The following is a 288,358-nucleotide window of genomic DNA, read 5'->3' on the forward strand; positions in this document are numbered from 1 at the left end:
GAGCCTGCCTCTTCCAGAGGCCTTAAAATCGGCTGGTCAATGCCACATCGATGAGGTTGCCAGGGCTCCCTTCTCAGAAAGAAATCCAAAATGCCCCCCTTGCAAAGAGGGCTGAATTTTAAAAAACTTTTTTTTCAGAGCTGCAGTTTGCGAACCAAGCCTGAACTTCCAGGATAGGGAAGGGGGGGGGTCACATGCACTGGGCCTTTGCGAAGCAGCGGACAAGAGAATTCCCTCTGAAGTCTCACTCAGTTGGGGTACCAGAAGTTCTACCCCTTACAAGGTCCCGTGGATTCCACCAAGTACTTCTTCTTCAAAATCAAAAGCAAAATACTGTGGATGCTGGAAATCTGAAATAAAAACAGTAAATGCTGGAAATACTCAACAAGTCAGGCAGCATCTGTGGAGAGAGAAACAGAGTTAATGTTTCAGGTCGATGACCTTTCATCTTCCTTTAAGACGCTTCCTAAAACCTACCTCTTTGACAAAGCTTTTGGTCACATGTCCTAATATCTCCTTATGTGGCTCGGTGTCAAACTTCGTTTGATATCGCTTCTGTGACGAGCCTTGGGACATTTTACTATGTTAAAGGCGCGATATAAATGCAAGTTGTTGTTGTTATATCTGCCTGTTCAATTGGATATAAATATTCCCATGGCACTAAGAACATAAGAACATAAGAAATAGGAGCAGGAGGAGGCCATACAGCTCCTCAAGCCTGTTCCACCATTCAATAAGATAATGGCCGATCTTCGACCTCAACTCTACTTTCCAGTCCTATCCCCATATCCCTTAATTCCCTCAGTGTCCATAGAAACATAGAAACATAGAAAATAGGAGCAAGAGTAGGCCATTCGGCCCTTTGGGCCTGCTCCACCATTCAAAATGATCATGGCTGATCATCTAACTCAGTACCCTGTTCCCGCTTTTTCCCCATATCCCTTGATCCCTTTAGCATTAAGAAATATATCTGTCTCCTTCTTGAATACATCTAATGACGTGGCCTCCACTGCCTTCTGTGGTAGAGAATTCCACAGGTTCACCACCGTCTGAATGAAGAAATTTCTCCTCATCTCGGTTCTAAATGGCATATCCCGTATCCTGAGACTGTGACCCCTGGTTCTGGACTCCCAAGCCATCGGGAACATCCTCCCTGCATCGAGTCTGTCTAGACCTGTTAGAATTTTATATGTTTCGATGAGATCACCTCTCATTCTTCTAAAATCTGGTGAATATAGGCCTAGTCGACCCAATCTCTCCTCATATGTCAGTCCTGCCATCCCAGGAATCAGTCTGGTAAACCTTCGTTGCACTCCCTCCATGGCAAGGACATCTTTCCTCAGATAAGGAGACCAAAACTGCACACAATACTCCAGATGTGGTCTCACCAAGGCCCTGTATAACTGCAGTAAGACATCCCTGCTCCTGTACTCAAATCCTCTTGCAATGAAGGCCAACTTACCATTCGCCTTCCTAACTGCTTGCTGCACCTGAATGCTTGCTTTCAGTGACTGGTGTACAAGGACACCCAGGTCTCATTGCGCCTGCCCTTTTCCCAATCTATCACCATTCAGATAATAATCTGCCTTTTTGTTTTTACAACCAAAGTGGATAACCTCACATTTATCCACCTTATACTGCATCTGCCATGTCCTTGCCCACTCACCCAACTTGTCGAAATCACATTGGAGCCTCTTTGCATCCTCCTCACAGCTCACATTCCACCCCAGCTTTGTGTCATCTGCAAACTTGGAAATGTTACATTTAGTTCCCTCATCCAAATCATTGACATATGTTGTGACTAGCTGGGGCCCAAGCACTGATCCCTGCGGTACCCCACTAGTCACTGCCTGCCACCCAGAAAAAGACCCGTTTATTCCTACTCTCTGTTTCCTGTCTGTCAACCAATTCTCAATCCATGTCAGTATATTCCCCCCAATCCCATGTGCTTTAATTTTGCACATTAACCTCTTGTGTGGGACCTTATCAAAAGCCTTTTGAAAATCCAAATACACCACATCCACTGGTTCTCCCCTATCTATTCTACTAGTTACATCCTCAAAAAACTCCAGTAGATTTGTTAAGCATGATTTCCCTTTCATAAACCCATGCTGACTTTGTCCAATCCCGTTAATGCCCTCCAAGTGTTCTGTTATCGCATCTTTTATGATAGACTCTAGCATTTTCCCCACTACTGATGTTAGGCTAACTGGTCTGTAATTCCCTGTTTTTGCTCTCCCTGCTTTTTTAAATAGTGGGGTTACATTTGCCACCCTCCAATCTGTAGGAACTGTTCCAGAGTCTATAGAATTTTGGAAGATGATCACCAATGCACTTCCTTCGGTACTCTGGGATGTAGATTATCAGGCCCTGGGGATTTGTCAGCCTTTAGCCCCAATAATTTCCCTAGCACTATTTTTTTTACTAATACTGGTTTCCTTCAGTTCCTCCCTCTCACTAGACCTGTGGTTCCCTAACATTTCTGACAGGTTATTTGTGTCCTCCTTTGTGAAGACAGAACCAAAGTATGTGTTTAATTGTTCTGCCATTTCTTTGTTCCCCATTATAAATTCCCCCATTTCTGACTGTAAGGGACCTACATTTGTCTTCACTAATCTTTTTCTCTTGACATATTTATAAAAGCTTTTACAGTCAGTTTTTATGTTCCCTGCTAGTTTACTCTCATACTCTATTTTTCCCCTCTGAATTAATCTCTTTGTCCTCCTTTGCTGAATTCTGAACTGCTCCCAATCCTCAGGCTTGCCGCCTTTTCTGGCAATTTTATATGTCACCTCTTTGGATCTAATACTATCCCTAATTTCTTTTGTAAGCCACGGTTGAGCCACCTTTCCTGTTTTACTTTTGCACCAGACAGGAATGAATAATTGTTGTAATTCCTGCACACGTTCTTTGAATATCCCTTTTAGTAAAGTTCCCCAGTCTATCATAGCCAATTCGCACCTCATACTTTCGTAATTTCCTTTATTTAGATTCAGGACCTTAGTTTCGGATTCAACTACTTCACTCTCCATCTCAATGAGGAATTCTATCATGTCATGGTCGCTCTTCCCTAAGGGACCCCGCACAACAAGATTGTTAATTAATCCTTTCTCATTGCACAATACCCAGTCTAGGTTCGCCTGTTCTCTAGTTGGTTCCTCAATGTATTGGTCTAGAAAACCATCACGTACACATTCCAGGAATTCCTCCCCCACAGTATTATTGCTAATTTGGTTTGACCAATCTATATATAGATTAAAGTCACCCATGATTATAGTTGTACCCTTCTTGCATGTGTCTCTAATTTCCTGTTTAATGCCCTCCCCTACATCTCCACTACTGTTTGGGAGCCTATAGACAACCCCCACCAACATTTTCTGCCCCTTGGTGTTTCTTAGTTCCCCTCATACAGATTCCACATAGTGATTTTCCGAGCCAATATCCTTCCTCGCTATTGCATTGATTTCCTCCTTTACTAACAATGCTACCTCACCTCCTTTCCCTTTTTGCCTGTCCTTCCTAAATATTGAATACCCCTGGATGTTCAGTTCCCATCCTTGGTCACCCTGCAGCCATGTCTCCGTAATCGCACCACCTCACTGAACGTGCTAGCCACGATAATCTCAGCATCGCGGATGCTCCACAGTGAATCCACCCGCAGCTCCAGCTCCGAAATACAATTAGTCAGTGGCTGCAGGTGGACACACTTCCTGCAGCTACTGACTAATCATAGCTCAGTGACATCTGTAGTGTCCATGACTTCCCACATAGTGCAGGAGGAGCATATCACGGTTGCGAGCTCTGCTGCCATGACTTGCCTTAGATTAAGTTCTTTAGTTACTCACTTTAAGGAGTTTACTCCTTTAAATTACTCTTAATTTAGAGAATGTTAACTACACCAGGGACCTTGATTCACTAAAAAACACTACTTGCGATAAGAGCTGCAGACATTACCTTTCTTTTTACTTTAGTTACTGTAGAATAGTAGAAATACTCATCTGAACCTACTTATCAATCAGGTGCCTCCCCTGTGTCGCGTCCCTTTCTGATTCCTGACGTCACTTCGAACTCCATTGCAGCTCCCTCTGCTCTGATCCGCTCCTCTCAGCTGTTTTCGGTGCTCCGAAATCCCGCCTTTTTATGGGAAGCTCCGTCTGCTCTGATCTGCTCCTCTCAGCTGTCCAAAAATCTATCGATCCCAGTCTTGAATATACTCAATGACTGAACATCCACAGCCCTCTAGGGTAGAGAATTCCAAAGGGTCACAACCTTCTGAGTGAAGAAATTTCTCCTCATCGCAGTCTTAAATGGCTGACCCCATGTCCTGAGACTATGCACCCTAGTTCTAGACTCTCCAGCCAGAGGAAACAGCCTCACAACATCTGCCCTGTAAAGGTCTTTCAGGATCTTATATGTTTCAATCAGATCACCTCTCATTCTTCTAAACTCCAGAGTATATAGGCCCATTCTATTCAATCTTTCCTCATAGGACAACTTTCTCATCCCAGGAATCAATCAAGTGAACCTTCGTTGCACCCCCTCCAAGGCAAGTATATCCTTCCTTCGGTAAGGAGACCAAAACTGTACACATTACTCAAGGTGTGGGCTCACCAGAGCCCTATATAATTGCAGCAAGACTTCCTTCCTCTTGTACTCCAACCCCCTTGCAATAAAGGCCAACATACCATTTGTCTTCCTAACTGCTTGCTGTACCTGCAAGTTAACTTTCTGATTCATGTACAAGGACACACAATTCCCTTTGAATACCAACATTTCTTAGTCTCTCAACTTTTAAAAAAAATTCTGCTTTTCTATTCTTCCGACCAAAGTGGATAATTTCACATTTCCCCACATTAGACTCCATTTGCCATCTTCTCGCCCACTTACTTAACCCGTCTATATCTCTTTGCAGATTCTTTGTGTCCTCCTCACAGCTTACTTTCCCACCTAGCTTTGTATCGTAAGCAAACTTGGATACATTTCACTCGGTCCCCTCATCTAAGTCATTGTAAACAGCTGAGGCCCAAGCACTGATCCTTGCAGCACCCCACTAGTTATAACCTTCCAACCTGAAAATGAACTGTTTATTCCTACTCTCTGTTTTCTGATGATTAACCAATCCTCAATCCATGCTAATATATTATCCCCAATCCCATGAGCCCTAATCTTGTGTAACAACCTCTTGTGTGGCACCTTATCGAATTCCTTTTGAAAATCCAAACATACTACATCCACTGGTTCTCCCTTATCTATCCTGCTAGTTACACCCTCAAAAAAATAATATTATGATTTTCTAATTACCCCATTTCTATGTCCTTAATAATAGATTCTAGCTTTTCCCTACTATTGATGTCAGGCTCACTGGCTTGTAGTTCCCTGTTTTCTCTCACCCTCCTTTCTTGAATAGCGGGGTTACATTTGCTACCTTCCAATCCACTGGGACCATTCTAGAATTTAGTGAATTCTAGAAGATCAAAACCAATGCATCCACTATCTCTCAGCCACCTCTTTTAAAACCCTTAGGATGTAGGCCATCAGGTCCAGGGGATTTGTTGGCTTTTAGTCCCATTAATTTCTCCAGTACTTTTTCTTAACTAATCTTAATTACTTTAAGTTCCTCACTCTCATTAGACCCTTGGTTCCCCACCATTTCCAATATGCTTTTTGTGCCTTCTACTGTGAAGACAGATATAAAATATTTGTTGAATGTCTCTGCCATTTCCTTATTCCCAATTATAATTTCTCTTGTCTCTGCCTCAAAGGGACCCATGTTTACTTTCGCTAATCTCTTCCTTTTTACATACTTGTAGAAGCTCATTCAATCTGCTTTTACATTTCTTGCTAGTTTACTCTCATATTCAATTTTCTCTCTCTATCAATTTCTTGGTCATCCTTTGCTGATTTCTAAAACTCTCCCAATCCTCACGCTTACTACTCTTTTTGGCAACATTGTTAGCCTCTTCTTTTAATCTAATACTATCCTTAACTTCTCTAGTTAGCCATGGTTGGATCACTTTTCCCGTGCAGTTTTTATTCCTCAAGGGAATGTATATTCATTGAAAATTAGGATTTTTTTTAATGTTCTCCATTGCTTTTCTATTGTCATATCTTTTAATCTAATTTCCAATTTACTGTAGCCAACTCGCCCCTCATACCTACTATTTGAAAGAGAGCAGGGAGTTTTATCAAAAATCAAAGCACTTGTGGGTGTGTCCAAAACAAGGGGACATAAATAGCCACTATCAGATAATAGATAGCCACTAACAGATCAAATAAATAATTTAGGAGGAATTTATTTACACAGGCAGTGGTGAGAATGTGGAGCTTGCTGTCACAGTTTACTCTGCCTACCTGGTGCCAGGGTAAGAGATATCTTGAAGCAGCTGGAAAGGAAATTGGAAGATGTGGGTGAAGAGCTAATTGTTTTGATCCATGTTGGCGCCAACGACGTAGGACCAGAACAGGGAAGAGGTCCTGCTAAGAGAGTATCAGGAGCTAGGAGCTAAATTAAAAAGTAGGACCTCAAGGGTGGTAATCTCAGGATTTATACCCAAGCCACGTACTAATTGGCATAGGGACAAGCAGATCAGGAAAATGAATGGGTGGCTGAAAGACTAGTGTGGGAAAGAGGGGACCCATTTCATTGGCTACTGGCACCAGTATGGGGACAGGAAGGAGTTGGGATGTGCTGCATCTTAATCTGGCTGGGGCCAAGGTCCTATCTGAAAGGATAAATAGACCTGTAAAAAAGACTTTAAACCAATAAAAGGGGGTGGGGTGGGGGGAGGGTTTGTCTAGAAAATAATGGGAAAACTGATAATCTAAAGGTGAGAAAAAGAGATATAAATAATCCAAGTTGAGATAGTACTATAGGGATTAATAATTTGGCTGACATGAATAAAACAGGAATGTTGTAAAATAAGAAAAAGTGTGATAAGTTAAAAACTGTGAGAAAAACACCATCGGCGCATATAGGCAGAGTGGGGATTATTAACCTAATCAGTGTTCTCTATAAGGAATAAAACAAGCAAATTAGGAACACAAATTCAGCTCAAATGGTACGACGTTGTAGTCATTACAAAGACCTGGCTACAAGCTGGGCATGAATGGGAGCTGAATATTCCAGGCTACAAGGTCTTTAGAAAGGACTGGGAAATAGGGAAAGGAGGCGGAGCAGCAATATTGCTGAAAGACAATGGGGCAGAACTTACTCTGCTCGGGTTCCGTTCCTCAATGACGTCCTGTCCGACTGCCGTCAAATCCATCGGACCAAGTTCGCGAATGAGCACATGCGCATTAAAACCCCGAAATCGCGAACTTGCTCCGATTGGTTCACTGGCGTTTTGACAATTACGAATTAAAGGCCCACCTACGCTACGATCAATACAATCAGCAAACATCTGTAAACTTACCCATCTGCCCAGCTGGAACAAAGATACTCACACCACGAGAAGCTTCACTTGAAAATACCAGCCCTAGACTACTTTTTAGAAGTGCGGTGACTTATAATGTTTGCAAAACAACAAAAAATTAAATTTTAAAAATGTGGAATGATTAATTATTCTTATTTTAATATTTTTGATTATTAAAAAATGTATTAAAAAATATATTTTTTTAAAATTTCTGTATATTTCAATACATTCTAAATCATTTCCTTGCCTTTTTATAATAAGGTATGTTATTATGTTAAATTTTTATTTAGACTAACATAGAGAATGTCACTTTAAATGAATGAGTATTATTTGCCTTCTTGTGGGCGGGGCTTGTATTCCCACAGTCTTTGCACGCGCACATGGCCTGTGCTGATCTCAGAGCGCACCACTGGAGAAGATTTCAAAATTCAGTTAATGGATGTCGTGGCCTATGCAGTGAGTTTGTTTGTACTTTTTATCCGCAGGATGTGTGCAGAGCCTTGCCACGCCGGTCGGAGCAAGTTCTGGCCCGATATTACAGCAGTTGAAAGAAGGGATATCAGTAAGGGTGAGCAGGCAGCGGAATCACTTTGGGTAGAATTAAGAAACAGCAAAGGATGCAAGACTCCGGTGGGAGTTGTCCTCAGACCTCCTGACAGCAATGATGCAGTAGTGGAATGCATAAATACAGAGATCATAGCAAAGGCAAAGCAGTTATAATGGGAGATTTTAATTTTCACATAGACTGGGAGATGCAAAACAGCACAAGTCATAAAGGCTTTGAATTTATGGAGGGTATCTGAATTTCCTGAAACAATAAGCTTTAGAACCAACAAGGGAACAGGGTACAATTTAGTAATGGGTAACAAGCCAGAATTAATACAAACCAGTTACAGAACTTTCTGGCTACTATCCAAAAGCACCAGCCTGAAGCTCTTCAGTCTCAAAGCTCCAGTGCAGAGCTTCCATGCTCTTGTTGCTTTCCTCTCTCAAATCCTCCAATCTGATTGAGGCTAGGCACAAAGCCTTTTTTTTTCTAAGCACGCTTCCTAATTTTGAGACAGAAAAATGAGACATAAGAGACCTGAGTCAGAAGGGGCTGTTACATCCCCCCCCCCACCTCATTTTCATAGCATTTCCCTGTTTGTGTCTGCTGTAAGCACAGGCGCTGTGCCCCACCCCTCCTCCCGGGAATTCTCAGGAAATCATTGGGCAACGCAAAAGGGCAGAGAGCTGGTGTCACGGGTCTCTGTCCTTTTTTCCTGGACTTTGTGCCCAGGAAGTAAGCATTCCCTGGGCTCAAAGGAGAGGAAAATTGACCCTGTATTCTCCACACCTTTGTATTGATGGCTCTGATTTTGGTCTTTGGTGTACTTCAGGTGGGCAGAGTGATCGCAATGCCCACCTGTTGTCATCAGCGAGCGGCAAGATCTATTTCGATGGCCAGGCCTCATTTAAATCCAAATGGCAAGCTGCCCGTGCATTTACAGCATTGATAGGCAGCTTGCTGTGTTGTGAAGAAATCCAATGGGATAGTCTCAGAGCATAGGGCTGCAGCAATGGGTTAAGGAAGAGAGGAGGGGCAGAGCACAGCGTTAATAAATTGGCAGAGGATTATGAACAAGGAGCAGAGAGAACAATTATAGTAACAATGAAGCACAAAACTGCCAAATACCTGAGGGGATATTTTAACTCCCAACACCTGGAGGAAACCAGGCAGAACCGAAGTTAAAATCTCTATTTGCCTCTCCCTTCCCTCCCCACAGCAGGTTTAACCCTGTTGTTTTTGCCAGTGGCAGCGGTGCCCACCTGACTCGTACAGGAACCTCATTAATACAGATCTACAGAGGACCCCAATGGCATTTTGTGGCGTAATGAGCGGGGCACCTAGTAAAACCTGTCAGGGAAGAAGCGGAGGCTTTAAATGGTAAACTTATCTTTGTTGTGCCAAGAGGAGCAGGAGTGCTCCCCCCTTTCCCACCCACAAGACATTACTAAACCTCGCTCCCACAAGACTTTAGCTGCGTACCGACCTGGCAACGTCTCCGTGGCCCGATTTCTGTAGGTCCAAAGCTGGCTAGTTGTCTCTGGCTGGAGACATTGAGGGTAATTTTGACTTTGTGCGATAGTGTAAAACGGGTGATAGCGAATTGGTTTTACATACCTCCCGATTTTTATTTCCATTGACTTCAATTGGCTGCTGATTCACTATCACCCATTTTACACTATCACACAATGTCAAAATTACCCCCATTGAATTCAATGGAAATACAAATCAGGCGGTTTCTATAAGGGGCAGACAATCCACCACGCCAGTTTTATGCCCAGGCGACAAATTGCAAATCTGTCCCAAGTGATCATGTTGTGTATGAATGATTGAAGCAAAGTGCAAGATCGTCCTCCTGTAAGAGATTACCAAAGAAAATAGCAGACGTACTGTAATTTCCCCTTTATTCCCTAATGGATGTGATCACTGCTATTCAGACACATATAATTTCCACTGAGCTTCTTATGTCTGCCAGTGGTGACATCACTGGGACACTGGAGAACATTTGATCCTGAAGTTAATAAACAATGCAGAATCATAAAAAGGTTTCAAAATATTCTATTATTAGTCATTGGAATCTAAACTGATTTACACCATGACTTACTTTCAGGAAAATAAACAGTTCCAACTGAATTCTAATAAATGTGTTATCACACAGCTTCATCTTAAATCAAAGAAATCTTAGATCTCACTATTTTAGGGAATTTCAGGGTATTGACTTAACAATGTTGAAGGAACGATGATGTATGTTCAAGTCAGGATGTTGCATGATTGGAGGGGAATTTGGAGGTGATGGTGCTCCCACAGCATTGCTGCTCTTGTCTTTCTCTGTGCTGGGGAAGGAAGTGCTGTCGAAGTAACCTTGTTGAGTACAAATTGCAATCACAGTACGCTGGTGATGGCGGGGGTGATATTGAGTCCAGTGGTAGGGGCACTGATGAAGAAAACTGCTCTGGATGTCCTGGATGGTTTCGACCTTCTTGAGTGTTGTTGCCACTGTGCCCATCCACGCAAGTGCTGATTATTCTATCACAAACCTGACTTGAGCTTTGTAAATGGTGGAACATTTTTGAGAGGTAAAGGGGTGAGTGCCCAGCCTCTGTCTTGCTCTTGTAGCCACGGTGTTGATATGGCTGGTCCAGTTCAGCTTTTGGTCAATGATGACTCCCCAGCATATTGATGGTGTTGACTTGGCAGTGGTGGTGCCATTGAAGATCAAGGGGGAAGTGTGGCTTTTCCTTGTTCGAGATGGTCATTATCTGGCACTTACGTGGCGCAAATGTTGCCTGCCACTTGTTGGCCCATGTATGGATGATATCCATGTCTTATTGTAGCTGGCATCAGCTGCTTTATTATCGGAGGGGTTGTGAATAGAGCTAACCACTGTGGAATCAACAGTGAACAGCCCCATTCCTGCCCTGAGGAACTCCGGCAGCGATGTCTTGGGACTGATCTTCGATGACCACGACCATATTCCTTCGTGTCAGGCATGACTCCTGTCATTGGAGGGTTTTCCCTCATTGACTTCAATTTTGCTAGAGCTCCTTAGTGCCAGACTCAGTCGAATGCTGCCTTGACATCAAAGGCAGCTACTCTCATCTCTCCTCTGGCATTCAGTTTTTGCAGCAAAGTATTTAAAATTAGGAAAGGATGGGACAGGGTGGATGGAAGCCTACTGTTTCTAGTAGTTAAGGGGTCTAGAATGAGGGGCTATAGATACAAGATTAAATGTAAAAGATTTAGAACTGAGAACAAGAGAAACTTCTTTGCACCGGGAATTGTGAGGCTGTGGAATTCATTTCCAGGGTTAGTGGTTGAGACAGAAACTATGCCAACATTCAAGATTAGATTGGATAAGTGGATGCAGGAAAAGGGAATAAAGGAATATGGGAACAGGGCGGGTAAATGTGATTAGGACTATTTACTCGCACGGAGAGTAAACTAGCTGGGTCAAATGGCTTGTTTCCACATTGTAACTACTATGTAGTTCTATGAAGATTGCTGCCCATAATCTACTGCCCTCATTCATGTTCAATGACAATTGTAAACAATTTTACAACACCAAGTTATAGTCCAGCAATTTTATTTTAAATTCACAAGCTTTCGGAGATTTTCTCCTTCCTCAGGCAAATGTTTTGCCTGAGGAAGGAGAAAATCTCCGAAAGCTTGTGAATTTAAAATAAAATTGCTGGACTATAACTTGGTGTTGTAAAATTGTTTACAATTGTCAACCCCAGTCCATCACCGGCATCTCCACATCATGTTCAATGACAGGTGTAGACTGTAGTGTTCATCTGAAATCAAATTATGAATGAAGAGTTCTGCCCACAATCTTACTCCTGATGTCACTTGAGTGATCTCCCTGCCGGCTATGCTTCTCTTTTAAAATAGACAGAAAAGAATAAAAAACGCTTTGTACAAGTCGGCACAGAAGAGAAGACAAAAAGGCACATTTCTGTAATGAATCAAATAATCTACTTTATTCTTGTAGCAACATTTGTGAAAGTCTGCAGATAGTGCAATGTGACTTTTTTTCAGTGTAACATCACAGAACATTCAGATAGAACAGCCTCATAGAAAAAATGTTACATTACACTGGGATTTTCATAATTTTCAAAATGTTACCCAAATTATTAAGCATTTCCTCAAAGTCATTTTCTTTTAAGGACGGGGTGGCAGACTGTACTGGAACATTGATGGGATCCAGGTTCTAATCCAACATCTCTCCGAAAGTTGTTCAAGGTCTCAACAATCAAAAAAAAGTGAACAATTTCAGTCCATTTCGCAGTGGGCAAAAATCCTTAGCATAAAAATGCTCTAAAATTCTACACTAATTAGCAGTAATTTTCTCTTAGAACCCATGAAAGGATGCAGAATGTGGGAAACAGAAATATCACTGGTGCATTTGGAAGTAATTTTGCATGGTTGGGGTGAACATTACTTCTCCATAGACCACAGTAACAGTTTTAATTAAAATGTATTTCACAATTAAAAATAACCTTTGTGTGACTGCAATTTTACAGTCCCTGTGTTTGTATCATTTTAAACAATATCTTTAATTTGGTTCGTTTCACAAGATGTCCCTCAGTTGACACTGATTTTTCTTTTTTTTTCTGTTGAGCTTTTAAACACAGCTGCAGTTCTCTTGACTCAAAGAAGTATTCATTTATTCCTGTGGTAAGCGTAGATTGCCCAGATCCCTGGAGCAGCTGGTTCTATCAAAATGGAGATTCTGCCTTGTAGGTGCCATCATAATGGCTTGTCTACAGTTCCAAACAACTCTGTCTTTAATGAAGCATACACTTGCTTGTTTCTTTTATATTTATTTGCTACCCCCCCCCCCCCCCATCCTCACCCCAGGTAGGCTTGCTGTTTTTGAGATACAAAAAGGGCCCTAAAACAAGCGTAGAAACCTTATTTAAATATTTTATTCATCGTGTTACATATTGCTGCCGTACGTCCTGGACGCCTATGGAGCAGCCCGATCCAATTTGGTGTTATCCAATAATAATATAGAAATCCTTATGGATTATAGAACAATGGCCTAGAAATTCATTGGTGTCGGGCCCGTTTCTCAGTCACAAAACAGGCACCTAAGCGTTCAATATGACGTGCCTGTATTCATTCTGTGCCAAATGTGCGCCACCCACCATATTGGATCGGGCTGTTCCATAGGCGTCGAGGACGTGTGCCAGAAGTATGTAACATGATGAATAAAATATTTAAATAAGGTTTCCACGCTTGTTGCAAGGCCCTTTTGTGAAATTGGTCTGCCCCAGCTCTTGGCACTCCCTGTGATAAACTCGCTCAGCAACTCGTGGAACTAACAGGCAGGAAGGACACTTCAGCAGCACTATTGGAAGGGATCTTGCAGGTTAGTGGCTGGTTTGTCCTTTTAGGCTATTGGTTAACACCTGGGTGTTTTTGACCTGTTTTCTGACAGTGAAAACTTAATTCTGTCTTTTGAGACGAAGATTTTGCTGGTACTTCATTGCTTTTGGCTGTCTTTAAAACAGTTTTACTGCAGTCGTGGGTGGTCTGGTAGGGCTGCCTTTGGGGCTGAAGAATGGGGGGAGGCAGCAAAGAAAGCAGAAGAGAGCAGGAGAAGATGGGAGAAGAGAGAGGATGTGCAGGAGGTCATACCCACAATGGGTCTTCAGGGAGCACTCCTCTTCTTTGAGGAGCAATTCCTCGGGCACCTTCACTTCACTGCCTGCTGCAGCCATAACTCAAGCCTCAAACCTGGGCATGAACAGCACTGCATGTGGCCGTCTAGGTCGCCGTGGCCCTTAACTGTAATGTAACAGGCTCCTTCCAGGCTGCAGCAGATGATATCAGTGACATCTCCCAGTTTTCAGTCCACCATTGTATCAGGGAGGTCACTGAAGCTCTCTACATCAGGAGGAAAATCTACATCTCTTTCCCAATGGATAGAGTGAAGCAGGATTCGAGAACATTAGGTTTCACCCATATTGCAGGCTTCCCCGTGGTGCAAGGCGCTTTACACTGGACTCATATTGCCTTGTGTGCTTCCCATCACCATTCTGGCATCTTTCTCAACAGAAAAGGTTTCCACTCCTTCAATGTCCAGCTTGTTTGTGACCACAGGCAGCACATCATGCAGGTCTGTGCTGAGTTTCCTGGCAGCAGTCATGATGCCTTCATCCTGCACCAATCCTCTGTGATGCCATTATTCCAACCAGGCCATCAGGTTACAGGCTGACTTGTATACACCCTTCAGCCTTTTTTGGTAGGCTGGACTCTCGAAGCCTGCATCTGAGTTCTTCGCAGGAGCAGCGCTAGGGTATGGTAGTGTAGTGGTTATGTTACTGGACTAGGAATCCAGAGGCCTGAAAGGTAGGTCGTGCCTGACAAACCTGATTGAATTTTTTGAAGAGGTGGCTAAAGTAGTGGTCAGGGGAATGTCAATGGATGTTATTTATATGGACATCCAGAAGTCATTTGGTAAAGTCCCATGTAAGAGACTGTTAGCTAAGATAGAAGCCCATGGAATCGAGGGAAAAGTACGGACTTGGTTAGGAAGTTGGCTGAGCGAAAGGCGACAGAGAGTAGGGATAATGGGTAGGTACTCACATTGGCAGGATGTGACTAGTGGAGTCCTGCAGGGATCTGTCTTGGGGCCTCAATTATTCACAATATTTATTAACGAGTTAGATGAAGACATAGAAAGTCTCATATCTAAGTTTGCCGATGACACAAAGATTGGTGGCATTGTAAGCAGTGTAGATGAAAACATAAAATTACAAAGGGATATTGATAGATTAGGTGAATGGGCAAAACTGTGGCAAATGGAATTCAATGTAGACAAATGTGAGGTCGTCCACTTTGGATCAAAAAAAGATAGAACAGGGTACTTTCTAAATGGTAAAAAGTTAAAAACAGTGGATGTCCAAAGGGACTTAGGGGTACAGGTGCATAGATCATTGAAGTGTCATGAACAGGTGCAGAAAATAATCAATGAGGCTAATGGAATGCTGGCCTTTTTATCTGGAGGACTGGAGTACAAGGGGGCAGAAGTTATGCTGCAGCTATACAAATCCCTGGTTAGACCACACCTGGAGTACTGTGAGCAGTTCTGGGCACCGCACCTTCGGAAGGACATAGTGGCCTTGGAGGGAATGCAGCGTAGGTTTACTAGAATGATATCTGGACTTCAAGGGTTAAGAGGAGAGATTACACAAATTGGGGTTGTATTCTCTGGAGTTTAGAAGGTTAAGGGGTGATCTGATCAAAGTTTATAAGATATTAAGGGGAACAGATGGGTTGGATAGAGAGAAACTATTTCCGCTAGTTGGGGATTCTAGGAGTAGGGGGCACAGTCTAAAAATTAGAGCCAGACCTTTCAGGAGTGAGATTAGAAAACATTTCTACACACAAAGGGCGGTAGAAGTTTGGAACTCTCTTCTGCAAACGGCAATTGATGCTAGCTCAATTGCTAAATTTGAATCTGAGATAGATCGCTTTTTGGCAACCAAAGGTATTAAGGGATATGGGCCAAAGGCAGGTATATGGAGCTAGATCACAGATCAGGCATGATCTTATCAAATGGCGGAGCAGGCTTGAGGGGCTGAATGGCTTACTCCTGTTCCTATATTCCTATGTTCCTAATAATCCAGAGTCATAAGTTCAAATCCTGCCATGGCAGCTGGGAAATTTAAATTCAATTAATTAAGTAAAAATCTGGAATTACAAAAATTAGCATCAGTAATGGAAGCCATGAAACTACCGGATTGTCGTAAAAACCATCTGGTTCATTAATGCCCTTTAGGGAAGGAAACCTTCTGCTCTTACCCAGTCTGGCCTATATGTGACTCCAGACCCAAAGCAATGTGGTTGATTCTTAAACGGCCCTCTGAATTGGCCTAGCAAGCCACTCAGTTGTAAAAATCTCGCTACGAAAATACATAATAAGAATAAAACCGGACGGACCACTCGACACCAGACACGACAAAGGCAAACCAAGCCCAGTCGACCCTGCAAAGTCCTCCTCACTAACATCTGGGGACTTGTGCCAAAATTGGGAGAGCTGTCCCACAGACTAGTCAAGCAATAGCTTGACATAGCCATACTCACAGAATCATACTTGGCTTTCAGCCAATGTCCCAGACTCTTCCATCAGCATCCCTGGGTATGTCCTGATCATCACCTTCTCAAGGGCAATTAGGGATGGGCAAGAAATGCTGGCCTTGCCAGCGATGCCCACATCCCATGAACAAATTTTAAAAAAGGATGTGATCTCGCCTTCTGTTGAGTCGACACCTGTGGCATCCTATCCCCATACCTTGGCTCCTGCGCACTTGTGGTCGGTGAGTCACCACGTGAAGACCATTCCTCCAACTTAACTTCTAAAGTATGTGTGGTGCCTGTATCTGACCTGATGTTTGCAAGGATGAGATCGAGTGATGCTGCGTCATCAGAAACGCTGGCCTCCTCTTCCTGAAGTGGCAGAGGTGTGCCCACAATTTCAGTACTTGAAATGAAAGCAAGGGACTGTGGTTAGCTTTTAGTATGAAGGAGAGAAAAATTGGCTGATGAAAGCAGCTACGCTTTCTCATGCAGAGTGTGAAGGGTAAGATGGAAGTAAGAAGGGGAAAAGAGCATACAACGTGAAGAAACTCAGCGCAATGTCTCCTCCAACGTTGCTATGATTCCCGCCCTTTCCGTGAAGGCCAGCACTTTTTCTTCCACGGGGGAGAGGGTGTGCAGGCAGACTCAGCCTCCTCCTGTCCCAGCCTCCTGGTACAGCTTGTGTGCAACCTTCTCCTGCAAGAAAGAAGGGAGCATGTTCGTGATCGAATAGTTGGTATGCAGAAGGTAAGATGTGAGGTGTGGGGAAGGAAGGGGTACAATATTGGTGAGTATGTGAGTACGAGGAGGTGGAGTAAAGTGCGGTGCAGTGATTGTAGGAGCATGATTTTGACTACCTCTATCAAATCTCCTCGCAACCATCTCTGTTCCAAGGAGAACAACCCCAGCTTTTCCAGTCTATCCACGTAACTAAAGTCCCTCATCCCTGGAATCATTCTAGTAAATCTCTTCTGCACCCTCTCTAAGGCCTTCACATCTTTCCTAAAGTGCGGTGCCCAGAACTGGACACAATACTCCAGTTGTGGCCGAAACAGTGTTTTATAAAGGTTTATCATGACTTCCATACTTTTGTACTCTATGCCTCTATTTATAAAGTCCAGGATCCCGTATGCTTTTTTAACCGCTTTCTCAACCTGCCCTGCCAGCTTCAACGATTTGTGCACATACACCCCAGATCTCTCAGTTCCTGTACCCCTTTTAGAGTTGTGCCCTCTAGTTTATATTGCCTCTCCTCGTTCTTCCTACTGAAATGTATCACTTTGCATTTTTCCGCTTTAAACTTCATCTGCTACATGTCTGCCCATGCCACCAGCCTGTCTATATCCTCTTGAAGTCCATCACTATCCTCCTCACTGTTTACTACCCTTCCAAGTTTTGCGTCATCTGCAAATTTTGAAGTTGTGCCCTGTACACCCAAGTCCAAGTCATTAATATATCTCAAGAAAAGCAATGGTCCTTGCACCGACCCCTGGGGAGCACCACTGTACACCTCCCTCCAGTCTGAAAAACAACCGTTCACCACTACTCTCTGTTTCCTGTCCCTTAACCAGTTCTGTATTCATGTTGCTATTGCCCTCTTTATTCCATGGGCCTCAATCTTGATAATAAGCCTATCATGCGGCACTTTATCAAATGCCTTTTGAAAGTCCATATACACCACATCAACTGCATTGCCCTCATCTACCCTCTCTGTTCCTCATCAAAAAACTCTATCAGGTTAGTTAAACATGATTTGCCTTTAACAAAACCATGCTGGCTTTCCCTAATCAATCCACACTCGTCCAAGTGACTGCTAATTCTGTCCCGGATTATTGTTTCTAAAAGTTTCCCCACCACTGACCGGCCTGTAGTTGCTGGGTCTATCTTTACACCCTTTTTTGAACAAGGGTGTAACATTTGCAATTCTCCAGTCCTCTAGCACCACCTCCATATCTGTGGATGTTTGGAAGATTATGATCAGTACCTCCACAATTTCCACCCTTACTTCTTCCCTCAACAACTTAGGATGCATCCCATCCGGACCGGGTGACTTATCTCCTTTAAGTACAGCTAGCCTTTCAAGTACCTCTTCTTTATCAATTTTTTCCCATCCAGTATCTCAACTATATCTTCCTTTACTGAGACTCTGGCAGCATCTTCTTTCTTGGTAAAGACCGATGCAAAGTACTCATTTAGTATCTTGGCCATCCCCTCTGCCTCCATGAGTAGATCTCCTTTATGGTCCCTAATTGACCCCACCCCTCCTCTTACTACCCGTTTACTGTTTACATGCCTGTAGAAGACTTTTGGATTCCCTTTTATGTTGGCCGCCAGTCTATTCTCATATTCTCTCTTTGCCCCACTTATTTCCTTTTTCACTTCCCCTCTGAACTTTCTATATTCTGCCTGGTTCTCACTTGTGTTATCAACCTGACATCTGTCATACACCCCTTTTTTCCATTTCATCTTACTCACTATTTCTTTTGTCATCCAGGGAGTTCTGGCTTTAGTTGCTCTACCTTTCTGCCTCGTGGGAATGTGCCTATAATGTACCCGAACCATCTCCTCCTTAAAGGCCGCTCATTGTTCAATTATACTTTTGCCTGCCAATCTTTGATTCCAATTTACCTGGGCCAGATCTGTTCTCATCCCATTGAAATTGGCCCTCCTCCAATTGAGTATTTTTACTTTTGAGTGGGCAGAGTCCTTTTCGATAGTTGTTCTAAACCTTATAATACTATGATCGCTGTTCCATAAATGCTTCCCCACTGAAACTTGCTCCACTTGGCCCGTCTCATTCCCTAGAACCAAGTCCAGCAATGCCTCCTTCTTTGTTGGGCCAGAGACGTACTGGTTAAGAAAGTTATCCTGAACACATTTAAAAAATTCCTCTCCCTCTTTGTCCCTTATATTATTGTTATCCCAGACCATATTAGGATAGTTGAAGTCCCCCATTATCACTGCTCTATGGTTTTTGCACTGCTGTGTAATTTTCCTGCAAATTTGCTCCTCCTTATCCTTCCCACTAGTTGGTGGCCTATAGAATACATCCAGTAGTGTAATGGCACCTCTTTTATTTCTTAACTCTAACCAAATAGATTCTGTCCTTGACCCCACCAGGACATCCTCTCTCTCCAGTATTACAATATTCTCCTTAATCAATACTGGCACCCCCCTCCTTTCTTTCCTTCTCTATCTTTTCTGAACACCTTGTTAAACAATGTTTCCTGCTGTCTGCAGCCAAAGCGTATCTCTCCTTTATGAGGTGCTGGCTGCCTTTAAGTGACATCAGAGGTGCTCGATTTCCAGACTCCCAAAATAAGAGTGCAGCCAATGAATACCGCGGGTAGCACTGGCTGCATGATGGAGTCCTTTTAATGAGGTTTCAGCATAATTTTAACATGGTGCCAAGGACCAGGTGAACAGACGCGTGCAGCACGTGTCCCGCCCACGGGCCCAATCAAATTTCTAGGCCAATGTATCTCCAAGAGATCAATTCATTTATCAGCCTGTATGATGTTAGACAATGGCTTCATCTGCAGCACATCTGTTCAAGCTGCAGTACTTGGTGTGGGACTTCAATGTTTTGGAACAAACTGGAATTTTCTTTGTTTATAGAAAATGTGAAGAGTATATTTAATATAAACGTTCTGATCTTGGAGGAACAACTTGGCCATGAAACAAATGAGAACCATCACGGTGTTGAGTGAGCAATCAAACCTCTGATTTAGGAAAAGAGGGAGAATCGAAACTGCGCAGCGGCTGCGCATGGTTTTAGAAACAGAGGCGTTGGGGCGTGACTTCGGACCGCTGGCCTGACACTGCTGCAACTCAGGCCCATTTTCCTTGATCAGCGTTGTTTAACTTTCAGGACAGGCTCTGGGTAGGATCCCCACCAGAAGAGGAACCCCGCCACTGCCCCGCGGCAGCACCAGAAGAGGTGGCCAGGGATTTAAAGGGGAAACGAGCCCCAAAGAGGAGAAGGGAAAATTTGCTGTTAGCCCTCGACCAAGACTGAAGCTTAAGTAGGTAAGTCCGCTGCGCCAAGTTGGAGGCAGAGCAGATATCTAGTAGGCCCCACCCGTCTGTTTGAGCGTTTTGGGGCCATTACTGCTGCTACACCGAGCCTACTGCCACCTTCCACCAGGCGGTCCTGCAGAGCATCGGTAAGAGGGTCGGACAGCTAGAAAATCCACAAGGAACCTGAGCCCTCTTCGCTGGCATTTACATGCAACAGGCCAGGAAGCTCTGGAATTCCCTGCCTAAACTCTCCAACTCTCCATCTCCCTCTCCTCCTTAAAACCCACCCCTTTGACCAGGCTTTTAGTTACTCCTTCTTTGCCTCAGTGTCTATATTTGTCTGATTACGCTTTTGTGAAGTACCTTGGGACTTTTTCTACATTGAAGTCGCTATATAAATGTATGTTGTTGTTGTTGTTGTTATGTAGGCAAACTCAGCAGCCAATTTACATATAGCAAGGTCCCACAAAAAGAAAATGAGATGAATGACTAGTTTTGTGTTGGTTGGGGAGGAATGTTGACCAGGACACCAGGCGAACCACCTGCTCTTTTTTGAATAGTGCCGTGAGATATTTTGTGTTCACCTCAGCCACTGGAACAGATAGATGGAGTCTTAGTTTAATGTCTCATCAAAATATGCAAAAAGGTACTTAAAAATAATGGGCCTTTCCAACTACTGGTTTTAACAAATCCAGGGTTGCTGCCAGATGTGAGATACTTGTGCATTAGGAACCAGCAATGCAAATTCAATGTAAAATTAACTTTAAAGTACGGATGGATACTATCCAGTGGATTCAATTTACATGGAATTACAGGAAAATTTTGAAGACGTTCCATAAGTAAGACATTTCATGAAGGTTAAGATTCAGGGAATTAATGGCAAATTATTCAGCTGCATTGGACACTGTTTTGCCAATAGAAAGTAAAAGAATGTGATATATAAGAAAAACTCTGTCTGGAGGCGTTGATTAGCAGAGTTCAGCGTAGGTTAGTTCTGGATCCCTGCTGTTCAAACTGTTCTTAAACAATTTGGAGGAGAGTACTCCTTGTAACATTAGAACATTTGTTATGTGGCCTGGTGACAAATATAGGGGAAATAAACAATATTCAAAGAGATCTGGGCCAATTAAGCAGATAGGATAAGGAATAGATATTAATGGTGGCAAATGTAATGTTCAGAAAAGAGCAACAAGGATTTAGGACAACTTAGGACTTTAGGTCGAAGGAGAAGATGTCAGAGCTGTAATTGAAGAAGAATGCGAGGGCATGATTATTGGGGCTACCATTTGCATTCCTCACTCATGACACCTCTATTAAAGCCATGTACACTTGCCAAACAGGTATAATAAAGTGCATGTATCTATCGGACTCATTACTGAACCCACCATAGGCACCTTAAAGCACAGATTCAGATGCTTAGACAGTTCAGGGGTGTACAGATCACGGGAAACAATCCTACTTGACCAAATTTTCATGCATCAGTGTAGTCTTCTACATGCAATGCAGCTTTGCAGTACAATGAGGCAATCGCATGGAGCACTCCAGGGAGAAAGATACTGAACAGCAGCAAGGAAATAACATATGAGAGATGGAAAAGGTTGAAGCTGCAGCTGTTGGACCAGCTTTGCCAATGGTTAGAGCCCTTCAGCATGCTCTCATTGATGACACTTTCTTGTAATTAGCTCCTCCACCCATTGCATGAACAATCCTCCCTACATCTCCACCATGCCCTCAACAAGTAATCCTTGACCTACATTGTCTTCAACTTCTCTTGAACAGCCAAAGATGCCATTCCTGTCCCATGCATACATTATCCAGCACCATAATAAGAACACCCTCTGGACACAAGACAAATTCAGTGCAACCAGATTTAATTTCCCTAATGCAAGCTGTATGCATTACCAGTGTTTGCCACCCTGATGCTTCACCTGGGTGATAGTGTGTATTACACAACCTAATCCTGTACATAAGGTGGCAGACCTGTATATCTGTGAGAGGCTGTTGGGACTGAGGTGGCCCTCAACCTTTGTTAACAGGGGTGGGATATGGCTCAACTGCAGGCTGTGCCACTTCTGTAACTGTGGGAATAGTCTGACCTGCCCATTCTCACACAGGTGCAGTCATCAGAGAGGACAAAAACATTACATGTAAAATTTAATTCAGTTATACAGGTTATGAAAAGAATCTAAATCTATTTAACTAAAATATTGAAACGGTATTAATGTTAAATATGTAACTACAGTACTATGAAAACTTCTACACCTATAAAAGTCTTCTACATACATCAAAGTGTACCTAAATGAGCTTTAATTGTGTCCATATTGCTCAAAAGAATGACATGAAAACAGGCATAATCCAAAAGGAAGATTATTTCTATTGTAAGTTATTAGTGATAATGGGCTAGATTGTCCCTCCGTGCGATGGGAGGCCTGGTCCATTTTGAGGGCCGGGCCTCATTAACATAAAGCTGGCGACTGCGGGTGGAAAATGAATGCCCCAGGGCAGCCCACCGGCTCTGGACTGCCGCAATATTGGGTAAGTCGACCAGCCTCCAGCTCTGGAGAAAGGTAACTCGGGATGGGGGTGACGGGGGCGGGGGATGCCTGGTGCAGCACGGGCCCAGGTTCTTTTTGTGGAGCCCAGAGGAACACCCCTGCTCCTTCTCGCCCCACAAAAATACGTAAGGTCGGGGCGTGCACGGTGTACACTCCGCTCAGCTAAGTCCTAAAATGGCTTCGGGGTCCTATTGATGTCATAGGATACCATTTCAAATATCAAAATTAAGCTGTGCACTTGCTTCAGGCTGCTGCCTGGACTGCCTATTCTGAGGACCCCTGCAAAATGATGATTGCCACAACAACAATGGTAAGTTCATCCCCGTAATTTTCGGGGCACTGCCGTCCCATTTCCACCGGGTGGGAGACCTCAAAATCTCCCCCAGTATTTCTAATTTCACTGGAATCTTAACATTTCGGTTGTCATTACATTTCAACAGGGAAACAAGGTCTGCTTCGTTTAGAATAGAACTTCTCCGTAGCAAGCCACCTCAAGCTGTTTTGATACATGTTCTTGCAAATTGCCTACTACATTTGCTTATAGCAGTTAGACTCCTGACACCTCACGTTTTCGTTAAAAAAACATGAAAGTGAAAATCTGCATGAACATCTGTTGTAGTGGTAACTTCTGACAACTTGTGTAACAAGGACTTGTTTGTGAAGCACATGGCTCACTGCAGGTGAGGCAGTCTTTCCAAGGATTGGTAACTAATTCTTGCCCTATTTCCAAGTCACTGAAAAAGATATGATCACATTGATACTGAAAAAGGGGGCAGTTATAGGGTTAATTTTTCCCGTATGTGTCCCCATTGTATAGGAGCACACGCCGGTCGTGCATAACAGAAGATCAGGCGTAGAAGATGGCACACCTATAATGCAGCTTACTAATTTTCCCTCATGGGTGTATAGTCAGAAAGGCTGCATCTTAATCACACTGTCCTCTGTGCTCAATATTCAGATATGTGCTCACAGGATGTGCTCACACGCACACAAATACATAAATATAAAGACAACGCTGGCAGTTTTAGGCCAACATGAGACTTCTTTTTGCACTGAAATTGAAGTGGAAATCTAGAGCCAGGGCCCAACTCGGCTCCAGAGTGAAACGGAATGAAATTCCGAAGGCCCAATTTTAACCAGGGGCAGGAATCAGGGTGGGCGGGGGGACCTGGCCCCACAAAGAAAGTAAAAGAAATTTTTAAAAACTTACCTCTATGGGCCTCTTCTTGCACTAATCCTCCTCCTGCTGACTTCAACTGGTGGAAAGGCCACAATAGCATCCCCACTTAGGCCACAGGTTAAAATTGAAGTCAGGGCCCGAGGAGGACTTCGGACCCCAATCTGCATATTTAAAGAAGGAGCCCCCCCAGTTTCAGGTGGGTGTCCTTGCTCCCTGTTCAGAAGAGCAGGTTATAATTCCATACAGCGAGATTGGTGCAGGGCGTCAGAGATAAGTCACCTGGCCAATTTTCACTGCCTGCAAATTTATCCTACAAACTTAGTGATGGAAGCAAAACTGCTTCACATTTACACTACAATTGTACTTTAAATGCAGCCTTAATATGAAGGAATGTGTTTAGAATTGAACTAAGAATCTGGAATAATCTAAATCAGGTTAATTATCACATTTGCATAACTGATTTAAAATTTTAAAAATGAATAGAGTAACTCAGATAGCCAGCATTGCTGCCAATTCTAATGAAGGGTGATAGCCAAATCACGAATTAGGCTTTGGCCTGGAGTTTCCTCAGAGCTGTTCCCAGTCCACCACCATAATTGCGTCGTAAGTGCAGCAGAAACACCGTTTAAATGTGTAAATGGGGTTTCCTCTTCACTTCTGGAGAAGTTACCGCTGCAGTGTGGGAGAAGCTCTGGGTCTTTGTCTCTCAGATGCTCTCTGACCTACTGCACACTTCCAGCATTTTCTGTTTTTGTTTCAGACTTCCTATACTTTCAGTTTTACTTTTATCTTCTAGGAACATTGGAACATAGGAACAGGAGTAGGCCATTTAGCCCCTCAAGCCTGTTCCGCCATTCAATGAGATCATGGCTGATCTGTGACCTAACTCCATATACCCGCCTTAGCCCCAAGGTGGGTATATGGAGTTAGGTCACAGATGCACAATAACAGTCAAATGCACAATGATAGTTAAAATGAAAAATTTGGAATCAATATTCTAGATTCCCTTATAACTTGTTTAAAACATTACACTATTTGGGCTTATATGTTGAATGTTTTAGAAAAATCCCATCGAGTATTTCTTTGGCTTGTGCGGTTGATAGCTTTCTGCCCGAGGGGAACCCACCAAATAAACAGATCACTCACAGACCAAATGAATTTCATTTATCAGATTGTGTGAGCTTTTAATGGCCCCTCTAATAAACATTACGTTTAAAGCTTTGGTAAATAGCTTGGTCTTTAACATTTTCTTCAGCAAATAATTGCAGGATATGACAGCTGGTCCGCATTCTTGTTATTGGGACTGAAGGTACCATCCTGTCCTGATTAAACATTACTATATAAATGCAAGTTCTTTCTTTTCTTTCTTACTGGCCCTTGTAGGGAAAGCTCTTTAACTATTTCTTTACTGGTATTCTTCCTATCAATCGCAGTGCGTTTACTTACTATTTACTTTTGCAGAAGTTCAATATTACCACACGCTTTGACACCATGTGTAGTTATTGCTAGCATTCTTTAAAAACAATTTAAAACAAAGAAGAATATGCCCATGACATCAGACAGTATTAAATAATTGATCATTATATTTTTACCAACAGGAAAACACTCTCAGAACTAATCTTTGACAGAGTCTGGTACCACAGTGTTGGGACATTATTTTGCACACATAACAAGTTCACATTCTTAGATGGACTATCAGAAAGCAAAGTGCCTCTTCCCTCATTGTTAGAGTGGGGGTGAAGGTAGGAAATATAGGGCAGTTCCACCAGAAACAGTATCAGGTCAGCATTGGCAGAGTCCTAGGAAAGCTAGAACAGGGAACTTGAAATAAGAAAGAAATGCATTTCAATAGCACCTTATCATGATTCTTGGAAAAGAAACTTTGCAATGCAATTACTATTATTTTACAGGCAATTGTGGCAGCCATTTTGTGAGGGTTTTGACTGAATTGCCAACTGAAAAGTAGGGGAGTGACTTATACGGATTTATAACTTATGCCCTGGATTGCATGATACATGTCGTTTATGGTGTGTCCTAAATAATGGGAAAATTAATCAAGTAATCAAATCACGTTGACCGTTGTATGCTGTCTTCTCTCAGTTCATTGACTATTTCTTCTCCACAAAGGGTCAGTCGCAGCATTTGTTCTGCTAAAACTACACACAGCTCTTGTTCAAACAGCAGGGTAAGAATCAAGAACAGCAAATCATAATGTTGCATTGACGGCTTGATTAAGGAGGTCCTGAAAACAGAGCTAGACATATAACCATAAGGCATAAGAACTGAGGGGGTGAAATTCCTCCTGTCCAAAATTTTACTGAAAAAGTCACTGTGAGTTTAAAACAGGAAATCCCATTTTGTACTCAGATTGACTTTTTTTTAAACTAAAATTGACAGGGAGAATTTCATCCCCAGAGTAATTTTTTGTTGTAGAACCATCAATTTAAAGCCGCAGTAACTCGATCATCAAAAGTTCTTGTAAGTGTTTTTTTCACTGCTTGACTAAACTCCATGGTGTTGAAATTCCTCTGTATGCTACTTTTAGCACACTGGTTAACAGGTTTGCTTGAAATTCCTGTCTGTGTTATTTTAGCAAACCTGTTAGCCTGATTAAAATAACCTGTCTCTGTTCACCTCTGTGTTAGAAAATAGTGGAAAAGTAAATTTTATCCCTCGTAGGCTCTATAGTTTAGGGAAGGAATTCCAGTACTCAATTATATGATAAATTTAGATGGAAAATCATGGGCTGCAAGTCTGCGATTTCCTGATATGTGCTCCCGACAGGTGATGCTTCACATCAGGAGTGGGCCAAAAGAAAATTTACCATTATATCCCCAAACTTGTGTCATTTAATAGATCACAAGGAAAACATTACTTCACATGAAAGAATACTTTGTCACATAAAATAACAGGCCACAAGGTTATATATTTTTAAGTTTATTCAGATGGAATAATGATCGTGCATTTGTAGAAGCTCAACACACAATGCCTCTGTTACAGTAACTCAAGGGTCATTGTAATTTGTCCGTCCAACTCTTACCCCATAGATCATTAGCTCAAAATAAATTGTGATTAGCATTTTGTTAATCCATAGATAGAAGGTTAAAGGGTAGAATCATGCCATATTCACTGTAATCTGAGCCATTTTTGAGGGAAAGATGCTCCCATCACGAAGGCTGGAGGTTTCATTGGGATCTTCACTTCGACAGTGTTCCTGAGAACATTTACTTTAGGATGGTTCCAGCATTAGCAACAACTTGCATTTATATAGCGTCTTTAATGTAGTAAAATGTCCCAAGGCGCTGCACAGGAGGGTTAACAAAAAATAATTTGACACTGAGCCATATAAGAAGATATTAGGACAGGTCACCAAAAGCTTGACCAAAGAGGTAGGTTTTAAGGAGCGTCTTAAAAGAGGAGAGGACGGGAGAGAGGCGGAAAGATTTAGGGAGGGAATTCCAGAGCTTAGGACCTAGGTAGCTGAAGACACGGCCGCCAATGATGGAGCGATTAAAATCAAGGATATGCAAGATGCCAGAATTGGAGGAGCGCAGAGGTTTCGGAGGGTCGTAGGGCTGGAGGAGGTCACAGAGATAGGGATGGTCGAAGCCATGGAGGAATTTGAAAACAAGGATGAGAATTTTTAAATCAAGGTGTTGCCGGACCAGGAGGGGTAATGGGTGAACGGGACTTGGTGCGGGTTAACATATGGGCAACAGAGATTTGGAAGAGCTCATAAGAACATAAGAAATAGGAGCAGGAGTAGGCCATATGGCCCCTTGCGCCTGCTCCGCCATTCAATAAGATCATGGCTGATCATTACCTCAACTCCACTTTCCCGCTCTATTCCCATATTCCTTGATTCCCTTAGTGTCCAAAAATCTATCGATCTCAGCCATGAATATGCTGAACAACTGAGCATCTACAGCCCTCTGAGGTAGAGAATTCCAAAGATTCACAATCCTCTGAGTGAAGAAATTCCTCCTCATCCAGGTCCTAAATGGCTGACCCCTTATCCTGAGACTATGCCCTCTAGTTCTAGACTCTCCAGCCAGGGGAAGCAACCTCTCAGTATCTATCCTGTCAAGTCCTCTAAAAATTTTATATGGTTCAAAGCAATCACCTCTCATTCTTTTAAACTCCAAAGAATATAGGCCCATTCTACTCAATCTCTTCTCATAGGACAACCCTCTCATCCCAAGAATCAATCTAGTGAACCTTCATTGCACCCTCTCTAAGGCAAGTATATCCTTCCTTAGGTAAAGAGACTAAAACAATATACATGATTGCAGCAAAATCTCCTTACTCTTATACTCCAACCTCCTTGCAATAAAGGCTAACATAACATTTTCCTTCCTAATTGCTTGCTGTACCTGCATGTTAACTTTCTGTGATTCATGTACAAGGACACCCAAATCCTTCTGACCACCAACATTTCTTAGTCTCCCACCTTTTAAAAAAAAATTCTGCTTTTCTATTCTTCCTACCAAAGCAGATAATTTCACATTTCCCCACATTATACTCCATCTGCCACCTCTCGCCCACTTACTTAACCCGTCTATATCCCTTTGCAGCCTCTTTGCGTCCTCCTCACAGCTTACTTTCCCATCTAGCTTTGTATTGTCAGCAAACTTGAATACATTACACTCGGTCCCCTCATCTAAGTCATTGATATATATTGTAAACAGCTGAGGCCCAAGCACTGATCCTTACGGCACCCCACTAGTTACAACCTGCTAACCCGAAAATGACCCGTTTATTCCTACTCTCTGTTTTCTGTCCGTTAACCAATCCTCAATCCATGCTGATATATTACCCCCAATCCCATGAGCCCGAATCTTGTGAAACAACCTCTTGTGTGGCACCTTATCAAATGCCTTTTGAAAATCCAAATATACTACATCCACTGGTTCCCCCTTATCTACCCTGTTAGTTACACCCTCAAAAAAACTATTAGGTTTGTCAAACTCATTTTCCCTTTCATAAAACCGTGTTGACTCTGCCTAATCATATTATGATTCATTTTATGATGGAAAATTCTAAAGGGGGTGCAGGAACAGAGAGACCTGGGGGTATATGTGCATAAATCTTTGAAGGTGACACAACAGATTGAGAAAGCAGTTAAAAAAGCATACGGGATCCTGGGCTTTATAAACAGGGACATAGAGTACAAAAGCAAGCAAGTTATGTTGAACCTTTATAAAACACTAGTTCGGCCACAGCTGGAGTATTGTGTCCAATTCTGGGCACCACACTTTAGGAAGGATGTAAAGTTCTTAGAGAGGGTGCAGAAAAGATTCACTAGAATGGTTCCAGGGATGAAGGACTTCAGTTACGTGGATAGACTGGAGAAGCTGAGGTTATTCTTAGAGCAGAGAAGGTTGAGAGGAGATTTGATAGAAGTGTTCAAAATCATGACGGGTTTAGATAAAGTAAATAAAGAGAAACTGTTCCCATTGGCGGAAGTGTTGAGGACCGAGAACACAGATTTAAGGTGAATGGCAAAAGAACCAAAGACGATGTGAGGAAAAACTTCTTTACGCAGCAAGTAGTTATGATCTGGAATGTGCCGCCTGAGGCGATGGTGGAAGCAGATTCAATCATGGCTTTCAAAAAGGAGTTGAATAAATACTTGAAGAGAAAAGATTTCAGGGCTACAGGGAAAGAGCAGGGGCAATGGGATTAACTGGAATGCTTACTCATTGAGAATTATTAATTATTTCTTTAAATGTTCGCCATTGCTTATTGGATTTATCAGTGACTATCTTGTATTTGTGGCCCCTAGTTTTGGACTCCCCTACAAGTGAAAACATTGTCTCTATGTCTATAAATGTACATTCCAGGCATCGAGTCTTGCTCAGCGGAAGCACGAATTGGGATATCGTTGGTACACTCCCTGTGATTCTCCGTTCATTAAAATAATGGAAAGAAAATCATCAGGGGAGGGTAGTGCCCAAGATTTCCCGACGTGCACTTCTGGTAGTGTGGTGTGGGTGGCACTTGGGGTGGGGATTCACTTTCGGTACACGGCCAATGGGGCGGTCCTCACCCCTGGGGTCTACCCACCTTGCTCTGCCACATTCCTAGGCCAAGAGAGCCTTCACTTCTTTGACAGGGTATTTATCAGTCATCGTTTCTCAGAGTCATTCCCCACCTTCTCATTGCTTTCAGCCATTTGTCTGAAAGTTTCTCAATATACCAAAATGACGTAAAATGAAATGATGTTATTTGGAGCCAAATGTCCACCCTGAGAAAAGAAAATAACTACCTGGGTGCAAGTAATTTTCTATCCAAATTTCTCTGTGACTCATCTCAAGTTTTCTATTTTGAATTGTGAAAAGTGCCGACTTTGAAATTAGTCCATCAGTGTGAGCATTGGTCTTTGATCCAATAGTTTGAGACAGGCACCACAAGTGGATTGAGAAACCTCAAATTTTGTGTTTAAACCCAATCCAGGCTCTGTTTTCAGATAAAAGAAAAAAAACAACTTCTTGTTAAGTTCTAGAAAGTCAAAATTGCTTGCTGGTGTCATTGCTAACAATCTTTTCAAGCCTGGTCAATCGTAGTAACTAACCCGACCATGGATGCCACAGTATCTTAATATTGTGTTCTCCCTTCTTTCCAACTCCTGTAGCTGTCCCCCACTCTTCAGTTTAGATATTATACGCAGCTCCACCATCTCAGATTTGGCCTTCCATATGGGCTTTCCTCAGATGGGACCCTATTCCATCACCTTCTATGGGTACTGGTCTTCAGCCAAGTGACACACTTGATTACACAATAACAGTAACTGCACTTCAAAAGTAATTCATTGTCTGAATAACCTCAGCAGCAGCAGCAGCAGCAGCAACAGCAACAACAACAACTCGCATTTATGTAGTGCCTTTAACGTAGTAAAATGTCCCAAGATGCTTCACAGGAGCATTATCAAACAAAATTTCATACCGAGCCAGATAAGGAGGTATTAGGACAGATGACCAAAAGCTTGGTAAAAGAGGTAGGTTTTAAGCAGCATCTTAAAGGAGGAAAGAGAGGCGGAGAGGTTTAGGGAGGGAATTCCAGAGCTTACGGCCTAGGCACTGAAGGCACAGCCGCCGATGGTGGGGATGCACAAGAGGCAAGAATTGTAGGAGTGCAGAGATCTCGGAGGGTTGTAGAGCTGGAGGAGGTTAGAGAGATAGGGAGGGGGCGGTGCCATGGAGGGATTTGAAAACAAGGATGAGAATTTGAAAATTAAGGTGTTCCCGGACCGGGAGCCAATGTAGGGCAGTGAGCACAGGGGTGATGGGTGAACGGGGCTTGGTGTGAGTTAGGATATGGGCAGCAGAGTTTTGGGTGAGCTCAAGTTTATGGAGGGTGGAAGATGGGAGGCCAGCCAGGAGAGCATTGGAATAGTCCAGTCTGGAGGTAACAAAGGCATGGATGAGGGTTTCAGCAGCAGATGAGCTGAGGCAGGGGCGAAGACGGGCAATGTTACGGAGGTAGAAGTGGGGGGGGAGGGTCTGGTGTTGGCGTTGGTCTTTCCAGGTGGTCTGAGGACTGGACTCTTCACACTTTCTGATGTTAGAAGAACCGTTCACACATGTGTGACTCCATGGCCTCACGAGCAGCCAGGTGAGCCATTGCTCTGCCCATGGGTTCATCCTCCTCCTCCTCCGCCTCCTCCTCCTCAATGTGGATGGGGTGTCTTCAAGCGGTACCCCTCTCTGTTGTGCTCTGTTGTGCAGTACACAACACACTACTAGAATGCGTCCCACTCTTCTGGTGCGTATTGAAGCGTTCCCCCAGAACGATCAAGGCACTAAATCGCATCTTAAGCAGCCCTATAGCATGCTCAATTGTAGACCTGCTGGTGATGTGGCTGTCCTTGTGTTGACGCTGTTGCTCAGTGATGGGGTTCCTCAGAGATGTCATGAGCCACGTGTGCAGGGGGTATCCCTTGCCCCTGAGGAGCCAGCCCTTAAGGGGTTCAGTGCGTGGAAGAGGCCCGGGATGTTGGATTCCCTCAGAATGAAGGAATCGTGGCAGCTGCCAGGGAATCTGGCGCACTGGTGAAGGAATCTTTTGCGGTGGACACAAACGAGCTGAGTGTTGATGGAGTGATACCCCTTTCTGTTGATAAACAGTCCTGGCTCATGTGGAGGTGCTTGGATTGCTATATGGGTGCAATTGATTGCACCCTGCACCCGTGGGAAGCCAGCCACAGAGTGGAATCCCGCTGCCCTCTCTGTCTGGCTGAGGTCGTCCATAGGGAAGTTGACGTATTGTGAGGCTCTGCGAAACAAGCTGTTGGTGACCTGCCTTATGCCAGATGACTGAGAGACTCCGGCGATGTCTCTGGTGGCACCCTGAAATAATCCGGAGGCGAAGAGGTTGAGGGCAGTGGTGACTTTAACAGCGATGTGTAATGAGATACCACCAGGCCCAGCCGGGAGCAGCTCGGCATGAAGGAGGCTGTAGATGTCTTCGACCAACTGCAGACTGACTCTGAGCCTCCGTATGCACTGCTCCTCGGAGAGGTCCAGGAAGCTGAGCCTCGGACTGTAGACCCTGTGACGAGGGTAGTGCCTCCTGCGACAGCGCTCCCTCTGTTGCTGCCCTCTGTGCACTTTTGCAGGTCCCTGTGGTGCAGCACTGTGTTGTGGAGCTCCAAGTGGCGGAAGTACACATGGTACCTGGCTGGGATGGTGATGTTGCTCGTCCTCGGATGTAGTGGTGAATGCAGCCATCACACCCCCCATCCTGATAGTCAGTTTGAAGGGATCTGAAAAGTTAGTCAATATGCGTAAACAGAAGAATTCTGAGTGTAAACCAAGAATTTTCAGTGTAAACACAAAGATCTCCCAGCCAAAAGTTTGCCTGAGACACCTGAGTGCCCTGCTGCAATAACTTACCTTTTATCCCCATCTGTCAAACAGGCATTTAAGTGTCCAACAGGCAGCTGAGATCAAATTAAAATCGCATCCCTGCCTCAATCTCCACAAAATTAATGACTTAAACATCAAGATCAACGATGTCAATAAGTGGTTTAACTATCGTCCCGCTGGCTTTAATTGCATCTGTGGCAACCCCGGAAGTCGGCAGGTTAGAGCAGGCTTTCGAACACGCTCGGGATTTTCGCAGCCCCCCCGCCCCCAATGCACCCGCACTTTGATTTTAAAATTGAGCCCTATGTGTCCAAGCAGCTTCCTTTCCCATCTAGCTTTGTATCGTCAGCAAACTTGGATCCAATAATGTCCTTAATATTAGTGGATGAGAGTTAGTGCTGAGCAGTACAGTTGAAGCAAAGAAGGATATTCGTCTTAAATGAGTCCCATAGTGAAAAAGGAAGTTAAGACTAGTGGGACACATCTGATTTTAAACCATCTAAGAGAGGGTTAAATGTGGGAAAAAGACATTTATATAATTCTCGAGAGAATGCAATCCTGAGATATCACACTCCATCGTGAGGTCATTGAAAGGGAAGTCCTATCAAATGGAAGAACAGCAACCGCCAGACAAAGGAATTATTTTGGATTTTGTTGCTGTTCCATCATGAGTTTTATGAATGCCTTGATAGATCATTCATGGTTGGATAAAAATGTTTTAAGAAGTATATCATATTAGTATAGAAGAAGAGGTTATGGTTGAAGTCTGAGATCTTCATCCTCTCAATCTCCAAGAAAACTTTAATGGTTGCTGCTTGCACTTCCAGCAAGAGTATTAATTGCAGAGTGGAGAGAATGCAACCCTGCTAATGCCCCTGAGTGATAATGAAAAAATACATTTTCTGTCGCCAGAAATACAGCTAACTCAGTGCTGTGCAAATTCATCTGTGAATTATCTCTCATTCATTGGTTAAAGTGTTTGGTTTTAAATCCTTGATCTACAGTTTAATCAAAGTCATTAACTCATTTAAACAAACAGTTAATAATTTTATTAAAATACTCAACAGATGAATCTCATCCAAATTAATTAGCCAAATAATTAAAAATAGTCCATCAAGGAATTTCTGCCCCAGGATTGGGGTTAGATCATTCTAAGAAAGTATCCCCAAACTCAAAATGTTTTACCTCATCAAAGATCCTTTGTGTTTTGAAGAAAATAACTGTGGTTGAGTTTGAATAACAGTAAAAACGCCTTAAAACTGAATTAAACTTTCACTTCAGCAGCAGATCCAGAACATATCTCATGTTGTCCATGGAAAGTCTTCACTGAACAGCACCACCTTGATTTTGTGAAATAAAGAAATTAGGTCAATTTCTAATCATGAAGAGAAATCTGGGGCAAATTTTCCATTACCACCTTGCAGACTGCTGTGTTACATGGGAGTTATGTTGGATATTTAAATGAACTGACCCTTTGAATTATGACAGAGTCAGTGTTACTTTCAATCATTGGAGGAAGCGTCAACTCCAAGGCGCAACACCAATGTAAATGGTCCTTTGGATTTTTGAGGCCTTTGTTTTCAAGCTAAAAAGTCCAGGATAAAAAGACAACCCATAAACTATGGGTCCTCTTTTCCAATCAATCTTTTGGTCCTTTTTTCAGCAAAAAGGGTCAAGAGATTGATTAAGAAGGAAAAATAGAGTATGAGAGTAAACTTGCAAGGAACATAAAAACAGACTGTAAAAGCTTCTACAAGTATGTAAAAAGAAAAAGATTAGTGAGGACAAAAGTAGGTCCCTTACAGTCAGAAACAGAAGAATTTATAATGGGGAACAAGGAAATGGCAGAGCAATTAAACAAATACTTTGGTTCTGTCTTCACAGAAGAGGATACAAATAACTTCCCAGAAATGCTAGGGAACCAAGGGTCTAGTGAGAAGGAGGAATTAAAGGAAATTAGTATTAGTAAAACAATAGTGCTGGAGAAATCAATGAGACTGAAAACCGATAAATCCCCAGGACGTGATCATCTGCATCCTACAGTACTGAAAGAGGTAGCCATGGAAATAGTGGATTCATTGGTTGCAATCTTCCAAAATTCTATAGATTATGGAACAGTTCCTGCAGATTGGAGGGTGGCAAATGTAACCCCACTATTTAAAAAAGGAGGGAGAGAGAAAACAGGGAACTACAGACCTGATAGCCTAATATCATAGTAGGGAAAATGTAAGAGTCTATTATAAAGAATGTGATAACAGGACACTTAGAAAAATATCAACGGGATTAGACAAAGTCAACATGATTTATCAAAGGGAAATCGTGTTTAACAAACCTACTGGAGATTTTTGAGGATGTAACAGGTAGAATAGATAAGGGAGAACCAGTGGATATGATGTATTTGGATTTTCAGAAGGCCTTTGATAAAATCCCACATAAGAGCTCAGTGTGCAAAATTAAAGCACATGGGACTTGGGGTAACATACTGACATGGATTGAAAATTGGTTAACAGACAAGAAACAGAGTAGGAATAAATGGGTCTTTTTCGGGGTGGCAGGCGGTGACTAATGGGGTGCCATAGGGATCAGTGCTTGGGCCCCAGCTACTCGCAATAAATATCAATGATTTGGATGAGGGAACCAAATGTAATATTTCCAAGTTTGCGGACGACACAAAACTGGGTGGGATTGTAAGTTGTGAGGAGGATGCAAAGAGGCTTCAAGGCGATTTAGACAAGTTGAGTGAGTGGGCAAATAAATGGCAGATGCAGTATAATGTGGATAAATGTGAAGTTATCCACTTCGGAAGGAAAGACAGAAAGGCAGAGTATTAGTTAAATGGTGATAGATTGGGGAATGTTGATGTTCAAAGGGACCTGGGTGTCCTTGTACACCAGTCACTGAAAGCAAACATGTAGGTGCAGCAAGCAGTTAGGAAGGCAAATGGTATGTTGGCCTTCATTGCAAAAGGATTTGAGTACAGGAGAAAGGATGTCTTACTGCAGTTATACATGGCCTTGGTGAGACCACACCTGGAGTATTGTGTGCAGTTTTGGTCTCCTTACCTAAGAAAGAATATACTTGCCAAAGAGGGAATGCAGCGAAGGTTCACCACACTGATTCCTGGGATGGCAGGACTGTTGTATGAGGAGAGATTGGGTCGACTCGGTCTGTATTCACTAGAGTTTAGAAGAATGAGAGGAGATCTCATTGAAACGTATAAAATTCTGACAGGGCTAGACGGACTGGATGCAGGAAGGATGTTTCCCCTGGCTGGGGGGTCTAGAACGAGGAGTCACAGTCTCAGGATATGGGTTAGGACATTTAGGACTGAGATGAGGAGAAATTTCTTCACTCAGAGGGTGGTGAACCTGTAGAATTCTCTACCACAGAAGGCTGTGGAGACCAAGTCACTGAATATATTTAAGGAGGAGCTAGATAGATTTCTGGACACAAAAGGCATCAAGGGGTATGGGGAGAGAGTGGGAATATGGTATTGAGATAGAGGTTCAGCCATGATCATATTGAATGGTCGAGCAAGCTTGAAGGGCTGAATGGCCTACTCCTGCTCCTATTTTCTATGTTTCTATCTATGTTTCTATGACAAACGTTCTCCATTTTGTCGCAGGCTCCGACTTTTGTCTTTCTTCATCCATCAACAGTCTTGGCCTATTTACCACATTGATCTAAAACTATCTTCTCTATCATCAATGGTGCCTCAAAGAAGCTTCATAACTTTTGCACCAAACACTTCTTTTACCCACAGAAGCTCCTAATTCTCTAAGTGTGTCCAAGATTAGAATATTGCTCTCATATCTGGGGAAGCTTTTCCAATACTTTGCTTGCATTCCTGGACAGGAAACCATAAAAATCCCATTGTCTGATATGCTGTTCTGTTACATCCAGCTTCTCTCTATTACAACCTGTTTTATCTCTCTATTTTATCAACACCTTGAAGGTCACTACTCTTCTGAACTTTCCTCTCTTGTTCCTTTTAAGCTTCAAATGATCCTTCCTCTGCTCTGGGTTTCAGTCCTGCATCTTGGTTTTTCAATAAATAAAAAGGTTAAGTATCTTATAACCAAGAGGTGGAGATACAAAGGCACAGAAAATATCTCATGAAATGGCACAGAAAATCTATCAGGATCCATGCCTTTGAGACCTACATAGCTCTAATGGTCTATAAAATTTTCTAAAGTTCAAACGCTACTTATCTCTCTCACACTTCGAAGCTATAAGCTTAGTAGCAAATGCGTTTCGAAAGGATGCTGGTAAATCTTTTTATCTCTGTTGTATAATGCTTGAATGAATGCACATTTTAAAAAAGTTGTCCTTATGTATTTATCCTCTCCACTTATGATAATTTTACCCCTCCAAATAGCTTTCCAATGCATTTGCCATGTACAAAGTAGTTTGTATTAACCTTTTCAAGTGTATATTCGATTTTTTTTTACTTGCTGTTTGATTTAACTCAACTTTTTAAGTCAGAGCTAAATGCCAATAGTTTTCACAGGGGCTCTCCTGATCTATTGCCATAACTTCAGTAGAAGATCGGCAGAACACCCCATAAAAAGGGTGTAAGTGGCTAAAAATGACTGTTTCCCCCATCTCTCCAGGATTTCGGCCGATCGTCCGCTGAAGTTTCAGCGGAAGATTGGAAGAACCCCTCGGAAATTCTCCCCTATGACGATACAAGTTCCCTCCCTCACACCTTTACTGAGAAACTTCCAGAAAATTCTCAAGTTCTTATCAGAATTTTCTATAACATTCTGTAATGGAAAAGAGTTAAGTGGCTTTGATTTGAAATTTATTCACAAATTCCAGAATTATACACCACAACATGCACTTTGTGCTACCTAGTGAAGTTATAAATATGTTATTAACTTGGAAGAGAATTCAAGATATCAGTCCTGCATACATCAGCAATGGCACACTATCTCTATAGATTATCACCTTGACGGCAAGCCAGGACTGCATTGATTCAGCTTCTACTTGATAGATGTTTGGGTGCTGGTGATAAAATAGTTTGATGAAATAGATCCACTCTTTCACTGTATCACAAACTTATTCCATTATTATAGCAAACTGATATTCCACATTAGGGAAAGATATTTACTTCTATCTTACTTAATAGCAGGTGTTTAACAACCTCACCCTAAACTAAAATGAACTTTTCCTGTTGATTAATGTGGTTTCTCCTCAGAGAGAATGAAGCACTTTCCATTTATATATTATTTATCTTTAAATTGTAATCTTGGTCATGGAGTCACTTGTCTGGTTTAAGCCAGCAACGTAAGCTTCCTGTGCAGAGAATTTCCCGTCTTCAGTAAGTGGAAATGTAAATCTCGTGACGTTAAGATAAAATTTAAAACAGTGACATTTAGCAGGCGTTGATATATTTGTCTATTTTGTAACTCTGTTACAGGTCTGTTGGAAATTTAAAATTTGCTAATAGGTGTAGATACTGGAGATGAATGCGAATTTAGAACCAGACTGAGCCAAACTGGGGAGGTGGCTTTATGTTCAGAAAAGCTTAGTCTCTCCAAGTGATGAAATAGAAACAGAGCTTTCACTTTGCCATGGAATTGGAGTAAGAAATAATGGGCTAGAAATTGGACCTCATTGCACCCATTCTACAGGCGTAAAATGGGCTCAATGAGGTCCAATTTCACGGGCCAACATCCTGCAAAATTGGGTTGAGCCACTTTTCAGGCATCCCTAGTGTAGCAAAGAGGAAAAAGAGGCAGAGATCCATTACATTGTCTCTTTCCTCATTATGCAATGCTAGGATTTCCTCAGCATCCCTAACAATGCATCACTGATTTGCACCTGAAGTAGGTGCAGGTCCAGTACAAGCATGGAAATTAGGCAGAAGGGCACATTCCCAGCCTTCCTCCTCACTTTGCGTATTGTCAGACCATTGGGTGTCCCACTGGAGGGGTGCTCAAAGAATGAAAGCATTGTGGGCTTGTGCTGGGACCCCCTCAATCGGAGGTTATGCTGGGTCCTGCAAGCAGCCTGAAGATCAATGCAACCAAGTTTATTTTTTGCAAGTTGAACCTCCCTGGACAACCTTCGAGCCTCAGGGCCTTCAAACTGCTGCTTTCTAGCAGCAGCCAGAAGGCACTGATGCTGGCGGCCAGGAGCGCAGCTGCATGTCTTTGAGGCAAGAAAACCATGTGGACCTCTTTCCTGAGCCTGCATCCAATGAGGAAAATCTACTCTATGATATTCAATAGGTTATTGTAAAACACCAGTCAGATAGCCCATTTTATTTAATAATTAAATTTATCCATAGTCAGTTAACAAGCGTTAATAAACACTCATTGATAAAACTCACATCTAACACCAAAGGTTATTGGTGCCAGCTCCACTCCAGGGGTAATTTTAACCCCCAAGACCAGCTGGGTTGGGGGCGGATGCATAGTCAAAATTGTAGATTTAATCAGGGGGACCGCAAACCTGGCTCCAACCTAGCCACTTCCGGGTTTAACCCAGGTGCGTTTGGATGCGAAACCCAGAAGTCGCGTTCCCACTTAATGCCGGCGGGCACATTGTTAAAGGGGCAATTTACCTCATTGAAATAGTTAGTTTTTTGTGGATTCTAAATGTGAATTTAATTTAACCTCACCTGCACGGGTTTCCCATGGATTCTCAATCTCGCCAGTGAAACGGAGACGAGATTCAAGCAGAAGTTGATTTGGTCCTTTAAACCTGTGATTGACACATCTCAATAAAAGTTGAAGCATCACAGCTGGTCTCAGTTCTCTCAGGCAAAGGTTTGGCTGAGAGTTTTTCTTGTGTTGAGACTGAGAGTTCTTTGTTGAGGCTGAGAGTTCTTTGTTGAGACAGTTTTAGGAGCCTTTGGAGCCTTTGAGACTTTGGAGCCTCTCAAACTGACAAGATCAGAATGGGGGGCGCAATGAATGTATTCCAGAGGACACCTGAGGAGGAGGAAAATGAATATCTACATCGTGCTGTGTTGGGATCTGCTGGTGCACAAGACAGAGGTGCACAACACGGACCTGGAGAACATCAGACAGGGGACCAAAAGAGGGGCCTATGTTACAGTGGTACTACTTGTGAGAGGGTATGCAGGCAGAGGCTGAGCTTCCTGGGCTTCTCTGAGGAGCAATGCCCATGCAGGCTCAGATTGAGTCGCCAGGTGGTTGCGGACATTGGCAGCCTCCTTGAGCTGCTTCTGGCTGGACCTGGTGGCCACACATTGCCTGTTGCAGAAAAAGTAACGACTGCCCTCAATTTCTTTGCCTCTGGGTCCTTCCAGGGTGCAACTGGTGTCATCTCCAGGATGTGTCAATCATCTGCACATAAGTGTATAAGGCAGGTGGGCTGTTTGCCAGGGTGTCCGATTACGTAAACTTCACCTGAGATGGCATCAGCCATAATGAGCGGGTAGTGGGTTTTGCCTCTCTGACTGGCATCCCACGGGTGCAGGGCGCAATCGATTGCAACACACAATCCGAGGACCACCACATGAGCCAGGAGTCTTCATAAACTGAAAGGGCTATCACTCCATCAATGCACAGCTGGTGTGTGACCACAGGAAGAGATTTCTGCAGGTATGCGCCAGATTCCCTGGCAGCTGTCATGATGGGCACTAAATTGGGCCGTGTAGCGCTCATTGTTTCGGCGCTACATGGCCTTTCTGACTGCACGTTTCCAGCATGAAGTGCACCGGACGCCATCTTGGTATAGGAGTTAGCGCATGCGCAAATACCGGACGCCAGAAGATGTAAAGTAGGGAAAAAATGCTTGCAATCAGTGTGCAACACTGATTTAAAGTGATAGACACCATTTTGGACCTTAACGCTCAACTCAACGAACAGTCTTATCCCCAACCATCTGAACGTGTCATACAGTGCCTGAAGGACCCCTCCCACCACCGCTATTTAAAGGGGCCAGGCAAGTGTTGTAGGTTAGTTGCTGGATTATTGCTTCTGGCTACTGGAGGGGTAGGAAGTGTTTTTTAAAGCTCTCTATTCTTACTGAGAGTTCCTAGACTACATTTGAGAGTCATTTGGCAGGTACTGCCTTATGGAACAGAAAGTTACAGCCTTGGTTGAACAACATTCTTGGTAACCACGGGCGGTCTGCTCGGGTTTCTGCTGGGCATTGAGCATGACTGGGAGCATGCAGAGAGGCTATGCATAGCAGGTCAAGCTGTGAGGGGACAGAAGACGAGGAGGTGCAGGGCACTGAGCAGGAGGCCCTACCCAATGAGGGCCTTCCGGGATCAATTCTCTAACCTCAACATGACCAAGGAGGATTGCATCCGACGCCTGAGGTTCACCAAGGAAACCGTCACTGAGATCTGTCAACTGGTGCGGCCACAACTGCAGCCTCAGAGCAGGGCGAGGACAGCATTGCCTGTGGCTGTGAAGGTCAGTGTGGCGCTGAATTTCTTCGGCTCAGGAGCTGGCGACATGTGCCACATCTCGCATTATGCAGTGCACTGCTGCATAAGGGAGGTTACAGACGCTCCGTACTAGATGAGGAACTGGTTCATCACCTTCCCTCTCCACAGAGACAAGCAGAACGAGCGAGCACGGGGGTTCGCCCGCATTGCTGGCTTCCCCATGGTGCAGGCTGCCATTGACTGCACGCATATTGCTCCGCATGCCCTGCACATCAACTCAGCCATCTTCGTCAACCGAAAGGGCTTTCACTCCCTCAACGTGCAGCTGGTGTGCGACCACACACACCGAATCATGGAGGTCGATGCCCACTACCCTGGGAGCAGTCATGGCGCCTTCGTCATGCGACAGTCCAACATGCCAGCTATCTTTCACCCGACTCGGCAAGTCAAAGGCTGGCTACTGGGCAACAACAGCTATCCCCTCATGACACCGGCCAGGAAACCATGCACACATGCATAGCAGGCCTATAATGAGAGCCATGCTCCCATACGCAACATCATGGAGCACACCATAGGCCTCCTCAAACAAAGCTTCCGCTGCCTGGACCGGTCTGGAGGAGCCCTGCAGCACTCCCCTGAGCGGGTGGGCAGATTTGTGGTGGTCTGCTGCATGCTGCAAAACCTCGCCATCATGAGGGACCAGCCTTTGCCACCAATGATTGGAGAAGACCCTGAGCCAGAGGTGGAGGAAAAGGAAGCTGAGGAGAAAGAGGCTAAGGAGAAGGAGGGAGTGGAGCCAGAAGAAGAAGTCGAAGAAGACACAAGGATGCAACAGGAACCACACGCCTTGTCTGCAAAGGCTCTGCGTGCTCGCCTGATCCGTGCCCAGTATCAATAATTTGAACTACATCCCCCAACTCACCAACAGTCCTACACTCCCCACCTTTCCGCTCCCACAAGACAATCAAATCTCCCTCCATCTGATTGCACATTGGTTTCCCTCTCAGCTCATCACATAAATAAAAACCACCACCAAATGCAAAATCAGAGTATCATTTATCAATGAATAAATGAAATTATGCAAACATAACAGAACTATTTACCCTTGTGCATTCCCTTAGTGCCTTTTGTTTGTGTGCCTTTACGACCTATCCTAGTATTCTTATGAGGTTCTTCCCCAATGGCTGGAGCATGGGTGGTGTGAGGCTGCTGAGGGGGCCTTGGAGGACGACCCCGAGCAGCTCTGGGCCGGGAGGGCCCGGCTTCAGACTGCACCATCTCAGAATGGGCTTCAGCAGTCTGGCCTGGCTGGCCGATAGGCAACAACAGGGGCACTGGTGGAGTGGCAGGGGTGGGAAAAGGAAGGCTGTCATCCTGAGAGAGGACAACAAGTCCGACTGCCATGGCGCCACTGCCACTCTCCCGGAGCGGTGCCTCAGCAATCCTGGTGATCGGCTGGAGAACGGATTGCTGGAGTGCTGTGATGACCTGGAAGCCCCTTTCCACAATGGTCCCCAGAGCCACGATAGCAGCAGTCTGAGCTTCCAAGGCAGCAGTCTGACCTTGGATGGCAGATGTTTGTGCTGCAATGGAAGCTGTGACATCAGTCATCAGACGCTGCATCATGGTGGGTTCCACAGGTGCGCTGATGGAGGTGACCACCCATTTCATGTTGGAAAGGATGGGCTCCAAGCTCTGCGCAAAGCCCTGTGCCAAGTTGGAACTGGACTCCTCCATGCCCCTTGTCATTGTGCACAGGCTTTCTGGCAGGCTTTCCAGTGCCCCATGCGTTTGTCGGTGTATGCCCATCAGCCGTCTTCTGTAGCCTGGAACATCGAAGTCCTCATCTGACTCCTCTGCAGCAGAACTAGTGAGTGACCTCGCCCTCCGGTGAGCTGGCACCTGTGGTATCCGTTCCTCCCGCCCCGGCTCCTGTGCACTTGTGCTCGGTGTCTCACCACGTGCAGATCCCTCCTCTAACCTCACCTCTAAAGGACGCACAGTGTCAGTCTCTGAGCTGGTGGAAGCAAGTATCAGATCGAGTGACGGTACGGGTTCAGTGTCCTCCTCCTCCTTCTCGGACGGTGCCGCCACATGTTCTTGGGCATCTGCAATGACAAAGGGAAACAGGTTGAGTTGTTGAGTGGGGAGAGGAGCAAGTAAGACGTGCGTGCTGACAGCATCTGCAGCACATGAGTCAGAAAAGATTATGGGAGGAGGGAAATGTGGAAAAGGAGAAGGAGCATTATATATGCAAAGATCCCTTCATCGGGACCTCCAGCGCGGCATGTTGTCACGGCTGCAGCAACAGCCCGCCCAATGATTCGAAGCACTGTCTCCTCTAGAGGGGTGAGGTTGTGTAAACCTGCCCGTCCACCCTCAGGTCCCTCCTGCTGCCAGCTGTTATGTGCCAACTTCTCCTGCAGGACAGAGGACAGTGTTTGTCAGTAAGTATCCTGCAAGGTGTGTGGGTGATGTGCTTGTCGTGGTCGAATAGCTGCCAGTTTGTGTGACCTGTGAGTGGTGGTTGTGTGGCCTGTAAGTGTGGTACTGTGTGGGGTGAGATGCAGCATGCCGAGTGCAGCATTGCGTATGGATGGGCAGTGTTTGTTGGTGGGTGGGTGATGGGGGGTGTCATCCGTGGAGCAGTGGTGCAGTTGGTTGGATGTGCCACTTGTCACTTGCATTCACTCACCTTGACCACTCGTGTCAAATCATTGAACTTCTTTCAGCACTGCACCCACTTGCGTGGTGCAATGCTCCAATGGCGCTGACTTCCCGTGCCACAGCCTCCCAATGCCTGTGGAGTTGCAGTCTGGAGGGTCTCCTGCCACCCTACGGGTACATGATGGCCCTCCTTTCATCCACCCCTTTCACCAGGGCCTCCAGAGCATCATCGGTGAAGTATGGAGCTCTCTCTCTCGTGCCGGTCCTGCTATCCTCGTGGCCATCTTTCACTTCTCCAAGTAAGCTGTGTACCTGCCATTTGAAATGTGCACCTGCACCTTTAAGAGGAGCAGGCTGCTGATGACGTGCACGGTGCACGCCCCATTTCTAATTTCCTCATTCTCCGTGCATCCTCTCAGCAGCACGGGTAGTGCTGGCTGCAAGGAGATATCAGGCAGGCAGTACGAAGTTCACATGCTGCCTGCGTAGGGGCCATCGGGCGCGGGGTACTGGCGCATCACGCGACCCCAGCCCGAAAACGGCCCTTATCAAATTTTCCTCGATGCGTTCATTTTACGCCAGTCCAACATTCCAGACCTCTTCCAGATAGGAGACAGACTTAAGGACTGGCTCGTTGGAGACAACAGATATCCCCTGCAAATGTGGCTCATGACACCTGTGAGGAACCCCACCAATGAGGTGCAACAGCAATACAACCAGATCCACATGACCACCAGGGGTGTCATTGAGCAAGCCATAGGTATGTAGAAGATGCACTTCAGGTGCCTGAATAGGCCTGGAGAAGCCCTTCAGTACTCGCCAGTAACAGTGTCCAGAGTCATCGTGGTGTGCTGTGTCCTGCACAACATAGTGCAGCAGAGCGGGTTACAGATGGAGGATTACGAAGGTGCTCATCAAGCTTCCTCTGCTGGTGGCAACATTGAAGAAGAGGAAGTGGATGTGGAGGAGCAGGATGAGGAGGTGGAGGAGGAAAATGAAGATGGGCCACCCATCGCCAGACCATCCACGCACATTGCTGCCCGTGATGCCAGTGATGCCCTCATAGCTCACAGGCTTTCATAAATGAGAGTTGCAAAATAAAGAAATGGACATACTCAGGCCGCCTGTCATAACCACCAATACCCCACCCCCCGTCTTGCATAAAACAGTCCTTCAGCCACACATACACTCATTGCACATTCGCCCAGTGGGTATCGTCAAGTATTAACATTCGTGATGAGGCAAATGAAAGGGTGACTTGACACTCGGGACGCAATAATGGGCAAGCATGGTAGTGGTGATAATCAATAAATGTAATGCGCCAATATAAAAAAAGAGAAAGAGCATAACTTTTCTTCAAACACCTTTGTGCATTCCCTTGATGACCTACAATTGTTTTAACTAATGCTTCCTACTGCTTCTATGTGCTGCATACCCTGTGGCTTCAGCAGTGGGAGAGGCAGGTTGTTCAGATCCTGCCCTCACTGCTGAGATGCATTTGGCCCACGACTTCTGGGTTTTGGAGCCCGTGAGGGCCCCTCCAAAGACTGTTCCACCTACACCTGCGCAGGGGCAGACTCGGCCATCGGGAGAGGAAGCAGCATTATGAGTACTGGTTGGGGGGGGGGGGCAACGGGTGAGAAGTGGGAGCGCTTTGAGTGGAGTTTCCACTTTTATGTCTCCTTTCGCCATCATCCCTCTCCTGGGTCACACCGTTCTGCTGGAGAGCAGTTTGGTGCAGAACAATGATGCCTTGTAAGGCCATGGATAAGGTATCTGTCAACCTGTTTAAGGCGGCAGACATGCTGGCTTCCAAAGTCTGCACAGTCATGGTCATGGCCTGCATAGGCTCATTTGAGAGCCGTGCTTGAAGCTCAATGGAGGTGGCCACTCTCTCCATTGCAGACAATTACCTGCAACAACAAACTACTACTGTTGGAGGTGGGCTCCCCCATCCTCTCCGCTATTGTGGAGAGTGTGTGTGGCACTTTTTCCAGTACATCGCAAAGGTGCATCTGTACCTTTATCATTCTCATTCTCAACGATGGCCCCCGGGGTTCAGCATCTGTGTCCAGCTGAGCAGATCTTGGAGATGAGTACGCCGTCCGACATGGACTCTCCACCGCTGCCCCTGCCACCAGTGTCTGCTTGTGCTCACTTGTGAGTGGTGAATCACCAGGTGAAAACCCAACTATCTGGCTAACATGACCCACCGAAGTGCCAGTATCGATGCTGGTGCATGGCTGTTTGTCCTGTGACTGCACACTCAGAAGGAATGAGGTCCTCTGAGGAATCGATGTCTTCCATCTCGCCACATTCTCCTTGAATTCGTGAAGGCCCTGGAAGATAACAGAAAGCGATATTAATTATTCATCGGCAAAATGACAATCTTTCCAATCACTGTACTAAGGTCTGCCAGAGTTCAGTGATTGATGAAGTAAAGTCATCATTTGTGTGAAAGATATTAAAGTTCTGTCACCAGGCATCTGCGGGTTTCCAGTCTCTCCATCTTCGATGGGTAGGAATGCAGATGTCCTACACATCTCCATGGCCGCCTCCTCCGCATCTGTCAGCTGGACTATCTGTGGTGGTCCACCTCCAGACCTCGTCCTCTTCCTTGCGTTTTGCGCTCTCTTCTCCTATAAGGGGTGAAAGAACAGACCTGTGACTGACTGAAGGTGCCGTATTCACCCATATTCAAATACATTGCTTTGGGTGAGGCTGACTATCAAACAGTTGTATCACATTACGTCAGCAAAAGGGAAGGAGCTGATTGGTGAGGAGCTGGTGAGTGATTTTTTAAGTCTTTATGTTTATTTCTATTAAGTTTATTTCATAATATAATAAATCGAGGCATGGCAGGGCAGCTCAGACCCGTGGAATGCACATCTTGTGCCATGTGGGAACTCCATGACGCTTCCCATATCCTGGACAACCACAGGTGCAGGAAATGTCGTCAGCTGGAGGAGCTCAAGCTCCGGGTTTCGGAGCTTGAGCAACAACTGGCGTCACTGCAGTGCATCCGTGAGGCTGAGAGCTACGTGGATAGCATGTTTCTGGAGGTGGTCACCCCACAGCTTAAGAGAGTGCAGGCAAAGAGGGAATGGGTGACCGCCAGACAAGGAGGAGCAGGCAGGTAGTGCAAGAGCCCCCTGAGGGCATTTCACTCTCTAACCAGTATTCAGTTCTGAGTACAGGTGAGGGGGAGGGTTCCCCTGGGGAGTGTAGCCAGAGCAAAACCATAGCAGCATGGGTGGTTCAGCTGTACGGGGGTGAGTAGAAAGGTCAAGAGAGCAATAGTGATAGGGAATTCTATAGTTAGGGAAGCAGAGAGGCGTTTCTGCGGCTGCAGACGTGATTCCAGGATGGTATGTTGCCTCCCTAGTGCCAGGGTCAAGGATGTCACTGAGCAGCTGCAGAACATCCTGGGAGGGGAGGGTGAACAGCCAGAGGTCATGGTCCATATTGGTACCAACAACATAGATAGAAAGAGAGATGAGGTCATGGGCATATTTTAAGGAGTTAGGAAAGAGATTAAAAAGCAGGACCTCAAAGGCAGAAATCTCCGGATTACTCCCAGTGCCACACACTAGCGAGTATAGAACTAGGAGGATAGAGCAGATGAATGCTTTGCTGGAGACATGGTGCAGGAGGGAGGGCTTTGGATTCCTGGGGCAATGGGACCGGTTCTGGGGGAGGTGGGACCTGTACAAGCCGGACTAATTGCGCGTCAACAGGGCCTGGATCAATATCCTCGTGGGGAGGTTTGTTAGTGATGGTGGGGAGGGTTTAAACTAGCTTGGCAGCGGGATGGGAACCTGAGCGTCGATTCAGAAGGAAGAGAAGCAAAGCTGGAAATGCAAGGCAGAAAATTAGTCCTAAGTTTGGAAGGCAGAGGAAACAAAGATTAGAACCTAGACAATAAAGGAGTTTGGCAGTACTTAACGGCATATACCTCAATGCAAGGAGTATAGTGAATAAGGCAGATGAGCTGAGGGCACAGATAGACACGTGGGAGTATGATGTCTTAGCTATTACTGAAACATGGCTTAAAGAGGGGCAGGAATGGCAGCTCAACATTCCTGGTTATAGGGTTTTCAGACGAGATAGAGAGGGGGATAAAAAAGGAGGGGGTGGCGATATTGGTTAAAGAAACAATTACAGCTGTGAGAAGGGATGATATTTTAGAAGAATCATCAAATAAGGCCATAGGGGTTGAACTAAAGAACAAAAAAAGGAGCAGTCACACTTCTGGGAGTGTACTATAGACCTCCAAATAGATAGAGGGAGATAGAAGAACAAATAGATAGGCAAATTTCTGAGAAGTGCAAAAACAATATGGCAGTAATAGTAGGGGATTTCAACTACCCTAATATTAACTGGGATACAAACAGTGTGAATGGTATTGAGGGCACAGAATTCTTAAATTGCATTCAGGAGAACTTTTTTAGCCAGTATGTAGCAAGCCCAACAAGAGGTGGGGGCAGTTCTGGATTTAGTTTTAGGGAATGAAGCTGGGCAGGTGGAAGGATTATCAATGGGAGAGCATTTTGCTGGTAGTGATCATAATTCAGTTAGATTTAACATAGTTATGAAAAAGGACAAAGATAGAACAGGAGTAAAAGTTCTAAATTGGAGAAAGGCCAATTTTACTAAACTGAGAAGTGATTTAGCAAAAGTGGACTGGAAACAGCTACTTGAAGGTAAATCAGTGTCAGAGCAGTGGGAGGCATTCAAAGGGGAGATTCAAGGGGTGCAGAGTAAACATGTTCCCACAAAGAAAAAGGGTGGGACTGCCAAATCTAGAGCCCCTTGAATGACAAGGTTCGTACAAGGTAAGATAAGGCAAAAAAGGAAAGCTTACGTCAGACACCGAGAAGTCTGTACAATAGAAAGCCTAGAGGAGTATAGAAAGTGCAGGGGTGAAATTAAAAAGGAAACTAGGAAAGCAAAGAGAGGGCATGAAAAAATACTGGCAAGTAAAATCAAGGAAAACCCAAAAATGTTTTATAAATACATTAAGAGCAAGGGGATAACTAATGAACGAGTAGGGCCTATTAGAGACCAAAAAAGTAACCTACGTGTGTGGGCGGAAGATATGGGTATGATTCTTAATGAATACTTTGCGTCTGTCATCCCAAAAGAGAGGGATGATGCAGAGATGGGATAAACATGGGATGGGATAAACATAATGAGAGAGGAAGTACTAAGGGGCTTAGCATCTTTGAAAGTAGAAAAACCGCCAGGCCCGGATGAAATGTATCCCAGGCTGTTGAGAGAAGCAAGGGAGGAAATAGCAGAGGCTCTGAGCATCATTTTCCAATCCTCCCTGGTTACAGGCGTGGTGCTGGAGGAGTGGAGGACTGCTAATGTTGTACCATTGTTTAAAAAGGGAGAAAAAGATTGACCAAGTAATTATAGGCCAGTCAGTGGTGGACAAATTATTGGAATCAATTCTGAGGGACAGCATAAATTGTCATTTAGAAAGGCATGATTTAATCAAGGACAGTCATCATGGATTTGTTAAGGGAAGGTCATGTCTGACTAACTTGATTTAATTTTTTGAGGAGGTGACAAGGAGGGTCGATGAGAGTAACACATTTGATGTAGTGTACATGGATCTTAGCAAGGCTTTTGACAAGGTCCCACATGGCAGACTGGTCAAAAAAGTAAAAGCCCACGGGGTCCAAGGGAAAGTGGCAAGTTGGATCCAAAATTGGCTCAGTGGCAGGAAGCAAAGGGTAATGATTGACGGGTGTTTTTGCAACTGGAAGGCTGTTTCCAGTGGGGTTCCACAAGGCTCAGTACTCAGTCCCTTGCTTTTTGTGGTATATATTAATGATTTGGACTTGAATGTGGGGGGCCTGATCAAGAAGTTTGCAGATGATACAAAAATTGGCCGTGTGATTGATAGTGAGGAGGAAAGCTATAGACTGCAGGAAGATATCAATGGACTGGTCAGGTGGGCAGAAAAGTGGCAAATGGAATTCAATCCGGAGAAGTGTGAGGTATTGCATTTGTGGAGAGCAAACAAGGCAAGGGAATACACAATAAATGGGAGGATACTGAGAGGTGTAGAGGAACAAAGGGACCTTGGAGTTCATCTTGGAGTTCATCTCCACAGATCCCTGAAGGTAGCAGGACAGGTAGATAAGCTGGTTAAAAGGTGGACAGGATACTTTCCTTTATTAACCGAGGCATAGAATATAAGAGCAGGGAGTTTATGCTAGAACTGTCTTAAAGCATTGGTTAGGCCACAGCTTGAGTACTGCGTACAGTTCTGGTCACCACATTACAGGAAAGATGTGGTTGCACTAAAGAGGGTGCAGAGGAGATTTATGAGGATGTTGCCAGGACTGTAGAATTTTAACTATGAGAAAAGATTGGATAGGCTGGGGTTGTTTTCTTTGGGACAAAGGAGGCTGGGGGGAGATTTAATTGAGGTATATAAAATTATGACGGGACTAGATAGAGTGGATAGGGAGGACCTATTTCCTTTAGCAGAGGGGTCAGTGACCAGGGGGCATAGATTTAAAGTAATTGGTAGGAGGATTAGACGGGAGCTGAGAAGGAATTTTTTCATCTCGAGGGTGGTGGAGGTCTGGAACTCACTGCCTGAAAGGGTGGTAGAGGCAGAAACCCTCAACTCATTTAAAAAGTACTTGGATGTGCACTTGAAGTGCCGTAACCTATAGGGCCACGGACCAAGTGCTGGAAAGTGGGATTAAGCTGGATAGCTCTTTCTCAGCTGGCACGGACACGATGGGCTGAATGGCTTCCTTCTGTGCTGTAATTTTCTATGATTCTATGATTACATCAGGATTAGAGTAAGTGGCTGTGGTGGGGGTGAATCAGCAAATGTACTCACTTTTCCTGACCTAGTTAGGCCATTAAAGCGCTTCTTGCACTGCAGCCACAACCTGGGCACCATTGCTCCTGCTGCTCACCTCTTCTGCCATCTCCGGCCACCCCTTCTTGGTGGCAGAACCAGGTTCCTTCCTCCAATCACTTGGATAGATGACCTCCCTCCTGCTTCTCACAGCCCCCAGCAGTACTTCAAGTGATGCATCCGAGAACCTGAGTGCCGTCTTTCCTTTACACGTTTCCATGTCTTCACTTTCTCCTTTCTCCTCCAAAATCCATTTTTGCATTGGCCCTTTAAATACTTGACTTCATTTGGGTGCACAGTATGCCCACTGCACAGCTTGGAGACGTGAAACCCAGAAGTAAAATTAAGTGCCTTCAATTTAGTTGCGGTCACTTATTCCGATGCGCTCAAATTATTTCCGGATTATCTACCCATCTGGGTCCAGGTAAAAATCATGTTCTAGGAGTGTATAACCTAGACTGTTATTTTACAGTACTGAGCGAGTGTTGCATTCTTAGAGGTGCCGTTTTTCAGATGAAGTGCTAAACTGAGGCTTTGACTGCTTGTTCAAATGGAGGTAAAAGACCCACTGACAATATATAAAGAACAATAGTTCCTCCCTCAAATGACTGACTGTTCACCCATCTCACTTGTTGTTTGTGGTTCTTGCCTTGAAGAATTTGCCACTGCCTTATCCTACAGAACAACTATGACTACACTTCAGAAGTCATTTATTGGTTGTGAAGAGCTTTGAGACCTGAGGACATGACAAGGCGTTAGACAAATGCAAGTTATTTCCTTTCTGATATAGATAAAGGTTACTTCCTAATAGAATCTCCTTGGATGACTAACATGAAGTTAGAAATTCTAAACAGCTTAGCTGTTATAATATGCATTTGTGCATAGGTCTTTTAGCATTTACAATTTTCATTGGAAGCTTATATTTTTGTTCAGCGGCTAAACCTGTCATATTTTTGCTTTATCTTACATGAACATAAACGGCTAGTGGAATGCTGAAGGCATCCTCATACACTCAGCTTTCAGTAGCAGCCTGTAGTTCTTGGCAAAGAAAATCAATTCCATTGCTTAACGAGTAACATTTTCCGCCATGCAAAGCAGGTATATATTGAAGACTAGAGTGAGTTATTGGCAAACGGAGAAAAAAATGAGTGATCTTGGTTGAAGTAATGGTTGGGCACTAGAATTGGCCTTACTTGCTCTGAACTAAGGAGGGCAAGAATTCACCTAGTGTTCCTGCTACTGACTGCAATTCAGTAACCCCTTCTGAACAGGACATGTGCGTGGATGTTGGATTCAGGCAAGTTTGGCCTGGCTGTGAGGCCCCTCAGGATGCAATAGCCTGTTGATACACAAAGGCCGATTTTAACCCTGACTGCAGGCAAGCAGTTAAAATTGCCCATAGGACCTGCACGCTGGCGTCCTACACCGATCCCGTAGGCTACGATTTTGACTTGCTCGTCTGAGAAGGCGAGAAGGACACCCCCTGGAAACTGGCAGGGTCCTTCTTTAAATATGCAGATTGGGCTGTGATGATGTTATCAGGGCCCAACTACTATACTGAGTGGGGAAGTGGTTGTGGCTTTGCCACCAGGTCAACCTAATGGGAAGATGAGTCCGGGCCAGAAGAGTCCCACAAATGGTAAATCTTTTAACTTTTTTTTTACATTTCTTGTGGGCCAAGAGGAGCAGGAGTGTGCTCTCGCCTGCCAGCTTCGGGCGGGAAACTGACCAGGGGCATGCAGATGAGACCGAAGAGTTAAAATCGTGGTTCCCTGCCGGCCCAATTCTCACTTAAGAAAGAAAAAAGGAAGAAAGACTTGCATTTATAAAGTGCATTTCATGACCTCAGGCCATCCCAAAGCACCTAACAGCCAATAAAGTACTTGATAATAAAGGAAACACAACAGCCAATTTGCGCACAGCAAGGTCCCACAAACAGCAATGTGATAATCACCAGATAATCTGCTTTAGTGATGTTGGTTGAGAGATAAATGTTGTCCAGGAGAACTCACCCGCTTGTCTTCAAAATAGTGCCATGGGATCGTTTAAGTCCACCTGAGAGGGCAGACAGGGCCTCGGTTTAACATCTCACCTGAAGGACGGTACCTCCGATAGTGCTTTACTTCCTCAGTACTGCACTGAAATTTCAGCCTAGATTTTGTGTTCAAGTCTCTGGAGTGGGACTTGAACTCACAACCTTCTGACTGAGAGGCGAGAGTGCTATCCCTGAGCAATAGCTGACACTAAAATCAGGGCTCCACTCTCTAGGTTTAAAAGTGAAGAATGGCCACTTGTATAAGATAGCAGAGGGCGACAGAAATCTTGGAATTATACTGCAGGGTGAATCATTCCCTTCTGGAGAAGAGGGGAGAAGACTGGGATAAATAGATACACGAATTGCTATGCATCAAGGATTCGTACTGGTAAACACAACCAGCTGTTATAGTAATAGTGGCTTTCTCGGAAACATTCGCCTGGGAACTGCTGCAAATTACTTTCAAAACAATTAAGCATCTGTTAAGAAGAAAAATAAAGTGAGTGCAATAGCACCAGTTAATAAATGTTATAATATGCTGGTATATGTTAATTCACATTGAATGTACTGTAAATTGTTTATAACCTCTAGTATTAAATAAATCTTATGCATCTCATGTGTTCTTTCCAGATATGAACCCAACCGTAGAAGCAGTGACAGACAATATTTGTTGGACTGATGCAAAGTGGCTACTCAAAAAATGCAGTTATTAAGGACATAAAATAAATGAAAACAGTTGCTTTTATTTGTTCTCTTGAAGGGTTTCATTGAAGGCCAGTTCAGCTCTAACCTTAAAATTAGAGCTAGGTCATTCAGGGCTGATGTCAGGAAACACTTCTTCACATAAAGGGTAATGGGCATCTCCTCCAAAAAGCTGTTGACGCTAGGTCAATTGAAAATTTCAAAACTGAGATTGATAGATTTTTGTTAGGCAAGGGTATTAAAGGATACGGAACCAAGACGGGTAGATGGAGTTAAGATACAGATCAGCCATGATCCAATTGAATGGTGGAACAGGCTCAAGGAGCTGAATGGCCTTCTCCTCTTCCTATATTTCTATGTTTCTCTGTTTTTAATGCAAATCATGCATGAGCTAAAATATATAGCCATGTATTGTTATGGTCAGTCCTACACAGTGTCTTTTCAGAATTAATAACAAATGAAAACTACACATATTTTGATGACGATAATACAGTATTAATTTATCTTTCAAATGTGGTGCCTCGGAACTTTGTGTTTGAAGTAATTCCAATATTCGGGACAGCTAGCAACAGTGGGTGTGTGTAAACAACAATATGTAGACAAAGCAATTCCTGCCCACACAAAGTATTTGCAGCAGGAAATGCTTGCAAACAAGCAAATCTCTTTGGTTGATAAAGGAAAAGGAGTCATTACAGACATGGATTTGTCTTTAATATCCGAGAGATCAAAAAGCAGCTTTTAAGGATTTTAACTAAAAAATTATCATTACAGTGAGCATCATTTAACATTTCTATACAGATATTGATGATAATAGTCATAGAATCGATTTTTAAAATGACACTGCTATTTGCAGCATATAAATTACATCAATTGGAAAGATGACATATAGTCCCTTATGATTTTAAATTGGTTTGAGTTTATTTAATATTTGGAAAAAACATAAAAGACAGAAACAAATTTAGAACAGCCTATTTCAAAATGGATTTGATGTACAATAAATTGATTCAAAATTAACTTGTGAGTTTATAGACAGACAGAATTTATAGGAGCCGCAATTATATGCAACAGATAAAAGATCAAATAAATACATACATTGCAAACTTATTTTGAAAGCATGTTTAATGATTTTACGGAAGAGATAAACAGCTTTTATCACATTTTATGATCGCATAATCACACATGATTGTCACTAATGCCAATCCTGCTGACTGGAGGAATAATTGGGGCACAAGTGACTTGGAAAATACAAGCACTCATTCATTTAGGAGCACAAAAGATAAGGTGCAACATAAACTATATGCCAATGATAAACCCCAAACTATCACAACTTTCTAGACAATTAAGCTCTGTAGTCTGTGTCTGCTCTGCATTCAAATCTGTGAACAAGGCTTTTCTCTTTTTGTCAGCTTCCTTAAGCTACGTTTCAGAACTATCAAAGCACCAATGTAACAAAGACATTCATCAACTTCAGAAAAACAAGTCTCTGTATAGTCCTTTTCAAAATTGCACACTGCTCTTTAAAGTGCTCAGCATGTTATGACATAGCCAAGATAAGTAAATCTGCCGTGTAGATTTGTGTTAGCCCTCTGAGTGCTGCAGCTCTGCCTTACACCAAAATTGACATGACTCATTTCAAATAAAAATGTTATTTCTGTCCATGACGAGAAACCTCACTGGCTGCAGTATTATCTCCAACAATGGATAATTCAAACATTTAACAGAAATGACACTTAATGAAGAAGATGGTTATATGAGTTAGTGCTATCCAAGGTAATTAATTACCCTTAGATTGCCTTGTGTCTTTAGTAGTTTTAATTTTCTTTAAAAAAGTATTACTGTATGTTAGAAATTGTTCATACCAATAGGATTTGTCCACAGGACTTGTATGCAGTTCATTTAGTTCTGTAAAAAGTGGAGTGGCAGCCATTTCATAACACCAGTGGCACTGGGATAAGTCTGTTGGATTTTGTGTAAAGCTTCTTTAGATGCAAACAATTCCTCGCTCCAAACATTTTCAACTTTACTCCACATTTAAAAAGTGTTCACTTCAAAGTTCACCGTATCATGGTGACTGCAACAGATCTGATGCCTCAGAATCAGAGACAGCTAACTGACTCGAAATGAGCAAACAGACTTACCATTTTACTAATGATTTTCTACTCTTCCAGCAAAATACAAATGTTGTTGAAAAACCAATTGGAAGCCCTGCTTATTTCATACCAATGGGGTATTTTGAATCAATTAGACAGAAAAATCGCAGCATGCCGGATGAAGGTTCATATCCAGACTAAAGGTTGCAGAAGTATTACATAATGATATGTATGTAAGGAATCTTACAACACCAGGTTATAGTCCAACAGTTTTATTTGAAAATCACAAGCTTTCGGAGGCTTTCTCCTTCGTCAGGTGAGTGTGGGATTCCATGAAGGTTACTGACGAAGGAGAAAGCCTCCGAAAGCTTGTGATTTTCAAATAAAACTGTTGGACTATAACCTGGTGTTGTAAGATACCTTACATTTGTCCACCCCAGTCCATCACCGGCATCTCCACATCATAATGATATGTAAGTCACCATCACCACAGAACTTACTGAAACCATTTTATCACTACTCCATCTAGCATTCAATCAGCCCTGTGGACAAACCTCTATTCCGATGAAGGATGAAAAAATGAGAAAGTAGGGAGAGGCGACTTAATTAGTAGGAATTTGCTGGAGTGGAGCATCTCACGGGGTGCTCTGTTAGTTAGACTTTTTATTGCACCCTTCAGCGCAAATATTTTTTGCCCACAAAATTGCTGGAAGTTGCGAGCAGATAACAGCACGGTGAGGGGAACAGGGCATTTGGGATCTTGGTGAATAATGGGACAAACAGTGTACCTCCTTAGCCAATGAGATTTAAGGATTGAGAAGTAAACAGAGGAAGGACTGAGAAAGAATTAGAGTGGGTGAATTCAATATCAATCTAGGTAAAGAGAAATATGGAGAGGGAAAGAAAGATTGGATTTAGAGAGAGAAAAAAAAAGAGACAGAAAGGAAAAGTAAGTAAAATATAAAATTTGACATTTTTAAAATCTCCAACAATTCGTAACCTGAAGGAACGAGACTTCACAGTTTAAATTGTTCACTTTCTGGCCCAGAGAGGTTGATTAACAGTCATTAACAAATATCACATTGTTAAAAGGATACTTATGTTATTAATTACTAGACTTAACTTTCTATGGCGAGTTTAATTTTTTTTATATTCGTTCATGGGATGTGGGCGTCGCTGGCGAGGCCAGCATTTATTGCCCGTCCGTAATTGCCCTTGAGACGGTGGTGGTGAGCCGCCTTCTTGAACCGCTGCAGTCCATGTGGTGAAGGTTCTCCCACACTGCTGTTAGGTAGGGAGTTCCAGGATTTTGACCCAGCGACGATGAAGCAATGGCGATATATTTCCAAGTCGGGATGGCATGTGACTTGGAGGGGAACGTGCAGATGGTATTGTTCCACGTGCCTGCTCCCCTTGTCCTTCTAGGTGGTAGAGGTCGCGGGTTTGGGAGGTGCTGTTGAACAAGCCTTGGTGAGTTGCTGCAGTGCATCCTGTGGATGGTACACACTGCAGCCACAGTGCGCCGGTGGTGAAGGGAGTGAATGTTTAGGGTGGTGGATTGGGTGCCAATCAAGCAGGCTGCTTTATCCTGGATGGTATCGAGCTTCTTGAGTATTGTTGGAGCTGCACTCATCCAGGCAAGTGGAGAGTATTCCATCACACTCCTGACTTGTGCCTTGTAGATGGTGGAAAGGCGTTGGGGAGTCAGGAGGTGAGTCACTCACCGCAGAATATCCAGCCTCTGACCTGCTCTTGTAGCCACAGTATTTATGTGGCTGGTCCAGTTAAGTTTCTGGTCAATGGTGACCCCCAGGATGTTGATGGTGGGGGATTCGGTGATGGTAATGCCATTGAATGTCAAGGGGAGGTGGTTAGATTCTCTCTTGTTGGAGATGGTCATTGCCTGGCACTTGTCTGGCGCGAATGTTACTTGCCACTTATGAGCCCAAGCCTGGATGTTGTCCAGGTCTTGCTGCATGCAGGCATGGACTGCTTCATTATCTGAGGGGTTGCGAATGGAACTGAACACTGTACAATCATCAGCAAACATCCCCATACCTGACCTTATGTTGGAGGGAAGGTCATTGATCAAGCAGCTGAAGATGGTTCGGCCTAGGACACTGCCCCGAGGAACTCCTGCAGCAAAGTCCTGGGGCTGAGATAATTGGCCTCCAACAACCACTACCATCTTCCTTTGTGCAAGGTATGACTCCAGCCACTGGAGAGTTTTCCCCCTGATTCCCATTGACTTCAATTTTACGAGGGCTCCTTGGTGCCACACTCGGTCAAATGCTGCCTTGATGTCAAGGGCAGTCACTCTCACCTCACCTCTGGATTTCAGCTCTTTTGTCCATATTTGGACCAAGGTTGTAATGAGGTCAGGAGCCGAGTGGTCCTGACAGAACCCAAACTGAGCATCGGTGAGCAGGTTATTGTTGAGTAAGTCCCTCATGATAGCACTGTCGACGACACCTTCCATCACTTTGCTGATGATTGATAGTAGACTGATGGGGTGGTAATTGGCCAGATTGGATTTGTCCTGCTTTTTGTGGACAGGACATACCTGGGCAATTTTCCACATTGTCGGGTAGATGCCAGTGTTATAGCTGTACTGGAACAGTTTGGCTAGAGGCACGGCTAGTTCTGGAGCACAAGTCTTCAGCAATACAGCCGGGATGCTGTCGGGGCCCATAGCCTTTGCTGTATCCAGTGCACTCAGCCATTTCTTGATATCACGAGGAGTGAATCGAATTGCCTGAAGACTGGCTTCTGTGATGGTGGGGATATCAGGAGGAGGCCGAGATGGATCATCCACTCGGCACTTCTGGATGAAGATGGTTGTAAACACTTCAGCCTTGTCTTTTGCACTCATGTGCTGGACTCCGTCATCATTGAGGATGGGGATGTTTACAGAGCCTCCTCCTCCCGTTAGTTGTTTAACTGTCCACCACCATTCACGACAGGATGTGGCAGCAATGCAGAGCTTTGATCTGATCCATTGGTTGTGGAATCGCTTAGCTCTGTCTATGGCATGTTTCTTCCGCTGTTTAGCATGCATGTAGTCCTGAGTTGTAGCTTGAATGTGCAAATGCAGCAACTTCATGAAACTCATTGGGAGGTTGAGGGTGAGCTGCCGTTTTCGTGAGGCTAACGGCCGAGCGGCGCAAATCGTCCAGCAACTTGTGGCGATTCACAATTCACAGGGTATCTCTTCCTCGCTCGAAGTTGCTGGACGATTTACACATTTTTAATAGCATGAGCATTAAACTCGCCATTATTTATTCAGCAACTTCTGGGCCATTGAGAATGCAGCATCTCCTTATACTGCAGAACCAATTTTAAAATTTATTACACCAGATAATATACAATGGGGACAGTTTTATAGTTTCACCCAAAACGGGCCTGATGTCAGTGGAGCAGACCGAAGCTGGGGTCAGGAGGCCTGAACCATATTTGAGTTCGGAGCTCATTTGAATGTTGCCAGCAAGCTGCAGGCAGCAAATGGGTGACCCGATGCAGCTCGCTGGTTGTGGGAGGGCAGGAAATCTTCCAGCTCCCATGCTGAGCCCATTGGTAGGTCGGACTTGTGTGTCGGGGAGCCGATCCCGAAGGGGTTCGAGCATGGTCCGACAGTGAGCTGAAGTATTTTTGTGGAGTCATGACAAGCATTCCCTCCAAAATAATTCTCCCAAGCAAATGTTTCTTTTCTTGACCAGCCGCTAATGGTTGCTTTAAGGACTGCGGGTTAGGCAACTCACCACCTGGTACAAATGGGTGGGGCTTGCGTGTTGCATGGTCCATCCATTTGTATTTGAAAATTGCAAATGGAGTCCTACAAGCAGCGTTGGACCCTGATGTGCGTATTTAAGCCGTCTGCTGCCGGAAACAGGCGAGTTCATTTACAGGTCCATCTGAAAATTGGGCGTCAATGGATTGCCCAAACTCTTCCCCCCCATCCACAACACCCCCTGGTTTTGAACTGCTGGTCAACCATTTTTCAGGTGAGGAAACGAGTGGCCATCAGTTCAAAATTGCCACCAAATTCTTCAATTTATCTTAATAGATAGGACAAACTTTTTCATCCATTTTAATACCATTATATGATCGTCCATCAATATTCTTTACTTGTAAATAAAAATGAGTCTGTGTGGATTTTGGGACCAACAATATCAACAGATTTTGATCTCTCGGTGTTAAATGGGCGGGAAGTGGGCTGGGTGGAAGGAATATCCACTGGTGGAGCTTTTGAGGGACCTATCCAACATTCCAGATCAACTTTCATCAGTATATTTCAAGCGAGCTGAAGCAGAAAATGCACTTACTATCGGCAGCCTGCCTAATGGGGGTGGGTGTGGGAAATCAATTGCTGCTCCGGCTTCTTAAAGGCCTTAAAGGGGAGGTGTATTCTTTCTGGCCAAAGAAGAAAACGAAGCTGCAAAATGAAGGCTGGGGCAAGTAGAGATGCAGCAGGGCTCCACGGTTTTCAAATTCAGCCGCGGAGATGCTGGGGGTTGGAGTGGGGGGTGCGGGGGTGGAAGTTTGTGAGAGGAGGTAAGTCTTCTTCTCCTCAGATGGTCAGCAGATGCCAAGGTGAGTTGGTGAATGGGCAAGGTGAGAAGTGGCACTGCTTGGGAATGCAAACAGCATTTACATCAGGACCTGGCTGCACTGCAGAAAGAAATGATCTTAACAAGAGTGCCAAGGTACGACTTCCCATTACAGGTGTTGGCCTTGGCTCAGTGGTAGCACTCTTGCCTCTCAGGCAGAAGGTTGTTGGTGCAAGCCCCACTCCAGAATATTAGCCCATAATCTTAACTGACTGTATAGTTGGAGGTGCTGTTCCTCGGATGAGCTGTTAAAGTGCGGCCCTGTCTGCACTCTTAGATGGATGTAAAAAAAAATCCTATGGCACTCTTTGAAAAAGAGCAGGGGAGTTTTCCTAGCCAACATTTAGCCCTCAATTATCATTAAAATTCTGGAATTTCACTAAATTTACTTGGGGGAGGAGAATTAGGCAGCTTTGCAGATCCTTCTTTAGGAATTGGGTCGAGTCCATGCAGGGAGAGGATTGTACGTAATCTGTGGAAGGAACAGACTTGATGGGCTGAATGGCCCGTTCTCATTCCATTAAAAAAAATCTTTTATTAAAATGACAGTTCAATAATGCTGCAGCCCTACTCCCTTCCTCCAATAAACCCTATTCTACCTGTTTAGCAGAGACTGAACATCATTAGCAACAGAATCATTTTGCCTCGTGTTTATGATTGACGTCAAGTCCAAAATTGGACAGTGCCCTTGCTGCCAATAGGAATACCCTGGCCAATGTCCTTTTACTGGAACTGAGTGTTATAGGACTTTGAGCAGTCAGGATGGTGATTGGAGTCATTGTGCATCCTACACCAGTTGTTACTCGATCACCACAGAATATCATTATCAGAAATCCAATACTGGTTTTATTGTATAGAGCTTGTTCAGCAATAATTTGATTTGTTTTGTTGATATATTAGAGTGATGTAAATTACAAATTTATAAGTAAGCATTTTCCGATTAGTCTTTCAGTTAGCTGATACTTTTAGGGAACAGAAAAGCTTCACAAAGATTGGGAAAAAAAGTGATATCAGGACGACAAACACTGAATGTTCCACTTTTGCAGAAAACAAGTTTATTTTGGAGCTGAATTAATTGAATAGGACAACTTTTAGGTACAAAAAATAACTTGGCATTTGGAAGAGTTTTCAGGTTACTGTGGTGCAAAGCTCTTTAGGATTTAATCTAAACTAAACCCTTGGCTGTAGAAGCCACTCAACCACTGTGATTCCCCCTTCGGCAAGCAACACAGATTAAGAACTGGAATTGGCCTTGCAGGAAATGCCACCTGCTCATCCATAAGGCTGATAAATCAAGAATATAGACATTGAAAAGTATGCATAAACTATATTCAAAAAATAATAACAGCACTTAGCTGAAAATTTGGAATTTTTAAACCGAGATCAAAAATACAATTGGGTTTGTGTCTGGATAAAAAATGGATTTTTAAGCTGGTTTAACTATTTAAGAAATATATACAGCAGTATTTATCAGAGGAACTAAAAAAAGCCCTGTGATATTAATGTAATATTAAAGTTACATTAATCTACTAATATTCCTAAAAACTTCATGTTAGAATAAACCTCCTGAAGCTAATTTAAGTACATCTTGTTTTAATCAACTCTGTTCCCCCTTTCAACTGTTCATTACAACCATATTATACTGTAAAATGTAATTTTAAAAAATCATGTTAGATTCTGATGATTATTTCCAAGATAACCTTTGACTGATAAAACTAGGGTCCTCTTATTTTGCATTTCAATTGTTATTTTATGTCATAATGGTATTTAATGTGAATTTTGATCACCTGTATAGATTTCTTCACATATTTGGTTCAAAATATTAACGCAGCAGCATAACAGATTTTACACACAATGGAATAGATTTTCCTCATAAGAACTTGGCAGAACGGAAACTCTTATCACAAAATCGGGCAAAAGCTGTTCACGATTTCCCAGCTATTAAAATTAATGGATGGAAAATAGTGAGAAACTTGAGCCCAATTTTGTAAATGAGGGCTTCCATCCTGACAAGCTCTTATGCCCTATTGCAGTAGAGGAAAGTCTACTATATATACAATTTCAGGTCAGGTTTAATTCGCAGAGGATTTTATTCAGCTCAGTAGCATCAATGATACAGCGACGCACTCCTCACTTAACTGGGGACTTTAACAGAATATTTTGTACCTTTGCACTACATCCACAAATTGAAGGCACAATTGTTTTGAAATTATGCCTTGGGATACTAGCATAGGACCAATAGTGCGTTTATTAGAAATTCCCCTCTTTGCTATTTTGATGAAGATGTAAATCCATGGGTTAGTTCAGGGCTAGTGTTTTTCCTGGTAGGTGATCATACATATCTAGTACATATCTACCTGTTAATAAATTCACACTGTACTAAACAGAGTACTTGACTGCTTTGGTTGATGTTCACCGTATTACAATACATGAATTGCAATTTATTTCCAATGGTGAGGTGAAAATTCCCTCTGTGAATTCCAGTTGCACATTTCTATTTTAAAAATCACAGCTTTACTTAAAACTGCAAAATCCAAAATTGGAGTGGCTTACTAAATCATTCTATAAACTACAAGTGCATGAATTGTCGGCAACATCTTGAGCTCGAGGGGTGCCTGGCGTCACTACAGTGCATACGGGAAGCTGAGAGTTTCGAGGATTGCATGTTTCAGGAGGTGCTCAGCCTACAGCTACAGAGAGTTCAGGCGGAGAGGGAGTGGGAGACCACCAGACAGACTAAGAGGAACAGGCAGGCAATGCAGGAATCCCCTGGGAGTGTGGCACTCACAAACTGGTATTCAGTGTTGAACACCAGTGAGGGTGTTGACACCTCGGGGGAATGCAGTCAGAAGCAATTCCATGGCTCCATGGGAGACTTGGCTGCACAGGGGGTGCAAAAGAAATGCAGTTGTTATCGGGGATTTGATAGTCAGGGGGATAGACAGGCGTTTCTGCAACCACCGATGTGAGTCCTGTATGGTGTGTTACCTCCCTGGTGCCAGGGTAAAGGACATCACTGAGAGGGTGTAGGACATTTTGAGAGGGGAAGGGGAACAGCCAGAAGTTGAGGCCCACGTTGGAACCAATGATATTGGAAGGAAAAGAGTTGAAGTCCTGCATTCAGAGTTTCAGGACCTAGGGAGGAAGTTAAAAAGCAGGACCTAAAAGTTAATAATCTCTGGATTACTGTCAGTGCCACATGCTAGTGAGTATAGGAATAGTAGGATAAGACAGGTTAATGCATGGCTGGAGCAATGGTGCAGGAGAGAAAGCTTCAGCTTACTGGGGCATTGGAACCAGTTCTGGGGCATGAGGGATCTGTTCAAGATGGACGGGTTGCACCTCAAAAGAGCTGGGACCAATGTCTTTACGGGGAGGTTAACTAGTGCTGTGGGGGAGGGTTTAACTAATTTGGCAGGGGAATGGGCACCAGAAGGAAACATTAGAGAGGAGAAACAAGGTGCACAGGGGACTGGGAGGGACAAGTAGCACAAGAGTAAAGAATAGTTCAGAAATAGGAGGGAACAGACGGGGGGGAAATGCGAGGCAGTCTAAAATGAGATTGGAGTGTGTGTGCGTAAATGCACGTAGTGTAGTAAATAAGGTTGGTGAACTGCAGGCTCAAGTCGCCACATGGGACTATGATATAGTGGCAATAAGAGACCTGGCTCAAAGTATGGACTAATAAATGAAAGTCAGCACGGATGTGTTAAAGGAAAATCATGTTTGACTAACTTGATTTAATTCTTTGATGAAGTAACAGAGAGGGTTGATGAGGGAAGTATGGTTGATGCTATGTATAAGGACTTTCAAAAGGCAATTGATAAAGTACTACATAATAGACTTGTTACCAAAATTAAAGCCCATGGGACTAAAGGGACAGTGGCAGCGTGGATACAGAATTGGCTGGGGGACAGAAGAGATTTACTAGAATGGTGCCAGGGATGAGGCACTTCAGTTATGTGGAGAGACTGGAGAAGCTGGGGTTGTTCTCCTTAGAACAGAGAAGGTTAAGGGGAGATTTTGACAAGGTGCCACATCAAAGGCTACTACACAAAATAAGAGCTCATGGTGTAGGGGGTAACATATTAGCCTGGCAAAAGGATTGGTTAGCTAACAGGAAACAGAGTGTCGGCATAAATGGGTCATTTTCAGGTTGGTAAGATGTAACGAGTGGAGTGCCACAGGGATCAGTGCTTGGGCCTCAACTATTTACAATCTATATCAATGACTTGGATGAAGGGACCGAATGTTTGGTTGCTAAATTTGCTGATGACACAAAGGTAGGTAGGAAAGTGAGTTGTGAAGAGGACATAAGGAGTCTGCAAAGGGATATAGATAGGTTAAGTGAGTGGGCAAAAATTTGGCAGATGGAGTATAATGTGGGAAAATGTGAACTTGTCCACTTTGGCAGGAGGAATAGAAAAGCAGTATATTATTTAAATGGAGAGAAATTGCAGAACTCTGAGGTACAGAGGGATCGGAGTGTCCTAGTACATGAATCACAAGAAGTTAGTATGCAGGTACAGCAAGTGATTAAGAAAGCAAATGGAATGTTGTAATTTATTGCAAGAGGAATGGAATATAAAAGTAGAGATGTTTTCCTACTGTTGTACAGGGCATTGGTGAGACCACATCTGGAATATTGTGTGCAGTTTTGGTCTCCTTATTTAAGAAAGAACATAATTGCTTCGGAGGCGGTTCAGAGAAGGCTCACTCGACTGATTCCTGGGAAAAGGGGTTTACCTTATGAGGAAAGATTGGACAAGTTGGGCCTCTATACACTGGAGTTTAGAAGAATGAGAGGCGATCTTACTGAAACATGTAAGATCCTGAGGGGACTAGAAGGGGTAGATGCTGAGAGGATGTTTCCTCTTGTGGGAGAGACTAGAACTAGGGGGACACAGTTTGAAAATAAGGGGTCTCCCATTTAAGAGGGTCATTGAATATTTTTAAGTGAGTTTGATAGATTGCTGATTAACAAGGGAGTCAAAGGTTATTGTAGGTAGACGGGAAAGTAGGGTTGTGGTCACAATCGGATCAGCCATGATCTTATCAAATGGCAGAACAGGCTCGAGGGGCCGAATGGCCTACTCCTGCTCTTAATTCATATGTTTGTATGTTCGTATTTGATAGAGGTGTTGAATGATTTTGACAGAGTAAATGAGGAGAAACTGTTTCCAGTGGCAGAAGAGTCGGTAACCAGAGGACACAGATTTAAGGTGATCGGCAAAAGAGCCAGAGGCGATATGAGGAAACATTTTTTTATGCAGCAAATTGTAATGATTTAGAATGCACTGCCTGAAGGGGTGGTAGAAGTAGATTCAATAGTAACTTTCAAAAGGGCTATGGGGAAAGACCAGGGGAATAGAACTAATTGAATAGCTCTTTCAAAAAGCCAGCACAGGCATGATGGGCCGAATAGCCTCCACCTGTGCTGTACCTACTACAATGATACTATGAAATGACAGCTATTTTGATGGTTGGAGCAATCAGTAGATAGTGTCGGTACAGATTGGGATTGAATGATTGATCAACTGCTCCCATGTAGTTCCTGACAGAAAAAACTGATACCAGATTAACAGCAGAATCAGCTTGTTTAAATATTGACTTTTCAGAGCATGATGTTCATTAAACAACTGTACAGGATCATATAGAATTTGATTGGTGGAAGTCAAATCTGGAGAGTCAGTTGGAACATATCAGGTAGACGGGCGAGTGGGAATCAATCTTTGAGGCAAATCATAAGCAAATAAGCAACTTGTGCAAACAATGGGGTAGGTTATGGCTGACAAATTGGGTTGTAAGTTAACCTTCATATCTGGGAGATGAATTTGAATCCAGCATAGAACGTTTAATTGAAGTCTCTCTCCTTTAATGGATTTTGGGCTCTTATATAAATTATGTTTGATCAGTTGCAATCTGGTTCACAGAATTGTACAAAGTTGTTCATAATTCTGCACTAAATAACAAGAAGTGAATAGTCTCATCCAGAGAGATTGGAAGGATAGTGTGAAGAAATTCCGATAAGTGATTGCACAGCTGAGATGTCAATAACCTGTCTTTTCTCTTTACAAATGCTAACTGACCTGCAGTGTATTTGGAACAGTTTCTGTTTCTATTTCAGATTTCTAACATTTGCAGTTTTCTTTTCCTTTTTATTTTACTGTCAAACAGGCGCAGTAGGGGTGACTGTTGTTAGGTTCAAGGTTAACAAATATTACTAGGCTGATGTGGAAGGTGCTTTACTGGACATCATTGCTATACTTGGAACTTCTTAAAAATGTAAACACCAGCACTGACATCACTGCACTTGATGAACATAGAAATGGTTGGGGTTCAATAGGAAATAATGAGAGATAAATTGGTACTTTATACACTTAAGGAATTGAGTGGGAAGTAGTGTGTCAAAAATATTTATAAAATGTGGAACTGCACTTAGATAATCCCTAATGACCAATAAATTGGAATGTTTGAGTGTAATGAAGTATCTATTAACAAGTCTATAATGAATGAACTAATAGGTATTGTTATGGAATTCGGATAAAAAGAATTGATTAAAGCAAGATGCAAGAACACAGTGCTTTTATTAGCTTCAGCTCTTGCTTTCTTGCAAAGAAGCTGCTGAAACATTCAATATAGTCATTTATATTTACTGGGGTAGAATTTCTGCAAGAGTTCCCGATCTCTGATCTCCCGCTGTAATTTCAGAAACAGCGTAAATGAAGATTGCTGTGTGTGTTTTTAGAATGTTACATTGCTCTATTTTTATCTGTTGGCAGTTCAGGATTTGGAATCAATCATCCTCAAAGTGTCACTTTTCCGTTCTGTATTGACTGTTGAAGAACTTAGAGTTTTTTTCTTCAACGCAGAATTATTTTCTGGAAATGAATGGCTACTAAAGAAAGAGAGACTTGTATTTATATGACATCTTTCACAACCTCAGGACATCTCAAAGTGATTTATAGCCAATGAAGTATTTTTGAAGTGCAGTCTCTGTTATAATGTAGTCAGTCAATCATCATGATATTACAAACTCAGTGCCAATAAGGCAATGGTGAACTAAACAACAACGTACATTTTCATAATGCCTTTTATATAATGAAATACCCAAAGCATTTTACAGCAGCTCAGCCAAGTAGGAAGAGAGAGAGAAGATAGGGGAAGTGACCAACTGCATGGTCGAAGAGGTGGATTTTGAGAAGGCTTTCTTAAGAAGAGGAGAGAGGGTGGTTGAAGGGTGTAAGAAGAGAATTCCAGACTGCACAATGAATCTCTGCCATGATTGGTGAAGCAGGAGAAGGGACCACACAGTAGACCACAGCTGGAAGAACAGCTTGGTTGTAGGTTTGGACAAGCCTATTAAGGTATGAGAATATTGAAGATGATACACTGGACGTCAGGGAGCCATTAGAGTTTATTTACAGTAAAGCTCAGGAGACTGGTAAGAACAGTGTTGGAGAAATCAAGTCTGGAAATAATGAAGACATGAATGTCCATGGCAGTAATGTTAAGTAGTGCAATAGGTGGATTATGTTATCGGAGTGCAAGTAAGCCTGCTTGCTGATAGACTGGATGTGGGTTTGAAGCTCAGCTTGGGGTCAATCATGTTGCAGTGTCAGATTCTACCTGAACAAGTAGTTAGGAAGGGGAATGATATTTCACAAGGTATCTGCATGAAGGCGAACAATATGGTTCAGTCTTGCCAATGTTGAGCTGGAGAAAGTTCTGGCTGATTATCACTTGATGTCAGAAAGACAGTTGGACAGCACAGTTGCTGTTGTAGAGTCAAAAATGGTGGCGGGGGCAAAATGTGGTCTCATCAGCGTACATAGGGAAACTGGCCCCATACTACCACTATCCATCTATTAGATATTTTATGAATTTGTATGTTTTGGCATAAGACAACCTAAGTACTAATGCCTTGTTTATAAGTGCTCCTGGAGCTGATGGATACAGGATAACTAGTTTTTTCACAGATCCAATTGAAGTAGACTCTGGAGATCATCTATGATTTCAGGTCTAGAAGAAATTATTCCATTTCTAGAGATAATTCAGAGTGCTTATGTTGTCAATTACAAGCCAGAATATGCTTTGAATTTACATATGATGGCATTCATCAAGCAGCAGGATGGTAAGAATTTTGATCTAATTTTGTTCTTGAGTTCATTATTGCCTTTGGATCCTGTATGGTCCCTAATCTGTGAGTAAAATTCAATTACTGTTTTCAAAATTACATGTTAAAACCAATCTAAACATCTCACAACGGAGTTGGCCTGTTTTCAAACTAGGATTAAATATAGGACAATTCACCACAGCAGAAATGGAAACATTCAAAAGTAGAGGAATCAATTAAAATCCCCAAATTAACATTCAGATTGTGTACACCAGAGGTTTTTACAGTATAGCAAAAGCCAATCACAGTATTGATTTTGACAGCACAAAGCTCCCCTGTCGAATTTGGATTAATGAGGAACTGCGTGGTGTTGTGGATTAGCAAACTGAGACCTAAGTTTGAATCCAGCCAAGACCGACACGATAAAAAACTTGTCCAGAATTAAACACCAATTGTCATTCTCACTCGGAGAGACCACAATGAAAGCTGATGTAGTAATTGGAAAATAAATCTCACTGGCATAGTACTCTTCTGAGGTTTTGGTCAAAGCAACTAATTGGGGCAAAGTAGAAACCTGGCCTGACTTGGGAGTGCTTGATATTGAGACCAGGGAGGATGCTTTTGTCTGTGTAAGAGTCCAGCAACATCATAAACCCCTTCTTTATAAGCATGTGTATGATTACATTATACCAGTATGTGGAGATGCCGGTGATGGACTGGGGTTGACAATTGTAAACAACTTTACAACACCAAGTTATAGTCCAACAAATTTATTTTAAATTGGACCAAGAGAAACGTACGCCCCTCCATGCTGCTGCTTACCTGGGTGACGTTCAGATCATAGATGTCCTTATTCAGTCAGGTGCTAACGTTAACGCTAAGGACAATACCTGGCTGACACCGCTGCACCGAGCTGCAGCTTCTCGTAATGAAAGAGCAGTTAACACACTGAAGAAGGAGGAAGCCTCCGAAAGCTTGTGGAATTTAAAATAAATTTGTTGGACTATAACTTGGTGTTGTAAAGTTGTTTACAATTATACCAGTACAAAGAGGAAATCTTCCCCCAGGTGAGAAAAGGAGAAAAAACATTTTAGTCCAGCAATGGCATCCCTCACCTTGATGCACACAAAATTCACCAAAAATGTAACAGCATGAGCTAATAATTTGTATCTTTATATTTATAACAAGTCTGTATTACCTTTCTTCATGTTTCCTTGTTGCAGCTCTATCCCTTTCCAGTGTGGAATTTTTGCCAGAATACGGATTGCCAGGCGATCAGACATTATAGTCTGCTGGCTCACTTTGTTTAATCATATTAGGGATCTGAAAGCCCCATTGCTCTCAGTCAGGCTGACATTCTATTTACACATCATTAACAAAATCATTGATGTTTAGTGGCAGCCAAAGACGCGTAGAGTGCCCAGATCTCCTGTTTAACAAAAGCGCAGCCATCTCCAGATGAAAGAGGTTCTTCAGATAAAACTGTGTATCTTACCTCAAATATGTCCAGAAAACTCATCCATATGTAATTTAACTTATACAAATCATAAACATGGGACAGCTTTCTTTACAGATAACTTACTGTTCAATGCAAATGCTGATATTATAAAACAAACATTTCAAATAAAGGAAATAACTTGCATTTATATAAATTTGCATGTAGCAAACAGTAATGAGATAAATAACCAGATAATCAGTTTCACTGATGTTAGTTAAGAAATAAATCTTTGCTAGGACAACACTCTTCTTCAAATAGTGCTATGGGATCGTTTCTGTCCACCTGAAAGGGCAGATGGGGCCGCGGTTTAATATCTCATCCGAAAGACAGCATCTCTAGCAGTGCAGCACTCCTCCAGCAATGCAGTGAAATGCCAGTCTGGATTATGTGCTCAAATCTCTGGAATTGGGCTTAAACCCATGACCTTCCAGCTCCGAGGTGAGAGCGCTCCCTCTGAGCCAAGGTTGACACAAATGCGAGCAAAGTCAAACCCTAGAAAAGAGAAGCACATCATGTGTAACAATACCCCTTTCTCTGCTCATGCTGACTATACTTTTTTTGGCTGGTACTTTTGCTATCTGGCTCTAAAAGTATATTCTTTAGGGAATGATTGTGCACTGCAACTTTGCTGCATTGCAACTCTTATTAAGTGAAAATAACTTTACAAATTATACTTAATAGCAAAATGTTCATGAATTCTTGAAGAGAGGATAACAAAATTGCTGCCAGAAGATCTTTTTGATAAATTGGATTAAATTGGCCTTAACCAGGCTGAAATACTTTTTACCATAAACTAATTATTTTATAAGACAACGAAGGAAAGGTTTATGCATTGAATCACGTGCTGTTTCCTTTTGTGTAAATGCTATACAGCCATTGTTTCTCGCCCCATTATAGCTGTAATAGTATTGGAATTAATCCAAGTTAAATTTTAGTTCCAAATAATAATTAGGATTCCCTGTCACAGGGCCCATTTCTTTCCAATGCTGCAGAGTTAATTTCAACCCTTGTAGAGTAACAGTCAACGTAAATTATTTTTATTCCAGCAGTGTCCTGTGTGTGGGGGGTGACAAACGCAACAACTGCATACAGATATTATAATTACATCAGCCAATGTGCAACGAAGTAATCCATGTGAATTTATTCCTTCCTAAGGATACATAAGCTCCAATGAAAATGGGGAAATCCTGGAGCCAGTTCTCAGTAATTTAAATCTCTTTGATCTGAATTACTTTGCCCTCCTTGTGTATATTGGGCTGGAATGATTTTTCTAGTCATTTTTTGGGAATCTGTTTAGTGCAGGACTGTGATAAATAATCCTGTATGTCTCTGATACTAACAAAATATTCCAAATGCAGCCATCAGCAGAAAAAAGAACTGCTGTCAGTGATTTCAGATGCGAACACCTACATAAATAGTAACTTGTTTAGTAAGTGAATGCACTGTCTACACTTGTATGTAGAAAGAGGAGACATTTCTTCTAAATTGCCTGCCAGGTGTAGCTTTTGGTCCATTAATATCTGTGTTTGCCCAACAATGGAGCACTGTGGCTCCAAAATAGAAAATACACAACCTAAAACGTGTTTCATTTAATTGTCAATTAGAAATTTAAATGGTTCTAAAATTGTATTTTAAATTTTGCTGTTGTATATAACAGAACATTAGTCCAGAAATTACTGCTGACGACATTAGTGGACAGACACTTAATATATCAGCATGACATTCAATTAATGCATGTGTTAACCCACTAGAAATATATAGGTTAATGTCTGTGTTAACATAACAGACAAAGCAATGCCACACTAATAGGTTAAATATCCATCTGCCAGTATCACCAATGGTAATTTCTAGCCTTATATATGCATCTTGTAGAAACCAGGCTTCTTTGCAAATATTTGATTCAGGAAATGTCAAAGTCCAGAAACAAATTTCGCTGGACATAATATAGCACCTTTAACATAGAAGAATATCCCAATGTGCTTCACAGGAGCATAATCAGACAAAAATGGATGCCGACACAAAGAAGGAGACAATAGGAGGGGTGGCCATAAGCTTGGGCAAAGAAGCGAGGATATGAAGTTTGTGGCAGGGTCGAAGATGTTGATTTCAGTCTTCCCAATATTTAACTGGAGGAAATTGTGGCTCATCCAAGACTGGATATTGGATAAGCAGTCTGACAGCACAGAGGCGCAGTGGAGGGGTTGAGAGTGTTGGTGGAGAGGTAGAGCTGGGTGTCGTCGACTACATGTGGAAGCTAAACCTATGTCTGCAGATGATGTTGTCAAGGATCAGCAAGTAGATCAGAAAGGGGCCAAGGAAGATCTTTGGGGGACTATGGGAGATAACAGTGCAGGGGTGGGGAGAGAAGCCATTGCTGGAGATGCTGTGGCTTTAATTGCATAGGTAAGAGTGGAACCAAGTGAGAACCACCCCACTGAGCTGGAAAACAGCGGAAAGGCTTTGGAGGAGGATGGTCAGCTGTATCATAGGCTGCAGGGAAGTTAAGGAGGACAAGGAGGGATAGTGCACCATGGTCATAATGACAGATGATATCATTTGTGACTTTGGTTCGGGCTGTTTCAGTGCTGTGATAGGAATGGAAATCTGATTGGAGAGATTCAAAAATGGAGTTAAAGGAAAGATCGGCACAGATTTGGGAGGTGACAACATACAAGCGACTGAATTGGTGAGGCTTCCTAATGTCACGTTAACTTTATAGTGAACTTTTAAATGAAATCAGTCAAATCAGACGTCGCCTTTCGAAAGAACAATAACATTTGCATTTGCATGTTGACTTTCAATTGACTTTCTGCAGCTTTGGAGTTACAAGCAAATTAATTTCTTGCAATCTTTTAATAAAGATAAAAAGAAAAACATCTAAAAGCTAGAAATCTGTAAAGTTTGCATGTGACAGAGAGAGATGCATTAATATTAACCTGCCTTTTTCAGATGCAGACTATTCTGCTGTACATTTCAAGAATCTTCATTTTTCTCTCTTAGTAGATGTACTCAGCACTAAAAAGTACAGATCAAACAGCTAATTTGACATTCTTTTCACTGATCCAAGTATAAGAATGTGAAATGAAACTGATATTACAGCTTCATTATCAGGATGATGCAGGCGAGGTTAGTATTACCACTGACCTAGATTATAGACCATGAAGTATGCCTAGAAATGTTATTAGATACAAACTGAGAACTTTGCTGTCTAGCTGTGCCAACCGTGAAATAAATCAACCATAATGTTATCTAAAATATAACAGACAGGAGACACTCCTGAAAGTCTCATTTTCCCACATGGTTTATTATAGCATTAGCTGGCCTCCTTGCTTAACTGAAGCAAATTGCACTGGGGGAAAAGCACTGTGGTCACTATATGTAGCAAACTAATAAGCACATTCTTTATGAATGCACTTACATGTCACTATGCATAGTGAAAAGGAATTCTTCCCCCATTGTGAGCAATTAGATAAAATCTTGCACCTCCCCTCCCCCACATCTATGGCCTGTTCCACGAATGTTCCAGTGGATTAGCAGAGAGGTGACAGATATTTTTTAAAAAGTATCTTATGCCTACATTGCCTCCCAGGGGAAAAAACCCACACATGTATTTGTAAAGTGGTTCCTTCTAAAACAAATCTACTTGACATAATGACAATTGTACATTTAGAAATGCTCCCTGATGATTCAGTGGATAAATATGCTTTATTTTATGTCAGCGAGCAACCTTAGGAGAGAAGAAAAATAATTGGGGAAGAAAAAGTAATTTAGCAACAACTCAAAATTAATATTTTTTGTTCTCCTTATGGCTGACTTTTCAGATTGCTAATCATGTGTGATTAGTTCACATTAGTTTTCAACTAGATTGCTGAGTGCATCAAATTATGTGGAAAATAGTCCTTCTCTTTACGTGCCTCCTACCACATGAGCCATGGAGGTCCACACGAATCTAAAAGCTATGACTCACTGAAAATATATATAAACAAATAAAAGAAGGAAAATCTGTAAACATAAAATTTATTTTCCATATCACATGGCAAAGCAACTTGGAATGTGCAGCCGATCCAAAGTAATGTGCGGAATTGGTCATTTTGGCTGATCATTTACTAAGGTTGTGTATAATCTGAAAAATTCTTTTACTCTAACAGAGTGACTTTTATCAAAGTTAGAATCCCACAGTTTACAAACAGTACTGCTGGAGCAGCTTTAAGGCAGCAACCGCCAAACAAAATAAGGAAGCCTAGAAATCAATTCACCCTGGCAGGCCAGCGCGAACTGGGTGCAGAGAACAATCCCTGCGGCAGAACAGGCAGCCCATGGCCCACTCGATATTGGGCCTTGGGCCTCATTTACATGAAATCGGCAAGCTGTAGACATCTGCTGGACGTCTGCAGGCAGCTCGCCAGTGGAGAGGATTTCAATTTCGGACCACTCCGTCAATGGCATCAGTTCTTAGGTAGGTCCTGGGAAAGGGGTGGAAGCAATAGGGAGGGAAGGGGCGATCGGGAGAGGGAGGGAGTGATCGGGAGTCAGGGGACGATCAGGAGAGGGAAGAGGGCAATCGGAAGAAGGAAGGGATAATCGGGAGGAGGGGGAGATCGGGAGCTGGATGGGGCAATTGGGAGAAGGAGTGGGGTGACCGGGAGTCAGGCCACAGTCGGGAGAGGGAGGAGGGCGATTGGTAGAGGAAGGGGGCGATCGGGAGGGAAGCGGTGATTGGGAGGGGAGGGGGCAATCGGTAGGGAGGGGGCAATCGGGAGAGAGGAGAAGTTGATTGGGAGGGGGCATAGCGGTGGCCGACAATAGTTTTTGGCACTGCAGTGGATCCAGGAAGAGCACTCCTGCTCCTCCCAGCTCCACATTCAGGTAAGAATTTTTAGAAACAATACTTATCTTTTTGGTGGCAGCCTCTAGTGGGCCATTTCAGGGCGATTCAGGCACAATCCAATTTCCAGGCCAATACATCATGGTCTCACCCAACCCTGTCTCTGCAACCTCCTTCCGCTCTGTACTCCTTTTTTTGATCTTCCTACTCTGGCCTCCATGCAACCAACCTCCTTCGGTTTCACCATTAGTAGCAGAGTCTTTAGCTGCCTCAATGCTTATTTCTAGAATTCCCTCCCTAAATCCCTTGTCCTTGGAACTCCCTCACCTACTGGAGCTTTCTCCCTAAAATCCTTCACCTCAAGATTCACTCAACTGCCTTCAAAAGGTTCCTTAAAACTAATTGTACAATCGTACTTTTGGTCATCTCTCCCAACGCTTCTATTTCTGCATGGCATCTATTTCTCTGTGAGTTGCCTTGTGCTGTGTTAAAGGCGCTATATAAATCTAAGTTATTTTTATGTTGCATGTAATGATACTGAAAAGTAACCAAGTTGTAAAGATAAATATCTTTCTTCTTTTCTTTAACAGAAGCTCTAATTTTAACTCCCAGTGGGAGTTGTGCGGGCAAGGGCCGAGGCGTCTCCAGCCTGAACCCTGTGGGAAGCATTAGCTGACTGGTGGGCGGGAGCGGGATTTCAGGCAGCAGGAGGCCGCCGACGGAAACACAAAGGAATGGCCCCCAACAGTCAAGTAAGTGGTTACGTGGGGTTGGGGGGGGGGCGGGGGGGATGCCGTCAGGAGGGTCTCGCATTTGCGGGAGGGGGAGGAAAACCCAGCCTGGGGCAGTTCAAGGGTTAGTTGTATAATTGCTGCTTTAAGACAATGTTGCCCAATATGTTAGCCACTAGCCACATGTGGGTAATTGCACTTTTGTTTAGTAAATAAAAAGTGAGTAATAGACACTGTTGTTGGGTATCTGATCTTAATGCTCATGTTCGTTCGCATGGCATATGCATGTGCACTTTAACCTTTTTTGTGCATTTGATGTTAAATGGTAAGACAGAAAGCAGAGTGTGGTTATCTGCTAAAATGGTGTGTGACATGGGTGAAAATGTCAGACATGGAAACACCAGCAACATTGTATGGAGAGGGGAGCTGTCATCATGGTCAGTTCAACCAATCGGAATAACCGCTCCAGGCCAACAGAAGAAAGCAAGCCCAACCAATAAGGAGAGGCACTAACAAGGCATGTCATGGCAAAGGGTAAGCAGCATCCAACCGTGTTCTGGATGGAAAGCAGCGGCAGGTCTCATGGTGCGAGTCAACATTCTCAGCAATCACTCTGATGAAGCCAAAGTACCATTCCCAACAACTGGACAGAAAGCTAGAAGTTGCACTAAGATCTGCTGTGTCTGATAAATTCATGGCAGAATTTCAAACTCTGGTGAGAGAGAAAGACTGCAAAGCGTTGCACTGAATGATGGTAGACATGTGTTAAGTAAATACACATGTGAAGTACATTTGCCTGTAGTGTGTAAGGTGTTTTCTACTTAAATTAGTGCATGTGGCTAAAACAGTGTCATCGTAGCCATGCCTGTGGCTAGTCAGCGGTTTTAATTGGACAACACTGAAATAGAATTTACTTTTTTTATTGTTCATTTTTAAAATTAAAATAAAATTGAGGATAAATGATGGTCCAGTTAAATATATAATTGTACGTTTTATCTGCCAAATCACAGTAGAACAAAATATCTTTCAGTTCAATGTTAATTGCCCAACCATGGCCCGCATTTATATAACAAGTAAGACGATGCCAAAAATTTTAACAAAGGCACATTCAAAAGAACAGGTGAACAATAGCTTCACTGTTATTCCAAAGAAAACAATTTAAATGTATATCAGGAAAAATCATTCATTGGACAAGGTCTGGACAATACCTTAACTGCGTCCCTTTGCCCTTGACAGGTGAGGTCATATTGCTTAGAGATCCAGCATTCTTTCAAATTCAGAATAAGGACTTTCATAATGGAATCCAATTGGAAAAATAGGAATCTCTAACATTTAAAAAATGATAAAGTGTCCCTTCAATTATGAAAGGAATTTTGGAGAGTGAGGGTAAAGTCCAATTTATGGGGGGATTTCGGGAAACCAGCCTAACAAGGAACCAACATCATTTGAAACTTTAGAAATCATCTTGGGCTGACGAAGCAGGCCTGCTTTTGCGGTGGCTTGGCACTGCAGCTAAATGCCTCCTTCCTATCTGAGGTGGGCACTCCATTGGTGTCATAAATGGCACGGGCACCTGCCAGCAGTATATAAATGCTGCTGATTCTGGGATATTAGCCGGGGTCAGGGGTTCCCCCTGGCCCATATCTGCCCTAAAAAGCCTCCTCTAGAATTTCTGGACCCACATATTTTTAAGAGAAACCAGGAGAAAGGCTCGCTTTTCTTTGTAATGTACAACCCACGATCAATAACATTAGAGTGCATGGCTTTGAAACTTCCGATTCCTGAGGCTTTGACTTTGTTGACAAGAAATGAGCAGTCAATCACGATGCACATGTAATAATGATGCTTAAATGTTTCTCAAGCACTTAATGAACCCCATTACCAGTCTAAATGTAGGGAGGTTTCTTAATGCAGCCGTGCAGCAATTTTGAGGAGAATGGCTCAATGAGCTGAGAGAAATTTATTTTTTCAGACCAGAATAGTCCCAAGTGTGCAAAGAAGACAGCTACAATGGCAATATATTATTGAAGGCATCAACTCTGTCAAAAAGCCTTGTGGGAGGTCATAACAGGTACCTGACACTGTGTGAAAGACTCGTTGCCTAGGGTAGTACCATCCTTGAGTCATGCACTTTCTATGCCCTCAATGCCCTTTCTACCTCCACTGTATGTACCCATGGGGATGGCTGCTACAACCTTGCTCTTGAGCAGAAAAGTTCTGTGCACTTTTCACTTCTTTCACAGTTTTGTAAAATCTTCCCCTTTGTGAAATTCATTAACACCTTGAGTAAAATACTTTTTGACTCGATTGTACAGCTGCAGTATGCCGTGTGAGTTCATCATCTAATGACCCTAACAAGCAATAAACAAATGTTTTACTTTTTGCTGATGTTTGTGAATGCAGTTTGGGAGCAGTATCCTCAGAGCAGCAATAATCATGGATAAATAATGCGTTAGGGATCTACGCTGCTGATATTACAACTGTTTTAATCGTGATTGCTTTTTTTGCAAAGATGATAGAGCAGATGAAAATATACCACCAAGGGCATCAAAAATATGCCAATTCTATAGTAGCAGCATACATCTCACTCCATCACTAAAATGCAATGAGAAACGGCAACATATTCACACACACAAAAAAATAAATGAGTGTATTGTACTTTACAAACATTGGCAGATCTGAGTTTGTAGAAAGTAAACAAATAGGCCAGGAATTTCCTTGAAGCTGCTCTCTTTCCGCTGCCGTAACTTCGCCAGAAGTGCAGCAGATACTCCACGCCTTGTGCTATGACCAACTTAACTCTCAGGTTTTTGGCACTTGTGAGTTATATGGATACAGCCTCCCAATGGTTTCTTTTCACCATCCCATCAGTCACTGATGTTTATGCCTATGTAAATTAGGGTGATCACAAAATAAGGGAATTTAATTTGAGTAACTTACCTCGTGAAACTCAGCAGCTAGAAATAAGTTTTTTTATGCATTGTGCTATGAGGAAAGAGCAGGGGAGTTGGCCCAAATGATAGCTCCTTCTTTGCTGTATGATTCGATGATTCTATGTGGGGGGCAGACATTTTGTGCTTTAGGTTAGCTATTAAATACATATCAAGAGCAGAGCTATTTTTTCACTTAGTTCTGTAATGGTCCTAATAATGTGAGGTGAATCACTGCCAGGTAGACTTCAACTCACCAAACACAGCTTCTTTCCCAATCCAAGAAAGAACATAAAATCCCATCTACTTCTAAGAATACCAGATTGGAATGAATGTGCCTCTCATTATTTGATTTGTACCTCTCATTACCACCAATGTCCCTGCTGGGCCAACACTTCAGTCCCTGGGCTGCCTGCCATCCTTCCCATCTGTGGTTACTGAAAGCTGGAAATCTCTTCCTGCTTCTGCTGCTTTTGAAAGAAGGGACCTAATTCTCTCTTAACTTTATTCAACAATGACTCACTGATTGAACAAGAACACATTGTCATAGCCTACACACAGCCGTAAACTTTAAATAAATCCAGATCATATTTCAAACAAAAAGACATTGCTTGTATTTATTTAAAGCGTTCCCATGCACAAAACCATTCTTGTTTAAAACTTCTTTGAATCAGAGGTATTATTTTCTCCTCTTCCTGTTTTTGATTATTTTCTTTATTGATGTACTAGCACTACCATTGCTCAGTGAAAAGTGAAGGTAGGTTACACACGATCAGACCCCTGGAAATGCCACTGTGTAATAAGTCACAAAGGGATGTGAGAAAACAACTGGACTGACTTACTTTCCTTCTCTGGAGAGGACCTAGTCTCCAGTCAGAGCTAAAGTAAGATCAGAAACCAGCCATGGAGAAAGTCATGGACTAAAACATTTATCCTACTACCATGGTGTGAAGTATTGCAGCATATCTTTCCTCCCATAAAAAACCTTTCCAATTAACTTTGTTTCAATCCATTACTTCTCTACTTCACAGTATCTGAGATGGATAGATTTTTGCTAGCCAAGGGTATTAAGGGATATGTAGCCAAGGCAGGAAAATAGAGTTAGGATATAGATCAGCCATGATCTCATTGAATGGCAGAACAGGCTCAAGGGGTTGAATGTCCTACTCCTGATCCAATGTTTCTATGTTCGTGTAACCCTTCTTGCTTCAGAAATGATCACTATTGGTGAAACACTTTGCACAATGCTGAAGTGTACATCTGGGGGGTAATTTTAACCCCAAGAATGGGTGGGCTGAGGACGGGTGGGTAGTAAAAAATAGTTGAATTCTTTAGCGGGACCCCATTCCGGCTCCAATGTGCCTACTTCCGGGTTTAACCCAGGCGTGTTAGGACGCCCAAGTGCAACAGAAACCCAGAAGTCCTGTCCCCACTTAAAGCTGGCGGGCTGATGCTTAAAGGGGCAATATACCTCATTGCGATAGTTGAGGCAGTTAACTTTTAGTGTATTACGAATATAAAATGAATTTAACCTTACCTGTTTGGGTTTCCCATCACTTCTGATTCAAGTCAGGTGAAAGCAGGTGACAAGGGCCAGATCCATGGGGTGAGTGCCTTTATTGCATTGCTTGTGGGCCAGGAGGAGCAGGATTGCTTCATCCCCAATGGTGGACCCCACGTCAATGATGGACCTCCCTCCTGATCGGCCAACCCCCCCCCCCCCACCCCCCCGATGATGGACCCCCCCCCAATGGTGGACATCCCCCCCAATCTTCTCCAAGGCCCATCTGATGTTGTCCATGTCCCCTCATCCTCCCCCCTCGATTTCTTCCAAGGCCCAAGATCTCCCTCTCCCTCCCTCCCACCTCTCTGATTTGCGGCTCTTTTCCCTCCTGACAGGCAGACTCGCTGCCTGACGCATGGGAAACCCAGAAGCACAAATACTTACGTTCAATTGAGTTGCGATCGCAGAATGTGACGCACTCACTTGACTTCCGGGTTCCTCACATGAATATCTACACATGTGCTGGTTTCCTGGCTCTGAGCTAAATTCATGCCCCGGAGTCAGGACTTGAATTTGACTCTGGAGTGAAACAGAATAAACCCTCCCTCAAGGATGCAGTCTCAGTCAGCTTCACTCTGGAGTCAGATCGTTCCCCGACTCTAGATTAACACTTCAACTTCTTATCTTTGGTGCAAAGTTACACTATTGCACACTGATAGCACAGTTGAAGGTTGATTTTGACTTCTGGGCAGCCAACCAGCGAAGCATACCAGCCGGCTTCTTGCTCCGGCCATGGTTTTGAGACCCTGGCCTCACTTGAATGTGACAGGTGAGCTACGGATGCCAACGGGCGCACTGATACAGCTCGTCGGTTCCCTCAGCCTCAGGAATGTTGGCTGGCTGTGATACTGGCGGAGGCCTGCAGGTAGGTCCCCGATTTGGGGGAGGGTGGGGGATGGAGGTAACTCCGAGGCCGGGGCCAGCCTCAGCCTGCAGTATTGTTGTGGAGCTAGGAGGTGTGCTCCTGCTCCTTCTGGCTACACAGAAAGACAATTTGTTCCCATTATTCTGGCCGCTTCCTGCTCCAATTTTAAGTTGTATCCCTTAAAATCACAACTGTTGTCCTAACTGCAGTATTACGATGCCGATTTGTATAGGAAAGAGGCTTACCACCTGTTTCAGGCGACCTCTTCGGCTACCCGGGAGTAGACCCCTTTCAAAATTATGGTGGCCAAGGTGTTGTGATCAATGGAGCGGCAAGTCTACTGATTCCATTTCGAGGCCTTAACTGCACTGTTAATGCCAATTCCTCCAAATTAAACTCGGCCCCTTGCCATGTAAATGCAGCCTTAATCTTTTAAGGGAGCTGGAGTAGGACTGGAACCACAGAATTCCACAGAATATTTAAGTAGTATTTAAGTATCTGTGTCTGCACTTATCATTGTAACCTTCAATCTCTCTGCAAATTTAAAATCTTGAAAATATTGCAGGGCATAATTTAATGGCACATTGACATCGTAATAAAATTGTCTGATTACACTCATTAATGTGGTGCGAAATCTAAATCTGGTAAGTGCAAGAAAACACAATGATGTTCAACTAAATTAAATTCTGAATTAAAGTCTGGAAATAGATTTAAAACTATTATCAGGAACAAAATTAAGGACATAAAAATAGAGCAATGAGGAAAGAGTATTGAGTCATCAAACTGGGTCCTTTGTTTAGATTCATTTTTCTGGATCTGTTCAGATCATTTTAATCTGCCTTATGCTCCAGGGTGAAATCTGATCCCCTCTACCCCAGGGAATCAGGGATCTGTCCATTTCCTTTTTCAATGGCTCAGCTGAGTTAGCATTCACTGCACTTGGTTTCAGCCTGTCCCAGAAGTTAAGAAATATTTTTGCTCTGTACAATGAAGCACTAAATAGATATTATTAATAGTATGTATGCCCTGTAACACATTTTGTTCAGGAAAAAAAAGAACATTAAGGAGTTAAAATTCCACAACAGTTCCAGCAGAACCCCGGGCAGAAATGGCTGAAAATGACCTATGGAATTTCAGCTTGTTTATGTCATGTGTTAGAAGTCTCCTTTAGGTTTAGTGAATAGACCCAGAATTATTAACCCTTCTTTCACTGTCACATGAAGGAGTGATTGTTCAATATACTTCTGAAAAAAACATTTAATAAAGCAGATCATAACTGAGCTGTGTTTCTTATGAGATTGCAGTCAGAGAGCATTTATATTGAGAGCTTCATTGTTTTTAGTGAATTGATGGCTTCCAGTATTTCCTTGGATACAGCACTTTCATTTGAGTCTTGCATTTGAAGCTAATAATTCATTGGTGTATGGTTTTTATTGTTAATAATATTTTGCAAGCATAGTGTGACCTTTAACATTCCCTCCTGTTCTACCTTCCTTCCCCCATATTTATTGCAGAAATAAACCTGCTCATATTTCACTTTACTTTTACTTCTATCTGCACTTTGCAATTGCAGAATGAAGAGTATTTTAAGCTAAAATGACAATCCTAACCTTGTCTGCTTGGGGGAAACTGGGCGGGTGGAAGTTAAAATCATCCACGGGACTCACCCGCCGATGTCCCACACCGATCCTGCAGGCTACAATTTTAACCTGCTCTTCTGAGCAGGCGACAAGGACACCTGCCAGAAACGGCGGGCTCCTTCCTTAAATATACAGATCGGGCTCTGATGACATCACCAGGGCCTGACTGCTATTTTAACCGTGGGGAAATGGATGTGCCTTTCATTGGGGAAATAAAACTGCACCATTTTAAACAGTAAATTCAGTTCATTGCATTGGTGTATAAAACAGCAATAATTCAGATTTAATCACAGAATAGCTGTATGTGCAGAATACGGTAGTTCTCTGAGTATATACAGTGTAACAATGTGAGAACGTAAACTGATATGGTGGCAATAAAGACAGATTTTGCTAATTCATTTCATGCAGGCAGGAATATGACCTGGCCTATTGACACAAATAACAGTGAGCTAATTCTAAGGAAAATATTCTGCAGATAACCTTCCATATGCTGTCTATTATCTGTATTGTTTTTAATGCCAGAGCTGGCAGTTTGGTTATTTTAAAGTTTGTGAAGAGATACCAATCCACTTTTTCCATTGATCATACAACTTCTAACAATTGTAGTTGGTGTCAGGTACACGCTATACATGGATGCTCACTTTGTCACTCTCTTCTATTTATTTCCTCATGAATACAGGACTAGCCTAGAGCTGGTTACACATACAGTCTAACAAAGACATCCGCCATCTGGTCACCAGGCAGATGGTTGCAGGCTGCCCCTAACAGACATACTGCACTGACCCTTTGCAAGACAGCCACTAGTATAGGTATTCTCCTGTCTGCAGGTCATTACTAGGACAGGCGGGTGGGCCATTGTGACACTTGCATTGGACATTAATCATTAGCAGTTTTGCAAACAATGCATCCAACTAAAACCTGATTGTGGGCCCAATTGTATTCCAGGATGTTCACAATGAAATAATTTGTGTTGGCACACAGTACAGTTTTTATACTAAGGAGAAATTTGTACAAACATTCATCAAAAATTGTTTATGCTTATCAGAGGAGACTGTGGGGTCGATTTTAACTCGGGACGGGTTCGGTAAGTTGGGTGGAGGGGGGGAGTGGTGGGGACAGGGGGTGGTGGCTGAAGTGGGCAGCACACCCGAAAGTTGTGAAGGAAGTCAGGCACGGCCGATTTTAACTGCTGGGCCTCATTTTAATTGTCTTAATTTAATTCATTTTAATTCATCTGTCTTCTGCCCAAAGCCGGGCGGGAATGACGTCAAGGCAGGAGTGGGAATTGAGGCGGGAGACAGAAATCACCAGGGACCCAAGGAAATAGTCCTTGGTATGAGATAAGTACTGGGGGTGGGGATGGGGGGAAATTCCTAGGTATATGTTGGTGTGGGAAGGGAGAGAGGGGCAAGGATTCCGTCTGGGATAAAGGAAACTTACCCTTGGCCTCTTCTGGCCACTCTGCTGCCACCGGCCAGGTTTCTCTGGTGGGTTTTCCAACACTTTGCACCCCCCCCAACTGAGCTCCAGTAAAAGTGGCGTTGCAGCGGTGATGAAGTCATCGGGCCGCGACTGTTACATTTCAATTAGGCCCGTGCCTGTAGCGGGAGCCTCGGCCAACTTGAAAGTTGGTGAAGAGAAAATGGTGCCAGTTGGGTACAGAATGCTGAACGCTAAATCGACTCACCCGATTTTATTTCCTCCTGCGCACAGTTCCTGCACAATGGTGGTGGGTTTGCGGGGAGGGTGGGTTTAAACTCAACCCCTTCAAGTTGGGTGGCCTTCTGAATAATTTCATTCTTGCATTTAGTAAGTCCAGGCTAGTAAGATCTGGAACTCAAGCAATTTCAGGAAAGAGGGTGACGTAACCACGAAGCTGTAGGATAAAGTATACACTCTACTAAACAAAAAGGAACATTATCGAGAATGCCCAGCAAAGTAAAAGCAAATATAATTTAAAATGTTTTTATATGTGTTTGCCTGATTAAAAGTGCTATATAAATGCAAGTTGTTGTTATTGTTGGTGCAGGAAGCACCCATCATTCTCAGTGCACCCTAGCAAATGTCAGCAGGGGGTAGAGTTTCCACTTTGGGCGCAAACGGGAAATTGCGTTTGAAATTGAGCTAGTGAGGTCACGCTTCAAGTTTCTGCTAAAATTCATTTGCATAATTACAAACATAAGTTCTTCCATTAACCAGCGCAATCGTTTATTTTTCCATTTAAAAATATTCCATGATGTATTTAAGAGTGATAACCTGATGCAGTTTTATTAATGCAGCTAAAAATGGGTTTATCACCAAAAAAAAAGCATTTTTAATAAGGGTGTCCAGTCCTCCACCTGTGAGTAACTTGATTTAAAATCACTGAAAATGACTGAAAAAAACTACACTGAACTATTTAATAGTTTCATTGGTGTACATTAGTCAGTATCTTAGTAAGTTAAATATTGTTTGATATGAAAAATCTTTTAAAACATGCCTACTAGTGCCTGTGCGCCTAAGAAAATGAACACACTTGTAAAGCCTTCCCGAACCAGCGCAATCAATAACAACAACAACTTGCATTTATATAGCACTTTTAACATAGTAAAACGTCCCAAGGTGCTTCACAGTAGTGTAATCCAACAAAATTTGACACCGAGCCACATAAGGAGATATTAGGGCAGGTGACCAAAAGCTTGGTTAAAGAGGTAGGTTTTAAGGAGCACCTGAAAGGAGGAGAGAGAGGTAGCGAGACGGAAAGGCTTAGGGAGGGAATTCCAGAGCATAGGGCCTAGGTAGCTGAAGGATCGGCTGCCAATGGTGCAGCGATTAAAATCAGGGATGCGCAAGAGGCAAGAATTGGAGGAGCGCAGAGATCTTATAGGGTTGTAGGGCTGGAGGAGGTTAGAGAGATAGGGACGGTCGAGGCCATGGAGAGATTTGAAAACAAGGATGAGAATTTTAAAATTAAGGCGTTCCCAGACTGGGAGCCAATGTAGGTCAGCGAGCACTGGGGTGATGGGTGAACGGGACTTGGTGCGAGTTAGGATGCGGGCAGCAAAGTTTTGGATGAGCTCAAGTTTGTGGAGGGTGGAAAATGGGAGGCCAGCCAGGAGACGATTGCAATAGTCCAGTCTGGAAGTAACAAAGGCATGGATGAGGGTTTCAGCAGCGATGAGCTAAGGCAGAGGTGGAGACGGGCGATGTTATGGAGGTGGAAGTAGGCGGTCTTGGTGATGGAGTGGATATGTGGTCGGAAACTCATCTCAGGGTCAAATAGGATGCCAAGGTTGCGAACGGTCTAGTTCAGCCTCAGACAGTGGCCAGGGAGAGGGGTGGAGTCGGTGGCCAGGGAACGGAGTTAGCAGCGGGGACCAAAAACAATGGCTTCGGTCTTCCCAATATTTAGTTGGAGGAAATTTTTGCTCATCCAGTACTGGATGTCGGACAAGCAATGTGACAAATGAGAGACAGTGGAGGGGTCGAGGGAGGTGTTTGTGAGGTAGAGCTGGGTGTTGTCAGCGTATGTGTGGAATGTGACGGAATTGCAATCGGCGGAAACTCGCATTTCGACCTGGGGCCTTGGCCAGTTTTGTGGGCGGGGTCTGAGCTAGGTGAATTGAATCTTGAAACAGCTTAAAACACAATGGTTTGGGACGTAATTCACTACGTTTTAAATTCCCCGATCTTTTGAGCTGGTTCGGGCCGATTCCCCCTGGATTGCGCTGGAATCTGGACGTAAAACTAGCGGAAACAAGCAGAAACGTCATCCTCAGATGTTTACATCTATTGTAGAGTGCAGTGTCTGCTTTGCAGTGATGCGAAAGAGAGAGAATATTCCAGTCAGGTCCCAATTGTAGTACAGAGCAAGGTGAGAACCCCATGAGTTTCACAACACACGGAGTATATAGTCATTCCGTTACATTACAGAATACCCTTAGTTAATTTCATCATAAATCAATTGCCATAAATATTCCAATATTTAATTCATTGATAATTGGAATAGATAAAACTTAATGAATTGGATAATGGCTCTATTAAAATAGCCAAGGGAGTTCACGTGAACGAGCCAAGCGGTTGCATGGTTATATTTGTATCAGCATAATTTCAAGGCCAAAGTCCCTTATGGCTTTTCAAAGCAAAACACTATACAGTAACAGGAAATTATGGAAATACAAAACAGGTCAATTAGCAAGAAAAAATAGGTTAGTGCTTCAGGTTCTGATAAAAAGACCTGCCGAATAAATTAACCCATCCTTTGACTTTCAGACGCTGACTGACTTGATGTGTATTTCTAGCATTTCTGGTTTTATTTCAGATTTCCAGCATTTAATTTTTTTATCACTATATAGGAGCATACAGTCATTTTTTCTGAATTTTCTGCATAAATCTCCTCTGATTATTGACCCAATTGATTTCCACAGAACCTTTTAGTCATATGTTTTCTTATACGTGCAGGCATTGTACAGACTTCAGAATTGTTGCATTGTATTACACAGTATTGTCTCCCACTTAACATCACAAACTGATTTTTCTATCCCAACAATGAAAAAACATTCTAATCAATTAATTATTTCTGCTCATCAATTGAATTACTCACATTCTAATCTCTAAAATGATTCCTTTGGTCTTCAGTGGTGCTTTATTTTCTTTTCTCTACCTTTCTGTGTATTGCTACTGCTTCCTCTAACCTACTGCTATCATCCTCAATGGCCTCCATGCTCCAAATACTATCCGCCTGTTATAGCTGGCCAATGCAGTTCTTCTATTCCTCCTATCTGCTCACTTTAAGTAACTCCATTCAGCTCCCATTCCCTCCTTTTTATCCCCAGTAGGCAATGTCCCTTTTAGACACCCATTTTCCTGTTTGATGTGTGTCTTGATTCCTCCCACCAATCAATCATTATTCACTATAACTTCTACTTTCTAGTACTCAGGGGCTCATCAAAATTCCTCTTTCCTTTGCTCCATGACTCATTCACTTCTTTGCACACTTTTTAAAGACTTTAACTCCACTCTTCTTCACATCTTTTTTTTGAAGGATAAATGTTGGGCAAGACACTAGGAGAACTCCTCTGCTCTTTTTTGAATAGTACCGTGGAACCTTTTACATCCACCTGAGAGGGCAAATGGGGCTTCGGTTTAAAGTCTCATCCAAAAGATGGCACCTCCATCAGTGCAGCACTTCCTCAGCACTGCACTGTAGTGTCAGCATAGATTATATGCTCAAATCTCTGGAGTGGGACTTGAACCCACAACCTCCTGACTCAGAGCAAGTGTGTTAGCACTGAATTAAGGCTGTCACTATGAAGGGAAAAAAATCTGTTAAAAACAAGAAAATGTAAACCAAAACACCATCCAATAAGTCTGCTTTGTCTACAGTAGCCCCTCAGTGCAGATGCTGCCTGGCCAGCTTAGTGTTTTCAGCATTTTCTGGCTGAGTCTGGATGAAGAGCAGGGCGGGTCTGGATAAAGAACAGGGCGGGTCTGGATAAAGAACAGGGCCGGTCTGGATAAAGAGCAGGGCGGGTCTGGACAAAGAGCAGGGCGGGTCTGGATAAAGAACAGGGCCGGTCTGGATAAAGAACAGGGCGGGTCTGGATAAAGAGCAGGGCGGGTCTGGATAAAGAACAGGGCGGGTCTGGATAAAGAGCAGGGCCGGTCTGGATAAAGAACAGGGCGGGTCTGTGGGGAGAGCAGGGTGGGTCTGGATAAAGAGCTGGACGGGTCTGGGTGGAGAGCAGGGCGGGTCTGGATAAAGAGCAGGGCGGGTCTTGGTGGAGAGCTGGATGGGTCTGGGGGGGAGCTGGATGGGTCTGGGGAGAGCTGGACGGGTCTGTGGGAAGAGCTGGACGGGTCTGGGGGGAGAGCTGGACGGGTCTGTGGGAAGAGCTGGACGGGTCTGGGGGGAGAGCTGGACGGGTCTGTGGGAAGAGCTGGACAGGTCTGGGGGGAGAGCTGCACGGGTCTGGGTGGAGAGCTGGACGGGTCTGGGGGGAGAGCTGGATGGGTCTGGGGGGAGAGCTGGACGGGTCTGGGTGGAGAGCTGGATGGGTCTGGGGGGAGAGCTGGACGGGATGCATCCTAGGTTACTGAGCGAAATAAGGGTAGAAATTGCGGATGCTCTGGCCACAATTTTCCAATTCTCCTTAGATATGAGATGGTGCCAGAGGACTAGGGGATTGCAAGTGTTACACCCCTGTTCAAAAAAGGGGAGAGGGATAAACCCAGCAACTACAGGCCAGTCAGCCTAATGTCAGTGGTGGGGAAACTTTTAGAGACATTTATCCATATCAAAATTAATTGGCACTTGGAAAAATATGAGTTAATAAATGAAAGCCAGCATGGATTTGTTAAAGGCAAATTGTGTTTGACTAACTTGATTGAGTTCTTTGGTGAAGTAACGGAGGGGGTTGATGAGGGTAGTGTGGTTGTTGTTGTGTGTATGGACTTTCAAAAGGCATTTGATAAAGTACCACATAATAGACTTATTAACAAAATTGAAACCCAGGGGATTAAAGGGGCAGTTGCTGCATGGATACACAATTGGCTAAGGGACGGAAAGCAGAGAATAATGGTGAACGGTTGTTTATCAGACTGGAGGGAAGTGTGCAGTGGTGTCCCCCAGGGGTTGGTGTTCGGACCACTGCTCTTTTTGATGTATATTAATGACCTGGACTTGGTTCTATAGGGCATAATTGTAGTAAATGTAGTAAACAATGAGGAGGATAGTAACAGACTTCAGGAGGACATAGACAGACTGGTGAATTGGGCAGAAGCATGGCAGATAAAACTTAACACAGAGAAATGTGAAGCAATTCATTTTGGTAGGAAGAAAGAGGAGAGGCAATATAAAATGAATGGTATAATTTTAAAGGGGGTGCAGGAACAGAGAGACCTGGGGGTCTTTGAAGGTAGCAGGACAAATTGAGAAGGCTGTTAAAATGGCATATGGGATCCTTGGCTTTATAATTAGAGGCATAGAGTACAAGAGCAAGGAAGTTATGCTAAACTTTTATAAAACACTGGTTAGGCCCCAGCTGGAGTATGGTTTTCAATTCTGGGCACCACACTTTAGGAAGGATGTGAAGGCCTTAGAGAGGATGTAGAGGAGATTTACTAGAATGGTACCAGGAATGAAAGACTACTGTTAACGTGGATAGACTGGAGAAACTGGGGTTGTTCTCCTCACAGCAGAGAAGGTTAAGGAGCCGTTTGATAGAGGTGTTCAAAATCATAAAGGGTTTTGATAGAGTAAATAAGGAGAAACTGTTTCCAGTGGCAGAAGGGTTGTTAACCAAAGGTCACAGATTTAAGGTGATTGGCAAAAGAACCAGAGGTGACATGAGGAAAAAAAAATTATGCAGCGAGTTGTTATGATCTGGAATGCACTTCCTGAAGGGGTGATGGAAGAAAATTCAATAATAACTTTCAAAAGGGAATTGGATAAATACTCGAAAAGGAAACATTTGCAGGGCTATGGGGAAAGAGCAGGGGAATGGGACTAATTGCATAGCTCTTTCAAAGAGCCAGCACAGGCACGATGGGCCGAATGGCCTCCTTCTGTGCTGTATCATTCTATTCTACAGTAATAAAACTAGGCTCATCCAGTATGACTAAAGTCTGACAATTAAAACAGCACATGCAGGAATTTGAGACAGAAACATTGACTGGTGTGCCTAAGATAACACACGGAGGAATTTTTATCTCATAAAGTCAATCATAATTGACAACCATGTATTCTTGTGTTATTGTAGAATTACCTACACAAGAGTTCTGCTTCCTGTACAGCTAGAGAAGGCGAGATAGAAGAGAGAAAGAAATTGCCAGTTACAGAAAGAATTGAAGTGGTAATTCCTTTAAGGAAGATGCCCAAAACAGACATTAGGCCCCTTGGATAAGTTAATTAGGGCTCTGTTGAAGGACCGCTTCACAAAATTAGTCACCAATGAGCAGGGCAAGAGTCGGGCCTTCCCCACGATGGATTCTTCAGCAGCCCCAGCAGCCGCCAAAGGAAGGCCAGTTTATTTTTTTAAAAAAACCTTTCTGTAGATCCAGGCAGATGACTTCATATTCCTAGTGTCCCTCTGTAGCCTGCTCCAAACCTCCCCCCTCTGAAGTTACCGCAGTCCACTGCCAGCCGGACAGGGAGCCTGAAATTCAATCCTGGAGAAGGATTAGCTGCTTGTGGAGGTACAACAGGTATCTGCAGCTCGTCCACAATATTTAGATGAGGCCCGAGACCCAATTTCAGGCCATCCTCTGTTTGGGAGCGTGCTGCTTGTGCAACACTAAGTCTGGGCCTGAGAATGGATACGAAATTGTCTAAGTAATAGGAAACAGAGAGTAGTGGTGAATGGTTGTTTTTCAGACTGGAGGGAGGTGTACTGTGGTGTTCCCCAGGGGTTGGTACTAGGACCATTGCCTTTTTTGATATATATTAATGACTTGGACTTGGGTGTACAGGTCACAATTTCCAAGTTTGCAGATGACACAAAACTTGGAAGTGTAGTGAACAGTGAGGAGGATAGTAATAGGCTTCAAGAGGATATAGATGGGCTGGTAGAATGGGCGGACACGTGACAGATGAAATTCAACACAGAAAAGTGAGCAGTGATACATTTTGGTAGGAAGAATAAGGAGAGGCAATATAAACTAAAGAGTACAATTCTAAAAGGGATGCAGGAACAAAGAGATCTGGGGGTATATGTGCACAAATTGTTAAAGGTGGCAGGACAGGTTGAGAAAGCGATTAAGAAAGCTTACGGGACCCTGGGCTTTATAAATAGAGGAGGTTATGATGAAACACTGGTTCGGCCACAACTGGAGTATTGTGTCCAGTACAGGGCACCGCACTTTATGACAGATGTGAAGGCCATAGAGAGGGTGCAGAAGAGATTTACTAGAATGATTCCAGGGATGAGGGACTTCAGTTACGTGTATAGACTGGAGAAGCTGGGGTTGTTCTCCTTAGAGCAGAGAAGGTTGAGAAGAGATTTGATAGAGGTATACAAAATCATGAAGGGTCTGGACAGAGTAGATAGAGAGAAACTGTTCCCATTAGTGGAAGGGTCAAGAACCAGAGAACATAGATTTAAGGTGATTGGCAAAAGAACCAAAGGCGACATGAGAAAATACTTTTTTTACACAGCGAGTGGTTAGGATCTGGAATGCACTGCCTGAGGTGGGGCAGATTCAATCATGGCCTTCAAAAGGGAATTGGATAAGTACTTGAAGGAAAAAAATTTGCAGGGCTACGGAGATAGGGCATGGGAATGAGACTAGCTGGATTGCTCTTGCATAGAGTCGGCACAGACTTGACGGGCCGAATGGCCTCCTTCTGTTCTATAACCTTTCTATGATTCTATGATTAATAGTGGGAAGGGTGCTTAGGGTGTGAAATTGGTCTTCTGCAGTAGCGCAAAATAGGCAATAGCAAATCAGCAGCCCATTTTACACCCACCCCCTGATTTTAATTTCCATTGACTTCAATGTATGTATAAAACTGGCTGCCAATTTGCTATTACCCATTTTGTACTACTGCAGAAGACTAATTTCACCCCCTTAGAAGGAAAGAAAGAACTTACATTTATAAAGTGCATTTCACCTCCTCAGGATGTCCCAAAGCACATTACAGTTAATGAAGTACTTTTGAAGTGTAGTCACTGTTGAAATGCAGGGAAACATGGCAGCCAATTTGTGCACAGCAAGCTCCCAGAAACAGCAATGAAATAATGACGAGATAATCTGCTTTAGGTGCTGGTTGAGGAATAAATGCTGGCCAGGACACCGGGAAAACTCCCTTGCCCTCCAGTTGAGCCTACACTCCTGGATAGCCTCCTTGCATCAAAGTTTACACTGAAACAGATAGAAAAATCATAATTAATATTTCAGTGATTTGATATCTGTGCTCTGTTTGAACAGCACAAACTCTTTTTTGCTTACAAAATGTTTTGTTTAAACAATTTTTACAGTAAAACTCATTCTGAACAGACACGCCGCCAGAGATTTTATCTGCTGCACATTGAATTAACTCAACTCAGCAGATGAAGAAAACTGTCGCCCTTTCTGTGAAACTCATTAACAAGGCCTCAACGTGCGACAGCTGATATTTTCAACAAAAAAAATCATTAACACTTTTCCTCAGCCTTGGGAAAACAATGACTAGAACAAAAAGAAAAAAAACATGAGTTTCCACTTATATTCCTTCTTCCCTTTAATTTTAATGCCTGTCTCTGTTTGTATTGCTGTTAAACAATAGTGAAAAACATTCTGGCCCCAAATTTCCTCTATCATTGCATCAGGAAATTGGCCTAATCTGAGTGGGTGGGGCACATAGCGGGACAGGAACTCTTAAGATCAGGTTCCCACCCCTGTTTGCACCTATCAGAAATTTTGACAGAAGTGGGGAGAGATGTATAATATATCTGCCCACGTATCACCGGGAGCATTGTGACGCCACACAATGGTATATTTACCATCATCTGTGCCCCATCAATGCTGGGTGTAATGGATGCCTGAACATTCCTGGCACTCAGCATTGCCAAGAGCCTTGGGGGATTTGAATTTTAAAAGACTAGTTTCCCAAAGCAATCAGTTGCTTTTGGGAACTGCTGTATGGGTTCTTGATACATGTAAAAAAAAAATTAGCAGTGTTGTTTGGGCCAGGACTGTGGGCCCATAAGATGATTCAGTGAATTCCCCCCTCACCCAAATTGAGGTGATTGTCCCATTGACCTTCAGTGGCCCCGGAGCTTGCTGGAAATATTTCATAGTCCATAACCCTAAGAAGTGGGTTGGGATCAGGGGTGAAACCCAGGAGTGCTCAGTTGTCCTGCCCCACCAAGGATCTGTCATCACTGTGGCAGACAGGAAATTCGGGGCCCTTTATTTTTTTAACTTTTAGTGAAGGACTTTGTCCTTTACAAATGGAATTCTTATCCATGGCATTTTTCAGGGCTTTTAAATGTTGGTTACTGTGGTTCTGTACCAAAACCTGCCTGATGGGATAACCCAGCTACTTGCACAACTCATTTCAAAATGGTGATTCAAACCATGTTGGAAAAGCAACAGATCCAAACAAAGATTTTTTTTAAAAACATACTCTAAGGAAGAATGAGTTCAGATTGTTCAAACAGAGCCTAGATATCAAATTACTCAGATATTAATTATGGCATACAGTTTCTCAAGCATTCTAGTTAGGCACTGCAAAACGATATGCTGACTGTTATAAAAGATGAAGAGAATCACATGGAATTCTATTAATTATACAGAACGAAGCCTTGCTGTTATAATTAAATCAATGATTGGTAGGCCAAAGATGACATCGCAACATTTAAAAATTTGGCATATTTAGAGAGAGAAGATCCAAGACACCAGAAATTAATTTTGTCTGACGTAACTTTTCCAGCTGTTATTAACAATCACTGAGGGAACATCCAGCAGTGGCTTAATGTTTGTCTGACCACGGAGGCCGAGGATGTCGGTCACGAACAAAGAAACTCAAGTCTGACCGTGACTTGAATCTTGGGTGGACCTCCGCATTTCTGAGTCAGCTGTGGCTCAGTGCACAAGTATACAAAGTCCCAAGTAGTAGTTCTTGAGAAACACTGTAAATTTACTCAGGGAACATTGCCAGAAAGGATTAAAGCTTTAACATTAGACTGGGATTTCTTTAAGTTCAGGGTAGAGTATCCCTATTCATCAGCCAAAAAAAAAATCAAACCCACTGCAATTATAATTATTACAAGTATCTGTGAATCCAACAAATAGTGGGCAATGATCCCCTTTTTGTTTCATGTTAAGATGAAAATCAAACTGTTGAAATATGATTTATGACTCAGGAAAGCTGCTTTAATGATGCTAAAATCCAAGTTTGAACTCTCAGCCTTTTCTTCTTTGCGTTTCTCACTGTTGAAAGTTGAGCGCAGGAAAAAAGTTGTGTGTTGTCGGCATTGTCATTTCTTCAGGGTCACAATGCTGACATTTGAGAATGTTTCAAGACTCTGGAGTTGAACGTTGGATTCAGTTCAGCAGTTTGGTTTTGAAAGTTGCCAGAATTTCTGGAGGGAGCTATGTGGCACCAGGTCCTGAGAAACTGTCATATTACAGTGATTCATATTCAAACAGAATAGCACACAGTGAAAGACAATGACTGCTCACAATTTAGTTTAAAGTAAAAGGTCAGGTTTCAACATTTGAAGAAGAATTTTAGCCTGCCCTTCCTACAGCACCCTATCACAATCTTATTCTATAAAACCAGCACTAAGAGTGGATTTATATGCAATAATTCAGTCTCTAATTTAATTAGAAAGTAAAGCATTTGGAGAGTGCTATGGCATTAGACAAATATGATAGATAGCTGCTTGTTTCCATCGCATCATATAACCAAGAACCACCCTAATGTGAAGAAGTATACTGAGAGTTTGAACATTGTTTTTTTATTGGAAAGTGTAATCAGATGTGAGGATTTTTAAGAACAAGGCCCCAAAAACGTAGGCAGGAGTCTGCCGGAATGGTTGGAAATTAGGCCCAAATATCCAGGATATCCCTTTGTGGCAAAGTCTGCACTCGCCCTTTACAGGGCCATCATTGTAAGAGGGAGGCAGAGGGCAAACATTGGAGTTCCAGTGCTCCAGGCCTTCACTGGGACCCAGCATATGATCCACGCTCGGTCAGGCTCAGGCAAACCGACTGATCCGCTGGATGTTGTTGGGCCCACTTGGGGTTTCCAGGCTGGATCGTGGCCTGGCCCCCACAAGATTTGGCAGCTAGAGTTTTAAAAAAAAAAATTTTTAAAGCAGCCCCCTTACCTGTAACATTTCTGAGTAGGAGGAGGGCTCAGCAACTCCCAGGCAGGCAATCTTTGGCTGGACTTTCTGGCCTTATGCCTGGCAAAAAAGGACAGTAAATAGCCTGCTCTGAGGCCTCTGTCAATGTTATTCGGAAATTATTGATTTCTAAAGATTTTTCTTGAATTTGGGGCCTTGTACTGCAATGAAACCAACTCTGAAGTGAAGTTATTAGATGAGGTATCAATTGCAAGCTAACAATGTTTTCTGAGACTAAAACTGGAGACCCCTCCCCTCCCTGCCCAAATATACAGGAGGCCATCATCCCCTGCCCCAAATTGCTTTCTGAGGGGGAATGAAAATACCATTGCTTTTGGCATGATGAAAACTCTATGGTCCAAAACCTATTTAGCACACCTTAAGATAATCATGGTGATGGGAGCAATGTAATGGTGCCGCCTGCTCAAGTACCAACTTGCTGTGCCATGCAGTTGTGGCGCAGGTTTATGCTCCTGATTCCCCCACGTGCAGAGTTACCAGTTTTAACTATGCCACCATGGAATGACACCAAATGGAGACAAGGCATTCCAACATCAGGAGGGAGGGAAATTAAAGGGAAAGAAACTGGAGGAAGTTATCCCCAGGCCAGGCTGATGCACCTCACCATGCTCAGGTATGGAGTGGCATAGGTAGATGACCAGGAACAGGTTGGCTACATATCATCTTAAGTGCACCAGCGACTCTTCCAGGAAAAAGCTTTATCATTTTCGCGTTAACCTGTTATTTTTGCATTCAATGGATGTTCAGGTTTTTAACCAACATAGGAACATAGGAACAAGAGAAGGCCATTCAGCCCCTTGAGCCTGTTCCACCATTCAATTGGATAATAGCTGATCTGTATCCTAACTCCATTTACCTGCCTTGGTTCGATATCCCTTAATACCATAGAAATATAGAAACATAGAAAATAGGAGCAAGAGTAGGCCATTCGGCCCTTCGGGCCTGCTCCGCCATTCAAAATGATCATGGCTGATCGTCTAACTCAGTACCCTGTTCCCACTTTATCCCCCTATCCCTTGATCCCTTTAGCATTAAGAAATATATTTATCTCCTTCTTGAATACATCTAATGACTTGGCCTCCACTGCCTTCTGTGGTAGAGAATTCCACAGGTTCACCACCCTCTGAGTGAAGAAATTTCTCCTCATCTCGAATCTAAATGGCATACCCCGTATCCTGAGACTGTGACCCCTGGTTCTGGACTCCCCATCCATCAGGAACATCCTCCCTGCATCTAGTCTGTCTAGTCCTGTTAGAATTTTATATGTTTCGATGAGATCGCCTCTCATTCTTCTAAACTCTAGTGAATATAGGCCTAGTTGACCCAATCTCTCCTCATACGTCAGTCCTGCCATCCCAGGAACCAGTCTGGTAAACCTTCATTGCACTCCCTCCATGGCAAGGATACCCTTTAAGTAGAGCTCCTCCAGCTGACAGCCTGTGATGCGGGTGCACAGTCCGCCCGCTACGCAAGTTTCCAATGGGAAACCCGGAAGCCACGGTGAGTAGCTTCAATTTACCCGTGATCGCATGGGGAACGGACGGATTTCACTGTGCGGGTTAAACATGCGCCCAGTTGCCCCCCCCCCGCTGCCATCCCGCCTCCCCAATAATATCGGGGCCATTGTGTCCAAATGAAGCTTCAGTACTCCTTATTGACAGAAACGTGATATTTTTGAAGACTACAATTGTGCATACATGAAGCATCATACCTGTGAAATGGATGTTTAAATCAAAACAGCAGGAAACAGTCAGCTTAGTTCAAGTTGGAATTCAGTCAAGCAGGACAGTCCAAAGTAAATTGATCCTTGATTGAGATGAGATTTGACTTGTGAGGAATTTAATTTGGTTTAATATTGTGTAGTAGAAATTTCATTGTGCTATTTGTTCCATTAGAAATGTATTAATGAAGTATTGATTTGTAACTGCTTTTAATTTAGCTTTTCATCACACTGCAATAAATTCTCATTGTAACAAAATTTACATTAAAAACCTAACAATCAGATTTCATTAAAAACTGAACTGAGTGTAACCATCATCAGCTGTTTAGGAGTTACTAATGGACAAGCAAATTCAAAAAAATTACAAAGGAGTAATTCTGTGTTATGTAAGATTTAACATACTGATTGAACATAATGGCCTTCCAGCGAATCGAAGACCAAAATTGCTATTGTTTCCTTCAGCTCAATGGAACAGTGAATAAAAATTGGCTCAACTCCAGGATCCGTCTCACCAATAGAACAAAACATTGCAGCTTCCCAGAGAGAGAACCTAGCGACATATTGCCCCTTGTTATAGTGCACATTTTGCTAGTGTGGCACATTCGTTCATGTCGCACTTAATGAAGAAATGCAAAAATGACTCTTCTAAACTAACATAGTTGCATAGTTCAACATTATTTAGATATCACCTGGAAAAGTCTCCCACTGCTAGCATCACAGACCCACAGCACTACATAATTGAGTATTGAGCTTGTAAATATATTAGGTAGCCCCACTCTGCTGCCATGCACATCTAATGATGGAGAATAACAGGTAGGTTAGTTAGCTTTTCTATGTTATTAAAAATCTCACCATCAGGCAAATGCCTGTGAGTAGTACTTAGTGCACATATTTGAGTATTCATGCACAAAGCTTTGGTTTCTCCATTGAGCAGCAATGCAAGTGGACAGTATAACTAGGGTTGAACAGTCACAGTACTGTTGAAAATGCTGTTAGAAACACTTGAGGAGACATTTTGTGAATTTGTGTTCCTTAATATGGACCTCACCGACTGGGAGCATGTATCAGGGATTCAGGTATGGAGATCAGAGGACTGCACAGGATTTTTTTCCCATTTCAAGGGCAAAGCTCCATGTCTGGAATAAAATACAAGTTCATTTCATTTATTTTATCATGTAATATCGCTGGGCCATCAGTTTTACTGAGCTGCCTCAAGTTTAAGTACGCTCAGGTACTGAGGGCCTAATATTCCGGTGGGCTCCTCAAGCAGGAGAAGTGCAGCCGAATGGGCCGTAAGTCCAGACATGGGGTATAATGTTGGCCCTGTACATATTATGGGGACGGGGTCCTGGCAAAGCCTGATGAGGATGTACTGATGGAAATCCAGGGGTAGCCCAGTGACACCCCCAGACATGCCCCCTTTGGTGGGGCAGTGGGGGGGGGGGGTGGGGGTGAAAGATTCTGCATCTCCTTACCCCCCGGCACCAGACTTTTAGCCGGCCAGAGTAAAGGAAGCAGAATTCCAGCAGAACTTCACCCCAAATTCTGGCTTCCAGGGGGGAATCTTCCTGCTCTCTACCTTTGGTCACTGTCAGAATGTTGGGCTCTGAGTGTTAATTTATATTAATGGTTAGAATGTAGCTCCTGATTTTTTTTTATTTTAAATGTATTTGTCCTCCTTCTCTTTAGGTTACCCAGACCAAGTAACAGTTCCTATTATCTGAGAGCAAGGCAGATGGCCTGCTCCCAAACCTCTGTCAATGCCACTTGGAGGTGCTCGTCAGTCATGTGGTGGTGCACTAAAGGAGCATGGCACTAGTCATCCTTCAACTTCCTTTCCTGCCATATGGTAAAGCACTTGGCCTCCACTTGGCACGGCCCTTGAGTCACAGTTCACGACCACAAGATAGGTATGGATGAGAAAGGTAATTTGGCCCATCATAGCTCATACTACAAAAAGAAGAAAAAACCCCAATTATACAGCACCTTTAATATAGAAAAACATTCCAAGCCACTTCATGGAGGCATAATCAAAAAATGGATGCCAAGCCTAAGAAGAAGATGGGTGACAAAAAACTTGGTCAAAGAGGTGGGTGTTAAGGAGGGTCTTGGTTATGGAGGAGAAGGAAGTGGAAGGGTTTATGGAAGGAATTCCAATTGTAGGGCCTAATTGGTGAAAGTCATGGCCGCCAGTGTCGGGGCAAAGGTGGCTGTGATATGCACAAAAGGCCAGAGTCAGATGATTGGAGAGTTCCGGGGTGTAGAAGGGAACAATGTAGGGCTAGAGGAAGTTATAGACATAAGGAAGGGAAAGGCCATGAATAAATTTAAGCACAAGGATAAGAATTTTAAATTTGAAGCATTGGGGACTGGGAGCAAATCTATAAGGACAAGGATCATGGGAGAGCAGGACTTCGTATGGGATAGGATATATCGGGTTTACATCAAAACTACAGCACAGGAACAAGCCATTTCACCCAGCTGATCTATGCTGGCATTTATGCTCCATATGAGCCTTCTCTCTCCCTACTTCATCTAACCCTACCAGCATACCCTTCTATTCCTTTCTCCTTTGTGCACTTATCTAGCTTCACCTTAAATGCATCTATGTTATTTGCCTCAACTACTCCTTGCGGTAACGCGTTCCAAATTCTTACCACTCTTTGGGTAAAGAAGTTTCTCTTCAATTCCCTATTGAATTTATTGGTGACTATCTCATACTTATGACCTCTAGTTTTGGACTCCCCCACAAGATATGGGCAGGAGAATTTGGTTAGGCTGAAGTTTATGGAGGGTGAAGTATGGGAGGCCAGCCAGGAGAGCTTTTAATAGTCGAGTCTGGAGATGACAAAGACATGAATGAAAGCTTCAGTTGCAGATAGGTGGAGGCAGGGGCAGAGGCAGATAATGTTACGGATTTGGAAGTAGGTGATTTTTGTGATGGAGAGGATATGATTTCGGAATCTCAGCTCAGGGTCAAATAGGACACCATGGTTGTGAACAGTTCTGTTCAGCCTGAGACAATGGCCGGGGAGGGGGATGGAATCACGGCAACGGTATGAAGTTGTGGCGGTGGCTGAAGATGATGACTTTGGTCTTCCTAATATTTCTGGAGGAAATTACAGCTCATTCAAGACTGGATGTTGGACAAATAGTTTCACAGAAGCTGTAGAGCAGTCGAGAGAGATGGTGGAAAGGTAAAGCAAGTGTCATCAGCATACAGATGATGTCGCCAGGAGGCAGCATGTAGATAAGGAAGAGGAGGCAGAAGATGATAGATTTTTGGGGGTCCAGGTGTAACAGTGTGGGAGTGGGACGAGAAAACATGACCGGAGATGGTCTGGCTACAATCGCATAGGGAAGAGTGGAAGCAAGCTGGACAGTGGAGGAGAGGCATTGGAGGAGGATGGTGTGGTCAACTAAATCAAAGGCTGTAGTAAAATTGAAGAGTACAAGGAAAAATAATTCACCATGGCTACAATCACAGGGAATTTATTTTGTGACTTTGGTTAGAGCCGTTTCAGTGCTGTGGAAGGGGTGGGAACATAATTAGAGAGGTTTGATCATGGAGTTGTGGGAGAGATGAATAGAGATTTGGGAGGCGACAACATGCTTAAGGACTTTGAAGAGGAAAGGGAGGTTGGAGATGGGGCGGTAGTTTGCAAGGACAAAACTTGTGTCCCATTACCCTACTGCCATGGTTTAACTTGAAACATTACCAAGCTGTCCCTGTATTTCCTGAGGGGAATCCAAAAAATTAAATTGTTAATTTTCTCCAGCCTGATCTAGATCCCAGTTATTCTGGTGACTCTGTCCTGGGGATTTGGGGCAGCTCTTCAGTTGGTCACAACAGCAGGCAGAAATCCTGCCCCATCACTCTTCCGTCTCCTTTACTTACTTCCGGCATTTCTACCCCCAAATCTTTAAACAGATTTGCAACCTCGCCCAATTTATTTGTTGATGAATCTCATACCCACCCTTAATGTTTCTGAACCAGTAGGAATCTGGAGTCAGCACATCATGCTTCTCGTTTTCATTGTAGACTTACAGCATGAATATATAAAAGTTACACACGGAAACAGGACATCCGGCCCGACCAGTCCATTTGGTGCTTACCCACTACGTGAGTAAATAGTCTTAATCACATTTACTCATCTGTTCCCATATCCCTATATCCCCTTTTCCTTCATCCATCTATCCAATTTAGTCTTGATTCTTGACATAGATTTTGCTTCAACCACTATCCCTGGAAGTGAATTCCACACCCTCGCTATGTTGTATTATAAATGGGATTTTACAACTGGACCTGTTACAGAAACCAAGCAACAGCTGCTTTGTGAAAACATAGCAATTAAATTCTTTAATAAATAACCTGCTACTAAATTAGAAGATCAGCAGGCCAAGAGAAACCAATTAATTACTCATTTATGATTTCCATTAGTGTAAAAACATACTATTTATGTTTGGTATTTTAATATGAATTGTACTCTAAAGTGACATTTGCAAGGTTATTATCTTAGGAATTCTATACAAAGGTAAGATGTTAACAATTTACCTTTTCCAAATATTGGATTTGAATTAAAAGGGTATTATTGCTCTATTATAGCATCAAAGATTCCATGCCAAATTATAAGCACATTACTTTTGTCTCTTACGCATAGTACTAGAATGCAATTTAGATTTCATTTGTGGTGATTAAAGCAATAATTATTACTTCCGTGTAAGTATTGTTTTTCTCTCATACTGATGGCTGATGATATCATTAGATTAAATGGCCAACAACATGTTCAGAATGAGTGGAACTCCAATTGAATGACATTACAGATTTCCACATCATCCCAATCAATTTTAGTTTCAAGTTTATTTCTTTATCCCTTTCAAGTGCTGAATAGACCACAACTCAACTTCCTGTAATTTACTACATGTAATTATTGGTACATATCTAAAATATTATTATTCTCATGTTGTATTCTAGCCCCAAAGGGCCCAGGAGACCTCCCACAATCAGCGAATGTTGAGGTTTTCATCACACCTGAGCTTGTGATTACAATTTAAATTATTATTGTTATTTTAGTTTGGACAGAGCTCATGCCGCCCCTAAAAAAATTGTGGCTGCTGTGGAAAGATTTACAGGCTGATTAACAGTCTGATAGGTTGCAACATGAACACTCCTTCCTTGGCCTTAACCATCTTTATACCTGCCGATAGGCTGGTTAGTACTTTACAGTAGGGAGGTTTTTCTGGGCTCCCACAACCAATAAGAAAGAAAGAAAGGAAAACTTACATTTATATAGCTCCTTTCATGATCTCAGCACATCCCAAAGGGCTTTACAGCCAATGATGTACCCTTAACTGTAGTCACTGATGTAATGTAGGAAATATGGCCGCCAATTTGTGCACAGCAAGCTCCCATAACAGCAATGAAATAAATGACCAGATCATCTGTTTTAGGCATTGGTTGATGGATAAATGTTGGTCAGGACACTTGGAGAACTTCCCTGCTCTTCTTCAAATAGTGTCGTGGGATCTTTTACATCCACCTAAGAGGGCAGACATGTCATCCAAAAGATGTCACTTCCGACAGTGCAGCACTCTTTCACTACTGAATGTGCTCAAGTCTCTGGAGTGGAGCTTGAACCCATAACCTTCTGAATCAGAGACAAGAGTGACATTGCTGAGCCAAAGCTGACACCAATACAATGAGGGGAGGGGGGCACCCACACTCATTGTGCTAAAGTATCCTGCTGGATGTCAACTCAGAGCCAGAGCTCCGGCCTCCACTCACCATAACTGTATGGAACAGGGTTCAAACCGTGTACCTTCTGACTCAGAAGCGGGAATGCTACCACAAAGCCAAAGGTTCACTCCAATATTTGTGATGCCCTCCCATAAAGGTGGGCATTTGTCAATCATCTTGGTGGGATTGGGTGAAGCCCAATTGAAATGTGCGTTCCAAGATAACTGTTGCAGCCCCACTAATGATGGAGTCTTCCAAGTTTCATAACCATTAAATTGTGACCTGGTTTTCAAGAATCACAAGATTAGACAAAGACTTTACTTATTTGGCCCTGAAATCATTGTTCTGTTACTGGTATGACTTTTGAATCAGACTTGGAAAAACACTTCTGTTGACACAGTGGGAAAATACACTATCAATGTGTGCAGAGTGGGAAGGCTGCAGGTTCAGTCCCTTGTCTGTGCTGCTTTACCTGATCTCAGCCAACGCAGTCAGGGGGCTACTACAATTGGCCTAGGGAGGAAAAATATCGGCCTAGCATTATGATCTCTGCTGGACAGTTTGCAACTGTGGACACCCGTGGCATAAAATTCCTGTCTTTGCTAGTTTTTAATAGGTCTTTATCCAATTCCCTTTTGTAAGTTCCTATTGAATTTGCTTCCACCACCTTTTCAGGCAGTGTATCAGAGGAGGCACTTCACTTCAGCTATGCCAATTTTGACAATGTTGCAACTACAAATTTATCAGCAAATGTATACTTGCATCAATGCGAATACACTGGCAGATTCATTGGGGGCAATTTTAACCTTACCCGCCCATCGGGAAACTGACAGAATTGGGTGCAACATTGGTTTTACACTCCGCCCAATAAAACTGACGTTCCACCCAATCCCATGGGTTTCCTACCAGGCGAGTTAGATTAAAATATCCCCCATAGTGTAACAAAAGTGTTAGCAGTGTTGTGGTGGTCTGGTGCTGTGTCAGCTGCAGTTCAACTCTAAAGAATAACAGCTCGAGCATGAATCTGTCATCCACAGGACACCAGTCAGCCCTTTCACGTGTGGAACAGATTGAATTTTATACAATAGCTAAAAGCTATGGTTTGATAATAGATTTGACAAAAGTATTTCATGCAGGAGAAATGTGTGTAACTGGTATCAAACCCTTCCCCCAATTTCACGCCCCTTCTGTCCATGATGTGGTTGGTCGCATGAGCAATCTTTTACAAAAGGCTCAACCTGTGGTAGGAAATTACTTTTGGCAACTGATAATGTTTGTGTAATATTGTTTTACCTGCAAGTGAACATTATGGTGATGCAGTAGTCTGTGCAGAAAACCTTGCGAATAGTTTGATGGTCTACAGTAATCGACTTGCATCTTCAATAACTTGCCAGTATGTTTTTTAAAAGCAAATGCCCCCACACATTTGGACATAAATGCCTGATAATTGAAGGATCTACATAACTTACATGTAAACTCAGTATTACTTTGCCCTGGAGATGTAGCTCTCTTAACATCACCGGAAATCCTTTGACGAAAAATGTTCTTTACATATCCAACTTACACTGCAGTGGGAGACATGAGGAAAGCAAGGACTAATTCACAAACCATTTGTCAATCAGACCCTAAATTCTTGGGCTTACGATTACATTTTTGATTCTTATTTATTTTCTATCCAGGTAATTAAAATTGTCAAAGGTAAATCCTTCAAGCAGCTCCACTCGAATGGTGCATGATGTTAGTGTGCTGACATGCTTCGGCACAGAATAGATGCACATTCCCTATGCAGTGAATTCCTTATCTGAGGTGAGACATTCTGCAGTGACATGCAGACATGAGACATTGACCTTGAGGGAGGGATTCAGAAGGAAAAGGCAGCAGGAAGTGCTCCAGGTCACTTTTAACTTATGATGTGGAGATGCCGGTGATGGACTGGGGTGGACAAATGTAAGGAATCTTACAACACCAGGTTATAGTCCAACAGTTTTATTTGACAATCACAAGCTTTCGGAGGCTTTCTCCTTCGTCACCTGATGAAGGAGAAAGCCTCCGAAAGCTTGTGATTTTCAAATAAAACTGTTGGACTATAACCTGGTGTTGTAAGATTCCTTACTTTTGACTTATACAGAGCATCATAGTGGAAGCCCGAAAGCAATGGATCATAATGGAGAAAAACAGATGGAAAATTGAGGGTAAAAACAAAATTAATCTAAATTTATTCAAACTTTCACACAAGGCAAAATTTTCTTAATTCACAAATTGTAGATGATAGGAACTCATCAGAGTTTAAGAATTAGCCAGAACTAGCATGCTCTGCATTGTGCAGCTCAGCAGTAACTATACTTGCCTTGCTGCTGTACTGTTCTTAATATAGAAGTAGCAACTTTACAAAGTACACAATGTGCATTGATCTGCAATTAGCTGCAGAAGATCTAGTAAAACATTCTAAATTGTCAGGAGTACTATTTCATGTTAAATAATACCATATTTGGTAGCAAAGAAAAGCTAGACACTGGAGATCACCTCACCACAAAATGGCCATATGTCCAAACAATGATGTTTAAACAAGAGTAGTTTGCACAGCTGTGAACCCATCTAATCACAAGTTCTTTGAACCAATCTGGCCAAAATATTTTCCTAAATGGAAAAATTCTTTACATGTATTACCCCAATAAAAATTAATTGGAAAAGATCAAAATAATTAAAGCTCAGTCAGATCTAAATAGAGGTAAATTTGATACAAGCACTTTGGTGGCAAACTCCTAATATAAAGTCAATTTCTATTAAGTTTTGACTGGCCCTTTTCAGTATTAATATGCAAAATCTTTCTTGCTATGGTTATAAGTGATCTTTTTTACCGGATCCAATACTGTTTAACAACGGTGCACCATTTTGTTTTGCTTGACTTGACTTTACAGTATAATTAGCTTTCACAAAGCAAATCCATATTTTGAAACCTTCATTTATTCTAACTGTATGTTCTTAGCACTTTTTGATTGTGGGTGTAGTCATTGGTCTGTGACGGGCCTTTTGTTGTTCCATGTTTTTTATTCCTATGTCACTCATTATTTAACAGCACTGAATGCAAAGAGCATCCAAGGTGGCTGCCAATGAACCACAGAGCAGTCATCCAATTCTAGAGGGTCAGGTTACATCATGAACCACAACAGCAGGGAGTGCGGAGGGGATTAGACCAGTGGTTTTCAAACTTTTCTGCGTGTGAGACCTCCTGCAAATATTGATGCATTCGCGGGGACTATCCTGTCCTAATTGCCATTATTGTAGAAAACATTTTATATGCAGCAACACAAATAACATGCAAGTAAATCAGCAGATACAGGAAAGATGACAAATAGACAGAAATCTGATGACCTCTTCCCACGCACAAGGTCCATGAAAATCCATGGATTACACATTGACCTCACACCTCTTGAGCTGCAGTCCAGATTGATAGCTGCATCCATACATTACAATTAACATTTAGTCAGTGGCCTTCTCCGTAGACCCCGGAAGAGTGATGTTTCATTTTAGTTAAAATGAAAGGACTGTGCACTGCTGATGTTGTGTAAAACTGGGGCATCAGACAATGGCAAGTAATTCTTAGCAAAAGATCATTAATCTTCTGCGTGTAATTAACCAAATCATTTGTCTCTTGAATTTCTAAGCAAAGTGGTTTTAGATGAGGGGAAATTTCTTCCCTCAGAGGGTTGTGAATCTTTGGAATACTCTACCCCAGAGGGCTGTGGATGCTCAGTCATTCAGTATATTCAAGGCTGAGATCAATAGATTTTTGGACTCTCAGGGAATCAAGTGATATGGGGGTTGGGCGGAAAAGTGGAGTTGAGGTTGAAAATCAGCCATGATCTGATTGAATGGCAGAGCAGGCTCGAGGGGCCGTATGGCCTACTCCTGCTTCTATTTCTTATGTTCTTACAATCTAAAACCATGATGTGGAGATGCCGGTGATGGACTGGGGTGGACAAATGTAAGGAATCTTACAACACCAGGTTATAGTCCAACAATTTTATTTTAAAATCACAAGCTTTCGGAGATTATCTGCTTCGTCAGGTGAGTGAGTGAAAGTAGAACCTTTCACTCACTCACCGAAAGCTTGTGATTTTAAAATAAAATTGTTGGACTATAACCTGGTGTTGTAAGATCCCTTACATTAATCTAAAACCACTTCCATAAAACCATATTGACTCTGCCTAATCATATTATGATTTTCTAAGTGCCCCGTTACCACATCCTTAATAATGGATTCCAGTATTTTTCCTACTACTGATGTCAGGCTAACTGGCCTGTAGTTCCCTATTTTCTCTCTCTCTCCTTTCTTGAATAGCGGTGTTATATTTGCTACCTTCCAATCCACTGGGACCATTCTAGAATCTAGGGAATTTTGGAAGATCACAACCAATGCATCCACTATCTCTGCAGCCACCTCTTTTAGAACCCTAGGATGTAGGCCATCAGGTCCAGGGGATTTGTCAGCTTTTAGTCCCATTAATTTCTCGAGTACTTTTTCTTTACTAATATTAATTACTTTAAGTTCCTCACTGTCATTAGACCCTTGGTTCTCCACTATTTCTAGTATGCTTTTTGAGTCTTCTACTGTGAAGGCAGATACAAAATATTTGTTTAACATCTCTGCCATTTCCTTATTCCCCATTATAATTTCTCCTGTCTCAGCCTCTAAGAGACCCTTAGATATTTCTTATCTCCACCCATACTGATTCTACTTCCTGATCTTCCAAGCCAAGATCCTTTCTAATTCATCCTTTATTACTGGGGCTACCACGGCCCCCACCTCCTCCTTTTCCATTTTGTCTATCTTTTCGAAAAGTCAAATACCCTGGAATATTTAGTTCGCAATCTTGGTCACCTTACAACCACGTCTCAGTAATAGCTACTAGATCAAACTCGTTTATCTCTATTTGTGCCATTAATTCATTTATCTTGTTCTGAATGCTTCATGCATTAATTTTAATTTTAACTTTTTACTATTTTTCCCTGATTTGACCTTATATACTAATGCATTATTACTGTTAAACTCTCTGTCCCTTCCTGACACATTGTTTGTCCTTACCCAAATCACTACACTGCTCTACTTGACTTTTCTCTTTAAACTTATAAATTCACCCTTACCTGAACCCCCCCCCCACCCACCTTTTTAGTTTAAAGCCCTATCTACCAACTAGTTATTCGATTCGTCAGGACACTGGTCCCAGCCCGGTTTAAGTGGAACCCGACCCAACTGAACAGCTCCCTCTTTCTCCAATACTGGTGCCAGTGCCCCGTGAATTGAAACCCCTGTCTCCCACATTGTGTCAAATAATTTGTGAATTATACAACCTCCACTTGAAATACATTTTGATAATCATCAACTGGGAGAAAGATTTCCTCTCTGCACTATTTGTAGGAAAATGGTGAATGACTTATTTATAAAGAGATTTACAATTTCACTACCAATGGAAATCTCACCCCCTAGATTTGTAAATCAAAATCTACAACAACTAATCATTTCCAATGCACATAACTTCTTCCGAAAATAAGTTTGCACTGCTTTCTACTTCTTATGTCATTGACTTAAATAAGGTGAATGTTAAAAGCCTTAATTAGACTACAATGAGATCCATATCACTGTCATAATGCTCTTAATTACTCATTGAAAACATCACTCTGGAATTGGTCAGTGGGGAGAGTTGCACACATATCTGTACACACTCTTCCCAGAGCTGTTCAAACTGAAGTCCATCGTCAATTAAAGTCCTTTTATGAGACTGAATGGCACAGTGGGTTATAATACCATTCTTTTACCTTAATGATTTGAATTAAATCCAGCCCAGGGTAATGGGATAAAAATATCTCCTCTCTAGCACTGTACAACATAGCCTATGATGTGGCACTAATTTTCACTAAAATGGCAGTAGCAGTCGGAAAGCCCACAAGAATGGCAAATGGTTGGGGAAACTGAAATCTCTCCCTTGTATCATAAGGTATATTGTTCTGTATTGAGGTTAAAGTGAATTGTTGCATCTAACCGCTGTATGTACCTGGCCGGAGTAACAATCACTGATGGGTATCATTAGTGGAATAGTTTGCATTCCTGAACACTCAACTCGATCAGCACAAATTCTCAGTCGACACAATTTTCTTTTAAAATCCATTAATATGATTTAAATCAATTCTCTTCATTCAATGTTCTTGTATTAGATTTGAAAATGGTATCTAATAATCATGAATCTAAAATCTTGTGTGGGAGGTGGTATTTGTGATACATCTCTAAGTTACGCACACATCTCATTTATTACTATTTAGTGGAAGTGCATTTGTGCACATATCGTGACATCTTGTGAATGGTTTAGAAAGAAAAACAGCAGCATGTTGATGTTTACTTTCTGAGGGGTCTGAAGTTCCTCTCTCAGCCCACCAATCCACCCCTCAAAAATGCTTAGAATGGTTAAGAAATCAAGCAGTTATAAAGAAAGAATAAATGTAGTAATGTTTTTTTGTTCCTTCTCAATTTAGGGTACTTTGGACATCCACAGTCACTGTGTTCTTTTGGCTGTGCACTAGACTGTTTCAAATGAGGGGTTAATACCATATTAAGGGTCAAGGGCTTTGACAGTGACTCAAAGATCTGACCCTTGAAGTGAAGGTCACTTCACATCTCCAGCAGTGCAATTCTAAATATAGTACAAGTTAATGCTATCCTGCAGGCACTTTGTTCGAGCCTAAATGTAGCTTTATGCTGATGAAGAGGTTCATAATGGTTCCTTGGATACTGAAAGCAGAAGTAACTATTTGTGGAACTGCTTCAATTAAGTATTGAAAGAAAATGTATCACTCAAATATTTTCTCCAGGAAAAAATGAGAATTGTTTAAATGAGAAATTAGTAGTTTAATAGAGTGGAATTAATTCACTTTAGAGTTTGCATGTAGGTACAATCTATAATTTGAAATATCCCTTGTTTGTGAGGCTGTAAACACAATGAACTGTGTTATGATATTGACCAAAGGTAATTTGGTGATAAATTAGCAAACAGTATTCAGGAAGAAATCAATGTACAAACCATGCTTCCAAGGGGCTGAAGTAAGACTTCTCATTAAAGGAGTCATTAAATAGGGAGAAGTTATTTTTGTTTCTTGAAAATTTGCTATCATAACACATGGCACTGCACAGACTGAACAGAACGATCCTGAAAATTAGTTTATTCTCCTAAACAGAAAGGAAGTAGGAGACTATTCCATGACTGATAAGGAACTGCTGGAAAGAAGATAGGGAACAATGGGCTCGATTTTCGCGTCGGGTTTCCGGCGGCTTTCCAGCGGGGTGGCCCTGAAAATCCCGATATCCGGTCACGTGACCGGATCGCGACGAAATCCCGGCCACTTCCGGGTACCGCGCTGACGTGCGGGGCTGCGCGCGCAAGCCCCTCTGGTGGGAATCCCGCAGGCAATTAAAGCCAGCGGGGTTCCACTTGAGTGTACTTAACTTGCTTGTTGAGGTCAGTTAATGAGCTGAAGCAGCTGTCAAAAGAGGAAGTGTGGGATTTTAGGTTCAAGGCAGTGGCCTGTTGCAGCCAGCAGCCTGTGGCAGGTGCCAAGGTGCACTCCACGGGGGAGAGCCCTCACCCACGCAGGAGGCCACCACGTCACATAGGGCAACCCCTGCCCTCCACCACCCCCCGCCAAGCCAGAGGACAGACCGACACGAAACCGCAGCCCCAGTCCGAGGAACCACCCACCTACCCTGCACAACCCCTCAGACCAACACCTGCCAGATGGGTGGTGCGTTGACATCGTCGGAGGACGAACAGCATGACCAGCCCCAGCAGCCTCGCAGTCCACGCCGTCCGCCTCGGAGACGTGGAGCCCCCCAACACGGTGCGGTGGCACACCCACCTGCACAGCAGGAGGGAGGGCAACCGCAGAGAGAGATGCGTCACAGGAGGCACTACCCTCCGCACAGGGTGTACAGAGCGAGGCTCAGCTTCATGGACCTCTCCGAGGAGCAGTGCATACGGCGGCTCAGAGTCAATCGGCAGGTAGTCGCCGATATCTGCAGCCTCCTTAACGACGAGCTGCTCCCTGATGGACCAAGCAGCATCTTCCTACCTGTCGCCGTCAAAGTCACCACTGCCCTCAACTTCTTCACATCCGGTTCCTTCCAGGGTGCCACCGGAGACATCACCGGGGTCTGTCAGTCCTCTGCACACAAGTGCATAAGGCAGGTCACCGATGGGTTGTTCCGCAGGGCCTCGCACTACATCAACTTCGCCATGGACGAGCGCAGCCAGATGGAGAGGGCGGTTGGATTTCATGCCATGGCTGGCTTCCCACGGGTACAGGGTGTAATCGACTGCACCCACATCGCAATACGGGCACCTCCGCATGAGCCAGGGCTGTTCATAAACAGGAAGGGGTATCACTCCATGAACGCTCAGCTCATCTGTGACCACCGCCAGAGATTCCTACACGTGTGCGCCAGATACCCCGGCAGCTGCCACGATGCCTTCGTCCTCAGGGAGTCCGCCGTCCCGCCCATCCTGCAGGCACCCAACGCCGGCAACGGCTGGCTCCTCGGCGACAAGGGGTATCCCCTCCACACGTGGCTCATGACACCTCTGAGGAACCCCATCACCGAGCCGGAGCGTAGGGCTGCTCAAGATGCGCTTCAGGTGCCTTGATCGTTCTGGGGGAGCGCTGCAATACACACCATTCAGAGTGGGACGAATCATAGTTGTCTGCACAACATGGCCCAACAGAGAGGGGTGCCGCTGGAGGAGGCCCCATCCACACCCGCCACCCACATTGAGGACGGCGAGGGCGAGGAGGAGGAGGAGGAGGCGGAGGAGGAGGACGCGCCAGAGGATAGTGGACGACCCATGCTCCGAACCACGACTCACCGGGATGGTCGCCGGGCCAGGGAGGCACTCATATGTCAACGGTTCTCCTAGAGTCAGACACTGCGAGGCGCTCGCATCTCCTCACCTGCACATGCGAGGGGCCATACCAGCCCCCTCCACTGAAGAGTGTTGCCAGTAATCCTGCACCCACAGCAGTGTGCCCAATGGGCGGCAGCAGGTGTTCGCCATCATGATGGCCTCCACGGAACGCACCTATTGCACAGGCCGCGGAAGAATGGACGAGAGGTGGCAGGAGTGGTGAGAATAGAGTATTTAATATGTACAATGTGACATGATATAAAAAAAAATGTACAAATTAATAGACACCCTGGTGTATTCCCTTTGTGCTTATAACGCCTTTGCATTTCTTTTCCGGGAACCCCTACGTGGTGCTACCCCTGTGGCTCCAGCAGAGGTAGTGGCAGGTTGCTCGTCTTCTTGCCTTGACCGGGTAGATGCTTTGGCGGACGGCCCCTGGGTTTCGGTGCCCGTGAGGGCACCTCCACAGACTGCTCCTCCTGCACCGGGGCAGGGGCAGACTCGGCCACCTGGAGAGGAGGCACCATTGCGGGTACTGGTTGAGAGGTGGGCAACGGGTGGGACGTGGGGGCGCCTTGAGAAGCGTCCCCGCTTCCATGTCCCCGGTCACCATCATCCCTCTCGTGGCCTCGGCCCACATCACCCCTTCCACCCTGCTGGACGGCAGTTTGGATGGCATGTGTGAGGCCTTGCAAGGCCACCCCTAGTGTATCCGTCAGCCTGTTGATGGCGGCGGAATGTTGCTCACCCTGAATCCGTACAGACGTTGTCAGGGCCTGCAAGGACTCGAAGTGGAGCTGTGCGTGACGCTCGAGGGAGGCCAGCCTGTCCTCCACCGCAGACATCCCGCACCTACCCGCGACACTGTGTCGCCGGTACCCTCCTGTGCCTGCGCCACCAATGCCCGCATGCAGGAGTTGGACTCCTCCATCGCCTGCGCTATTGTGGACAATGTGCGCGGCACCTCTCCCAGTACCTCAGCAATTAGCTGGTGCCCCTCGACGACTCTCCTTTTCACTGGTGGCCCCCTGGGTTCAGCATCTGGGTCCGGCTGAGCAGAGCCTGGAGATGAGTGCTCCCTCCGACGCGGACCCTCCGCGGCTGCCTCTGCCACCAGGGTCTGCTCATGCTCACTCGTGCGCGGTGACTCACCAAGTGCTCCCCCAACTAGTTGGCGAGGGGGACCCACCGAGGTGCGTGTCTCTGCGCTGGTGGATGGTTGGCTCTGATGTGACGATGCACCCTCAGAGACCGCCATGTCCTCTGAGGAATCGTCCTCCTCGATCGCTTCACTCGCAGACGGCCCTGCAAGAGAACAGAGGGCACTTTGAGGCATGTGGACCAACTTTACGGTGCGCCTGATGGCAGGTGATGAGACGGTAACTCGCGATCATGGGTGTTGAGTGTCATCTTTCCCTTACCGGCCGTTTCTGCAGCGACACACTCGCCATCAGCCACCGACAGGCAATGTCGCGTGCGGGCGAGGTCGAGCGCCTCCACCTCGGCGTCGGTGAGCTCTACCACTTGCGGCGGGCCACCTCCGGTGCGTGCCCTTTCACGATTGTTCTTGCTCCTCTTCTCCTTTCAAGGCAAAACACAGATGTGTGAGTGGGTGCGTATTGCATAGTGAGACGCATCGAGCATCGGTGTGGTTGGGTTGAGCGTGGCGCAGATGGATGGGAGGATGTGTGGGCCACGTGCCCATCCCATTGCATGGGGATTGGGGTGTGTGGTAGTGTTCGGGTGGGGACAGGGACGGTGGGTACTTGCGGGCACGGCGAGGATGGTGAATGAGTGGCTGTGAGGATTGCTGCTGGAGCGCAGTGGTGGCTCTGCAGGAGGGGTTGTGATCTGTTTGGCGTGATGGTGGGGACGGGATGTGGGAGGGTGCGTTGGTGTACTCACCTTGCCAGACCTAGTCAGGTCATTGAAGCGCTTGCGGCACTGCTCCCAAGTCCTTGGGGTGTTGGCCCTGCTGCTCACCTCCGCCGCCACCTCTGCCCATGCCTTCCTGGTGGCGGCGGCAGGGAACTTGCGTCCATCCTCCGGGAAGAGCGTGTCCCTCCTCCTCCTCACGCCCTCCAGCATCAGCTGCAGCGCAAGGTCTGAAAAACGGGGCGCAGCCTTTCCCCTTGGCTGAGCCATCGTCTCAAACCGCTTGCTTGTAGCAGGAGGGGCTTTGGGAGACTGCCCCTTTAAGTGGAGCTCCTACATCGCGTCGACGGCCGGCACGCAGCTGGGGAGCGGAGAACCCGGAAGCAGGGCTTAATGGGTCCAATTATCCCGCGATCGCATGGGGGACGCACGCAATTAGCTGTCCACGTTTTCCACGCTCCCGGAGGACCACCCGCTGGGAACCCGCAGGCCTGCTAAATTCGAGCCCAATGTCTCAGAGTACTTTACAGAAGGTGGACCCCAAGGAGTTGTGAAAAAGGGTAAAACACAAAGGCGTGAGAAGGGACAAAAAACAACAACTTGCATTTATATAGTGCCTTTAATGCAGGAAAACATCCCAAGGCGCTTCACAGGAGCGTAACAAGACAAAAATTGACATCGAGTCAAAGAAAGAAATATTCGGGTGGGTGACTAAGAGCTTGGTCAAAGAGGCAGGTTTTAAGGAGGGTCTTAAAAGAGGAGAGTGAGGTGCAGAGATAGAGAGGTGTAGGGAGAGAGTTCCAGAGCTTAGGATCTAGGCAACTGAAGGTACGGCCGCCAATGGTGTGCAAAGGGAATGGGGGATGCACAAGAGTCCAGAGTTAGAGGAACGCAGCATTCTTGGATGGTTGTTGGGCTGGAGGAGGCTACAGAGATAGGGAAGGGCAAGGCCATGGGGGGGATTTAAACACAAGGATGAGAATTTTAAAATTGAGGCGTTGCCGCATCGGGAACAAATGTAGTTCAGCAAGCACAGGGATGATGGGTGAATGGGACTTGGTACCAGTTAGGCTACGGGCAGCAGAGTTTTGGGTGAGCTCAAGTTAATGGAGGTTGGAAGATGGTAGACCAGCCAAGAGAGGATTGGAATAGTCAAGCCTGGAGGTAAGAAAAACATGGATGAGGGTTTCAGCAGCCGATAAGCTGAGGCAGGGGCGTCGACAGGTGATGTTATGGAGGTGGAAGTAGGCAGTCTTTGTGATGAGAGCATAAGAACATAAGAAATAGGAGCTAATACCAAAGTGGATAACTTCACATTTTTCCACATTACATTCCATCTGCCATGTTCTTGCCCACTCACCTAGCCTGTCTATATCCCCTTGAAGCCTCTTTGCATCCTCCTCACAACTCACCTAGTTTTGTGTTATCAGCAAACTTGGAAATATTACATTTGGTCCCCTCATCCAAATCATTGATATAGATTGTGAATAGCTGGGGCCCAAGCACCGATCCCACTAGTCACAGTCTGGCAAACTGAAAAAGACCCGTTTATTCCTACTCTCTGTTTTCTGTCTGTTAACCAATTCTCAATCCATGCCAGTATATTACCCCCAATTCCATGTGCTCTAACTTTGTTCACCAACCTCCTGTGTGGGACCTTATCGAAAGCCTTCTGAAAATCCAAATACACCACATCCACTGGTTCCCCCTTATCTATTCTACTAGTTACATCCTCAAAGAACTCCAATAGGTTTGTCAAACATGATTTCCCTTTCATAAATCCATGTTGACTCTGCCAAATCCTATTGTTATTTTCTAAATGTTCTGTTATTACATCCTTTATAATAGATTTTGCTGGTGTTCTGAAGATAAAAGAAATAGGGTCAGACCAAGGTAATGAATAAGAGTAACATAAAAGGTCAGGGAACAAATACAGTTATAAAACACAAGTATCAAAAGACTGTTAAAATGAAGTGAGTGGAACAATTAATAAAAACAGATTAAATTGCCTGCACAGCAATGTGCACAGCATCCGAAACAAAACACGGGAACTGGAGGTAATAATTCATAGCGAGGAGCCAGATGTAGTCAGGATAACTGAAACATGGCTACACAGGGCGTCATTTTAGCACCCGCTATCGGGTGCGTTCCTGGCGGGGGGGCTCCGAAAATCGGAGAATCCCGGCGCGGTAACGGAGCCCGCCCCCGAACCCGCGCACTTTCGGGTTCCCCGCTGACGCGCCGGCGTGCGCGCGCAGCCCCCGCTGGTGGGAATACCGCAGGCAATTAAAGCCAGCGGGGTTCCTCTTGAAGGTATTTATGTAGGTATTTCAGGTCATTAACTGACCTGATTAAGGGATTATGTGGGATTTTAGAGCAAACTGGGACTATTTCCCACACTGGGGGAAACACTCCCAGGTCAAATGGACGTGTTGCAACTGTCAGCCTGTGGCAGCTACAAAGGTCCATTTGACAGGTGGGGGGTGGGAGACCCTCACCCATTGCAGGAGGCCACTCTGTCACTTGGGACAAAGTTTGGCCTCCACCACCCTCCTCCTGACAGTCAAAGTCACCAACCTGCACACTTACCCCGGGGTCCAGAGACATGTACCTACCTTGCGAACCCCCTCAGATGTACATCGTCCAGATGGGGGCCGCTGTAGCTGCAGTCATGACCTCCTCGGAGGGCGAACAGCATCACCAGCCTCATCAGCCTCGCCGTCCACATCTGACACGTGGAGCTCCACAACAGAGTGCTGTGACACATCCACCTGTACAGCAGGAGGGAGGGCTACCGCAGAGAGAGATGCGTCGCAGAGGGCACTACCCTTGCCACAGGGTCCACAGACCGAGGCTCAGCTTCCTGGACCTCTCTGAGCAGCAGTGCACATGAAGGCTCAGAGTCACTCAACATGTAGTTGTGGACATCTGCAGCCTCTTTCATGCCGAGCTGCTCCTGGCTGGCCCGAGCACCATCTTCTTACCTGTCGCTGTCAAAGTCACCACTGCCCTCAACAACTTCTCCTCCGCTTCCTTCCAGGGTGCCACCGGGGACATCGCCAACGTCTCTCAGTCGTCTGCGCAAAAGAGCCCTGCAAATACACCTACACCCACTCTGCAGTGACACAATGGGTGGCATCAGTTGTGGGTCCTCATAGTGATCCTCAGGAGAGGGCATTATTGCACAAACCAGACAAGATTCGCGAAGACGTGGCAGTAGTGGTGACAATATAATATGTAATGTGAGTTGGTCAGAAATTCAATATAAGTAACACCCATGACAAACCCTCAAACACCCTTGTGCATCCCCTTCATGCTCACGACACGTTTGCCTTACGCTGCCTACTGCACATATGTGATGCATGCCCTGTGGCTGCAGCACAGGTAGTGGCAGGTTGAGTGAGGCTGGCCGTGAAAGAGATGCACAAGAGAGTGAGTATGAGAGAGAGCCATGAGATTGTATGAGGATTGGGTTGAGTGGTAGTGGCGGGATGAGTACTGGCGAGGTGAGTAGGTGCAGGTAAGATGAGGATGAGGTTTGAGTAGGTACGAGGGGTGATGTGACAGAGTTGTGTTGGCAGTGCTGAAGGAGATGTGGGGTGGGGGCAGTGATGTGGCAGACGGAGTGTAGGGGAAAGACTACGTGTACTCACTTTGGCTGACCTACTGAGGTCATTGGAGCGCCTCCTGCACTTTATGCAGGTGGGCGATATGTTGGTTGCGCTGGTGACCTCTGCCACCTCGAGGCAGGCCTTCCTGGTGGCAGAGGCAGGCTGCTTCCTCCCTCCCGCCGGGAGGAAGATCTCTGTCCTCCCCCTCCTCCTCACCCCATGTATTGATACCTGGAGTGAGGCATCATTAAACTGGGAGCAGCCTTCCCCCTGGGCTGCTCCATGCTGTAATTTTTGCTATTTGTTGCAGCATCTGTCAGTGGAGGACTGCCCCTTTAAATAGAGAGCCTCCAGCTGACAGATCTTACTGCGCATGCACAGCCCGCCCGACGCGCAGATCAGCAGTGGGGAACCTGGAGGAGCAGGTAAGTGGATCCAATTAGTGGATTGGATGCTACAACCGCGCGGGAAACTGACTAATTTCACCGGGCGCGTTACCCACGCGCCCGATAGCCCCCCCGCCGAGAACCCGCAGCCCTGGTAACATCGAGCCCTATAAAGAACAGAACAGGACTGGCAGTTAAATATTGCAGGATATAACATATTTAGAAAGGGGGGGGGGTGGATGGGGTAGCTGTACTAATTAGAGACAACATAATGGCAATAAAAAAAGGGACATAAGTAACATTAAGATAGAAACAGAATCCATATGGATTGAGACAAAGGATGAGAAGGGATCGATTGCTAAGGGAATCAAGGGATATGGGGATAGGGCTAGAAAGTAGAGTTGAGGTAGAAGATCAGCCATGATTTTATTGAATGGTGGAGCAGGCTCGAGGGGTCGGATGGCCTACTCCTGCTCCTATTTCTTATGTTCTTATGTTCTTATAGAGCAATGGCCTGTTTCTGTGCTGTAGATTCTACGGGTCCAGACACCGTGGGTGCTAAATTAGGCCGTGTAGCGTCCATTGTTTCGGAGACACAGCGCTCCGACATCCAAGGTGGCGTCTTGGATGCGCACGCACATTTCCAGCGTGACGTGTGCCAGACGCAATCTTAGTACAGGAGTTAGCGCATGCGTAAATACCGAACGCTGGAAACATGTAAAGTAGGGAGAAAATGCATGCAATCAGTGTGCAACACTGATTTAAAGTGATAGACACCATTTTGGACCTTAACGCTCAATTCAACGCACAATGTTATCCCTGACCATCTAAATGTGTCTTACAGTGCCTGAAGGACCCCCCGCCACCAGCGCTATTTAAAGGGCCATGCAGGTGTTGCAGGTTAGTTGCTGGATTATTGCTTCTGGCTGCTGGAGGATGAGGAAGTCATAGAGTCATAGAGTCATAGAGTTATACAGCACGGATAGAGGCCCTTCGACCCATCGTGTCCGCGCCGGCCATCAGCCCTGTCTACTCTAATCCCATATTCCAGCATTTGGTCCGTAGCCTTGTATGCTATGGCATTTCAAGTGCTCATCCAAATGCTTCTTGAATGTTGTGAGGGTTCCTGCCTCCACAACCCTCTCAGGCAGTGAGTTCCAGACTCCAACCACCCTCTGGGTGAAAAAGTTCTTTCTCAAATCCCCTCTAAACCTCCCGCCTTTTACCTTGAATCTATGTCCCCTTGTTATAGAACCCTCAACGAAGGGAAAAAGCTCCTTAGTATCCATCCTATCTGTGCCCCTCATAATTTTGTACACCTCAATCATGTCCCCCCTCAGCCTCCTCTGCTCCAAGGAAAACAAACCCAATCTTCCCAGTCTCTCTTCATAGCTGAAGCGCTCCAGCCCTGGTAACATCCTGGTGAATCTCCTCTGCACCCTCTCCAAAGCGATCAAAGTGTTTTTTGAAGCTCCCTGTTCTTATTGAGAGTTCCTGCACTACTTTTGAGAGTGCTTTGCCTTACAGGTCAGAAAGTTACAACCGTGGTTGAACAACATTCCTGCAATGGAAGCTGTGACATCAGTCACCAGTTCACTAATGTCCTTGAGGGAAGGAAACCCACCTTCCTTACCCGGTCTGGCCGATATGTGACTCCAGACCCACAGCAATGTGATTAATTCTAAAATGCCCTCTGAAATAGCCTAGCAAGTCATTCAGTTGTGCAATCTTGCTACAAAAAGTAATAACAAGAATAAATCCGGAAGGACCACCCGCATCGGACAACTAGGCACCGGACACAACAAAGGCAAACCAAGCCCAGTCGATCCTGCAAAGTCCTCCTCACTAACATCTGGGGACTTGTGCCACAATTGGGAGAGCTGTCCCACAGACTAGTCAAGCAACAGCCTGACATAGCCATACTCACAGAATCATACCTTTCAGCCAATGTCCCAGACTCTTCCATGGGTGTGTCCTGATCCACCGGCAGGACAGACCCACCAGAGGTGGCGGTACAGTGATATACAGTCAGGAGGGAGTGGCCCTGGGAGTCCTCAACATTGACTCTGGACCCCATGAAATCTCATGGCATCAGGTCAAACATGGGCAAGGAAACTCCTGCTGATTACCACCTACTGCCCTCCCTCAGTTGATGAATCAGTCCTCCTCCATGTTGAGCATCATTTGGAGTAAGCACTGGGAGTTGCACAGAATATACTCTGGGTGGGGGACTTCAATGTCCATCACCAAGAGTGGCTCAGTAGCACCACTACTGACCGAGCTGGCCGAATCCTGAAGGAAACAGTTGCCAGACTGGGCCTGCGGCAGGTGGTGAGCAAACCAACACAAGGGAAAAACCTACTTGACCTCATCCTCACCAATCTACCTGTCGCAGATGCATCTGTCCATGACATTATTGGTAGGAGTGACCACGGGACAGTCCTTGTGGAGACGAAGTCCCATCTTCACATTGAGGACACCATCCAACGTGTTGTGTGGCACTACCACCGTGCTAAATGGGATAGATTCAGAACAGATCTGGCAGCTCAAAACTGGGCATCCATGAGGCGCTGTGGGCCATCAGCAGCAGCAGAATTGTATTCCAGTGCAATCTGTAAACTCATGGCCTGGCATTTTCCTCACTCTACCATTACCAACAAGCCAGGGGATCAACCCTGGTTCAATGAGGAGTGTAGAAGAGCATGCCAGGAGCAGCACCAGGCGTACCTAAAAATGAGGTGCCAACCTGGTGAAGCTACAACTCAGGACTACATGCATGCTAAGCAGCAGAAGCAACATGCTATAGACAGAGCTAAGCGATTCCACAACCAATGGATCAGATCAAAGCTCTGCAGTCCTGCCACATCCAGTCGTGAATGGTGGTGGACAGTTAAACAACTAACGGGAGGAGGAGGCTCTGTAAACATTCCCATTCTCAATGATGGTGGAGACCAGCACGTGAGTGCAAAAGACAAGGCTGAAGCATTTGCAACCATCTTCAGCCAGAAGTGCCGAGTGGATGATCCATCTCGGCCTCCTCACGAAACTCCACCATCACAGAAGCCAGTCTTCAGCCAATTCGATTCACTCCATGAGATCAAAAAATGGCTGAGTGCACTGGATACAGCAAAGGCTATGGGCCCTGACAACATCCCGGCTGTAATGCTGAAGACTTGTGCTCCAGAGCTAGCCGCGCCTCTAGCAAAGCTGTTCCAGTACAGCCACAACACTGGCATCTACCCGACAATGTGGAAAATTGCCCAGGTATGTCCTGTCCACAAAAAGCAGGACAAATCCAATCCGGCCAATTACCGTCCCATCAGTCGAATCTTAATCATCAGCAAAGTGATGGAAGGCGTCGTCGACAGTGCTATCAAGCGGCACTTACTCACTAATAACCTGCTCACCGATGCTCAGTTTGGGTTCTGCCAGGACCACTCGGCTCCAGATCTCATTACAGCCTTGGTCCAAACATGGACAAAAGAGCTGAATTCCAGAGGTGCAGTGAGAGTGACTGCCCTTGACATCAAGGCAGCATTTGACCGAGTGTGGCACCAAGGAGCCCTCGTAAAATTGAAGTCAATGAGAATCAGGGGGAAAACTCTCCAGTGGCTGGAGGCAAACCTAGCACAAAGGAAGATGGTAGTTTTTGTTGGAGGCCAATCATCTCAGCCCCAGGACATTGCTGCAGGAGTTCCTCAGGGCAGTGTCCTAGGCCGAACCATCTTCAGCTGCTTCATCAATGACCTTCCCTCCATCATAAGGTCAGAAATGGGGATGTTCGCTGATGATTGCACAGTGTTCAGTTCCATTCGCAACCCCTCAGATAATGAAGCAGTCCGTGCCCGCATGCAGCAAGACCTGGACAACATCCAGGCTTGGTCTGATAAGTGGCAAGTAACATTCGCGCCAGACAAGTGCCAGGCAATGACCATCTCCAACAAGAGAGAGTCTAACCACCTCCCCTTGACATTCAACGGCATTACCATCGCCAAATCCCCCACCATCAACATACTGAGGGTCACCATTGACCAGAAACTTAACTGGACCAGCCACATAATTACTGTGGCTACAAGAGCAGGTCAGAGGCTGGATATTCTGCAACGAGTGACTCACCTCCTGAGTCCCCAAAGCCTTTCCACCATCTACAAGGCACAAGTCAGGAGTGTGAAGGAATACTCTCCACTTGCCTGGATGAGTGCAGCTCCAGCAACACTCAAGAAGCTCGACACCACCCAGGACAAAGCAGCCCGCTTGATTGGCACCCTATCCACCACCCTAAACATTCACTCCCTTCACCACCGGCGCACAGTGGCTGCAGTGTGTACCATCCACAGGATGCACTGCAGCAACTCGCCAAGGCTTCTTCAACAGCACCTCCCAAACCCGCGATCTCTACCACCTAGAAGGACAAGGGCAACAGGCACATGGGAACAACACCACCTGCACGTTCCCCTCCAAGTCACATACCATCCCGACATGGAAATATATCGCCGTTCCTTCATCGTCGCTGGGTCAAAATCCTGGAACTCCCTTCCTAACAGCACTGTGGGAGAACCGTCACCACACGGACTGCAGCGGTTCCAGAAGGCGGCTCACCACCACCTTCTCATGGGCAATTAGGGATGGGCAATAAATGCCGGCCTCGCCAGCGACAACCACATCCCATGAACGAATAAAAAAAAACCATCAGATGCTGCATCATGGTGGTTTCCTCGGTGTGCTGATGGAGGTGACCACCGTTCCATGTTGGAAAGTATGGGCTCCAAGCTCTGCGCAAAGCCTTGTGCCAAGTTGGAGCTGGACTCCTCCGTGCCCTTTCTCATTGTGCGCAGGTTTTCTGGCAGGCTTTCCAGTGTACACCCATCAGCCATCTTCCGTAGCCTGAACCATCGAAGTCCTCATCTAACTCCTCTGGTGCAGAACTAGTGAGCGACCTCGCCCTCCTGCGAGCTGGCACCTGTGGTATCCATTCCCCCAGCCCCGGCTCCTGCGTACTTGTGCTCGGTGTCTCATCATGTGCCGATCCCTCCTCTAACCTCACCTCTAAAGGACGCAGTGTCAGTCTCTGAGCTGGTGGAAGCAAGTGTCAGATTGAGTGATGGTGTGGCGTCAGTGTCCTCCTCCTCCTCCTCCTCCTCCTCCTCGGACGGTGCCGCCACGTGTTCTTGGGTATCTGCAATGACAAATGGAAACAGGTTGAGTTGTGGAGTGGGGAGAGGAGCAAATTGGATGTGTGTGCTGACAGCATGTGCAGCACGTGAGTCAGAAAACATTATGGGAGGAGGGAGATGTGGAAAAGGAGAAGGATCATTAGATATGCAGAAACCCCCTTCGTCAGGACCTCCAGCGTAGCATGTTGTGATGGCTGCAGCGACGCCCACCCAATGATCCTGAGCACTGTCTCCTCTAGGGCGACGAGGACATGTAAACGTCCCTCTCCACCCTCGGTCCCTTCTGCTGCCGGCTGTTATACGTCACCTTCTCCTGCAAGACAGAGGACAGTGTGTCAGTGAGTGTCCGGCAAGGTGTGTGGGTGATGTGCCTGTCGTGGTCAAATAGCTGCCAGTTTGTATGACTTGTGAGTGGTGGTTTTGAGGCCTGCATGTGTGGTACTCTGTGCGGGTGAGATGCAGCATGCCGAGTGCAGCATTGAGTATGGATGGGCAGTGTTTGTTGGTGGGTGACTGACAGGGAGAGTGATGCGTGGAGCGAGGGTGCAGTTGGTAGGATGTGCCACTTGACACTTGTATTCACTCACCTTGACCACTTGTGTCAAATCATTGAATTTCTTCCGGCACTGCACCCACGAGCATGGTGCAATGCTCCTAGCGTTTACTTCCTGCGCCACAGCCTGCCAATGCCTGTGAAGCTTCAGTCTGGAGGGTCTCCTACCACCCTCCCGGTACATGCTGGCCCTTCTTTCGTCCACTCTTTCCATCAGGGCCTCCATACCATCATCCGAGAAGCGTGGAGCCCTCTCTCGTGCTGGTCCAGCTATTCTCGTGGTCATCGTTCCCTCCTGCAAGTAAGAGGCGCAGGCTGCTGGTGCACTGTGCACGCCCCATTTCCAACTTCCTCATTCTCCGTGCATCCTCTCAGCAGCGCGGGTTGCGCTGGCTGCATGGAGATTTCATCGTAAGTAGCAGGCAGCACGAAGTTCACGTGCTGCCTGCGTAAGCTCCGTCGAGCGCGGAGTGGTAGCGCATTGCTCCACCACCGCCCGAAACGGACCCTTATCCAACTTTTCCCCCTGTGTCTGGAGGCTCAGTGCAATTCTCCCTACTCCAGTCAAACAGCCTGCTGCAATTCACTAGCTAGGCTGTACAGGAAGGATGGCTCCCTGGGTGAAGTAACAGAGGACTGTGAACACCACAAGAGGAGGGGAAGTAAAGAAACGACACAGGCCCAACCACACACACACACGCAGAGGAGAGGATATGAGGTCGGCAGCTCAGCTCAGCGTCAAATAGGACATTGAGGTTGCAAACAATCTGGTTCAGCCTCAGATAGTGGATAGGGAGAAGGATGTAATCAGTGGCAAGGGAATGGAGTTTGTTGCAGGGGCAATGGCACAAAGAGAAGAATTAAAAATTTGACTGGAGCATAGTGACTGAAAGAATGGCTGCAAATGGTGGAGAAGAGGCAGCAGGCAATGAGGAATAATTCAATGTTGGAGGAACAGAGGGAATAGGCGGAGACGCATGGATAGAAGAGATTTCAGAGCTAGAGTGGGGTGAGACAATGGGGGGCTTTGGCCATGAGATGAAAGTACAGGAAGCCAATGGACCTTGGTTTGGATGGGGGTGGTGATGACGTTGTCTGGGAGAGGACGCAGGCTTCAGTGTTCTGGGTAAACTGAAGTTTATAGAGGCAGGGAAATTATCAAGGAGAGTAGTGGAGAAGTCAGGTCTTGAGATGATAAAGGCTTGGACTAGGATTTTGACAGTAATGGGCAGCATTTCAGAAGTGAAAAAAAGTGGCTCTGGTAACAGATCAGATGTGGCAAAGGAAGCTCAGCTTGCAATTGAGCACAGTGCCAAGTTTTCATAACTCTGGGCTAATCTTGAGGTGGCAGCCAAGGAGGTTGATGGATCCAGGGCAGATACACAGAGGTGCTGGTGGGGACTAAAGAAAATTGCTTTGATTTTACCAATGCTAGACTGGAGAAAATTATAACTCATATAACTTTTATGCATAATTATGATTTTAATTACTTGCCTGGATAAAATCTTATATTAGATATCCAATGAGTAGTGTTCCCTCATAATAATTCACAATTATCCATTAACATTTTCAGCTCATAACACAGCAGGTGGCCATAGAATGCACAGTCGTCGGCTAAATAAATCATGCTGGAACACCCACGCAGCAAACACCAACAAGTCACCATTTTGCTGTTTGAGGAACTGAAAGGCATGCTGTCAACTCGAAGTTTGTAATAACCAGAGAGAAAAGGAATCTTTGCGAATATGCTGCTCACACTATGGGTCGATTTTAGTTTCGAGTGCAGACCAGGCTGCAGGAGGGCGCTCACTTCGCCCACTCAATGATATCAGCGGGAGGACCAATTGATTTTGGTGATCGGGCCTCATTTAAATATGAATGGAGAGCTGCCAGCGTGTTTCGAGTGCTGACAGGCAACTTAGCAATCGGGGAGGGGCTGGGGGAAATCCAAGGGCACCTCTAATCTGGCAGTATTCGATTAAAGAAGGGGAGGATGGTGATTACAGAGGAGGGGGCATCGAGGGTCCGGCAGTGAGTGGGTGGAATATGGTGGGGCCTGTGCCGCCTATACTAAAATTGAACCTGGGTCCTATGTGTGTCACAACAAAAACTTGCATTTTTATAGTGCCTTTAACGTAGTAAAGCATCCCAAGGCACTTCACAGGAGAGTTATCAAACAAAATTTGATACCGAGTCACATAAGGAGATATTAGAACAGGTGGCCAAAAGCTTAGTCAACGAGATAGGTTTGATAATCACAGAACACTGATTTGCCCAAATCAGTGAGACTCCCGTCTGTCACGGGCAGGAACCCTGGGTGCCTATTTCCCAGCCCACTCCAAATCGGGGTGGGCCAGACGTCGGTAGGAATGCTGTGATAAGTACTGCATTGTGATTTTGATCTTGCTACCACCCCGTTTCTGCCGAAAAGCAGGGAGATAACAAGACCAAAATTTGCCCCCATGTGTATTGTCCTCTGGTGTTATTAAATCCTTAATGTCATCAGCTTTTAATACTGCAAGTTATGACTGGTTGGTTGTCCCATCATCCTGCCCCTCAATTTTTGCTTTTTAAAGATTCTGCATTAAGCCATTACCACTGGTTATCAATGACATGTGGAAAATGCCAACTGTCATAGTTCTGTCATCAGTGAATTTATTCTAATCTTTTTTCTTACTATGGGTATTTATTCTACCCAATCTAATGCCAATAGGACCAATGGCCCATTAAGACATGTCTGGCTAGGAATTGGGCAGTCTAGCACCCGTTGTTTCGGTGCTACGCAGCCTCCCGAAGTGCCAAGGTGGCGTCTTGGCTGCACACGCACTATTCCAGCATGACGTGCATCGGACACCACCTTGGTTTAGGTATTAGCACATGCGCAGAGAGCGAACATCGGCAGCATGTAAAGTAGGGAGAAAATGCGTACAATCAGTGCGCAACGCTGATTTAAAGTGATAGACACCAATTTGGAACTTAATGCTCGACTCAACGCACAGCCTTAACCACGCACACCTGAACATGTCTTAGAGTGCCCTGAGGACCCCCCGACTAGTGCTATTTGAAGGGACTATGCAGGTGTTGCAGGTTAGTTGCTGGATTATTGCTTCTGGCTGAAGATAGAATAGGAAGTGTTTTTTGAAGCTCCCTATACTTACTGAGAGTTGCTACAGTAGATTTGAGAGTGGTTTGGTAGGTACTGCCTTAAGGTTCGGAAAGTCACAATCGTGGTTGAACAAGATTGCTGGCAACCAAGGGTGGTCTACTAGGGCTCCTGCTGGGCATTGAACACGACTGGCAGCAGGTAGATAGGCCACACAGAGCAAGTCAAGCTGTGAGGAGAGGAGGGAGGAGGAGGAGGAGGCGCAGGGCACTGAGCAGGAGGCCAGTATCCAATGAAGGCCTTCTGGGACCAATTCTCTTACCTCAACATGAGCGAGGAACATTGCATCCAATGGCTGAGGACCACCAAGGAGGTCGTGACGGAGATCTGTCAACTGCTGCAGCCACAACTATAGCCCCAGATCAGGGCACGGATAGCATTGTTTGTGGCTGTGAAGGTTACCGTGGTGCTGAACTTATATGGCTCAGAATCATTTCAGGCCTCTGCTGGCGATATGTGCACTGCTACATAAGGGAGGTCACAGACGCACAGTACGAGATGAGGAACAGGTTCATCACCTTCCCTCTTGATAGAAACAAGCAGATCGAGCAAGCACGAGGGTTTGGTTACATTGCGGGCTTCCCCATGGTGCAGGGTGCCATTGACTGCATGCACATTGCCTTGCATGTCCTGCGTATCAACTCAGCTGTCTTCATGAACCGAAAGAGCTTCCACTCCCTGAACGTGCAGCTAGTTTGCGACCACACGCGTTGACTTATAGAAGTCGATGCTTGTTATCCTGTGAGCAGTCACGACACCTTCGTTATGCGGCCGTCCATCATGCCAGCTATCTTTCACCCGGCTGGCTACTGGGCGACAAGGGCTGTCCCCTCACGCTGTGGCTCATGACTCCGGTCAGGAACCCATGTACTCGTGCAGAGCAGGCCGACAATGAGAGCCACATGCAACATCTTGGAGTACACTATAGGCCTCCTGAAGCAACGCTTCTGCCGCCTGGACCATTCTGGAGGAGTCCTGCAGTACTCCCCTGAGCGGGTGGGAAGATTTGTGGTGGTATGCTGCATGCTGCATAACCTTGCCGTCATGAGGGACCAGCCCTTGCCACCGATGATCGGACAAGACCCTGAGCCGGAGGGTGTGGAGGAGGAGGAGGAAGAGGCTGAAGAGGAGGAGGGGGAGGATCCAGAGGAGGAAGTGGAGGAAGACGCAAGGGTGCAACAGGGACCACATGCCTTGTCTGCAAGGGCTCTGCGTGCTCGCCTGATCTGTGCCCGCTATCAATAATGTGAACTACATCCCCCAACTCACCAACAGTCCTACACTCCCCATCTTTCCGCTCCCACAAGACAATCAAATCACCCTCCATCTGATTGCACATTGCTTTCCCCCTCAGATCATCGCACAAATAAAAACCACCACCAAATGCAAATTCAAAGTCACATCAATCAATTAACAAATTAAATTATGCAAACAAAACAGGACTATTCACCCTTGTGCATTCCATTAGTGCCTGTTGTTCGTGTGCCTTTAACTATCCTATTGATCCTACAAGGTGCATCCCCAGTGGCTGGAGTATGGGTGTTGGAAGGCTGCTGGCCTTCAATTGAGAAGTGTGCAGATAGCTTTGGAGGACGACCTCGAGCAGCTCTGGGCCGGGAGGGTCTGGCTTCAGACTGCACCATCTCAGCATGGGCTGCAGCAGTCTGGCCTGGCTGGTTGACAGGCAACAACAAGGGCACCTGGTCGGATGTGCCACTGACATTTGCATTCACTCACCTTGACCACTCGTGTCAAATCAATGAATTTCTTTCAGCACTGCACCCACATGCGTGGTGCCATGATCCTGGCATTCACTTCCTGGGCCACAGCATTCCAATGCCTGTGGACCTGGAGTCTGGAGGGTCTCCTGCCGCCCTGTGGGTACAGGTTGACCCTCCTTTCATCCACCCCCTCCACCTGGGCCTCCAATGCACCGTCGGAGAAGCATGGGGCCCGCTCTCGCATTGGTCCCTTTAAGAGGTGCAGGCTGCTTAAGACATATGCTGGCCACACCCCATTTCAGCCTTCCTGATTCTCCTCTCAGCAGCGTGGGTAGCACTGGCTGCATGGAGGAATCATTCTAATTAGGTGGCAGCACGAAGTTCACGTATTGCCTGTGCAGGAATTACAGGGCACGGGTTAGTCACAGATCGCGCTATCCGCACCCAGTTATTGGCCTTGTCCAATTTAACCCCTGTCCTTCTCTTGTCATTGATTACCAGGCACCTGTTTTAGCAGGTTTTATTTTATTATTTTTTGCAGTGCAGTGCTACAATAATCTGGAAGTCTATACCATGTATGATCTTGCACCTCCTCCACGCACCTCTAACTAGCTGGTTACAGACTGTCATTTGTGGCAACCTTAGCATCCAGATCGAACTCTCAGCTAGAGGAGTTGTATGTGTAAGATGACCATGACAGGAGCAAACAGGAGAGAATGTAAAATAAATGAGAAGTCCCTTTTTTTTGCTATTTTTGCAGAACCAACTGTGGGGACTGTAAACCTTTATATTTCCACCCCAAATAAAAAGGAATAAAAGGTGCACAATGAGTTACAGCACTAGTGCACGGTGTAGTGATAGTGGAGGTCACATGTTCAATCCCCCAGGCTACTGACAATTCAGTATCAGACATTGTACTGTGGAAGGAGAGTTATCCCTGCATCAATGTTGAGCAGAACACACTGAGCAGTATGGAAGCATGTCACCTGCATGCATACCCACCCTGTTGACCGCAGGCAGCATGTGGTCCTGGAAGACTAAGGGACTGAGGAAAACATAATGGAATTCCTACTGCCGCAGAGAAAAACGGTGATACGGTATATTATATTCCATTATGATTTTTTAAAAAACATTTATTTACTTTTCTTCGACACCATAGGGTCCTGAGAGGGGATTGTCACATAATCTGTCCCCAGCTCTTTGTTTATGTCTCTCTGTAAATGGCTGCTAGAAGGTACACAAGAGCAGCTCAAGGCAACTCACTCTCTGACATTCCATTCCTCCCTGTAGAGGGACACCTGCCCTTGGCTCAGCACCTTCTCCTGGATGGCTTGCCAAAGATTGAAGACTTAGCACTCCACAGCATGGCAACATGCAGTTCTTCGTGACACTTTTATTAACTATTTATGAAGTTATGGATCTATTAAATATGACATTTGCATTTGTGAATTGGGTTTCATTTTCAGTTTTATTTATTTTTTTGCAAGACAAATTGACTTGGTATTTTTATAGCTTTGAATATTTCCTTAAATTAACCAACTGTCCAAATATTTTTACTTTTCAAATTTTTCAAAAGAAATTATTTAAAGGTGAAAAATGGTACAGCATTGGTAAATATATCCTACAGGGTGCTATTACTCTTACAGTGTTAAAGCATTGATTTAGGTGAACTGTTCTAACAGTCACCATTGCTGATTTGACCCTCCCCCATCACGCTGCAAGGCAAGGCTATGTTGTTCAATTAAACAAGTGCTCATTGTTCCTCATGCAAACGCAAGCCACTGTTTGTGGTTTCAAGATCGATGAGCAGGAAAAGAAAAAGAAAATATTGTCAGCTCAAGAGAGAAGTGTTTATGAAGGGTGCTAAAAGCGAAATATAAAAAACGTAAGGCACAGGACAAGATTGATGGTAGCTGAGAAATGAGGCGTTCAAAATCCACCGGTGAATCCATGCAGGTTCAATATAAATTTCATACCGAGTCTCAGGCAGCCTATTGTTCTTTATTCGTAGGCACATTTTGTCACTGAATTAAAATAATCCACTTCCAATCTTATTGTCACAAATAAATAATAATTTAGCAATATTAAAGGCAAAGTTTTCAAGACATTAATCATCCAAATTTCTGAAACAGTACTACTTAATCTAAAAATGAAGTGACAAAGTAAGGATATCTTGTGGAATAATATTTAAATGATTGAATACAAGACCTACTTTCTTATCAGTACAAAATGTAAAAAGATTGTTTTTGGTATATTTCTGATGCTTATAGTTTATCCTTTATGAAAATTACTCATGTGCACCTTGTAGAAATCTCTCAGAGTGCTACAGGTCCTGGGAAATAACGGAGTTTCAAAGTTTACAGATCCCATGCCATGAAAACAAACATCAATATTATCGTAAGATATCTACTCGAATCACAGTTGTTGTTTTATTATTGTCATATTAGCCCTATAGTTTAGAATGTACTTGTAGTGCTCACCACTGTAGTTTTCAAGCGGATGTAGTGCTCATTTTCAAAATGTCAAAACTGTGTTTTATTGCATGTGTTATTTTTAAACCCACTTGTGCTCATTACACATTGGCTCCGGCTCAGTTTGGCTTAGATTGTGGCTTGGGTGGAAGCTTTTCCTCTATAATTTTTACAAGCTGTCTGAAAGGGTAGTGAAGGGCAGGCCTCTGACAACAGGAGCCTCTGTGGATATCAGTGCAATAGCTCAGCTGAGTCAAAGTCTGGAAGGTGGAGCGCTGGAATCAATGGGTGTTTATGGGAAAAGGAGCCTCCATGAATAGCCTGAGTGGCGAAAGTTTGTAGAAGACAATTGCAATGGTGGAAGACCTGAACCTAATAACCCTTCAGGCATGGATCAGTGGCACCATTCTTACTTTTAAGTCAGAACATCATGGGTTATAAATTTGGCTGCATAGCGCTCATTTTTTAGGTGCCACACAGCCTCCTGAGGTCCCAAAATGGCACCAGGAGTGCGCGCACATGCTTCTAGTGTGAGGTGTACCGGACGCCAGCTTGATAAAGATGTTTGCTCATATGCAGATAACAAAAACCGGTTACATGTAAAGTAAGGAGAAAATGCGTTAGATCGGTGTTCAACACTGATTAAAAGGGACGGATACGATTTTGGAACTCAACACTCCAGCTAACACACTGTCTTAACCACAAACAGCTGAACAGGTCGTAGATGGCCTTCAGGATCCCCCACCAGCGCTATTTAAAGGGACCAAGCAGGATTTACAGGTTAGTTGCTGGATTAGTGCTTCTGGCTGCTGATGCATTTGTTCCTGTTTTTGGAGGTCTCCTATAATTGAATACTAGGTCAAGGGGACGTAGCCTAAAATTTAGAGCCAGGATTTGCAGGAGTGAAGTTACGAAACGCTTCTACACGCAAAGGGTGGTAGAAGCTTGGAACGCTTTTCTGCCAATGGCAGTCAATGCTAGCTCAATTGTGAATTTTAAACCTGAGATTGATAGATTTTTGTTAACCAAGGGTATTAAGGGATATGGGGCTAAGATGGCTGTATGGAGTTAGGTCACACAACAACCATGATTTCATTGAATGGCGGAAAAGGCTCAAGGGGCTAAATGCCAAGGCCACTTGCTGCCTCCTGTTATGCGCCACCTTCTGCTGCAAGAAAGCGGGATGTGTGTTGGTGAGTGTCCTGCAGGATGTTTGGGTGATGTGCTTGCCATGGTTGAATAGCTGCCAGTGTGTGTGGCCTGTGAGGTGTGGTTGTGTGGCTTGCAACAGTGGTAATGTGCGAGGTTGAGAGGAAGCATCTGATTGGAAGAGTTGAGTACTGATTGGAAGAGTTTGTTGGTATGTGGGTGATGGGGGGTGTAGTGCATGGAGCAGTGGATGCGGCTAGTGGTGCAGTTGGTGGGAGATGCCACTTGACAGTTGACATCACTCACCTTGACTACTTTTGTCAAAGCATTGACCTTCTTCCTGCACTGTATCCATGTTCATGGTGCTGTGCGCCTGGCATTGACTTCATCCCCTACTGCCTCCCACTGCCTCTTGAGCATATGTCTGGAGGGCCTATTGCCTCCCTATGGATACAGGATGCCCCCCACTTCTGTCCACCTATTGCACCAAGGCCTCTAGTGTGCATCATCAGAGAACCTTGGTGCACGCTCTCTTGCAGGCCTGGTACAAACTCAAATCGGCAGATTGGTGAGGTCTGGCGTGCAGGTCGGAGGATGTGGGATTTAGTAGTGCGCAACCTTTATTCAATGCTTTAACATAACTCAACAGTTTGTAAACATAGGGACAGGACCTGCATCTGTGTTTTACGTGTGCGATGTCTGATCTCCATTCAGAATCCGTGCGGCCCCGTATCTTATTTTTGGAAATAAGAGGTGCAGGCTGCCTTTAAGAGGTGCAGGCTGCCTTTAAGAGCTTTGAGCCACTCACGCGATATCGGGGCCCCTCAGCTGGTGAGAAGCTATTCAACAGTGCAACCAGGCCTGGCTGTTCACCGGAATCACATAAATGAGGAGGCAGCACAAATCTCATGTGCTGCCTGGAAAGCAACGACCGGGTGCACGTTAATCGTGCACCATGACCCTGTGCCCAGATTCGGAGGTTATTGAAATTAACCCCCATGTGTTTAAGCCTCAATCCAGAGATTTGAGCACATAATCTAGGCTGAAACTTCAGTGCAATGCTGAGGGAGTGCTACACTGCCGGAGGTGCTGTACTTCAGATGAGACCTTAAATCGAAGCCCTACCTGCCCTCTCAGGTGGACGTAAAAGAACCCATGGCACTTCTTGAAGAAGCAGGGTGCTCTCCTTGTGCCCTGGTGAACATTTATCTCTCAACTAATACCATGAAAAACAGATTATCTGGTCATTTTTAAATTGGTTTTCGTGGGACCTTGCTGTGCACAATTTGGCTGCTGCGTTTCCCTACATTGCAACAGTTCCTACACTTCAAAAGTGCTTAATTGGTTGTGAAGCACTTTGTCCTGAGGTCATGAAAAGTGCTATATAAATGTAAGTTCTTTCTTTCTTCTTCAACATTGAATACTATATATTACTATTGAAAGTTCTTACCAAAGATTTTACACATTTTGCAATGTTAATTTTTTTTAAATAGCCCTTGGAACCCTGACTACAGTGCTCATTTTGGCTATTTTCCAAATTGACCACTGTACCCAAATTCTATTGCACTACAAAAATAAACATTTGAAAATAAATTAACCATTTAAATACATTTTAACAGTTTTAAACAATTTACTTCTCATTCTGTATTCTCTTTTCCCCCATTCTCTCCTATTTTATATTATTGCATCTTTCCTTTTACCTTTTAGTTAATCTAGCCTAAGCTAACTAATGCAACCCTTTTCTCTATCAAAAGGCAGATTAAAATACTTTACTCATTGATCGGTGTTTTCTTCTTCCTCCTGGCTCCCATTTTAAGCAACAAGATCATTCTTTGACATATAAAAATGTGTCAAACCAGGAAGGGCTGCTGTCAGATGGGTAAACTCATTAGCAGCTCCCTGAGCTTGATCACGCGTGACTTAGTTGGTAGCACTCTCACCTCTGAGTTAGAAGGTTGTGCTTTCAAGTCCCACTCCAGAGACCTGAGTGAAAAACCTAGGCTGACCAGTGCAGTACTGTGGGAGTGCTGCGCTGTCAAAGGTGCTGTCTTTTTTGGGAAGAGACGTTAAACTAAGGCCCTGTCTGCCCTTTCAGTTGGACGTAAAAGATCCCATGACACTATTTTGAAGAAGAGTAGGGAATTTTCCCCAGTGTCCTGGACAATATTTATCCCTCCACCATCATCACTAAAACAGATTTTCTAGTCATTACCAAATTGCTGTTTGTGGGATCTTGCTGTGCTCAAATTGGCTACCACGTTTCCTACATTACAGCAGTGACTACACTTTAAAATGACTTAATTGGCTGTAAAGCATTTTGGGACACCCTGAGGTCATGAAAGGTGCTATATAAATGCAATTCTTTCTTTCTTTTTATGCAAAGATGAGTTAAGTCATTTCTTATATACTAAGGATTAAAATGGTTGTATTTAATGTATAGTAAATGGCATATGTATAATACCAAAGTTTTACAGTGAATTGGAAATATTGGGTTTTTTAGATTGTTTTGAGACATTCAAAAATGTATGAATACTCCAGATAATGTAAGTAGATAATGTAAACTAAACAGAATATCTAAAAAAATGGAAATACAGAAACCATTGTTGCTTTATCTCCAATTTTTTGATGCTATTTACAACACTGCCTGTTTGTACTCCAGCTCAGTATTTGAGTCAGCATTTTGTTGCCTCAGTGCACATTAAGCTGCCTGGTTTCTCACAAATCAAATTCACTCATCCCTAATTTCATATAAAAATGATAACCAGTCTGTACAAAATTTCTGTCAAATTCACTTTGGATATATTTGCAAATGGTTTTGGTCTTTTCTTGCAACAAAACATAGTATTGTCATCATCTATTGGTCCATTAGTTCATCTATCTGCCTCCACAATAGTTATCCTGCCAGATCGCTTGCACATTCTTGCTGTATCAAGCAAGTGAAAAGTTTTATTAAAATAGCACACATAACAATTTCTACACCAGCACATGCACTAAGCCATTAAAAAAGCACAGAGTCATTTTAGCTCTTCACTGCCCCATCAGCAAATGAACCTGCCCAGTGAGTGAAGCTGAACTGCCCATTAATAGAGCTGGAAGGTCAGTGGAGTGGCTATCAAGATATTTAGGCGGATGGAGGCTCTTGAAACATTTCCTGTGTTTTTTTAAAATCTGAATTAGAAAGGAGCGTTATTTCATTCCTTAAAGACTTTTTGCCAGGATGTGCACAGGTGCTGTTGAGAATAGATACATTAATCAAGAGAAGGAATTCAGATGGCATTGGTACCAAAATATTGAAAGGGTGGATCAACTCTCACAAGCTTTAATGAAACTACAGCCTTTGGGTTTTATAAATATGGACATAGAATACAAGAGCAAAGAAGTAACGATAAATTTGTACAAAACAATTAGAGGACTGGTGCAGTTTTGGGCACCCCATTATAGTAAGGACATTAAAGCCATAATGAACATATAATGTAGATGCACCAAAATGATGCCAAGGGTGGGCAACTATAGTTATAAGGAGAGACTTGAGATAATGGGCTGGATTCTCATCCACAATCCCACCCAAATTGGAGATAGCAGTGGAGAATAAAGCAATATCTGGTGGTGAGGCTTATTGCCATCACACTGCCGCAACCTGGATTTCCATCCACTCGCCCTGATGGGATCACTCTGGGTTGCTGCTTTCCTGCCCACTACATGTAAATGGCAATGAGGTTGCAGTTAGGTCTAGATCATCTACCCCAGTTACCATCACTTTTCAGGACTACCACGTGGAAGATGGCAGTAGGCCCTAGGCTGCAGCAGCAGCAGCCCTGAGGTCTCTGGTGAGGCCTACAAGGCTGTCAATTTCCTGATCTTTGGGGTTCTTCTACCCCTATAAATGCCGGGCCACCTCTTTTGGTACTGCAGCGGTAAGCCTGCTGCAGCATCATGGGGACTTTGCGGCCAGGCACTGGCGGGCTTCCTGTTGGAGGCATGTTGTGCATCAATAATGACCCTGACCCAGGGAAATGGGTCAAAGTTGGAGTGGATTTGGAGGGGTGAGTGGGAGTGCTGCTGCCCCCCCCCCCCCACCCCGCCACCAGAACTCCGTCCCGAAGAGGGAATCCAGTCCACTGGGACTATTTCTACTGAAGCAGTGAAGGCTAAGAGAAGATTTAATTGAGATTTTTTAAATTATGAAAGGTTTTTGTGCAGTGAATAGGGAAAGACTATTTCTGCTAGTTGGGGAGTCAGTAAAAGGGTCATCAATTTAAAATTATCACTAAGAGAGTGAAGAGAGAATCCAGGAGAAATTTCTTTAAACAGAGGGCTGTTGGAGCAGGGAATGCTTTGCTACCGGGTATGGTTGAGGCAGAGACCAGTGCAATTTTTAAGAGATAATGTAATAAATATTTAAGCAGGGAAAGATATAGGGCTATAGGGAGACAGCAGGGCAATGGGATTAGTTTTGGATTGCTCTAGCAAAAAGCCCGCACTGATATGATGGTGCAAATCCAAAGGGTTACATTAAACAGCAATTTTATTCCAATTTGCATTCGGTGAGCAGGAATGTGGCGGGTGCAGCAGGGGAAAATTGGAACGGATTTGTTTTTTTCCGGTGGAGATTTGGCAAGACACAACATTACATTAAAAGTACCGCTTTTCCCAAATGCTTTCTGTGGAAAAATGGGAAGAGTTCCAGGCCCAGTGATGGGGGAAGGGGGTCTATTTTCCTAGGTTGCATTAATGTGACAGGCTGTCTGGTCATTCATTAATAATGCCCTGCTGTAATTGCTGTGGAGGCTTGACTCAGTTCCAATCTTCCATCACCATCTCGGAGCCAGCTCAATCCCGAAGAGATCCCGCTCACCTCCCCTGCCGAGAGAAAAACTCATGTTTAAAAACGTAAGAATGGCTATCAAAACTATGATTAAATCAAGGAAATTTGGAAAAAGGGGAATCTGCAATGTTACTGTGTATCTCTACTATATGGCAGGCAATCAAAAAGACATTCATCAACAAAGTAAGTACATGAGTTTGTTTAGCCATGTGGTAAGGGGGATCATCTGTCAGCCTTAACCTGTAACTTACTATTCATCATACTCTGCGTCTATAGAGTAAAATTAAATCCTGAATTTATTGCCTTCTTAAGCCCTCAGTCATTGTGCTATTTCATACATGTACAACAAAAAATGAATCATTTTAGAATTTATGACATTAATTTCAGATTCATCGCGGAAATGGTGCTTATTGCATCCTATGTAAGGTAAATGCCTTCAGGTGAGTTACAGCAGTGATCAGTGAAAGAATAAAGCTCTCTACAAGGTAGACAACATAATCACTAATGGGCCCGTACAAATACTCAAGGTGCTCATATTACGTTTCGCTCTGTGCGATTTTAAAGCAGGAGTTCGCCTGTTGAGCTAAAATAGCACAGAGAGGAATTTGCTTCAAGTGTGTTAATTGTTCATATGGGAACAGCAGCCATTTTAGTTTCTACCCTTACTTTCTCACAACAAAGTACTTCATGCTCCTGTTATATTGGTATTTTTGCTCTGCATGTGCAGCGGTACAATTGTAAAATCCCAGTATGGAGTGGCTGATCCCTTACAACCCTTAAAGATCTGACAGTGGATTAGTGTTGCATTGGTTCAATTATAACATGAAAAGCCGACACAACACTCAGAATGCATTACATAGAAACGTAGAAACATAGAAAATAGCAGCAATAGTAGGCCATTTAGCCCTTTGGGTATGCTCCACCATTCAAAATGATCATGGCTTATCGTCTAACTCAGTACCCTGTTCCCGCTTTTTCCCCATATCCCTTGATCCCTTTAGCATGAAGAAATATATCTATCTCCTTCTTGAATACATCTAATGACTTGGCCTCCACTGCCTTCTGTGGTAGAGAATTCCACAGATTCACCACCCTCTGAGTGGAGAAATTTTTCTTCATCTCAGTTCTAAATGGCATACCCCGTATCCTGAGACCGTGTCCCCTGGTTCTGGACTCCCCAGCCATCAGCAACATCCTCCCTGCATCTAGTCTGTCTAGTCCTGTTAGAATTTTATATGTTTCGATGAGATCACCTCTCATTCTTCTAAACTCTAGTGAATATAGGTCTAGTCGACCCAATCTCTCCTCATACGTCAGTCCTGCCATCCCAGGAATCAGTCTGGTAAACCTTCGTTGCACTCCCTCCATGGCAAGGACATCCTTCCTCGGAAAACGAGATCAAAACTGCACACAATACTCCAGATGTGGTCTCACCAAGGCCCTGTATAACTGCAGGAAGACATCCCTGCTCCTGCACTCAAATCCTCTTGCAATGAAGGTCAACATACCATTCGCCTTCCTAACTGCTTGCTGCACCTGAATGCTCGCTTTCAACGACTGGTGTACAAGGACACCCAGGTCTCGTGACACCTCCCCTTTTCCCAATCTATCACCATTCAGATAATAATCTGCCTTTCTGTTTTTACAACCAAAGTGGATAACCTCACATTTATCCACGTTATACTGCATCTGCCATGTTCTTGCCCACTCACCCAACTTGTCTAAATCACATTGGAGCCTCTTGGCATCCTCCTCACAGCTCACATTCCACCCCAGCTTTGTGTCATCTGCAAACTCGGAAATATTACGTTTAGTTCCCTCATCCAAATCATTGATATATATTGTGAATATTACACATTAATGGAATGAATACAGTTCCTTGGGTCAATAGTTGATCTGTCAATGCTCAATTGGTAGGCATCATGCGTGCCAGTTGAGTGGCATTATTTGGGCACACTGGTTTCTTGGACTTCACATAAAACTCAAAGCAGCACCATGCACGTGCAGGTATGTACATATATATCTATGCCTACATAGTGGTGCTCTCAATTTTGAATAAATATGTACAACCTCCAAGCACAATTGAGGTGTATTGAAAAGTTTCTTCGGGAGTCTTGGCTTGCACTATAAAGTAAGACAAAGCACATCAGTACGCCAGCCTCAGAATCATAGAATCATAGAATATTACAGCACAGAAGGAGGCCATACAGCCTGTCGTGCCTGTGCCGGCCCTTTGAAAGAGCTGTCCAATTTAGTCCCACATCCCAGCTTTTTCCCCATAACCCAGCGAATTAATCCTCTTCAAGTATATGAGCAATTACCTTTTGAAAGTTCCTATGGAATCTGCTTTCACCACCCTTTCAGGTAGTGTGTTCCAGATCTTAACAATCCTCTGTGTGAAAAAATGTCTCCATATTTCCCCTTTGGTTCTTTTGCCAATTATTTTAAATCTATGACCTCTAGTTACTGACCTATTTGCCAGTGGAAACAGTTTCTCCCTATTTGCTCTATCAAAACCCCTCATTATTTTGAATACCTCTATTTGGTCTCCCCTTAACCTTCTCTACTCTAAGGAAAACAATCCCAGCTTCTCCAATCTCCCCACATGAGGGATGAAGTCCCTCATCCCTGGTATTATCCTGGTAAACCTCTTCTGCACCCTCTCCAAGGCTTTGACATCCTTCTTAAAGTGTGGTGCCCAGAATTGTACACAATACTCCAGCTGAGGCCTAACCAGTGATTTGCAAAGGTTTAACATGACTTCCTCATTTTTGTATTCAATGGTCCTATTTACAAAGCCAGGTAACCACCTTACCAACTTGCCCTGCCACCTTCAAAGATTTGTGAATATGCACCCCCAAGTCACTCTGCTCTTGCACCCCCCTCAAAATAGTACCATTTAGATTATACCGTCTCTCCATGTTGTTCCTCCCAAAAATGCATCACATCACATTTATCTGAATTAAAATGCATTTGCCATGCCTCTGCCCATTTCACCAGTCTGTCCATGTCCACCTGAAGTCTGCTACTCTCCTCCTCACTATTTATTACATTGCCAAGTTTTGTATCATCCGCAAACTTCGAAATTGTACTCCCTCTTCTCAAGTCCAGGTCATTTATATATAACAAGAAAAGCAACGGTCCTAATACCGACCTCTGGGGGTCCCCACTGCATACTTCTCTCCAGTCAGAAAAACATCTGTTCACCACTACTCTCTGCCTCCCATCCCCTAGCCCATTATGTACCCAAGATACCACCATATTGAGTGACTCTGAGCCTCCGTGTGTACTGCTGCTCAGAGAGGTCCAGGAAGCTGAGCCTCGGTCTGTAGACCCTGTGGCGAGGGTAGTGCCTGCTGCGATGCATCTCTCTCTGCGGTTGCCCTCCCTCCTGCTGTGCAGGTGGATGTGTCACAGCACTGTGTTGTGGGGTTCCACATGTCAGAGGTGGACGGCGTGGCCGGCGAGGCTGGTGATGCTGTTCGTCCTCCGAGGAGGTCATGACTGCAGCTACGGCGGTCCCCATCTGGAAGATGTACGTTGGAGGGGGTCCACAAGGTAGGTAAATGTGTCTGGACACTGGGGTAAGTGTGCAAGTTGGTGAATTTTATTGTTAGGAGGAGGGTGGTGGAGGCCAAACTTTGTCCAAAGTGACAGAGTGGCCTCCTGCGATGAGTGAGGGTCTCCCCCCACCACCTGTCAAATGGACCTTTTCAGCTGCCACAGGCTGATGGCTGCAACACATCCATTTCAATTGGGAGTGTTTCCCCCAGTACGGGAACACTCTCAGTTGACCTGAAAATCCCTCCCCTCCTAAAATATCCTACAAATCAGAACTCCTAATGACCTGAAGTATCCAATTAATTGATTTAAGTGGGATCCCGGCGGCAATTAAAGCCGGCGGGAGTCCCGCGTTTGGGGGCTGCGCACGCATTTAAGCACATCATTGGGGAACCCAGAAGTGGGCGGGTTGGAGTCGGGCTCTGCACCCACCCTGGGAATCCCCAATTTTCGGAGCCCCCCCACCACGAACGCACCCGCTGGGACATTGAAAAATCGAGCCCTATGTGTTAGATCAGTGTGCAAAGCCGTTTTAAGAGGATAGATATCATTTTGGTAATCAACACTCTAATGCGTTGTTTTACCCATGAACAGCTGAACATGTCTAAGATGGCCTGGAGGAGCCCCACCAGCGTTATTTAAAGGAACCATACAGGATTTACAGGGATATAGGGCTAACGCAGGTACATAAGAACATAAGAAATAGAAGCAGGAGTAGGCCATAGGGCCCCTCAAGCCTGCTCCGCCATTCGATAAAATCATGGCTGATTTTCAACCTCAACTCCACTTTCCTGCCCGATCCCCATACCCCTTGATTTCCCTAGAGAGCAAAAATCTATCTATCTCATTCTTGAATATACTCAACGACAGAGCATCCACAGCCCTCTGGAGTAGAGAATTCCAAAGATTCACAACCCTCTGAGTGAAGAAATTCCTCCTCATCTCAGTCTTAAATGGCCGACCCCTTATCCTGTGACTATGCCCTCTAGTTCTAGACTCTCTAGCCAGGGGAAACAACCACTCAGCATCTACCCTGTCAGGCCCTCTCAGAATCTTATATGTTTCAATGAGATCACCTCTCATTCTTCTAAACTCCAGAGAGTATAGGCCCATTCTACTCAACCTGTATATAGAGTTAGGTCACAGATCAACCATGATCTCATTGAATGGCAGACCAGGCTCAAGGGCCTAAATGGCACTGCAACATGCTGCCTCCTGTCATGTGCCACCTTCTCCTGCAGGAAAGCGGGACATGTGTTGGTGAGTGTTCTGCAGGATGTTTGGGTGATTTGCCTCTCATGCTTGAATAGCTGCCAGTGTGTGTGAGACCTGTGAGTTGTGGGTCTGTGGCTTGCAACAATGGTGATGTGTGAGAGTGAGAGGAAGCATCTGATTGCAAGAGTTGAGTACTAATTGAAAGAGATGGTTGATATGTGGGTGATGGGGGGTGTAGTGCGTGGAGCAGTGGATGCGGCTAGTGGTGCAGTTGGTAGGAGACGCCACTTGACAGTTGACCTCACTCACCTTGACCACTCATGTCAAATCATTGAACTTCTTCCTGCACTGCATCCATGTTTCGTGGTGCTACACGCCCGGCAATATCCTCGTCCCCTACTGCCTCCCACTGCTTCTTGAGCATATGTCTAGAAGTTCTCTTGCCCCCCTGCAGATACAGGATACCCCTCCTTTTGTCCACCTCTTGCACCAAGGCCTCCAGTGCATCATCAGAGCACCTTGGTGCACGCTCTCTCGCAGGCCTGGTACAAACTCAGATCGGCAGATTGGTGCACGCTCTCTCGCAGGCCTGGTACAAACTCAGATCGGCAGATTGGTGAGATTGGCGTGCAGATTGGAGGATGTGGGATTTAGAAGCGCACAAGCTTTAGTCAATGTTTTAACTTAACTCAAAAATTGTGTAAACACAGGGACGGGACCTGCATCTGTGTTTTACACGTGTGATGTCTGATCTGCGTTCAGACTCCGTGCGGACCCGTATCTTATTTTTTGCAAATAAGAGGTAAAGGCTGCCTTTAAGAGGTGCAGGCTGCCTTTAAGAGGTGCAGGCTGCCTTTAAGAGGTGCAAGCCAGTCACGCGATATCTGCGTTCCCCCCCCCCCCACCCACCGCACCTTGCTGGTTTGAACACTGAACAATGCAGCTAGGCCTGGTTGCTGCATTACAATCAGGTAAATGAGAAGGCAGCACAAATCTCTCACCCACCACGACCCCTATGCCCAGTTTCGGGCCTTATTGAATTTAACCCCTATATGTTTGTAAAAGATTTTTGGGTTCCCTTTTATGTTACCCGCTAACCTGCTAAGAGCAGCCTCCACATATCAGTTTGACATTTTACAAAGCAGCCAACTTTATAGCTTGTAAGTAAGCCATCTAACCAATTATGGTGTGAGCTCTCATGGTTGGGTGAGTTTGTGAATTTTTTTGCCACCTGGCCAATGCATATTTGCTGTGCCAGAAATTCTTTCCTGCCTGTAATTAATGGGCTCACTGTCGACAGTCACAGATAGCTGTAGCAGTGGCAGTATTTATTTTACTCGCAGTAAAATCAACTTGAAATTCCAGGATACCATTTGTTACAAAGCAAAACTGCCTCTTAAAAACAACATTGCATTGTAGTCTGATGTGAACGGAGGAAATCGTAATCTTATAGAATATCTACAACTGGAAGTATACAGATAGGGCCATAATTCCCAGAATGCATAGCAATGGTTCTAACTAATGTGAGCAGTACCAGACCATTTTGCTGACAGTAACTTGCTAATAACGGGCAGGTCCAGTTGTGGACTTCCTTATGTACAAGAACGACGAACAGGAAAAGGTCGGCCGGTCCATTTAGCCTGTCTTATACAGTTGTGATGCCTTATGAATCAGGTCAAGAGACTCCCTATCCCCTAGGTACCAAGTAATCTCCTGGAGAGGAGAAAAACCAGATGAAAAGCCCAAGGCCAATTAAGGAAAAAATAGCTGTAAAATTCCTCTCCAATCCCTCTAGGTGATTGAAACTAGACCAGGAGATCACATGGACCATGACTTATATTATTTGCTACCTACCTCTTTTATTTTTCCCCTCCTCCATTTGAAATGCACACAAGGGAATGTCCATTGTGAATCATTTACCTAGTACTCAGAACCTCTTATTCTGGAGAGGACAAAAATTTCCCAATGGTTTCAGATGCCCTCAAGCTATCAGAGAGAAGTCCAGCTCAATCTAAGTGCAGGGCAAAAAATCTCTTATGTAATTCCAGCAATCTCTCCTGAAAGTTTCTTCATGCCATAGGCTCCAAAGTAAAGCTCGTCATCCAGTATCAGCTGATGCTGGCCACAGGTACGCATCACTTATTTTATTCTAAGTTTTCCTTGGTGCAATGAGAGCACATGTCAAGGGACTTAGAGACTCATTATAATTTATGGTGATGAGCTGTCAGCAGTATCGGCGAGTGCCCACATGGAAAGCTCCGGATTGAATCGCAAACTACAGCGCAGCCATTATGAGTCAAAAACTTGGCAAAAAAAGTTCCTACCCCAGAATTCCCCCCAAGATGCCAGTACACTCATTTTAAGGCAGTAATTGACCAAACCCTGCAAAACTCGATCAATTTGTAAGTAAGTTTAATGATGCTTATTTACAGAATTGTGTAACTTTTATGTGTTTGTTATGTTATAAATATTATTTCTAGCTGTATACAATGACCGAAGTGAAAAATGGCAAGTAAAAACAGTGGAAAGAAATTATTTGAGCTTTTTGATTTTTTGGTTTGCCGTTATTTGCTGGCTTGTAAATGGTAATTTTTTTAAAATGGGAGATTTCAAATTCTCATCCTTGTGTTCAAATCCCTCCATGGCCTCGTCCCTCCCTATCTCTGTAACCTCCTCCAGCTCTAAAACTCTCCGAGATCTCTGCACTCCTTCAATTCCTGCCTCTTGCGCTTCCCTGATTTTAATCACTCCCCCATTGGCGGCCGGGCCTTCAGCTGCCTAGGCCCTAAGCTCTGGAATTCCCTCCCTAAACCTCTCTGCCTTTCGACTTCTCTTTGCTCCTTTAAGATGCCTCTTAAAACCTACCTCTTTGGCCAACCTTTTGGTCACTTGTCTTAATACCTCCTTATGTGGCTCAGTGTCAAATTTTGTCTGATAACGCTCCTTTCAAGCGATTTAGGATGTTTTACCATTTTAAAGGCGCTATATAAATGCAAGTTGTTGTTGTTGTTTAGTTTCCTGCAGGTTACATGTTCCTCATTGGTACTTTTTGATACTTTTGATTTGTTAATATCGGTCAATTGGATATTTGGTAACTTAACAGATATGTGGTTATTTGAGCCAATCACAGTTTTTGCTTCATGGAAGTGTGATGCTGCGAGGTGTAAAATCCAGGGGTGCAATGCCTCTGAGGGCACACTTTCAGGTATGATGCCGTTTAAAGGTGTGATGGTATGGATGGGCATTAGACCCAAGACGTTTAATCAGATGGTTACTGGAATGAAAGATTAATTTCCACCTAATCATTATATGTAGACATCCTACATACCTATAACCATTCTGCATTGTATACTGGAAGTTTACTTTGATTCTAGATCCAGAGACCTAATCAGAATTCAGCTTCAAAAGTACATAACACAACCTCTAACCACCATTACATATAACAGGAAATGTGTTTATTTTATTAAAATTGGATTACACTTCATGATCAAAAAGCAGAAACTAACTCTATGCCAAGAGCTTTTCAATCATGAGTTTGTGAAGCCTTAAGAATAACAATTAGAACTGGAAGCCTCAGAAAACTGTTTAGTAGATTTGGTTGAAATTTGACATGCTGTAGATCTTAAAAATTAGACGCAATGTACAAAGTTTTGTGATTCAGTGTTATGTGAGGATATAAATTCTAAGTGTTGATAGTCAAAGTTGAATGTGGTATTTTTTAACTGAAGCTTGACACTATGGAACACCGTATAATATCTGGTGAAAAAATACTACTCAAGTCATCAAAGGGAGGAATGATATATAGTCGCTTTGTTGCTTTAATTGATACCCGTTGAAGAATGAGAGATATTTTACAGTACCTCACAAACTACTCTTTTGGCTGGCAAATTAAAACATAACATCCATCACTCTGGGAAACTGGGAGGTGTGGTAGGTTAGAACACTATTATTTCACCTCTGGGACCTGGATATGAATACAGCCCAGATTAATGAGATGAGAGTCTATCTCTGCCAGCTGTACGGGTGTGAAGTGAAATGAGTCTGAGTAGCTTCAATCCAGTTGGGCACAGATCCAAACCAGAAAGCCGCCTGTAATGTGGCATTAGTTGGCAGTAAATTGGTAGTCTCACTCAAACAGGCTATGGGGAATGGGAAATGTCGCACCATTATTTTTTTTATTCATTCTTGGGACGTGGGCATCGCTGACAAGGCCGGCATTTATTGCCCATCATTAATTGCCCTTGAGAAGGTGGAAATGAGCTGCCTTTTTGAACCGCTGCAGTCCGTGTGGTGAAGGTTCTCCCACAGTGATGTTAGGAAGGGAGTTCCAGGATTTTGACCCAGCGACGAAGAAGGAACGGCGATATATTTCCAAGTCGGGATGGTGTATGACTTGGAGGGGAACGTGCAGGTGGTGTTGTTCCCATGCACCTGCTGCCCTTCTCCTTCTAGGTGGCAGAGATCGCAGGTTTGGGAGGTGCTGTCGAAGGAGCCTTGGTGAGTTGCCGCAGTGCATCCTGTGGATGGTACACACTGCAGCCACTGTGCACTGGTGGTGGAGGGAGTGAATATTTAAGATGGTGGATGGGGTGACAATCAAGCGGGCTGCTTTGTCCTGGATGGTGTCGAGCTTCCTGAGTGTTGATGGAGCTGCACTCATCCAGGCAAGTGGAGAGTATTCCATCACACTCCTGACTTGTGCCTTGTAGATGGTGGAAAGGCTTTGGGGAGTCAGGAGGTGAGTTACTCACCACAGAATACCCAGCCTCTGAACAGCTCTTGTAGTCACAGTATTTATGTGGCTGATCCAGTTAAGTTTCTGGTCAATGGTGACCCCCAGGATGTTGATGGTGGGGGATTCGGCGATGGTAATGCCATTGAATATCAAGAGGAGGTGGTTGGACTCTCTCTTGTTAGAGATAGTCATTGCCTGGCACTTCTCTGGCGCAAATGTTACTTGCCACTTATCAGCCCAAGCCTGGATGTTGTCCAGGTCTTGCTGCATGCAGACAAGGACTGCTTCATTATCTGCTTTATTACCATTATGGTAAGGAGTGTTTTCCTGAAGTGAATGTTTTGGCATTTTCAAGCAAGATTTCCTCTGCACACTATGTGTAATAGAAATCATAAGCACTTTTAAAAAGAACATGATATATAATGCAATGGAGGAAATCTTTCCACGTTGTTGGGGCAGGGTACATGGAGCTTCACCTGTATCTATCGTATGGTGCACCTGACTGGGAGTGCTCGATATTAATGTTTGATGCAAAAAAGTGGGTTCCATCTTAGGAGTGGCAGCACTCAGCTTGAGCACAAAAATGTACCGTTCATCAATATTTGTCTATCAGATGTCAAGCACTAGAATGAATATACATACTGATTGCAAAGTATTTTAAATCGTTAAACAGAAAATGTGAAAAGCAGAGATTAAAGTTACGAATGATTATTCTTATGGAGTCCATGCATTTCAGCAGTTTTGAATGTGCTATCTGCGTGACTCTCATTTACTGTTATAAATCCTTTACATGACCCCATTAATGGTTTTTTTTTATCTTTGTGGCTGCAAAACATGTAAAACAGAAGGTTGTCTGGTTATTATCTCTACCACCCAAGAGTGTAGTACTTGCTGTCTACATTCTATGTCACTCTGCATATAATTCAACACTGATCTGTCTCTAACTGATTGCTTCTGTTTAAAAAATAATCCATGGACTATAAGGTTCCCTTGTGTGTTTTCCACTATATGGGCCAGGCTCGAGAGAAACATTTAACTCTTTTCCCCTTATCGGATTTGTTCATGTTGCCAGCATTCTGCATGAGTAGAGAGCTCATTTTGGAAACCTGGAAATGACTATCAAAATCTTTTAAAGGCAGCATATTTTTTAACATTATTCTTCCAATGTTTGGAACTATAATCAAAGATATTTATCTGTTTTGTTTTTCTTTTCACAGCTGCCATATCAGCTGCCACCTCTCTCCATTGTTAATTTTTTTCAGTGATAAGAGTAAATTGAGTAACCTTTCCAAAGTGTTTGGGAAATTGACTATTAGCTTTCTACATCCAGACTGCTCAAGGTGCAGTAAATTGAGTTCTGTTGTAAATTTGTAAACCTTTTCTACAAAACACAATAGAACAGAATAAATAAACATGTTTTCAATTTGTTACCATTTGTGAGATGTGCCCCTGTCAAGTCACGTGATAGGCTTACCAGGAGTTAATGTAATAAAGTCTAAAAGTTGAGTCTGCCATCTTTACCACATGGTATCTTGATGAGAATTGGTGCCCAAATGACACACTCCACAAGAGATATTTTTTGAAAATATCTGAAGTGATCAATGAAGTCAAGAAGTGTAAATGCCACAAACGACCTGTCTGTGCGCAATTTAAAATCTAGATGTTATCAAGGAGATCCTGAACGTGCATTGGCCGTGTTGCAGTTAGTGACCTTTGCCTTGATTTTTAACTCACCCTTCAGTTGTTGCCGTCCACTCTTCCTCATAAAGTTTAAGGAGATCAGCAGTCAGATCATGAGATTCTTCTGATGATGAGCGTGATAAACAGTAGGATCATCTTTTTGTGCTATTGGTATTGATGTATCAATCCTCTCAGAGACTCACCTTGTGAAGGGTCCTTGTGCTGTTGATTTCTTGCATGGTTTAACTTCGAGAAGTTTTGTTTTCAGTTTTTCTACAAAGATAATTAGGACTTTGTTTAATTACTAACCATTTCTTTTCAACCCTTAGAATGCTGTCCTCTTTACAATATTCTGTGCCACATGAGCTAAATGATGTTTATACAGATATCACTACACTTGCATTTGACCATCAGTACCAGTTGCTCTTACAATTAACTCAAATAACTTCGATATTTTTGTAAAAGTCTATCATAAGGCTTTGTCCCTCACAGGTCCGTTGCCGGTTGATCGGTTTGGTGGGTGACCGATGGAACCCCAAAGGAAACATCAGATCCAGTTACATCGGGTTTCCGCCATTTTTGGCAGTTCCTGCATTGCCTTGCAAGGTACAAATTCCATCCGGCCTTTACAAGGCAAATGACGGGCTGGAGGCAGTGACTCCCTACGTCGAGAGTCCCTGTAACTGAGCCTCAGCCAACAACAACAACAACAGCAGCAGCAGCAACAACAACAACTACTCGCATTTATATAGCTCCTTTAACGTAGGAAAACATCCTATGGTGCTTTACAGAAGCGTAATCAGACAAAAATTGACATCAACACAAAGAAGGAGATATTAGGATGGGTGACTAAAAGCTTGGTTAAAGAGTTAGGTTTTGAGGAGGGTCTTAAAGGAGAAGATGGAGGTGGAAAAGCGGAGAGGTTTAGGGAGGGAATTCCAGAGCTTAGGCAATGCGGGGAAAATTGTTCCTTGTTGCCCCTGTTTTCTATGCTTAAAATGAGGACCAATTTCGGGGCGTAATGTCCCACACCTGGTCTGCGTCTGGAGTACGAATTGGTGAAGGTGGCTTCCTCGGTGTGCATGGCACCTGCGTGAAACAGATGGTAAGCCCCTTGCATTTGTAAATGAGAGGCCTAGCGCCTGTTTCAGAACCCATCCAGGAAATTCGGCAGCACAGAGTGGCCTGCTCTGCTCAGCATTACCTGGTCTACATGCGGTTCTTAAAGGGTCCATTAAAGGCTGCCACTAAAAATGTAAGTTCTTTTATCCTTACCTTGATATGAAACTGGGAAGAGCAGCTGTGCTCTAAGGACTAAAGCAAGCCACTTCCTGCTCAGGTTCGGGCCCTCCCGGTCCCCTTCTCCACCAGAACTTACCTCGTTGCTGGCGGTGCCGTCGGCCTAGATTAGATCCAGCTAATGGACATGCTGCCTCTGGAGGCATGACAGGAGCTGGCAGCTTGCCACTATTATTATAGTGAGGCCCAAGGCCCAGGTTTTGTCGGGCGTCCTGGTTTGGGTGTGCACTGGAAGCGTGCTGTCAGTAATGTGACCGAAAACAGGCCATAAAGAATTTCAAGCCCAGTAGGAACATAAGAAGATAGGAACAGGAGTAGGCTAAGTAGCCCCTCAAGCCTGTTCTGTCATTCAATGCGATCATGGCTGACCTGTGACCTAACTCTATATACCCGCCTTAGCCCCATATCCATTAATACCCTCAGTTAACAAAAATCTATCAATCTCAGATTTAAAATTAACAATCGAGCTACCATCAACTACCGTTTGTGGAAGAGAGTTCCAAACTCCTACCACCCTTTGCGTGTAGAGGTGTTTCCGAACTTCACTCCTGAAAGTCCTGGCTCTAATTTTTAGGCTATGTCTCCTAGTCTTAGATTCCCCAATCAGTGGAAATATTTCTCTATCTACCCTATCAGTTCCTCTTAATATCTTGAAAACTTTGATCAAATCACCCTATAGTCTTCTAAATTCCAGGGAGCCCAACAGATGTTAGGCCCACTGGTCTATAATTCATTGGTTTCCCTCTTTCGCCTTTCTTAAATGGTGGAGTGACATGTGCAATTTTCCATTCTAAAGGAACAGTTCCTGAATAGAGAGAACTTTGGAAGTTTATAGTTAAGGCATCTGCGATATTCTCACCTACTTCCTTTAAAACCCTGGGATGGAAACCATCTGGTCCTGGGGATTTGTCACTCTTTAGTTAATCTGCTTACGTTAATTATGGTGAGCTTACCTTACATTAGTAAACTGAGCAAACCTGTAAATGGGTAAAATGACAGAAGATCAGTGGGAGGTGTTCAAAAAAGAATTTAACACGATACAGAACCAATTTATACCCCAAAGGGGTAAAAACTCCACTTGCCAAAAAAACAGCCATGTATAACAAAAGAGGTAAGGGACAAAATAAAACTAATAGTAAAAGCATACAAAAATGCAAAAAATAGCACAGATCCTGATGATTGGGAGAGATACAAAGAATAGCAAAACAGATAGTAAGAGTTACAACAAGGGAGTATGAAAAGAAACTTGCAAGGGATATCAAAATCAACACAAAAATTTTTACAATTATATTAGGAAAAAGAGGGTGGTCAAGAGCAATGTGGGCCCCTTAAAAACTGATAATGGTGATATTGTAAATGAAAATAAGGAAACGGCAGACATGTTAAATAATTTCTTTCCATCAGTATTTACAGTAGAGGAAGAGGATAGCATGTCGGACACCCCAAGGAAACTAATTTTGAATCAGGGACAGGGACTCACCATAATTAATGTAAGTAAATTAACAGTGAAGAAAATAATGGCACTTAAGAGCGGCAAATCCCCAGGAACAGATAGTTTCCATCCCAGGGTTTTAAAGGAAATAGGTGAGAACAATGCAGATGCCCTAATTATAATCTTCCAAAGTTCTCTCGATTCTGGAACCATTCCTTTAGTTTGGAAAATTGCACATGTCACTCCGCTATTTAAGAAAGGTGAGAGAGGGAAACCAGGGAATTATAGACCAGTTAGCCTAACATCTGTTGTTGGGAAATTACTAGAGATTATAATTAAGGATAGACTGACTGAACACCTTGAAAATTTTCAGCTAATCGGAGAGTGCCAGCATGGATTTGTAAAGGGTAGGTCATACCTGACAAACCTGTTTGAATTTTTTGAAAAGGTGACTGAAGTAGTGGACAGGGAAATGTCTATGGATGTTGTTTGTATGGACTTCCAGAAGGCATTCGATAAAGTCTCTCATTGGAGACTGTTAGCTAAAGTTGAAGCTCATGGAATTGAGGGCAAATTATTGACGTGCTGAGGATATTGGCTGAGCGGCACAGACAGAGAGTAGGGATAATGAGCAGGTACTCAAATTGGCAGGATGTGACTAGTGGTGTCCCACAAGGATCTGAGTTGGGGCCTCAATTATTCACTGTATTTATTAACGACTTAGATGACAGGATAGAGAGTCACATATCCAAGTTTGCCGATGACAAAAAGCTAGGCAGCGTTGTAAGCAGTGTAGATGAAAGCATAAAATTAGAGAGATATTAATAGATGAAGTGAATGGGCAAAACTGTGGTAAATGGATTTCAATGTAGGCAAGTGTGAGGTCATCCACTTTGGACCTAAAATGGATAGATCAGAGTACTTTCTAAATGGTGAAAAGCATGGAACAGTGGAGGTCCAAAGAGGCTTAGGGGTTCATGTACGTAGATCATTAAGCTGCCATGGACAGGTACAGAAAAACATCAAAAAGGTTAATGGAATGCTGGCCTTTATATCTAGAGCACTAGAGCACTAGAATACAAGGGGGTAGATGTTATGCGAAACTATACAAAGCCCTGGTTAGACCACACCTGGAGTACTGTGTTCAGTTCTGGGCACCGCACCTTAGGAAGGATATATTGGCCTTGGAGGGAGTGCAGCGTAGATATACTAAAATAATACCTGAACTCCAAGGGTTAAATGACAAGGAGAGATTACACAAACTAGGGTTGTAGTCCCTGGAATTTAGAAGATTAAGGGGTGACTTGATTGAAGTTTTCAAGGTATTAAGGGGAAACTGATAGGGTAGATAGCGAGAAACTATTTCCGCTGGTTGGGGAGTCTAGGATAAGGGACAGAGCCTAAAAATTAGAGCCAGGACTTTCAGGAGTGAAGTTAAGAAACACTTCCACACGCAAAGGATGATAGAACTTTGGAACTCTGTTCAGCTAACGGCAGTTGATGCTAGCTCAATTCTTAACTTTAAATCTGAGATTGATAGATTTTTCTTAATCAAAGGTATTAAGGGATATGGGGCTAAGGCAGGTACATAGAGTTAGGTCACAGATCAGCCATGATCTCATTGAATGGCAGAACAGCCTCGAGGGACCAATTGGCCCACTCCTGTTCTTATGTTCCTAAGTTCTTAAGGCCGAGGAGGTATGTTTTTTTGTTTCTTAAGGTTTCCTTATGGGCTAGCAGGAGCTGGAGTGCTCCTTCAGGGCCACAAGGAAACTTGGGCCTCTCCTGCCCAGGGCCTCCCACCTTCCCCCAACCGTGATCATATCTGGCCCCCCTCCCCAGGTCCGTTCATGTTGCTGCTGGGGACCATTCCCATGAGCTCCTGGCGGTGGTCCGCTACCACCTTTTCCAGCCTCACATCATTCCCACTGGATTCGGATGGGAGTCGGCCCTGTATTGTGGTAATGAGGCCCATGAGTTAAATAGGCCGGGTCTCACGCCAACATGTCGGAGTGAGCCTGCCACTCACCCCACCAGCCTCACACTCGCCTCTCCCCCAGGTTAAAATGGGGGCTAAAGTTCTTTTTATTTGTGTATGTATATTTACCTGTAAATCTTTTTGTTATGGCTCATAAGTAGTGGTTATCCCAAAGTATTTAGCAGACGTGAGAATTTTCCTCCAATTCAAGTGTTTTGCTTATTTTCCCTTGGTTTGAAATTCTGCCCCTTAATTAAGTTATAGCCAGTACTTTTAGACATCTTGTTAATAAATATACAGTAACGATGAGGCTGACAATGAGCAAGGACAATTTAAAATTCTGTTATCGTTGCATATGCACATGTGTCACATCATGTTAGACAATTTCAGAAACAAAAATAAAGCATCAATATTCAGTTCACACTCATGGTAAAATGAAACATCTTTCCTTTCACTGCTGGTAATGATATTGAGTAGTCCCCAGACAGGTCTAACGGACAATTGGCAAATGAGCATTAACAGCCATGAGAAAAACATGATTTTATTAGATGCTCGTACATGAATTGAATTCATACCCTGGTCTCCAGAGATATAGATAGCAAATAGTGGCTTCTGTACACAAATATGTCTGTCGTTAATTATTTTTGGAACAATCACCACATTTTGAACCCTTGTTTGAAATCCATTCTCAATGTTAATGGATTTCTAAATTATAAATTGTGCTCCTAGATTCATCGCTCGCATGTTTAACTCATTATCCCATTGACTACTCTCAAATACTTTGCACAAAAAAGCTCAAAAACGTATTTTTCAACACGTGTAGCATGTAGCTCATATTTATATTTATATTGTACAGTTTAATAGAGTTAAAACTTCTGATATAGACTTACAATGCTTTACTTTTTCCTGTGTTGCAAACACAGTTCACACTTTGGAAAGTGGTGTAATTTCCATCACCTGACAAAAGGACCAAAATACCCCATCCATACTTTGCTATTAACTACATTTAATATTAACATTTATTCCCTACTTATATTTACTTTTGACGTTTTTTTTCCTGAGATTTTGCTGCAGATTTGAAAACACGAAGGGCAAAACAACTATTGTATTTTAATTATATTGAAAACAAATACAATACAACGTGATTAGAGTTTGTGCACCTCTGTTTTATGTTGGGCATTTTTCTGTGTTGAAAATTTATTAAGAACCATGGGCTCGATTTTGGGATCGTGTTTCTGGCGGGATTCCAGCGGGGCGGCCCCGAAAATCCCGATATCCGGTCACGTGACCGGATCGCAACGAAATCCCGGCCACTTCTGGGTACCGCGCTGACGTGCGGGGCTGCGCGCGCAAGCCCCGCTGGTGGGAATCCCGCAGGCAATTAAAGCCAGCGGGGTTCCACTTGAGAGTACTTACCTTGCTCGTTGTGGTCAGTTAATGAGCTGAAGCAGCTGTCAAAAGAGGAAGTGTGGGATTTTAGGTTCAAGGCAGTGAGTTTCCCACACTGGGGGAAACAGTCCCTCCTCAACCAGGCGTGTTGCAGCCAGCAGCCTATGGCAGGTGCCAAGGTGCGCTCCACGGGGGAGAGCCCTCACCCACGCAGGAGGCCACCACGTCACATAGGGCAACCCCTGCCCTCCACCACCCCCCGCCAAGCCAGAGGACAGACCGACACGAAACCGCAGCCCCAGTCCGAGGAAACACCCACCTACCCTGCACAACCCCTCAGACCAACACCTGCCAGATGGGTGGTGCGTTGACATCGTCGGAGGACGAACAGCATGACCAGCCCCAGCAGCCTCGCAGTCCACGCCGTCCGCCTCGGAGACGTGGGGCCCCCCAACACGGTGCTGCGGCACACCCACCTGCACAGCAGGAGGGAGGGCAACCGCAGAGAGAGATGCGTCGCAGGAGGCACTACCCTCCGCACAGGGTGTACAGAGCGAGGCTCAGCTTCATGGACCTCTCCGAGGAGCAGTGCATACGTCGGCTCAGAGTCAATCGCCAGGTATTCGCCGACATCTGCAGCCTCCTTAACGACGAGCTGCTCCCTGATGGACCAAGCAGCATCTTCTTACCTGTCGCCGTCAAAGTCACCACGGCCCTCAACTTCTTCGCATCCGGTTCCTTCCAGGGTGCCACCGGAGACATCACCGGGGTCTGTCAGTCCTCTGCACACAAGTGCATAAGGCAGGTCACCGATGGGTTGTTCCGCAGGGCCTCGCACTACATCAACTTCGCCATGGACGAGCGCAGCCAGATGGAGAGGGCGGTTGGATTCCATGCCATGGCCGGCTTCCCACGGGTGCAGGGTTTAATCGACTGCACCCACATCGCAATACGGGCACCTCCGCATGAGCCAGGGCTGTTCATCAACAGGAAGGGGTATCACTCCATGAACGCCCAGCTCATCTGTGACCACCGCCAGAGATTCCTACACGTGTGCGCCAGATACCCCGGCAGCTGCCACGATGCCTTCGTCCTCAGGGAGTCCGCCGTCCCGCCCATCCTGCAGGCACCCAACGCCGGCAACGGCTGGCTCCTCGGCGACAAGGGGTATCCCCTACACACGTGGCTCATGACACCTCTGAGGAACCCCATCACTGAGCCGGAGCGTCGGTACAATGACAGCCACACTGCTACCAGGTCTACAATTGAGCAGACCATAGGGCTGCTCAAGATGCGCTTCAGGTGCCTTGATCGTTCTGGGGGAGCGCTGCAATACACACCATTCAGAGTGGGACGAATCATAGTTGTCTGCTGTGCCCTGCACAACATGGCCCAACAGAGAGGGGTGCCGCTGGAGGAGGCCCCATCCACACCCGCCACCCACATTGAGGAAGGCGAGGGCGAGGAGGATGAGGAGTAGCAGGAGGAGGAGGCGGAGGAGGAGGAGGCGGAGGAGGACGACGCGCCCGAGGATGTTGGACGACCCATGCGCCGAACCACGACTCACCGGGATGGTCGCCGGGCCAGGGAGGCACTCATACGTCAACGGTTCTCCTAGAGTCAGACACTGCGAGGCGCTCGCATCTCCTCACCTGCACATGCGAGCGGCCATACCAGCCCCCTCCACTGAAGAGTGTTGCCAGTAATCCTGCACCCGCAGCAGTGTGCCCAATGGGTGGCAGCAGGTGTCCGCCTTCATGATGGCCTCCACGGAACGCACCTATTGCACAGGCCGCGGAAGAATGGACGAGAGGTGGCAGGAGTGGTGAGAATAGAGTTTTTAATATCTCCAATGTGACATGATATAAAAAAAAAATGTACAAATTAATAGACACCCTGGTGTATTCCCTTTGTGATTATAACGCCTTTGCATTTCTTTTCCGGGTACCCCTACGTGGTGCTACCCCTGTGGCTCCAGCAGAGGTAGTGGCAGGTTGCTCGTGTTCTCGCCTTGACCGGGTAGATGCTTTTGGCGGACGGCCCCTGGGTTTCGGTGCCCATGAGGGCACCTCCACAGACTGCTCCTCCTGCACCGGGGCAGGGGCAGACTCGGCCACCTGGAGAGGAGGCACCATTGCGGGTACTGGTTGAGAGGTGGGCGACGGGTGGGACGTGGGGGAGCCTTGAGAAGCGTCCCCGCTTCCATGTCCCCGGTCACCATCATCCCTCTCTTGGCCTCGGCCCACATCACCCCTTCCACCCTGCTGGACGGCAGTTTGGATGGCATGTGTGAGGCCTTGCAAAGCCACCCCTAGTGTATCCGTCAGCCTGTTGATGGCGGCGGAATGTTGCTCACCCTGAATCCGTACAGACGTTGTCAGGGCCTGCAAGGACTCGAAGTGGAGCTGTGCGTGACGCTCGAGGGAGGCCAGCCTGTCCTCCACCGCAGACAGTCCCGCACCTACCCGCGACACTGTGTCGCCGGTACCCTCCTGTGCCTGCGCCACCAATGCCCGCATGCAGGAGTTGGACTCCTCCATCGCCTGCGCAATTGTGGACAATGCGCGCGGCACCTCTCCCAGTACCTCAGCAATTAGCTGGTGCCCCTCGACGACTCTCCTTTTCACTGGTGGCCCCCTGGGTTCAGCATCTGGGTCCGGCTGAGCAGAGCCTGGAGATGAGTGCTCCCTCCGTCGCGGACCCTTCGCGGCTGCCCCTGCCACCAGGGTCTGCTCATGCTCACTCGTGCGCGGTGACTCACTAAGTGCTACCCCAACTAGTTGGCGAGGGGGACCCACCGAGGTGCGTGTCTCTGCGCTGGTGGATGGTTGGCTCTGATGTGACGATGCACCCTCAGAGACCGCCATGTCCTCTGAGGAATCGCCCTCCTCGAGCGCTTCACACACAGACGGACCTGCAAGAGAACAAAGGGCACTTTGAGGCATGTGGACCAACTTGACAGTGCGCCTGATGGCAGGTGATGATACGGTCACTCGCGATCATGGGTGTTGAGTGTCAGCTTTCCCTTACCGGCCGTTTCTGCAGCGACACACTCGCCATCAGCCACCGACAGGCAATGTCGCGTGCAGGCGAGGTCGAGCGCCTCCACCTCGGCGTCGGTGAGCTCCACCACTTGCGGCGGCCCACCTCCGGTGCGTGCCCTTTCACGATTGTTCTTGCTTCTCTTCTCCTGTGAAGGCAAAACACAGATGTGTGAGTGGGTGCGTATTGCATCGTGAGACGCATCGAGCATCGGTGTGGTTGGGTTGAGCGTGGCGCAGATGGATGGGAGGATGCGTGGGCCACGTGCCCATCCCATTGCATGGGGATTGGGGTGTGTGGTAGTGTTCGGGTGGGGTCAGGGACGGTGGGTACTTGCGTGCACGGCGAGGATGGTGAATGAGTGGCTGTGAGGATTGCTGATGGAGCGCAGTGGTGGCTGTGCAGGAGGGGGTTGTGATCTGTTTGGTGTGATGGTGGGGACGGGATGTGGGAGGGTGCGTTGGTGTACTCACCTTGCCAGACCTAGTCAGGTCATTGAAGCGCTTGCGGCACTGCTCCCAAGTCCTTGGGGTGTTGCCCCTGCTGCTCACCTCCGCCGCCACCTCTGCCCATGCCTTCCTGGTGGCGGCGGCAGGGAACTTGCGTCCATCTTCTGGGAAGAGCGTTTCCCTCCTCCTCCTCACGCCCTCCAGCATCAGCTGCAGTGCTAGGTCTGAAAAACGGGGCGCAGCCTTTCCCCTTGGCTGAGCCATCGTCTCAAACCTCTTGATTGCAGCAGGAGGGGCTTTGGGAGACTGCCCCTTTAACTGGAGCTCCTACATCGCGTCGACGGTACTGCGCATGCGCAGCCGGCCGGCACGCAGCTGGGGAGCGGAGAACCCGGAAGCAGGGCTTAATCGGTCCAATTATCCCGCGATCGCGTGGGGGACGCACACGATTAGCCGTCCGCGTTTTCCACGCTCCCGGAGGACCACCCGCTGGGAACCCGCAGGCCTGCTAAATTCGAGCCCCATGTGTTAGCAGAGATATCTCTCAAAATGTTTAGGCACAACTTTCTGGCCACCACAAAAAATAAATGACAAGGCAATCAGTGCCCTCTTTATCCTAACATATACTTGAAGGCCAATGATCCCCAGTCATAGTTTCCTATTGCCTGGACTGGAAGAAGTGAGGAGATTAAAAAACATGGAGGCAGTACTTTCTTGCATTCATGGCAGTGTAATATCCAACTAATGAGTGTAATACTGTAACAATAAGGTTGGAGAGCTGTTACAGCTTCAGAAAGCATCTCTGCCGATACAGTAAGCTTCATCCTCCACGAGGATTAGTTTAAGTGATGCCTAGGTAATGGTCTGAAAATGATACGTCGGATTGGTGTGATATTTGGGATGACATCCATCCAAATATGAACACTGATGTTTAAAGGTGCTGCCTTATCTTGCTGGGAAAAAAAACGAGTAAGGCAGAAAGTGACAGCTGTAAATATGTGGCTGATTCAGGAGCATTAGTGACAGCCGTGGAGATGAAATTTTCATAACAATATTTCTAAACCATTGGAAATAATATGATCATTAAAGCTGTTCAAAAACGCTGTTGTTAAGAAAATGATGGTGGAGTCCATAACCATGGGATATAGGATACTGCCTGAATCCTCCAGTTTTAACAGCTGTCAGTTTCTGTCTTGAAAGACTTTTTTGGCAAAACAATACAGTCCTTTTAAGTTATAACGGAGCTGTTATTCTATTTCTTGGGAACTCATCAGTAGATTTTTTTTAACAGCTGTCTGTGTTGCAGGTAGTAAGTTACTAATGAACAGCAATACTAAAAGCATTTATACCTCTTATTGAGTTTAATTATGGTTTTCTAGAAAATGCACAGCTGTGCAGGATTGTGTAAATAACTCGCTGTAAATATGATTACTGATTAAACCAACGTGGTACTGATTATAATAATATTCAAGTGTGAATTGGATATTTTAGGATATTACACAGAACTTTGATTCTAAATATTTAATCTATTGTTGGTTTTATGTAGTGACTCTGTCTTGGTCAATACATCCATTTTCTAGTTGTCATTTGCACTGTGGTATATATTTTTAAATGCGTTCTACTTAGCAAATACAGTAATAATGCAAGATTATTATATAATGAGGTATGTAGACATAGGCACCAATGTTGCCCTGAGTAAACCAAGTTGCCTAATGTGAATCAATCATATATCAGTTGATTTATTACCCAGATTCTTAACCTGTTTATAAAATGTTGCTGAATCTCAAAATATTTCTTAATTCTAGGATTTCAGGACATACCAAAGCCAGTGCGTACCCAAAGCCAGAAATCCCAGTGTCTAATTAAGTCTCAGACTCAGCGACAAATGACATTCCCAGATGATTCCACATGTACCAGACATTACATACGTCTCTTTCAAAGATACTCGTTTATTTTAGGGAAATCTATAGCACCCATGGTGATACAGTGTAATTGCTCAGTGATTGCTCTTTACAGATTTTGAAAATGAACATTACTGGGGGTATTTTCAGTAGAATATACTCCTCTAATACCTGTCACAAAAAAAAAGACTAGTTCTCCTATCTATTACAATGAAGTCCCCCCTCAACAGCAGCCTGGCAGAGACCTGCCACATCAGATTTCAAAGGAAGGAGACAATGATTAAGCTGACATGAATGGCAGTTCTGATGCTGGGTAGCTCTCATTGTAGTATCATGGATTGGCATCAGAAACTTCAATAATAAATGAACACACAGCTCATTCAATTTTTGATAGAATGTTATTCTCCAAGGACATGTACCTTCTTTCTCTAAATTGCTCCCCTCAATAGCTCAACCAAACCCTTTCCCCCAATCCTCGAGTCTTATAATTATTTGTTAAATCATTTTGATGTCAATGCTGAATTAATTTGGTACAAATAACAGATTTTGAAATTGCAGAGCTTTTGAAGCTGTTTTTGTCTAAAATGTTAAAAAGAATGGCAATGACTCTTTTTTTATCTGTGGATTAAATGGTTATTGATTATGTTGAGTGTCAAGCTCCAAAGGGCCAATCCAAGAGTATTCAAACTGAACATTTCTCGAAGGAGCATGAACTTTTTCTGAAAAAGGCCATTTTTGTAGTTAGCAAGCATTGTATCTCCTGTGTTTGTCTGGTGTTTATTTTATGAAAAACAGTTTGAGAATTTTCACTCTGGTGTTAGTTTATGAATGATTTTCAGGTTAAACCAGAAACTGTAATCGGTATTTCTAACAACAACAACTTGCATTTATATAGCGCCTTTAACGACATGTTCTAAGAACTATGTCCCACGGCATTTCACTGTTGCGGAATCAGACAAAAAATGGACGCCAAGCAAAGAAGGGAGAAATAAGGAGGGTGACCAAAAGCTCGGTCAAAGAAGTGGAATTTAAGGAGGGCCTTGAAGAAGAAGAAGCAGAGGGGTTTAGGGAGGGAATTCTAGAGTGTGGGCCCAAGATGGCTGCAGGCATGACTGTCAATGATAGGATGAAGGGAGGGACACATGCACAAAAGTCAAGAGTCAGAGAAATGGAGAGTTTGGTGGGGGATGTGGGAGGGTTTGTAGAGCTAGAGGAAATTACAGAGATAGGGAGGGACGAGGCTATGAATGGTTTAAACAAAGGATGAGAATGGGCTTCTGGAAGCCAATGTAAATCACCAAGGACAGGGCGATTGCTGGAGGAGACCTGGTGCATGATAGGATATGGAGAGCAGAGTTTTGGATGAACTAAAGTTTACAGGACAGGACAGCATTGGAAGTCTTTTGGTGACAAAGGCATTGATGAGGGTTTCAGTGACAGTTGGGCTAAGGCAGGTGCGAAGTTACTTCTAAGGGCTAATTTTCTGACTTTGCACTCTCAGCAGGGAGTCTCACCCAACAGGAGTGCAGATCTGAAATTCAGGTGTGCCATTAAATTCAATAGCGCCTGCCTGTTCGGAGTGAAAAGTTGGAGATTTAGAAATTCGATCACGCCTTAAAACGGCGTGCCTGTTCATATGTTCATAGGGACCACGGGAAATTTGTGCTGGGACCTCACTGTAATGAGACAAGTGTACAGCTAGCACTACCTGGGCTGCTTATTAGCTGCATCCTGTTTGGGGAATGGGGTGGGAATCAGGCATTTCTGATGCCATTAAAAGGCAGCCAGTACCTCTTAAAGGGGAGGTGCGCTGTGGCTACAGACAGCAGGAAAGGATCAGAAAGGTGCAAAATGGCTGCTAGAGGACCAGAGAAAGCACCCAGGTTCTCTGGTGCAGTGTTGGAGGTCCTGGTCCAGGCTGTCAGCAGGAGGAGGGAGATCCTGTTCCCCCGGGGGGGGGGGGGGGGCGGGTACAGAAAACCTGCCAAGGCAACAACTCAGAAGACTGTGGGAAGTAGTGTCTGAAGAGGTGAATGCAAGGTGTCTAGCCACAAGGATGTAGCAGCAAAGCTGTAAAAAGTTCAATGACCTCACCAGAGTTCTCAAGGTAACAATCGTTCCTCTCACTATAATTACTCTCTCCTCACACAGGTGCTGAAAATGTTGAGGCCCCTGTGCCACTTCAGAAAGAGGAGGGCAGGGTCACTCAATCTGACATAGCAAGCACTAGCTCAGAGATTGGCACCACACATACTTTAGAGGGTAGGCTAGAGGAGGGGTCTTCATGCGATGAATCACCGGGCACAAGTGTGCAGGAGCTAGGGCAGGGGGATAGGATGGTACAGGTGCCAGCTTGCTGGATCGTGTGATAGTATCCCAGCCCTGCTGCAAAGGACTCAGATGTTGACTTTGAGGGCCCAGAGTACTGATATAGGCTAATGGGCATACACCAGGAAATGTTAGTGTATTTCCTTAGCGAACTTGCACACAACGGCTCAAAGCATGAAGGAGTCCAGGTCCAACTTATGTCGGGGCTTTGTGCAGAGCATGGAGACAATTTAGTCAACCATGGAGCAAATAGTTAGCTCCATGAAAACGGCAGTGACGCCCACTGTGATGGAGCCTCTACTGGCGGCCATGCTGCCATGGAAGCTCAGACTCCTGCCATCTTGGCTCTGGGAGTCCAGCGATGACAGGGGCTTCCAGAGTGTCACATCACTCCTGTATTCTGTTCTTGCACAGAGCTGGAGGAGTGCTGAGGCGCAGTCCCAAGAAAATTACATTGGCTCTTTGGGAGGGGTACCTGCTGCCTCGAGGAAGCCCACCACGGACATTTGAAGTGTCCGCAATGGAAGCTCAGCAACCTTCCACCTCCCAAGCTGTAGCCAATGGGGAAACACTTTACAAGAGCACTAGGATATGTAAATCATCACACAAGACAGGCATTAAGGATTTGCACAAGGGCGATTCTTAATTCAGGCATTTAACAGTTATACAAATATGAATTGAGTTGCTGGAGTAAAGGTTTTTGTTCTGGATTTGGTATTGGTGTTAATATTTGTAGTCAAGTGAGGGGAAGACTCATGAGGCTGAACTGAAGGAGGGCAATCAGATGGTGGTACTGAGGACGTTGGTGATAGGTATAGCGAGACTGTTAGTGTATTGGGGAGGTGAGGGGTGGTTCAGCTGAAGCGCTCTTGCATTAGTTGTTCTCTAAGAGCTCTGGCAGCTAGGGACCTTGGTGGTCGATACTGCTCCAGGCTAATCATAGAATCATAGAAAACAGGAGCAAGAGTAGGCCATTCGGCCCTTCGGGCCTGCTCCACCATTCAAAATGATCATGGCTGATCATCTAACTCAGTACCCTGTTCCTGCTTTTTCGTCATATCCCTTGATCCCTTTAGCATTAAGAAATATATCTATCTCCTTCTTGAATACATCTAATGACTTGGCCTCCACTGCCTTCTGTGGTAGAGAATTCCACAGGTTCACCACCCTCTGAGTGAAGAAATTTCTCTTCATCTCGGTTCTAAATGGCATACCCCGTATCCTGAGACTGTGACCCCTGGTTCTGGACTCCCCAGCCATCGGGAACATCCTTCCTGCATCTAGTCTGTCTAGTCCTGTTAGAATTTTATATGTTTCGATGAGATCACCTCTCATTCTTCTAAACTCTAGTGAATATAGGCCTAGTTGACCCAATCTCTCCTCATACGTCAGTCCTGCCATCCCAGGAATCAGTCTGGTAAACCTTCGTTGCACTCCCTCCATGGCAAGGACATCCTTCTCAGATACAAAGACCAAAACTGCACACAATACTCCAGATGTGGTCTCACCAAGGCCCTGTATAACTGCAGGAAGACATCTCTGCTCCTGTACTCAAATCCTCTTGCAATGAAGGCCAACTTACCATTCGCCTTCCTAACTGCTTGCTGCACCTGAATGCTCGCTTTCAGTGACTGGTGTACAAGGACACTCAGGTCTCGTTGCACCTCCCCTTTTCCCAATCTATCACCATTCAGATAATAATCCGTCTCTGTTTTTACAACCAAAGTGGATAACCTCACATTTATCCATGTTATACTGCATCTGCCATGTTCTTGCCCACTCACCCAACTTGTCTAAATCACATTGGAGCCTCTTAGCATCCTCCTCACAGCTCACATTCCACCCCAGCTTTGTGTTGCCTGCAAACTTGGAAATATCACATTCAGTTCCCTCATCCAAATCATTGATATATATTGTGAATAGCTGGGGCCCAACATTGATCCCTGCGGTACCCCACTAGTCACTGCCTTCCACCCGGAAAAAGACTGTGTGGCAGGCAGTGATTAATTACCAAGAGGCCATTGCTTCTTAAACCACAACCAATTTTCCTCCTCTCTTATCCCTCCAAATACAATTGGATTTGCTGAATACTCATGTTAGTCCAGTGTTAGAATGCTGACAAGAGAACTCATGCTTCCTCAAATGTTTTGTTTGCCTAAGGAAAACAACCCTATCTTTTCTGGGTATAAACGTTGTAGATCCAAATGTTTGTACTAACCAATGGAGATATCAACAATAAGCTAATCAAATTATCGCTTGTCCTGTCATCTTATTTTTTCTTGCAATAAAATTTGAGAGTAATACAATAGACGTAAAATGTCTGGAAAAGCAAAGATGATTGATTATTTGTTTTCCCTCCATCCCAGGATGCCACTATTATTTTAAGGGGAAATTACATACAAATCCAATAGCGTACATTTTCCAATTGGTTATAGCCAATTAACAAGCATAAAATGGGCATAACTGATTGGAAAAATCAGCAATTAGGTTACAGCAGATTGCCAGCAATTTAGTACCCCCTCCAATTTCTGGTTGAGGTTTCCACTGGCACCAGAAGTGTCAACCAGTCTGCAGTTAATTGTAGCAAAGTATGGCCCCAACGAAGCCATGTGGACTTCCAACCAATTTTTCAGCATTTATGCTGCCATAGTGCGCAGTCATCAATTCGTCCATATAAATTGGGTGTTCATAACTGGTAGAGTGTGAGATTTGTGAGTCAGAAGGTTGTGGATTCAAACCCCACTCCAGAAATTTAAGCATATAAGCTCGGCTGGCACTTCAGTTCAGTACTGAGGGAGAGCTGCACTGTTGGAGGTGATGTCTTTGGAGGAGATGTTAAACTGAGGCCCCATATCTACTCTCAGCTGAACATAAAAGATCCCACGGCACTTTCGATGAATAACAGGGGCATTCTCCTGGTGTACTGGCCAATATTTATCCCTCAACCAATACCACCAAAACAGATTACCTGGTCACTTATTTCATTGCTGTTTGTGGAACTGTGCTGTTCACAAATTGGCTGCCGTGTTTCCAACATTGCAACAATGACTACACTTCAAAAGTACTTCTTTGACTGTAAAGCGCTTTGGGACTTCCTGAGGTTGCGAAAGGCACTGTATAAATGCAAGTTTTTTTTCTTTTAGCTTATACTCAGACCTTTTCAATTGCCTTTTAATTGGGTCTGACTGACGAGCAGCAAATTCAGTTTGAAGCTGCTCAATGTGAATGGTGGAATCTTCAGATTGAAAGCAATAGTCATGAAATAAACAATTTATAATAACTTGAAAAGTGTGCTTGTGAGTCTTAGAAAATTGATAATATGGGCCTTGTCCACAAATAAACAAATCTAAAATCTATGTCATTTTTCTGTTTCCATATTTCTGTCCGTCTCAGTTTCTCTTTCTTAGTATTTTATTTGATATTAATCTACTATTTTGTTTCCCCTTCTGTATTTGGGATAAACTCCACATAGATATCTGCAAAAACATAATGGTGCAAAATGGGGACTGAGTACTGAGAAGTGTAACATATAACACAGAATGGTGTTGTAAATAGCAAAAATTATAACAAAGGTGTCATGAACTAAGCTGATTTGGAGATAAAACTCTATTAAAAGTGTCATGTAGTGTAGGGCAGCAGTTGTATTGACAAATGCAATATTTAGAGTTTATACATGGAACCATATGTAAAGAAGCTATAAGATAATTTAACAGAAAGACGAATTTAAACCAGGTGAGTATTCACTGAAATCTCGCCCATTAAAAATATTATTAGTTAAACAAGGCATTTCCCACATGTAAGAGAGCCACTATTTGGGTCTCTACTCACATCCAAGGCATTCTAATGGTACAAGGGTAACTCGCCTGTGCTCCAAAGCAGCTCCATTCATTTCTATAGGAGGCAGTACAGTGCACTGAACTGTCCTAAAAGCCAATCTGGAAGCATTTTAGCTGGTAAAAGCTAGTACCAGCTAGGTACGGTTGAAGTTGAAATTAAACAGGAAGACTTCTCAGTGATTCTATAAGCTTTGTTCAGTGCTAGATACACCAAAGGAGAAAACATCAAATAAACTGAAATGACAGAAAGAATTGGAGTAATTCAGAAAATGGATCTTTCAGAGTGGTCGGTTCCACTGCATTCATTCTCATACAGGGTGAATTAATTAAAATATGTAGTGAGTTGCACGAGATTACAATGAAGCCAGATCTGGAAGTATCACCGTAACCACTACCCAGAGTGGAGAATTGATTCAGTCAGTTGAATGGCAGCCAGTGATTATTAAAATTGGAATTACATCAACAAGTGATACTTGATGATCAATCGTGGATGTGTGTGACTAAAAACACTCTGCTGGGGGTGTACCAATATGTAAGATGACAGATTGGAGTTGTTTCAAGTTATGACTGTATTCCAAGAGTTTGGAAGGAATGGAATGATTTTTGAAGATCTTACAGCACCAGTAAAGATGATGGTTAATAATAATAATTAACAGACTAAATGATTGCTTGCTGAAAATATTCATGACCTAAAACACAAAGAACCTGCCACCCACCATAGGAGGTTCAACTAACAACATTAATTACTTTAAATATCACTTGCACGTTTACACCTGACAGGCTTAAAAGACTCAAAACCAATCATTCCCCAGAGATAAATTTAGCCAAGGTAAGAAGTTAGACTAAGGAGAAAATCTACAATTTGCAGACATTTATTATGAGGGAATAAATGAATACAGAGGACATCCTACTGGATTGGAAATAAGCCAATGTGGTACCTATTTTCAAAAAGGTGACAAAACATACCTGGGTAACTAACTACGGACCCTTAAGCATATACCGATAACTGGAAAAATAATTGAATTGACCATTAGGAACAAACTTGAGGATAAACTGTATGAAAATAAGGCGGCAACTAGTTTCAGAAGGAGAAGACCCTATAGGCCAATTTCCTTGATTTCTGGAGGAAGTAACATCCCCAATAGACATTGGAAAGTCCTATGTTATAGTGTGCCTAGGTCTCTAGAAAATCCTTGCTAAAATTCCAGGAAAGGCTGCTGCACAAGCTTAAAATGGTGGGTATCCTGGGTAAAACATGGAAGTAGGTAGGAAGTGGCTGAAAGAAAGGAAGAGGTACTAGTAAGGGGAGAGATGTCAAGCAGAGGAGATGTATTCAATGAACTACAGGAGGAATGGTGCTTAGGCCCCTACAATTTCTAATCTACATAAATAACCATGGGCTCGATGTTAGCAGGGCTGCGGGTTCGCGGCGGGGAGGGGCTATTGGGCGCGTGGGTAACACGCCCGGTGAAATTAGTCAGCCACCCGCGCGATCGTAGCCCAATTGGATCCACTTACCTCGTCTTCCGGGTTCCCGACTGCTGATCTGCGCGTCGGGCGGGCTGCGCATGCACAGTAAGATCTGTCAGCTGGAGGAGCTCTATTTAAAGGGGCAGTCCTCCACTGACAGATGCTGCAACAAATAGCAAAAATTACAGCATGGAGCAGCCCAGGGGGAAGGCTGCTCCCAGTTTAATGATGCCTCACTCCAGGTATCAATAGATGGAGTGAGGAGGAGGGGGAGGACAGAGATCTTCCCCCCGGCGGGCGGGAGGAAGCGGCCTGCTTCTGCCACCAGGAAGGCCTGGCTCGAGGTGGCAGAGGAGGTCACCTGCACCACCAACATATCACGCACCTGCATACAGTGCAGGAGGCGCTCCAATGAGTACACTTACTCATTCCCCTACACTCCATCTGCCACATCACCGCCCCCACCCCACACCTCCTTCTGCACTGCTAACACTACTCTGCTACATCACCCCTCATACCCACTCAAACCTCATCCTCATCTTACCTGCACTTACTCATCCCGCCACTGCCACTCAACCCAATCCTCATACAATCTCATGGCTCTATCTCATACTCACCCTCTGGTGCATCTCTTTCACGGTCAGCCTCATTCAACCTGCCACTATCTGTGCTGCAGCCACAGGGCATGCATCACATATGTGCAGTAGGAAGCGTAAGGCAAACGTGTCGTGAGCATGAAGGGGATGCACAAGGGTGTTTGAGGGTTTGTCATGGTTGTTACTTATATTGAATTTCTGACCAACTCACATTACATATTATATTGGCACCACTACTGCCACGTCTTTGCGAATCTTGTCTGGTTTGTGCAATAATGCCCTCTCCTGAGGATCACTATGAAGACCCACAACTGATGCCACCCATTGTGTCACTGCAGAGTGGGTGTAGGTGTATTTGCAGGGCTCTTTTGTGCAGACGACTGAGAGACGTCGGCGATGTCCCCGGTGGCACCCTGGAAGGATGCGGAGAAGTTGTTGAGGGCAGTGGTGACTTTGACAGCGACAGGTAAGAAGATGGTGCTCGAGCCAGCCAGGAGCAGCTCGGCATGAAGGAGGCTGCAGATGTCCACGACTACATGTCGAGTGACTCTGAGCCTCCGTGTGCACTGCTGCTCAGAGAGGTCCAGGAAGCTGAGCCTCGGTCTGTGGACCGTGTGGCGAGGGTAGTGCCCTCTGCGATGCATCTCTCTCTGCGGTAGCCCTCCCTCCTGCTGTACAGGAGTATGTGTCACAGCACTCTGTTGTGGAGCTCCACGTGTCAGAGGTGGACGGCGTGGATGGCGAGGCTGGTGAGGCTGGTGATGCTGTTCGCCCTCCGAGGAGGTCATGACTGCAGCTATGGCGGCACCCATCTGGAAGATGTACATCTGAGGGGGTCCGCAAGGTAGGTACATGTCTCTGGACACCGGGGTAAGTGTGCAAGTTGGTGAATTTTCTTGTCAGGAGGAGGGTGGTGGAGGCCAAACTTTGTCCCAAGTGACAGAGTGGCCTCCTGCTATGAGTGAGGGTCTCCCCCCCAACCTGTCAAATGGACCTTTGCAGCTGCCACAGGCTGACAGCTGCAACAGGTCCATTTGAACTGGGAGTGTTTCCCCCAGTATGGGAAACAGTCCCAGTTTTCTATAAAATCCCACCCCTCCTCACATAATCTCTTAATCAGGTCAGATAATGACCTGAACAAGCAAGATAAATACTTTTAAGTGGCATCCCGCTGGCTTTAATTGCCTGCGGGATTCCCACCAGCGGGGGCTGCGCGCGCACGCCGGCGCGTCAGTGGGGAACCCGGAAGTGGGTGGGTTGGAGCCGGGCTCCGGTCCTGCTCCGGGATTCCCCGATTTTCGGAGCCCCCCCCGCCAGGAACGCACCCGATAGTGGGTGCTAAAATGATGCCCCTGGATTCAGAAACACAATGCAAGTTGGTCAAATTCACAGATGATATTTAATCAACAGTCAAGTCTGATGAAACAACCAAGGAACTATGGAAGAACCTAGACAATATTAGTAAATGGACAGCACTATAGCAGATGAAATTAAACACAGATAAGCACAAGATGTTACATACGGGAAGAAAAAAATGAGCGACATACTTCCTCAATGAATGGGATCAAACCATCTAGGGGAGTGCTGAAAGAGATTTGGAAATGAGAGTAGGCTCAACACTTGCTATTTCCCAGTCATTGCAGTGTAACTATCAACAAAGCAGACAGAATGCTGATCTATATTGTCAGATCAGCAGAGTATGAGCCTGACACCATCATGCTGAAGATGCATGGTGCTGTGTGTGACAAATTGGGAGATTTGTGCATTTTATGTCATGTAGTTCTGATATAGCTGGAGCTAAAATGGATGCTGTCTTTCTTTAATAAAATAAAAAATAAAGGTCATAAATTAATTGTCTACAGGACCAGGCCAGGTTCATCAATCCAGATAGGGGAGCTTTATTGTTGGTGCTAATTAAATTGTACATGGCAAAGGCATTAACAGATATTTGCAAACCAGATGGCGTATGATCACCTGTTCATCACTATTCTATACAAGAATTCATACTATTGTGTCCTTTATCATGGATTAGCAGTTCTAACTTCAGAAACTTTTGGACTGATTAAATGTTGGGGACATATACAAATGAAGGTTTCAATTCATACGAGACCAGGAGCCAACTTTTTACTTGTGCCCCTTTGAAACAGAGCTCTTAATTAACATTTTCTGTGTCTTTGTGAACTTAGTGAGTACCACAACCTTGACCCTAATCTAAAAGCCCCAATTTTAACCTGGGGTGTAAGTGTGACGTACGGGTGGCCAATGTGGGTGGTGATCCATCCAGCCTTCCACAGCATGAGACCCGAATGGTTTTAACTCCTGAGCTTCATTTAAATTTCCTGATGCTGACTCCCTCCTGAAGCCAAGGGGAATGAGGTGGAGGCCGACAGGCTGGAGTGGGAAATCATACAGCTGTAGGCCGCCGCCAGGGACTGAGGGAAATGATCCCCCTGCAAGGTAAGTGAGCAAGGAGTGGGTTTGCAACGATCGCCATCTGGGGTTGGGGAAAGGCTGGGGCAGAGGAGGCCCAAGGTTTCCTTGTTAAGTCAGGATGAACACACCTGTTTTTTTTTTCCTGGCCCATAAGGAACCTTAAACAGATTAAAAAGAAATTACCTGGACCTCTTCTTTTTTTATTATTCATTCTCAGGATATGGGCACTGCTGGCAAGGCCAGAATTTATTGCCCATCCCTAATTGCCCTTGAGAAGGTGGTGGTGAGCCTTCATCTTGAACCACTGCAGTCCGTGTGGTGAGGGTTCTCCCACAATACTGTTAGGTAGGGAGTTCCAGGATTTTGACCCAGCGATGATGAAGGAATGGTGACACATGTCCAAGTCGAAATGGTGTGTGACTTGGAGGAGAACTTGGAGAGGATGGTGTTCCCATTCACCTGCTGCCCTTGTCCTTCTAGGGGTGGAGGTTGCGGGTTTGGGAGATGCTGTTGAAGATCTGGCCCCAATTCTGCTTGATGGCAGCTTTTGCTGACGGCTTCAGGACTGTGCATCTTGGAGTTAAGTTGACATTGGGGTCCAAATTACTTCATCGGACCCCCGTCATTTAAATGAGGCACCCGCCTGCCTGACGTGGGCAGCCTCGAAGCTCCTGAAAACACAGGAGTTAAAATGGTGGGGGGTCGGGGGTGGTGGTGCTGAATGCTGCAGAATCTCAACGGATAACACTCAGCCACGATTTTAACCCCCCCACACGCATTGTCCTGCCTTGTGGGCAGGGTTAAAATCGGGGCTAAAGTGCATGGATGATTATGGAATCAAGCTATAGAGTCTGAAGTGTGCATTGACGCAGCCATCTGTTGAGAATATAGCAGAAATCAGTCAAGACACAGCTAGATGCTGTGATGCTGGGATGGGATCAAAGGTTTCTAAGGGAAAATGAGCTAGGTGGATGGAATGGCCTTCCACATGTGTATGTTTCTCTGTGATCTTTGTGAGTACCAGAGCCTTGATCCTAATCTAAAGTGTCTGGATGATAATGGAATCGAGCTAGAGATTCTGAAATGTGCATTGATGCAACCATCACTTGAGAATATTACAGTTGTCAGCAGCAAAGAAAGTCTACATTCATCATTAGAGAAGTACAGCTTTTTATTGTACAACTACTTGAACTGGGGGAGAAATGCAGACACCTTCAGAGTTTATGAAATAGTATCAGAAGATTATTTCAAATACTTACACTCTGGTTGGTATTTTAAACAGCCTTTTGGCCAAAGATATACCATTGGATATATCTTAGCCTCGCCCCTCCCTTTATCTGTAACCTCCTCCAGCCCTACAACCCTCCAAGATCTCAAATTTAGACTCCACCAATTCTTGCCTCTTGGGCATCCCTGATTTTAATCACTCCACCATTGGCGGCTATGCCTTCCGCTGCTAAGGCCCTAAGTTCTGGAATTTCCTCCCTAAACCTCTCCACGTCTCTACATCTCTCTCTTCCTTTAAGACGCTCCTTAAAACCTACCCCTTTGACCATGTTTTTGGTCACCTGTCCTAATATCTCTTTATGTGGCTCGGTGTCAAATTTTGTTTGATAACGTTCCTGTGAAGCATCTCGGGACATTTTACTACATTAACGGCACTATATAAATGCAAGTTGTTGTTGTTGTTGTTGTTGGATGAAAATGTTGATTGTATGAAAGATCTCCATAAGTTGAGAAAATCTGATTTTTTTTACATACGCTCTAGCACATTATGATCCAACCCATACACCAGGTTATACCTATAGAAACATCTTCTAATGGCATAGTGTAATTCAAACACTGCGGCTAGTTATCTTCCAGTTCTACAAAAGTGGAAGGGAAAAATATGTTGGAATGCTGTTTGCAAGACTCCCCTTTAAACAGTGCATCATTGTTTGATGCTTGAATATATATGTGTGTGAGTGTGAGTGTGAGAGAGAGAGACACTGTAGAGGGAGGAAATAAAATAAGAGCAGGATGGTACTAGCCCAGAGCTTGAGGGCGTCCTCCTGCTTCACCATCCCCTAGTTCCTCAATGCGCTCATTGTCAATGATACGCAGCATGTTTTCTTCAAAAGGAGTTCAGGGTTTGTGGGTCTTTCCTCCTGTGTGAGTTTGCTCCTTTCTGTTATGAAGCAACTTGTCCTACAAGCAGAGAAGTAATGCTATGATGATGGAAGTTTCAAGAGCTCATACACTAACATCCAGGTACCCATCCTGCATCCCAGATTTGTGTGTGAGTAAATTAACATGTTTTATGCAGCTAGGTTAAGCCAGAATGATTTGCTGTGTGAAGACCTTTTAAGATGTTAGTGTGCCAAAGATAAGTTGCAGCTTGAATGGGTGCCATTATAAAGCAATGCAGTGAGCAGTGAGCAATGAAAGAACTGTAAGGTTGTTTGAGGGTTTTACATCAGCCAGCAATAGATGCACAGCAGGTTAACAGATAACACTTTGTGGCATGCAGACTTGGGCCATCTACCTGGTTATATTGAACCACTGGGTAGTCTTACCTTAACACTTCCTTCGGGTCTTCCATCCTCTATATTTGTTCCAAGGTCCTACGGTCACAATACATATCACTGATCATGGCAGCCAAGTCTGGCAGGTATGCTGCACTGCTGTCCTCTTGGATGGGTGCCCCGGAGTGCCAAACAGAGCAACTTCTCTTTGCACCCACCTTATGCAGCAGCACCTGCACTTCACCAACTGCCAAATGGGGGATTGAGGTCCCACATCACCCCATTTGCCCAGAGACTCAGTGTGCTGTCTCTATTCTTTTTCAACCTCCACTTTTTCATTGTTAGCTACCAAAAGACTAACACCAAACTTTTTGCAGAACAGAAGATCTGTTATGCCTACTGGAACATGAGTCCTGAAAGGGATTTTGACCTTTACTTTGTATGAAAAATATGAAATATTTATGTGGGAAGGTAAAATATGATCAGTCTAAGCCTGGAATTTATGTAGCCATTCTTCACTGTCACAGATGTAGAAAATGGCAGCACAGTAAATGGAAATTAAAATATAAAATAGTGTGTTAATTAATGGAGTAATAAAATAAAAATGGATGCTTAACATTCAATATTAGTGGTGCATTATGCAAATTATTTTTTGAAAGTAAACTTTTAAGCTCATTCTTAATTTTTCAGCCATTATAATGATAATGTGATGGTAACATTTCTATTTGTCCAGAGTGTCCTCGGCATAAATGGTACCTTATGTTTAATTAAACACTTCAGTCTGCATCCTGGGTATTTAGTCAGCTCAAGAGTTATTTATTGTCTTAAATGGTCATGGCAAGTTGCAGTTATGGTCTATGTCGATAGCTGTGTTAAATTGAAGAAGCACTTTGAGTTTTAAATAGACACCTAGAATGCACAAATACATTCATAAAATGTGGAACACTACTGATAATTAGTGGCTACTGGCCAATCAGTCAGATCACTGGATTGTAGTAATCTATATAAATAGGCCTTAATGAGCTTCTGAATTTATGGAATGAGTGCAGTGCAGTCCGAATGGACTTTTTACTACAGTCATTGCTCTGTGATTGATTGGTTAAATCTCACAAGAGTTCCTCATCCAGCACTGAGTAGTTCATCGTGGTATTATATGGAATTATTAAAAAATAATCTATGCCAAAATCTAAGTTTACAATATGAGCACTTTAAGTAGAAAACCCCTTGATTTTCAACCAAATGGACAGGAGTTTGAGGTCAAATTTGGCTATAACTAGATGACCAAAGTTAATGAAGCTGTACTGAAAATGCACCGTTAATTTTAGTTGTCGTAAGTCAAAATTTGTATCTTTCGTCATAAAACATAAATGGAAATTGATGAAGGTTACACATGACAGAAACAGGAAGGAAGCAATCATATTCTAAATGTAATTACTTTTACTGATGATGTATTAGTATTGAATTAGCGGAAGTAATTTGAATATCTGCACAGGGCGATCTTTTGATGGTTCAGATGTTGATGTGTGGCCCCTACTTTTCATACTCATTGATTACAAAGATTGTTTGGCTCTGTCATGTTTGTTTTCATCCTAAAGCAAATCAATTATCTTTGGATCTTGTCTTTCTGAAAAGGGAAAAAATAAATGATTTATTACAATACAGTCATGGATGGGTTAGAATTGTTAGTGTCAAGAGGTGGTACAGACAGGGGTAATATAAGTAAATAACAAAATGCTTGTTTTGAGCTTAATATGGTCATTTAAGAGGTCATTAATGATCATTAGATCATTAACAGGTCAGGCAGCTGTCCAATCACATTTGCACGGCAGCTGTAAACGATTCGAACAGGACGTACCATTATATCCCATTTAAATGGTGCTGTGAAGTAAAACAGCTGACCTCCTGATACTGTACTATTATTGGCTGTGAATCTAAATGATTCTGAATTCCCATTGGTTTTCTGAGCACATCACATGTTGTATCAGAATTGAATTTGATGTTGAGGCATATTCTTCTTTAAAGAGAAAATGCAGTACCACTCAGGAGGACTGAATTAATTTTGGATCAATGGATCCAAACTCATAATATCATAGTAGGTACAGCTCAGAAAGAGGCCATTCGGCTTATTGTGCCTGTACCAGCTCTTTGAAAGAGCTATCCAATTAGTCCCACTCCCCTGCTCTTTCCCCATAGCCCTGTAATTTTTTTCCCTTCAAGTATTTATCCAATTCCCTTTTGAAAGTTACTATTGAATCTGCTTCCACCACCCTTTCAGGCAGTGCATTCCAGATCATCACAATTCACAAATTGAGCTCACATTTCTTAGTATAAATTGGCGAATCCCCCACCATCAAAATCCTGGGGGTCACCATTGACCAGAAACTTAACTGGACCAGCCATATAAATACTGTGGCTACAAGAGCAGGTCAGAGGCTGGGTAACTAGAATTTAAAATGAGACATTGCTGAGATAGTGTTAGCCTTCACAAGCTGGATTTCAAGATTACTGAAAATAAAATATTCCTGAAGTACGTCTTCAAAGTTTTAAAAATGTTTACCTTATTTTACAACAGAATTATGTTCTGCTCAGTTTGACAAATCATAAAGTAATATATTACCCTTTAACCCAATTCGGCGATGGTAATGCCGTTGAATGTCAAGGGGAGGTGGTTAGACTCTCTCTTGTTAGAGATGGTCATTGCCTGGCATTTGTCTGGTGCGAATGTTACTTACCACTTAACAGCCCAAGCCTGGATGTTGTCCAGGTCTTGCTGCACGCAGGCACGGACTGCTTCATTATCTGAGGGGTTGCGAATGGAACTGAACACTGTGCAATCATCAGCGAAAATCCCCATTTCTGACCTTATGATGGAGGGAAGATCATTGATGAAGCAGCTGAAGATGGTTGGGCCTAGGACACTGCCTTGAGGAACTCCTGCAGCAATGTCCTGGGGCTGAGATGATTGGCCTCCAACAACCACTACCATCTCACTTTGTGCTAGGTATGACTCCAGCCACTGGAGAGTTTTCCCCCTGATTCCCATTGACTTCAATTTTACGAGGGCTCCTTGGTGCCACACTCGGTCAAATGCTGCCTTGATGTTAAGGGCAATCACTCTCTCCTCACCTCTGGAATTCAGCTCTTTTGTCCATCTTTGGACCAAGGCTGTAATGAGGTCTGGAGCTGAGTGGTCCTGGCGGAACCCAAACTGAGCATCGGTGAGCAGGTTATTGGTGAGTAAGTGCCGCTTGATAGCACTGTCGACGACACCTTCCATCATTTTGCTGATGATTGAGAGTAGACTGATGGGGCGGAAATTGGCCGGATTGGATTTGTCCTGCTTTTTGTGGACAGGACATACCTGGGCAATTTTCCACATTGCCGGGTAGATGCCAGTGTTGTAGCTGTACTGGAACAGTTTGGCTAGAGGCGCGGTTAGTTCTGGAGCACAAGTCTTCAGCACTACAGCCGGGATGTTGTCGAGGCCCATAGCCTTTGCTGTATCCAGTGCACTCAGCCATTTCTTGATATCTTGTGGAGTGAATCGAATTGGCTGAAGACTGGCTTCTGTGATGGTGATGGTGGGGATATCGGGAGGAGGCCGAGATAGATCATCCACTCGGCACTTCTGGCTGAAGATGGTGTGTTAAAACTGTCTGAAATGTGTTTGGTCTGCCTTGACCAGTGAACAATCACTGTTATTTTGCAAGGACAATTTAAAAAATGTTAGACAGGAAATGTTTAAAAATTCATTATTAATCTTCAGCCACATCAAGCATCAAAGAAAGATTTACTTCACAGTATCTTGTCCTCTGTTTAGATTGGAAAAGTTAACAGATAAGAACATAATTCCTCAAAACAAAACTAACTGAAAAAATAGATAACATATTAGTGCTCTCTGTGCCGTAGTAAAGGGATTTCTGGAAAAAAGATAAGATTTTTCAAACAACAATTTCGATGATTTTGTAGAATTTCAACATTTTAAAACACCAGAAATTGACAACTAATTGTCAATCTATTTTAAATGGTTTTTAAAAAGTTTCTTTCCCCACCCCCCAATTTTCTGGAAGGTGCCAACACAAATTCAGGCACAATTCCACAGGCACCCAGCAGTACTCTGCACCTAGCCAAGTGGATACTCTTCATGTGTGACCTTTGAGTGCTGGAAGCCTATTCCAGTGGTTTTCAAAGTATTCTGTGAGGGAGATCCCCTGTAAATATTGATATACTCCTACAGACCTCCTATTCTAATTTCTGAAAGATGGTGTCAACTACCCAAAAGGAAACAGTGTAGCATAGTAACAGTTTCAGGCATGAGAAGATCTTCAGTCCATATAGCCCATCTATCCACAATATGCCCCCTTGAAGCATTTCTAATAATCTCATTTGTTGAAAAGAGCCCAATCGGGATTTTTTTCTGGATGGATGAACTAATATGGGCCAAATGGTCTCCCTCATCCGTCATTACCTTGTGATCTTGTATGGTTACTACTCCATTAATGTCCAGATAGTGTGCAATCAATGGCACAAAATAATGCGGGTCAATGCCAGATTCCTTGGCAGCTCGCCCTATGCCTTTATCCCTTGACAATCCAGCATCCCCTGCTTGTTTAATGAACGGCAAGGATCCATTGCCCATTGCTGGCTGATAAGAGACCTTAGCTATCCACTGTTACTGTAGTTAATGACACCCCTGCGAGCTCCAATAACTGATGTGGAACACAGATATAATCGGGCTCATGTATCCACCAAAATGACTCTGGAGAACACAATGGGTATGTTGAAGCAGAGGCTTTGCTGCCTGCCTCATTCAGGGGAAGTTCTGTTGTGCAATCTGGCAAGAGTCTCCAGGCTCATCGTGGCCTGCTGTGTGCTCTACATCCTAACTATTGATACCTGGAAGAGCAAGAAGTGGAGCAAGCAGAGGAGGAGCAGGAGGATCTGCAAGATGAGGGAATCAAAAAGCCAAAGAGAACAGATGCAGTGGGACTCCTACTGCGAAAAACATCCAGCAAAACGTTGGCCCAGAAATTGCTTGGAGGGGCAAACCAACAGTGTTCGCCACTCCATAGATTTATACTAACCCAATAACTTACCGCGGTCTTTACCGGGTGCACTTCCTTTAATAGGAAGCGGAGAAGAGCCCAGCATTAGCTAGGACCCATGGGAGAAGCGAGAGGATCACTCTCTCCCCTCAAACAATCAGATTGTAACATTTTTGACAAGCTGCAAACAGTTTCTGCAAGCTGGAACATAAAATCCAGGAAGTGAACGGTACAACACTAAAATAATTTGTAAAAACAGTTATAGACAGTGAAATAAGAAAGGGTAAGAAATAATCGAATTAAGTAAAAAAGACAGAAGGGAAAAGTAAAAAAAAAAATGACCAAAAGCTATTAAAATAAGGAGTAATGAGACTCCACGTTATTAAAAGTGATTTTTTAGTTGTTTGGCAGTCATTAAGACTTACCACATTATTAAAACTTAGTTTTGACCTGATATTTGAAAGTGTACCTATTTTGTGGTGATGTTAATTACTTTCCAACTAGGCAGAAGAGCAAGTTGGCGCTGGTCCATTGTTTCCACTGATTTCAGCCAGTGATATCCCTTTAATTCGAGGCTGTCATATCACCGGCAAACCAGGAGGAGCAAGTTCTGGATTTCCGCGTTTCTCTGCGCATGTGTGAACACCAGAACTTGCTCCTCGATTTCGCCACTAACAACGGTGTCACCGTTCTTTCCTAAGCAATTTCTGGGCCATTATTATTGAAACTATCTCCTAACCATCCCATCCAGTCTAATTTTGGCATTCCACCCCTCCCTCTTGACCTTCTTTGGCAATAAAGCACCCCTGAAAAATCAACAGAGAATCCATCCCCAGTTCTATTCCATGTACTACAAAACTCCTGGTAACATCAAAATGACTTTGCACTGTGCATTGTTTGCAGCCAACACATTTATTGCACAGATATCCAATTTGTTACTACCAAACCGATTCTTTCCACCACAATGCTTGCCCTTTCTAATGGTGAGTGTCTTTCGTGCACAGTTAACTAGTCTGGTGCTTTGTCGAAGTGATTCCCCAGGAGGATGGTAGCTGTCTGTAATTGCCAGGCCCCAGAACCTAAGGTGGCTCTGATTTTCTCTGAGCTTATACATCAGGTAGGCCGGCTAAAGGCTGCAGCTCATCTGACACTGCGGGGACAGCCTGGCCCCGCCTGCTTTCAGGTTTCTATACAGTCGGGGGGATGAGGACACTGATAATTGTGCAAGTGGAGCCATCAGGAGAGAGAACACCAACATCCACCGTTTGTTCTCAGTTGCCCCTTTTCCCACCTCCTCTGCCACTCTGCCCATAGATCTGAGGGTTGTCAGATGCCATGACAGGACTGGCAGTATGCAAGGCAGACACTATTTCCCTTTTGGTTTGATCGACCTCTTCTGAGAACCTATCCATTGATGAGTGCAGCCAAAGGCCTGTGTTGCAGCAGTCTGAGCTTTCGTGAGAGAATCTAAGACTGGCAAAAAGGCCTCAGCTGTGAGTTGCTGTGCGGCAGATGGTCCTAGAGTTGCCACCTGTTCCAAGCAGGTCTGTCTGTTTTCAATTCTGTGCATCAGCTCCTTACACATGCGGAAGTGGACTCCTCCGCACTTGTCACTATGGTGTGGATGCTACTAGGCACATCATCCAATGACTAAATCAGTCTATCATGCTCGGAAAACACTTCTTTTGAATACTGTGCCATGGAAATCTGGATCCACTGACTGCAGTTACTGGAGGAAGTCATCTTCTCCTTCAATGAGGAGCCTCCTCTTTCTCTTCTTCCTGCACCTCCTGCTTGCTGTTCTTGTGAAGACATCGAGGGACAATCATAAGAGCTAATGCAGGCTTAGGTTAAGGTTTACTCATCAGCATATATAATCACTTTCATTCACATGGCAATTTTATCAGAGTTGACATGGTCTGTGTCAACGCTGGGAGAGCGGCAAGAAAATATAACAACAGACCCTTATTAGGAACTTGCCCACCCACTTCACCATCTCCTACCACCTCTCACAAGTTCCATTGTTGCAGCTTTATTGCCCTTTCACCAAACAGTGTTAGTTCTTGTACTGAAGCTGGTCCTCTTCTGAGAGCAGTGGCCTGCCTTTTGTTTAAAGCAGTCTTCCCCTTCAGAGTCATATAAGATTTCCGTTACTAACTGTAGCCTCAGGATACCCTACAACATTAGCTGTGCCATTTCCCTATGCATTAAGGAGTAGCAGTGAAGGAGAAATTTGTGCTGCTTTAATGTTCTTTAATGTATTAGTCCTGTAGGTACTTGTGTAGAATGTCTATAGCTTGTGATCAGAGAATGATTCCCATGTGGGCATGAGACCCTAACATGCTTACATTATGCAATTTCAATTAGCACATAACATTGATTGATAGAAAAACTTGCCATAGGGGCTCACAAACAGCTTCATATCTGTGTAAAGATCCATACTTACTTTCCCTCTCCTGGTGACGTCATTAGACATCTTTCAGCATTGCCTTCATGTCCTTGGCACGGTGCTACTGCTGTTGGTGGCCTGCTGTGAAGATTTAGACAGGGAATCAGTGTACGAGGAATCATAATAAATGGAAGATACTTGTGGCACCATGCCTCTAAACTCACCCTTGCCAATGCCCTCCACAGATTTAACACCAAAAAAGATGAATGCCCTCTCAAAGTCAAACAGTTGCTTCTGCACAACTGGCTCATTGCCAGCTGTAGTTTTCTCCTGATAGTTGTGATGTGCTCAGGCCTGCAGCAAGGCCTCTATTCCCCCTCGAAACAACCCATCGGAAAATTGGGTGCAATGTAAATTAGATACATGGGCCTCGATATTAACTTGGAGTCGGGGAGAGGGGGTGTGCGGAGGGGGGTGGTGGAATTTATGGACGGGAAACCCGTCCTATCAAATTTAATATTAACGATCTGACCTGTTATAAAATGTTCCCGCCCGATAGCCAGCGTGATTGACAGGCTGTCTCTGTTGGGCGGGAAAGTAGCTGGAGAGTGGATGGAAGGAAAGTTGGAGTTTGGGGTGGGGTGGGGCGCGATCACGGGGGCAGTCAGATATCGTGGGGGGAGGATGAGCAGTCGGAGATCGCGGGGGTATGTGAGCAATCAGATATCGTGGGGTCCGATGGTGGGATCTGTAAAGAGGTTTGCTTGGGGGTCCAGGGGAAACAATCCTGTTCCTCCTGGCCCACAAGCAGTGATTTAAATGCACTAACCTCATGGATCTGGCCCTTCTCGTCTCCTTTTACCTACCGGGAATGCAGCAGCCCGAGAAACCGGGCCTCCAGGGGTTAAAAATAAAAATTTTGGTAAAATGGAGGCACGCAACCTCTTTAAAAGATTTTACTGACAGACCCACCTCCTGAGAGTAGGTTGGTCATCCACCCCCTGACATGCCTCTGTTAAAACCGAAAGTGGGCATGTTGGAGCCTGGTTGTGGTCGGGCTGCAAATTTCTATTATTTTAACTTCCCACCTGCCCCCAACCCACACGTTCTTGGGGGTTAAAATTCTCCCCATGAGATCAGAGGGTAAATGTTCCAACCCAGGCCTGTATGGCAGAGCTTCGAAAACTCGGGGCTATGGTCTAATGCCAACCTAGTGGAATCTGCACAAAAACATTCACCCTTGGATATGAAGGGGCAGATCTTCCTGTTCCATTAAGCTAATAGAAAGGAAACCAGGCAGGTTTTCCTTTGGGCATGTGCGCTTTCATAGCAACATAGGAACAGGAGTAGGCCACTCAGCCACTCGTGCCTGCTCCGCCATTTGATAAGATCACGGCTGATCTGTGATCTAACTCCATATACCTGCCTTTGGCCCATATCCCTTAATACCTTTGGTTGCCAAAAAGCTATCTATCTCACATTTAAATTTAGCAATTGAGCTAGTATCAATTGCCGTTTGCGGAAGTGAGTTCCAAACTTCTACCACCCTTTGTGTGTAGAAATGTTTTCTAATCTTGCTCCTGAAAGGTCTGGCTCTAATTTTTAGACTGTGCCCCCTACTCCTAGAATCCCCAACCAGCGGAAATAGTTTCTCTCTATCCACCCTATCTGTTCCCCTTAATATCTTATAAACTTTGATCAGATCACCCCTTAACCTTCTAAACTCTAGAGAATACAACCCCAATTTGTGTAATCTCTCCTCGTAACTTAACCCTTGAAGTCCGGGTATCATTCTAGTAAACCTACGCTGCACTCCCTCCAAAGCCAATATGTCCTTCCGAAGGTGCGGTGCCCAGAACTGCTCACAGTACTCCAGGTGCGGTCTAACCAGGGTTTTGTATAGCTGCAGCATAACTTCTGCCCCCTTGTACTCTTGTCCCAGGAACTTTGAAAGATTGTAGTTAGGGCATCTGCAATCTGCTCACCTACTTCCTTTAAAACCCTGGGATGGAAACCATCTGGTCCTGGGGATTTGTCACTCTTTAGTGCTATTATTTTTTTCATTACTGTTGCTTTACTTATGTTAATTTTATTGAGTCCCTGTCCCCGATTCAACATTAGTTTTCTAGGGATTTCTGGCATGCTATCCTCTTTTTCTACTGTAAATACTGACACAAGTAATTGTTCAACATGTCCGCCATTTCCCCATTGTCAATGACAATATCCCCATTTTCAGTTTTTGAGGGGCCAACACTGCTCCTGACCACCCTCTTTTTCCTAATATAACTATAAAAGTTCTTCATATTGGTTTTGATATCCCTTGCAAGTTTCTTTTCATACTCTCTTTTTGTAGCTCTTATTATCTGTTTTGTGACCCTTTATTGATCTTTGTATCTTTCCCATTCGCCAGGATCTGTGCCATTTTTTGCCTTTTAATATGCCCTTTCCTTATGTTTTATACTGTCCCTTACCTCTTTAGTTGTCCATGGCTGTTTTTTTTGGCAAGTAGAGTTCTTGCCCCTCAGGTGTATAAACCGATTCTGTATCATGTTAAATGTTTCCTTAAACATTTCCCACTGATCATCAGTCATTTTACCCATTAACAGATTTGCCCAGTTTACTGTGGACAGTCTCTGTCTCATCCCATTGAAGTTGGCCTTGCCCAAGTCTAGAATCTTAGCAGCTGATTCACTTTTTTCCCTTTCAAACACTACATTGAACTCGATCATGTTATGATCGCTATTGGATAGATGTTCACGCACAGTTAAGCTGTTAACTAAATCTGGTTCATTACTCATTACTAAATCTAGTATGGTTTGCCCCCTTGTTGCCTCTAGGACATGCTGCTGTAGAAAACTATCCCGGACACACTCAAGAAATTCACTACCTTTCTGACAGTTGCTAGTCTGCTTTTCACAATCTATGTGAAGGTTAAAGTCTCCCATTAAGACCACTATGCCTTTGTTACACGCTTGTCTAATCTCTGCATTTATATAATCTAGCACTTCAGAGCTGCTGGCAGGGGTCATATACACAATTCCCACTATAGTCTTAGATCCTTTCCTATTTCTCACTTCAACCCATAAGGTCTCTGTTGGCTGCTTACCTCTCATTATATCCTCCTTCATCATTGAAGTGATTTCATCTCTAATCATTAAGGCTACTCGTCCCCCTCTTCCATTTTCCCTGTCTCTCCTGTAGACCCTATAACCTGGTATATTTAGTTCCCAATCCTGACCCTCCTGCAGCCATGTCTCAGTAACAGCTATCATGTTATACCCTCCAATTTGAATTTGAACCTGTAGTTCATTTAATTTATTCCTTATACTCCATGCATTTGTATATAGAACTCTTAGTTGGGCCACACACCCTAGTCTGACCTTCAGCTTTGATGCTGGGTTAATCGCCTTACGCCTTCTAGTTTTCACTTTATCTGTAGTGTCTAAAGTACACTTTCTTTCTGCTGCTCTATGCTTTTCCCTTTCACTTGTTCTTGAACAACTATTTGTACTATTTGTATTGTAAATTTCCCCTGGGTCTTCCCCTCTCTTGCTGCTCTCAACTTTACTCCCTTCTGACTCCCCGCTCAGGTTCCCATCCCCCTGCCACTCTAGTTTAAACCTTCCCCAACAGCATTAGCAAACAGCCCCGTGAGGACATTGGCCCCTGTCCTGCTCAGTTGTAACCCGTCCCGCTTGTACAGGTCCCACCTTCCCCAGAACAGGTCCCAATGTCACCTTGCAGGAACTCATCACTTTTTTTATCTATGTCGTTGGTATCGATATGGACCACGACTACTGGCTGTTCACCTTCCCCTCCAGAATGTCCTGCAGCCGCTCCGCAACATCCTTGACCCTAGCACCAGGGAGGCAATATACCACCCTGGAGTCACGTTTGCGGCCACAGAAATGCCTATCTGTTCCCCTTACAATTGAATCCCCTATCACTATAGCCCTGCCACTCTTCTTCCTCCCCTCCTGTGCAGCAGAGCCACCCGTGGTGCCACGAACTTGGCTTTTGCTGCTTTCCCCTGATAAGCCATCTCCCCCAACAGTATCTAAAGCGGTATATCTGTTTGAGAGGGAGATGGCCCCAGGGGACTCCTGCTCTACCTGCCTAGTCCTTTTACTCTGCCTGGCGGTCACCCATTTCCTTTCTGCCTGTGTAATCTTTACCTGCGGTGTGACCACTTCACTAAACGTGCTATCCACGGTAGTCTCAGCATCACGGATGCTCCAGTGTGAATCCACCCGCAGCTCCAGCTCCGAAATGCGGTTAGCCAGTAGCTGCAGCTGGACACACTTCCTGCACACATGATCGCCAGGGACACTGGTAGTGTCCATGACTTCCCATTTAGTGCAGGAGGAGCATATCACGGGTGCGAGCTGTGCTGCCATGACTTGCCCTAGATTTACACTGCGTTCACCTCTCAGACTCTCCTCCCGCTCTCGGTCTCTCCTTTTATACTGTCCTCACCTCTCGGACTCTCCTGCCTCACCTGTGATGTCGCACAGTAGTTATCTCTTGTTGCAGGTCTGCTGCTGCTTCTATCCCCACTCTCAGTCTTCTGCTACTCAGGTCCACCGCCGCTCTGCGGAAAGAGTTAGGAAAAGCGAGGCAAAGCAGCACCTCCGTCCCCCACTTCACCGAACTCCCACACTCACCAAACTCTCAGCTGTTCACTCTGTGCCTGCCGCACATCCGATTTTCTTCATGCACCGTGCCAAGGAGATCCAAATCATCCAGGTTCAGGAGCGTGAAAATTTGCCTCAGTTGACAGTTGAAAGGTTCAACTATTCACCTTTTCCCAAAAACACATTCCAGTTTTCAACAATCTCTCCAAACAACAGTTAAAGCTAATCTTCTCTTGAGCTTTGTATCATCCACCGTCAGAGTTACTGTATATATTGCTACTCTTGTAATACACATCTTGCAACTTTATACCTATTATCCTTACCTTTAGAACTTCTAATTGCCTTGTCATTCTTATCATTTATCCCAACATAGACAACTGCAGCTTCCTTCAAAACACAGTTTACCTGCTCCATAATGTAATTCAGCCTAGCCTTCTGTAATGCTACACACCACTTAATCCATACATCTAATAATAGAATCTTCACTACAATTACACCATGTATTACTTACTCCTAAAACCCAAAGAATTGTAGTTTATGTGATCCCTATATATTCAAGGTATCAGCTGTGGCTCAGACGTAGCACTTTTGAATCCTGAGTCGGAAGATTGTGAGTTCAAGTCCCATTCCAGAAACTTGTGCACAAAATGTAGGCTGACATTCCAGTGCAGTACTGAGGGAGCGCTGCACCATCGGAGATGCTGTCTTTTAGATGAGACGTTAAACTGAAGCCCCATCTGCCCTCTCGGGTGGACATAAAAGATCCTATGGCACTATTTCAAAGAATGGCAGGGGAGTTCTCCCCAGTGTCCTGGCCAATATTCATCCCTCAATCAACATTACTAAAAAAAGAGATTATCTGATCATTATCTCATTGCTGTTTGTGGGACCTTGCTGTGCGCAAATTGGCTGCTGCGATTCCTACATTACAACAGTGACTACACTTCAAAAGTACTTTATTGGCTGTAAAGCGCTTTGGAATGCCCTGAGGTCGGGAAAGGCATTATATGAATGCCTTTCTTTCTTTCTTATCACTTTGTCCTCTTTCTCCATATCTCAACTGTTGCTTTTCCATTCAATAATTTTCAAGGACTTGTTAATTCACTATTTTTCAACCCTCCTAGGATTCCTGAGCAGGTTTCTCTCTTCCTATTTTCTTTGACATCCTTTTCCTCCTATTTCCAATTTTCCTTGACCATTGTTCATTGTTTTGTAACATTGCCTGGCCTATATTTCTCCCTCAACCAACACCTAAAAGCAAACTATCTGGTCATTATCACAATGCTGTTTGTGGGAGCTTGCTGTGCGCACATTGGCTGCCGCGTTTTCTACATTACAACAGTGATTACACTTCAAAAGTAGTTCATTAGCTGTAATGCGTTTTGAGACATCCTGAGGTTGTGAAAGGCGTTACATAAATGCAAGTCTTTCTTTCATTCAGCTATATACTTGCCAACATATTTTTCTTCATTTCTTATTTTTGGTAAAAAACCTAGATAAATAAATATCTGTTTTTGAAATTTGTAGAATCTGCTTCCACCAGTCTTTCAGGCAAAGCAGTCCAGATGATAACAATTGGCTGCCCCTCTTTTCCTACATAACTTGTGGTCACAGAAACAAACGTCCATGCATGCCCTTCCACACAAATATTCTACAATTGCACAATCTTTATTAGTACAGACTTCTAGCATTCCTGCAGTTATACGTACTGGATATAATATGCGACATAATCATCTCCTGAGAGACGAGGTAGATTTATAGATAAATCTTCTTTGGCCAATTCAGTAAATTTTGTAAGATCCTTCCAAGTACCCTGAGGGTAATCGAGGATGAATCCTGTAAATTATCATTTACCTATATTATCCAACAATTTAACAAAATGTCTAGATGGTGAATTTCCTTGGGGCTTTTCCCACTCCACCACCATATCTTTGCTGGAAGTTCAGCAGGAACTCCATTTAAGTGTGGTAAAATGGGGTTTCTGCCAAACCTCCAGCAAAGTTATGGTAAAAAATTGGGGAAGCCCTAAGAAAGTTCACACACTATTCTTTATCTAAATGTTGTTTTTTTTTTGTTATGCTCATCCAGGTGAGGGATATCAATGCAAAGTAACAGAGTAAGGCCCCCTCAGTTCTATGCCAACAATAGGGTAAGAACCATAAATCTATATAATTTCACAGCACAGAAAGAGGCCATTCAGCCCATCATGCCTGTGCCGGTTCTCTGCTGGAGCAATCCATTATTAATCTCACTGCCGCCCTAGTCCCATAGCCCAATATCTTCTTTTGCTTCAAATATTTATCCAATTTGGTAAGAATTTCACTATAGAATAATTTTTCTACTTCACCTTGCTGGAGTAGCACATATCAGAAATGTGGGTGTGCGCTGCGTATAATTTTCTCACCCTTTAAATTAATGGGTGGAAAATCGTGCACAGCACAGGCCTAAATTTCCAACATGTGTGCTCCCAGCAGACAAGGATCAAAAGTAGGAAAATTAACCCTTTATGTGTCGATTTCATAAACGAGTTGTGAAGATTTTCTCTGGTCTCTACTTTTAGCAAAATTGTAAACACATTTTAAAAGTACGCAGTTATGATTATGCTAGAATTACTGAACAAAGAAAATCTTCACAAACACCCTCATGATACTGATGGTCATAGTGACCAGAGGAATTCTTATCCCAAGAAGAAGGCCTATCATCACCTTCTCAAGGATAGCTAGGGATGGGCAAAAAATGCCGGCCTTGCCCACAACCTGAAAATGAATATTAAAAAAAGTTTCAATATTCAGAAGAGCCCCACTTTCTGCTCATGTGTGTTTGTTCCATTGCTGCCATTCTTACCGACTCTCTGGGGGTAACTTTGACTTTGGACAATAGTGTAAAACGGGTGATAACAAATCAGTAGTTATCAATGGAAATGAAAATTGGGAAAGATGTAAAACGGACTGCCGATTGGCTATCACCTGTTTTACGTTATCACCCAGTCAAAATTACCCCCTCTGAGTGAAATTGGCAATTTGTGAAGATTTATGGAGTTTTTGTGCTTTCTGCTCATGTGCACTAAAATCTGAGTTAAGATTGCCCAAACTTATTTCATATAGGACCTTTACAACAAGTAGAGATGGGAAACTTTTAACCTATCTTGAGATGCTTGAGATAGAAATGCACTGTACTAATAAACTGCATCTGTCATTGCTCACTGTTAATATTTTAACAGGCATTTTGCTAAACAATACTTATTAAGAATAAAATGTTATTTTATGAAGAAAAAATGAATTTCTTTACCCAAAGGCCTTCACCCAAGCCTGTAGTTCAGCAGCCTCTTTCTCAATCAGCAATCTGCCTACAATAGTGCCAATTCATAGTACAGACTAGGCAGCAAATAACGCTTCAACAAAAATTATTTCCTAGTTGGAGACTATTGTGTTTGTATAGTTTTTATTACTGAATGTGGCCTACTGACCGGTTTGGGGGCAGGGGGTGCGGGGGCGGGGGGGTTAGAAATCAATGAATTGAAAATCTTAGTATGTGTATAAGAACCAAACTCAACGGGAGGTAGTTCAGAATTATACTATGGAGAAAAACTGTTAAGAATAGATACATTTTCAGTAGCCGATGTCAATGGTTTTACACTGAGAAATTAAGAACAGGATATTTATTTTACCTATCTGAATCTAAAACAATAGGAGCCTTGACATAAATGTACATTCTTGTGAAAATAGACCTTGGTCTTTACTGATTACTTACTGTTATCCAGCATTCTGGAATGCAAAGCTCTGAATTCGTAATGGGTGAAAAATGTGCTCTGCCTCATTGCAGCTTCTAATCTCTACAAGTGTACCCTTGTCCTAAAAATTGCGTCAGTGCATTAGGGGTCACCCAGTGAATACTTACCACACGAAAGTCAATTACATTTCATCCTGTAGATAACAATAATTGGCTCTAAGATAACAGAATGTGCGCAGACAAAATAAACATGGCAACTGCATTCCCAGACAAGCAATTGCTGTAGAAAGCATAGAGTTGGTTGAAAATTTTGGTATCGGTAAATGAAATGTACCGGGTAATTACATTTATATAAATGTAGAATAAAAGGTTCTTTGTAAATATGAGAATGTTTTCCTGGACATAGAAAACACTCAAATGATTTTAGGAAACCAACATTTTTTGGAATCACTATGTGGACTTATGAATCATACATATTAACAATCGCATTAATGTAGTTAAACCAAAATTTAGTAATAAGAAAAAGCAACAATAAGAAAAGGCCATTCAGCATATTGAAGCTCATCCCGCTAGTTAGTACTGAACATTCCATGTCAGCATACAACCACATTTTGAACAATCCCAATATTCTTGTCTCCACAACCCAGCCAAGCAGATTATTCCAAAAAGTAAAGAGATTCTCTCCAATATCTGTTTTAAATTTAATTCTCATTAATTTAAAACCTCTGGCCCTTCTTTCCTTGCTTTATTTGAAGTAATTTTCTAGGTGTGCCTTTCTTACACCATGTAATTTTATAAAAATGTAGGAACATAGGAACAGGAGTATTCAGCCTCTCGAGCTGATTCCGCCATTCAATGAGGTCATGATTGATCTGTATCTTAACTCCATTTACCCGCCTAGGTTTCATGGGGGTTAAATTGGTTAACCCCCGAAAACGGGCGCTGGGATCAAGGTACGTAATGAACCCGCGCCAGTTAGTTGCGATGCAGGCAGCATGTAACATTCGTGCTGCCTGATGTTTTGAATGACTGCTGCATGCAGCCAGTGCTACCTGTGCTGTTGATTGGCTGCACGCATCAGCGGGAGCCCCGGTATCATAAGTGGCTCGCGTTTCTTAAAGGCAGCCTGCACCTCTTAAAGGGGAGGTGAATGGAGGCTGTAAGAAGTGGTGGGAGTCGTTTCAAAACTGAATCTGATACTTTAAGGAATGGTTGAACATGCGAGAGAGCGTGCACCAAAATTTTCTGATAATGCACTGAAGGCATGGTGCAAGAGGTGGAGAGAAGGAGGGACACCTCTAGACATATATTCAAGAGGCAGTGGGAGGAAGTAGCAGAGGAGGTAAATGCCAGGAGCATAGCTCCAAGAACATGAATGCAGTGCAGGAGGAAATTCAATGATTTAACATGAGTTATCAAGGTGAGTAAGTTCAACTTTCAAGTGGCATATTGTACCAACTGCACCGTTAGCATCATCTACTGCTCAATGTACTAAACCCCCATCACCCACCTACCAACAATCTCGTTCAATCCGTACTCAACCATTCAAATCATATGCTGCATCTCACCCTCACACATTTTCACTGTTGTACGCCTCACGCCCACAACTCACAGTTCACATACACTGCTAGATATTCAACCATGACAGCCACATCATCCAAACATCTTGACACAATTCCCTCTTTCTTGCAGGAGAAGGTGGCGCATAACAGGAGGCAGCAAAAATGAGCTGGAGGAGGACAAGTACACCTACACATCTTAACTCCCATGAAGGAGACAGTGCTGGCCATCATTGGAAGGGCCATCGCTGTGGTCGTGGCCACTGGTGGTGCTGGAGGGATCGATGATGAGGGTCTCTACATACCTAATCCTCCTTCTCTGTTCCCACTTCTCCCTCATCCCACAATCTTTTCTGACTCACGTGCTGCAGATGGTGTAAGCACGCACTCTCCTCTCCCCCCACCACAACACAACCTGTGTTCCTTTGTCATTTCAGATATGCAAGAACTGGGATCTTCCCAGTCAGAGGAGGCAGAAGAAGAAGACAGTGATTATGAAGAGACACTGTCACTCGATCTCACACTCGAAGCCATCAGCTCAGAGACTGACACTGTGCGTACTTTACAGGCTAGGATAGGGGAGGGATCGGCACATGGTGAGACATCGGGTACAAATGCGCAGGAGCCGGGGTTGGGGGAAAGGATACCACAGGTGCCAACTCGCTGGAGGGTGACGTCGAAAACTAGTTCTGCTGCAAGGGATTCAGATGATGACTTTGATGGGCCAGGCTACAGAAGAATGCTGATGGGTGTACACAACCAAATGCTTGTTCCACTGGAAAGCCTGCGAACAATGTCAAGGGGCATGGAGGAATCCAGCTCCAACTTGGCACAGGGCTTTGCACAGAGCTTGGACCCCATCCTTTCCCACATGAAAGGAACAGGTGGTCACCACCATCAGCACACCTGTGAAACCCACCATGATATAGCAGCTGATGACTGATGTCACAGCTTCCATTGTAGCACAAACATCTGCCATCCAAGGTCTGACTGCTGCCTTGGAAGCTCAGACTGCTGCTATCGTGGCTCTGGGGACCTGATCTCTGGGTGAGATCGAGTGACGGTGTCTTTTCATAATCACTGTCTTCTTCCTCTGCCTCCTCTGACTGGGAAGATTCCAGTTCTTGGGTGTGTGAAATGACAAAGGGACAAGGGTTGGGTTGTGGTGGGGGGAGAGGAGAAAGTAAGAAGTGCGTGCTTACACCATCTGCAGCACGTGAGTCAGAAAATATTGTGGGATGAGGGAGAAGTAGGAAGAGAGAAGGAGGATTAGGTATGCAGAGACCCTCATCTGTGTTGAAAGGGGCTTCCAGCAGGTCACAGCACTCCAGCAATTTGTTCTCCAACAGGTCACCAGCACTGCCGAGGCGCCGCCCCGGGAGAGTGGCAGTGGCGCCATGGAATCCTCTCTCAGGATGACAGCATTCTTGCTCACATCCCTGCTGCTCCACCAGTGCCCTTGCTGTTGCCTGTCTGCCAGCCAGCTCAGACTGCTGCAGCCCAGGCCGAGATGGTGCAGTCTGAAGCCGGGCCCTCTCGGCCCAGAGCTGCTCAAGGTCGTCCTCCAAGGCCATCTGCTGTCTCCTCAATTGAAGGTCAGCAGCCTTCCACTACCCATGCGCCAGCCAGTGGGGATGCACCTCATAGGAGCACTAGGAAAGGTAAAGGCACATGAACAACAGGCACTAAAGAAATGCACAAGGGTGAATAGTCTCATTTTGTTTGCATAATTTCATCTGTTAATTTATAAGTGTGGATTTGAATTTGCATTTGGTGGTGGTTTTTATTTCTGCGACGAGCTGAGGGAGGAAGCAATGTGTAATCATAAGGAGGACAAGTTGATGGTCACGTGAGAGAGGGAAGGTAAGGAGTGTGGGACTGTTGGTGAATGGGGAGGTGCCGTTGAGGTTACTGGTATCGCTCATTAATAATTTGATCACTCAGAGTCCTGGCAGACAGGGCCCGTCTACCTTGTAGCCTCCCTGCCTCTTCTCCACTTGCTGCTGCACTTCCTCCTCCTCCTCCTCCGCTTCCTCTTCCTCTTGCTCAAGTTCTCGCCTGATAGGCGGTGGCGAGGGCCGTTGCCTCATAATGGCCAGGTTGTGCAGCATGCAGCATGCAACCACAAATCTTGATACCCACTGAGTTGAGTACTGCAGGGTCCTCCAGAATGGTCCAGGCAGCAGAAGCATTGCTTGAAGATGCCTGTGGTGTGCTCGATGATGTTCCTCGTGGCCGCATGGTTCTCATTGAACGCCTGCTGTGCACATGTGCCATATGAGCCATTTCATGAGGGGACACCTTTGGCGCCCAGTTGCCAGCCTTTGACTTGCCATGCTGGTTGAAATAAGGTGGAACAGTGGACTGCCACAGGATGAAGGAATCGTGACTGCTGCCAGGATAGCGGGCATTGACCTGCATGATGCGCTGCCTGTGGTCACACACCAACTGCACATTGAGAGAGTGGAATCCTTTTCTGTTCATGAATATGGCCGATTTCAGATGAGGAGCACGCATAGCAATACACGTGCAGTCGATGGCACCCTGCAACATGGGGAAGCCTGCAATGTGAGCAAAGCCTCACCCTCGCTCCTCCTGCTTGTCTCTGGCAAGAGAGAACGAGATGAATCTGTTTCTCATTGCGTACAGAGCCTCAGTGACCTCCCTTATACGGCACTGCACTGCAAACTGCGAGATGTTGCTTATATCTCCAGCAGCAGCCTGAAAGGAGCCAGAGCCATAAAAATTAAGAGCCACGGTCACCTTGACAACCACAGGCAATGCTGTCCTTGCCTTATTTTGAGGCTGCAGTTGTGGCTGCAGCAGTTGACAAATCACAGTCACGACCTCTTTAGCGAATTGCAAACGTCTGATGCACCGTTCGTTGCTGAAGTTGAGGTAAGAGAATTGGTCCCTGAAGACACTCCGCAGATATGACCTCCTGGTGAGTGCCCTGCTCCTCCTCCTCCTCTCTCTTCTAACAGCTTGTCCTGCTCTTTGTGGCCTCTCCTCATTCTCCTAAACATGTTCAATTCTGAGAGGAAGCCCCAACAGGCCACCCATGTCTGGAAGCAACTTTTATCAGCACAATATTTTAAATGCCATTGAAAGTTCTGCAAGACCAGCCAGACCACTCTCTATAGAATACTGAAACTTTAGCAAAGTATAGGAAACTTCCAAAAATATGTACAATTGCACCAGCGGCCAGATGAAATAATCCAGCAACTAACCTGTAAGTATTTCAAGATCCCTTTAAATAGCACTGGTGGTGGGGGTGGGGAGGGGAGTCTTTCATGCCATTTAAGTCATGTTCAGCTGGGCGAGTTGGCGGGAGTCTGGAATTCCAAAATTTTATTGGTTGCTTCAAGTCAGCGTTGCACACTGATTCGCACCATCATCTCCCTGTTCTATATGCTGCCGACGTTCGTTTGGTGCACTTACACAAACCCATTTACTAAGATGGTGTTATATACAATCATATGTTGCCAGGAAATAACTTAATAAATTTCATGTGACAAATATTTTCCTGCTGCCGAATCCACCAGGAACATTGATTCTTTTGATGAGTTGGTTGAAAATAAGTTGGGTGTAAGTTTGCTTTTTCTCCCACCACTTTTGGACTGGGCAAAAAGGAGCTGCTGCCAGACTCATAGCGAAAGGTTGGTCAGTGGGACTACTAAGCCTTCAATTGATTGCTTTGTCTGGCCTACTCCTGTTCCTATGCCCAATGTTCAAGCCAAAATACTCAAGGCAAATGCTTACCTGTCAGTGCAGACAAGCAGTCTGCAGCCTCTATTGCAACGAATATTAAGCAATACATAAGCCTTGAAATGTGATAAGCTTTAGATCTGATCACCTATTATACAGGCAATAATTACCTTAACAACCTAATGCACCGACTCAGCATTATATTACCCACAAGCCACTTTCTCCAAATAACAATTTGGCAGTGTAAGAAAACTACACATTAATTGGTGCGACTCCACACTCCCATTAATCACCATTCTCTAACACGCAAATAGCCGCATGTGTAATGTAATATCAATAGGAATTTGCAGGCTATAGTTCCTTAAGTAAGCCATGTTTATTTATTCGCTTCTCTCTCCAGTGTCATCTTTTCCTCTCATTGCCAGTTGATCAATATGAATTTACATGTAGAATGCACTTTCTTGCAGGATGGCTGCTCACCCTACCTGGGGGGAATGGGTCAAGGGAAAAATGACCGTTAAATCTAACTATCTCTGGAATATTCAGTCACCTGTTCTGCTTTTTGGAAATCATGGGATCATAGAAATTTCAACACAGAACATAACAATTTGGTCCATTGCATCTGTGCCAGTGCTAACTTCACATATGAAGCCAATCCCATTTCCCAGCTCTTTCCCCCTATCTTTTAATATTTTTCCTCTTCAAGTATTAATCTAAGTCTTTCTTAAATGCCATGATTGATTCAGTTATAATAATATATTTCATATTCTAATAACTCTTTGCATGAAAGGGGGTAATTTTAAAAATAAAAAAAATGTGAAACCCGACCCCAACCTGCCTCCAATGCGTCCACTTCCGGTTTTAATGGAGGCGGGTTGGGGGATGGGCGAGTAACCTGCTCTCCAGAGGTGGGTCCTTCCTTAAAATATTTTAATGAGGCAGCTTGCCTCAAATTTAACCTCTGTTTCACATTTAACTCCTGAGGGCCAGATTTCCCTGGAGAAGCAGGAGTGCTTCCCCCCGCCCATCAAGCTACCCTCTAAACCACCCCATGATCCGACCCACTCGATCGGCCGACCGCACCCCTCCGCAATTTGACCCCCTCCTCCCCCGCGCGATCGGACATCCGATGTCCGACTCACCTTCCTCCGATCTCCGATGTTCAACTGCCCCCTGATGTCTAACTCATCCCCCTCGCCGATGTCTGATGTCCAACTCCCCCCACTGATATCCCATGTCCAACTCCCCCCCTCCCCCCTTGATGTCTGATTCCCTCCCCCCTCCCCCCCAACGTCCGACTCACCTCTGCTCCGCTCCCCGGTTGTCTACCCACCTGACAGTCAGTCAGCCTCTCAATCCGACTGGCTGTGACCGGAAAACCGATTCAAAAAATTTAAATCAGGTCCTGCCGTTAAATCTGGCAGGACCTCCGGGAAACCCATATTTCCGGGTTTCCCGGCCGCTAAATCTCCCTCCCCCCGCTCCCTTCCCGCCTCCTCGTTATCGGGCCCAAAGTTTCTAATCTCTTCATTTATGCTTTCAGTACTAATCCTAAATTTATGCTCATTGATTTCAACTAACCGACCACTGGAAATAATGTTTCACTATTTACCTTCTCACATACTTTCAAAACGCCAAACACTTTTATTTGATCATCTTTAACCTCTACTCCAGTCAATATAGACTGGGGACATATTTCTAGGCAGGCCCAAGGGGAGGAGGGTGGATTGACTGTCTGCGGCTGGAATTTGGGGTGGAGCCCAGTTCAACAAGGATTCCTCCTCCCGCCCCCAACCCATTTTTTTAATCTCCATCCATTTTCTGATGGGGAGGGGGCATGAATTATCAACTTCATACGATGCATCCTGTTGATATTTACATATTTAAGTGGAGGGCATCAGAATGGGGAAAATTCCTTAAATATTAGTGCACGATGCTTATACTACATCAGCATGGTATATGTACTCATGTCAACTGAGCCATACACACTGTTATAGTCTAGGTCCAATCTCTCTCTGATGTTAAGCTAGCTGATCCTAGTCTGGGATGCACACTAGGGGATTAGATTTTGACTTTGTTTGACAGTGTAAAATGGATGATAGCAAATTGGCAGCTTCAATGCAAATGAAAATCGGGAGAGATGTAAAATGGGCTGCTGTTTCACTATCAGTCGTTTTACACTAGCGCACAAAATCAAAATCTACCCCAGGGTGTTATAATTACCTCAGTCCCCCTTGGTTAGGCAGGAGAACATTCAGACAGGGTTCTTGCTCCTACTGGAAAGTCCAAGTGCATGGATAAGATAGAGCTTGGCTGTGACACTCCCCGAAGTTAAATAGCCCACTGACACGGTCCAGACTCAAACATGAGGAGTGGGCCTGAATTCTTTTTAAAAAATCATTTAGCTCAGAGATTATTGTAATGCATCTACCAAACAACAATAACTGCACTTCAAATGTACTTAATTGACTGTAAAGCGCTTTGGGACATCCTGAGGTCATGAAAGGTGCTATATAAATGTAACTCTTTCTTTTTATCTATCTGTATATTCCCTCCCAAGTGCCGGACCCCTGCACTATTCATTCCCTTCTCGGCCCATCCAAATGCTCCAACTCCAGTTTCATTCCTTTCTCCTAACAAAGACCTCTCTGATGTTCAAGGCCTTTTTCTCTGCTTTCACAGTATCACAGTACAGGAGGAGGCCATTCAACCCATTGTGCTTGTGCTGGCTCTATCTTGCCCTGCTCTTCAAAATCCACCCAACAAGCTCAGGCCCAAAAGCTACCGATTCCCCATACTGTCACCGACAAGTTTCAATGTGAAAATTACCTCTCCCACACTCATTCCCTGATAATACTTTGTTGAGTTGGCTGCTAGAAAAGATATGTTTATTGAGAAACCTCTATCAAATATGCAGCATGGAGAGAATCAAATCATGTTACTATAAACAAAGTGCAAGTGACAGATAACTTGAATATTACTGATGCTACTTGGAATAGATGCAAAATTAGCTGGAATAAAATGAATTTATAGACTAAAGTAAAAATATAACAGGTAAAATTCTTGAATGAATACATGAAGGATGAAAGCATAAATATGTTCCATGATGTCATTTTCCAAATAATAATAATAACGTACCTGCCATTTTCATGAATGGATTTTTTTCTTTTGCAACCTATTCTGTAATTAATTCCCACAAACTACAGAATCTGAAATCAAAACTTATTTAATTATAATCAGGATCTAATAAATAGCATCCAATGTCACATTGTAAATCTGTCAGAACTAATCTAACATAATTCCCGCTATGATCTCAAAAATAATCAAACTCACAGTGGGAGGTCTCTATGGATGTCGACCGTTAGTTGTTCCAAATCACTATGTAACACAGTGGGAGGTGATGCAGTTTGGAACCATGGCCTTGTTACATTTCAGCTGCCTGGGTTTATTTGATTTTAGCAGTACATTCATTTTTTAACCGATGTGAAACACTAGCATTTTGTGACAAAATAAAAGTAACACGCATTTCTCCATGAAAAAGCAAAACAAACAAAAAAAATCTCCATTGTGTGCAAATTAATTTGAAAGAATTGCAAATGGTTCCTTTTGCTGTCATTTGCACAAATTGCATTATAAAGATGTCAGAAGAACAGTATTTATGGTGCTTGCTTGTTCTACCAGCTTTTACATTTTATGAAAACACACCTTATTTGGCATTATACTGTATACTTTACAGCGGGAACCTTTTTTTCCCACATACATGGTTATCTTAATTTCCTGGTATGCAATTTGCTGCCAAATTCTCTATTGATAGCTTTAGTGGATAAAAATAACCACAGTTGGTTTTAATTCACTAGAAAGTCTCTGGAACATTTCCTGTGTGCTATTTAATTAGAATTGATATTGGGCACACTTTTAAAAGATTTGCCTGAGTTTGTTCAGTTCACCACAGACTTTGTCTGATGGGATATTAGCACATGAATGCTCAACATGTTAGTCTGAAATTCCTCTTTCCTACCAGTGCAGCGTTAACCAATTGACTTTAAAAGGGTTAGCAGTTCTACTAAAATAGCTAAGGGAGGAATTCAAAATGAATGCTTTGTTCGTATGCTAACACAATATAACGTCATTTCTGGATCCTTGTGTGAAAATCCAACAAAATGTTTTCCAGAAATTTCACATAGAGCTGATATTTGAAGCTTCTTTGTAATACCGTTATTTAACTTTGGTAGGGCAATTCCATGTTGATATAAGGAGAGATTTCATGTTCTCAGGCCAATAGCATAGGAGCAGAACAGGCATTGGGTTAAAAGCCATATAGCCACTTTTGAATTGAGTCCAATTTTCAAGCAGGCATTTTATAGAGGCCTAAAGTTAACTGCTGAAAATGAGCCGTATCCTCATTTTAATAATATATTGTATCTGTTTAGGCCAGGATTGAGTTGGGTGATCATTTCATCTGTATTGATATTGGTGTAGTTAAGTACAGGAAGTTCCCTTTGGCCTAGGAATGTAGGTATGATTGACAGCTGCATATAGTTAGTTAAAATGGATGATCAGTAAAGAGTGTGGGTGTAGCTTTCAACTTGGTGGGGCGGCGGGGGGGAGTGGGCAATATCAGAGTGGCTACCCATTATAACCCCTGTCCGATTTTCTTTTCCCTTAAAGTCAGACGGGATGTATAATGGGTGGAGTGTATAATGGGCGGGGTGTAGAACGGGTGGAGTGTATAATGGGCGGGGTGTAGAACGGGTGGAGTGTATAATGGGCGGGGTGTAGAACGGGTGGAGTGTATAATGGGCGGGGTGTAGAACGGGTGGAGTGTATAATGGGCGGGGTGTAGAACGGGTGGAGTGTATAATGGGCGGGGTGTAGAACGGGTGGAGTGTATAATGGGCGGGGTGTAGAACGGGCGGGGTGTATAATGGGTGGAGTGTAGAACGGGTGGAGTGTATAATGGGCGGGGTGTAGAACGGGTGGAGTGTATAATGGGCGGGGTGTAGAACGGGCGGGGTGTATAATGGGTGGAGTGTAGAACGGGTGGAGTGTATAATGGGCGGGGTGTAGAACGGGTGGAGTGTATAATGGGCGGGGTGTATAATGGGCGGGGTGTAGAACGGGTGGAGTGTATAATGGGTGGAGTGTAGAACGGGTGGAGTGTATAATGGGCGGGGTGTATAACGGGTGGAGTGTATAATGGGCGGGGTGTAGAACGGGCGGGGTGTATAATGGGTGGAGTGTAGAACGGGTGGAGTGTATAATGGGCGGGGTGTATAACGGGTGGAGTGTATAATGGGCGGGGTGTAGAACGGGCGGGGTGTATAATGGGCGGGGTGTAGAACGGGTGGAGTGTATAATGGGCGGGGTGTAGAACGGGCGGGGTGTATAATGGGCGGGGTGTAGAACGGGCGGGGTGTATAATGGGCGGGGTGTAGAACGGGCGGGGTGTATAATGGGTGGAGTGTAGAACGGGTGGAGTGTATAATGGGCGGGGTGTAGAACGGGTGGAGTGTATAATGGGCGGGGTGTAGAACGGGCGGGGTGTATAATGGGCGGGGTGTAGAACGGGCGGGGTGTATAATGGGTGGAGTGTAGTACGGGTGGAGTGTATAATGGGCGGGGTGTAGAACGGGTGGAGTGTATAATGGGCGGGGTGTAGAACGGGCGGGGTGTAGAACGGGTGGAGTGTATAATGGGCGGGGTGTATAATGGGCGGGGTGTAGAACGGGTGGAGTGTATAATGGGCGGGGTGTAGAACGGGCGGGGTGTATAATGGGTGGAGTGTAGAACGGGTGGAGTGTATAATGGGCGGGGTGTATAACGGGCGGGGTGTATAATGGGCGGGGTGTAGAACGGGTGGAGTGTATAATGGGTGGGGTGTAGAACGGGCGGGGTGTATAATGGGCGGGGTGTAGAACGGGCGGGGTGTATAATGGGTGGAGTGTAGAACGGGTGGAGTGTATAATGGGCGGGGTGTAGAACGGGTGGAGTGTATAATGGGCGGGGTGTAGAACGGGCGGGGTGTATAATGGGCGGGGTGTAGAACGGGCGGGGTGTATAATGGGTGGAGTGTAGAACGGGTGGAGTGTATAATGGGCGGGGTGTAGAACGGGTGGAGTGTGTAATGGGCGGGGTGTAGAACGGGCGGGGTGTAGAACGGGTGGAGTGTATAATGGGCGGGGTGTATAATGGGCGGGGTGTAGAACGGGTGGAGTGTATAATGGGCGGGGTGTAGAACGGGCGGGGTGTATAATGGGTGGAGTGTAGAACGGGTGGAGTGTATAATGGGCGGGGTGTAGAACGGGTGGAGTGTATAATGGGCGGGGTGTATAATGGGCGGGGTGTAGAACGGGCGGGGTGTATAATGGGCGGGGTGTAGAACGGGCGGGGTGTATAATGGGCGGGGTGTAGAACGGGCGGGGTGTATAATGGGCGGGGTGTAGAACGGGCGGGGTGTATAATGGGCGGGGTGTAGAACGGGTGGAGTGTATAATGGGCGGGGTGTAGAACGGGCGGGGTGTATAATGGGCGGGGTGTAGAACGGGCGGGGTGTATAATGGGTGGGGTGTAGAACGGGCGGGGTGTATAATGGGCGGGGTGTAGAACGGGTGGAGTGTATAATGGGTGGGGTGTAGAACGGGTGGAGTGTATAATGGGCGGGGTGTAGAACGGGCGGGGTGTATAATGGGTGGGGTGTAGAACGGGTGGAGTGTATAATGGGCGGGGTGTAGAACGGGTGGAGTGTATAATGGGCGGGGTGTAGAACGGGCGGAGTGTATAATGGGCGGGGTGTAGAACGGGCGGGGTGTATAATGGGTGGGGTGTATAATGGGCGGGGTGTAGAACGGGTGGAGTGTATAATGGGCGGGGTGTAGAACGGGTGGAGTGTATAATGGGCGGGGTGTAGAACGGGCGGGGTGTATAATGGGCGGGGTGTATAATGGGCGGGGTGTAGAACGGGTGGAGTGTATAATGGGCGGGGTGTAGAACGGGTGGAGTGTATAATGGGCGGGGTGTAGAATGGGCGGGGTGTATAATGGGCGGGGTGTAGAACGGGCGGGGTGTATAATGGGCGGGGTGTAGAACGGGTGGAGTGTATAATGGGCGGGGTGTAGAACGGGCGGGGTGTATAATGGGCGGGGTGTAGAACGGGTGGAGTGTATAATGGGTGGGGTGTAGAACGGGCGGGGTGTATAATGGGCGGGGTGTAGAACGGGTGGAGTGTATAATGGGCGGGGTGTATAATGGGCGGGGTGTAGAACGGGTGGAGTGTATAATGGGCGGGGTGTAGAACGGGCGGGGTGTATAATGGGCGGGGTGTAGAACGGGTGGAGTGTATAATGGGCGGGGTGTAGAACGGGTGGAGTGTATAATGGGCGGGGTGTAGAATGGGCGGGGTGTATAATGGGCGGGGTGTAGAATGGGCGGGGTGTAGAACGGGTGGAGTGTATAATGGGCGGGGTGTAGAATGGGCGGGGTGTATAAAGGGTGGGGTGTATAAAGGGTGGGGTGTATAATGGGCTGGGTGTAGAATGGGCGGGGTGTATAATGGGCGGGGTGTAGAATGGGCGGGGTGTAGAATGGGCGGGGTGTAGAACGGGTGGAGTGTATAATGGGCGGGGTGTAGAATGGGCGGGGTGTATAAAGGGTGGGGTGTATAAAGGGTGGGATGAATAATGGGCTGGGTGTCTAACAGGTGAGGTGTACACCGGGCGGGGTGTATAATAGTTGGGATGAATAATGGGCTGGGTGTATAATAGGTGGCAAATTCGATATCACCCATTTTATGCCCCTGTCGAAGTTGAATGTTTCCGGCGTATGTTTTTAAGCTGTGAGGTCTTTCGAGTTTGCTATCAACCGAATTTAATAAGTAAACTCACATAGTGACCCATTTTGATTTCATTGTGTCCTATTTATACCCATTTCCAGGACATATTTGAGAGGTCAAAGGTTGGAGACCCCATATGCCAGCTCCGCACTCCATGGGGACTTTATGCGCACTTCTGGTCACGGGTTGGGTGAGAGCTGCTCCAATGCCCCTGAAGCAGGTGTTGCTAAGCACAATATAATTTAACAAACTTGAAACGATGTCACAATGCCTGCGCGTTGGTTTCCTCGATTTCCGCTGGATCATGTACAGGCTGCCCCCATATAAACAGGGCTCTTGGTTTCTTTACGCTGCAATTCAAATGTTGACAAAGTTAAAAAGAGAGGCAATAACTGGAACAGAAGAGTGAGGAATTAATGTTTGTTCATTGAGGTGAGAAAACTTGTAAAGTTCACAACTGCAGTATGACCACACTGTAGGCCGGAGCTGACATGTTCAGCACCACAACCATCACCATCAACCCAATGGGCATCCTATTTGACATTCCTTTATACATATACTAATTGGAAGAAGAGGAAAAAGAATAAGCATTTGGACAGCAAGGAAGTCAGTTATCATCATAGGAAGAGGGCACCTCCGCACCATCCCATTGCCACCCTAATATATTAGACCTAAAGATATTTTCTCAACAGAACATTGCAGCGATTCTTTCATAGCATTCAAATCAGGATGGCAGTGATTGAGCTGTGCAACATGCTGCAGGATAACCTAAATCACACTCTAGGGCAGGCATAGTACTGCTAGTGCCAATCAAGGCGCTAAAACTGCCTTGAATTCTTTTGCCTTAGGCTCTTTCCAGGGACCCAGTGAAAGAAAGAAAAGAAGAACTTGCATTCACATAGTGCCTTTCATGACCTCAGGACATCCCATAGCACTTTTGAAGTAGTCGCTGCTTTAATGTAGGGAAATACAGCAGCCAATTTGTACACAGCAAGGTCCCACAAACAGCAATGAGATAAATGATTAGATAATCTGTTTTAGTGATGTTGGTTGGGGGATAAATGTTGGCCAGGGCATCAGAAGAACTCCCCTGCTTGTCTTCAAATCATGCCATGGAATCTTTTCCATCCACCTGAGAGGGCAGACAGGGCCTCAGTTTAGCATCTCATCTGAAAGACAGTATCTCCAACAGTGTAACACTCCCTCATGCTGCACTGAAATATCAGCCTCGATTATGTGCTCAAATTTCTGGAGTGGGGCTTGAACCCATGACCTTCTGACTTAGAGGTGGGAGTGGTATCACTAAGCTAAGGCTAACACAGTGGGGACATCAGCAACCTGAGTCAGTGCCTTGGAATGCCCGAACAGAGCAATGCTCCTCCCACCCACCTGACCCTGCAGTAACTCCAATTCATCAACCATCAAATGGATTCCCGTATTGCACTACTTCATTACTGTTTCCTACCTCCACATTTATATTGCTAAACACTGAGTTTTGACAGCAATTTTTGCCCTCCAAATAGCCTTTCTAAAGGCGGAAATATATAATGGAAACATCTTCAGTCTTTTTAAAGGCCAAAAGTGGGGCCTTTATGTGAGGTGAATGACTGGACAGCAAAGGAAGGGGAGAGTACAGGAGTTCAGTGTGTAGTTCAAAGGGGAAAAGGTAAGGGTAGTGATGGAAGTTAGGGAGTGGTAGGAAGGAGATGGGTAGTGGGAAGGTGAAGTGGGAAGTTATGCAATTGGAGCAATAGAGAAAAGGGATGCATGAGTGATTGGGGGAGGGGTAGGAAGAGAGTTACTGAGGGCTACATTTTCATGCAACCCGCACCCCACATGCAGCCATCAGCCTTTGGTGGCTCCTTTCCCCGGAACACCATACCATAACCACCCATCACCTCCCATCCAAAAGGAAAAAAGAAAAAGACAGTGAAAGAGAGGCAGAAGAGGACAGAGAGAGAAGGGAAAAGAAGTTAAGAGGAGAGTATAGGATTGTCACAACGGCAGTAAATGTGAATCGTACTAGAATGTCAAATTATCTTTCATTGTCTCCAGGATGATGGTTCAGATGCCCCATCTGAAACATAGGGGGTGAAATTCTGTGGGGGTTCTCCTGCTCGTCGATCCATTGGAAATCCCAGAAAAACAGTGTTTATGGCATTTTTATGGGGTTTTGGCTCTTCCACTAAAGTTAAGACAGATGATTGAGACAATCCCCTTAATATACACCTGTCAGCCTTTGAGTTTAAGCCAAGGGAACTACGTTTAGCTCAACAGCAACATTTTAAACATTTTTTACACCAAGATTTCGCGACCTCTGCCCCCCTCCCCCCCACCCACCCACCCCAGGCAGCATCTGTGGAGAAAGAAACAGAGTTAAAGTTTCAGGTCGATGATCCTTTCTCCACAGTGCTGCCTGACTTGCTGGGTATTTCCAGCATTTTCTGTTTTTTTTATTTCAGATTTCCAGCATCCGCAGTTTTTTGCTTTTGATTTAGTTCTAGGAAATGTTTGCTTTCATTGTGCTGGGTTTATCATATTGAAAATCTGCAGGGTCCTTAATGGAATATAAAGTCACAATATTAAACAACTCACAACAGCAATGTACTCCTTGACCTAATTCAAGCTTTTTCCATAACCTAGAGTACCTCTGTGCTGCCTCAGTTTGAGCACACAGATAGAACTTCCAGATGAAACAAGAGCATTTAGAGTGTGGGCCACTTCACCCAGCTGAACAACCACCAAATTTTTCACCTGTACCAGCCTACTAGCCCCAGGCTGGTCAGACTTATGCTGTTAAGAAGGTTGATTGGACTTCATTTACACTGTACCAACCGCAGCTGAAACAAACTCAATGTTAAAAGCACTCACTTTTAGCAGGTGCGAGAGGCAGTGACACAGGAAACAATACACCAAGCACAGCTTCTGGATTCCACTTAGTTACTCATAAGTTCTGCTTGTTATCCTTGTTTGCATATGGAATTCATGGTAGTCACTGACCACTGCTCATTGACAAGTGAGTTTGTAATTATTATAAAATTTGGTGCTTACATTGCACATTCATTCTGTTTTTTGTAATCTACAAAGTTTGGAGTGTCTTTTTCCTACTGTTGAGACTTAAGGGTAGATCTTGACTTTGTCCGATTGTGTAAAACAGGTGATAGTGAGTCGGCAGCCCATTTTACAACACTCCTGATTTTTATTTCCATTGACTTGAATTACATTCGGAACACTCCACTCCTCCAGCACACATCCACAATCAATAGAACCCAAGAGTGCTCCTCTAGGCCCCACTAGGAAACCTTTAGCCTCTCCTGCCCAGCCTTCCCTCACACTCCCCCAACCACGAATGGATCCGAGCCCCCCTTAACTGCTTACCTGATGCAGGGGACTGTTCCTTCAGGTCCCCAATGGAGGCTTCCTGCCGTGGGAAATCACGCTCCCGCCCGCTGGCCACCTCGTCATTCTCACTGGGTTCGGGTGAGAGTCCACGCTGCAACGTGGTAATGAGGCCCAGTCATTAAAATTGGTTGGGCCTTGCTTCATTCCTGACTGCTGGGTGCACTGCTCACTTCAGGCCCCCCACCACGAGTTAAAATCAACCTCATAATAGCCAGGGCCTCCTCTATTTCTACCCCCATTTGCCTCGGGATCTTTGGATGTATCCCATCAAGTGCCTTTACTCTAAACCTAACTGTGTTATATTTAACCTGGGAGTGCTTGATGCTGACATCGAGTACCTGAAATAAAAAATGTTCTATTCTCCAGTACTAACATCCCTCACCCCGATCAGCACATAACTGATTAGAAAAACATTTTTCCAGATAAGTGAAATCCTCCTTGCTACTGATAAGCTGAATACCGATCAAGGCATTTATAAGTACAAATAGAGCATTGAATCATAGAATGTTACAGCACGGAAGGAGGCCATTCGGCCCATTGAGTCCGTGCCGGCTCTCTGCAAGAGCAATCTGGCGAGTTCCATTCCCCTGCCCTTTCCCTGCAGCCCTGCAAATTTTTTCCCTTCAAGTACTTATCCAATTCCCCTTTGAAAGCCACGATTAAATCTGCCTTCCCCAGCCCCTCGGGCAGTGCATTTCAGATCATAACCACTCGCTGTGTAAAAAAGTTTTTCTTCATGTTGCCTTTGGTTCTTTTGCCAATCACCTTAAATCTATGTCCTCTGGTTCTTGACCCTTCCCCCAATGGGAACAGTTTCTCTCTATTTATTCTGTCTGGACCCTTCATGATTTTGAATACCTCTATCAAATCTCCTCTCAATCTTCTCTACTCTAAGGAGAACAACCCCAGCTTCTCCAGTCTATACACGTAACAGAAGTCCCTCATCCCTGGAATCATTCTAGTAAATCTTTTCTGCACCCTCTCTAAGGCCTTCACATCCTTCCTAAAGTGCAGCGTCCAGAATTAGACACAATACTCCAGTTGTGGCCGAACCAGTGTTTTATAAAGGTTCATTATAACTTCCTTGCTTTTGTACTCTATGCCTCTATTTATAAAGCCCAGGATCCCGTATGCTTTTTTAACCGCTTTTTTAACCTGCCCTGCCACCTTCAACAATTTGTGCACATATACCCTCAGGTCTCTCTGTTCCTGCATCCCTTTTAGAGTTGTACCCTTTAGTTTATATTACCTCTCCTCATTCTTCCTATCAGGAGGAGAGTTTACTTTAACTGACAATATAATAACTGCAAAAAGTAAAATAAATTACACATATTTATCTATGTTAACGGACCTTTGCTTGGACATATAAAATGTGACAGACGTTTCAAAGGATCCAATTGCAAAATCTGGTCTAAATGCCTGTACCCACTTTAATATGTATATAAAACTGATGTTTACTTCTTAACAAAATTCTGATTATAATCCATTACTCTTTGTAAAAGAGGTGGTTAAAATGTTAATACAGAATGTGTACAGGCAATTTTTGAACTTTGAATTAGTCTTTTTTATAATATAAGTTCGGAAAAAATAAGCTTGTAACATTTAGCTTTATAACCCTGATCAACAAAGATGTCACTGCGAGTGAATCGTACATGATAACACAACTGATTTCCACACACAGGGGTCTGCACTCTATTCATACCAGATCACTAGTGATTTACATATTTAAACTTAAAATTATGTATGTAATTTTCCAAAACCATTTGCTACGTGGGAAAGATTAAAGGCAGAGCAATAATAGCAGACAACCCCTCAATGAGGCTATTAATCCCCTTGCAATTTCCTCCTACCTATCTGTTATTATAGTTATGATTAACAACACAATCTATAAAGCTAACACTTGTCTCATTAGTGAGAGGTTTAAATTTAACAATCCCGCAAGTTCCTCTAACTAGGTTTATGTTAGAGTCATTCCCATCATGTCATGTCCTACCCAAAGAGAGTGGCATCTTAAAGACATTAGTGACAAGCACATAGATACAGCATGCAGTAAAACCAATCACTGCCTATCAAACCGAATACAGACAAGACAGTGCAACTTTATCAAGCTGATATGAACTATTACATATTTAATACAGGTTTATTTTGAATCATTGCATAAAAGAATGATTATAAATTGTAACTCATTTTTGATAGTCCTACATTATGATGGCTTCAGACACTTGATCTAGTAATACCATTTCTGTTGGTTTGCAACAGCAATTGTATGTTTTGTCCGGAAGTTTACACTGCTTCATTGTGGGGTAGGCTGTAACACAACCTGAATGATAAAGATAACTGGAACCATCAGCCAATCCACTGGAAATATATTTTAATCTCCGCAGTATCACTACTGACCTTTATGATCATGAACTGGGAGGATGGGGATACTGATAAAATACTGTTGTGCCTTTGACAGATTATATTAAAAAATCCAAATTGCATAGAACCACTTAATTGTATCTAAGGGACAAATGTTTCTACTATGTTATTAATTTTTCTTTCAGTTGGAATGATGGAATACCATGGAAAAATGTTTGACAACCAGAACACTTTTGAGCTAAATGGACAGATATTATTTGGAAAACAACACATCAGCATTTCTAAAGTCACTTATTAATAAAGAAAGATGTTCCAAAAATGAAGGATCACACAACAGAGGTAAGGTTGCACTAAAATCAAAGGTAAAATATGGAGTCATGACAGGTCCATGGATATCTGGTATTAATGTTGAGAATGCTCAGATTGAAAACACACACTCCAGTTAACACTAAGAGCAGGCAATTATTGCTGTATTTTGTTGCAGATAAGCAACGATGGAAGTGATTCTGTACCAATTAGGCCGCGACTTGCCTTCACAAATCTACTGGAGTGAAACAAAATGTTTCTGGTCCAATTTGGAGCTGGTGGAGAACGCCAACTCTTGCGTACAGTGGCCGGATGCTATTGCTTAGTTAAACTTCACTGTTCCATACTGCATTTAGTGACAATGGAGTAATTGCTAACTAGAAATCAGAGTGGAGAACATGGGCCCAGGTAAGATATTGGAGCCAGAGACATTAGGGAAGGTTGAAATGTAGTTGGATTGATAGATGTCCAAGAGGAATGTGCTCAATGGGCCAAGTGACTTCAGGGGTTCTGAAATTGATACAATTCCCACTGATCGTCTGTCATAACATTGCCACAGGCCTTTCTGTTGGGCAGTGCACTTTAACGCATAGACTGAGTATTAGCTTTAATTGTCATGCAAATTGAGGAATTATAGGTATTTAAGGGAGGGTGCAAAATTGATATCTTCATGCATTACGCATGCAATGCACTAATCCTACCCATATGAAAGCTTGGTCAAAGAGATAGGTTTTAAGGAACATCTTAAAGGAGGAGAGAGAGGTAGTGAGGCAGATTGGTTTATGGAGAGAATTCCAGAGCGAAGTGCCTAAGCAGCTGAAGGCACGGCCGCCAGTGGTGGAACTATGAAAATCGGGGATATCCAGAATTGGAGGACGCAGAGATTTCAGAGGGTTGTAGACCTGGAGATAGGGAGGGGTGAGGTGATGGAGGGATTTGAACACAAGGATGATAATTTTAAAATCAAGCCATTGCCGAACCGGGTAGGCTAGGTGATACTGCCAGTGGCTGTAAAGACCACAATGGCTGTGATTTTATATGCCTTGGGCTGCTGTCAGGGTAGTACTGAAGACATCAGCAGTATCAGACAATTTTTTTTTATTCGTTCATGGGATGTTGGGATGTGGGTGTCGCTGGCGAGGCCGGCATTTATTGCCAACTCTAATTGCCCTTGAGAAGGTGGTGGTGAGCCGCCTTCTTGAACCGCTGCAGTCCGTGTGGTGTAGGTTCTCCCACAGTGCTGTTAGGAAGGGAGTTCCAGGATTTTGACCCAGCGACGGTGAAGGAACGGCAATATATTTCCAAATTGGGTTGGTGTGTGACATGGAGGGGAACGTGCAAGTGATGTTGTTCCCACGTGCCTGCTGCCTTTGTCCTTCTAGGTGGTAGGGGTCGTGGGTTTGGGAGGTGCTGTTGAAGAAGCCTTGGTGAGTTGCTGCAGTGCATCCTGTGGATGGTACACACTGCAGCCACTGTGCGCCGGTAGTGGAGGGAGTAAATGTTTAGGGTGGTGGATGGGGTGCCAATCAAGCAGGCTGCTTTGTCCTGGATGGTGTCAAGCTTCTTGAGTGTTGTTGGAGCTGCACTCATCCAGGCAAGTGGAGAGTATTCCATCACACTCCTGACTTGTGCCTTGTAGATGGTGGGAAGGCTTTGGAGAGTCAGGAGGTGAGTCACTCACTGCAGAATACCCAGCCTCTGACCTGCTCTTGCAGCCACAATATTTATGTGTCTGGTCCAGTTAAGTTTCTGGTCAATGGTGACCCCCAGTACATTGATGGTGGGGGATTCAGCGATGGTAATGCCGTTGAATGTCAAGGGGAGGTGGTTAGATTCTCTCTTGTTGGAGATGGTCATTGCCTGGCACTTGTCTGGCATGAATGTTACTTGCCGCTTATCAGCCCAATCCTGGATGTTGTCCAGGTCTTGCTGCATGCGGGCACAGACTGCTTCATTATCTGAGGGGTTGCAAATGGAACTGAACACTGTGCATCCTTGGTGCCACACTCGGTCAAATGCTGCCTTGATGTCAAGGGCAGTCACTCTCACCTCACCTCATGAATTCAGCTCTTTTGCCCATAGCCTTTACTTTATCCAGTGCACTCAGCCGATTCTTGATATCACGTGGAGTGAATCGAATTGGCTGAAGACTGGCTTCTGTGATGGTGGGGATATTGGGAGGAGGCCGAGATGAATCATTCACTCGGCACTTCTGGCTGAAGATGGTTGCTAACGCTTCTGCCTTGTCTTTTGCACTCACGTGCTGGACTCTGTCATCATTGAGGATGGGGATGTTTACAGAGCCTCCTCCTCCCATTAGTTATATAATTGTCCACCACCACTCATGCCTGGATGTGGCAGGACTGCAGAGCTTTGATCTGATCCGTTGGTTGTGGAATCGCTTAGCTTTGTCTATAGCATGTTGCTTCCGCTGTTCAGCATGCATGTCGTCCTGTGTGGTAGCTTCACCAGGTTGGCACCTCATTTTTAGATACACCTGGTGCTGCTTCTGGCATGCTCTTCTACGCTCCTCATTGAACCAGGGTTGATCCCCTGGCTTGTTGGTAATGGTAGAATGAGGAATATGCCAGGTCATGAGGTTACAGATTGTGCTGGAATACAAATCTGCTGCTGCTGATGGCCCACAGCGCCTAATGTTTGCCCGGTTTTGAGCTGCTAGATCTGTTCTGAATCTATCCCATTTAGCACAGTGGTAGTGCCACACAACACGTTGGATGGTGTCCTCAATGTGAAGATGGGACTTTGTCTCCACGAGGACTGTGCGGTGGTCACTCCTACCAATACTGTCATGGACAGATGCATCTGCGACAGATAGAATAGTGAGGACGAGGTCAAGTAGGTTTTTCCCTCGTGTTGGTTCACTCACCACCTGTCGCAGGCCCTGTCTGGCAGCTATGTCCTTCAGGACTTAGCCAGCTCGGTCAGTAGTGGTGCTACCGAGCCACTCTTGGTGATGAACATTGAAGTCCCCCACCCAGAGAAAATTCTGTGCCATTGCTACTCTCAGTGCTTCTCAACATGGAGGAGGACTGATTCATCAACTGAGGGAGGGCGGTAGGTGGTAATCAGCAGGAGGTTTCCTTGCCCATGTTTGACCTGATGCCATGAGATTTCATGGGGTCCAGAGTCAATGTTGAGGACTCCCAGGGCCACTCCCTCCTGACTGTATATCACTGTACCGCCACCTCTGGTGGAATGGGGTGCTCCTTCCACCACTTGGAGGAAGCACTGAGGGTAGCAAGGGCACAGGGATGGTGATGGAAGAATCTGGGACATTGGCTGAAAGCCATACTCAGAGAATCATACCTATGTCAGGCTGTTGCTTGACTAGTCTGTGGGACAGCTCTCTCAATTTTGGCACAAGTCCCCAGATGTTAGTGAGGAGGACTTTGCAGGGTCAACTGGGCTTGGTTTGACTTTGTCGTGTCCGGTGCCTAGTGGTCCAATGCCAGGTGGTCCGTCCGGTTTTATTCTTATTATGACTTTTTAAGCGAGATTTTACAACTGAGTGGCTTGCTCGGCCATTTCAGAGAGCGATTAAGAATCAACCACATTGCTGTGGGTCTGGTGTCACATATAGGCCAGACTGGCAGCTTTCCTTCCCTAAAGGACATTAGTGAACCAGATGGGTTTTTACAACAATCCGGTAGTTTTATGGCCACCATTACTGATACTAGTTTTTTTTATTCCAGATTTTTATTTATTTAATTGAATTTAAATTCCCCAGTTGCCGTGGTAGGGATTTGAACTCATGACTTTGGATTATTAGTCCAGGCTTCTGGATTACTAGTCCAGTAACATAACCACTATGCTTCCGTACCCGTTTTGCTGTCTACAAACAGATGACCGATGTTCTATTCAGCAGAAATAACACCTTCAATTCCTTTCCCAGTGATCAGCAACAGCAGCACAATATTGTGGAATAATTTTACCGCACCGCTATGTTATTTTAACACACAAGGGTTAATGCCTCTGTTGAAATATTGAAGGAAGAAATGTCAAACAGATTTGTTAAATGTTCATCCACTAATATTGTCAACTGTAATTTCTGGGCTTTGGATCTATGGTAAGACCCTGTTTAGAATACTGTGGGCATTCCACCTTCAAAATGACTATGGGGCATTGTTGAAAGTCTAGAAAACAATCTAGGTAGTTATTCTGAGACTTTGGGGTTAAATAAGAATACATCATAAAAATTATGTCATTCCAAATTACATAGCTCCAATTCATCGTAATAGAAAAGAAGAAACCCTCATCAGTTAGCCCAGTTGCTTGTTGGTGAACACAAAAGGTTGTTCAAAGCAGAGAAATAAGAAAAGAGAATAGAAACGCTTATAGCAGCTAAATGGGAAAACAAATGAATAATTTAATAAAGCTAGTGACGTTACTGTTGAGGTTTAGTTGGCATTTGATGTGACCGTGGAGATAATTTAACATTCAAGACTACTTTTAGCAGGAATGTCTAGCATCTTGGGTAAGATATAATCACCAATTGTGACCTTATCAAATAGAAAGTGCATTCTTTTTCAGTTTTATGGTACCAATGAGAGATGCAGGTTGGAATTCACATAAAACCACGTTTTACTAGGAAACTAGAGAACCTGCTGAATTGAATTTTAAAATATAAATAAATATGTACAGAGTATACAGATAGAGTATATTATATTCAAATTCAAATGTAAAAAAAATTAAAATAATACTGAATAACTAAATCCTACAGAAAAATATTAAACTTAAAATAAGACAAAATTTGAATGTACAGAAAACGAAAATTGTCCCAATTCATACGATTTCAGATTTGGATGACCTCTTTAAAATAAAAAGTGACATGAAATCTCAGTGGGGGTAAAATTGGTCTTGGATGGAAATGTAAAACTGATGATAGTGAATTAGCAGCCCATCAATGGAAAAGAAAATCGAGGGGTGTAAAACGGGTGGCCGATTCGCTATCGCGCGTTCTGTACTACCGCTCAATACCAATTTCACTCCCAGGCTTTCCTGATACCCCAGTGGGCTACTGCACTATGCGGTACGGGTGATGCTAGACTGAACAAGTCTACGTTCAATTGCTAGTTCACGTGGAGTTTGTTGATTGCAGCTGAGATTAGGTAATGCAATGGCCCTCAGTGTCTATGGGTTAGAGAGGACCTGTACTTAATCTGCACCAGTGACCAATATTAGGAAGTGAATGTGTGTGCATGTTGGGTCAGGAAAGTATTGAGCACAGCTGAGACGTCACCTACAGTCAAATAACATGCTGAGGGTCACTGTCCAGCTCACTCATGAAGAATAGCTACTTGGGAACGGAACCATGAAATAGCTTGCGTTCATGGAACTGTGCCCCAATATGTGTCACCTTCTTCAAGAGGGAAAGGAAGGATATTTTTTAAATTGGCATTGATGTGTAGGGGAGTAAAACGTCCTGTGTCCATGTGTAAAGGATTTCCTGCATATTACAACAACAACTTAGGGATGGGCAATAAATGCCAGCCTCGCCAGCGACGCCCACATCCCATGAACGAATAAAAAAAAACTTGCATTTCTATAGCGCTTTAAAAGTAGAAAAATATCCCAAAGCTTCACGGTTCCAAGCCAAAGAAGGTGATATTTGGAAGGTTGACCAAAATCTTGGTCAAAAAGTGGAGTTTTAACAACAACAATGACAACTTGCATTTATATAGCGCCTTTACCATAGTAGAAACATCCCAAGATGTTTTACAGGAGCGATTATTAGACAAAATGTGACACCAAGCCATAGAAAAAGCTAGTAGGACAGGCAACCAACAGCTTGGTCAAGGAGGTACGTTTTAAGAAGTGACTTAAAGGAGGAGAGAGAGGCGGAGAGGTTTAAGCAGGGAATTCCAGAGCTGAGGGCCTAGGCAGCTGAAGGCACGACTGCCAATAATGCAGCAATGAAAATCTGGGATGAGCAAGAGACAAGAATTGGAGGAGCTCAGAGATCTCGGAGGGCAGTAGGGCTGGAGGAAGTTACAGAGATAGGGAGGGACGAGGGAATGAAGAGATTTAAAAGCAATGATGAGAATTTTAAAATCGAGGTGATGCTGGAGCGGGAGCCAGGTCAGTGAACACAGCGGTGATAGGTGAGCAGGACTTAGTACAAAAGCAGTGTCTTAAAGGAGGAGAGGTTTACGAGGGAATTCCAGATTGTGAGGCTGAGGTAGGGTTGCCAACCCTCCAGGATTATCCTGAAAACTCTAGGAATTAAAGATTAATCTCCAGAACACTGCTGCGAACAACCCAGAAGATAAATCATGGGGAATTTAAAAAGTTTTGTGTTTTTTCATTTTCTTTGAACACTTTTGTTTATTAGTTATAAAAAATATTGGATATGGGTAAACGGTTGTTTAACTGACAGTCAGGAATCATCCAATAGATAAGAAAAAGTCTATTCATTTTTCGATTGGCATGGGAAGGTGATGCGCCACGAAGATGGACATGTCAGGTGACCAATGCGAGAGCTTGGATCCGGGCGGTTGGAGGCTGGAGGTCATGTGATGAAATCTGGAGGAATACGTCCAATCAGAGTTGGCAACTCTTGGCTTAAGTGAATGCACAAGAGGCCAGAATCGGTAGAAATTAAAGTTCAGAGATGAGGAGTTGTAGCATTGGTGGCGGTTACAGAACTCGGGAGGGTGAGGCCAAGAATGAATTTAACTATGAGGACAAGAATTTTAAATTTGAGGCGTTGGGGGACCAGAAGCCCAGTCAGCGAGGACAGGGGTATTGGTTGTGCGGGCCTGGTGCGGGATTAGATATGGGTAACAGAGTTTTAGATGAGTGGAAGTTGATGGAGGGTAGAGGATGGGAGGCCGGCCAGCAGAGCAGCAGCAATATTAGAAAATATTTGTCTCCATTATGGGTGGTGGCAGCAGTTAAAGTCATTGCAAATACAATAACTGTATGTATTTTTATTGCTTTTTGCAGAGCTGGGCAGATGTTCTTGTTATGATGGTTCTGCTTTATGTCTCTGTTTTATTGTAGGTATGCAGCTCTGCTGCTTTTTACTGTGGTACGTTTGTTTCCTCGACAGTTTAGTTAAGGAATATTTGCCTAATCTTTGGCAGTTCATTCGGGTTGTATTCAGCTGATTTTAGGAAGTTCTGAGGTGGAGGGGAGGGTAAGCATTGAACCTCACTGGTGGAAAATATGCATCTCATTCTTGCTGGCTTCTGGACGCATAGTGGCAATAGACAGATCTACCACTCTAAGAAAGCTGTTTCCGCTCCTCCCCTGTGATGCATTAATATAACACCTTTAACATAGGAAAACGTCCCAAGGCACTTCACAGGAGCAATTATCAAACAAAATTTGACACTGGGCCACATAAGGAGATATTAGGGCAGGTGATCAAAAGCTTGGTCAAAGAGGTGGGTTTTATGGAGCATCTTAATGGAGGAGAGAGAGGTAGAGAGACAGGGAGGTTTAGGGAGAGAATTCCAAAGCTTAGGGCCTAGGCAGCTGAAGGCACGGCCGCCAATGGTGGAGCAATGAAGATCGGGGATGCGCAAGAGTCCAGAATTGGAGGAGAGCAGAGATCTCGGAGGTTGCAGGGCTGGAAGAGATAGAGAAGGCCAAGGCCATGGTGGGATTTGAAAACAAGGATAAGAACTTTAAAAGCAAAGCATTCCTGGACTGGGAGCCAATGTAGGTCAGCGAGCACAGGGGTGATGGGTGAACGGGACTTAGTGCGAGTTAGGCTATGGTATGGGCAGCAGAGTTTTGGATGAGCTCAAGTTTATCGAGGGTGCAAGATGGGAGGCTGTCCAGGAGAGCATTGGAATAATCAAGACTAGAAGTAAAAAAGGCATGGATGAGGGTTTTAGCAGCCGATGAGCTGAGGCAGGGGCAGGGATGGGCGATGTTATGGAGGTGGAAGTCTTGGTGATGGTGCGGATATATGTTTGGTAGCTCATCTCAGGGTCAAATAGGATGCCAAGGCTGTGAACGGTCTGGTTCAGCCTCAGACAGTGAGGGAGAGAGATGGAGTCGGGGCTAGGGAACGGAGTTTGTAGCAGGGACCGAACGCCAGCTAAAATGCTTCCAGATTGGGTTTTAGGGAAGTGCAATGCACTGTCTCCTATAGAAACAAATGCAGCTGCTTTGGAGCACAGGCGAGTCACCCTTTAACATTAAAATGTCTTGGATGTGAGCAAAGACCCAATTAATGGCCAAGTGAAAAAACAAGATCCGGCATTCGCACATGTGCAGACAAACATGGAAATCCAGAACTTGCTCTTCCTGGTTCGCTGGCGATCTAACAGGATGCAGACTGCTTTAAAGGGATATCGCCAGCTGCAATCACCAGAATCAACGGACCAGTGCCAACTTGCTCTTCTGCCCAGCTGGAAACTAACTAACATGAATATGGGGATAGCGTGGGGAAGTGGAGTTGAGGTAGAAGATCAGCCATGATCCTATTGATCGGCAGAGCAGGCTGAAGGGGCCGTATGGCCGACTCCTGCTCCAATTTCCTATGTTCATACGTTCTTAATATCGCCACGGATACACTTAAATATCCAGGTCTAAACTAAGTTTTAACAGCATGGTAAGTCTTATTGACTGCCAAAAAACTAATAATTAGCTTTTATAAATGTGGAGTCTCATTACTCCTTGTTTGAATAGTTTTTGGTCAATAATATCTTTTTTAAGTTAAAAAATTTCAAAAAAAGTCTTAATTTTTCCTTCTGTCTGTTTTATTTAATTTGATTATTTCTTACCCTCTCTTTTTTCACTGTCTATAACTGATTTTACAGACGATTTTATTGGTGTTGCTTTCACTTCCCAGTGTTTACGTTGCAGATTGTCCCTCAAGATTTTGACTCTTGGCGGCTGGTTTCAAGGAGGCTGCAATCTGATTGGTCGAGGGGGGAGATCGCTCCTCTCACTTCTTCCATGGGTCCTAGCTTCACTCGAGTTAACGCTGGGCTCCTCTCAGCTTCCTGTTAGAGGAAGTTCTTGCAGTGAAGACTGTGGTGAGTTAGTGAGTGAATATAAATCTATGGAGCAGAGAGCACCATTCGTTCGCTGCTTGGAGCAATTTATGGGCCCTTGTCTTCGGTCTTCCCAATATTTAGTTGGAGGAAATTTTTGCTCATCCAGTACTGGATGTCGGACAAGAAGTGTGACAAATAAGAGGCAGTGGAGGGGTCAAGGGAGGTAGAGCTGGGTGTCATCAGTGTACATGTGGAACCTGATGTTGTGTTTTCAGATGATTTCACCAAGGGGCAGCTTGTACATGAGACATAGGAGGGGGCCAAGGACGGATCCTTGGGGGACTCCAGAGGTAATGGTGTAGGAGCAGGAAGACAAGCCATTGCAGGTGATTCTCTGGCTAGGACCAGATAGATGAGAATAGTACCAGGTGAGTGCAGTCCCACCTAACTGGACGATGGAGGAAAGGTGTTGAAGGAGGATGATGTGGCCAACCGTGTCAAAGGTTGCAGGCAGGTCAAGAAGGATGAGGAGGGATAGTTTACCATCGTCACAGTTGCATATGATGTCATTTGTGACTTTGATAAGGGCCTTTTCAGTGCTGTAGCAGGGCAGAAACCAGATTGGAGGGATTCATACATGGAGTTGCAGGAAAGATGGGCACGGATTTGGGAAGTGACAACACGTTCAAAGACTTTGGAGAAGAAAGGGAGGTTGGAGATGGGGCGATAGTTTGCAAGGGTCAAGGGTGGGTTTTTTGAGGGGGGGGGGTGATAATGGCAGATTTGCAGGGGAGGGGGACAGTACCTCAGGAAAGGGAACCGTTAACAATATCAGCTAACATGGGGGCCAGGAAGGGAAATTGGGTGGTCAGCAGTTTGGTGGGAATAGGGTCAAGGGAGCAGGAGGTGGGTCTCATGGTCAAGATGAGCTCGGAGAGGGCATGAGGGGAGTTGGAGAAAAACTAGAGAAAGATGTGAGTTCAGGACTAGAGCAGGGGGGAACCTTAGGAGAAGTTTAGTTTGGTGGGCTAGGAAAAGATAGGGAAGTGGCAGAGGCAATTGAATGGATGGTCTCAATCTTAGTGATAAATAAGCCCATGAGCTCCTCGCACTTGAATTCAAAAGGATCAGAATTTTGCAGCCTCCAAATCTCAAACTCACATATTTACAAATGCTCCTTACTGCTCTAAGTATCTGTGGTTTCTGGGTTTTTGGAAACTTGCATTGACATTTGGCAGAATATGAAACAGGACATGTCTCACTTAAAGTGGGTGTGATTTTCCCCTATGTAGATAGAAGCAGATGTAATGCTGGTTTTACTAGTGAAATTATTACAGCCTAGGAATTGTAAATTCGATAACCCTGCTGTAAGGGGTTTCTTTTTTACTGTTTCTCGGGCTTATAATAGGTCAGCCAGTTATGTTTTCCTGAGCTGCCCTGCCCGCAGTGCGGTTGCGAATCGCTTACCCCTTCCTGATTCTGAGCTGAGGACTTATCGAGTGGTAACAAAGACAGACAAACAGACCAGTGGATTGGTACAAGGAAAACCAATGTTTATTAATAAGAAAACTAAAACTACAAGGTAAACAGTATAATACAGAAGATAAAGAAATCGCTATGGATGTAATACAGTCTTACACTTATCGGGTTGAAAGAAACGGACACATCGAGGGAAAATTCTAAAATCACAAGTTTACCAATATCCCTTAACCCCCAACCTTACACTTATGCTAGGTTGTCTTGTGGCGGCCAGAAAATTAATGCTCACCGGTGAAACAGATGAAAAAGGCCTGGCCTCCTGCTGCGTTTGCGAGGTTTTTCTGGATGGCCTTCCTTCTCAAGTCTGAGCTAGTGAGCAGCAGGACCCCGGCCACCAGGCGAAGAGAGCAGCTAGAGAGAGATACTGGGCAGCCCCAGTTATACCCTCTTGGTAACAGGTTTTTTTCATACCTTATCAGCTTGCTTCATTGTTTGATTTAAGCACGAAACGTAAGACAAAGGACCCCATCTCTGGCCCATTTACATTAATGGCCATTTCCTGTATCGATCTGTTCGCTAACTGCTTTACCATTGTTCCGAATGTACCTTGATGGTTCACCTTTTGTCCTGCGATCACTTCCTGCTCGAATTTTGATGTGTTGGCCGGCCATGTTGATAGCTTGCCTCAGGGCTAGAATGCAGCTGCATTGTTTAAAGAAACCTGTCTGAGACACGAAGCCTGCCGAGTTGTTGAGAATGCAATTTCAAATCTGCCAGTCCTCGGCCATGTGTCTGACTGCAGCCATTTTGAGAGACCTTGGATTTTTTAAAACAGTCACACCAGGGTTTCTTTAATAACTCCAATAAATCTTCGGGGTGGGGGGAACATGTGAAATTTTGCGAATCCCTTCACTGCATCGGAACGACCGGACCTGGGGGTCGTGGTGTGCGATTAACCGGTCGTTCCGATGCAGGCAGCATGTGAGATTCGTGTTGCCTGGTCATTTACCTGATTCCAGCACGAGCAGCCTGGCCCAGCTGCATTGTTCAGCGACTTCTCACCAGCAGGGAGGTGGCTCGCACTCCTTAAAGGCAGACTGTACCTCTTAAAGGCAGCCTGCATCTCTTAAAGGCAGCCTGCATCTCTTATTTGCAAAAGGGGCTCTCCAGACACATGCTCCCGAGGCAGTAGGGGACGAAGTCAATGCCAAGTGCATAGCATCATGAACGTGGATGCAGTGCAGGAAGAAATTGAATGCTTTGCCACGAGTGGTCAAGATGAGTGAGGTCAACTAACAAGTGGCATCTCCTGCCAACTGCACCACTAGCCACATCCACTGCTCCATGCACTACACCACCCATCAACCACATACCAACAAACTCTTTCCATCAGCATGCAACTCTTCCAATCAGATGCTTCCTCTCACCCTCACACATTACCACTGTTGCAAGCCGCCCACCCACAAGTCACAGATCACACACACTGGAAGCTATTCAACCATGACAGGCACATCACCCAAACATCCTGCAGGACACTCACTGACACACGTCCCGCTTTCTTGCAGGAGAAGGTGGAGCGTAACAGGAGACAGCAAGTAGCAGTGGCATTTAGCCCCTTAAGCCTGCTCCGCCATTCAGTGAGTTCATGGTTGACCTGTGACCCAACTCCATATACCCGCCTTAGCCCCATATCCCTTAACACCCTTGGTTAACAAAAATCTATCAATCTCATATTTAAAATTCACAATTGAGCTAGCATCAACTGCTGTTTGCAGAAGAACGTTCCAAACTTCTACCACCCTTTGCGTGTAGAAGCGTTTCCTAACTTCACTCCTGCAAGTCCTGGCTCTAAATGTTAGGCTATGTCCCCTAATCCTAGTATTCAAGTATAGAAGACCTCCAAAAGCAGGTACAAGTGCTATTAGCAGCCAAAAGCAATAATCCAGCAACTAACCTGTAAATCCTGCATGGTCCCTTTAAGTAGCACTGGTGGGGGGATCCTCCAAGCTGTCTTCGACAATGTTAGCTGGTGGTTAAGACGGTGCATTGGCTGGAGCGTTGAGTTCCAAAATGGTGTCTATCCCTTTAAATCAGCGTTATACACTGATCTAATGCATGTTCTCCTTAATTTACATGGTACCAGTGTTCGTTATCTGTGCATGCGCAAACGCCTTTACCAAGATGGCGTCCAGCGCACATCACGCTAGAAGTGTGCGCGTTCCAGATGCAGTTTTGGGACCTTAGGAGGCTGCATAGCGCCTAAAAAATGAGCACTACATGGCTGAATTTATAGCCCTGTGTTTTCTCACTACTGAAGGCATCCATACATTTACATGTACAAATGGCTGCTAAGCAGCTATTAATTATTAAGTGATAAATTTACTGCAGTGCCATATCGAAGTTCTCGTAATGAGAAAGAAGCAGCATTAACTCCCTAAATCAGTTATGAAATGCAATTAGGAGCCAGCTAAGCACCTGAAATAGCAGTAGGAAGGCATCAGCAGCTGATTCGACACCAAATTGCTGTTTCTTTGGATATTACTAAGTGAAAAAAAGCAAGGAGCTGCAAGGCCTTCAGCAAGGACTCAGAGGGAGAAAACACACAATTTCAGTGACTGATGGTCACTTCTGCAGAAGCACCTGGTGCATCAGGCATGGGAACAGGTAGCTTAAAGCAAGCAAGACCAGTCAGTGTTAACAGTGCTGGATGTGGCTGACTCACATGCAGGACCCTAACAATACATCATTTTAGGGAGGCCTATCAGCAGGCTGTCACTGAAACCCCGCAGCAGCCAACGCACTTACTCCTCCTACAAGGAAACAATTAGAAAGAGGGGTAGGTTAGGGGTCACACATCTGAAACAAAATAAGAGCAGCACTGTGCCAATTCAAGCTGCCAATGTTCACACACTACATAATAGAGGAAATGAATGGCCTATGCCTTGACTTGAACATTATGCTGATTGTTTATTTGCCTTTGGTTACAATATACCAGAAGCTGGTAACAGAAGAACTGAATATGAAAATGTAGGATAAGTTGGTTTGTGCATTGTTACTTGGCAGATGTAGTTTGCTTCTTTAAGATGTGGGGTAGATGTGTCACTTAATGAAAGCCATTTGGAATTATTGCCTACTGCACTTGTCCTTTTCAAAGCTTTGCTCGAATGTCTGCTAAATCCTCATTGTTTATTTCCACCTTCCTACCCTGCCATGGCTTTGTTATCCTGGCCATAGAGATTCGTTATTGCTGATTTGTTTTCAGGACAAAATGATGGAGCATGCAGATGATGATAATTATTGTGGAAATACTGGGGGGGGGGGGGGGGAGGTGGTTATGTTGTAAGACTGCTTTCCCCCTTCAGTCCAGACATGTTTCATGATATCGATAGTGTGTTTGATAAAAATTCTGATTGTGACATGAACTTTATTACACTGTGAACTACTACTGTCCATGGTTGGTGCATTGACATTATGAGCTGTGCTGTATAGGGTAGCCTATCCATCCTTCCACTCTTCCATACCCTTCAAATGGTTGTGACACAGATGAAGGCACTGTGAGAGCTTGTGGGAAAGCAGGCATTGCCCCATATGATTTTGTGCTGGTGGTCACATACCATTCTACATGGAGATAAAAATGTCCCCTTCTGGTGTTGCAGGGCACAGTAGTGTGCACAGGGGCCCAGGTGGCAACATGGCCGTGCCAATGACCCTGTGGAGTCTGACACTGCCAGTGGATATCAAGGTGACCACTGCAGAATTGTGTTGGCTTCTCACATTTCTGCTTTTGATAAGTGATGAAGCCATTCGCGCTCCCGAACTTCTTGGTCCATCAACAGGAAGTAAACTGGCTGACACAGCTGGTGGGAAGCAGCCTGAAGCAATAAAAATTGAGTGCAGTGGCCATGTTAACAGTGATTGGCATCACTGCCCCTATCTTTGTGGTTGTCTGAAGGTTGTGTTGAATAACTGGCTCCCTGCTGAACCTTAGCTTTCAGAGGCTATGCTTCTCAGACTAGGTAGCTTTCCCTGGGCTGTAGATGCGATGGGTGACCTTTTTTGGCTTCTGTCATCTCTGGCATCTCCTGTCTGCTCCTGCTCATTGACCTCCACTAAATTAAGTTTCAGGGATGCTTTGAAAGTAATCCCCACTGCTGTGAACTTTCTGACTGCACAAACTGATTGCTACCATTGCCTTCTAATTCTGGGCATATGAGAGCTGTCTGAACCCTAACCCTAACACCCATTTCATGTGAACAAAACTAATGTATTACATTATCAAAGATGTAATAGAAAAACATCTCAAAAACAAAAATATAATAAAGAATAGTCAGCAAGGATTTCAAAAAGGGAAGGTCATGCTTGACCAACCTTATTGAATTCTTTGAAGTAACAGAAAGAATAGACAAGGGTAATGGAGTAGATGAAGTATATATTTGGGATTTTCAAAAGGCCTTCGATAAAGAACTGCATAGAAGACTCATGAATAAGGTCAGAGTATGTGGAGTCAGGGGACAGGTAGCAGAATGGATAGCAAGCTGACTACAAAACAGAAAACAGAGAGGGGAGATAAAGTTAGTTACTCACACTGGCAAAAGGTGGGAAGTGGTGTTCCACAAGGATCGGTGCTGGGACCACTGTTGTTCACCATTCACATCAACGATTTGGACTCAGGAATCAGAAGTACAATTTCAAAATTTGCGGATGACACCAAATTGAGGGGTATAGATAATACTGAGGAGGACTGTGACAAAATACAGGAAGACATTAATAAACTTGCAGAATGGGCGTGTAAATAGGCAAATTAATTTCAATATAGATAAGTGAGATGGTACATATTGGTAGGAAGAATAAGGAGGCCACATACTCCCTGGAAAATAAGAGTCTAAATGGGTTGGAAGAGCAGAGGGATCTGGGGCTACAGATACATAAATCACTAAAAATAGCAACAGGTTAATTAGGCCATAAAAAAAGCAAACCAAGCACTGGGGATCATTTCTAGAGGGGTAGAAAAAAAAAGCAGTGGAGTTATGTTAAACTTGTATAGAACCTTGGTTGGACCACACTTGGAGTACTGTGCACAGTTCTGGTCTCCATATTATAAAAATGATATAGAGGCACTGGAGAAGGTGCAGAAAAGATTTACTCGAATGATACCAGAACTGAGAGGTTATACCTATCAGGAAAGATTGAATAGGCTGGGTCTCTTTTCTCTAGAAAAGAGAAGACTGAGGGGGTGACCTGATAGAGCTCTTTAAGAAAATGAAAGGGTTTGATTGGGTAGACGTAAAGAAGATGTTTCCACTTGCAGGGGGAGACCAGAACTCGGGCCATAAATATAAGATAGTCACTAATAAATCCAACAGGGAATTCAGGAGAAACTTCTTTACCCAGAGAGTGGTTAGAATGTGGAACTCGCTACCACAAGGAGTAGTTGAGGCGACTAGCATAGGTGCATTTAAGGGGAAGCTAGATAAACACATGAGGGAGAAAGGAATAGAAGGATATGCTGATAGGGTTAGATGAAGTAGGGAGGGAGGAGGCTCGTGTGAAGCATGAACATCAGCATAGAATGGCCTGTTTCCGTGCTATAAATTCTATGTAATTCTATTTAATGTGTGAAGACATCAATTTGGTGGGCTTCTCAATTCACAAGCAATAACCCTCGATCTTTCATGCAGAATAGGTCTTACACACCATTTACGTGTTGTAGTGCACCACCAGCTAAAGAGTTCAACAGTAATTTAATGACAAGCATTCATCAGGCAGAAATTGCAAAAGCTGATGAACCCCTGAAACTGCTGCCCTGTATTGCACAATTGCTGCACACACACTTTTGGTGGGGGGGACACACAAAACGGGTGGTAGTGGATTGGCAGCCCGTTATGTACCTCGCCCAATTTTCCTTTGCATTGAGTCAGGTAGGGTGTATAACGGGCGGTCGATCCCCTTCAGCCCATTTTGGGACCATGCTGTGGTTGGATTTCACCCCCCACACAATGCTTTACGGAAACGACAAAGCTGATCAGTTCAAGCTTGGCTTTATTCAGCTGACGAATTGTATGAAAAGCGAGCAGCCATATAATTTGGGAAATAATCATGCAATGATTTTAAACTTTTGTTCAGGAAAATGTATTGAAGGACTAATTAAGCATCAGAATTATAAAAAATCTGCTGTTAGGTTGAATGCTTAACTAAAGTATATGTCATTAAATGCATCAGATGTTGGGAAAGCTTTGACAGAAAAGTGGCAGGTTGGTGTTAATATAGAAAGATGTGACAGGACATCATAGGATAAGAATTCAGCAGAAGTATACAATATTAAATGTGTTGACTTAAAAGTGCGAATTGCAGTTTCTTTTATTTTTCTTTGATGAAAAGGTAACGTTTTTGAATTGTCACTGTAGCTGTCTGTCAGACAAATTAAACAGCATCTTTCAAGTGGCATCTGCAGTATCAGCACTCATCAAGCTTATTGTTTTCAGACAACAGCTTGTGTTACTGCTACTTGCAGCAAGGTGAGCTCTGAAATATAGTGCACATTCTATTAATCCTTTGGATAATCTACTGACATTTTCTTCCATCAAAATTCAAGATTTCATTGTTTAACGTAATAAAAAATATCAGGCCTATGGTCCTATAATATGGTCCAAGCATTCTTTTAACAAGCCAAATATTGCAATCTTGTATGTTGAGGGAAATATTAGTAGAAGATCCAAAGGGTTGTCACCATGATAATGTACCGTACAGATGTTTACCATGTTTGTATGCCCAGGAGGATGCAACAAATGATGATGCAATCATATTATCTGGAATTATTGCGCTCATGTAACACAATAAGAATCAGTGCATTCAAGAGAGGAGAAAAGAAGAGAAAATAATATAAAAATTTTGTTGCTAAGTTTTGTTTTGCTTCAAAAATCTGCCATTGCAGCCAACATGGGGACACCACAACCAAATTTTTGGAACAGGGAATTCCAAGAATTGAACAAAAATTCCCAAGTATGGGAACACTGCTCCTTTAAGAAACATTTTTAATTTTTAAAAATTTGTTCTTTGTAATGCCTGTCAGAATTAGAACTAAATGACAGAAACGCTTTGTGTGTTTTAAAAGCTGCAAATGTTACTCAGGATTTGAATGGGTAATACGTATAATTTTGTAGTCAATTGTTTTTAATCAGGCAGCCACGATTCGCTAGGCTCAGATGTGTGCATGTTTTCATGGATGCTTTGTTAGTGTTTTAAAATTGATAGGCTAAATTTTTCTCATTTATAAACACACAACATAATGCTATAAGTCTTCCCAAAATGTACCATTGTCTCAGTTATGCATAATACCATTGTGATTTTAAAAAAAGCAGGGGTTTCTCTCCCCCACCCCAGGAAAACGTTTGCCAAAACATTGATTTTTAATCCTTTAAGGCCCATAAGTAACAAAGTAATTACAACTTTCGCAACATATAGTTACATTTGTTTGTCATGGGCCTACAGTGTGATCACAGATGGTATAACATTATCGTCATTATATAACAAGGGTGTCACCTGACTTGCCATGAACAACTCACTCTGGGAATGAAATTGGCCTTGGGCAGTAGTACAAATCGGCTGCCTGTTTTAGACCCCATCCGATCTTCTTTTCCATTAAAGTCAACGACGCCCAATTCGGGGACCAATATCCTGCGCCCCAAAGGAGCATGAAGAACATCTGACCTGAAATTGAGTCAGGCTATCTTTCAGGTGGCCACTTAAAACAGACATTAGGCTCCTTTCATATGTTAATGAGAGGCATAACAACAACTTGCATCAATAACCAACATAAAAACTTTTCACAATTAAATTAGGAAAAAGAGGGTGGTCAAGAGCAATGTGGGCCCCTTAAAAACTGATAATGGTGATATTGTAAATGAAAATAAGGAAATGGCAGACATGTTAAATAATTTCTTTACGTCAGTATTTACAGTAGAGGAAGAGGATAGCATGCCGGACACCCCAAGGAAACTAATTTTGAATCAGGGACGGGGACTCACCATAATTAATGTAAGTAAATTAACAGTAATGAAGAAAATAATGACACCGAAGAGTGACAATTCCCCAGGATCAGATGTTTTCCATCCCAGGGTTTTAAAGGAAGTAGGTGAGAACGTTGCAGATACCCTAACTATAATCTTCCAAAGTTCTCTCGATTCAGGAACCGTCCCTTTAGATTGGAAAATTGCACATGTCACTCCGCTATTTAAGAAAGGTGAGAGAGGGAAACCAGGGAATTATAGACCAGTTAGCCTAACATCTGTTGTCGGGAAATTACTAGAGTCTATAATTAAGGATAGAGTGACTGAACACCCAGAAAATTTTCAGCTGATCAGAGAAAGCCAGCATGGATTAGTAAAGGGTAGGTCATGCCTGACGAACCTGATTGAATTTTTTGAAGAGGTGACTAAAGTGGCGGTCTGGGGAATGTCTATGTATGTTGTTTATATGGACTTCCAGAAGGCATTTGATAAAGTTCCTCTTAAGAGGCTGTTAGCTAAAGTTGAAGCTCATGGAATTGAGGGCAAATTATTGACCTGGTTAGGAAATTGGCTCAGCGGCAGGAGACAGAGAGTAGGGATAATGGGTAAGTACTCAAATTGGCAGGATGTGACTAGTGGTGTCCCACAGGGATCTGTGGTGGGGCCTCAACTATTCACTGTTTTTATTAATGACTTAGATGACGAGATAGTCACATATCCAAGTTTGCCGATGTAAGCAGTGTAGATGGAAGCATAAAATTACAGAGAGATATTAATAGATGAAGTGAATAGGCAAAACTTTGACAAATGGATTTCAATGTAGTCAAGAGTGAGATCATCCACTTTGGACCTAAAAAGGATAGAGCAAAATAAATGGTGAAAAGCTCAAAACAGTGGAGGTCCAAAGAGACTTAGGGGTCCGTGTACATAGATCATTAAAATGGACAGGTACAGAAAATAATCAAAAAGGCTAATGGAATGCTGGCCTTCACACCTGGAGGACTAGAATACAAGGGGGTAGAAGTTATGCTACAGCTATACAAAGCCCTAGTTAAACCCCACCTGGAGTATTGTGTTCAGTTCTGGGCTCTGCACCTTAGGAAGGATATATTCGCCTTGGAGGGAGTGCAGCGTAGATTTACTAGAATGATACTTGGACTCCAAGGGTAAAATTATGAGGAGAGATTAAACAAATTAAGGTTGTAGTCCCTGGAATTTAGAAGATTAAGGGATGATTTGATTGAAGTTTTCAAGATATTAAGGGGAACTGATGGGGCAGATAGAGAGCTTTAGGGGGAGGAGCTAAATACAATTAAAATCACTAAGGAATTGGTACTCAGTAAATTAATGGGACTCAAGGCGGATAAATCCCCTGGACCTGATGGCTTCCATCCTAGGGTCTTGAGGAAAGTGGCATTAGGGATTGTGGATGCTTTGGTGATAATTTTCCAAAATTCTCTGGACTCGGCAAAGGTCCCGGCAGATTGGAAAACTGCTAATGTAACACCCTTATTTAAAAAGGGTAGTAGGCAGAAGGCTGGAAATTATAGACCAGTTAGCCTAACATCTGTGGTGGGTAAAATTTTGGAGTCTATTATTAAGGAGACAGTAGCGGAACATTTGGATAAACATAATTTAATAGGACAAAGTCAGCATGGCTTTACGAAGGGGAAGTCATGTCTGACAAATTTGCTTAAGTTCTTTGAGGACATAACATACAGGGTGGATAAAGGGGAACCAGTGGACGTAGTGTATTTAGACTTCCAGAAGGCATTCGACAAGGTGCCACATAAAAGATTATTGCTCAAGATAAAGAATCACTGGATTGGGGGTAATATTCTGGCATGGGTGGAGGATTGGTTATCTAACAGGAAGCAGAAAGTTGGGATAAATGGTTCATTCTCGGACTGGCAACCAGTAGCCAGTGGTGTTCCGCAGGGGTCGGTGCTGGGTCCCCAACTCTTTACAATCTATATTAACGATTTGGAGGAGGGGACCGAGTGTAACATATCAAAGTTTGCAGATGATACAAAGATGGGAGGGAAAGTCGAGAGTGAGGAGGACATAAAAAACCTACAGGGGGATATGGACAGGCTGGGTGAGTGGGCGGAGATTTGGCAGATGCAATACAATATTGGAAAATGTGAGGTTATGCACTTTGGCAGGAAAAATCAGAGAGCAAGTTATTATCTTAATGGTGAGAAACTGGAAAGTACTGCAGTACAAAGGGATCTGGGAGTCAAAAAGTTAGTATGCAGGTGCAGCAGGTGATCAAGAAGGCCAACGGAATGTTGGCTTTTATTGCTAGGGGGATAGAATATAAAAACAGGGAGGTATTGCTGCAGTTATATAAGGTATTGGTGAGACCGCACCTGGAATACTGCATACAGTTTTGGTGTCCATACTTAAGAAAAGGCATACTTGCTCTTGAGGCAGTACAAAGAAGGTTCACTCGGTTAATCCCAGGGATGAGGGGGTGGACATATGAGGAGAGGTTGAGTAGATTGGGACTCTACTCATTGGAGTTCAGAAGAATGAGAGGCGATCTTATTGAAACATGTAAGATTGTGAAGGGGCTTGATCGGGTGGATGCGGTAAGGATGTTCCCAAGGATGGGTGAAACTAGAACTAGGGGGCATAATCTTAGAATAAGGGGCTGCTCTTTCAAAACTGAGATGAGGAGAAACTTCTTCACTCAGAGGGTAGTAGGTCTGTGGAATTTGCTGCCCCAGGAAGCTGTGGAAGCTACATCATTAAATAAATTTAAAACAGAAATAGACAGTTTCCTAGAAGTAAAGGGAATTAGGGGTTACGGGGAGCGGGCAGGAAATTGGACATGAATTTAAATTTGAGGTTAGGATCAGATCAGCCATGATCTTATTGAATGGCGGAGCAGGCTCGAGGGGCCGATTGGCCTACTCCTGCTCCTATTTCTTATGTTCTTATGTTCTTAAACTATTTCCACTGGTTGGAGAGTCCAGGACTTCGGGAAATAGCCTAAAAATTAGAGCCAGATCTTTCAGGAGTGAAGTTAGGAAATACGTCTACACACAAAGGGTGGTAGAAGTTTGGCACTCCCTTCAGCAAATGGCAATTGATGCTAGCTCAATTGTTAATTTTAAATCTGAGAATGATAGATTTTTGTTCACCAAATATATTAAGGGATATGGGGCTAAGGTGGGTATATGGAGTTATGTCACAGGTCAGCCATGATCTCATTGAATGGCAGAACAGGCTCGAAGGACTAAATGGCCTACTCCTGTTCCTATGTTCCTATAGCGCCTTTAACATAGTAAAACATCCCAAGGGGCTTCACAGGAGCCTAATCAGACAAAAATGAAGGAGACATTAGGACAGCTGACCAAAAGCCTAGTCAAAGAGGTAGATTTTAAGGAGCGTCTTAAAGGAGGAAATAAAGGTGGAGAGGTGGAAAGGTTTAGGGAGTGAATTCCAGTACTTAGGGCTTAGACGGCTGAAGGCATGACCACCATTGATGGGCAAAGAAAATGAGAGATGCACAAGAATCCAGAGTTCGAAGAACACAGAGTTCTCGGAGGGTTGTAGGGCTGGAGGAGGTTACAGAGATAGAGAGGGGAGAGGCCACTGAGGGATTTGAACACGAGGATGTGACTTTTAAAATCAAGGCGTCGGGGGAGCGGGAACCGATGTAGGTCAGTGAGCACAGTGGTGATGGGTAAACGGGACTTGGTGCGAGTTAGGATACAGGCAGCAGATTTTTAGATGAGCTTTAGTTTTTGGAGGGGGGAAGATGGGAAGCCGGCCAGGAAAGCATTGGAATAGTTGATTCTGGAGGTAACAAAGCATAGATGGGCCGAAGCAGGTGTGGAGGTGAGTGATATTGCGGAGATGAAAGTCGGCGGTGTTTGTGATGGAGATGATATGGGATCAGAAGATCAGATCAGGGTCAAAAAGGTCAAATAGACAATGGCTTCGGTCTTCGCAATGTTTAAATTTCGGCACTTCCAAGATTAGGTATTGGACAAGCAGTCTGACAACACAAAGGCTGTGGAGGAGTCGAGAGAGGTGGTGGTGAGGTAGAGCTGGGTGTCATCAGCGTACATGTTGAACCTGACGTGTTTCCAGATGATGTCACTGAGGGGCAGCATGTAGATGAGAAACAGGAGGGGACTATGGATAGATCCTTGGGGGACTCCAGAAGTACCGGTGTGGGGGGAGGAATAGAAGCCATTGCAAGAGATTCTCTGGCTACGACTGGAAAGATAAGAGTGGAACTAACTCAGCTGGTCAACCATATCAAAGTCTGCAGACTGGACGAGAAGGATGAGGAGGGCTAGTTTACCATGGTCACAGTTACGTAGGATGTCATTTTTGACTTTGATTAAGACCGTTTCAGTGCCTTGGCAGTGGCGAAAACCTAACTGGAGAGTTTCAAACATGGAGTTTCAGGAGAGGTGGGCACAGATTTGGGAAATGACAACACGTTCAAGGACTTGAGAGGAAAGGAAGGTTGGAGATGGGGTGATAACGCCTGCTTTAGGACCTATCAGGGAAATTCGTCTGCTCTGCTGTAAATAGAGATATCCTGAGGTCCATCAGAGGTGAATTGAAAAGTTAATTGCTGTTGGTTAGGGAAGTTTTAGGGTGGCAGGTGCAGATCAGGAGAAACCAGTATTAAACTATTGCCTTTCTTTCCACATGTTCATAAGAAAATAAATTCATATTTGAAAACTTTTGATACTTTAAAGTGAGATGCCTGAAGTGTGGCAGACTTGTGCTGGATCCAAAACTTTAACATACACATAGACTGGAAATACATCTTATCAGGACTGTGATGCACCTTGGGGCATTTTTCTATATTAAAGATGCTAAATAAATGCAAGTTGTTATTTTTAAACATAATAGTTATTAATTTATTTCTAACATAGGGCTAAAATAAAAATAAAATATACTATTAATTGGTAGCTAAAATTTGTATAAAGAAATAACCTGATTGGGAAAAAAGTGACTTTAAATTCCTTCAGTCTGTGTGATATAGTTCAGAGCCTGAGAGCTGTATTGTATGATTCTCACAGGTACCATCTGAGAACATACTTGGAATGTTGTGAACACTCTTTATTGCCAATAGTAAACATTTTATACTGGAAGAGGGGATGTCAGATTAAGCTGTGGCTCATGGTTTAATCAGCATGAAACAGATTGGGGTACTCATTACAGCCATATTAATATGATAATTACAATATATTACTTTCTAATTACATTACTGATAATGGGACTAAATTTAAACACCTTTTCCTATCTTCTCAGTTATACCTTATGCAATAGCACGGGTCTCTGAGCACCATTCAGACTTTTAATTTAGTGGTACCACAGCCAATTCAGAAGGCATAAATTTCTGTGTTTGTGTTTCACATTAACTTTAGCATATATTCTACAAATTACTCCTTTGAGTAAAATAGTGTAGTGCAAAATAACACACTTTTAATGTTAAGCAGCAATTAAAGGAAACTATGCAAATTTCTAACAGGGTTCCTGTTTCTCGTGTTGTGGTAATGACTCCCATTTCAGGAAGAGCAGCTGAGGGAGTAGGCAGAGATCCATTGGTCAACAGAGCCCAAGGCAATTAGCAAAAGGAAACTTTAAACAGTCCAGGTGTAACAGCAAGTTTATTGGTGAAGGAGAAGCGGGAAAAATTGGGGACTGTAACCTAAGAGCTATTAGGCATTGGTGTTAGATATTTAGGGATCATCCCTACTTAAGGCACTGACCATACCACAGACTATTATAATCTCAGTAAGAGCCAGTGTATGAGAAGTTTGTGCTTCAGGAAAGATATTTAGGTTCATTTGTCTGACTTTGCCCTGCCACAAGATAGCCTTGCCAGTGCAAGCCTGAAGTCCCAATTAAGAGTCCCAGCAAGCAAGGGAGAAGCTTCACAGATGAGGTGAGATCTTATCAATAATTTTTTCCATTAAGACCACTGTTAATTTCTAACCTAAATTTCTCAGTTTCTCTTATTTGCTGGCACAATAGATGTAATTATCCAACTTTGTGCTATTGACAGGAAGCCTTGCCTGCCGAGCGGGCATATCAGAAATTTGTGCAGTGCCATGATTTCCTGCCCATTTAAAAATAAAGTGCATGACTCCATCTTGGATAAGTGAATTGACATCCTGGGCCTGATGAAAATCCTCACCAAATGTGTTGTATCCTAACTGCTATCATAATGGTATGGCTATTTTAGCTCTTTCTTACCCCTGCACTCCTTTCTCCTTGTTGGAGTACTTCACTCTCTACCACCTGTCTCACCTATCCTGCAGGGTTCTAGTTGTCTGTCATTTCCTCATCAGTATATAATCACTATTATCTGGAGTTAGGCTTAGTGCTGAACAACTCATCATCCTCAGACTACAACTTGCCACTTAAATTTTTTTTCCTCATTCAAACTGACCTTCCACCTATAGCATCCCACTTACCTTGCCATCATTCAAGGTTTTATTCAGTGGTAAGGACATCTGATTATTTCCTTATCTCCAACCACTCCACCATCACATTCCACCTTGGAAAAAAAAACACCAGTTCTGTCACAAGCACTCTTCAATTGTCAGCTCCTTCTTTTCTGCTCCACCAGCCATCAAAACATTGCCTGTTCAATAGCTGTCTTGCTTTTATAGCCGACTATCTCTTTGTCCTACTTAACCATCTGCAAATGTCAACAAGGTCGATCACTTCATTCTTCTTTACCACCATTTTTGCCCATAGACCAACCCCATGCAATATCTTATACTTTCCTTTTCCACCTATCCTAACCTACTGAATATATCTCCACCAGTGGCTTCTCCTGTGGTTTTGAAGTCCTTTCCTTGGGTCTGGTCCTTCTTCTCCAGTATGTGCTTTCTTTCCTTAGCTACTCCCATCCATAAGCATGAGGTCAGCTTCCATACATATGGTGACATGCAACTTTATCTCTCTGCCATCACATTTTGACTCCGTGACTGCTGCTATACCGTTCACTGTCTGTCTGACCTCAAATTGCAGATGAGCGGGAACTTTCTCCAGCTCAACCTCAGCAAGATGAGAACCATTCTGTTTGGTTTCCAACAAAAATTTCCCATTTCATGTGTTGAATCCACTGGCCACTCATCTCATTGCTGTTTGTGGGACCTTGCTGTGTGCAAAATCACATTTACATAAGAACATAAGAAATAAGAGCAGGAGTCGGCCACACAGCCCCTCGAGCCTTATCCGCCATTCAATCAGATAATGGCTGATTTTCGACCCCAATTCCATTTTCCTACCTGATCCCCATATCCCTTGAATCCCCTAGAATCCAAAAATCTATCTCAGCCTTGAATATATTCACTGACTCAGCATCCACAGCCCTCAAGTAAAGAATTCCAAAGATTCACAACCCTCAGTGAAGAAATCCCTCTTCATCTCAGTCTTAAATGGCCAGCCCCTTATCCTGAGACTCTGTCCCCTAGTTCTAGACTCTTCAGCTAAGGGAAACAACCTCTCAGCATCTACCCTGTTAAGTCCCCTCATAATCTTATGTTTCAATTAGATCACCTCTCATTCTTCTAAACTCCAGAGAGTATAGGCACATTCTACTCAAACTCGCCTCATAGAACAACTCTCTCATCCCAGGAATTAATCTAGTGAACCTTTGCTGCACTGCCTCTAAGGCAAGTATATCCTTCCTTAGATAAGGAGACCAAAACTGTACACACCAGTCCAGGTGAGGTCTCACCAAAGCCCTGTGCAATTGTTGTAAGACTTGCCTTACTTTTGTACTCCAACCCCCTTGTAATAAAGGCCAACATACCATTTGTTTTCCAAATTGCTTCCTGTACCTGCATGCTAATTTTTAGTGTTGACCTACAAAACAACAGTAACTACACTTTAGAAATAATTCATTTCCTGCAAAACATTTTGGGATGTCCTGAGGACATTAAAGGTGCTATAAAAGTGCAAGTTTTTTTTATCACCTGAAATCCTGATTTCTCCAATAGTTTCCATGTCAGTCTCGAGCTCCACCCTTCATATCATCCAGAACTCTGCTACTCATAGGGAGTGTGGCTTTTAGTACAGCTATCACTCCTTTTCCTACTAATCTCCAATGGCTCTTCATCTTCCACCATAGAATCTTAGAAAGGTTACAGCATAGAAGGAGGCCATTCGGCCCATCGAGTCTGTACCGGTTCTATGCAAGAGCAATCCAGCTAGTCCCTCTCCCCTGCCCTATTCCCATAGCCCTGCAATTTTTTTTTCCTTTCAAGTACTTATCCAGTTCCCTTTTGAAAGCCATGTTTGAATTTGCCTCCACCTCTGGTAGTGCATACAAATCCTAACCACTCGCTGTGTAAAAAAGCTTTTCCTCATGTCACCTTTGGGTCTTTTGCCAATCACCTTAAATCTATGTCCTCTGGTTCTTGACCCTTCCACCAATAGGAAGAGTTTCTCTCTATCTACACTATCTGGGCCCTCCATGATTTTGAATACCTCTATCAAATCTCCTCTCAACCTTCTCTATTCCAAGGAGAACAACCCCAGCTTCTCCAGTCTGTCCAGGTAACTGAAGTCCCTCATCCCAAGAATCATTCCAGTAAATTCTTTCTGCACCCTCTCTAAGGTCTTCACATCTTCCCTAAAGTGCGGTGCCCAGAACTGGGCACAATATTCCAATTGTGGCCGAACCAGTGTTTTATAAAGGTTCATCATGACTTCCTTGCTTTTGTACTCTATGCCTCTATTTATAAAGCCCAGGACCCCGTATAATCTTTTAACCGCTTTCTCAATCTGCCCTGCCACCTTCAATGATTTGTGTACATATACCCCCAGATCTCTCAGTTCCTGTACCCCTTTTAGAGTTGTGCCCTCTAGTTTATATTACCTCCTTGTTCTTCCTACCGAAATGTATCATTTCGCATTTTTCTGCATTAAATTTCATCTGCCACGTGTCCGCCCATTCCACCAACCTGTCTTTTTCCTCGTGAAGTCTATCACTATCCTCCTCACTGTTCACTACACTTCCAAGTTTTGTGTCATCTGCAAATTTGGAAATTGAGCCCTGTACACCCAAATCCAAGTCATTAATATATATCAAGAAAAGCAGTGGTCCTAGTACTGACCCCTGGGGAACACCACTATACACCTCCCTCCAGTCTGAAAAACAACCATTCACCACTACTCTCTGTTTCCTGTTACTTAGCCAATTTTGATGACAAGCCTATTATGTGGCACTTTATCAAATGCCTTTTGAAAGTCCATATACGCCGTATCAACCGTATTATCCTCATCTACCCTCTCTGTTACCTCATCAAAAAACTCTATCAAGGTAGTTAAACACGATTTGCCTTTAGCAAATCCATGCTGGCTTTCCCTAATCAATCCAGACTTGTCCAAGTTACTGCAAATTCTGTCCCGGATTATCATTTCTAAAAGTTTCCCCCCCACTGAGGTTAAACTGACTGGCCTGTAGTTGCTGGGTTTATCCTTGCACCCTTTTTTGAACATGGATGTAACAGTTGTATTCTCCAGTCCTCTGGTACCACCCCCGTATCTACGGATGTTTGGAAGATTATGGCCAGTACCGCTGCAATTTCCACGTTACTCCCCCCAGCAATCCAGGATGCATCCCATCCGGACTGGGTGCCTTATCTACTTTAAGTACAGCTAGCCTTTCTAGCACCTCCTCTTTATCAATTTTTAGCCCATCCAGTATCTCAACTACATCTTGCCTTACTGAGACTGTGGTAGCATCTTCCTCCTTGGTAAAGATATTTGCAAAGTATTCATTTAGTACCTCAGCCATGCCCTCTGCCTCCATGAGTAGCTCTCCTTTTTGGTCCTTAATTGGCCCCACCCCTCCTCTTACTACCCGTTTACTATTTACATGCCTATAGAAGACTTTTGGATTCCCTTTTATGTGGCTGCCAGTCTATTCTCGTACTATCCCTTTGCCCCTCTTATTTCCTTTTTCATTTCCCCTCTGAACTTTCTATATTCAGCTTGGTTTTCACTTGTTATTAACCTGACATCTGTCATATGCCCCTTTTTTTTGCTTCATCTTATTCTCTATCTCTTTTGCCATCCAGAGAGCTCTGGCTTTAGTTGCCCTACCTTTCTCCCTTGTGGGAATGTACCTAGACTGTACCCAAACCATCTCCTCCTGAAAGGCTGCCCATTGTTTAATTATTGTTTTGCCTGCCAATCTTTGATTCCAATTTACCCGGGCCAGATCAGTTCTCATCCCACTGAAAGTGGCCCTCCTCCAATTGAGTATTTTTACTTTAGAGGGTCCATGTCCTTTTCCATAGTTATTCCAAACCTTATGATATTATGATCACTGTTTCCGCACTGACACTTGCTCCACTTGGCCCGCGTCATTTCCCAGAACTAGATCCAGCAATGCCTCCTTCCTCGTTGGGCCGGAAACATACTGATCAAGAAAGTTCTCCTGAACACACTTCAGAAATTCCTCCCCCCCCCCCCCCCCCTCTTTGCACCTTATTATTACTATCCCAGTCTATAACAGGATAGTTGAAGTCCCCTGTTATCATTACACTATGGCTTTTGCACCTCTAATTTCCTTGCAAATTTGCTCCTCTATATCTTTCCCACTAGTTGGTGGCCTATAGAATACACCCAGTAGTGTAATGGAACCTCTATTGTTTCTTAACTCTAACCAAATAGATTCTGTCCTTGACCCCTCCAGGACATCCTTTCTCTGCAGCACTTCAATATTCTCCTTAATCAATACTGCCACCCCACCCCCCCTCCTTTCTTTCTTTCTTTCTTTCCCTGTCTTTCCTGAACACCTTGTATCCAGGAATATTTAATACCCAATCCTGCCCTTTTTTGAGCCAGGTCACCGTTATCGCCACAACATCATATTCCCATGTGGCTATTTGTGCCTGCAGCTCACCAACCTTGTTTACTGCGCTTCATGCGTTTACACACATGCACTGTAAACCTATCTTAGACCTTCTTGTATTCTCTCTTAGTCTGATCCCACCTAATACTGTACTATTTCTTATTCTTGTGCTATCTGTCTCTCCCAATCCTTTGTGCCTCTTGTTTCTCCTTTCCAATGCTACATCCTGGTGCCCATCCCCCTGCTAAATTAGTTTAAACCCTCCCCCACAGCACTACTGAACCTCCCCGCAAGGACATTGGTCCCAGCTCTGTTGTGGTGCAACCCGTCCGGCCTGTACAGGTCCTACCTTCCCCAGAACTGGTCCCAATGTCCCAGAAATCTAAAGCCCTTGCTCCTGCACCATCTCTCTGGCCACACATTCACCTGCTCTATCCTCCTGTTTCTACATTCACTAGCGCGTGTCACCGGGAGTAATCTGGAGATTACTACCTTTTGAGGCCCTGCTTCTTAATCCCTTCCCTAACTCCTTAAAATCTGCCTGCAAGACCTCATCCCTCTTCCTACCTGTGTCGTTGGTACCGATATGGATCATGACCTCTGGCTGTTCACCCTCTCCCTCCAAAATATTCTGCAGACGCTCAGTGACATCCTTGACCCTAGCACCAGGGAAGGAACATACCATCTGGAATCATGTCTACGGCCACAGAAATGCCTGTTTGCTCCCCTAACTATAGAACCCCTATCGTTATCACTCACTTGACCTTTCCCCCCCCCCCCCCCATGTACTGCTGAGCTACCCATAGTGCTATGATCTTGGCTCTGGCTGCACTCCTCAGGGGAACCCTCTCCCCCACCAGTATTCAGAACTGAATACTGGTTAGAGAGCATGATGCCCTCAGGGGATTCCTGCACTACCTGCCTGGTCCTCCTTGTCTGTCTGGCAGTCACCCAGTTCCTCTCTGCCTGCACTCTCTTAAGCTGCAGAGTGACCACTTCTAGAAATGTGCCATCCACGTAGCTCTCAGTGTCATGGTTGCACTGCAGTGACGCCAGCTGTTGCTTGAGCTCCTCCAGCTGACGACACTTCCTGCACCTTGTGGTTGTCCAGGACACGGGAGGCATCATGGAGTTCCCACATGGCACAAGATGTACATTCAACACGTCTGAGGTGCCCTGCCATGCCTCGATTTATTAGCCATGATGTGGAGATGCCGGTGATGGACTGGGGTGTACAAATGTAAGGAATCTTACAACACCAGGTTATAGTCCAACAGTTTTATTTGAAAATCACAAGCTTTCGGAGGCTTTCTCCTTCGTCAGGTGACGAAGGAGAAAGCCTCCGAAAGCTTGTGATTTTCAAATAAAACTGTTGGACTATAACCTGGTGTTGTAAGATTCCTTACATCGATTTATTAGATTACTAACTAAACTTAACTGAAATAAACTAAAGACTTACAATACTCTTATTATTAATTTACTGACTGTTTATCTACCCCAATTAACCAACCCCCTTTTAATTTCCCAGATCTTAGTTTAAACCAATGCCCTAGTTGAGAGAAAAAAAATAATACTCACCAACCAATCACTTACCTGCTGTCCTGTGATGTCACCCCTTGGTTTTTGTTGTTTTTGATCTCCCGGTCAGGTCCTCCGCCGCTCTCAATTTAAAATCTGCGTCCCCAGGCCCGAGACCAGAGTGGGACCAGGGGAGAGAGGCCCAGAGCGGGGATAAAAGGAGCGGCCACCAAATTGACTTTAAAATCTGCATCCTTGTTTTTAAATTCTTCCACGAAGTTACTCCATCCTACTTCTGCAACTTTCTCAAACTCTATGTCCCAGTATGCACCTTCTGCTCTTTTGACATTAGTCCAATGTTTTTCCTTCATCTCTGTTCTACAGAACCTTTGGTCACCACAATCCTGTTCTCTGAAATGCTCTTCCTAAACCCATCCATCTTGTCATCTCTTTCGCCACCTTCAAAAGCTTCCTCAACACTTACATCTTCAAACGTACTTTCAGTCACCTCTTGCAACTTCTCTCCAACTTCCTTCTTGGCATCTTCTGATCTTGTGTAAAGTGCCTTAACATGTTGCTACACTGAAAAGCATTATACAAGTGTAAGTTATTGTTGGGGGTAATTTTCAACATCATCGCCTGGGCGATTACCTGGTGGTGCGGAACGCCCACCCAGTGTACAACACACTCTATTTTCATTCCATTGTCTTCAATATGATGGAAATCGGGTGCATTTCACAACGGGCAGGTGGTCCTCCCCGCCACGTTACTACCTATGCGGTGAAGTTGAAAATGACCCCCGTTAAGTCCTCAGTTTGCTTGCTGGTTGTGCACATCTATGCAATCTCTTAATTCCTCATTCGTTGTTGTCTGTATTTCATCTGTAAATGCACTGCAGCCAGCAGTTATCACATTATGGAGTGTGGATCAACAGCTGGCCAACATCAGTAACAGCATTCTTGAACAATGCTGTGCTTTCATCTGGCTGGCTGAGGTTTCCCTTGCAGAAGCCAGCGATGATGCATGTTACTTGACAGCATGTCACACTGAACTGGGTGGTGGAATCCACAAATCTTTCCATCTAAACTTACATTCTTTCAGAAACTGAAGGAAGAGCTTTGTTCGGTTGCTCTTGCTAATGCAGCATCCTAACGTTCATGGGTGGTCCTGTTTTGAGAGAATCAAAAAACTGCTCAGAGCCCTGACCATGCTTAAACTGAATTCAGTAGGAGACTGCCCTTCAGTACTCACCACCCCTACACATTTCCTTATCCACAATTAATCATTCTTACTGTGTCTGTGGTGGCTCAGTGGGTAGCACTCTTGCCTCTGAGGCAGAAGGTTATGGGTTCACAGTCCCACTCCAGAAATTTGAGCACAAAATCTAGGCTGACACTTCAGTGCAGTACTGAGGGAGTGCTGCATTGTTGGGGGTGCTAACTTTCAGATGAGATGTTAAACTGAGGCCCCATCTGCCCCCTCAGGTCGACGAAAAAGATCCCACAGCACTATTTTGAAGAAAAGCAGGGGAGTTATCCCCAGTGTCCTGGCCATCATTTATCCCTCAACCAACATCACTTAAAAACAGACTATTTGGTCATTATCAGCTTGCTGTGTGCAAATTGGCTGCTGCGTTTCCTACATTACAACAGTGACAATACTTCATTGGCTGTAAAGTGCTTTGGGACGTCCGGAGGTCATGAAAAGCGCTATATAAATGCAAGTCTTTTTTTCTCCTCCTCAAACTCAATGCCCTCCCCAAATTTTGAAACACTAGACTAGCTTTGTATTTACAACAGTATTTATTCCATGTGACATTTGTATCAATGGCATATCAATTGTGCTGGTTAAAAAGTTGGAATAGTTTTAACTTGAAGTCAATGGAAATAAAAATCAGGAGATATAAAACAGGCTGCCGATTTGCTATCACCCGTTTTACACTATCGCCCAAAGTCAAAATTACCCCCAATGATTCAACAGCTTTATAGCAGGTTCGATCAGACCTGCTACTCTATTCAGTGTTGGCACGAACACATCAGACCTCAATATAAGTGAACTTGTGGCAATGAGAGACAAAATGGAAATTGAAGAAACAGGATTTGCAATTAACTATCATTTAATGCAGTCTCAGTGCATTCCGTGTAAATTAGAACCCTATGTAGAGTTGGTAACATGTCACTTCCCAAAATGTTTCTGTAATTTTTCTACAAATAAGCATTATCATATTTTTCCCAGAAGTTTTGTGGAAAAACACATTTTAAAATCAGTGAAAAGAACTTGGTGCAATTGAATCATTGTCTGGGTAGTGTCCTAGGCCCAGCCATCTTCAGCTGCTTCATCAATGACCTTCCCTCCATCATAAGGTCAGAAATGGGGATGTTTGCTGATGATTGTACAGTGTTCAGTTCCATTCGCAACCCCTCAAATAATGAAGCAGTCCGAGCCTGCATGCAGCAAGACCTGGACAACATCCAGGCTTGGGCTGATAAGTGGTAAGCAACATTCGCGCCAGACAAGTGCCAGGCAATCACCATCTCCAACAAGAGAGTCTAACCACCTCTCCTTGACATTCAACGGCATTATCATCGCCGAATCCCCCACCATCAACATTCTGGGGCTCACCATTGACCAGAAACTTAACTGGACCAGCCATATAAATACTGTGGCTACAAGAGCAGGTCAGAGGCTGGGTATTCTGCAGCGAGTGACTCACCTCCTGACTTCCCAAAGCCTTTCCACCACCTACAAGGCACAAGTCAGGAGTGTGATGGAATACTCTCCACTTGCCTGGATGAATGCAGCTCCAACAACACTCAAGAAGCTCGACACCATCCAGGACAAAGCAGCCCACTTGATTGGCACCACCCTAAACATTCACTCCCTTCACCACCGGCGCACAGTGGCTGCAGTGTGTACCATCCACGGGATGCACTGTAGCAACTCGCCAAGGCTTCTTCGATAGCACCTCCCAAACCTGTGACCTCTACCACCTAGAAGGACAAGGACAAGGACAGCAGGCACATGGGAATAACACCACCCGCACGTTCCCCTCCAAGTCACACACCATCCTGACTTGGAAATATATCACCGTTCCTTCATCGTTGCTGGGTCAAAATCCTGGAACTCCCTTTCTAACAGCACTGTGGGAGAACCTTCACATGGACTGCAGCAGTTCAAGAAGGCGGCTCACCCACCAACTTCTCAAGGGCAATTAGGGATGGGCAATAAATGCTGGCCTTGCCAGCGATACCCACATCCCATGAACAAATTTAAAGAAAAAGTGCTGGTCAGGGCAGTATTTGAAAATTTTGTAGATAATTTTGCTTTTCTAGTCTACTGTAACTAACAAGTCCTTCCCCAGATATGTTGTGGCATACATGCCAACTGACCATGTATAACAAAGACCTGATATTTACAGGGAGGTGGAGAGAGATCGTGTTTGCGGGAGGGAAACCCGGAAACCCAGGAAGGCGGAGGTCCAGCCAAATTTAACAGGACGTCATTAGCATTTTTTATTCTGTTTCCTGTCCAGCAGCCGGCCAGATTGACAGGTTAGCCGACTGCCAGGCGGGAAAGCCAGTGGCAGATGGCCGCAGCTGGAGATGGTCTCCAGCAATCGGCAAAGATTGGGTGCTGGTGGTTGGGGGTCAGAGGCCGGCAATCAGAGGGAAAGATCGGGTTTTGGTGGTGGGCGGTCAGAGGCCGACAATTGGGAGGGAGGCAGGCATGCAGAGATTGGGGTTTGGAAGAGTCGGGGGAGGGTCAGACGATTGCAGCAGTGAGGAGATGCCGCGGTCGGCAGAAGGTTTGCTTGAGGGGCTGGGGGAAGCACTCTTGCTCCTCCTGGCTCACAAGCAGTGCTTTAAAAAGCACTTACCTGCTTGACCCAGTTGCTCCCGTCTCCATTTTGCTGCCGGGTTTCCAGAGCCCTGTGAAACCTGGCCGGCCTGGATTAAACTTAAATTGGGCTCCCAGATGCTCTGTGGGAGTCCGATTTAAATATTATAATGAAGCGTCCCGCCTCTTGAGGAAAAAATGGCAACAGGCGGTTCGGGTCGCGTTTCACGATTTTTCATTCTTGCCCCCACCCGACCCACTCCTGCCCGTGGGGCGGGGGGGGAGATTAATATCAATCCCATTGTTTCAGCTTGTCTTTGTTTGCAGCTTAAAAACAGAAGGCCTCGCGCCTGGCGTTCTTGCTCACAGCATACAATCCAAGAATTCCCGATCTCACAATTTTGCCAGATCAGGAATTTCTACTCATCGTATCCAGCAGAGTTCAATCCCTGGAGCAAAGCAACAGGATCAGGTAGGAGCTGGCAGCAGCACCAAATGGCATATCGAAGTGCCAGCATGAATTGGGGGGGGGGGGTGGTGGGAGATGTGAGGAGAATGCCAGCTTGAGATAGGAGAAGGTGGGAGAAGGATGCAGCATAAACTGGGAGGAGGGGAGGGCAGGAGAGGAATAGCAACATGATCTAGGGGAGGGTGGAGAAGAAAGATACCAGTGGAAAGATGGGAGACGAGTGAGTCTGTGTTACTGTGACAACAGTGGAAACTATTTTAAAATAATCCAACAATCGGATTTACCAATACATATCCACAATAGCCTACAATTTCTCTGCAAGGAATGTGGGAAAACCCCTGAATTTTTTTCAGTTTTCCAATGGTCCTTCTCAAGGTCAGCATGAATTATTTGCTGTGGAGCTGTTACTCAACCAAAGTATTAATGTGCACACATGAGAGTAATTTCCAGCCTCACATTTCAGTATTAAAGCTAAATGAAAATTAGAAGATTTTTTTTCCAATTTTTGTAGGGTTTGTGTAAGTGGGTAATACAGTAATAAAATTATTACTGATGTTTGAGTAGCTTTATTACTGTAGTAGTATTTTTGCTTCGCCGCGTAAACTGAAAAGTTTATTTTTAAATGGTTGGTCTGGGGAGCCTGGGATTTTCTTTGATCAATCCTGTATTAGAGGAGAGAGAGAGAATTATTGGAGAGAATCTACCAGGCTGATTCTAAACTGAGCTATGAAAACAGATTGTGAGGGGAGAGTTGAAATATTTAAGATTTTCAGGGTTATAAAAAATGTGGATCCAGAAAAGTTGTTTTCAGGTCCAAGGTTTGAGGATTAGAGGACACAATTGTAAGTTAACAGCGGAAATTCATCATAAGTCTCCTTTTTCTGTTTCATTTTAATCTCTATCTTTAGTCACCCAGCGAGCTCTAGCTTTGGATGCCCTTCCTTTCCCCCTCGTAGGGATGTGTCTACTCTGTACCAGAACCATTTCCTCCCTGAAGGTCTCCCATTGTTCAATTACTATTTTGCCTGCCAATTTATGATTCCAATCCACCTGGGCAAGATCCCTTTTTAACTCAGATTTGCCCTCCTCCAATTAAGCATTTTCACAATCGATTGTTCCTTGACTTTTTCCATAACTATTCTAAACCTAATGATATTCTGATCACTGTCCCCCAAATGCTCGCCCACTGAAACATGCTCCACCTGCCCCACTTCATTCCCCAGAACTAGACTCAGCACTGTTTCCTTCCTGGTTGGGCGGGAAACATGCTGCTCCAGAAAGTTCCCTTGAACATATTTCAGGAATTCCTCCCACTCTTTGCCCTTTGCACTTTTACTGTCCCAGTCTATATTGGGATAATTGAGATCCCTCATTATCACTACTCTATAGTTCTTGCATCTTTCTGTAATTTGGCTGCAAATTTGCTCTTCTATCTCCTTCCCATGATTTGGTGCCCTATAGTATACACCCAGTAGTGTAATAGCTCCTCTATTCCTTAATTCTAGCCAAATAGATTCCGCCTTTGACCCCTCAACTACATCATCCCTTTCCTGTGCTATAATAGTTTATTTGATCAATACTGCCACACCCCTCCTTTCTTTCCTTCCCTATCTTTCCTGAATACCTTGCAGCAGCTGTATTAAGTTCCCAATCCTCCCCTACTTTAAGCCAGGTCTCTTATTGCCACTATATCATAGTCCCATAAGGCGACTTGAGCCTGCAGTTCACCAACCTTATTTGCCATGCTACATGCATTTACGCAAACGCACTCCAATCTCACTTTAGACTGCCTCGCATTTTCCCCCTGTCTGTTCCCTCTTAATTTTGAACTATTCTTTACTCTACTCTAGTGCTACTTGTCCCTCCCAGCCCTCTGTGCACCTTGTTTCTCCTCTCTAATGTTTCATCCTGGTGCCCAAGCCCGCCCCAGCCAAATTAATTTTAACCCTTCTGTAGACACAACAGGACGATACTGTGCTAACCCACTCTTTCCCCCCCCCCCCCCACCCCCACCCCCACCGTTGAGTATAACTTCAGTGTGCACATGTTTACCCTATGAATTGTGGGCTGTTTGGCTACTGTTGGCTGGATCAAATCCAATTCTTGATTGGAATCAAAATACAGTGGAATCCTGATATGTTCAATAGATCAGGATGAATAAAACTTAGCTTAGGACTAGCCTTGTAAATAACAAATTGTTAAAAATTGAGTAGGACCAACATTGTTTTATCTGGGGTTAATTCCAATGGAAAGAACTAGAGACTGTAAAGTTGTAGAACATCCTGGATCATAACGTTATGTTCATTTTTAAAAATGTGTTGTCCTTCCAGATTTTGAATTGAAAGAAGAATTGCAAGTAGATTCTAACTTGCTGGAAAATGCACCAAATAAAGTGTCAAAAATCCAAATTTGCCTCAAAGCATTGGCCCAGCCTCCCCCTCCCCAAAATAAATTTAACATCTTTAAAACTTGCATCCTCCTTCAGGCTTTCATGTTTTTTTTCCTGCTGTAGAACTGGTGCTGAAGTTAGAATGAGCCCATGCCCAACTGCACTTCTAGTTTCATAGTATGATACAGCTCAGAAGGAGGCCATTCGGCACAGCATGTCTATGCCGGCTCTTTGAAAGAGCTATCCAATTAGTCCCACCCCCTGTTCTTTCTCCACAGCCTTATACATTTTTTTTCCCTTCAAGAATTTATCCAATTCCCTTTTGAAAGTTACAATTGAATCTGCTTCCACCACCCTTTCAGGCAGTGTATTCCAGATCATTACAACTCGCTGCGTAAAAAATGTCTCCTCATGTCACCTCTGGTTCTTTTGCCAATCACCTTAAATCTGCGTCTTCTTGCACTTGCAATGTAACTGCATGTTCTTGGAACTAGTAAACCCTGGTTCATTTCCTAGGTTGACATGTATGGATAGGACAGCAGATGCTGGGCAAGGACAGGATTGGGCTCTGCAATGAAATTGTTAAAACAGAAACGGAGAGAAAGAAATAGGTACTTACTAGGTTTTTTTTGAAGAGGTGACGTTGGATGGATAAAGGGAATGCAGTAGATGCAATGTATATGGATTTTCAGAAGGCATTTGTTAAACTGTCTCTCAAAAGGCTTATAGCAAACATCCAGGCCTGCAGTTGAAGTGGAAATGGAACAGCAGGGATAGAAAATTGGATGACGGGCAGGTAACAAAGAGGACAATATTAATTCTGCCTGCCTGGTGACAATTCACTGGGTGGGCAGTTTAAAAAAAGCTTGAAGAGGTTGGAGATGAATTGGCCAGAGTATTTTTTCCCTTATTGGCCCTGGGTTTTTTTTCTCTGCAGGGGAGTTCTCCCAATATTTATCCCTCAACCAACACCAAAGTTCAGATGATCTGGTAATTTTTTTCATTGCTGTTGTGGAACCTTGCTGACTGCAAATTGGCTTCTGGGTTTCCTACATTACAACAGTAATTACACTCTAAAAGTACTTCAATGGCTGTAAAGTGCTTTGGGACATCCTGAGGTCATGAAAGGTGCTATATAAATGTAAGTTCTTTCTTCTTTGTCCTGTATCATTATCTTCTCTCCCGCCAAAGGAAAAGCTGGCTTACAACTAGCGTCAGAGAAAAGTCAACTGAGGAGGACCATCACAAGAGTCAGGATAAGGAACCTCTCCAAATTCTGGGCAGATGCTGAAGAGAGCTTCTCGGAGAGGGCATGGTTGAAAGTGAGCTGGCAACAGAAGGTTAGTGAAGGCAAGGCAAAGCTCATTAAAACTCCTCTCGGATAAAGGACTGTGGGGTGAGAACAAGGCAGTGGGATTAGTTTTGGCTTTCTCTAGCAAAGAGCTGATGCAGACTTGATGGACTGAATGGCCTCCTTTGTGCTGTAAACTTCTATGGTTAAACGGTGGATTAAAGAAAACAGAAACTGGAAATTTAAATTAAGAAAAAGAGACATAGAAAGAGGGTAAGTAGACCTCAGAATGGACTGGAGTCCAACTAGTTTTAATTTAAGAATTAATCAGGAAACCAGTAACTAATTTCTCTGACCACATCAGTTAACATGCTGCAATAGAACAGTAGCTTGAATGATTCCTTCTCAGCAGCTGAACCACAAATTTCCTGCAGTCCATAAAAGAGATTGTGGTCCAATTAGTTCCCAGTATCTGGCACAGTGAATGGGCATAAAGTGTTAACAACAGAAGCATTAGGACCAACTACAACAGTACATAGAAAGTAATAAACATTGAATGATTTTACATTTACAAAATATCACCTTGTCCGAACCTAATCATTTCTGTGATGTCAGAGTACATGGAATGGATACATGCGAAGCATTTCCTTCACTTTACAGTGGAGGGTAACCGGATAATACATGACTGACAAAGTTACAAATGTGCATTTGTCACTGACAAGGAGATGTACATTTCCTTGTCAGTGAAATCTGAATATTTATTTCACTGACAAGGAGATGTACATTTCCTTGTCGGTGAAATCTGAATATTTATTTCACATTTATTCATTACCTATTTCATTCATCTGTGGGGTATGCAAAAATATTAATAAGCATTTTTATATATGTACTTTATTTCTCACCATTTATAAAGGGAGCTAAGCTGATGTTTTGGGAAAGTTGCTGTGGCATCAGAACTGTTTTGGTGACAAAAGGTTTTTGTGCCACTCATAACCTTTCAGCTCAGTGGGTAAAGTTGTCATTGAAAACAACCATTTTCAGCCACGTAACTTTGTGTCCCTCACAATCTGTAAATAACTACTGAAATCTATGCCAGTGTTTTCAATGTTTTTAGCACTGTAAATACTGTGAATTTTTGCATTGCTTTCAATAGCAGCATTTACTGTAACTGCAAATTAGACGAAAGTACAGTGCTGATTTTTATTTTCATGAGGTACTCATTTTGCTTAAGTGTATATCAGTCGCAAAAGTTAAAAGTTTTCAGTAGTTCCAAAACTAACTAAGAAACTGTGGCCCTGAATTTCCTCGATGCCCGTTGCGCCATTGTTCTGCTGGTAAGTTATGCCATTCACCAGTAGAGTAGGGTTGCCAACTCTGGCTAGACGTTCACCTGGAGATTTCAACACATGACCTCACACCTCCAACTGCCCCATCCAGTCAAGCAGTTTTTTTCCCATCTCCAATATTTTTATAATTAATAAACAAGTGTTCAAAGAAAATGAATGAAATACACAATATTTTTTAATGCCCCTATGATTTTTCTCCCAGGTTACTCGCAGCAGTGTCCAGAAGATTAATCTTTAATTCCTGGAGACCCCAGGACAGTCCTAGAGCAGAGCAAGTTGCATGTAAATTTCCTGGGTAAGTTAATGTGCATATGAAGTGGTGGAAGTTCTGGCATAATTGCATTCTAAAAGCACAGTCAGTATCTTAGGCCTTAGGAAACTTCAGTGCAGAAGCAGCCCAGCCCCTGAAAAGGCTGCGTTCTTCACTGGAGCACTTGGGGACAGAAAGGGGGGGCTGCGGAAATTCTTTCCTCGAACCCTTTGCATTTTACCCACTCGGCATCTTGCACCCTCATCTGAAGTGTCTCTTGCTGGAACCATGAGCAGTCACAGCCCAGCTGTGCCCACGGCTATGATGAGGCAACATCTCACTGAAGGGCTGTTAATTTTTCACAGGAAGTTCTCAAAGCCCTCCTGGAAGAGGTGGAAGACAGGAGGGATAGCTACCTGGGTGTGCCAAGTAGAAATCCATTCAGGAGTGTCAGCCTAGCTGCCTGGAGGGAGGTGGCACTGGCATACACTGCCAATGTCTTCTGCCATGCTGCCTTATTCTTCTCGCCTCCATGCGCCACTAGGATGGTGTAATGAGATGCCTGCGGGAAACGCGATACCTTCTCCAGAGTCAATCTAAGAACGTGGGGGACTGGAGAAGTTGGGGGTCCAAAATGTAGGGGTGGGATGAGACTATACCACTGTGGGGGAGGGGGGGCGCAGGCAAAAGCAAGTCTCAGTGAGCAAAACTGTTCTTTTTTTAAAAAAAAGTCTATGAAGTCAGAAATCAACAAGCAAAGTTTGGGGCCTGATCTTCAAGCTCCCACATTCCTCATTTCCACCTTAATCAGGTGGGAGTAGCCCTTTCTCTTTTATATGGGTCTAACTTTCCTAGAGTGTACTAGCAGTGTGAAAGCAGGACATTCCTGGGCACAGTGACACTCTTATGCAAATGAGCCCCACAGGGCTCAGACCGGCAAATCGTCAAAGCTGCCAAAATGATTGAGGAAATGTGTGTCTAGCGCATAATCAGCGTAATGCACTAAATGCAAGTTTCCTCACTTTTTAGTACAATAATGCTGTAACAATGGCATAAATGCTGAAGATAGCAAGGAAATTCAGGGCTGATGGCATTTTGGGGCCCAACACTAACAGCCTAAGTTGTTCTATCTAAAGCTCCATTATTATGATGCTAGACAAACATCTCTGTTGATGAAGATAGGAACAGGAGTAGCCTGTTCTGCCACTCAATTAGATTGTGGCTGATGTGTATTTTAACTCAATTTACCTGCCTTGGTTCCATATCGCTTAATACCCTTACCTAACAAAATTTATCAATTGCAGTTTTGACATTTTCAAATGACCTAACCTCAACAGCTTTTGGAGGATAGAGTTCCAGATTTCAACTAACTTTTGTGAATACTTGAAGGATCTTTTCATTTGCCATATTCCCTATTTGGCATTAAATCACTATTGATTGAGAACAAGAACAACAAGAATTATATAATATAAATTAAAAACAGAAAATGCTGGAGAAGCTCAGCAAGTCAGGCAGCATCTGTGGAAAAAGAAACAGAGTTAACATTTCAGGTTGAAGATCTTTCATCAGAATATAACACCTTTAACATAGAAAAAAAATCCCAAAGTGCATCACAGAGGCGCAATCAGACAAAAAGTTTCAAAAAGTTTTGTTGGAGGAATGCTCTGTCGGCCAAACACCAGCCCAGAATTCCCTCAATCCCATTCATGTCAAAATTATACCAAAATTTATGCTGGCGAAGGGAAGTTACACTCATATTTCCTGCAGAGATCATTTTCCTACACCAGAATGTAAAAACTGGTGTAAAACAAGCACAAATGCATTTGCAGGAACATAAATCTTGTCATTAAAAGTGTCCTTGCATTGGTAGGTGCCAGCTCTAACTTTCTATGGTGAGTTTAATTCATTTTAGCAGTGCAACTGCAGCAATTTCTTGAAACTCATGCGGAGATTGACCGCAAGCTCCAGTTTTCATGAGGTTAACGTCGGAGCCATGCAAATCATCCAGCCATTTGTGGTGATTCGCAACTCACAGCTTATCTCATCCTTGCCATAAATATGGTCACTTCACCTGACGAAGGAGCAAAGCTCCAAAAGCTTGTGATTTCAAATAAAGCTGTTGGACTATAACCTGGTGTTTTGCAACTCCTTACATTTGCCATAAATAGCTGGATTATTTACACACTAATAATGGCGTGCACATTAAATTAGTTATTTCCCAGCAAATTCTAAGCAATGTCACCAAAGGGGTAATGGCGCGAGAGTAAAAAGATGTGTGCTGTCTTCTGCAATGGTGCCTCACTATCTCAGCCTTTGGCCTCTGCTGCTTCTCTTCCTCTTCCAGGGGCATGCCCATTGGGCTGTTCCAGCTGCTTAATTCCTTCTGAATTCATGGTGGGGGCTGAAAAATTTCAGGTGCACTGAGACTGGCAGCACTTTGGTTAAATATAATGTAAGCCTCAGTAAGGAAAACGATCAAACTCCAAAAATTAGTTACACTGATTCAAGTCATGCTGCTCCTAAATTTTGGGGCGTAAATTTATGACCCATTCAGAACTGGTGTAAATACAGAAATCTCATGTTCTCTGGTCTCTTGCATCGGGGGTGGAACTATGTTAATGAGCCAAGTGGGGTTTCGGCAGACATAACTTGAGAGCGGTGCAAATGATCAAGGAAATTTGCGTGTGACGAGGTTCCTGCTTAAAACTGGCGTATGTTATTTACAAGCAAATTTCCTTGGAATGAACCTGTGCAATGCAGCTTTTATGCTGTTATTGCACTGAAAATTGGGAGGAAATTCAGGCCTGTATTGTAGGAGGTTGGGCACCAGGATGAAACATTAGGGAGGAGAAAGAGTGGGCAAAGATGACTGGGAGAGACAAGTAGCACTGGAGTAAAGAACAGTTCAGAAATAGGAGGGATCAGAAAGGGGACAAATGCAAGACAGTCTAAGATGAGTTTACAGTGCATGTGCCTAAATGCAGGTAGCATGGTGAATAAGGTTGGTGAGCTGCAGGCTCAAGTCACCACATGGGACTATGATATAGTGGCAGTAACAGAGACCTGGCTCAAAGTAGGCGAGGATTGGGGACTTAATATTTCTGTCTACAAAGTATTCAGGAAAAATAGGGAAGGAAAGAAAGTGGTGGTGGGGGGCTGGCAGTATTGATCAAAGAAACTATTATAGCACTGGAAAGGGATGATGTAGTTGAGGGGTCAAAGACAGAATCTATTTGGATAGAATTAAGGAACAATAGAGGAGCTATTATGCTACTGGATGTATACTATAGGGCACCAAATAGTGGGAAGGAGATAAAGGTGAAAATTTGCAAGCAAATTACAGAAAGCTGCAAGGACAATAGAGTAGTGATAATGGGGGACTTCAGTTATCCAATATAGACTGGGACAGTAACAGTGTAAAGGACAAAGAGGGGGAGGAATTCCTGAAATTTATTCACAAGAACTTTCTGGAACTGTGTGTGTCCAGCCCAACCAGGAAGGAAACAGAGCTGGATCTAGTTCTGGGAATGAAGTGGGGTAGGTGGAGCATGTTTCAGTGGGGGAGAATTTGGCGAACAGTGATTATAATATCATTAAGTTTAGAATAGTTATGGAAAAGGACAAGGAACAATCAAATATGAAAATTCTTAATTGGAGGAGGGCAGATTTCAATGAGTTAAAAATGAATCTTGTTCAGGTGGATTGGAATCAAAGGTCGGTAGGCAAAACAGTAATTGAACAATGGGAGACCTTCAAGGAGAAGATGGCTTGGGTACAGAGTAGACACATTCCCACTAAAGGGAAAGGAAGGGCATCCAAAGATAGGGCTTGCTGGATGACTAAAGATAGAGATTAAAATGAAACAGGAAAAGGAGGTTTATGACAAATGTAAGGTTCATAATATAGTAAAGAGCTAGGCTGAATACAGAAAGTACAGAGGAGATCTAAAAAAGGGAATAGAGGGGCAAAGAGAGAGTATTAGAATAGATTACAGGCTAACATAAAAGGGAACCCAAGGGTCTTTTATGAACATATAATTAGTGAAAGGGTAGTCAAAGGAAGGGTGGGACCGATTAGGGATAAAAAAATCTTCTTCTGGAAGCAGAGGCACTAAATTAATACTTCGCAGCCGTCTTCACTAGAGAAGAGGATGCTGCCATTGTAGCAGTAAAGGAGGAGGTAGTAGTGATATTGGATTGGATAAAAATAGATAAAGAGGAGAAACTTAAAAGACTGGCAGTCCTCAAAGTAGAAAAGTCACCCGGTCTAGATGGGATGCATTCTAGGTTACTGAGGGAAGTAAGGGTGGAAATTGCAGAGGCTCTGGCCACAATCTTCCAATCCTCCTTAAATATGGGGATGGTGCCAGAGGATTGCAAATGTTACACCTCTGTTCAAAAGAGGGGAGAGGATAAACCCGACAATTACAGACCAGTCAGCCTAACATCGATGATGGGGAAACTTTGAGACAATAATCCAGAACAAAATTAATGGGTGCTTGATAAAGTATGGGCTAATAATTGAAAGTCAGCATGGATTTGTTAAAGGAAAATCATTTTTCACTTGATTGAGTTCTTTGAAGAAATGGAAAGGTTTGATGGGGGTAGTGTGGTTGGTGTTGTGTACATGGACTTTCAAAAGGCATATGATAAAGTACCACATAATAGACTTGTTAGCAAAATTAAAGCCCATAGAATTAAAGGGGCAGTGGCAGCATTGATACAAAATTGGCAGGGGACAGAAAGCAGAGAGTAGTGGTGAACAGTTGTTTTTCAGGCTGGAGGGAAGTATACAGTGGTGTTCCCCAGAGGTCAGTATTAGGACCACTGCTCATTTTGATATATTAATGACCTGGACTTGGGTATCCAGGGTATAATTGCAAAGTTTGCGGATGACAGAAACTCAGAAATGTAGTAAACAATGTGGAGGATAGAAACAGACTTCAGGAGGCCTTCAACCTGAAATGTTAACTCTGTTTCTTTTGCCTGACTTGCTGAGCTTTTCCAGCTTTCCAATATCCACAGTATTTTGCTTTTGATTCAGGAGGACATAGATTGGTGAAATCGGCAGACACATGGCAGATGAAATTCAGCGCAGAGAAGTGTGAATTGATGCATCTTTGAAAGGAAGAATGAGGAGAGGCAATATAAACTGGTACAATTTTAAAGGGGGTGCAGGAACAGAGAGACCTGGGGGTATACATACATAAATCTTTGAAGGTGACAGGACAAGTTGAGAAGACTTTTTTTTTTAAAAAGCATGTGGGACTTTAGGCTTTATTAATAGAAGCATAGGGCATAATTTGGCGGGAAATCAGCAGGTGGATGACTAGTGCATGGGAAACCCGGAAAAATCTTGTCGGCTCAAGTGATTGAGACTCAATTGAAGGCCCTTAATGTTACTTCAGAGATTCAGATCTCCAAGCTGCGTAGCGAGTGTACTGCACACCCAAGTGACCTGCTGTGAACTGGAGTATTTAAAGGGCCGTTGCAAGCATAGATTTTGAAGAAGAAAGGAGCAATCTTCAGAGATGCAGCACCCCAGTGTAGCGACTCCTCTCTTGAGTTGCTACTGGCTAGTGTCAGGAGCAGGAGGGACATACTATGCCTAGCTGATCGGAGGAAGTGCCTTGCTTCTGCCACCAAGAAGGCCTGGCTGGAGGTGGCAGAGGAGCTGAGCAGCAGGCGCACGGTCATGGGTACAATGCAAGAAGCGCTTTAATGACCTAACAAGGTGAGGAAAAGTGAGTCCAGTTACTGATTCACCATTGTACGTTACCCCCTCCTCACTCTATCCTGCCAAGCCTACTCCATCACATCACTCCTCACACCCACTTAAGTATCATCATCAACTTACCTTCACTTTCTGTGCACTTCCTCACCTCCCCATTTGTGAACCCACCACTCCCACTCACCCCAATCCTGATGCAATGTGATGAATCTGTCTGATACTCACCCTCTGATGCATCTCTTTCATTGGCTGCCTCACCCAAAGCAATGCCTCCATCGGGTGACCCCGTCACCATCACTCACTCACACATCTGTTTTTTCTCCCCTTGTAGGAGAAGAGCGCAAAATGCACGGGAGAGGAGTAGGACTGGAGGGGGGCCACCACAAATAGTGCCCCTGACAGAGGCAGAGGAGGAGGCCTTGGAGATCAGCCACATAGTTGAATGCCTGGCGGAGATGGGGAGACTGACAACCTGCAAATGGCTGATGACAGAACTTTAACATTCCTTACACACATCATGAATTGATGTTATCAATGATTGACCTGTTGCACACCTCAGTGCGCTCATTGAAAACTAACTTCTGCAATGATTCTTAATATGTTCTCCTCCAGGGCCTTCAAGGAATGATGAGGCTAGAGACATGGAAGAGGGTGATACCTCAGGAGTTCCATTCCTCTGATGGCACACTGTCACGTGACATTCAGCCATCCACCAGAGCAGATACTGGCACTTTGGTGGGTCCTGTTAGGCAGTTAGTTGGGTTGTCACCTGGTGATTCCCCACTCACAAGTGAGCATGAGCAGACACTGGTGGCAGGTGCAGCTGTGGAAAGTCCGTGTCGGGTGGCGTACTCATCTCCAAGCTCAGCTCAGCTGGATACAGATGATGATCCCCAGGGGCCATCGTTGAGATTGAGAATGATCGAGGTATTAGGAAAGGTGTCACACGCACTCTCTACAATAGTGCAGAGGATGGAGGAGTCCAACTCCATCACTAGTGGATTGGAAGTGCAGGAATGTCTTCGACGGAGAGAATGGCAGCCTCCATTGAGCACCGCTCTCAAATGAGTCAATGCAGGCCGTGACAATGGCCGTGCGGACTCTGGGTGCCAACGTGTCTGCCGCCTTAAGCGGGCAGACAGAAACTTCATCCGTTGCCTTAGAAAGTGCCACATCTCCTCACAGCCTGCTGTCCATCAGAGTGGTAGGAGTAATGTTGCATTGGCCTGGGAGAGGGATGATGGCGAAAGAGGAAATGGAAGTGGGGACTCCACTCATAACGCTCCCATGTCTCACCCATTGTCCCCCTCAACCAGTACCTGCAATGCCGCCTCCTCTGCAGATGGCTGTGTCTGCCCCTGCACAGGCGCAGGTCCAGCAGTCTTTGGCGGAGCCCTCACGGGATCCAAAACCCAAAGGTCGTAGGCCAAAAGCATTTAAGCAGTCAGGGAATGAATCTGAGTAACCTGCCACTACCTCTGCTGGAGCCACAGGGAATGCACCACACTAGGAAGAGGAAGGTGAAGGTTTTGTAATCACCAAGGGTATGCACAAGGGTGTCTGACGGACTGTCATGTTTTTCATTTATATTTATTTTTTGTTAAATGTACATTAAATGTTATAATTGTCACCACTACTGCCACATCTTACCCATTCTTGAGTCCCTTTTGTGAAAGCTCCCTTTCATGTGCTGCTTCATGAACGCTAAGACTTGATGCTACCCATTGAGCGCATGTACAATGGATGTATGCATGATTGAAGAACTGTTTTGTGCAAACGGGGGGCGGTGGTGGGTGGTGGTGGTCGTTCCAGGGATGAATACTTTACTATCTTCATTTTGTAGATCTCATTATGAGAACGTGAATGAGTCCCAGGCATCATGAGCAGCCAGGTGTGCCGCTGGTCTGCCAATGGGTTGTCGCCTCCTCCTCCTCCTTATCGTTTTCTTCAATGTTACCAGCAGATGCCAATGCTTCATGAGCGCATGGGACCTCATCCACCTGGAACCCTCTCCGTTGAGAATTGTTGTGCAGGACGCAACACACGACTATTATTCCACACACCCTCGCCGGTGAGTGCTGAAGAGTTCACCCAGATCGATCCAGGCACCTGAAGCGCTTATTCAATATTCCTATGGCCTGTTCAATGTCAGACCTGGTGGTGATGTGACTGTCATTGTACTGCTGCTGTGTCTCGTTGGTGGGGTTCCTCACAGGTTTCATGAGCCATGTCTGCAGGGAGTATCCCTTGTCTCCAAGGAGCCAGCTCTTAAGTCTGTCTTGTGCGTGGAAGAGGGCCGGGATGTTGGACTCATGTAATGAAGGAATCATGGCCGCTGCCAGGGAATTTAGTGCACACACCTGCAGAAACCTCTTCCGGTGGTTGCAAACCAGCTGCGCATTGATGGAGTGATTTCCCCTTCGGTTTATGAACAATCCTGGCTCACGTGCAGGTCCTCGGATTGCTACGTGTGTGCAATCGATTGCGCCGTGTATCCATGGGAAGCAAGCCAGAGTGTGGAAACCCACTGCCCTCTCAGTCTGGCTGACGTCATCGCAGGGGAAGTTGATATAGTTAGATGTCCTGGCAAACAAGCCATTCGTCACCTGTCATATACACTTATGTGTAAACAGCTGAGACCCTGGAGATGTCACCCGTGGCAACCTGGAAAGATCCAGAGGTGGAGAAATTGAGTGCAATGTTGACTTTAACTGTGGTGGGCAATACGTGGTCACCAGGCCCAGCCGGGAGCAGCTCTGCATGAAGGAGCGTGCAGGTGTCTGCGACCACCTGGCGACTCAATCTGAGCCCTGTGTAGGCAGTGCTCCTCAGAGAGGTCCAGGAAGCTCAGTCTTTTTCTGTAGACCCTCTCGTGGGTAGTGCCTCCTGCGACCTCGGCTCCTCTGTTGGTCCCCTCTCTGCTAATCTGCAGGTCCTTGTGGTGTACCTCTGTCCCAGAACTGCACGCTGTGCCCGTCACGCATGGTGATGTGCTTCCTCCTTGGATGTACTGTAGAATAAATCCATTGCACCCCCCCCCCCTCAATCCTGTTGTCAGTTTGAGGGGGTCCAAAATGTATGTCTGAACACAAGAATTCTCTGTGAACGAAGAAACCTCAGTCTAAACACAAAGAACTCCCAGCCAAAGGTTTGTCTGAGAGAACTGCGTGCCCTGCTGCAAAAACTCACCTTTTCTTCACGTGTCAATCACTGGTTTAAAGGTCCAAATCGGTGCCGGCTGCAACTCGCCTCCGTTTCCATGGCGTCTTTCAGAGTCCACAGGAGACACGTTCAGGAGAAGTTAAAATGATTTGTGAAACTCAATACACACAAAGTTAATCCCCTTAAGTGCTTTAAATACGTCAATTTGCCCTTTAAATATTGGCCCGCCGGCTTTAAGTGCTGGTGGGACTTCCAGGTGTCAGAAGTGCGCACACATCCAAACGCGTCTGGGTCAAACCCGGAAGTCGGCGCGTTGGAGCCGGAATGTGGTCCCGCTCCGAATACTCAGAACTTTCTCTCCCCACCTGCCCCAACACACCCATTTTTGGGGGTTAAAATTTACCCCATAGAGTACAAAAACAAGGAAGTTATGCTAAACATTGATAAAACACTGTTTAGGCCTCAGCTGGAGTATTGTATTCAATTCTGGGCACCACACTTTAGGAAGGATGTTAAGGCCTTAGAGAGGATGTAAAAGAGATTTACTAGAATGGTACCAGGGATGAGGGACTTCAGTTATGTGGATAGACTGGAGAAGCTGGGGTTGTTCTCTTTAGAACAGAGAGGGTTAAGGGGAGATTTGATAGAGGTGTTCACAATCATGAACAGTTTTGATAAGAGTAAATAAGGAGAAACTGTTTCCAGTGGCAGAAGGATCGGTAACCAGAGGACACAGATTTAAGGTGACCTGCAAAAGAACCAGAGGTGACATGAGGAAACATTTTTTTACACAGCGAGTTGTACTGATCTGGAATGCATTGCCTGAAAGGGTGGTGGAAACAGATTCAGTCGTGATACTATGAAATGGATGATTACTGAAGAGTAAATAGGAAGCTCCTTCTAGCTAATGCTGGTGGATTTATTTTTATCATTTAAAAATAGCAATGATTTAGCATATCTCAACACTTCTTACGACTACAGACACTGTATAAAGATTAATGGGGGTGAAATTGGTCTACGCTAGTAGCATGAAATGGGCTCACAGCGAATCAGGACACCTTTTACACCAGGCCTGATTTTCCACTGACTTTAATGGAAAAGGAAATTGGGTGCAGTGTAAAGTGGGCTAGCAATTCACCATGAGCCCATTTCACGCTACTGCCGTAGATCAGTTTCACCCCTATTTGTTGACTTCCTTTGGTGCATACAAGGAAAAATTTTGAGAGCCTCTGCTTTCGGTATGGAACCTCGTTAGTCAGGAGCTCGGGTCACAGAAGCTGCACTGCAACGTTAAGTGATCTGTAATCCATGAAGTGAGGCTCCTCACCAGCAGCAGAGCCTCTTCAAATTATGCACAATACAAAATAGATGTCACCATAACAGGATTAATTTTAACATCACATTAGATAACAATCCCTTTCCAGTGCAGTGCATTTATTGCTAATGGGCAATTATGTCATTTGGCCATCTGTATAATGGCACTATATTTGAATACTTTTGTTGATCCTATGATACATTTAGTGATAGATTTATAATCTTTCATCAGTTACATGGATGAGTCTGTTCAAGTTGATGAGTGTGCCAGTGGGAACTTCTTCAGGTACTGGGTCTATAATTATGCCCATTTGCTAAACAGTACTTTGGCAAAGATAATTATAATTCTCTGAAAGAATGGTAAATAGCTTTTAGAATCTCATTGCTATTAGCATTTAGCCTTATTATCAACCAAAGAAAGCAGTTCATTATCGAGAAAACAATTAACCTTGTTGTCTTAGTTGTTATAAAGCTAGAACATTGAAGGCATTCATAAGTGGGCTAAATTGCCATTATAGTCATTTGAAGGAGCTTGAGAAAAATTTATCAACTCTGGTTGTTAGAGTTATAACAAAAGGGATGATTCCATGACCTGCGATCCAGCGTTGCTGCTTTCCCATTGGGAGCACAGAATCTCAGCATTATCCCTAAAATCCAAGCAAATCTCCTAGCAGACCCCTACAAGGTCAATCATTTTGAATATAGCAGTATGGTGAAGTACGGTAGCCTAGTGGTTATAGTACTGGACTAGGAACCCAGAGGTTACGGATGGATTCAAATTGAATTTTAAAAAAGTTAGACCCAACCTGGTCTAGCCTACGTACGGGGCTCGATTTTTAAACCGGAACTGCGGGGAACAAAGAAAATCGCGATTTCCAGGAGTGGGCAGAAATCCCGGCTCCAACACGCCCCAGAGTCATCGGGGTGCAGGCGCCATTCCCGAACCCGGAAGTCCCACCGGCGATTAAAGCCAACAGGACGAAATTTAAACAAACAGTTCAAATACTTGAATTATTTGAAATGTACATGAATCTAATTGAGTGAAGGCAAGCGATTTCAACACTTCCTCAGCGTGTTTCCCGTGCTGTGGGAAACACGCCACAGGGAACGAGTTATGTTTCAGCCGGCAGCCATTTGGACATTTAAATCCCTGTTTGACAGATGGAGATAAAAGGTGAGTTATTGCAGCAGGGCACTCAGTTCTCTCAGACAAACTTATGGCTGGGAGATATTTGTGTTTAGACTGAAAACTTTTGGTTTACACTCAGAATTCTTCTGTTTACGCATATTTACCAACTTTTCAGACCCCCTCAAACTGACACCATCAGGATGGGGGGCGCGATGGCTGCATTCATCTGAGGATGAGGAACGTCACCATCCTCACCAGGCACGGCGTGCACTTCCGCCACTTGGAGCTCCGCAACACAGTGCTGCACCACAGGGACTTGCACAAGAGAACAGAGGGGAACAACAGAGGGAGCAATGTCACAGGAGGCACTACCCTCGCCACAGGGTCTATAGACCGTGGCTCAGCTTCCTGGACCTCTCTGAGGAGCAGTGCATACGGAGGCTGAGAGTGAGTCGCCAAGTGGTCGCAGACATCTGCAGCCTCCTTCATGCCGAGCTGGGCCTGGCTGGACCTGGCGGCATCTCATTATCCGTCGCAGTTAAAGTGACCGCTGCCGTCATCATCTTCGCCTCGGGATCATTCCAGGGTGCCACTGGGGACATCGCCAGGGTCTCTGTCGTCTGCACAAAAGTGCATAAGGCAGGTCACTGACTGCTTGTTTCGCAGAGCCTCGCAATACATCAACTTCCCCATAGACGACCTCAGACAGAGGGGGCAGTGGGATTCCACACTGTGGCTGGCTGCCCACGTATACAGGGTGCAAACGATTGCATGCATATAGCAATCCGAGCACCTCCAGATGAGCCAGGACTGTTCTTCAACAGAAAGGGCTATCACTCCATCAACACTTAGCTCGTTTGTGACCACCGCAAAAGATTTTTTCACATGTACGCCAGATTCCCTGGCAGCTGCCAAGATTCCTTCATTCTGAGGGAATCCAACATCCGGGCCTCTACCATGCACCAAATGCCCTTAAGGGCTGGTTCCTCGGGGACAAGGGATACTCCCTGCGCACGTGGCTCATGACATCTCTGAGGAAACCCAGCAGTGAGCAACAGTGTCGATACAATGACAGCCACATCGCCAACAGGTCTATAATTGAACGTGCGATAGGACTACTCAAGATGCTATTTTGGTGCCTTGCTCGTTCTGGGGGAATCCTTCAATACGCACCAGTGAGAGTGGGTCGCATTACAGTAGTGTGTTGTGTCCTGCACAATATGGCACAACAGAGAGGGTTACCGGTTGAGGATGCCCCATACCCTCATCAACCATCCACATTGAGCAGGAGCAGGAGGAGGAAGAGGATGAACCCATGGGCAGAGCAATGGCTCACCTGGCTGCCTGTGAGGCCAGGGAGTCACTCATATGTGAACGGTTCTGGTAAGATCAGAAAGTGAGAAGAGTCCAGTCCTCACACCACATGGAAAGACCAGCGCCATCACCAGCCCTCCTCCCTCTCCCCTGCACAAAACAGTCCTGCAACTACACATAAACCCACTATAAAGTGACCCAATGGGTGGCATCAAGTGTCACCGTTCATGGTGAAGCACACGAAAGGGCGCTATCACAAAAGCTAGTCAAGAATGGGCAAGACGTGGCAGTAGTGGTGAGAATGATAACATTTATGTGAATATAACAAAAACCTAATATAAATGAAAAACATGACAGTCTGTCAGACACCCATGTGCATACACTTTGTGCTCACAAAACCTTAGCCTTTCTTTTCCTATCGCTTCTACGTGGTGCATCCCCTGTGGCTGCAGCAGAGGTAGTGGCAGGTTGCTCATATCCATGGTCGGACTGCTTAGATGCTTTCGGCCTATGCCCTCTGGGTTTTGGAGCCCAGGAGGGCCCCTCCAAAGACTGCTCCACCCGCACCTGTGCAGGGGCTGACTCGGCCACCTGGAGAGGAGGCAGCATTGCGAGTACTGGTTGAGAGGGGGGCAACGGGTGAGGCGAGGGAGCACTTTCAGTGGCGTCCCCACTTCCATGTCCCCTTTCGTCGTCATCCCTCTCCTGGACCAGGCCTCAATCACTCCTACCACCAAGCTGGAGAACAGTTTGGAGGACTTGTATGATGCCTTGGAAGCCCAGTTGTAAAGTTTCTGTTTAAGGCGGCAGAATGTTGTTTACCATGAGTCCGAATGGCTGTTGTCAGGGCCTGAATGGACTCATTTGTGAGCCGTGCTTGAAGCTCAATGGAGGCTAGCCTTCTCTCCATCACAGACATTCCCGCACTTATCTGCAACACTATCTCAGATTCCCTCACGTACGTGTGCCATCATTCCATTAATGCAGGAGTTGGACTCCTCCATCCTCTGAGCTATTGTGGAGAGTGTGTGTGGCACCTGTTCCTGTACCTCGCAAATGTGCTGCTGTCCCTCGATCATTCTCCTTTTAAAGGATGGCCCCCGGGGTTCAGCATCTGCATCCAGCTGAGCAGAGCCTGGAGAGAAGTGCTCCCACTGATGTGGGCTCTCCACAGCTGTCCCTGCCACCAGTTCTGCTCGTGCTCACTTGTGTGTGGTGACTCACCAGGTGCCAACCCAACTATCTGACTACTAGGACCCAGTGAGATGTGAGTATCCGCACTGGTGGATGGCTCGCTAAGATGTGATGGCCGGGAACTCCTCTGAGGAATCACCCTCTCCTGTCACTGCAGTCGTTGAAGGACCTGTAAGAGAACAGAAGGCAATATTAAACATCATCACAGATGTGTCATGTTATAGTGAGCATACTGAGGTGTTCAACATGCCAATCATTGTTAACATCAATTCACAGAGTGTATGATGAATATTAAAGTTGTGTCACCAGATGTTTGTGGGGTGTCAGTCTCGGTGTCCCCGATGGACAGGCACTCGAAGGTGCAGCTGATCTTCATGGCCGCCTCCTCCACTTCTGTGAGGACCACTTTGTTGTGGCCCCCCTCCGGTTCTCGCTCTCGCGCGTGCATTTTGCGCTCTTCTTCTACAAGGGGAGAAAGTACAGACGTGTGAGAGATGGTGATGTGGTCGGCCGATGAATGCATTGCTTTGGGTGAGGCTGACCGTGAAAGAGATACATCAGAGGGTGAGTATGAAACAGAGATATCACACTGGATTAGGATTGGGGTGAGTGGTAGTGGTGGGGTCACAAATGGGGAGTTGAGGAAGTGCAGGTAAGTTGAGGATGAGCCTTAAGCCAAATGTGAAGAGTGATGTGATGGAGTAGTCTTGGCAGTGCAGAATGAGTCGGGGGGGTGATGCGCGACACGGAACACAGGAGAATCAGGAAGTGTACTCACTTTTGCTGACCTAGTTCGGTCATTGAAGCGCTTCCTGCACTGGACCCAGGTGTGGCAGATGTTGCCCCTGCTGTTGACCTCCTCTGCCACCTCGAGCCAGGCCTTGGTGGCAGAGGCAGTGCATTTCCTCCTGTTGGCCAGGTAAAATAGTGCCCCCCTCCTCCTCATCCCAGCCAGTGGAAGCTGAGGTGAGGCGTCACTGAATCTTGGAGCAGCTTTGCCCCTGTGCTGCTCCATTGGGTCCTCTTGGTCGTTGCTCCAGCAAAATCCATTGGCGCAACGTCCCTTTAAATCCAGACGCTCCAGCTGACAGCCTGTCATGTGGGTGCGCAGTCCGCCCACTGCGCAACTTTCGCACAGCAAACCCAGAAACTAGATTAAGGGGTAGCAATTAATTCGCGGTTGTGTGGGGAACTGTAAGTTTTTATTATTTGGGTTTTCTGCGTGCCCTTTGACCCCCCCCCTACAGCTGCCATCCCGCCGCCCTTTTAAAATCAAGACCATGATCCCAGTCCCACACTGTGGTTGATTCTTAATGTCCTTAAGGGAACTAGGAATGGGCAATAAATACTGCCTTGCCAGTGTCACCCACATCACAGGAATTTTTTTTCGAAAAACTAATTCTCACCATAATATTCCTTCAAGACTGTGTTTTAGTTATTGGCCAGGAGTTTCTTCGGAGCTGCTACTGATCCACTGCCATAATTTCACCATAAACAGGGTTTCTGTCGCACTTCTGGCAAAGTTACGGTGATGGAGCGGGAACAGCTCCGAGGAAATTCCCGGAAATTGTGCCACTTTTGTACCGGCACTTTATACACGTATAAAACCATGAGAAAGATTTGAAGAAAAGCTTGCTTAGAGAAAAGGTCGATCAAATCTGTTCCTTCCACAAACCTCGTATAATAAGAACATAAAGAACCATTTTACGGATTTGTATTCTAAGCGAGCACACGTGAGGGATTTTAGCGTTCGCTCTCCACGATTTTCCATCCATTGATTTTAACGGGCAGAAAATTGTGCGGTACTCATGGCCAAATTCCTAGAAAAGAGGAGGCTGAGAGGTGAGAGGTGACCTGATAGAGGTCTTTAAAATTATGAAGGGGTTTGATAAGGTAAAGATAGAGAAAATGTTCCCAGTTGTGGGGGAATCCAAAACTACGGGCCATAAATATAAGATAGTCACTAATAAATCCAATAAGGAATTCCGGTGAAACTTCTTTACCCAGAGAGTGGTTAAAATGTGGAACTCACTACACAAGGAGTAATTGAGGCGATTAGCATGGATGCATTTAAAGGGAAGCTAGATAAACACATGAGGGAGTAGGAATGGAAGGATATGCTGATAGGGTTAGATGAAGTAGGGTGGGAGGAGGCTTGTGTGGAGCATAAACACCTGCATAGACCTGTTGGGCCGAACGGCCTGTTTCTGTGCTGTAAATTCTATGTAAATTGCAATACGTACCTTTAGTGGGCAAAGCTTGTGCACATGCTGTTTGTGTGTTAAGGTGTGGCAATTCTGTTAAGTATCCATCCAATTAATGGTAACTTTGAATCTGACTTCCAGTCAATCAGAAATCATTTTCCAATGTAGGTCCCATCTCTAAAGTGGATTTGGGAGGAAAAAACAAAAGTAAACAAGTTATTTTAAACTGTTAAACTATATAAAGATATTGGGGCAGACTTTCCTCTCATTGTGCGTGAGCATATTGAATTGATGGGGGTGCAGCACAGAGAAGAAAATCAGGGAGCATCGAACATCTAAAATGGAACCTGCCCGATTTTCCAGCCATTCATTTAAATGGACAGAAAAATCGGGCGTGCTCCATTCGAGGTGTGTGATCCTTCGCACCGATTTTCTTCTATGCAATGTGCCCAGGTTAACCAATATGTCCAGGCACAGGAATGGGAAAATCTGACCCATAGAGTAGTTAGAAAATGATACATTATTATGTAAAAGCAGTTCAAATAATAAAATTAGAAGAGAGAGAATAGGGGAAATGGAATCCCAACAATTAGAAGGCAAGTGATAAGAAATTAAGATTGTATTTTTGTAGTACAGGATTAGTATCACAATAATGAAGCTATTTCTGATATCTGAGTAGCTTTACTATTATAATATTAAGATTTAGAGTCATAGAGTCATAGAGTTATACAGCACGGATAGAGGCCCTTCAGCCCATCGTGTCCGCGCCGGCCATCAAGCCCAGTCTAATCTAATCCCATATTCCAGCATTTGGTCCGTAGCCTTGTATGCTATGGCATTTCAAGTGCTCATCCAAATGCTTCTTGAATGTTGTGAGGGTTCCTGCCTCCACAACCATCTCAGGCAGTGAGTTCCAGACTCCAACCACCCTCTGGGTGAAAAAGTTCTTTCTCAAATCCCCTCTAAACCTCCCGCCTTTTACCTTGAATCTATGTCCCCTTGTTATAGAACCCTCAACAAAGGGGAAAAGCTCCTTAGTATCCATCCTATCTATTCCCCTCATAATTTGTACACCTCAATCATGTCCCCCCTCAGCCTCCTCTGCTCCAAGGAAAACAAACCCAATCTTCCCAGTCTCTCTTCATAGCTGAAGCGCTCCAGCCCTGGTAACAACCTGGTGAATCTCCTCTGCACCCTCTCCAAAGCGATCACATCCTTCCTGTAGTGCGGCGACCAGAACTGCACACAGTACTCCAGCTGTGGCCTAACCAGTGTTTTATACAGCTCCATCATAACCTCCTTGCTCTTATATTCTATGCCTCGGCTAATAAAGGCAAGTATCCCATATGCCTTCTTTACCACCTTATCTACCTGTTCCGCCGCCTTCAGGGATCTGTGAACTTGCACACCAAGATCCCTCTGACCCTCTGTCTTGCCTAGGGTCCTCCCATTCATTGTGTATTCCCTTGCCTTGTTAGTCCCTCCAAAGTGCATCACCTCGCACTTTTCCGGGTTAAATTCCATTTGCCACTGTTCCGCCCATCTGACCAACCCATCTATATCGTCCTGCAGACTGAGGCTATCCTCCTCGCTATTTACCACCCTACCAATTTTTGTATCATCAGCGAACTTACTGATCATACCTTTTACATTCATATCCAAGTCGTTAATTTAGACCACAAACAGCAAGGGCCCCAGCACAGATCCCTGTGGTACCCCACTGGCCACAGGCTTCCAGTCACAAAAACAACCTTCGACCATCACCCTCTGCCTTCTGCCACTAAGCCAGTTTTGTATCCAAAGTGCCAAGGCACCCTGGACTCCATGGGCTCGTACCTTCTTGACCAGTCTCCTGTGCGGGACTTTATCGAAGGCCTTACTGAAATCCATGTATACCACATCCACTGCGTTACCCTCATCCACACGCCTCGTCACCCCCTCAAAAAATTCAATCAAATTAGTCAGACATGATCTTCCCTTGACAAAGCCATGTTGACTATCCCTGATTAATCCTTGCTTCTCCAAGGATTTGTTTCAGCATCGCAGTGTGAGACTTGAAAACTTGAAAAAATGGCTGGCTCAGGTACACGACAATTTCCCTGGACCTGCCAGCAACCTACTTATGGATTTTTCAGCACTTTTTGATGACACATTGGCCTAGAAATTCGATGGGTCTGTGCCCATTTTACAGGTGTCTAATTTGGCATGGGCATGTTCATTCCACACCAGAAGTGCGCCACCTGCCATGTTGGTTAAGGCTGCTCAGTAGGCGTCCAGGGCATGTGCCTGAAACAGAAGGTAGGATCATTGTATATGCAAATCAGGAGCTAACAGCTATTTTAGGCCCCTTTGCCAAATTTGTCTGCGAATGACCGCAGCATGCACTCATCAGCCAAACTAATGGTTCTTAAAGGAACTGCTGGAGACTGCCACCCAGAAGCTAAGATTTTAAAGTGTTTTTTTAATAACTTTATTGTGAAGCCAGGAGGAATAGGAATGGTCCAATTTTCCGTGGTCGTGCAGTCAGCCTTATTAGGCACGTGCAGCACTGGGATCATGCCCTGATTCGGGTGCTTTCTAATTTCTAGGCCAAAACTTATTACTGAGGTTGACATACTATTAACATGTGGCACCAGTTATATTTTCCTTTTAAAACTTAGCATGACATTATTTAATGAGTTGTAAAAGTAAAGCCACTGATATTAAAAAAAAATCTTCTGCAGTGAGATGGCACAAAGAGTTAATTTATCAACATGCTATGCCTTGGAATTGTAGGAAGCAAATGTGCAGAATTCCCTTGTACTTTTGGTATAATCTCCAAAGTGTGAAATGATACAATTGGGTTGAAGTAATCCCAGATATGCCTTTTGCATTTTTTTTAACGTAGTGTACCTTATTAAACAATTGTAAAGTGGTGAAAGCCCAAACGGCTGCACAATTCTGCTGAAAATAGCACAAAAAGAGGATTGCAGGACTCTGCTGGTTCCAAACTTCTGAATATAAAGTTCTTTGTCTGCAAGTAGTGTTCATTATAGAGGTTGACTCTCCTACAATTACATCTTGATTTTTCTTTTAAATTAAGCTTAACTTAAAAGCAATTATGAAATTAAAAGATCATGGTCAGAAGGTCACAAGATAGATATAGTTAAGGGAAACTCATCCAACCAGAATAAAGAACACCTCATAGTCCCGTTATTATATCATCTGTCTTTTAATGTGTTGAAGGTTTTTGTCTCCCTTAAACCCATTCCTACTCATTGTGTAAAGAAGTGCTTCCTGGCATCTGTTCTAATTTCATCAATTTTAACCTAAGTCCCCTTGTTCTAATATTCCTACATACTTTGGAGTAGTGGTCTGCATTAACCTGATCTATACCACTTAATATCTTGTATACTTACATAAGAACATAAGAATTAGGAGCAGGAGTAGGCCTGAAGCCTGCTCCGCCATTCAATGAGATCATGGCTGATCTTCGACCTCAACTCCTCTTTCCCATCCTATCCCCATATCCCCTGATTCCCTTAGTGTCCAAATATCCATTGATCTCAGTTTTGAATATACCCAACGACTGAGCATCCACAGCCCTCTGGGGTAGAGAATTCCAAAGATTCACCACCCTCTGAAGAATTTTTTCCTCGTCTCCTACTTCTATAAGGTTGCCTCTCTGCCACTTCCCTTCAAGGCTAATGAGTTCTATTTTCTCCAATCTTTTCTTTTAATCCATTCCTTTGCACTAGGAATCATTTTCATGGCTCCTCTCTGCATCTTCTCCCTGGTTTTAATGTTCCCCCTTATATCTTGGTAACCAAAACTGAACACAATACCCAAGGTCTGACCTACGCATTGAACAGTGATAGCATGGCACCTTCTGACTTAACTCAAGTGGAAGTTCTCACTAGGCATGGATACATGCCAGCATCCACTTTGCATCTGGCTAGGGGCCATGATTTGGCTGGAGTTCTCCACCCTTGCCTATTTCTTTGGCCTAGTCAATTATAGGAACTGGCTACTACTTGCTGGCATTGGCCACTAATTGAACTAAGAAAGCATATGAACAAAAATGGACCCATTCTACCAACATGGCCACTGCCATAAGTTAATCCAGTTGCCCAATTTATACCTGCACATGCACAGCCCAGCTTTTCTGAACCACAAGCATTTGACACACTCCTAATGGCAGATCACATGCTGTATGCTACGCTCCTCAAGTTGACACCACAAACAGCTGTGAACGAGCTAGGTAGGCTATGTATGACTGGAAAAACACCCCTAGACTTAAAATACAAATAAAGAGGAAGCTGCCCAGGAATATGGAGTGGTGTCGTACCACCTCCTGAAGCCCCCTCCCCTCCCCCTCCCCCAATAAGTGTCATTAGCAACAAACTCCATTCTCTTAAAATAACAAAGTTATTGCTGAGGTCTTAAAATGTCCATGCAAAAACAATGCTCTCTTTCTCTGTTTGCATTTGTATATCTTGTATGCAATGGAGACTAAAGTGTTGCTGGTCTGTGGTGTTTCAAGGTGTTCACAAAGGAAACAAACAGTACTAACGGGATTGGACAAAGTCAGCATGGGTTTATGAAGGGGAAATCATGCTTAACAAATCTACTGGAGTTTTTTGAGGATGTAACTAGTCGAATAGATAGGAGAGAACCAGTGGATGTGGTGTATTTGGATTTTCAGAAGGCTTTTGATAAGGTCCCACACAAGAGGTTAGTGTGCAAAATTAAAGCACATGGGATTGGTGGTAATATACTGGCACGGATTGAGAATTGGTTGACAGACAGGAAACAGAGTAGGAATAAACGGGTCTTTTTTGGGGTAGCAGGCAGTGACTGTGGGGTACCGCAGGGTTCAGTGCTTGGGCCCCAGCTATTCACAATATATATCAATGATTTGGATGAGGGAACTAAATGTAACATTTCCAAGTTTGCAGACGACACAAAGCTGGGGTGGAATGTGAGCTGTGAGGAGGATGCAAAGAGACTCCAATGCGATTGAGACAAGTTGGGTGAGTGGGCAAGAATATGGCAGATGCAGTATAATGTGGATAAATGTGAGGTTATCCACTTTGGTTGTAAAAACAGAAAGGCAGATTATTATCTGAATGGTGATAGATTGGGAAAAGGGGAGGTGAAACGAGACCTGGGTGTCCTTGTACACCAGTCGCTGAAAACGAGCATTCAGGTGCAGCAAGCAGTTAGGAAGGCGAATGGTATGTTGGCGTTCATTGCAAGAGGATTTGAGTACAGGAGCAGGGATATCTTACTGCAGTTATACAGGGCCTTGGTGAGACCACACCTGGAGTATTGTGTGCAGTTTTGGTCTCCTTATCTGAGGAAGGATGTCCTGGCCATGGAGGGAGTGCAACGAATGTTTACCAGACTGATTCCTGGGATGGCAGGACTGACGTATGAGGAGAGATTGGGTCGACTAGGCCTATATTCACCAGAGTTTAGAAGAATGAGAGGTAATCGCATCGAAACATATAAAATTCTAACAGGACTAGATAGACTAGATGCAGGGAGGATGTTCCCGATGGCTGGGGAGTCCAGAACCAGGGGTCACAGTCTCAGGATACGGGGTATGCCATTTAGAACCGAGATGAGCAGAAATTTCTTCACTCAGAGGGTGGTGAACCTGTGGAATTCTTTACCACAGAAGGCTGTGGAGGCCAAGTCATTAGATGTATTCAAGAAGGAGATAGATATATTTCTTAATGCTAAAGGGATCAAGGGATATGGGGAAAAAGCGGGAACAGGGCACGGCACTGAGTTAGACGATCAGCCATGATCATTTTGAATGGCGGAGCAGGCCCGAAGGGCCAAATGGCCAACTCTTGCTCCTATTTTCTATGTTTCTATGTTTCATGTTGCGAATAAATAAACTGCTTGTTAGGTGGTTCTGACTCTTGTCTAATATAGCCTCACTGTAAATTAAATGGCCCAGAAGGTCGCCACGTAACACAACATTAACACCAGATTTAATTCTTTAACTTATAAAGGGTAATAGACTTTGCATTTATTGATTTACTGCCTGTTACTAATATCCAGAAGCAATGTTTTGCAGAATAAAACATTAATTGAATTTTATATTTAATAGTATATTCAGTAACTGAAGCTTTGGAATCATTGAATAGTACATGATTGTGCAGTAAAAATGGAAAGAAACAATTTATTAACAAGCTACATTCATTCCATAAACCTTTATGTAATTAGTGAGCTCAGAACTGGAAAACTGTCCCAGAAACAGATTATTTTCCGACAGTTATTTTTTTTTTATTCGTTCATGGGATTATGCGCATCACTAACGTGGCCAGCATTTATTGCCCATCCCTAATTGCCCTTGAGAAGGTGGTGGTGAGCTGCCTTCTTGAACCACTGCAGTCCATATGGTGAAGGTTCTCCCACAGTGCTGTTAGGTAGGGAGTTCCAGGATTTTGATCCAGTGATTATGAAGGAACAGCGATATATTTCCAAGTCGGGATGGTGTGTGACTTGGAGGGGAATGTGCAGGTGGTGTTGTTCCGATGTGCCTGCTGCCCTTGTCCTTTTAGGCGGTACAGGTCATGGGTTTGGGAGGTGCTGTCGAAGAAGCTTTGGTGAGTTGCTGCAGTGCATCCTGTGGATGGTACACACTGCAGCCACAGTACGCCTTTGGTGAAGGGAGTGAGTGTTTAGGGTGGTGGATCAGGTGCCAATCAAGCAGGCTGCTTCGTCCTGGATGGTGTCAAGCTTCTTGAGTGTTGTTGGAGCTGCACTCATCCAGGCAAGTGGAGAGTATTCCATCACACTCCTGGCTTGTGCCTCGTAGATGGTGGAAAGGCTTTGGGGAGTCAGGAGGTGAGTCACTCGCTGCAGAATACCCAGCCTCTGACCTGCTCTTGTAGCCACAGTATTTATGTGGCTGGTCCAGTTAAGTTTCTGGTCAATGGTGATCCCGAGCATGTTGATGGTGGGGGATTCAGCAATGGTAATGCCGTTGAATGTCAAGGGGAGGTAGTTAGACTCTCTCTTGTTGGAGATGGTCAAAGTCTGGCACAAATGTTACTTGCCACTTATCAGCCCAAGCATAGATGTTGACCAGGTCTTGCTGCATGCGGGCTCGGACTGCTTCATTATCTGAGGGGTTGTGAATGGAACTGAACACTGTGCAATCATCAGCGAACATCCCCATTTCTGACCTTATGATGGAGAGAAGGTCATTGATGAAGTAGCTGAAGATGGTTGAGCCTAGGATGCTGCCCTGAGGAACTCCTGCAACAATGTCCTGGGGCTCAGACGATTGGCCTCCAACAACCACTACGATCTTCCTTTGTGCTAGGTATGACTCCAGCCACTGGAGAGTTTTCCCCCTGATTCCCTTGGTGCCACACTCGGTCAAATGCTGCCTTGATGTCAAGAGCAGTCACTCTCACCTCACCTCTGGAATTCAGCTCTTTTGTCCATGTTTGGACCAATGCTGTAACTAGGTCTGGAGCCGAGTGGTCCTGGCGGAACCCAAACTGAGCATCGGGAGCAGGTTATTGATGAGTAAATGCAACTTTAAAACACTGTCGCGACACCTTCCATCACTTTGCTGATGATTGCGAGTAGACTGATGGGGCAATTATTGGCTGGATTGGATTTGTCCTGCTTTTTGTGGACAGGACATACCTGGGCAATTTTCCACATTGTCGGGTGGATGCCAGTGTTGTAGCTGTACTGGAACAGTTTAGCTAGAGGCCAGTACTAGTTCTGCAGCACAAGTCTTCAGCACTATAGACTTTGTTGTATCCAGTGCACTCAGCTGTTTCTTTATATCATGTGGATTGTATCGAATTGGCTGAAAACTGGCTTCTGTGATGGTGGGGATATCAGGAGGAGGCTGAGATGGATCATCCACTTGGCATTTCTGGCTGAAGATGATTGCAAATGCTTCGGCCTTGTCTTTTGCACTCACGTGCTGGACTCTGCCATCATTGAGGATGGGGATGTTTACAGAGCCTCCTCCTCCCGTTAACTGTTTAATTGTCCACCACCATTCACGATTGGATGTGGCAGGACTGCAGAGCTTTGATCTGATCTGTTGGTTGTGGAATTGCTTATCTCTGTCTATAGCATGTTGCTTCCGCTGTTTAGCATGCATGTAATCCTGAGTTGTAGCTTCACCAGGTTGGCACCTCATTTTTAGGTATGTCTGGTGCTGCTCCTGGCATGCTTTTCTACACTCCTCATTGCACCAAGGTTGATCCCCTGGCTCGTTGGTAATGGTAGAGTGAGGAATATGCCGGGCCAAGAGGTTACAGATTGTGCTGGAATACAATTCTGCTGCTGCTGATGGCCCACAGTGCCTTATGGATGCCCAGTTTTGAGCTGCTAGATCTGTTTTGAATCTATCCCATTTAGCACAGTGTTAGTGCCACACAACACGTTGGATGGTGTCCTCAGTGTGAAGACGCGACTTCGTCTCCATAAGAACTGTGCGGTGGTCGCTTCTACCAATACTGTCATGGACAGATGCATCTGGGACAGGTAGATTGGTGAGGACGGGGTCAAGTAGGTTTTTCCCTCATGTTGGTTCGCTCACCATCTGCTGAAGGCCCAGTCTATGTCCTCCAGGGCTCAGCCAGCTCGGTCAGTAGTGGTGCTACTGAGCCACTCTTGGTGATGGACATTGAACTCCCCCACCCAGAGTACATTCTGTGTCCTTGCTACCCTCAGTGCTTCCTCCAAATGCTGCTCAACATGGAAGAGGACTGATTCATCAGCTGAGGGTGTGCGGTAGGTGGTAATCAGCAGGAGGTTTCCTTGCCCATGTTTAACCTGATGCCTTGAGATTTCATGGGGTCCGGAGTCAATGTTGAGGACTCCCAGGGCCGTTCCCTCCTGACTGTATATCACTGTACCACCACCTCTGGTGGGTCCGTCCTGAAGGTATGATTCTGTGAGTATGGCTATGTCGGGCTGTTGCTTGACTAGTCTGTGGGACAGCTCTCCCAATTTTGGCACAAGTCCCCAGATTTTAGTGAGGAGGACTTTGTCGGCTTGGTTTGCTTTTGTCATGTCTGGTGCCTAGTGGTCCGATGCCAGGTGGTCCATCCAGTTTTATTCTTATGACTTTTTGTAGCGAGATTGTACAACTGAGTGGCTTTTTCAGAGGGTGATTAAGAATCAACCGCATTGCTGTGGGTCTGGAGTCATGTATAGGCCAGACCGGGTAAGAACGGCAAGTTTCTTTCCCTAAAGGACATTAGTGAACCAGACGGGTTTTTATGACAATCCGGTAGTTTCATGACCACTATTACTGATGCTAGTTTTTTTTTTATTCCAGTTTTTTTTAATTGAATTTAAATTCGCCAGCTGCCGTGGCGGGATTTGAACTCATGACTCCGGATTATTAGTCCAGGTCTCTGGATTACTAGTCCATTAACATAACCACTATGCTACTGTACCCTCATATTCACATCTGCACCACTACTTAAGATGAAAACACCTATTCTTAAAAATAAATCTTGTTTGTAAGATTGTCTGCTGCCATAGAGATTACTAAATAACAATGTGAACCAAATACATAAGAAAATATTCTCTTCATGCATTACGATAAAGAGCACTTTGTGACTGAAAACCGTTCCCTGTGTGCACGTGCAACAAGCATTGTCTACCATCCAGTACCTTACCCCGTCATGGGTCAGTCACCAAAGAACATTTTGTTACAGATTTAATTAATCTGTACACCTGCTTCTTTCACAGGGGCCTTTTGACAAGAGTTAAACATGCCAGGAGGCATTACGACCAACATACTAGGCTGTAATTAAAGTCTTCTTTGGAATCAAATGTTTGTTACAGTATGATTTTAATATGTCTGCAACAAGCAATCACTTGAATTTAATTAGCTTTCTACAACTGTTTTGTATCTTTACATTTTTACTGGTAAAATATGATCAGCTCTTTTAAATCATCAGTGCCGCTAACTAGAAATTCCTGAGAGTTATACAAATGGGGCTGGAAAGATTTCGAGTTCAAAAGCTAACTCCCTTTTTGCCTACTCTGTTTCACCCATATTTCCTGGCCTGTTTGTCTATAAGCAGTTTGTTCTCTTGCACAGAATTTTTGATGGTTTTATTTTAAATTTGAATCTGCAAATCGAGTGTTAATAAAGGAGGCTATGAAATTCCTGAATTCTGATACTGCACCCGTGGTACATGAATCTCACCCATTTCAATAGATGTTAAGGGTTTGATGGGTGAGCCAGACCTATAATGAGGTAGAATGTGAGCAGCAGAGTCTTGGAATTTGTATAAGGAGGAACTCAAAGCCTCCTTGCCAGCCTTCTGAGAAGTCAAGACTAGAGGGAATAAACGCATGGATAAGGTTTTCGGTGGCAGAGGGGATGAGATAGGTTGAAGGAGGGCTATGTTGCAAAGGTGGAAGTATGCTGTAGATAAGAATAGATAGGGTATATAGTTTGACAATGAGCTGAATTTCAATCAGGACAGAAGGGGCTATAGTCTCAAGATAAGGGGTTGCCATTTTGGTTTGAGATGTGGAAAAATTGTTTCACTCAGTGTTGTGAATCGTGGAATTCTCTACTCCAAAGGGCTGAGATTGATAGATTTTTGGACACTAAGGGAATCAGGGGATATAGGGATAGGACAGGAAAGTGGCATTGAGGTAGACAATCAGCTATGATCTTATTGAATGGGGGATCAGGCTCGAGGGGCGCATGGCTGCTGGAATCCTTTAAATTCTTACCAGTTGTGGTCCACATATGAGGACTCCCTCAGGCAGCCTGCATGGAATAGATCATTTATTCAAATGCTAGATGTTGGGAGTTAATAGCTGTGTGAATGCAGCCAGTAGTAACACAGTTCTGCCTGATTTACATGTGATCATGAATTTATACCCTTAAAAGGCCTCTTGTCATCAAATTGTTTGTGTAACCTATTTCTTTGTGAAGAAAAAGAAACCTCCTCGCAATTGCTTTTCTGGTGGCAGGGATATATTTTCTGTTTATTATAGCCCTCAGGTAAAATCTCAATGCAATTGGCTAAAACGTAGGTGCATTACATAGTTTGCCTATTGAATTGCTTGAAGTTGACATGTCATAAGAGTGAAGACTGTTGCACTCTGAGTGATGTCTCAATAGGTTAGCTTTTCATCTCAGTGAAAACTATAATTTTCCTCAACGGGCTCAGTAGGCACAGTTCTATTAATGTTGATATTACATGGAAATCAAATGCATCATTGTGAACATTCTGTTTAATGCCAACTCCATGTGTAGATCTGCATTCACTGTTGTCTGTGGGTTTGTATATTAAAACATATACTGACTATGGATATCTCTATAAACTATTCAAGTATTGCTGCAAGGAACAGGGTTACCTCCAGTCTAGAGAAAAAATATATTTTTGATCGTTTCAGCAGTCTTTGTAGCAATATTTTAGCACTTGCAAAAACATTCAACAGTTACATCATATAGTATCTAAAGTGAAAGATCCCAGGGTTCAAATAAAGTAGACTTTACTCAACGGCTCTGTGCTTGAAAGTACTCCTACAGAGATGTTCTGAAGTGTTGTTCCATGTAAGTACCCAGTCAATTTCATTGTCATGGTAACAGCAAACCAGTACCTGTCCATCAGCAAATTCATGGAGAACAAATGTGATTGTCAAGCAGTAATATAATAGTAATAGCCTGAAATGCCCCGTCCTTGTTAAATCAGCTTGAATAACAATCTGTTAAAATAATTCTGATAGAGAAGCAGATTTCTAGGCAAGCAGCTCAAATTAAATTTAATATTTGATCACAAGGCCAACTTGCAATGTCTTTAAATGGCTAGGGTCTTATTTCTTCAAATCCTAATCCACCCACACTAACCACGAAACCACTTTTCTTTAGACAAGTACACAACACTGTAGAATTTAGTTTTCCCTGAACAATTAATTACCTTCAGGGATATAAAAAGATATGGCTGTTGAATCTTATTATATCTCAGTGCACTAGCTGATACATGTGAAAAAGATTGAGATTAGATTTTAGGGAGGGGGCTCAATTTTCCCTGAGAAGCTTTTATGTTAAAATACGTCTTAAGTAGGAAAACAATAATTTAATGTTGACTCAATACCTTAAGATCCACCCCCGAATTTCCAAGGGGTTCTCTCGATCATCCATCGTAACTTCAGCGGAAATCCCAGAGAAATAGCATAATGGGTTTCCGTCCATCTTCTGCCGAAGTTATGGCCCCATGGAAATTCTAACCCCCATTGATTTCTTGATTATAAAATTGCTTCAAGACACAAGAAAATACAGTGTAGAATTTCCATGCGGGCTCTCCCAATTGCCCATAATAACCTCAGCAGAAACTCTGAAGAAACAGCGTAAACAGCAGGGTTTCCGATGAACTTCAACCGAAGTTACACCGAACGATCAGAGAACTCCATGGAAATTCCAGGATTTAAATCGGTAAAATATTATGGCCCTGAATTTGTATGGACCATGATCCCGGCACTTATGCTGGGATTGTGCTGGTGGTGTCCTCTAGTGCTGAGGGGTACAGGGAAGGGTATCTAATCTACATGGGGATCCTGCGACTAGGAATGCATCTTGGATATCTGCCTTTGCCAAACAGGCTGGAAACTCTGGCGTGACATTCTCATTCCAGAAAGAGGCAGATTGTGACTCTAGACGCCCCCTGTATTGGGGTTCAACTTTAAAATTTGTAAAATCCCCCCACATCTTTGAGAGTCCGGGCCTTGACCCAGCCTGGACTTCCTCCCAGGTGAGGTCCTTCTGCACCCTTCAGGAACCCAATATGCCTCATCTCACTCAGGCTATCGGCTTCTATACTTATGCCATGTCCCTTTGAGGCCTAGAAAAGAGAAACTCCCAGTGTAGGGAGTCTTTGTCCTTGGCCCGGCCTCCTTTGCATCATTGGCCTTGCTTTGGAAGCTCTGCTTCCAAACAAAGTCAATGGAAACTCCAGTGTAAGGTCAAGACCTGCTGTTTCTGGGTCCAGATGGAGTTTGTGGCAGTTCTAGTGGATATCTGCCAGAGTAGCAGTTTCAAGGCCTTATTACTTACTATTTTTAATAAAATATTCCTTACTTAAGCTGCACAGCCAGCTGCTGAGCTGTCCTGAGATCGCAAGAGGCCGACTTCCTCCAAGAAGTGTGCTTGAAACAATATACTGCTAATTTGACTACATTAAATCTGAAAAGACAACTTAACCTAAAGACCTTCTGCTTTACAGAAATAATGGAATTCTATCTACTGTAGCTAAATAATTGGAACATAGGAATGTAGGAAAGTACAGAACCAGAAAAGACTCTGCATTCCATCTGGTCCCAAAAACTAACACCTCTCAATCACCTACACCCTCAAATATCGATCCCATGCTTTCCCAAATTTTTCAACACCACTTGCCTCCCTGTCCATCCTATGTGAAAAGTAGTTACATCTAAACTTTCTGTCTGCATTCCTTCTTCTAAGCTTGAGCTTGTGTCCCCTGGTTCTGGAGTTTGTGACAATCTTGAACATCTAATCAGTGTTCAATTTATCTAATCTCTTAAGAATCTTTAATACAAAGTGTGGGTAAAGTCAACTCTGAACAGCTTGTATTTTCAGACTTAGCCATTGTGAAATAACTAATGAGCTTTTACAATGTAAATGCCATTTGCTGATGGTAAGAACATGAAGACCCAAAATAAGTTAATTCACCTATATGTAAATGAATACTTTTCTTATAAACATTCATATTAGAATATATTTGAATTTTTAGTGCTTGCTCTTAGACTACTTCAGCAGCTTTTTCACTCAGTGAGCATGGGAGAACTGAACAAAATATAGGATGATTCTGCGATGATTCCAGATCCCTGGAAGTACAGGTTTGTAGAATTGCCTCTTACATTTCCATGAGATTTGAGCATCATAATCTCATTTTTGACCATTTTAAATTCCACTATTGCTTGACTAGGTGAACCTCCATCGACTATGCACCGAAGGCAAGGCATAATGTACATTTCTGTCCAAAAACATTGGCCTTGAAATTCTAATCAGGATGAAGGTGAAATCCATGGAGAACTCCTGGATGGAGACCAGAAAATGGAACAGAACCCAATTTCACTGGGATTCTGCCCCGTATTTTAGAGAGAGTAATTTTTCAGGGTTCAGAGGGGGGAAATGGGTGAATCTTCTGCATATCAAGAGGACTTGAGTCCTGTTGAAGCACCAGGAAAGGTCTCATAACTAATAGTGCCATAACAGTGCCCCTTAGTTCCCTGAGTAGCTGAAGATTCCTCACAGGGCATCCTTTGCTCTATTGGAGTGACATGGTTCTACTTGAATATTCTGACAGGCTCATTGAGATAACTCTCCGGCCGTATGTTAATCAGGTCCAGCCCTCAAAATGGACCGGGCCTACTGCTGGCAATATTGGGCAGCCAGCTGGCATGCTCCACTAGCTGGCCACCTGAAAACCACATGGAGGGAAAATTTACCCCACTGAGTGCACTTTGAAAATAATTCATTGGCTGTGAAATGCTTTGGAACATCTTGAGGATGTGGAAGGTGCCATATCAATGCAAGGGGGGTTATATTGGATAACCTCCGAAAATGGGCGCTGGGATCATGATGCGCAATTAATCCATGCCTGTTATTTGCGATGATGTGGAGATGCCGGTGATGGACTGGGGTGGACAAATGTAAGGAGTCTTACAACACCAGGTTATAGTCCAACAGTTTTATTTGAAATCACAAGCTTTCGGAGGCTTCCTCCTTCACCTGACGAAGGAGGAAACCTCCGAAAGCTGGCAGTCGTTAGAAATCCCTTTACCGAGATGGCATCCTGCACACTTCATGCCGGAAGTGGGCGCGTGCATCTCGGACGCTTATGTGCCCGCGTAGTGCCTACAAAACGGGCACTACACCACCCAATTTTGACCCCAACTTGTTTCCTTATTACGTTTGTAATAAGAAAATATTGATTTTAGGATTAATAGTAGGATTGGAAAGTTGCTATCTGAAGGTCATCTGTTAAGTAGAAACGACAGTGTAGAGGTAAGTGCTCTGACATATTTGCTAGTATGTGTCCCACATTGCTCATTTTCAAATAGTTCTAATCATTTTTATGCCCAGTTCAAAGGTCCATAAAACCCTCAGTAACTCATTTTAGAGAAATAGATGTATTGTAGACATGCTATCATGCTGAGCAGGGAATCCATAGTGAGCAATCACTAACCTCTATTAAATTTGTATATTTCTTATATCTAGAAACCAATTGAAAGCTGACATTTTGTATTTAATTTTGTCCTTGGTGGGTTTATTGTGCTATCTGTAAACTAACAATGAAACTTAGCAGGAACAGATTTGAAAAGGAAGATAGCCTTACATCGATATAATTGTAACGCATTCCCTGTTAACAGTAAAATTCAGCAGGGATAGATTGAAAGTCACCACTCAATCTATTTAAAAGGACACTGTCATATTCTTCCAGGGAAATTCAATCTGCTGTGATGGCGGCCAGAAAACAAATTGACTAAAGCACACTCTTTAGATTTAATTTTAATTCATATTATCAATGTTTTAGATGATTTTATTTAAGATCATCAAGGTGAAAGATAGCAATAAGGGGCAATGGGATATTTTTCCTATTTGGGTTGTCAGTGGTAGCATCAAACAGTCCCAGGTCTAGTGTACTGTAGCCAGGTGGACAGTAATACTTCCCCACTTTGCTCCAAAAAATGCCTTGACATCAGCCTCAGCACAGACAATGGCACCAGTATGAATTTTCCACTTCATAATCCTTATAGCCTTTCAGAGTGAGATTTCCAACTTAGTGCTATTTTATGTGAAAGTAAGGTTAGTTTTTGCAATGTGGCCTCAGATCCACTAAGAAAGAAAGAAACAACTTGCATCTTTACAATATAGCATCTTTCACAACCTCAGAACATACCAAAACACTTCACAGCCATTGAATTGTGAATTGTAGTCAATGTTGTTTTGTAGGCAAAGAGATTAATTGAAGTGCTTAGGCTGCTTCAAGTTGATTTCACCTAGGACCCTAACACTAAGCAGAGTTTGGAAACTTTTACTCAACAATGTAGGAGAGATTTAAACTGAAAGCTTAGATCTGAGAAGACCAAGTATTAGCCAATTGCACTACCTGGTACCTTAAAATTATATTTTTCATAGAAACATAGAAAATAGGAGCAGGAGTAGGCCATTCGACCCTTCGAGCCGTTCAATATGATCATGGCTGATCCTCTATCTCAATACTATATTCCCGCTCTCTCCCCATATCCCTTGATGCCTTTTGTATCTAGAAATCTATTTGGCTCCTTCTTAAATATATTCAGTGACTTGGCCTCCACAGCCTTCTGTGGTAGAGAATTCCACAGGTTTCATGTTAGGATTTTATTTCTCATACCATGAACACTAAACTTCCTCCGTACAAAGGAACGCCAAGGCTAAAATAACAATTAATTTACATGTGCTCTGCAATTACTGTACTCTTCCATGGAGAATTGGGCAGCTAAGTGTCCATGGTAGGTGTGCTAACTTAAGAAAATCAAACTAACATTGATAGTGAGTGGAGGGGATTAACTTTATCATATTTTGTATTGTTGAGGGCAATAAGTTTCAAAACTGCTGGAGAGTATGCCTATTAATGGAGGGGAAATTAGGGGTATCACTATGTCAATGTAAATGATTTTACAATGATTTATATTAAAAGGGGAGATGGAGTAACAGAAGTCCGAAGGGCTAGGGAACAGATGATAACAGAACCCAACTGAGGCTGGTAGATAAAGAAGAGAAAAAGCCTATAGCAAGGTGGATTGCTATGCTGAAGCAACTACAGCTTAGCTTAGATATTGATTCTGTTTAGATATTGATTCAAAGTACAGAGCAAGCTAACTCACAGGCTGAACAATTACTTGTACTGTGTATATATGTGTATAAAGCACCATTATGAGAGCAATAAGTGAGTATACCAACAGTTGCTGAGCCAGCAAGAACATGGGAAAATATAGGACTGGGAAAGACTATGCAGCCATCTGGCAGGTCCGAAACAGCAATATCTCTCGATCGCCCACTCCATCAAATATCTATACAAGGTGCCGCCATTACTTGCTGGGCAGTCCATTCCACACTTTCAACACCTTCAGTGTAAGGTAATTGAATCTAAACTGTTTATGCATTTTCCTCTTCTAAGCTTGAGTCTGTGTCCCCTAGGATTTTTGGCAATCTCAAACATATTGTTGGGGTTCAATTTACCTATTCCTTTATGTATCTTGAATTATAAAATAATATCTCCCCTGAGCCTTCTCTTCCCCAGAGTAAATAATCCCAGGTTCACTACCTGTCCTTGAATATGATTAATAAAGCTGTTGGAATTGAGGCATAAGGCTTTCCTGAAATAAATAGTGAGTATGTATTATGAGAAAGAGAGAGCAATAGATTTTAAGGTAGTGAGAGATAGAAACAGTGTTGTAGAAGGCACAAAATATATCAAAAAATAAGATGAGAAAACCAGGAATAAAAATAAGGATCAACATTCCAAAAAATGGGAGTCAGGATTCAATGGTATGTGAGCAAATGCACAAAGCAGTCAAAATAAAATTGAGGAGTTGAAAGCATTAATCATTATGGAGGGATATGCTATAATGGCTACCACAGAGATGTAGGGCACTATTTTCGTGGGTGGGGGGGTGGGGGGGTGGGGGAGCGGGGGGGCGGGGAGGGGGTGGAGCGGGCGGGTGGGGGAGGGGGTGGGGTGGGGGGTGGGGTTGGGGGGTGGGGGGGAGACCCTCACTCATCGCAGGAGGCCACTCGGCCACTTTGGACAAAGTTTGGCCTCCACCACCCTCCTCCTAACAATCAAATTCACCAACTTGCACACTTACCCCGGTGTCCAGACACATGTACCTACCTTGCGGACCCCCTCAGATGTATATCTTCCGGATGGGGGCCGCCGTAGCTGCAGTCATGACCTCCTCGGAGGGCGAACAGCATCACCAGCCTCTCCAGCCACGCCGTCCACCTCTGACACGTGGAGCTCCACAACACGGTGCTGTGACACATCCAAGTGCACAGCAGAAGGGAGTTCAACCACAGAGAGAGACGCATCACAGGGGGCACTACCCTCGCCACAGGGTCTACAGACCGAGGCTCAGCTTCCTGGACCTCTCTGAGCAGCAGTGCACACGGAGGCTCAGAATCACTTGACATGTAGTCGTGAACATCTGCAGCCTCCTTCATGCCGAGCTGCTCCCGGCTGGCCCGAGCACCATCTTCTTACCTGTTGCTGTCAAAGTCATCACTGCCCTCAACAACTTCTCCTTCGCATCCTTCCAGGGTGCCACCGGGGACATCGCTGGCGCCTCTCAGTCGTCTGCACAAAAGAGCCCTGCAAATACACCTACACCCACTCTGCAGTGACCCAATGGGTGGCATCAAGTGTGCGTGTTCATGGTGAACCCCATGAAAGGGACCTATTCCACAAGCCAGTCAAGAATGGGCAAGACGTGGCAGTAGTGGTGATAATAATAATATTTATTGTGCATGTGAAACAAAACAAAAGAAATGAATAACATGACAAATCGTCAGAAACACTTGTGCATTCCCTTTGTGCTCACAAAACCTTTGCCGTGCGTTTCCGGGAACCCCTACATGGTGCTACCCCTGTGGCTTCAGCAGAGGTAGTGGCAGGTTGCTCTTGTCCATGCCCTGACTGATGAGATGCTTTGGGCCAACGCCCTCTGGGTTTGGGTGCCCGTGAGGGCCCCTCCAAAGCCTGTTCCATCTGCACCTGTGCAGGGGCAGACTCGGCCACCTGGAGAGGGGGCAGCATTGCGGATACTGGTTGAGAGGGGGGCAACGGGTGAGACGTGGGAGCGTCCCCACTTCCATGTCCCCTTTCGCCATCATCCCTCTCATGGCCCAGGCCCACATCACTCCTTCCACCCTGCTGGACGGCAGTTTGGAGGACTTGTGTGAGGCCTTAGAAAGCCACCTGTAAAGTATCTGTCAGCCTGTTCAAGGTGGCAGAATGTTGCTCACCCTGAATCCGAACGGCCGTTGTCAGGGCCTGAATGGACTCATTGTTGAGCCGTGCTTGACGCTTGAGGGAGGCTAGCCTTTCCTCCACCACAGACATTCCCGCACCTACCCACGATACTATCTCAGAGATGCCTTCACGTCCCTGCGACACTATCTCGGAGATACCCTCCTGTACCTGTGCCACCATTCCCCTCATGCAGGAGTTGGACTCCTCCATCCTCTGCGCGATTGTGGAGAGTGCGCGTGGCACCTGTTCCAGCACCTCGGCAATGTGCTGCTGCCCCTCGATGACTCTCCTTTTCATGGCTGGCCCCCAGGGTTCAGCATCTGGGTCCAGCTGAGCAGAGCCTGGAGAAGAGTGCTCCCACCGACGTGGACTTTCCACGGCTGCCCCTGCCACCAGGTTCTGCTCGTGCTCACGTGCGTGGTGACTCACCATGTGCAAGCCCAACTAAGTGAGGACGGGGACCCACCGAGGTGTATGTATCTGTGCTGGTGGATGCATGGCTCAGATGTGACGATGGACCCTCAGAGGCCGGCAGGTCCTCTGAGGAATCGCCCTCCGCAGTCACGGCGCTCGCAGATGGCCCTGAAAGAGAACAGAAAGCAATATTAGGCATGTGGACAGATGTTGAGGTGCTGCAGATGCCAAGTGATGCTAAGATCATTCGCTATCATGAGTGCTGAATGTTAGCTTTCTGTCACCGGCTGCTTGTGCAATCCCAGCCTCGGCGTCCGCCACGGACAGGCACTCCAGCGTGCAGCTGATGTCCAATGCCTGATGCTCCGCGTCCGTTAGGACCACCTGGTGTGGTGGGCCCCCTCCGGTCCTTGCCCTCTCCCGGGCATTCTGGCATCTCTTCTCCTATGAAGGCAAAACACAGAGGCGTGATTGAGTGATGGTTGCATGGTGAGACGCTGCATGCATTGGTGTGGGTGGGGTTGAGCGTGAGGGAGATGCATGGGAGGGTGCGTGTGCAACATAGCCATGAGATTTTATGAGGATTGGGTTGCGTGGTAGTGTTCAAATGGGGACGGGGCGGTGAGCACGTGCAGGCAAGGTGAGGATGATAGTTGAGTGGATATGAGGAGTGATGTGAGAGTGTTGTGGTGGCAGTGCAGAAGGGGTTGTGTGGTGGTGGAGGTGATGTGGAAGACGGAATGTGGGAGAATGCGTAAATATACTCACTTTGCCTAACCTGGTTAGATCATTAAATCTCTTCCAGCACTGGACCCAGGTTCGTGCCACATTGCTGCAGCTGCTGACCTCCTCGGCCACCTCCAGCCATGCTTTCTTCGTGGTGGAGGGAGGGCATTTCCTCCCACCAGACGGGAAAAATATTTCCCTCCTCCTCCTCACCCCATCCAGCAGCAGCTGGCGTGAGGAGTCTGAAAATCTTGGGGCAGCCTTCCCTCTAGCATGCTCCATGGTGTAGCATTGGTTGTTTGCTGCAGGAGGAGCATTGATGGACTGCCCCTTTAAACAGAGCTCCTCCAGCTGACAGACCTTACTGCGCATGCGCAGTCCGCCCGCCGCGCAGCTTACCAGCGGGAAACCCGGAAGCAAAGGTAAGTGGCTCCAATTATCCTGTAATTGCGTGTGGAGCACACTGATTTCACCGGGGCGCGTTCCCACGCGCCCAGTCGACCCCCCGCTGAGAACCCGCCGCCCTGCTAATATCGAGCCCATAGTTTAGGTTTAGATAGAACTAGAAACATTAATATTTTTGGTTATAAACTCTTCAGGAGAAATATGGTGGTTAAAAAAGGACTCTATCACAATACTAGAATGTAAAGATGGTTTAGAGGTTGCATAAGACAGAATCCATATGCATAGAATTAAGAAATAGGAAGGGAAATGCTACAATTCTCAGTGCATATTACAACAAACAGGGGAGATGAGATAGAGGGGGAGATCTGCACACAGTTCAGAGATATATATATGAAAAACAGGGCAATAATACTGTGAAATTTTAACTATCCCAAGATAGACTCCAAAAAGGTAAAGCATGTGGTCAAAGTAGGGAACAATTTTTTGAATGCATCCAGAACTGTGTTCTAGATCAGTATGTTTTTAGTCCAAAAAAAGAAGTATTGCTTTGATTTAGTTCTGGAAAATGAAATGGGGGAAATTACTAATGTGATTGTAGGAGAACTGCTAGATTGTTATAAAAACCACTGATTCACTAATGTCCTTCAGGGAAATGAACACACCACCCTTACCCAGTCTGGTCTACTTGCGAATCCAGTCCCACATTATGTGGTTAGTGCTTAATGCTCCCTGAAGCGGCCTAACAATTTATTTGTAAAAACATTTTCTTATGGCCACTTATGCAATATTTTACCAAAAGATTTTTGGAAGTCAAAGTATACAACATTCTCATTCAATATTCTGGTCACTTTCTCAAAGAACTCAATCAAGCTGGTACAGGAAAGATTGGTCAAATGGTTGCTTTCTGTGCTGTAAAACTCTATGATTCCATAAATTCATTCCATATTATGAACGCTAGGAGTGTATCTACAAGCAAGTTAAGAATACTGGCCTATAATTTCTTGGCTTCTACCTTTCCCCTTTCTTGAAAATAGATGTAACATTTGCCACCTTCCAGTCATTGGCACAATTCCCATTTCCTAAGATCATTGGAAACTTATGGTTCATGCCTCCATTATTTTATCGAGTCCCTGTCCCCGATTCAATATTAGTTTTCTTGGGATTTCCTGACGCAAAGTAATCGTTCAACATGTCCGCCATTTCCCCATTGTCAATGACAATATCCCCACTTTTAGTTTTTAAGGGGCCAACACTGCTCCTGACCACCCTCTTTTTCCTAATGTAACTACAAAAGTTCTTCGTATTGGTTTTAATATCCCTTGCAAGTTTCTTTTCATACTATCTTTTTGTAGCTCTTACTATCTGTTTTGTGACCCTTTGTTGATCTTTGTATCTTTCCCATTCGCCAGGATCTGTGCCATTTTTTGCCTTTTTGTATGCCCTTTCCTTATGTCGAATACTGTCCCTTACCTCTTTAGTTGTCCATGGCTGTTTTTTTTGGCAAGTAGAGTTCTTGCCCCTCAGGGGTATAAACCGATTCTGTATCATGTTAAATGTTTCTTTAAACATTTCCTACTGATCATCAGTCGTTTTACCCATTATTTCCTCCCTAATCTCCAGTATTCTAGGATGCATACCATCTAGGCCTGCTGTCTTTATTACTTTTATTCTCAATAACTTTTAAAATCAAATTAATCTTTGAATATTTGTCTCTGTTGGTGGCTTTGCTATATCCTGTTCAGCATTCCTACAGGCAAAATACTTAAGTATCTCTGTCATTTCTTCACTGTCAGGTATATGATCCCTTCATCACTAAGTGGTATCAGCCAATATTTGACTAGCTTTTTACTTTTTATGGGCTTATTAAAGCCTTTAATGTTTCTTTTTATGTTGGCTGTTAGTTTTCTTTCAAATTCCTGATTCACAGTTCTAGTGTCTCTTTTTACTTCCATTCTATGCTTTTTATATTTCTCAGTTTTTTTCCTGTTTTATTCCCCCGATATTTAACATATGCCTCTTTTTAAACCTAAGTTTTAATCTAACCTCTTTTTTCCCAGGGATATTTAGTTCTTAGCCAAGTTTCCTTCAAGACTACAAAACCATGTTCCTCCATTCTAACTAATGGCTCTAGTTCCCTGATTTTGTTTCCAATGCTTCGCATGTTCACACTTAAACACATTTAAATCTTGGTCCCCAATTTATGATCCTTTTTTTTACTATCCTTTCCTTCAGTATCCTTCTCCTACCTGGCCCTAAGGTGCATCTCTTCATATCCCCATGAGCTTACTAATGTAGATTGTTTTCCCATTCACTATATTTATTTTTAACCTCTCCCCTATATCCTCTGAGAATTTCCCTTCCTCTCTGGTTTAGTGCTTTAAATACTCCTGCACTGCTGTATTTAACCTCTCTGTAAGGAAATTGGTTCCAGTTTGATTTAGGTATAACCCATCCCATCTGTGGAGCATCCACTGCCCACAATTCATCAGAATGCCTTAAGATTCTGAAACTCTTCCTTCTATAACATCTTGCTAGCCATTCATTGATGTATCTAATCAGTTTCTTCCTAACTTGTCTAGCACATGGCACTAGGAGTAATCTTCAAGGGCTTGCACTGTAATCAAGAATCTAACATTTCAAACTCTCTCTGCAAGACCTCTATCTTACTCTTTCCTGTCATTTTTCCTACATGACCTATGACTTCTGCCATGTTTCCCTCCCTTTTAAGACATTTTTCAACCCATTCCATTGTGATCCTTATCATGGAACCTGGGAGACAACCCGCCATTCAGGACTCTCAATTATGGCTGCCTATCAACCATCTATCCTCCTAATGAGGGAATCCCCTACTATTATCACTCATCTGTTTTCAATGAGAGTCTCTCTTTCTCCCATGGTGTTTACCATTCCCTGTGCTTTGTTCTCATCATAAACATCAGGAACTGTATACTTATTGAACAAGTCCAGACCCACTGGGTTCTCTTGTAATGGTTCCTCTTCCCTCTTTCTACTCCCCCTCCAGGTGATCATCCACTTCCCTTCCTCTGCTTCACTATCTCTCTCTATCTGTGGGGTGACCACTTTCTGGAATATTTCACCTCATCCTTTAAACTCAGCATTGCTTTGCTTGGGCAACACAACCCTCTGCCATTTTAAGTATCTGTACTCCTCCTTGATGCTTTGTGGATCTATGTTATTGCACATCATAAATGCCAAACACATCACTAACCACGATATGCCTCCCTTTACTATTCTGGATTTAATTATTTGGAATTAAATCTCACCTTCACATTCACACCTACTCTGTCTCAGCGACAAATTCTTTTTTGGGCCAAACTCACTCTGTTAGCGTTTCAGTGAGTCAGCCTTTCCCAGCTCAAGAAACCTCTTGCACTAACAATCTTATTTTATATCTTTAAGACTGAACCTGATGACTCACTCAGGAATTCATTACACTCTTTTAACTACTCCCTTGATTCAAACAATGCAACAAATCCAATCCAGTTAATTCAATGAATTTTGAAATAAATCTATGGGCTGTTCCTTCAATTGCAATCAACATAATCCTCACACAGCCTTGAATTACACCAATACTTTTACAACACAACCACCAAATCCCATTTAGGCCACACTCACACCCATACCTTCTCTCAGTTAAAAGAAAATCATTGTCAGTGCCCTATTCAGTCAGCCTGTCACAGCTTAAGATATCATAACATGATAGAAAGCTAAATAACAAACAAGAGAAGGTGCATGGTGACTCAGGGTTTGGTAGAAGGTTGGATTGCAATTGTAAGTAAGGGTCAATGGAGGTCATTTTGACTTTGTGCGATAATGTAAAATGGGTGATAGCGAATCGGCAGCCGGTTTTACATCTCTCCTGATTTTTATTTTAATAAAAATCGAGAGAGATGTAAACAGACTGCCAATAAAAATCGAGAGGGATGTTAATGGGCTGCCAATAAAAATCGAGAGGGATGTATACGGGCTGCCAATAAAAATCGAGAGAGATGTAAACGGGCTGCCGACTCACTATCACCCATTTTACACTATCGCACAAAGTCAAAATTACTCCCAGAGTACGGCAGCAGACCAGATAACAATTGTGAATAGGGATTATTTTTCTCATGT

General features: G+C 44.3%; 1 long non-coding RNA gene across 1 annotated transcript; it reads left to right on the forward strand.

The window, feature by feature from the left end:
- The first annotated feature begins 73,894 nt into the window (after positions 1-73,894).
- Positions 73,895-242,240, forward strand: LOC137332014 (uncharacterized). Its single transcript, XR_010965561.1, has 4 exons — positions 73,895-74,103; positions 75,063-75,224; positions 207,057-207,210; positions 242,175-242,240. It is a non-coding gene; the product is annotated as an uncharacterized lncRNA (long non-coding RNA).
- The last annotated feature ends 46,118 nt before the right edge of the window (positions 242,241-288,358 follow it).

This window comes from Heptranchias perlo, chromosome 1 (genome assembly GCF_035084215.1).
Source record: "Heptranchias perlo isolate sHepPer1 chromosome 1, sHepPer1.hap1, whole genome shotgun sequence".
Lineage (NCBI taxonomy): Eukaryota > Metazoa > Chordata > Chondrichthyes > Hexanchiformes > Hexanchidae > Heptranchias > Heptranchias perlo.